Source organism: Lynx rufus, unplaced genomic scaffold (genome assembly GCF_022079265.1).
Source record: "Lynx rufus isolate CCGP_SWC_20201006 ecotype Redwood Valley unplaced genomic scaffold, mLynRuf1.p SCAF_7, whole genome shotgun sequence".
Taxonomy (NCBI): Eukaryota; Metazoa; Chordata; class Mammalia; order Carnivora; family Felidae; genus Lynx; species Lynx rufus.
The window spans coordinates 55946604-56234961 of record NW_025814889.1 but is presented as its reverse complement, the minus strand read 5'-3'; the positions used below and the strand labels follow the sequence as shown (position 1 = coordinate 56234961).

Genomic DNA, 288358 nt, shown 5'->3' with positions numbered 1-288358 from the left:
GAGGGCGTCTGGGTGGTTCAGTCAGTTAAGCTTCCAACTTTGGCTCAAGTCCTGATCTCACAGTTGGTGAGTTCAAACCCCACATCGGGCTCTGTGCTGACAGCTCAGAGCCTGGAGCCTGCTTCAGATTCTGTTTCTCCCTCTCTCTCTGCCCCTCCCCTGCTTGTGCTCTGTCTCTCTCTGTCTCCCAAAAATGAATAAACATTAAAAATTAAAAAAAAAAAACAGACACTCAGATCAATGGAACAGAACATAGAACCTAGAAATGGACCCACAAACATATGGCCAACTAATCTTTGACAAAGCAGGAAAGAATAGCCAATGGAATAAAGACAGTCTCTTCAGCAAACGGTGCTGGGAAAACTGGACAGCGACACGCAGAAGAATGAGCCTGGACCACTTTCTTACATCATTCACAAAAATAAACTCAAAATGGATGAAAGACCTCAATGTAAGACAGGAAGCCATCAAAATCCTCGAGGAGAAAGCAGGCAAAAACCTCTTTAACCTTGGCCACAGCAACTTCTTACTCAACACGTCTCTGGAGGCAAGGGAAATAAAAGCAAAAATGAACTATTGGGACCTCATGAAAATAAAAAGCTTCTGCACAGCGAAGGAAACAATCAGCAAAACTAAAAGGCAGCCAACAAAATGGGAGAAGATATTTGTAAATGACATATCAAATAAAGGGTTAGTATCCAAAACGTATAAAAAACTTATCAAACCCAATACCCAAAAAAACAAATAATCCAGTGAAGAAATGGGAAAAAGACATGAATAGACGCTTCTCCAAAGAAGACATTCAGATGGCCAACCGACACATGAAAAAATGCTCCACATCACTCATCATCAGCGAAATACAAATCAAAACCACAATGAGATACCACCTCACACCTGTCAGAATGGCTAACATTACCAACTCAGGCAACAATAGATGTTGGCAAGGATGTGGAGAAAGAGGATCTCTTTTGCACTGCTGGTGGGAATGAAAACTGGTGCAGCCACTCTGGAAAATGGTATGGAGGTTCCTCAAAAAATTAAAAACAGAACTACCTTACAACCTAGGAATTGCACTACTAGGTATTTATCCAAGGGATACAGGTGTGCTGTTTCAAAGGGGCACATGCACCCCAATGTTTATAGCAGCACTATTAACAATAGCCAAAGTATTGGGGTGCCTGGGTGGCTCAGTCGGTTAAGCATCCGACTTCAGCTCAGGTCATGATCTCGCAGTCCATGAGTTCGAGCCCCACATCAGGCTCTGTGCTGACAGCTAGGAGCCTGGAGCCTGCTTCAGATTCTATGTCTCCCTCTCTCTCTGCCCCTCCCCTGCTCACACTCTGTCTCTTTCTCTCTCTCAAAAATAAATAAACATTTAAAGAAATTAAAAAAAAAACACAACAAACAATAGCCAAAGTATGGGAAGACCCCAAATGGCCACCAATGGATGAATGGATAAAGAAGATGTGGTATATATATATATATAATATATTATATTAGTCAGAGAAAGACAAGTATCATATGACTTCACTCATATGAAGAATTTAAGATACAAAACAGATGAACATAAGAGAAGGGAAGCAAAAATAATATAAAAACAGGGATGGGGACAAAACATAAAGGACTCTTCAATATAGAGAACAAACAGAGGGTTACTGGATGGGTTGTGGAAGGGGGGATGGGCTAAATGGGTACGGGGCATTACGGAATCTACTCCTGAAATCATTGTTGCACCATATGCTACCTAAGTTGGATGTAAGTTAAACAATAAATTAGATATACATCTTTACTGAAAGTCATAATATTTTACTGAAAGGAATAAACTATAAATAAATGAGAGAGGTACCACTTTCATGGGTTATATAAACATGTGTATATATTGCAACCATGTTGACTATCACTAATATGTTCTATATATTCAATTTAGTTCCATTCACCATCCAATAAGGTTTTATGAGACATTAAAAGCTATTTTAAAAATCATACGTAGATTAGTGAACGGATAGTTATGTGACAGAACAATATAGTAAAATGTTCGTTGTAGCATCTAAGTAGTGGGTTCACCAATGTTAGCTTACTATACAATTCTTTCAACTTCTTTTCATTTTTGAAGCTTTTCATAATGAAATATTGAGGAGAAATCATATGGAAAGATCAAGGGCTAGAATAGATCAGACATTTGAAAAGGAAGAACCAGGTGCTTTACCATATAAGAAAAGTTTGAATAGAAGTGATAATAATTGGGAAGCCTGCATGTCTCAGTCGGTTAAGTGTCCTACTGTTGGTTTCTGCTCAGGTCATGATCTTATGATTTGTGGGTTCGATCCCTGCATCGAGTTCTGCACTGTCAGATCTGCTTCAGATCCTCTGTCTCCCTCTCTCTGCCCTTACATTCTCGTGCGTGCTCTCTCTCAAAAATAAATAAACATTAAAAAAAAGAAGTTAAAATAATTACAAAAGGGTGGCAGTTTGAGAATAGAAAAGTGCAAAATGGAATATAGTAGAATGCAGACATTTATGCCAGATCTGACATTATTGATCTTAGGGAAAGGATGGGCCATTCAATAAACGGTGCTAGGAAAATTGGCTATGCATATTAAAAATTATAAGAATATTAGGGACAAAACTTTAAAACTTATTTCAAAAAAGTAAATACATCTTCTAAATATCTTTGTAAACGGGAAAGTTTTTAATGACAAAAAAGCATAACCCATAAAGGAAAAGAGAAATGTAATGTATCATAAGATAAATTTTATTACATTAAAATTAAAAAGTACCTGGGGCGCCTGGGTGGCTCAGTCGAACATCCGACTTCGGCTCAGGTCATGATCTCACGGTTTGTGGGTTCAAGCCCCGCGTTGGGCTCTGTGCTGTCGGCTCGGAGCCTGGAGCCTGCTTCAATTCTGTGTCTCCCTCTCTCTCTGCCCCTTCCCCGCTCATGATCTGTCTCTCTCTGTCTCTCAAAAATGAATAAACGTTAAAAAAATTTTTTTAATAAAAAAGAAAAAGAAAGAAAGAAAGAAAGAAAGAAAGAAAGAAAGAAAGAAAGAAAGAAAATTAAAAAGTACTGTTCAACAAAACATGGCATTAAGGGAGTAAAATATTGAGGTACCTGGCTGGCTTAATTAGAAGAGTATGCAACTCTTGATTTCAGGGCCATGAGTTTGAGCCTGTGTGGGTGTAGAGATTACTTAAATAAATAAACTTTAAAAAAAGAGAGAATAAAAGATAATTCCACAATCTGAAAACAGTTACTTTTCAACTCCTATACCTCAGTAATATCCATATTCTATAAGGAAATTGTGTAAGTCTTTGAGGAAAACGACAAACAACCTTATGGAAAAAATGGACAAAAGACACAAACAGGCATCTCACAAGAAACAAAGTACAAATAGACCATAGGTATACTAAAACACGTTCAAACCATTAGTTATAGAGGGAATACAAATTAAAACCACAATGAAATGTTTTAATTGGGCAATATGTATGTGAATGTTTATTTTGTTAATGTTTTTAAACTGTACACATATATACAATTTGCTATATGATTTTATGATACCTGTCTCTTAAACAAATATATTAAACATATATGTCTTAAACAAAAATTTAAAGTGGAAAAGAATGTTGAAAGCCTAATACGGAAGTAAAAATCTAAAAATCTCATCAAGACGGAAAAAGATAAGCAAACTCCATTGGAAATCTTAAACATTTCAGTACCCTTCGACTTCAACAGAAATAAGGCAAAACAAAGGTGCCACTGGTTTATAATATACTTTAGTAACTTTCCTAAACATTCCATAAAATATAATCTAGAAGCTTAAAAACCACATAGGAATTGATGAAGTCTTATTTATTACTGTACTGTCATCAAAATTTATGAATTGTGGTTAAGTATATCTCTGTCCTAGGAAAGAGAGCAAAGGATGGAAACTATGAGCAAATATCTATTTTTTTCCTTCCTTTCCTTCTCCCTCTTTTTGTCCCTCCCTCCTTCCTTCTCTTACTTCCTTCTCCTTCTCTCCCTCCTTCCTTCCATCCTTTCTGTCTCCTTCTGTATTCGTTTTCCATTATTGCAGAACAAATTACAAAAAAACAAAACACAAAAAAAAATTAGCAGTTTAAAATAAAACAAAACAAATTAATTAGTTCAAGGTTTCTGTGGGTCAGGAGTTTGGTGGCAGATTAACTGTATGCTCAGGGTCTAACCAAGCTGAAAACAAGGTGTGGCCAGGGCTAGGATTCTCTTCCAAGCTCATTCAGATTGTTGGCCAAATTCAGTTCCTTGTGGTTGTAGGACTGAGGTCCCAGCATTCTTGCCAAGTATGGGTTGAGGGGTCACTGTCAGCTCGTAAAGGCTGCCCTCAGGTTCTAACTACATGGTGCTCCTTCAACAAGCAACTTACTTCTTCAAAGTCAGTGGGAGAATCTCTCTCATGCTTCAAATCTCTCTTGACTTCTTTTAAGGGTTTGCCTGATTATGTCAGGCCCTCCTAGGATAATCTCTGTTTTGATTAACAGAAATTCAGCTGACTAGAGACTTTAATTACAGCTGGAAACCACAAATTATTTAAGATCTCTGAAACAGAGTGACAGGTGGCAAGTGGGAGAAAGCTAAAGATATAGAGGCTAAGTCACACAGGACTTTGTAAGCCATATATGGAATGTGGCCGTTGTCCTAGCAACAGTTAGAAATCACTGAAGGAGTGAAGGTTTTTAAGAACAAAAATGTTAGAATGGAAGGGTCAGATCTGCATTTTAAAAGGATGGCTCTAGGGAGGAGTAAGAAGGAGAAAAAGGGCAATTGACTTGAGCAAGTATTTGTGGGATGAAGAGAGAACATGTGGCAAAAAATAAGTCTAGAAGCTATTCCAAAACACTATGGCGTGCTCTCAGAAATTCTTTAGTTTGAAAAAATTATGTAGCATTTATTCCATGCCCACGAACAAAGCATGTAACCAAAAAAAAAAAAAAAAAAGAAAAGAGAAGAAAAGAAAAGAAAAAAATTATGCCCCTTCTCCTCTAGCTTACTACAGATATGCACACATGACTTTTGATAAAATAGTTGAGAGAGAGAAAAAGGCAAAGTGCAAAAGAGAATAAAATTTAGGGACGAAGTTTAGCACATTCCAATTCACACCACGTCTTCATCTATTGTTGCCAGGTAGAGTAAAATTTCATTCTTAAATGTCCTTGAAGTCAAGGTATGCAGGAAACGTGGTCAGCTACAAATGTCATTGTATCCACAGGATAAACTGCTCAGGAGAAGAATAAACATGCCTGATGGCAAGCTTGAGCAAAACTTTTCCCAAGGATCCTCTGTTATTTTAAGTAATACACGAAGCATTGAAAGAGGTAAAAACGGAAGAGTGACCAGTGCACAGCTGGGTTTGCCAAAAAAGGTCTCCTGATGAAGGAAAGAGACTATGTCCCTACAGAGAGAAGAGGTAAATCCTACTAATAAATTTATATCCATAAGCAGCATTCGACTGCTTCTTATTCGATTTGTCAAAGTGCTTATTTTGTGATTGGAGCATCCCATGTGTATAATAAATTGCTAACTTCATCTCTGACTGATTTGTAAATCTTGGTCCTTTTCAGGGATTAACTACTTGCTAAATTCATTTATCAAAATTAAAACTAGGTTTTCAGTATGCTGCCCTCCAAATCCCAAGAAACTGTGAAAGATTAACCTTTTGCAGATCCTTCCAGACTGAACACCAGTGGGTGACATCAATGCAAGTGATTAATAGGCACTATCTAAGGTCTGGGGGAGATGCTGACAGACATTCCCCATGGTGACAGCATAAGTCATCTCATAATCAACCTAAGAAAACACACACTCCGATACTCTCCACACTAATGTAACATCTCCAATTCATATCAGAATATCCATAGGCATTCTATTTTGTACTAATACCAGAGGTTTTTAGAAGTATATCAGACCTCCTTGATGCTGTAAAACAATTCATTAGCTCACTTTTTTTAATTATTCTAGAAGAATCAGTAGCAGCAGCAGAATGAAACATCAAATCCAGAATGAATTAGTCATAGCTTCTCTGTGATGCCATTCTGAAAAAAGGACACTGGCTAACATTTTTGTATCCCACTGACCCTGAACCATTTGAGTTGTGTAGTCTATGTATTCATCGTAGAGAAGCACACTCCTCTTCTGGCTTCTTTCTCCCTTGTCTATTTACAGCCTGCGGTGCTATCTTGGGGCCTTAGAGGCATTTCATCCGAATATCCACATTCACACAAAATGTTCCAACACCTTCCCAGTACAATCCTTGACATTTTCTCTTCCCTCCCTGAGAGGCGCATGCTGTGAGCCTGCTTCTTCTTGCATGTGAAATGGCAGCTGGGCTCGTTAATGGTTCCCTCAGATCCTCTACCTCCTTTATTCCTCTAAACAAACTCTTTGCCTCAGTTCACAACAGGTCTGATGATATCCTAAATAAAGTGCCACCAATTCTTTGCTTCCCACTAAAAGGTACAGGTTAGACCCAGTTGGAGATATAAAACGGCATGTGCCCTATCAAAGTATTCCCAGATTTCCTTAATTACACGTCATGGAATTATTCCCTTTGAATCCTCCAAACCAGTTGTGAGTGATCTTTTTTTTTTCCCCTTGGGGGTACAGTATATTTTACAGTATAATCACTTGGGTGCAGATCATACAGGTTATGCTAACTCCATTCATTTTACAAGCATCTGTGAAAGCTAGCATTACTGAGCAAGTAAGGTTACCATGCACTGTGTGAAGTGATTTGTATGCATTATTTCCACCAAACTTTACAATTCTGTGAGATATATTCAATTACCAATATCCATTTAAACATGAGGGGACTGAGGCACTGGAAGTGTATGTAACTTGCCCAACGTCACATAGCTAGTGAGTGGCCAGACCAGTAGTCAGACCCTGGCCTGCCTGGTCCAGAGCTCTGGCCTTCTGATTCACCACCTGGGTGAAGCTCCACAGTAGGTCCTAGAATCACATGGATGGGTGAGACACACAGAAGCAGAAAACAATATTTCTGCCACACCTCCACCTGGGGTTTTAATTCCAAGGAAAACATGCTAGAAGCTATTACAGAACTAAGAACAGTGTGGTGGTCCAGCATGGAGGATGGAATAGATAACTCAACCTGAAAGACTGAAGAAAGCTTCCTGAGATGGATGAGATTCAAGCTGTAAACACGATGAACAATATTCAAGGCAGAGGAATAGGCAATGATCTAAAGTACAGTGTTAGAAGAGGGCACATACTAGCAAAGTCAAGAAGCTGGACATGACATCAGTAGAGTGGGCAGTGACAGGAGACTAAAAAGGTTAAGTTGGGCCTTAGTTGCCATGCTAAAAAGTTTGGATATTATTTTTCAGGTAGGGGAGCCCATTGTTTTTAAGGAAAAAAAAAGCATTATTAATGCTGACTTTTATTTTAAGGAATATTAGCCAAGAGGAAATACGGATAATGGAGGAGGCAGTGGAAAGACTAGAAACAAAGGCAGGATAACAGTAAAAAGGAGAATGTAGAGAAGGCCTGAGCCAGACCAGTGGCAGCACCAGTGGAAAGGCCAGAACAAGATACATTTAAAAATTTCTCCACATTATTTGCCATCATCTTTTACACCATGTATTTACTTAATGATTTGTGTATTTTCTGTCTCCTACTGAGTTGTAAATTCCATAAGAGCAGGGATTTTTGCTGATCCCTGTTGCCTAAGACACTTTACCACAGAACCTCCATGGGCATATTTAGAATAAATGAAGTAAATTTAAAAGACTTTAAGAATTGATTGGATTTAATAGATGAGAATGTTAGATGACTAAAATTTCAAGCTTAGAAAACTGAATGGATGGTGACAGAGATCAAGAATTCACAAGACAGAATAGTTCTGAAGCGGCTGCAGAATTCGAGATTGATAGATGTGCAGGCCATTTAAAGTTGGAGACTGGAGCACAAGAGAAAAATTGAAACTACTTTTAGAGAGTCTGGAGGCATCAGTATAGAATTAGAAATGGTGTTGAAGCTATGGAAATGGATAAAACCAGGCAGAGACTATGAGGGGTGGGAAGAGGGGAGTAGGGAAACCATGAGCAACCACAAAATTTAAGAGATAGGAGAAGCCAGCCAAAGAAACAAAGAAGCAACAGTGAAAAAAACAAGAGGAGAACTGGAAGAAGAGTTGTTCCTGGAAACACCAGAAGACAGAGTCCAGAAAAGCAGACACCAGCACTTTTGGGGATGATCAGTTGTGCCATTAGTTAAAAAAAGAACATGGAAGATGGGTCATTTGTTTTTGACTGTTAGAATCTCTAGAGAGAATAGTTTGTGGAACAGAGGTGAGAACTGAATGCAAATTGTTGACATTTATAGAAGAGGTAGGAGCAGGGATACCACTAGCTCACAGACCCCTTTGTGCACATTAGAGGAAAGCACCATTCCTTACACAGGACACATAGACTAGCAGGCAGAGCACCCCCTCCCATGTGCCCCACACCATCAATTGTTTTAGGATACTGAAACCAGAACGCAAGGACCAGTGGAAGAGTCAATCTAAGATGAAGGAAAAAAGATCACCCACCACAGGGTACAGGCAGGATGCAGAAAGAATATGCCTTAGAATTTAAGGAGCACAGTAAAGGTTTGATATAGGAAAATAAAATGTATTAGGGGCAAGAAAAATGACAATTTGGTCTGTATTGATACTCATGCCACAAATTGTGCAGTTGTGTAATTCTTTTCCATTAGTGTTCAGAAGTTCAGCAACAGAAACAAAGAAAACAAGTGGTTAGCTTCATCTTAAAATGTTTGAGAAAATTACAAAATGCTTCACTACTCATTTTAAAAATTGACATCAATCATAAAAATCTAGACTGTAGGAAACTACAGGAAAAAGAACTTAGTCCCCTCAACAAATAAACTGAAAGTTGAAAAAGAAAGCAAGGAACGTATATAGTAAAACACATATATATACATATATACACACATATGTGTATATATACATACATATATACATATATGCACATATGTGTACATACATATATACATATATACACATATGTGTGTATATACACATACACATATATGTGTATATATGTATATATATATGAAAAGATATATATATATATGAAAAGAAATCAACCAATTACAATGTATGTACTTTATTTGAATACTGATTCCAACAGACAAATTTTTAAATAATATTTAAAAATCTGCAGTGGGGGAGGCATTGGAAATTTGAACATTAATTGGATTTTGTAATATCAAGGAATTGTTAACATTTTTGAAGTAACAGTGCCAACAGTATTGGCATTGATGTTTTGTTTAAAGAGTCCCCATGTATGAAAGATATATACATATATGTTTACAGATGAACTCATTACCGAACTGGAGCTTGCTTCAAAATAATTTGCAAAGCAGTGAAGTGGGTAGAGATACAGGTAAAATAAGATTAGCCATGAGTTAACTTTGCATAAGGAAAATAGGTACTTAGGGATTCATTATACCATTCTGTGCCCTTCATACAGGTTTCCATTGTTCTACAATATCCTTTGTTTAATTTCATGACAAAGTTCTATTCAGTGAATAATGGAAAAATTGCATCACTGCTAATGATGGCCAGTTAAGGAGGATACAGATAAGGGAGGATATATAAAGCAGAAAGAGGCAGAAAAATTAAAAGGACTGAAACTCAGAGAAAAAAAGGCATAAATATAAACAGAAAAAGAGGAAGCAAGGAGAGTGAAGGACAGACTTGTGAAATGACATTACCACCTTGTGGTCTTTTAGGATATTGCCCCCAAATATGTACACCGTGATGTTTTTTCACACCTATAGGCATCTGTGGGGTTACTGTGCCTATAACTACACCAGGTGTAACTGAGTTAAAGGCCATCCCTAAGCTTTAGTCTGGAGGTTTCTTACTTGTGACTTAAACTTTCTTGACTCGCCTAATATTTTCTGATTGTACCTCCACTCATTGTCACAATGAGTGACATTTACTACATTTACTATATTTACTAAGCTTTATTGTCCAAAATGTCCCTTTTTATATATTCATGATTAGTTCCTAATTTGGTTTTTCAGGACTTTATGAACAAATCCTTGTTCACTTTATCCAAACTCCTAATGGTTTAATTTTAAAACAAAGGAAAAAAAAAAAAAGCTTTACTGAGTTACAACTAATATACAAAAAACTGGACATACTTAATGTATACCATTTGATGAGCTTGAAGATACACACACACATGTAAAACCATCACCACAATCAAGGTAATAAACATATTCATCGCCTCCATTTATGTCATCTTTTCATCATTTTGTCTCCAGCCTGACTAATCTTAATTTATAACTCTTCTTTGAGCTTTCTACTCACCTTTCTCTAATGTTTTCCAACTCCACAGAAGTTATTTTTCTTGCAGTATATGACAAAGCAGCATAATGTATTCATGTATATGGGGTGGCACCATAAGACAAAGGAAACCAAATGTGGAATCAAAGGGATTCTTTTTTCTTAATGTTTATTTATTTATTTTGAGAGAGTGTGTGTGTAAGCAGGGGAGGGGCAGAGAGAGACAGAAAGAGAGAGAATCCTAAGCAGGATCTGAGCGATTAACACAGAGCCTGAAGTGGGCTTGAATTCCTGAACCTCGAGATCATGACCCGAGCCAAAATCAAGAGTCGGACACTCAACCAACTGAGCCACGTCAGTGTCCCAAAACAAAGAGATTCTCAAGCTAAAATGGCCCCTCAACTCAACCAGATGACCCATGCCATAACACTCCACCTCTCTCACAAATAACAGCCCAAATAGCCCAAATGCTATATCACCTGTGTTACCTTCTAAACTCACCCTCTTCTTTGTCCACTTTCTTTCTGTGTGAGCACTTGCTCTCCTGAGTGCGTGGACTAATGCACTAGAGTCCTAGCTGGTCTCCCTGCTTCCAGTCGGCAGCCTCTTCAATTGACCTCCTCACTGCCTCCAGTTACTTCTCCAAAATGCAGGTCTAACCATGTGACTCTGTTTAATACCTTCCAGCACTCCTCAACACCCACAAGAAAAGAATCCTAAGTGTTGACAGCCAATGTTTTCATAACCCAGTTTGTGCTGCTGTCTACTCTTATTCTTTCTGCCCTTCCCCCAACTTATACACTCTGCTCCAGCCATACCAGGCTGCTTGCTGTTCCCAACAAGCTGCCCAGTGCTTCCCACTTCCTTGCCTTGGCACACATTGTTATCCCTTTCCAAAAATCCATTTTTGGTTTGTCTTAACTCTGATGCTGAGTGAACACTCAGACCTAATATTCATGGCAAGCCTCACTTCCCAACTGAATGTTTCCATAGCTCATTCACACTATTACTCTTAACTCATAGTATTGTAAGAATATGTATACTGGTCTCTCTAAATCCCTTCCTTTAGTCTCCTTAAACTCAAATGTAAGGCAACCTGAAAAGTGCTATGTAGTAGTCCTTCCTTACCCACACAGGACACGTTCCAAGATCCCAGTGGATGCCTAAAACTACAGATGGTAGTAAACCCTATATACACTATTTTTCCCCCATGCCTATATACCTGTGCTGAAGTTTAACTTATAAATTAGGTGCAGTAAGAAGTTAACAATAGCTAATAATAAAACAGCAATTATCACAATATACTGTAATAAAAGTTATGTGAATGTGGTCTCTGTCTCTCAAAATATCTTATCGGACTCACTCACCCGTCTTCTTGTGGTGATGTGAGACGATAAAATGCCTAGGTGACGAGATGAAGTGAATGACACAGGCATTATGACATAGCGTTAGGAACTATTGACTTTGTGCCAATTTGTCAGGAGGATCATCTGTTTCTGGAACGTGGTTGACCAGGGTAACTGACACATGGAAAGCAAAACTGCGGATAAGAGGGGATTACTATATTTACTTAAGTATTCCCAGAACTTAGCACAGTGCCCGGAAAGGCAGGGGTATGCAGTAAAGATTGGCTGCCTTCTACTACAGCTATCTGCTGGAATCTAATCTCCAAAATATAGGAGGATAAAAATAGAGTGAGTGAAATGATGGGGCGCCTGGGTGGCTCAGCATCCGACTTCAGGTCACAATCTCAGTCTGTGAGTTTGAGTCCTGTGTGGGGCTCTGTGCTGACAACTCAGAGCCTGCAGCCTGCTTTGGATTCTCTGTCTCCTTCTCTCTCTGCCCCTTCCTCGCTCGTGCTCTGTCTTTCTCTGTCTCTCAAAAACAAATAAATGTTAAAAAAAAGATTAAAAAATTAAAAAATAGAGCAGGTGACCAAGGCTTTAATGAAGAAAAGAAGATACCATTTGGGACTTACTGGATTGAGTTGTGTTTTTTTTTTTTTTTTTTTTAAATATGAACACTTTTTTTTATTTTTTTTTATTTTTTTTATTTTTTTTATTTTTTTTATATGAAATTTATTGACAAATTGGTTTCCATACAACACCCAGTGCTCATCCCAAAAGGTGCCCTCCTCAATACCCATCACCCACCCTCCCCTCCCTCCCACCCCCCATCAACCCTCAGTTTGTTCTCAGTTTTTTAACAGTCTCTTATGCTTTGGCTCTCTCCCACTCTAACCTCTTTTTTTTTTTTTCCTTCCCCTCCCCCATGGGTTCCTGTTAAGTTTCTCAGGATCCACATAAGAGTGAAACCATATGGTATCTGTCTTTCTCTGTATGGCTTATTTCACTTAGCATCACACTCTCCAGTTCCATCCACGTTGCTACAAAAGGCCATATTTCATTTTTTCTCATTGCCACATAGTATTCCATTGTGTATATATACCACAATTTCTTTATCCATTCATCAGTTGATGGACATTTAGGCTCTTTCCATAATTTGGCTATTGTTGAGAGTGCTGCTATGAACATTGGGGTACAAGTGCCCCTATGCATCAGTACTGCTGTATCCCTTGGATAAATTCCTAGTAGTGCTATTGCTGGGTCATAGGGTAGGTCTATTTTTAATTTTCTGAGGAACCTCCACACTGCTTTCCAGAGCGGCTGCACCAGTTTGCATTCCCACCAACAGTGCAGGAGGGTTCCCGTTTCTCCACATCCTCTCCAGCATCTATAGTCTCCTGATTTGAACACTTTTTTTTAAATGTTAATCTTCGAGAGAGAGACAGAGACAGACAGAGTGCGAGTGGGGGGGGGGGGGGGCGTGGCACAGAGAGAGAGGGAGACACAGAATCTGAAGCAGGCTCTAGCTCGAGGCTGTCAGCACAGAGCCCAATGCAGGGCTCAAACTCAAGGATCATGACCAGAGTGAAGTTGGACGTGAAACCAACTGAGCCACCCAAGGGCCCCGGACTGCATATTTTTTTAATTACAATTAGCCAGTGTTGCAAGCATTCTCAAACTCCAAATAGGAGTATTTGTTTAAGTCATCTGGAAGTAAATACAACAAAATATATCAAAAATATGTGCATCATTAGACCCAGAACTCTACTCATAGGGATTGAAATTGGCAGTGTACACAGATTTAGTATTAATATAGTTTTTTTTTTTAAATCAAGAAACCCAAAATGTCCAGAATGAGAGCTTAGCAAAGTAAATTGTGTTATAACCATAGAATGGAATTCTAGGCAGCCATTAAAAATGATATAGTATGAAACTGAAAATTATTCTCCTAAAAAGCAAAAAACAAACACTAGTTATAAAACAACTGTGGTCAATTGTGTGTGTGTGTGTGTGTGTTTCTATCACAGACTAATGCAATAGATTTATGTACATACATACACCTAATAACAAACACAAGATAACCATGCACAATGGAAGTTTTAAAAATATATATGCCAAAATGCAAATCAGTTTATAAATAATTTGTTGACTTCTCTAATTCTGATTTTTCTCCAGTGAACAGGTATTGTCTTTATAATGATAAGGGGAAAAAAAATTTAAGTGGTGAGTTTTTTCAAAAGACGAGGAAGAAGAAAGGAGTCTAAGTCCCCAAGGCCATCAAGAAAGAAGAATATAGAAAGCTGGCCTGAATTTAAAAGAGCATCTGAATCTTAATAACAGAAAGACCTATGGAATTTTACAGAAGGTTAAGCCAATTGGTCATATGTGCTGTAGTGTCAAATACTCAGATCAATATGTTCTTGAGGTCAGTGTCAGTGAATGGAAATGATCTGGAGAGGAGGGAGCTAGGAGGAAAAGGTGATATGTGTCAATATATTGGGTCAGACTATTCACATAACCCTTCTTTCCTTGGTTGCCCCAGCCCTACCCCCCTATCCCCCACTATGGCTTCCCCCTTACTATAGGGATTTGGAGAATACTAGAAACTTACCTTTATTCATGGAGAACAGGAAGGTTACCTGTGGAATTAGTGAAAGAATATCTAGGCCGTACACCTGTCCAGTATATCTGGATCTACTTCACTAGACTTGGGCTTCCCTCTCCTAACCAGAGGTTAGTGGACAGACTGATTATTTCCAAATGCTTGGAAACTTATTTAAGTTCAGGTTTCACCCAAAATTTTGCACTGGTTTATTTACAAAGAAAACCAATAAAGAAACTCTCTGCTCTCACTAGAATGGATATCATATATTCATTTTTAAAACCCTTTTGTTCAAAAAAATGAATAAACTAAAACCATAATAGATGAAAGAGGAAGTTGAAGGTTATAAGGTTATCATTTCAGGTGTTAACTTGACTAGGCCAAGGGATGCCCAGATAGCTGGTTAAACATTATTTCTGGGTGTGTCTGTGAGAGTGTTTCCAGAAGAGATTAGCATTTGAATTGGTAGACTGAGTAAAGCAAATGGCCCTCCCCAGTGTGGGTGGGCATCATTCAATCTGTTGAGGGCCTGAATAGAACAAAAAGGTAGAAAGGAAGAAATGCTCTCTATCTCACTGTTTGAGCTGGGCCATCCATCTTTTCCTGCCCTGGATGCTCTTGATTCCCTGGAGTTCAGATCCAGAGTGGAATCAACCCTATTGGTTCTTGGGCTCTGAGGCCTTTGAACTACACCACCAGCCCTCTTGGGTCTCCAGCTTGCAGATGGCAGATCATGGAACTTCTCAGCTCCCATAATCATGTGAGCCAATACATTATTTTATATTTGTTTCTTACTGGTTCTGTTTCTCCAGAGAACCCTAATAAAAAAGGTAAAGAAGTGGAGATAGCAAGAGTAAATTAATATTCCAAGAACTTTGGTTATGAAGTTAAATATAGAAGTCTGTAGGTAAAGGGAGGTATTTACTTATTGTTATTTTGTTTCTCTGTTTTAAGGTATGAAACTTCAGTATTTTCATGTCCTATGAGGAAAGCTATTAAAGGGGAAATATTGGACATAAAGGAGAGGACACAGAGGGAGGCACTGGTATTGAACAAGATAAAGGGCATTAAAGCATCTCTACTTCTAAAGCTGCAGAAAAGCAGATGATGAGGATACATAATACTTGTGGTTTTGAAGATGTGATGCAGTGGGACTTTTTGATTCTTTGTTAAACTGGAGGCAAGATCAACTGCTAGAGAGAGAGGGAGGTACAGGGGTGAAATAGTGGTTTTTAGGAGCATGATATATTTTTGGAAGAACCACCACAAATAATGCCTTCTTGGAAAAGACATGTCACAGGAGGTATTCTCTGGAAAGCAGACACAGAGACAGTTGGGAGTACAAAGGATCACTGGAAAGTAACACCTATAAAAGAGGACTTATGCCATTCCAGAAGCTTAGTGTTGTTCTCTTTTGTTGGTTGGATATTCAAAGGCAGCAGATACAACTTCGTAGGTAGGAATTCATGCCATTAAACCTACACATAGCCTCCATCACTGCTAATGTGGCCACTTCGTGTACCTATCATGCTAACTCCAGGGTGGCTACTAATAAAAACTGGCTAATGTCAATGGCCAAGCCATTTTGTCTACCTGGTTGGTTAGTGCCTCTTCGATGATGGATTGCTATCTGGGGCATGTTAACGTATGATAGAAAGATCTTAACATTTTTACCCACTCCCATATATCCATCTATATGTCTCTATCTCAGATCTTGTCACTGATTTCTCAGTCTTCTTTCCTTTCATCTCTGACCAGCTTGTCCCTGCTTACTAGCCCTTATATAGTGTAAACTTCCACACAAAGTGAATAGCCTATGATACCATACAGTACTCCCTCCACTGGGAATGTTTTCTTTTACCACTATTTTTCAAGAACACCCTGAGTGGAGTGGTAATTCAGCTGCTGTCCACATCCAGTTTACATCTACATACCAAGCCAACTTGTCTATAAACCAAGCTGAGGCTCTTTCTCCTTCCTTCAGCTGGTCATACAGGACCTCCCATATGACCATAGGTATAAGTTGGAGAAGGGACAATGTGCAAATATGATGACATAGGGAACAGGTTATCTGCTCAGTCTACTTAAATCTTTTGGTACTATTCATATTTTGTCCCAGACATTCTATTGTCATCAAAAACCAACCTCTGTCTTTCAGAGCCAAAATATAATGTGAAGACAGAGTTGGGGTTAAAGAGGGACAATAGTGTTATTGCTTTGCCAGGCAAAGGAGGCTGCAGCAGGCTACAGCATTCAAAAACTGAAAGCCTTATGTAAAGTCATCTACCTTGTCTAAGGGCCAAACTGGCAAATTAGATATGACAGGATCGACCATTTCTGCATCTTTTAGATCTTTAAGAGTGGGACTAATCTCCATCATATTCCTCAGGATGCAACAATATTTTTTATTATTTTATTGGCTTGGGTGAGGGCAGTGTCAAAGGCTTCCATATGGCCTTTCCCACTATGAAAGGCCACTGATATCCCACTGATATCACCTCATAGGCCAAGGATCCAATATGGAAGTTACTCCAACGTCCAAATATATAAACTCCAGTTTTTCAATGGTACTGGGAAAATGACCACCAAGAAGTTTTATGAACCTAATAGATCCAATACAGCCAGACTTTGATAAGGACTCCACTTAGAAACTGATCTCCACATGCCCCAACTCTAATGGGGGGATGGGGGGGAACCATCATGATACTTCTGTCTCCAGTTATTACTACTCTATGTTCAACAGACCTCAGATTTTCCAGGTAAGTCTTCTTTTCCCAGTGTACAGTCTCAATGGCTATAAGTCCCTTCAGATAAGGACTGGAGAATCATTACAATTTTATTTAACTATGGTGTTACAGTTACCATCCCCCTGAGAATCTAGCCAACTCCTTTGTAAATGGATTTCAGATGTGAAAATTGTTCCTGTCTTTTTTTTTTTTAATTTTTTTAAATCTTTATTTATTTCTGAGAGAGACAGAGCGTGAGCAGGGGAGGAACAGTGAGAGAAGGAGACACAGAATCCGAAGCAGGCTCCAGGCTCTGAGCTGTCAGCACAGAGCCCGACATGGGGCTCGAACCCACGAACTGCGAGATCATGACCTGAGCCGAAGTCAGACGCTTAACCGACTGAGCCACCCAGGAGCCCTGAAAATTGTTCCTGTCTAATGATTGGGCAGGAGACTTGTATTAGCAAAACTGCCCTCAGGCTTTTGCTCATCCAGTTTTGCTCTTATTTACATATGGTATGCTCATCTCTTTTGCCCCAGGGAATGCTATTTTCTATTAACCATCTCTACCAGAACCAATCCTTAGGTGCACAGGGCTCTGAGCAAATGTTTTATTGTGGGGTTCGGTCCATATTTTAATTAGATTTAAAGTGTAATACAAGGGGCACCTGGTGCTTCAGTTGGTTGAGCGTCCAACCCTTGATTTCGGATCAGGTCATGATCCCAGGGTGGTGGGATCGAGCCCCACACCAAGCTCTGCACTGAGCATGGAGCCTGCTTAAAACTCTCTCTGCCCTTCTGCCCCTCTGCCCCTCTCCTGCTTGCTCTCTCTCTAAAAAATAAAAATAAAAAAATAAAGTGTAATAGCAAACTTATAGGCCCATGTGAAGTATGGTGACTTATCAATGAAGTTCTAGAATAATAGAGAAGAGGTAATTTTACATATTGCTTTTCTGCCCAGTCAGTGCATATAAGGATTCTTTGTAGTGTCCAGAAACCATCTCTTTGTGTTTAGGTCTAGGAACCATCTCTTAATGTTCTTTATTCTCAAATGCACCATGACTGGCTAATTTCCGAACCTCTACTGTAAAAAAAAAAAAAAAAAAAAAAAAAAAGTAGCAACACTATTATTAATCACAATGTTATGGCTCTTCAGAATGTTTGCTTTGAAACAATAAAGATCTTTTTGCATCTGCCTGCAGTTCCTTTATACCATTTATTTAATGCTTGTTACATCATTACTTATGATCCTGCATCATCCTTTGTAGTTTCCATGAATATTGGCTTCCACTGATTATTCCTGTGCTTTATTGATGATAACTGCAAATGTGAGTCTTACCCAGAATGCAAGAAAATGTGAACAATAATGTGTTAAATTTACCATTTTGGGTTGTATAGCAAAAATATGGAATAATGTATCTTCCAACCACGTCTTCTCTTGAACTCTTTAGGCCGTATCACTGCATTCCAAGAATATAGTCCCTTTTTACTTGACATCACTGTCTTCCATATACTACCACCAGCAGGGAGAATAGATGAGGGATGCTTTAGTGGAGTAAGAACAAGGGTCTTATTTGCAGAAAGAATGTCTATCTTTCATCTGGCATGGCTCAACTGTGATCCACGTTAATCAGAGGCAAAAGACCCTTGGTATCACAGAGCCATAGTCTTGAAAACCCTCAAAAGAGTTAGCTGCGATCACCCCGGGAAAATTGCCTATGCTTAAGGAAAGAGTGGAGCGACCACTCTCAGTTCTAGTGGGAGGAGAGCTAGCAGAGTAAAGGATGTCTAAAGGCATACCAGTTGCCCTTGTGCAATAGAACAAAGCTAGTACCATGGTCAAAACATACATATTTGAGTCAATGCATGGGCCTACATACATGTGGTTTAGTCCCAAGAGTCAGCAGTAGACCATTGGTAAGCCAGAACCCTAAACTCATTCTGGTCCTACATGAGTCAGTCATTCCAAAACCAGCATGTCAGAACTATTTAGGTAGTGGTCTTAAATGATCTGTGATGTGCTAGAGGTGGCTGGTACTAGCTCATGAAAGCCAACTGTTAACATCTCTTCCAAACTCTGCATTCAGTGACATCATGTTAGTAGCTTGAAACTGGCCATCATGAGAGTTATCTACACCTTGGGAATCAGCAAACTCTTCAGGGCCTTTTTGTGAGAGAGCTGGTTGTTAAACATTTATCAGCACACAGCTGACACGATCCCATGAAAAAAATACCATGATGAGTAGTTGTGATCCACTCACCGGCTGGCCTCCTATAACTCAGGCCTGGCCACAGGGCTGCAGGACAGCCTCATAAGCATGAGTTCCTGAGCTCGTTGGGACATCTGGTTAACCCCAGATGAGGGAAGGGGGCCAAAAAGCTCTTAAATGGAAACATAAGAACTGGAGCCCAGGGGCACCTGGTCTAGTATTGCAGTATTCTGCCTGGATGACAGTCCCAGCCCCACCTGGGACTAGGCACCAGAGGAAGACTTAAGGTTCTCCAAAACACAGAGCCCATAGTAGGGGCTCTGCTTGCTCACACTTAATAATCTCTGTTAACTCTCAACTCATCAGGCTCCCTTGGCTGCTACCTCATGCTTGTTGTTTGCCTTGGTAATCATGACCACCTCGTTAACCATCACCGTCTGGCCTATACATTAAGGAGCACCATTATCCTTGCTATCACTGAGAAAAGTTCTGTGATAGCTTCTCCTACTATCAACCCTGGCTTCCAGAGAAAGGCCATTACTGATCTTTTTGGTGATGCTGGTAACCCTTTCAGCTGCCCATTACAGATGTCCTTTGTGAAGGGTGTATCCTCCAAACCTCCCTGTGAAACATAATCCTCCATTGAGTCTTGTGGCCTCATACATCCAGTTTCAGCATGTATACACTTTCCTGCCCCTTTAGTACCTTTTTCTAATGTCTATCCTGGCAATTCAGGCATTTCAATCTCACCCACTGCTTTTTGCCTACTTCTAGGAACCACCCTAGCAGCAAGTCTGCATCACCCTCTGGAGCTCTGACTCGGACGTTAAACTGTACACCCCAAGAGAATGCCCGCAAATCAGTCAACTCATTGTAAGCTACCAAAGAGACGAGCTCTATTACTTGACTTGTAATTCCTCTGTTAAGTGATCTAGCTTTTCATTATCCAACTGCAGGGTGTCGATGTAATTTACTAACAATAATCCAATTCTATTATCTTCAGATTTATCATTCTTCCTATTATTTCAAACTCCTGAATGATCACACTGGCCAATGCATTTCCATCTACCAGCACAGTACCCTATTTCATCATCAGTGAAAGTTTAATCAGGTAGTTTGCCACTTAGTGCCAGGGCCTGTCTGTGTACCACCTACTAGGATAGTGAGTGAACCAGCTCCAAACGCCTATCTTACTACTGCTTTCTTGGACCACTCATCACCAATTGCTACAGACTCGGTTTTCTTGGAAACAAATGCCAAGACAAGAGTTTGACATGTAAAAGACTAATTATTAGGGAATAGCACCTGTGAAAGAGGAAGAAGCAGGATTTGTCAGGGGAAAATTCCAGATGATGAGGCATGCCTGACAGTCTCTGCCAGATCAATGGGGAGCTCCAGGGCAAAGACTCCCCACTGGAAGAGTTCCACACTGGGAAGAAATCATTAGGTCTTTGTACCACTGGCTGGGGGCTGCCCTGAAAGGAATGTGATGTCAGTTTGAATGAGGCAGAGCCTGAAGGAGCTAACAGTTGGAGGCTATCAGCTAATCACACTCCATACAAAGTTTTTTCTTAGAGATCTGAGCACCACATTTCCAAATCTTCCATAAATATACAAATACTGATAAGTTCAAATACTTACCTTGTTAGGGTAAATATATATGAATGTGTTTATAAATTAAGGTTAACCATCTTAAGAATAAAAATAGAACGCATAGGGGCGCCTGGGTGGCTATTTGTGTTAAGTGTCCAGCTCCAGATTTCGGCTCAGGTTGTGACCTCACGGTTTGTGGGTTCAAGCCCTGTATCTGGCTATGTGCTGGCAGTGAGGAGCCTGTTTGGGATTCTCTTTCCTTCTCTCTACCCCTCCCCTCCTCTCTCTCTCTCTCTCTCTCTTTCAAAGTAAATAAATAAGCTTTTAAAAAAATAAAAAAAATAAATAGAATGTATCACCTTTAACCCAGTCATCGTAAATTTTATATATACAATAGAAAGTAGGGAGTAAAACAAAACAGAAAGTACAATAAAACATAATATGAGATACTGAGAACGAAGTTTTAATAATTGCACTAAAAGTAAATGTTTTAACTCACCAATTAAAAAAGACCCTCAGAATGAATTTGGTGATACACAAATTGTTGCTTTTAAGAGCCATTCAGAGCAAAAAGACACAGAAAGGTTGAACATAAATAAGGGAAAAAGGTGTACCAGGCAAATATGAACAAAATAAAGCTAGGTAATCTATAGTAGCAGGTTTAATATCTGACAAGAATATATATTCTTTTGAGATAGATGATAGAACGATATAGATGCAATAGAAATGTTATTCACTGATAAAAGGAACATTAGAACAGTCCAAAGAGCTACCTGGCACTTCTTGATCAGAATAAATATGTGCATACTCTACAACCCAGCAATGCTTCTCCTTGGATATAACCCCAGGAAATTGTTACTCGTGTCCACTAGTAGATACGTAATAAGGAAGTTCATTACTGTATTGCTGTTGTTGGCGGCAGAGTTGGAAGCAACCTGGGTGTCCATCACTGAGAGAAAGGATGAGCATAGTGTGTTGGAGGAGCACCATGAAGTATTATGCAGCTGATGGACACAGTACCTTAGAGATGCATATTCACACAGCTACACAAATTCATCTTTACAATGTAGTACGTGGTGAAAAAGTGAGAACAAGAATGAAATCAAGAACATCAGTTGTGTGAATTTAAAACTATACACATAAGTCAGAGTACATTCAAATAAAAAGGTATATAATAAAATGGTTATTTATGAGAAGTAGGGAAATAGGCATAGAGGACATACCTGAAAAAAAGGAATCAAAAAATTAAACAGCAAACTAACTAGAAGGGCTTTGTTAGGACCAATAGTGATAACACAGATTTAGCAGATGAGTACAATAAACTCAGCCCTCTTAAAGGTCCATGCTACATTAGAGATTTTGGAACTAACTGTAGAGGCATCAACTAGCAGAACTGCGTTACCCAGAGGAGTGGATGAGGCACATGGTTGGACACAGCCAAGCCTAAAAATTGGCTGGACATTGGTGGGAGAAAAACAGAGGTGGTCAATAGTTGAGGATGCTTGGCAGGAGGTTCTGAGGTGACATACCAGTATCTAGTCTAGGGTAACTGATAGACCAGAAGAAGGATGTTTGCACAGAAAAGGAAGAGGTCCAAGTTCTGGAAGTTTTAATGGGCTAAATGAAAAGGTAAGGTGAAAGGAAAGGAAAGGTAAGGTGAAAGGAAAGGAAAGGAAAGGAAAGGAAAGGAAAGGAAAGGAAAGGAAAGGAAAGGGAAGGAAAGGAAAGGAAAGGAAAGGAAAGGAAAGGAAAGGAAAGGAAAGGAAAGGAAAGGAAAGGAAAAAGAAAAAATGAAATCTGGATAAACAGGAAAATGTAGACAAAAATAGGTATAATAAAGGTTTTACATTTCTGCGGCACATTTCAGATGATGAATTAGGCACGGACTATATCCATGCAGTTAGGCTGTTCAGATGAAACGGAAATGAAGAATACAGAAGTTTGAAGACACCAAAGAACTTTCAGCTTGAGTTACTGGGAGGGATATTCACAGGTACAGTTAGGTTTTCTGTGGTGATGCCAGCAGTAAGAAAAAGAGAGGACTGTGACTCAGATACTGAAGCTCTTCATGAGTAAGGAGGTATAACCAGAAGAGTAAGAAAGAATAGTAAGGACAAGTTGAGTATGATCTAGCCATGTTTCATGAATTTCACATAGGGCTAGTATTTGTTGGGAGAGAAATAGCAGTGAGGGCCTAAGAAAATATCCTCCATGCTGAGCCCTGGACACAGGGTTAATGAAAGAATGCACAGCCTTTGCTTTGGGGACTGTGACTAAATGGTACCCTCAGGAGAAAGGCTATTCTCACTTAAGGCAAGAAACTACATACCCTGTAAAACAGCTAATATTTATATATTCTCATCCCTTAAACCCCACCTCCAACATACACATATACACACACACTCACTCACTCACCACACCCCTTCCCTTACGTACTTACAACAGAAAAGTTCTAAGACAAGCCATGTTCCTATGATCTGTATTAATTGGTTCAGGCTGACATAACAAAATATCGTAGATGTTGTGACTTAATCAGCAGACATTTACTTTCTGTCTATAGGCTGAAGTCCCTAATCAAGGTGCCATTTGATTTGGTTTCTAAGAACTCTCTTCCTGGATTGTAAAGGCTGTGTGCTCACGTGGCCTTTCCTCAGTGAGCGTGTACTTGGAGAGGGAGGGAGTAAGCTCTCTAGTCTCCTCTTATAAGGACACTAATCCTATTCCACCCTTATGAGTTAGTTCATTTACTCTTAATTACTTCCTTAGATAAACTCCATCTCTAAATATAGCCACACTGGGGGTTAGCAGACTACAGCACATGAATTTGAGGGCAACACAAACATTCAGTTCAGAATAATCCAAAAAGTAGGTGGAAATGGCCCCATTCAAAAAGAACCTACATAATATTTCATAGATCAAAGACTTGAAAAAAGTAAAGCTCAAAGACAGCTCTCCAAAGACAAGATGCCTTCCTGTGGTAGCCAGTGTTCTGATACAGTGGGATCATCAGCTCATGTACCTTCTGAAAGAACAGGGATTTTAAGCAGGGAATGCAACAAATGAAGAAAAATGATATGCCAAAGTGACAAAGTTATATGAAAGAGTCCCAATTTTTATGTGACATCTTTTCAAAGGTATTTTGGTTATTGTAATGAGAAAATGAAGCCCATAAAACCCATCATCCTTGTTGGGAGTTCCTGCCACCTGACCAGGGTCTTTCCATTACCCAACACTTAACTCTAGTTTCTGGATGTCCCCAAAGAGATACTCTGAGTTGACAAGGAAAAAGAAAAGCAGAAACTAAATTCCATTCAACTATTACAGTGTCTATTAGCAAACCCCCTTAGCTTTCATTTTTTTATTGCAAAAGATAATTTAAGCTGATGTTGTCAACCCAATATCAGCTAACATAAGAGGAAAGGAAAAAAAAACAAAAAACAAAAAACAACAACAACAACAACAACAACAAAAAACTGCTCCTCAAACTGAGGAAGGAAACTCACTAGCAATGGGAAATGTGGTCAAGTGGTTACATTTTCTTTCTTGTTTATTTTTCTTTTTAGAATATTTCAAAGCTGGAACTCAAAATCTTTTTTAGCAGGATTGCTTTGGGTTCTTGTTAGGGATGTCACTAAGACAGCCTTTTACAAGGCACCTACACAGCCTTCTGCTTCCATGTGAAAAAAAAAAAAAAAACTGCAAGAAGCACAATAAAATTTTAAATTCTTCCCAAGTGTTACAAAACTGGGAAAAAAGAGAACAGTTTGAGTTAGACTCTTAAAATGTGGTGAGAAGACTAAAATGGCAATCCTTTATCAACCAATTACTAATACATCTTTGTAAGAGATGAAATAAATTTTCAACTATTCAGATTCACAATATAAATAGTTGAGAAAACCAACTAGAGAAATTGCAGTACAAAGTAGGACATTTGGTTCATGATCTTGCATTGCAATTAATTAATTAAAATAATGCAGTAAAAAAAATTATGTCAAAAAGTAGCTTTACACAGATTCCTCTTTTGTGATATCCTGGCTAAGGAACAGAGGACATAATCCAATGCAGCTGCCAAATCTTTAGAAAAAAGTAAACTGTTGCTTCCATAATGAATTATTAATGATGGCCACTTTAAATAATAAAGTTCAAGTACAAGTTGGTGATGCTTACCTTGGGTTTTATTGACATTTACACAATATTATGACAATAACAATTACAGATTTTGACTGAAACTCATGTAAAGAAAAAAATCTTGCTTGTTTCAGTGTTATAGACATATATATTTTTTATTTGTTTTTGAGAGTGAGAGAGAGCCCAAGTAGGAGAGGAGCAGAGAGAGAGAGAATCCCAAGCAGGCTTTACACTGTCAATGCAGAGCCCAACAAGTATGGCTCAAGTAAATAAATTAAAACCAAATCACACAGAAGTACATGGTAAAAAAAATGGATCCAAGCACAAAAAGTAAGATATGTGGCATTAAATATATGGTGAAAGGGACACTTGTTTATGTCAACGGTTTATGACAGTCAAATAAGAAGGCAGTGTCAGCTTGTTCCATCTCAGCTGGGAATGTATATATCAGGCACTCAAATTTTTCACCACTCTGCATATGTGCATATCTGCAAACGACCACAAAAGAGCCCCAAGAAATGACTTGGGGCTACAAATAAATTTCATAAAATAAGCAAATATGTAAATATGGAATCCATGAATATTGAGGATAGACTGTGTGTGTGTCTGTATGTGTAACACCACACCCTGACAATAGAGAATATTCCTTCTTCCCAAGAATGCATGGAACATTCCCAAAAGTGGATCATATGTTAAGTCAAAACATCAATAATTTCCATAAAGTAGAAATATTACAAACACCTGGAATAAATCAAGAGATTAAGAACAAAACCAGATATTAAAAATGTCCTTCCACCTAGAAATGAAATAACTTTTTATTAAACTCTTGGGTGCAAAGGAACAAATTACAAAATTCCTGAAAAATAGTAACTAAAACACTGCAAGTTAGAATATACAGTATTCGGTTGAAGATAGTATATAGAGAAAATTTTAGAACATTTCACACCCATACCAATTTAAAGGATCAATTATATTCCCAACCAAAAAAACTAAGATAAAAAGTTCTCCATTGAGGGGTGCCCAGGTGGCTCAGTCAGTTTAGCATACAACTTTGGCTCAGGTCATGATCTCCTCGTTTGTCAGCTCGAGCCCCACGTTGGCCTCTCTACTGTCAGTGCAGAGCCAATTTGGATCCTCTGTCTCCATCTCTCTCTGCCCCTCCCTTGCATATGCTCTCTCTCTCTCAAGAATAATTTTTTTTTTTAAAGTTGTACACTGAATGATGGAGGAATGACTCCTACTGGACCAGGATTCCCAAGAATAACCATAAACTTGGGATATACTATATAAAACTACCTAAAAGTGCTAGCAAATAGCAACTTGTAGCAAAAAAAAAAAACAAAAAAAACAAAAAAAAACAAAAAACCAAAAACCAAAAAACCTAGAACAGAATTTACACTTAGAAAAAGGGAATGACACCAAAAAAATTTTTACTAACACTATGCCTGAGGACAAGCCATGAGTCAGAGGTTTGTGGTGTGGCTAAAACTGAGAAAACCTGCACTTTTACTTGAAGAATGAAAAGACAGAATTCAATGCAACCTCAGCAGCTGGAAAGTATGAAAAGGAATTCCAAGAAGAACCAGAGAGAAATGGCCTTAAAATCTGTGTATATCCACTATGCCCAAATGTCTGACAGACCTCTGATCTATGCATGTGTGGGGCGGGGGGGGGGGGGGGGGTGGATACTCCAAGCAGCCAAGCTAAAGCGAAAAGAATTGAAAATTTTAGCTGCCGCTTACCAAAGAGGTACCAGAGTTTGAGGTTTGAGTACAGCCAAGTTATACTGCCTACTAAAACAAACAAAATCAGTACTTTTCAGACGATCGTAACAGAATCAAGAGTCACTATAACATATCAATCATAATGTCTGGTATACAAATCAAAACTACTAGACATACAAAGAAAATATAAACCATACTCAAAAGAAACCTTATCAACAAATAATCAAATGGAGATTCCAGAACTGAAAATAATATCCAAAATGAAAAAAAAGTCACTGGAAATGAGATGGGGGAAAATGTCCATGAAATATGAAGACTGACCAGTACAAATATTCCAATCCAAAAAAAAAAAAAAAAAGAAAATAGATATTGGGGAAAAAATGAATAGAAAATCAGTGATGTGTCAAACAGTATCATACAGTCTTTGGAGACTCACAGCAAAAAGAGAATGAGGCAGAATATGTATGTAAAGAAATGGCAGAAACTTACCTCAAATTTGGTAAAAGATAAATTTACAGATTCAAAAAAGTCAAAACTGAAGCAGGATAATACAAAGGATGCACATTTATATACATCATAATCAAATTGCTGAAAACCAACTAAAATGAAAAACTCTTGAAACCAGAAAAAAAATAACACTACATACACACACACACAAAAAAATGGAGGTGAGAAGGCAGTGTTCTTAGGACATACAAGTATTGAGGGGTAAATGATATTTATGAGCACGAACTGCTCTCAAATAATTCACAAAAAAATAATATAAAAGAGAAAATGATAAAGAAAAGGAAGTGAAATATTGAGGGACTTTGAAAAAGATATATGGCAGTGCACTGAACTATTATTGTAACTTTTCCTAAGTCTTAAAGGATTTTAAAATAAAGTCATGGGGGAGGAGCCAAGATGGCAGAACAGCATGGAAGTTTTTTTGTGTCTTGCATCCATGAAATACAGCCAGATCAACACTAAAACATCCTGCACACCTGGAAAACTGATTTGAGGATTAACAACAATAGACACAACCTGAACCACAGAATTCAGCAGGTACACAGCGTGGAGTGGTGAACTCGGGGAGAGAGAAGCCACAGAGGGCAGAGAGCTGTATTTGCTTGCAGAGAGAGGATGGAGACAGGGCTGGGCGGGGAGTGGGGGGAGATACAGGAAAAGCCCCCCCCCCCCGCCCCCCACCAAAAGCAGCTGGAGAGAAAGTGAGCTAAAAAAGGAGAAAGGAGAAAGGAGAGGGTGTGAATTCCATTAAGACTCTATAAACAGGGAGTGCAGAGTCTGAAACTCTGCAGTTCAATACCTGGCGGTGCTCTGGTGAGAAGGGCGAATCCCCAGGTACAGAGTGAAGTCAGGGGTCCTCGGGCCACTCAGGGACAGGTGGTTCCCCTGCTAGAAGGACATCTGGTAGAGGCTATGTGGCCCCCTACAGGCAAAGGTGCCAGCAGACCCCGGATAACAACCACATTCGCTGGTGCTGGAACAAGATCATTAAGCGTGAAGCCTGGTGCCAGATGTGTTTGTGATTTCCCATAATCCCTGAAACGCTGCTGCTACGCGACCGCGGGAACATTTTCTGGGGTGGGCTGGCACCCAGCCGCAGTCTCTGGGCATCAGCAGCAGCTCGGTCAAGCAAATGTTCCTGGGTGCGGCCAGCACATTGCTCGGTGAGAGACCCTCCCCCAGAAGGTCTGAGCGGGTCAAAGCCACAGTCCCTCAGAAGTGAGGGGTTAGGAAACACAGCCGCATCTGAGTTAAAATTCCGAAGGGAGGTGCCGCCTGGCAACCTGACGGCTTGGTCACCAACAGTATACAAGCAGGCAATGGAAGGAGGCCAGAGACAAAGGCCGGGTGCGCGATTGCTGACCCAGGAGGAGAGAGTTCCGACACTACACACTAGAGCTCGGAGACGCCATCTTCACAGCCCCCGCGCATGTTGGTGAACACACCTACAAGCGCCACAACAATCCACCCTAGTAAGCTAGGGAGCGCCATCTAGTGGAGAACAGAGCCGTTACACTAAGCCCCGCCCAACTGGACAACCTTTGCTCTTCAGGAACACAAGTCTCTCCGCCTGCTTAGTTTATGGACTATAAATGCTTCATAGTTTGACTTCTAGGGAAAAACAATGTAATTTCAATCATATTTCAGTCTGTTCACTGGTCCATCTGTTCAATTTTCTTTTTTCTTTTTCATTTTTCTTGAGTACAGAAAGAGGAAAAATATTTTCAATTTTTATTAAAAATATTAATTTTTTCTACTATATTTTTTATTTGTAAATTTTTCAAATTTTATTTTACTTCCATCATTTCACTTTATTCTATTTCACTGTATCCATTTTTTCAAATTTTCAAACATCTTTCTTTTTTTTTCCTCTTTTTTCCTCTAATCTATCAAGCTCCTTTCAAAAACCAGACCAAAACACACCTAGGATCTAGCATCATTTATTTGATTCTTTTGTGTGTGTGTGCTGTTTTTAATTTTTTAATTTTAATTTTTTTCCCTTAATTCCTTTTCTTCCTTCAAAATGACAAAATGAAGGAATTCACCCCAAAAGAAAGAGCAGGAAGAAACAACAGCCAGGGACTGAATACAGATACAAGCAAGATGTCTAAACCAGAATTCAGAATCATGATAGTAAGAATACTAGCAGGGGTCGAAAATAGATTAGAATCCCTCTTTGCAGAGATAAAAGAAGTAAAAGCTAGTTAGGATGAAATAAAAAATGCTGTAACTGAGCTGCAATCATGAATGGATGCCACGGCACCAAGGATGGATGAGGCACAGAATAAAGACAAACTTACGAGAATGATGAAGCAGAAAAAGAAAGGGGGACAAAGGCAAAAGCACGATTTAGGAATTAGAGAAATCAGTGAGTGACTCATTAAAAAGCAACATCAGAATCACATGAGTCCCAGAAGATGAAAAGACAGAAAAAGGGGTAGAAGGGTTATGTGAGCAAATCATAGCAGAAAACTCTCCTAACCTGGGGAAAGACACAGATATCAAAATCCAGGAAGCACAGAGAACTCCATTAGTTTCAACAAAAACCAACCATCAAGGAAGCATATCATAGTCAAACTCACAAAATACTTAGGCAAGGAGAGAATCATGAAAGCAGCAAGGGAAAAAAAGTCCCTAACCTACAAGGGAAGACAGAACAGGTTTTGCAGCAGACCTATCCACAGAAACTTGGCAGGCCAGAAAGGAGTGGCAGGATATATTCAATGTGCTGAATCAGAAAAACATGCACCCAAGAATTCTTTATCCAGCAAGGCTGTCATTCAAAATAGAAGAAGAGATTAAAAATTTCCCTGACAAACAAAAATTAAAGGAGTTTGTGACCACTAAACCATCCCTGAAAGAAATTTTAAGGGGAAATCTCTGAGGGGAGAAAAAACGAAAAAAAAAAAAAAAAAAAAAAGACCAACAGCAATAGATTAGAAAGACCAGAGAATACTACCAGAAACTCCAACTCCACAAGAAACATAATGGCAATAAATATGTATTTTTCAGTACTCACCCTAAACGTCAATGGACTAACTGCTCCAATCAAAAGACATAGGGTAACAGAATGTATAAGAAAACAAGATTCATCTATATTCTGTTTACAAGAGACCCACTTTAGACCTAAAGACACCTTCAGATTGAAAGTAAGTGGATAGAGAACCACCTCTCATGCTAATGGTCAACAAAAGAAAGCTGGAGTAGCCATACTTACATCAGACAATCTACAGACATTAAAATACTAACGGTATAAAGAAGGGCATTATATCATAATTAAGGGGTCTATATCCAGAACATTTCATCCTAAAGCAGTGGAATACACATTCTTCAATGCACATGGAACATTTTCCAAAATAGATCACATACTGAGACACAAATCAGCCCTCAGCAAGTACAAAAAGATCGAGATCATACTGTGCATATTTTCAGACAATAATGTGAAATTTGAAATCAACTACAAGAAAAAATTTGGAAAGATAAGAAATACTTGGAGACTAAAGAACATCCTACTAAAGAATGAATGGACTAACCAAGAAGTTTAAGAGGAAATTAAAAAGTACCTGGAAGCCAATGAAAATGGTAACACCACAGCCCAAACCCTCTGGGATGCAGCAAAGGCAGGCATAAGAGGGAAGTATATAGCAATCCAGGCCTTCCTAAAGAAGGAAGAAAGGTCTCAGATACATAACCTAACTTTACACCTTCAAGAGCTGGAAAAAGAACAGCAAATAAAAACCAAAACCAGCAAAAGACAGGAAATAATAAAGATTAGAACAGAAATCAATGCTATCGAAACAAACAAAAAAGGTAGATCAATGAACCAGAAGCTGGTTCTTTAAAAGAATTAAGGAAATTGATAAACCCCTAGCCAGTTTTTATCAAAAAAATAAAATCAAGAATGAAACAGGAGAGATCACAACCATCACAGCAGAAATAAAAACAACACGAGAGTATTACCAACAATTATATGCCAATAAAATGGGCAGTCTGGAAGAAATGCACAACTTCCTAGAAACATATAAACTATCAAAACTGAAACAGGAAAAAAGAGAAAATTTGAACAGACCCATAACCAGTAAAGAAATTGAATTAGTAATCAAAAATCTCCCCAAAAAACAAGAGTCCAGGGCCAGATGGCTTTCCAGGGAAATTCTACCAAACATTTAAGGAAGAGTTAACACCCCTTCTCTTGAAGCTGTTCCAAAAAAACACAAATGGAAGGGAAACTTCCAAACTCTTTCTATGAAGTCAGCATTACCTTGATTCCAAAACCAGACAAAGACCCCACTAAAAAGGAGAACTGTAGACCAATTTCCCTGATGAACATGGGTGCAAAATTCCTCAACAAGATATTAGACAACCGGATCCAACAATACATTATTCACCACGATCAAGCAGGATTTATACCAGGGATACAGGGTTGGTTCAATATCTGCAAAATAATTGATGTGATTCATCACATCAATAAAAGAAAGGACAAGAACTACATGATCTTCCTAATAGACACAGAGAAAGCGTTTGACAAAATACAGCATCCTTTCTTGATAAAAACCCTCAAGAAAGTGAGGATAGAAGGATCATACCTCAAGATCATAAAAGCCATATATGAAAGACCGAACGCTAATATCATCCTTAATGGGGAAAAACTGAGAGCTTCCCCCCTGAGGTCAGGAACAAGACAGGGATGTCCACTCTCGCCACTGTTATTCAACACAGTATTGGAAATCTTAGCCTCTGCAATCAGACAACACAAAGACATAAGAGGCATTAAAATCAGCCAGGAGGTAAAATGTTCGTTCACTCTTTGCAGATGACATGATACTCTATATGGAAAACCCAAAAGATTCCACAAAAAAACTGCTGCTAGAACTGATCCATGAATTCAGCAAAGTTGCAGGATATAAAATCAATGCACAGAAATCGGTTGCATTCCTATACACCAATAATGAAGCAACAGAAAGAGAAATCAAGGAATCGATCCCATTTACAATTGCACCAAAACCCATAAAATACCTAGGAGAAACATAACCAGAGAGGTAAAAAATCTATACACTGAAAACTACAGAAAGCTGATGAAAGCCCTTGAAGAAGACACAAAAAAATTGAAAAACATTCCATGCTCCTGGATAGGAAGAACAAATATTGTTAAAATGTCGATACTACCCAAAGCAATCTACATATTCAATGCAATCCCTACCAAATAACACCAGCATTCTTCACAGAACTAGAACAAACAATCCTAAAATTTGTATGGAACCAGAAAATACTCCGAAAAGCCAAAGTAATCTTGAAAAAGAAAACCAAAGCAGGAAGCATCACAATCCCAGACTTTAAGCTCTGCTACAAAGCTATAGTCATCAAGACAGTATGGTACCGGCACAAAAACAGGCACTCAGATCAATGGAACAGAATAAAGAACCCAGAAATGGACCCACAAATGTATGGCCAACTAATCTTTGACAAAGCAGGAAAGAATATCCAATGGAAAAAAGACAGTCTCTTCAGCAAGTGGTGCTGGGAAAACTGGACAGAGACATGCAGAAGAATGAACCTGGACCACTTTCTTACACCATACAGAAAAATAAACTCAAAATGGATGAAAGCCCTCAATATAAGACAGGAAGCCATCAAAATCCTCAAGGAGAAAGCTGGCAAAAACCTCTTTAACCTTGGCCACAGCAACTTCTTACTCAACACATCTCTGGAGGCAAGGGAAATAAAAGCAAAAATGAACTACTGGGACCTCATCAAAATAAAAAGCTTCTGCACAGTGAAGGAAACAATCAGCAAAACTAAAGGCAACCGACGGAATGGGAGAAGGTACTTGCAAATGGAAAATCAGATTAAGTGTTAGTATCCAAAATCTATATAAAGAACTTATCAAACTCAACACCCAAAAAAACAAATAATCCAGTGAAGAAATGGCAGAAAACATGAATAGACACTCCTCCAAAGACATCCAGATGGCTAACAGACACATGAAAAAATGCTTAACATCATTCATCATCAGGGAAATAAAAATTAATACCACCTCACACCTGTCAGAATGGCTAACATTAACAACTCAGGCAACAACAGATATTGGCGAGGATGCAGAGAAAGAGGATCTCTTTTGCACTGCTGTTGGGAATGCAAACTGGTGCAGCCACTCTGTTAAACAGTATAGAGGTTCCTCAAAAAATTAAAAATGGTATTTATCCAAGGGATACAGGTATACTGTTTCGAAGGGACACATGCATCCCAGTTTATAGCAGCCCTACCTACAATAGCCAAAGTATGCTAAGAGCCCAAATGTCCATTGATGGATAAATGGATAAAGAAGATGTGGTGTGTGTGTGTGTGTGTGTATATATATATATATATATATATATATATATATATATATATGAAATGGAGTATAACTCAGCAATCAAAAAGAATGAAATCTTGCCTTTTGCAACTACGTGGATGGAACTAGAGGGCATTATGCTAAGTAAAATTAGTCAGAGAAAGACAAGTATCATATGACCTCACTCATATGAGGACCTAAAATAAAAAACAGATGAACATAAGGGAAGGGAAGCAAAAATATATAAACACAGGGAGGGGACAAAACATAAGAGACTTAAATATAGAGAACAAACAGAGGATTACTGGAGGGGTTGTGGGAGTGGGGGATGGGCTAAACAGGTAAGGGGCATTAAGGAATCTACTCCTGAAATCATTTTTGCACTATATGCTAATTTGGATGTAAATTTAAAAAAATAAATTTAAAGTCATAAGAACAGATGGATAAGGAAATACAGATGTGTTATTTTAGAAATATATACATATATGACATATATATATATATACAAGTATCCATATAAAATTTCCTGATTCTGTCAACTGAAAGAATATAGAAGCAGTAACACTCTCCAGTAACAATGAGCACACCTGGCACCCAGAGCTTAGTTTCTAAATCTCATTCTCTATTAAAAAAAAAAAAAAAAAAAAAAGTCAGGGCTCCTTGAGGGAATTACTGAATTGAGGGCTGGGGCAGGGAAAGTCCAAGCCTCACCTGGAAAGCCTTATGTTGCCAGAACAGAAGTGCTCAAGGAGTAATAGGAGCATACTGAAAGGATGTAGCAACCAACTTAACGGAGCTCTCAATCACCAAATGAACAAACTGAACAACAAAATGACTGTAATGGATTACAGCCTATAGAATTAAAGATCCTTCTGTTGAGATATAGTTAAATAAATAAGTAAACTTAAGGAAACTATAGCTCTCCCTTAGAGTAAAATTCCAATTTTAGAATTAAAATTGAAAGAGAGAAAGAAGGAAAGAGAAAGAGAAAATCAACATTAGGCAAACATCACAATAACTGCTGCAGGCGAAAACTGCTAATGGATGCTAAAATAGCACAAAAATCACAGTTTCAAAGTATTTCCTCCCACTAGATACTTAGTAATTGTAAGTAGAAAATGGGGAGAAACTTGGCAGCCACAACTTTAATGAAATGACCAAGGTTAAACTCACTAGTAATACATATATCAACATTTTATACCTCGTGTAATACAATGAAAAGGGCACATTAATTCTATGGTATTCCTAACAAAAATACCTATATTATCACAGTAAGGAAAAGGGAGAAACAAATATAAAATAGGAGAGGCAAGGGAAAACTGTGAAGGTAAATTAAAAATTGGAAGTGTCAGGGGCACCTGGATGGCTCAGTTGGTTAAGAGTCCGACTTCGGCTCAGGACATGATCTCGTGGTTTCTGAGTTTGAGCCCCACATTGGGCTCTGGGCTGAGAGTGAGGAGTCTGTTTGGGATTCTCTCTGCCCCTCCCCAACTTGCACTCTCTCTCTCTCTCAAAATAAATAAAACCTTTGACAAAAATTGGAAGTGTCAGTATGCACTCACAATTTCTAAAATATATATTTACGTGTGTGTGTGTGTGTGTGTGTGTTTCCTTGCTCTGCCAGCTAAAAAAGGCCAAGAATGTCATAACCTAGAATTAATGAGCATACCTAGTTCTCAGATTTAAGTTTCTAAGTACCATTCTCCCTAAAAAACAACAAAAATGGCTGATTCCAAGACTCTCAAAGGTTCCAAAATTAGTCTAGAACATCTTATTTTACTATAAAGGAAGTGCTCAAAAAAATGTTTTGGTACACCAAAATAAGCCAGAACTAATTGGGCTCCCCTAAGCAAAATCTCATTTTAACATCAATGTAAGAAAGTACAGTAACAGATTATAATCCACTAAGAAAAAAAAAAAAAAAAAAAACACCTAAGGGGGTGCCTGGGTGACTCAGTCGGTTCATGATCTCACAGTTGGTGAGTTCAAGACCCACACTGGGCTCTGTGCTGACAGCTCAGAATCTGGAGCCTTCTTTGGATTCTGTGTCTCCCTTTCTATTTGCCCCTCTCCTGTTCATGCTCTGTCTCTCTCAAAAAATGAATAAACGTTAAAAATTTTTTTTTAAAAAATAGCAACCTAAGAGTCTGTACTTAAAATACAGTCACATGAATGCTAGATGATACACACACACTTATACACACGGATGATTCCTTGCAATAAAATGCTGATACATGTGTACCACATAGCAAAACTGAAAATGACTATTTTGCAGTCATGATAATAAAGATTGGTTTAGACAATTATCAAGTGTTATGGAAATGAGATGTTTGACAAGCAAAATACTTACATAATCTTTTTAGTGTTTCTCTCCATAGATTACTTTATTTCCCCACAAGGGGAATAATAAATACTACACAGTGAAGATACAGAACATTCACAATCAACATCAACATCAACAATGAGTTCCTCAGATGATCAAAATCAACATCAACAATGAGTTGATGTGATACTTTAATAAGGATACATCACTTTTGTAGTATTTTGGCTGGTGATAACCTCATTCTAATCATTAGAAAAACCCAAAAGATAACCCATTAGATAAACCCAAATTGGAAAACATTTTAGAAGACACACACTGACACACAGCTATTTTTGCTATAGAGAACTGATCTTCATGATTATCTGATGGTAGAGATATCTTTGTATCTCCACTATCACATTACCTGATAATTAAAGCTTAATAAACAATGGTTGAATGGATGGATATTCACTGCCTCTACTGTAAGATGCTAAGTTCCAGACAGTTTATCTGTTTCCAGCCCTCATCAGAGTGAAGATACAAATCACAGTGGTTAGAATAATTAAATTTTAAACTAAGTAAATAGAATCTGTTCATTGAGTTACATAATATCCCACACTCTCATCTCAACCAAATTTCCAAAAGCAAACTTTTTTCAAAACTTTTTAGGGGCACCTGGGTGGCTCCAGGCTCAGTTAAGCATACATCTTCAGCTCAGGTCATGATCTTGCGGTCCATGGGTTCGGGCCCCAGGTCAGGCTCTGTACTGACAGCTCAGAGCCTAGAGCCTGCTTTGGATTCTGTGTCTCCCTCTCTCTGTGCCCCTCCCCTGCTCGTGTTCTGACTCTCTCAAAAATAAACAAACATTAAAAAAACATTAAAAAAAACTTTTTAACACTGGGGCGCCTAGGTGGCTCAGTCAGTTAAGCATCTGACTTCAGCTCAGGTCATGATCTGGTGGTTTGAGAGTTCGAGCCCTAGGTCAGTCTCTGTGGTGATAGCTCAGAGCATAGAGCCTGCTTCAGATCAGATTCTGTGTCTTCCTCTCTCTCTGCCCCTACCCAGCAGTCTCCCTCTCTGAAAAATAAACATTAAAAAAAATTTTTTTAAAGAACCTTTTTTTTTTTTTAATTTTTTTTTTCAACGTTTATTTATTTTTGGGACAGAGAGAGACAGAGCATGAACGGGGGAGGGGCAGAGAGAGAGGGAGACACAGAATCGGAAACAGGCTCCAGGCTCTGAGCCATCAGCCCAGAGCCTGACGCGGGGCTCGAACTCACAGACCTGGCTGAAGTCGGACGCTTAACCGACTGCGCCACCCAGGCGCCCCTTAAAGAACCTTTTTAATACTACAAACCAGAGAATTAGAAATTTAAAGAATCACTTCAAATATATAGTTATACAATAACTTTGAAAAGTCTTGTTTTCTAACTCCCCAAAAAAGAAAATCCACCAAAATAAGTTGAAAGAACAACAAGATTTATGGTACACTGCAGTTAGAACCCAACTTTATTGTTACAACCAATTTTTATTTACAGAATATAAATCTCTTCAAAAAGATACATTCCTTCATTTAATCAATGGTAAAAGGCCTTATTAAGCAGAAATAAAGCCTAAACATCACTTATATTCAAACAGAAATACAAACACCTCCATTAAAAGTTTATGAACATACAGCAAAAATGTATTTTTTACGTAAGCAGTTACATGAATGAGGCTGTTTTTTTATTGTCTTCACTGGCAACCCCATTTTTATCCACAGAATAAATTTTACGCTTAAATTAACAGTAGTAAAAATGTAAAAATTAAATTTTAAACATGAAAATATGCAACCAAAAACAGGAAGTATCTCCATTATCAAACAAATTGACAAGTTCTCAGACACTCAGATACTTTCTGAGGCATATCAAAACACCTACATCAAAATTTGCATTCATCTGAGAGGTATCAATACATTTTCAGTGCTGAGACTATTTGTAGCACTTACAGTATATACAAAGCAGCATTATACTACTATGGTTCACATTTGATAAACACAAATTTAAGGTTTATGCCACAATTGCCCAATTCAACATACAGCTAACGCAGTGACAATTACTCATTTTGTTTTTTCTTCTGAAACTCAATAAGGAAATTACCACTTAAGAACATGGAATAATGCCATGTCTTATTTCTTATGATAGCAGTATATTTTAAAATTCAAATACTTCATATCATGGAAACTTCACCCAGCTGTAAAAAGGTTCCTAAATACAGTACAGTTTAACTTTCCTCTTAGCAGATTCTACCAACTGAGTTACTTTAGTACACATAACTAACAGGAAACTTCTTCAGATTATTGGACAATAAGATCTCAGTGCGTCACTACCTAAAAAGTAGCAGCACACCACAACCATGGCAAGTAAATATTCTTGCCTCCTCCACTGTGTTTCTGGGGTTTTCTCCAGGTCATGAACGCTGGTTTACATGGAGATCAATGGGTCTCAACCTATCTCTGAACATTCCTTTATTAAGAGTTTTGAAATTTAATGAAAACAATTCAAATCAGCAGCGTTTTCTTACCCTTCACTAACTAGTTCAAATACAATATGTAATGTTTTCAATTTTTATAAACATCTTGTGTTTTGTTACAATAATTAATGGTATTTATACCATTAATGGGTAAGATGTAAACAAAAATATGCCTATATTTAGGGATTAGGAGTACTTTACAGAGCAATTTTTCATAACCAGAAAAGCTGAACGATTCATAATGAACAAAGATTTTATTTTAACCTGCTATCTGATATTATCTATAGCATAGTAAGTGCATTAAGTACAGGAGAAAAAAAAAAAAAAGCAGATCTTAGGACAGAAACCTAAGAAGTTGAATTTGGGATGACTGAAACACAAAAGGGAATTTTTCTATAAACACTGTCATTTTTATCCATTCAAATAATTGAATCTTCTGTCCATTTCAAATTATCCAAAAATGAAAGTTGTTAATGTAAAAATTGGAAATATCTAATTCATTATGTAAGATACCTTATTAATTTCGGTTTTCAAGTATTCAAGTAATGCAAACCCAAGCATTTTGTTTTACAAGAACACATTTACAGACTAAGCTTCAAAGATAGGGGAAAAATCATTTAAAATAACTGATATGCTTTTCTGTCCAAAGACCTCTAACCCAAGACATAACACTATAATCACACACGTGATATATATAACTGGGAAAAAAAGGTGGTTCAATAACTAATGTCTTTAAAAAAAAAAAAAAAAAGGAAAAGAAGAAGCAAAACAGATTACCTTAATATGTTAGTTTCCAATCAAAGGACATTCTAAAATCAAATGAACTAAGGAAGCAAAACCAGAGCATATCAATTCTGAAATAAGGAAAAGGCTGTTTTACCACATACTTATAATTCATTTCCTTTGTGCATATTACTCACATTTGCTTTTTGAGGAAATTAGTGCAAATTGCTCCCAATAACAGAACTCTCGTCCTAGCATAAAGCACTGGTAACTCTGTCTATATCAACTGAATGACTGATTAATATTAGAAGTTTAAGTCTGTATCACTTTGGAATGCATATAAAATGCTTATTAAAAGCAATTTGAAGCAGAATATCAAACTGATAGTATTTTCATATGTACTATGAAGGAATTTAAAAATGGTACAGAAAGCTTTGTGTAATATAAAAAAGAAAAACCTATATATTTAAAGTGGAACTTTTTAACTTTTCACTGAGAGTGCTTGGGGGAACTTTTTTCCTTTAACTTCCTTTATGAAGTTGAAGTAAATACTTTCAGTCCAGCAAAAATGAAAATAGCACTATGTCATTAAAAGATTACTCATTACTTAGGTCTTTTCTGTCTTTTACAATCCCGTAATGAACAACTTTATACTTATAGAAGCCAACTGAGATATGTTTAAGTTGAGCTAAGAGCTATTATTTATCAAGATCTCATACATACGGGATTTAGATTCACACAGATACATAAAATGTCAAGGTTTGTTTGGGGGTTTTTGGTAGAAAAAAGCTAACAACCTTGAAAACAGGAAAGGGTAATACTTCAGTCTGCAATCATCACATTATATTTTTAATTTGCTTTAGCTTAGAATCATGACTCAAAGAAAGGAGCGTGTATTAATTTACTGCTTATAGCAATCTAACCTCACAAAAACTAATGGCCAGCTAAAGAATGAAGAAAAGTCGTATTAGGCACTGAGAGGCTAAATAAATAAGTAATGACATTGACAAAACCTGATAAACCCTATTTCCAGTTCCTCTTGCTATCCCACTGTGCAGCCAGAACTTTTGGCTATTTTGAGTCTAAAACCAAAGAGCTGAATCATTTCCTTACCCCCCCTCCCCTAAAAAAAAAATAAAACTACAAAAGGGAAGAGAATGCAAAACAATACACAATCTCATATGCAAGATACAATTCACACTAATTTACAAATGTTTATTTACACTGTTTTATATACATTCCAGGCAGACCTAGTTGAGTTTTTGTGCTCATGTTGATCTCAAACGACCATGTGAACAGTATGATTTACTACCACATCTCTTTGATTTCTGGAAAATCAAGTGGTAGCATGGGGTCAGGAGGGAAAAAAAATCAAATATTACTGGTCAGGTAAGATCATACAAGTATGTAAGGAACAAAAGGAAAAAATGTGGAATTTTGCTTGTTAAAGCATCCAGGCCACTATGGTCTATTGACTAACAATGAGTACACATGAATGCCACTTCTCTAACAACCATTTTCATATTTACAAAATGAACTTACTACCAGCTGAGTTATTAGGTAAGGCATTCAAGTTCCTTAGCTTAACATAAAAAGGCAACAGACATCTCAGCAAGCCACAGGACAAATTTTAGAGGAAGTTTTTCCTTTAGGTTCCCTTAAATGGTCAATAAAAAGGGAAGCAATTTTGAACCCTATTATTAGGCTGCAGCATGATACCAAAAACCTGGGAAGGTTTTGGAGCATCACAAAGGAAGTGGGAGCATCACAACTCCCAAAAATTAGCCATAGAGTGGGGAAAATATCTTAAATATCTTATTTTGTTTCCAACTCCCACTGCATACTCCTAGGGCTAAAGTGAGAGCCTTTATTCCCCTTTACATTCACTTCTAATATGAATCTCTCAAAGAGTACCACAGCTAGCAGCTATGCACAGTCTACCAGAAAAGGCTCAGTGAATCCCTATTCAAAATAGTTTGAAGAATATGGAATAAAGTAGAAAACTGATCTTGTCTTCTCTCATACACACAGTTCTCACTTTAAGAAGTCAGAAAGCAAAAAATCAAGGGTATTACATATTATTCATTGTCCTAAGAAAATGTTCCAACCACAAATAAAAATTCCACCAAAAACAATTTTTCAAGTTCACTCTAACATTATGTAAAAAGCTACTGTTTAATTGGTTCCATTCATTTAGTCAATTAGGTAAAATTCTATTGATCCTTTACTAATACGGTTTAAAAAAACAGAAGTGAACATTTATAACACTGGGGAGGTAGAAAACAAATCTTAGTCTAACACTGTTACAGACACAAGCAGATTTTAAGATTCTATTTATGTAACTAGAATTTACCATTTAAAATGGCCTTAAGTGTTTCTACTTACTTTATTAGCTTTAAACATCTTGAGATAATCCAAGTATTTTAAAGCACTTATCTGAGAATATAAGTCATTTGGAATAATACATCAAACTCCCCAGAAGATTTCTTAGAGGATATATTTGTAGTTGCATATTCTGAATATGCAGATTCATTAAGCCAACTTTGTACATGGGCACTTATGTGACCAAAGTGCAAAGCTTGTCAGACTAATTTTCTAAGTTAACCATGACTGCTCATCCCCACACAGGGGCAGTCTTCAAAACTTGAAGCCTACTTATCGCAAAGATCTAACTTCCTTCCATATAATAATTACCACCCTCTCATTCCCAAACAAATTAAAAAAATACACAAACAAAATCAAGAGAAACTAAAACAAGATGCCCTCCTACCACAAGTATATCTGCTTAATTCACATTTGTTATATCAGATTCTAAGTGTAGTAGATCAAAGTCCTAAATGTTCCTTATTTCTTTCTCTTAACTGCTTCAATTTAGTTCTCGGAACCTGCATATATCATGTAATCATGTCATTCTAAAGACATGGAGCAACACTAAAACATGAAATGAAATTGTAAGGAATGAATATGCAAAGGTAAAAAAGAATATCTAAATGATATTTTCTTGTTCCCAAGTATGATAACCACTCTATCTTTGTTTCAAAAATTAGCATTTGTTCTACTAGCTAAACAGACAAAAAACACAGAATATTTCATTAAGTAAAACAAAATTTTTGGTAAAAAACAGTATGATACAACCAAGTTTTAAAAATAAACTAGCAACTTAAATGACCATATTTAGTATGTGAAAACATTACTTAATGCAGATTTTGGTAATACAAAATCATATCTATTCCAGGATTATATGGTTAATATTTATATTGCCAGACTATGTAAGGAAAGGAGAATTTAAAGATAGATTCCACCCCCCCCCAAAAACACTATCCAATATTCAATTCAAAAAGATGTACCACTAAGCATAGACAGTAAATGCAGTTTACCCTCATACACAGAAATTTTTCTATGAACACCCTAAGTTATCTATACCAGTATCTGGCATTTCAAGACTGAATGATTCATATTTCTTACAGTGTATCGAGATAAAAAAGTTACACTGAACACTTAGAATGTTTACTAAAATTAATATTAAAGTAAAACTTAAAAAAAAAGTTTCTCTGGAACATTTTCATTGCTTACACTCAACCAACAGATGAAAGCAGTCACAGAATTATGTTAAGTTTATAATAAATAATTCACATAAACAGAGATTAAATTATCAAAGAAAGGATTAAACTGACATCTTTATACCTTTTTGCAGATTTAACAAACTTCTAATCCACCACACACTGATAGCAGTAGGTGTACTTCTTGACATCATTCAGTCTATTTAAAAAATAGATTGGTTTAGAGGCATAATTTGTAAAGCAAGATAACCAAATTAAACAACAGAATTTTAACAAATATTGGCTTTTCAAAATTTCTTAAGAAAAGATTTCACAAGCATTGTTCAGCTACTTGAGCATAATCAAATCTCTTCTTTACTCAGGTACTTTTAATGCGGTAACTTCAGGCTTCATTTTAAAGTATTGGTTAAAACGAACAATTGCATACCTAGTGAGAAATGAATAACAACAATTAATCAAAGGTGAAAATCTTAATCCTTTCTTCATTTTCCATTCACCTTTCTAAGCTGATTTTTTTTTTAAGTTTTAAGATTTTCAAAGGACATATTTTTGGTTTACTGCACCACCTACTGGACACTTTTCTAATAGAGTATTTAACAGATTGGTATACCAGATTTCCTTGCAAACCATTAAATGTATGAAACCTTTAGAAGATTTGACTGAAAATAATAATAACTACAGTGTACCCCATGAGTTCTACACGTACACCAAAAAAAACAAACAAAAAAAGTAGAGACAAATGTAATACACAGAGTATAATTAAACTTACCCAAGGAAATCAAAGTCAATAGTGGAGTATTTGGCTTGAATCAAAGCCCACAATCCCCAAAAGAAATGAGAAGCCTAAAAAGGAGGAAAGAAAAATCAAGAATTATGGTAATACATTTCTTAATAAAACAACTGTCAAATAATTAATGTGCTTTTTCTTCAACTCCATGCTGAATACAATCTTGATGCTCTGTCTAAAAAACAGCAAATACTGAGCATACAGTTATCTGGATGACTACCTATGTCCACACCAAAAGACATTATAATATGTTTATAACCTCTTAAGAAAATAAAGCCCAATTCCTGTAACTGCTTTGTGGAGACAGAGTTCAGCATCAGTACTAATAGATGTTGGTTAATTATTTTTAATCATTAAAACTGCCAACAGGCTTTTCCTATAAAATACAGGATTATCAAAGGACTTTGGCTTTTTGACATAAAAATATAAACAAAAGGAAAAATCCAAATCTCAAAAATGAAAAATATATTTAAATATGAAAAATGTTCTAGACATGCCAAACATCTCAAAACAATTTTTATTGGCCCAACAATTTTCTATAACCAACCATGACATACTGTAACATGATTTTACCTACGCCAGACAAAAATGGGTCTTAAGACTTCAAGAGAAAAACAGATGACTGTACGAGCTATAAAATAACTGCTGTGTGTGTGCTTTACAATCTATTTCCAGTTAAACAAGAAAATATCTTAAGATTCGAATATTAGCTAATAAAACCTCACTTCCCAAGAAATAGTCTATTCTAACTAGAAATACAGCTAGAAAAAAAGTCTTGAAGGGTTTTATTTCAACTAAATTCCTTATAGTAACAACAAAAGGTATCTCAGAAAAAAAAATTCCTCGGGGCGCCTGGGTGGCGCAGTCGGTTAAGCGTCCGACTTCAGCCAGGTCACGATCTCGCAGTCCGTGAGTTCGAGCCCCGCGTCAGGCTCTGGGCTGATGGCTCAGAGCCTGGAGCCTGTTTCCGATTCTGTGTCTCCCTCTCTCTCTGCCCCTCCCCCGTTCATGCTCTGTCTCTCTCTGTCCCAAAAATAAATAAAAACGTTGGAAAAAAAAAAAAAATTAAAAAAAAAGAAAAAAAATTCCTCAACAGCTGTGATCTTGGTATTAAAATAATCAAACAAACCAATTGGGAAGGTAAAGCAACACAATGAATGAGGAAGGATTCTTAATTTGAATTGTGAATTGGGGGGTTTCAAGTCCAGGTTCTGTCACTAACTCTTTTTGCAACAACCTTCAGTAAGTCACAAATTTTTAGTGTCAGAATTATCACTTAAAAGATAAGAAACTATTAGCCATTCTGTATTCCACACAGGATTGTTTTAAAGATTAATGGAGGGGGCATCTAGTGTGTAGGTGGTTCAGTATGTTGAGTGTCCAATTCTTGATTTAGGCTCAGGTCATGGGATCCACACTGAGTGTGGAACCTGCTTAAGATTCACTCTGGAAGTTGCCTGCATGGCTCAGTTGGTTAAGTGTCTGACTTTGGCTCAGGTCATCATCTCATGGTTCAAGCCCTGCATTGGGCTCTCTGTTGTCAGCACAGAGCCCACTTCAGATCCTCTGTCTCCCTTTCTCTCTACCCCTCCCCTGCTTGTGCTCACACTCTTTATCTCTCAAAAATGAACATTTAATAAAAAAAGATTCTTTCCCTCTGCCCCTCTACCCCCTACTCGGGGGCCTTGAAGGAAGGAAGGGAATTATATATATTGTGGGAAATAATCTCACTGACCCAATCAAAGGAGGGACACGGAGACTCGGAGCACAGTGAAGCAAGACTTTAATCAACAGTCTTGCAAGAGCAGGTGTCTGACAGACAAGCACACTCGGAGCAGTCACAGCAGACAATTTATCTCCTAGTGTGCAAGTTCCTCCTCTGGATCCTCACTGGCTGGGTACTACAGTGATTATAGCCTTACCCCATCACCTATGCCCATCTAAGGCAAAAAGTAGTCTAATTGGAATAATGTACATTTCCTGAGGTGATGCACAGACTTTCAGTCCCTCTGTTGTTCTTTGGTTCATGCTCACTGCAAAACCTGTAAAAATAAGCCTGCGAAACGGAGAAGGGGAAGAATGGGGAAGTGAAGTGTCCAAGGGTTTGGCACTCATTATGGGGGGAGAGGGGTTTCATATATATGTCCAATAGGTTGTAAACCTACTATTAACTAGACAGCACAGCTTTTATTTGGTATTTCTGAAAAAGAATCATCTCCCTTACTTCATACACACACACACACGCACAGATATCTATGAAACTTTTAACCTCTAAAGATCTCTTTAAAGTATGTTGTTGTAATAATATCCATTTAAAAAATATTATCACACTTTGCTTTTAACTTCCTCAAAAAATCACTAGCAGGATATATAACTTCCCATCAAATACAGATATAGAAAAGAATAAATATTGTAGTAAAGAGTAAACAGCTAAAGTCACATGCACATGAAGTCTAACGGTTAAACAAAATTTAAGAAAAGCTGAGCTCTGGAGTCAAATTGCAAACATTATTACCTATATGACTTTGAGCAATTAACCTCTCTATACCTTTGTCTCCTCACCTGTAAAATGCAGGTGTGATATGATTTATGATGAGAAATAAATATTTGGTTTTTATCCACTGTCTCTGGCTCACAGTTCCCCAAATCCTTGGAATTTTCTAAGCATAACAGCAATGGGAACATCTTTTTGTTATAATATTTGGTCTTTCATTATAAGTTCCTGAAATAGCTCCAGAACAATAAACGTAAAAGGAGTATCTTGTTATTCAAAACAAGTCCCTTTCAACCACACCTGAGTTTTGGAAAGCACCTCTAAATGAGAATTGGTTGCCAGGGAAACCAATCAGATGATTAGAGGGGTGTGCATCTCACAACCTCCAGGGAGGGGAAAGGGGAGAGAGACGGGAGTTCAGTTTTCAATGCCCAATGTTTTAATCAATGTTGCCTATGTAATGAAGGCTCCATATAACCCAAAAGGAGAGGGTTCAGAGAGCTTCCAGGCCTGGTGAACCAGAATATATCCACACGCTGGAGGGTGGTATACACTATCCTCCTCGAGAACAGAAGTTCCTATGCTCAGGACCCTTCTAGACCTTGCCCTATGTGCCTCTTCATCTGACTGTTCTTCTGTATCCTTTATAACAAACTGGTAAACGTATGTAAATGCTTCTCTGAGTTCTAAGTGCCACTCTCGCAAATTAACCGCACCCAAAGTGGGAATTTTGGAAACCTCCGATTTATAGCCAGTGGGTAAGAATCACAGGTAACAAATGAGACTTACAACTGGCACCTGAAAGAGGGAACAGTGAAGTGTCGTGAGACTGAACCCTTAATCTATGGGATCTAACACCTATGGAATTGCAGGACACTGCTGAGAATTGGAGAACTACTTAGTGATGTAGAAAAAACACACATCGGAGCCGAGTATATATATCTGGTATATAACAAACATTCAATAAAATGCTAATTACTATAATTATATAAAATTAGAATGATAAAAATATAAAAACTTTCAAAAATGGTTTTCTGAGGTGCCTAGTTGGCTCAGTGGGTTAAGCATCTGACTTCAGCTCAGGTCATGAGCTCACAGTTTGTGGGTTAGAGCCCTACATCTGGCTCTGTGCTGACTGACAGCTCAGAGCATAGAGCCTGCTTCAGATTCTGTGTCTCCCTGCTCTCTGCCCCTCCCCAACTTGTGCTCTTGCGCGTGTGTGCACGCACACTCTCTATCAAAAATAAACATTAAAAAATAAAATAAAATATTATAAAATAAAATAAAAAATAAAATAAAAATAACAAAAATGGTCCTCTTTCTACCTGAGGAAGTCCCACATATTGAGAAATGAATTATGAGATGAGATGTGCTTCCTTCTTTTTAAAGTCTAAAACAGTGGTTGTCAACCCAGGGGAGGTGTCTGAGACTCAAAACTATTTCCTATATGGCACAAAAACAGACACTCAGATCAATATAGGAGAATAGAGAACCCAGAAATGAACCCACAGACATATGGCCAACTAATCTTTGGCAAAGCAAGAAACAATATCCAATGAAATACAGTCTCTTCAGCAAGTGGTGCTGGGAAAACTAGACAGAAACACGCAGAAGAATGAACCTGAACCACTTTCTTACACCATACACAAAAATAAACCCAAAATGGATGAAAGACCTAAATGTAAGACAGGAAGCCATCAAAATCCTCAAGGATAAAGCAGGCAAAAACCTCTTTGACCCTGGCTGCAGCAACTTCTTACTCAACACATCTCCAGAAGCAAGGGAAACAAAAGCAAGAATGAACTATTGGGACCTCAACAAAATGTAAAGCTTCTGCACAGCGAAGGAAACAACCAGCCAAACTAACAGGCAACCAACAGAATGGCAGAAGATATTTGCAAATGACATACCAGAAAAAGGGTTAGTATCCAAAATCTATGAAGAACTTATCAAACTCAACACCCAAAAAACAAATAATCCAGTGAAGAAATGGGCAAAAAACACGAATAGACACTTCTCCAAAGAAGACATCCAGATGGCCAACTGACACATGAAAAAATGCTCCACATCACTCATCATCAGGGAAATACATACCAAAACCACGATGAGATACCATCTTACACCTGTCAGAATGGCTAACATTAACAACTCAGGCAACAACAGATGTTGACAAGGATGCTGAGAAAGAGGATCTCTTCTGCATTGCTGGTAGCAATGCAAGCTGGTGCAGCCACTCTGGAAAACAGTGTGGAGGTTCCTCAAAAAATTAAAAATAGAACTACCCTAGGACCCAGCAATTGCACTACTAGGTATTTATCCAAGGGATACAGGTATGCTGTTTCGAAGGGGTACATGCACCCCAATGTTTGTAGCAGCACTATCAACAATAGCCAAAGTATGGAAAAAGCCTAAATGTCCATCATTGGATGAGTGGATAAAGAAATGGTGTGTATACATACATACACATATATATATATATATACTATATGTATATATGTATATATACATATGCTATATGTATATATACATACATATGTACATATGTACATGTGTATGTACATATACTATATGTATATATATACTATATGTATATACGTGTATATATACGTATACACACACACACACACAAACACATATGCATACACACACACACAAGGAGTATTACTCGGCAATCAAAAAGAATGAAATCTTGGGGCGCCTGGGTGGCTCAGTCGGTTAAGCAGCCGACTTCGGCTCAGGTCATGATCTCGCGGTCCATGAGTTCAAGCCCCGCGCCAGGCTCTGTGCTGACAGCTCAGAGCCTGGAGCCTGCTTCAGATTCTGTGTCTCCCTCTCTCTCTGACCCTCCCTCGTTCATGCTCTGTCTCTCCCTGTCTCAAAAATAAATAAAACGTTAAAAAAAAAAAAAAAAAAAAGACTGAAATCTTGCCATTTGCAACTATGTGGATGGAACTAGAGGGTATTATGCCAAGCAAAATTAGTCAGAAAAAGACAAATATCTTATGACTTCACTCATATGAGGCCTTTAAGACACAGATGAACAAAAGGGAAGGGAAACAAAAAAAATATAAAAACGGGGGGGAGGGGATAAAACATAAAATACTCTTAAATATGGAGGGTGCCTGGGTGGCTCAGTTGGTTGAGCGTCGAACTTCGGCTCAGGTCATGATCTCACAGTCTGTGGGTTCGAGCCCCACGTCGGGCTCTGTGCTGACAGCTCAGAGCCTGGAGCCTGCTTCCGATCCTGTGTCTCCCCCTCTCTCTGCCCCTCCCCCACTCTCACTTTGTCTCACTCTCTCAAAAATAAATAATGTAAAAAAAAATTTTTTTTTAAATATGGAGAACAAACAGAGGGTTACTGGAGGGGTTGTGGGAGGGGGGTTAGGCTAAATGGGTAAGGGGCATTAAATCACTGTTGCACTATAGGATATCTAATTTGGATGTAAATTAAAAAAAATAAAATGTAAAAAATTAAATAAAAATAAATACTAAAAAAATTAAAGCAAGCTCCAAACTCTGAGCTGTCAGAACAGAGCCCAACATGGGGCTTGAACTCACGAACCATGAGACCATGACCTGAGCCAAAGTCGGATGCTTAACTGACTAAGCCACCCAGGCACCCCAACGGTGTATTTTTCTTTAACTTTCTTACAGGAGTGTTGAATTTTTCAGTAAGGGAAAAAATTATTTGGTTTTGTTTCAGTGCTGTGTCTTCAAAGACTGATGATAGCAGTATTAAAGCCCTTACTCTCTTGCTATTAAAAAAAAAAAAAAAAGGATCAAGTATATTTTAACTTTGGTTCTATTTTTGTTTTAATAAAACATTGGATTTAAAAAATATATATTTCTTATAATACTATTAATATGCTACTTGCCTTCTTGAATATGTTAACATCTGCAATGATGGTTTAAAAGCAATGGTGGGTAAAGCTACTAGTACCTTACAATATGTCAAGGCAGTGTCACCAAACACACACACTCATATCACCACTACACACAGTAAAAGACTAGTCTTGTCTGTGTGAGGAATGTCCTTTACGAAGCCATTGAAATTATTAATTTTATTAAATCTCTACCCTTGAGTACACGTTCTAATATTCTGTGAGATGGTGTAGGAAAGTACACATAAAGCAGTCTGCTATACACCCAAAAGAGGAAGGTTGTTTCAAGGAAAAACATTTATGACTGAGTTGTGAGCTGAACTTGCACATTTTTAATGGAACATCATGTTTACTTGAAAGAACAACTGACATTCGAACCACTTATTAGACTTGGGCATTTGGCAGATATTTCTCAGATATAAAAAAGAGCACTTGTCATTTCAATGAAAATAATTGACAGTATTTGTTGCCAATGATAGTCTTCAAGTATTCAACCTAAAATTAGAACTTTGGAAAATTTGTATTTGATTCTGTGAGCCTACCAGCTTCTCAATACAGTATTTAAAACTTTTCTGATGACACTGATTGTGATATCAGCAAATGTGATATTTTTATATCATATAATGAGATGTATTAACATCTGTAAGATCTATACAACTCAATGAATCAATATTTCCCAAATAATACTGAATGGTGTTAAAATTACAAAATCATGCACTGCCAAAAGAGCTATTCAAAGTGCAAAGTAAATCAATGGATTATAATATAATAGAATACGAAAAATTAATTGATGTTTTCTGACTGCACATTGCAACTAACCTTTAAGAAATAACCACCTGTTGAGTTCTGGTGATGTATCAAAGAGAAAATCCACAATTATCTGAAAAGGCAATGTACTCATTTCTTCCAACACGTGTGTGACACAGAACTTTCTTTGTATACTTTAACCAAGCCAATATATTGCAACAGATGAAATGCAGAAGTAGATATAAGAATCTAACTTTTGGGGCGCGTGGGTGGCTCAGCTGGTTAAGCATCCGACTTCGGCTCAGGTCATGATCTCGTGGTTTGTGAGTTTGAGCCCCGCCATCGGCCCCGTGTCAGGCTCTGTGCTGACAGCTTGGAGCCTGGAGCCTGCTTCAGATTGTGTCTCCCTCTCTCTCTGCCCCACTCCTGCTCATGCTCTGTCTCTCTCTGTCTCAAAAATAAATAAAACATTAAAAAAAAATTAAAAAAAAAAAAGAATCTAACTTTTATTAAGCCAGACATTACAAGGATTTGCAAAAGTGTGAAATAATGCCATTCTTCTCACAAGTTTTTTTGTTTTGGAAAAATAGTTATTTTCCATTCAAAATGATGTTTATGTTAACAAGTTTATTATTTTTTACTTAATAAATATTTTGAATTTGTTTTAATTTTCAGTATGACAAATACTGATAATTAACTGAAATAAACAAAAGCTCATGGATGTCTTCAAAAAAATCTTGAGGGATGTCTGGGTGGCTCAGTTGGTTGAGTGTCCAACTCTTGATTTGGGTTCAGGTCATGATCTCAGGGTCATGAGATCAAGCCCCATGTCTGGCTGTGGGCTGAGCATGAAGCCTGCTTGGGATTCTCTTTCTCCCTCTCTCTCTCTGCCCCTCCCCTACTTGCACTCTCTCAAAATAAATAAACATTTAAAAAAAAATATTGGGGTGCCTGGGTGGCTCAGTCAGTTAAGTATCTGACTCTTGATTTCAGCTTAGGTCATGACCTCATTGTTTGTGAGTTCAATCCATGTATCAGGCTCTGTGCTTGACAGCACAGAGTCTGCTTGGGATTCTCTGTCTTCCCCCTCTCCCTGCCCCTCTGCCCCTACTCTGCTTGCATGCTCTTTAAAAAAAAAAAAATCGGGGGGCGGGGGGGGGGGGTCCTGGATGGCTCAAGTTGGTTAAGTGTCTGACTTCATGATTTCGTGGTTTGTGAGTTTAAGCCCTGCATCAGGCTCTGTGGTGACAGTTCGGAGCCTGGAGCCTGCTTTGGATTCTCAGTCTCCCTCTCTCCCTGCTCCTCCCCTGCTTGCACTCACGCACACATGCTCTCTCAAAAATGAAATAAAAAACATTAAAAAAAAAAAATCTTGGAAGTGTAAAAAGAAAATCCTGAGATGAAAAAGTTTGAGAACCACTAGTTTAAATCACCTAGCCATATTTAAAGTGATATAAAAATCATCTGTAATCTCTTATCAGGCCAGTTCTGTGAGTAGAAAAGACTGCAATCAGGAAATTCTACACCTAAAAATAACATCAAACCAGCTCTTCCCGCCATTTCAAGCAACGTTCATTCATATACTAGTATAAAATAACTAAACAGTTCTACATTAGAGATGCACTACACACAAACTTCACAAAAATCCCTCTTTTTGACAGGCAACACCTTTTATAGGATGAAAAATGAAAAATTTATATACATTAGACTCTTAAATGGATGAAACGGAAATGCAGGAAAACAGCCCATTCATCATTTCCCAAAAATATCAAAGAAAATACTTAAGTCCTAATAAAATAATGTAATATTCTATGTGATTTACTTATACTCTTATTATTTCTTTCAAATTTGGAAGTTCTAGATATGTAAGTCTATTAAAGGGCATTTTAACTTCTAGGCTATTGTTCTGTATAGAAGTTGTTTGTATGACCTGTCATGCATTTCTGACAGCCGCACAAACACAATCGGGGGGGGGGGGGGCTCAGTTGGCTTATTCTGCATCTGGCCTCAGGATCAGAACTGATGCTTCTGTTCCTGACAACAAGGAGGATTAACAAGCCTCACCTTCCTCCCTGAGCCAGACCAGGATGGATCTGGGAGGGATGAGGAATATGCAGAAGCCCAGGCTCCTAAGATTGTGAGATACGATAAGAGAAACAGAGAAAAACAGTATAGCTCGGGACTGCACTGAGGCAAACTTAATGACTAACCATAAGTCACACAAGGGTAATATATATTGCCCTGGCGGGAATAGCTTGTTTGAAGTCCCACCTGAGGGGAGGATGCTCTGCCCACAACCCTCTATCAGGACTCCAACTGGGCTATTCACCACGGGGCTTCCCTAGCAAGAAGGTTGGATGTTATAAGTACCTGACTTGGTGTACTAACCCTTCTTTGTTCTTCTCTATACTTCTCTCCTTCCTTGTGTTTACTATAATTGTTTAATTCCTTATATTCTCTTCCCCTTATAATTAATAAAGTCTCCCTCCACAAAGCCAGAAGTGCATCTAGTGTGAATTCATATTACTGAGAACAGGTACCCATCTCTGTGGCAAAGTACAATTCGAGGCTTTATAAGACAAACAAGTAACTAAAATGAATCTTCAAACTGGTTTCTGAAAAAACCTAAAAACTGGTTTCCTAAAACTAACATTTTCTTAGAAATAATCCAAAGTCTGCAAACAATGTGCCTAACAATTAAAAAACCCATATGTATACTCTATTTGATTTTATAATACAAATGCCTACTTTTGTTTACCATCTCAGTATTAATTACAATAAACAATCAGCAACATATGAAGTCTTTTAATATTTACAAGTCTACTCACGCCCTCAACAGTAAATATTTAACCAGCCATTCATTAAAAAACATCTATATCCTAATCTTACTCAAACCTCTTTTCTCCACTTATCAAATCAGCTTTATAATGTATGTATATGCTGTCTTCATGACAAGTGATCAAGGAAGGAAGGGTCTCAGGAGGAAACAGTATATAAGACACGTCTATAAGGAACAAAAAGAATTTGCCAGAGGATGCAGGGAAAAGGGCACTCTAGGGAGGAAGAAATAACTTATACAAAAGCATATAGGCTTCAAACATGGAATGTACAGAAAACAAGATGACTCTGCTAAAGCAGAAATGGAGGTGGGAAAGAAGACAGAATTTACAGACTGCTATCATTTGGATTCACCCTGTAGGTCACAGGGAACCATAAAAATGGAAGAGACATACTTATATTCATGAATTAGATCTAGTTATTAAAAAGATTAACTTTTTAAATGTACAGGATGAAATATAGACAGGAGAAACTTGGAGGCAAAGAGACCAGTAGAAGTTGACATAGGTGAGAAATTAACGGCTTAATCAAATGTCACATAATTAAGGAGATATGGCTGGAATTGAGAGAATTTTAGGAACTAAGAGTAACAGAACTTGGAAATAGAAAAAATTGATAATAAAGAAGAGGAACACATGACATAAAAGAAAATTACTTTTTTCCTGATTTCAGAATACAGCAACTACATGGATGATATTTAATTAAATCAAGACAGAACAAAGAATAAATAATGGAACAGAGGACAGGATGCATGAAATAAAATCCAAATTTGGACATACTGTGGTCAATTACTAATGGTATCCTGGATGGTGGCAAATACTGATCTTGAGATCAACAAAGGAAAAAAAAAATCAACTTGGGATCATTAATAGGAAGTACAATAAAGTCACAGGACTAGGGGCACCTGGGTGGCTCAATCGGTTAAAAGTCTGACTTCAGCTCAGGTCATGATCTCCCAGTCCATGAGTTCGAGCCCCAAGCTGGGCTCTGTGCTGACAGCTCAGAGCCTGGAGCCTGCTTCGGATTCTGTGTCTCCCTCTCTCTTTGCCCCTCCACTGGTTGTGCTCGGTCTCTCTCAAAAATAAACATTAAAAAAAAAAAAAGTAACGGGATTAAATCATCCAATGGAAGTATTTAAAGTGAAAGGAGCTGGGAGAACCCAAAATCAGGACAATAGGAAACACCAGTATTGTAAGAGGACTGGGAGAAGAGGAAGAAAAGGAGGAGCCAGAGAAAGAGACTGAGTAGGAAAATACAAAAGAGAACCAAGGAAGAATGGTTATCACAAAAATTAATGAAGAAAAAATTCTAAAAATCAATGGTAAATACTGTCAAATGATTTTGGCAGAACAAATAAGATAAACACTGAAAGTTCAAACTGTATTTAGTAATTATGTCATTATTGGTAACCCTGCCATGAATTATTTTTTATTTTTAGAATAGTGAGGGGAGAAGACAGATTGCAGTGGCCTGAGGAGTGCATGAAAGATAATAAAGAAAAAAGACAGAGGGTTTGCTTTTGTTTCCCCCTACCTTCCCAATTATTTATTCATTCCAACACTTGAGATTGCGACAGACGTTTACTTAATTACTGTGGGGTGAAATTAAGAGTTGGTAAAAGAATTATGTAAACTGGGCTAGCTTAAAAAAAAAAACTGCAAAAAAAAATCTTGAAAAAGAAAGGCATACAGGGACACCTGGGTGGCTCAATCAGTTAAGTGTCCGTCTCTTGATTTCAGATCAGGTCATGAACTAATGGTTCATGGGATCGAGCCCCCATATCAGGCTCTGCACTGACATCAGGGAGCCTGCTTGGGATTCTCTACCCCTTCCCCGCATGTGCATACATGCTAAGTAAATAAATATTAAAAAAGAAAATAATAAAATGATTCTTTAAAAAATGAAACGAAAGGCATATACATCAAATCTCAGGAGAATTAATAATCTCAAGTAAGAGGGGCTGTGAAGCCAAATGTGAGCATTCATCTAAATTCTGCTATATTCTTTCTATTCTAAAGATAGCAAGAGAGGTCCTGATGCAAGAAAGTAACCCACCTCTGGAGAGAGTTGTCAAAAACAGCACATAAAAGAGGACCGCAGCACGATTTAAATAAAAAGAGAAATTCAAACCAAAATTGGCTTCATACCTGGTTCTCAATGGTTTCTTAATGAGGAAAAATCGGAAATTGGTAACAGACTCTCAGAGAATAAACTGTAATGTATATGAAAACTAAAGATTGGGGCGCCTGGGTGGCGCAGTCGGTTAAGCGTCCGACTTCAGCCAGGTCACGATCTCGCGGTCCGTGAGTTCAAGCCCCGCGTCGGGCTCTGGGCTGATGGCTCGGAGCCTGGAGCCTGTTTCCGATTCTGTGTCTCCCTCTCTCTCTGCCCCTCCCCCGTTCATGCTCTGTCTCTCTCTGTCCCAAAAATAAATAAACGTTGAAAAAAAAAAAATTAAAAAAAAAAACAAAACTAAAGATTATGTAAATTAAGGACATGCTAAATAAGGAATACTATTAAAAAGGTATCGAAGTTTTATGTCTCATTAACCATCCTTCTGTTTTTTCTTGAAGTTTTTATTTTGAGAGAGAGCACATGCACATGAGCAGAGTAGGGGCAGAGAGAGAGAGGGAAAGAGAAAATCCCAACCTGTGCTAACAGCACAGAGCCCGATGTGTGGCTTAAACCGTGAGATCGATCATGACCTGAGGTGAAATCAAGAGTCAGACGCTTAACCAACTGAACCACACAGGTGTCCCTCATCAACCATCCTTTATTCTTTTTCTGTAAGACCTTCTACTGATCATGACATTTCATGAATGTTTGCTGTACATTTCATATATTTTTTCTTCTTATTCAGGTTAAATTGTGGTGCCTGGGTGGCTCAGTTCATTAAGTATCTGAAGTCGGCTCAGGTTATGATCTCACAGTTCTTGAGTTTGAGACATCGGGCTCCATACTGACTGTGCAAAGCCTGTCTGGGATTCTCTCCCCCCGCCCCCCTGCCTTTTCTCGTTTGTGCTCGCTCTCTCTCAAAATAAATAAATAAACTTAAAAAAATAAAATAAAATCAGGTTGTTTGTTTAATCAGGTTAAGTAAGTTTCCCTCCAATTCTAATTGCTATGAATTTTAAACAGGGATGCGTGTTAAATGTTATCTAAAAAGTATTTTGTACATATTATTTGCCCTTCCAAATTGTAAGTACTTTGAAGCAATGCACTGTTGTATTCTTCTTTTAATCCTCCAATCTACATGACCTAGAGTAGTAAGTACTAGGTATCTTATTAATGGGTATTATAAACAACTTGATAATCAAACCAGAAGTAGTTATTTTTCAATACCATGATATATATACAACCGCAGTATCCAAAGCTGTTAAATTTTTATCATCAGAAGTTTACAAAAGAACCCAAGTTAGCTAATAGTAAACAGTGTTTTTGTTTGACTAATCAATAAACTATGTGGACTTTCTGTGGAAATTAATGAACTCAATGCCTTAGGAATAATTTACGTAAATAGGTGCATGAAAAAATATAAATTATAGCGACAATAATATTCCTCATATTAATATAGACAGTGGCTAAACAGAACTATGTAGGTAAATTTTGAAGTTTATTAAGTAACGTCATGAGAAAGAAAACCCTACATTCTCTACTTTAAGATCATGCTTAAATAAAATAAATGGGAACAGCAGGCATCCTAGGACCAGCTGGAGAGCAGGCCATTAATTTAGCCAACAGTTCACTGAAAATAGATATCAGAACAGAAGATGAGTCAAGTTTCAGCACACCCTCTTATTTCAGATGTATTCTGAATGGCTCTGGGAAAATGCTGCTCTTAAAACAATGGAAAAAGTACACCCATGAGCCATCAACAGGGTTTATTTGTAAAGACAACATAGCAAATATTCCCCATGTGAATTGTACCAAATTGTATTAAAACTAAGAAGAAACAGCTAAAATAACTTCAACCTAGTATTCAATTTAATTGTGTAACACCTTAGCTGAAAGCTCATTCTAATTCATCACACCACTCTCAAAAGATAATTGAACTCTTTTTTAAAAAATAAATGCACTCAAGAGTACAGAAAAGTGGGTCTTAAAAATAATAATAAAGCATTAACACATCAAAGAAGCTGGAAATAACTGCTTATCAAAAGAAGACCAAGACAAAATACTAGGTAAGTTATGAAAACATAATTCTATTCCTTCCAATCTACTTTTATCATCTTAACAGTAAGATGTGATGATTAAATGTACTGTGGAGGGACACCTGGATGGCTCAGTCGGTTAAGCGTCCGACTTCAGCTCAAGTCATGATCTCACTGTTCATGAGTTCAAGCCCAGTGTCAGGCTCTGTGCTAACAGCTCAGAGCCTGGAGCCTGCTTTGGATTCTGTGTCCTCTCTCTCTTCCCCTTCCTCGTTCGTCTGTCTCTCAAAAATAAACAAACATTAAAAAAAAATTTAAATGTACTGTGGAAAGCCTCGTTTCCCATAAATCTTTCCTTGATTATATGTTTTTTGTAACATAAAGAGAATAGATAGAATATAAAAAACTGCTTCACAATTAATCCTAACTCTAGCTAGAATCCATTCATCATGTAATTACTGAGCACTTACCATGTGGGTAAGGCACTGTTATTTTAGAGGTTAAGAATAAAATAATGAATAAAACAAAATCTCTGTCCTCAAAAGCTCCTTAATATGGGAGTTGTAAAAAAAATCATGTTTTGTCCTAATTTTGAACAAAAATACACAAAAGATGATGAAAATTAAAAAGCTTTTTAGGGGCATGTGGGTGGTTCAGTCGGTTGAGCATCCCACTTCAGCTCAGGTCATCTGACGGTTCCGTCAGTTTGAGCCCCACATCGGGCTCACTGCTGTCAGTGCAGAGCCCACTTCAGATTCTCTGCTACCTCTCTGTCCCTCTTCCCCTGCTCCCTCTCTTTTGAAAATGAATAAACATTTTTTTTAAAAGCTGTTTAAATTATATTAAGAATCTTTCATTGTTTATATTTAAACTTACCAATGCAAACTGATTGACCTGAATGAAGAGTATTTCAACCTCCTTTTCAGTGACTTCAGTCCCAAAGCCTTTATACTCTTTGTAAGCTTCAAGGTAAGAACGCAGCCACTGGCCCTGTAGTTGTCTGTCTGGATAGAGACTATAGTCTACATCACTCACACCTGAAATGGAAAAAAGGAACACTAAAACTTTTAAAAACACGATATCTCGTATATACTTGAATAATTCCTAAAGTAATCCTAAAATAACTAGATGTTAATAGCATTTATTAAAATAAACCAAAAAATCTAACGTGCTGAAACTTGAATCCTAATGTATGACCTGTTTCATTATCATAATCAATTCTCATTGCTTCAATTTCTCCTCAAAGTGTGAAGCTTGAACCACCCGTATCAGAAGCCCCAAATCTTCATTCTAACAAGCACCTCAGGAGATTCTTAAGCACACTAATATTTAGAGCATTTCCTAGAACTCCAGCTCTAAAAACATTTTTTACCATTACTCACAGGGTAAGAAATACATTTTACATTGAAACTTTATACATTCTCCTGGTACTAAGTTCCACAAAACAATATTTACCCTAACTACTCCTTCCAACTCGGATACCTTCTATGTCTTTTCTTTTCCGCTGCTTGTTTTAAAATAATCACCCACCAAATCTGGTTTTAAGATGTGCTATTTGAAAAAGAGTAACCTAGGGGCACCTGGATGGCTCAGTCAGTTAAGCATCCAACTTCAGCTCAGGTTATGACCTCGTGGTTTGTGAGTTCAAACCCCACATCGAGCTCTGTGCTGATGGTTCAGAGCCTGGAGCCTGCTTCGGATTCTGTGTCTCCCTCTCAGCCCCTCCCCTGCTTGTGCTCTCTCTCAAAAATAAATAGACATTAAAAAAAAATTTTTTTAATAAAAAAGAAAAAAGAAAAATGAAAAATAGTAACCTAGAAAATAAAGTTTATACTATTTTGTCTACCCCTCAGTGTTCTTCATGAGTTGGTCCAAACTTCACTTCTCTGGTCTTGTAAGTCCTATATGCTCCTCCATGAGTTTTATATCCTACCAACATGTACACTCACCTTGAAGTTTTATTCCTCCTTCCTGCAGTGCTTTCCTTTCTCTTCTATCTGCACATCTCAAATTCTACCTAACTTGCAAACTTCAGCTCAATTTTTTCCTACACAAAATCATATTAGGATCACCAGACCTTCCTCTTTTATATCTACAGCAGTGATGACCCATTATACTAAGATGGATATGGTGATATCTCATTATATGCACAGCTGCTTTCCCTTTTAATATGTATAGCACATGTGTGGGGATATAGGATGTATATGAAAGGTCTGGTGTAGGGAGATAACTGAAAACACATAAATTAAAACCCTCTCCAACTTCTTCCCAGTTTGCTAAGTATATGTAAATATAAGAATGCATGAATGGTAACAAACAAATTCAGCAATGAAAAGTTCCTACTAGGTATAAATCATCCAAGAGAATTTTCTAATCTTTAGTTTTAGAGCATTTCATGTTTCTAAATATAGTCATAAAATGTATTTTTAAATTAATTCCTTTTAACATAAAAAAACCTAAAACTTTTATACTTGACAGTGATAAAAGATTAATTTTCAGGGGTAAAATGACAAGGCTTTCCATTATTCATAGCCAAAGACAAAATAAAAAACAAATTATTTAGCTTCTTAGTTGTCCAACATTCCAAAGCTCAAGTATAAAATGGAAACAACAAACGCTTTTAAAGGATTAGAAAAAAAAAAATGCAAATCTAAGTTCTCTGTATTTTACTGTGACCTTTGGTGAGTTACTTTCTCCATGTGTAAACTGGAATATAACCTAAGTTATATTGTTGTGGAGGGAAAAAATGAGATTTATGAAACACTCTGCATTATGTCAGGTCTTAATGTTAACCACAATGATTATTTATTATTTTCCTTAAAGTATTAGGAAAGAGTCATCTCCTCTTTCTTCTAGTAATAAAGAAAAAAGTCAGTAAAAGGTTAAAAAATGTTGTTCCTACTCCCAGGTGAATTTCCCTAAAGATAACAAACAAAAACAACTCTAAAAGTATCATTTCAGTTAAGCCTCTGACTCTTGATTTCAACTCAGGTCATGATCTCACAGTCTTGAGATCTAGCCCCACACACTGGGCTCCACACTGAGCATGGAGCCTGCTTGTGATTCTCTCTCCCCCTCTTTTCTCTCTGCCCCCTCAAAATAAATAAATAAACATTTAAAAAAAAAAAAACTTTAAGTATCACTTCAAAGTTATACATGTTGCTCCATTAGTTAAGCCCTGGATTTTACCTGCAAATTCATTGAAATGATTTCCGATATCATATGCCAGGTAGTTGTATCCAGAATATTCATAATCAATGAACTGTACATCACCTATGTGAGACACAAAAAAAAAGACATAAGAAATCATATACAAGATCAGAAAATCCCTATGCTATTTGTAATTAAATAGCTTCCAAAATTTTGTCTCATTGTATGTGCTTGGTTACATGCACTTGTGAGACAATACAGGGTAAGGCTGTGAATTTTATGGCAATGAGCTTTACAAAATTCAAATTACATATCGTCAACAGCTTGTGAACATTAATGTCCACTTTATTAAAGAAAAGTCAAAGTATAATTCTCCAAATTCAAACAAAAGCAAAATATGTCTTTCACCACAAGGGGGCATCAGATACTTAAAAACTCAAATTTAATTAAAAAATAAATACTATCTTTGGAAATTGTTAATAACCTGTGCAATTTTAACAAATCATGATACTCCAAAAGTGAACGGACAAGCCACTTTACATATACAAATCAAATATAAACTTTAATAGACTTGAATTCTGTGAACCCTGCAGTTCTGCTATAATATTTGGTCAATTTAACGATATTCCTAATTTAAGAAATTAGTTGCTATAAACTCATAGTTTCTAGGAATGCTACATAACTAAAATTTACAATAGAATACCTGAGCAGCATTAGGTTGGTTGTTTTATCTTTTAAAAAGAACAAAGGAATAGTTGCGTGTGAACTTTTTTTAATTTCAGAGATTTTTATATAAGTTAAATTCCTATTCTAAATTAATGCTAAATATATATGTGTATTTCATTACATTTCTCCCAAGATAAAAGGCAAAGTCTGCCTGTCCAGGGGAAATACTCCTGCTCAGGAACTTTCATTTTTGAGTACTAAGTATAATAGAGGGTTTGTCTCAAAGATACAGGTCTTTTTAAAAGAGAGACGAGAAAAAGTTTTTGAAAGACAGAAAGAGCTAAAGAAATTAAAAAAAAAAAAAATCAAAATGGGTCACTGTCGACACCAGGCATCACAAACTCAAAGGCTTAAGGAGCCATACAGTTAAAATGGATACACGCACAGAGATGGTTGTAAGAATAGTTTCTAAGAGGCTTATATTGAGAAAATGCATAGCATATGCCTTAGTTACACTGTCTTTTAAACATCAAACTGAAGTAACAAAACAAACTCCTGGTCCACACACTCTGGAATTTCCCAAATAAAAGAGCTTTGAATGATACTATCTTGATATGGATATGTATGTTTAATTTAGGGGTATATGTTGACCATATTCAAACTCAGAAAAAGAATTACATGACACAAAAATATCATGGCAAATGGCATATTTACATAAAAGCAAAAAAAAAATGTCTAATGTCGCAACATTTAATATATTAATCCTAAACTTGTATTAAGTACTAGTTAGGTCTAGAGTAAATTAAGTGAGCATCATCAGAATATCAAAGCCCAGTTAATTAAAATCTATATGCATACTGATGAAATAAATATAAGGTTCTAAAATGCTGGTGACTACAATGAATCACTGCTTTGAACCACCACAAGTATTATAATCTTGAATTCAAAAAACTATCCCACAGAAAGTCTTAAAGTTAATCAAATCACTTTACTAAATTGCAGAATGGGGAGGGAGAACATGTTTTAAAGTTTGTTCTGGGTAACACTGGTAATAAGAGGGTGAATTCCACCATCACAATAAAATACTCTGCAGCCATGAAAAAAAATTTTAATTTTCAAAAATTATTTGATGACCAGGAGAATTACATGAAATGCTACATGAAAAAAAGATACAAAATAGTAAACACAGTGATTCAAATTATTAAACTATGCCTAGAGATAGGGAAAGAACATAATGCACAGGAGAAAAAAAGATGAATGGAAATTAACCAAAACAGTATGTTTCAACTGGTTTCATTACAGGTGATAGACAAGTGACCTTTTTCCCTTGTATTTTAAATTCTTTACATTAAACATTACTTTTAGGAGGAAAAAAACCCGATAGTTTAAAAAGATTAAGATGAATTCTCTAAACAAAACTGTCAATAGATGAAGAGACTAAACCCAATGATTTTGGATATACCTATCCACCCAGCCTTTAAGAAATCAGGATTCAAGAAGATTCGACAAGTCGCACAACTGAGCCAACCAACCAGTTTTATACATATTTTTTTAATTGCAGCTGTTGATTGCTTTAACTCTTTAGACACAAATTCTTGTAGAGCTCATATTAACTCTTACATGCCAATAAAAATACACAGCCCAGTCCTGAAGCTTACTTTTGCCACATAAACAAAAGCTTCAATTTCAATTTTCAAAATTATATTTAGAATTTGGCAAATATAGTTAAAATGGCAGGTAAAAATCCCTGCTTACAAATACAATTTAAATAAGACATAGATCATTTTAACAAAAGTTAAAATCTGTTTCAGTATGAAAATTTTAGCAATGACTGTTTGTAGTAGCATTAATTCATTAAAACTAGCCTTTATTTTTAAATGCAATGTTGAGTTTATAAATAATGAAATTTAAAAAATAAGAAAATGAAGCTAACAAGATACAGATGAGGCTGTTACCAGGCTCCGTGCATGTGAACAAGTGATGCGATAAACCTCCAGTCAGTGCGTTTAAGAAGCACGGGGTGCGCCGCCACATGGCAGCAACAATGGCATACCTAATCTGTAGCAGATGAAGAAAATTTGGCAAACTCACATTTTACAACACACAAAGCTTAAAAGGAAAAAAAATTTTTTTAAAAATCTGCATTAACTATTCTTTTTTCAAACTATTGCAAACAAAGTGGAACTCAACCTTAAATTTAATATTCTGCAACAAAATAAAATTAAAGAGGCCTACTTCACTTATTTTGGGTGCCAGAAAAATCAAATTACTAGGAAATGCTTTCCTAACAACAGAAAATATACTGAACTTTTTTCTTATATAAATTTAATTTCTGATTTCTAAAATTACCAATTATTTAGAGAAACATCCACATCACTATTAATAATAGTTCACAGGGCATGACTATCTTGTTAATTCTTTAAGACACGAATTTGTAATTGGAGTTTCAAGGGTAGGGAAAAAAAATGAGACTACTCCCTCAAAGTTTTTATAAAATCTTATGTGTATGTTCATTTTCTGAAGGCAACCTCAATCTTCCAGATTCTAAAAGGGATCCCTGACCTCTAAAAAAATAAAGCAGCACTGCTTTAAGGCCTAAGACCATGTATCATTGATCTTTATATAATAAGGCACACTGCACATAATGGGTAAAACATAAGATTAATGAATAAAATTATAACCTGGATTTTCAAAAACTATGTTTCTTCTTATGACTTTATTTTTTGTATGGCTTGAGAGTAATAAAATCCATACATTACTGGGTTTAACTGTTCAAATCTCAGTATGGCTGAAAACAGCCAAATTTTAAAGTCCTTTGAAATCAAAAAATTTAGTTCATTAACTAAGGCTATATAATTCACATGCTACATTTGTTTGGATACCTTTATTTTGGGGAAAGGGATAAAAATAAAAAGCAAAATAACCAATATGAGAACCTGAAAATCTTTTCAACTCACTCTACTTGCTCTGCAGTGTTAGGTAAGGCAGAAAGAGAACAAAGAGAAAAATAACCATGATTTCCTACTGTTAGCAAAATGCTTCTTCTCTTTTACAGAAAAAGGGAATATTCTGCTCTGAGAAACTTTCCCTTCATCCCTCACTCTGGCGTCCAGTAGTACCTGTGTACACCTTCACCATGGCGCTCATCATTCTGAATGTAAATATCTGTTTCATGATCTGACTCCTCCACTACATGGCATATGGCTTCCTGGAAGGACAATAGGTCCCTTCATCTTTCATCACGCAATCCACAGAGCAATCTCTAGCACACAGTAAGTATTCAAATGCTTATAAACAAAGGTTTGGCAGAGAATGCTGGGACACAACGATTAACATACGTTTAAATGGGAGATGGGGGAGAAGCAATAAGCATGAAACACTAAGAACGAACGAAGCATGGCATTTCTGACATTCTTATCCAAGTATATGATTGAACATACAGTGGGAATGAATGTATGAGTAAAGAAAAACACACTTATCTAGTAATTATTTTAGGCAGCTCTTCCTAAATAGGCTTATTAACAGGCTTTTACAGTGCATTTAAGCTTTTTACTGATTTAAGGATATTTTATGCTAAATAGTAATCCAGAATACAAGTTAAAACAAGGTTAACACTATCTTTCATTAAAAACTCCACCCTGGAAAATACAGGTTACCAAATACAAAAATAAATTTGTATTTACTTAAATTTTAAAATAAAACCAACAACAACAAAACTCTATGTCATTAAAATACCAATGAAACAACCAAACCACAGTATCTTTCACAAATAATAATACACTGGGTAAGATTTAGAGTCAATCAAGTGACTGAGAATGGTGCCTCATCCATTTTCTCTTTACATTGTGTAAAACTCTAAAGAAAAACCTGGTTTACACCATAATTCCCAGGAAAAGATTCCTTTTTCTTCCATTCATTTGTATTTCTTTAAACAGCTGTAAATCAGCTTCCTGTATTTCACAGAGAAATAATCAATGACTGCCATCACTGAAATTTAAAGTTCTATATTAGATCTTTATATGAGCTTTTATGAAGAAATGGGGGAGAATAAATGAAACAGCCACCAATAAACAGAGCATCAGACATGAGAAAACATACTGAAAAGCTTTAGCAATTACTTCTAAAATAGCAGTTAAAGAGTTAGCTGAAATTAAAATATTAGAATTAAAGTTGGTTAGTCAATAAGCAATATTACAACTTGTTCTACTTCATATAAATTTTTTTTAATTAATGATTAATATAAAATACAACTGGTAAGTCTTAGTTCTGGAACAAGAACCACTGCTATTGGGTTTTCTTATCATGTAATAAATTTTATCATCATTAAGTATTCTTTCCTTACCTTTTTAAGATGTCATTTCACTGAAGGCAAGGAATGGGCCGCTGTTTACCAACCACCTAATTCCTGGCACTGCCTAACATTTCAAAAATCTTGATAGTTACCATCAACTTCAGAAAGGAAGCTCACTCTTCTCCCATGTTCCTGAGTCCTGTCAACTGACATGGTGAGAACAGGTAGAGGCAGTGTTTCTTCCTGTGATGCCTACTATCTCCTGTTAACATTCACAGGTACAAAAAGCCTATGAACTGCAGGGTGCTCATCATCCTGTGTGTGTATAAATATGTACTTATGTATACATACACACATACATATATACATTTTTAAACTTTACTCAAGTTACAGTTAAGACAAAATCTGTAAGCTGCACCTAAAGACAAAGTGAATTGTCATCTCACATCTATGAGCCATAATTACCCTATTTACAAGACACAACCACTAGCTTACAGTAACCCCTCTTTTTCAGAATCAAATACATTTTGTAAAATGCATCCTATAAACACAATAAAGGGGTTGGCAAACTACATATGCTCAGGCCAAATGCAACCCACTGTCTGGTTTTGTAAATAGTTTTACTGGAACACAGTCACACACATTTATTGATGTATTATCTATGGCTCTGTTAGAGCTACACTGCAAAGGAGACTATCTGGTACACAAAGCCTGAAATGTACTATCTACACCTTACAGAAAAAGTTTGCCAACCCCTATTATAACAGCAATAGCTGGGAGCTGCTAGGTACCTACTCCAATGCTATACACTTGTATGCATGATCTAAAACCTTTCCAGGAAACATATGAAGTAGATGTTAGAAATAAGTTAGGAATAAGGCAAATTAAATTTCTAGGCTATCAGAAGTATAACACTGCCTGGAAACCCATTTAACATGCAGATTCTTAAGCCCAACTACAGAAATTCTTGTTCAATTAGTCTTAGATGAGACTCAGAAACATCCATTTTTCCCAAGTACCCTGGGTGATTCTGGTGCAGATAGTCAAGTTCAAATATAAACAGTTCATAAAGAGACAAAATGGGGACACCTGGCTAGCTAAGTCAGTACAGCATGCAATTCTAGATCTCGGGATTGTAAATTAGAGCCCCATTTTGGACACAAAAATTACTTAACAATAAAATTTTAAAAGAGAGAGAGAGAGAGATAAAACAATGTGTCTAATACCACCTACTTCTGTATGTGACTGAGCAGGGGTGTGAACCTAAGTGTGCTTGGTTCCAACATCTATACCCTTTCCAACTTCTCTTAGTTGTAACTAAGCTTTAACACATCTACTTTTAAGAGTTACTTAGGGGCGCCTGGGTGGCTCATCGGGTTAAGTGTCCGACTCTTGATTTGCGCTGAGGTCATTATCTCACAGTTCATGAGTTCCAAGCCCTCATCGGGCTCTGTACTGACAGCGCAGAACTTGCTTGAGATTCTCTCTCTCTGCTCCTTCTTCCCTCTCTCTCTCAAAATAAATTAACTTAAAAAAATTACTTAGAAATGTTTAATCCAGTGACAATGTACAAAATCTAAAGTATTATGGTGAAAAAATACACGTGGAAACTTCAAGATGATCCAGTATCAATTCATGAAGTTTAATAACTAAAATCTGCACTTCTGAGAAATTAAAGGTCTGAAACATACTAGAGATACTAAGCTTGACGATGTCAAAGCCAGTCCCTTGGCTTTCATCTTATTATGTTTACATATTTATATCTCATAAGTGGGTACAAAACACTTAAGTCCTGAGCTCAAATCACATGAATGACTTAAAAAGTGGTAACAAATTAAACACACCTATGATAGGATATGCAGCTTAATCACTTATTCTATGTAGAAATTATTTTAATCTCAAAAGACTTCACACTTGGGCTTTTAGATACCATAACAAGGTAACTAGTTAAGATAAAGAACTTTTGCCGTCCCTATTTCTAATTTTAATTATCCTCCTTAAGACTGCGGCTGTAAAAATTAATGCTAGTTTAATTGTTTGCTAATTACATTTACTAAATGTATAGAATTTTACAATTTTTTAAGCACGAGGCATGGTAGGTATCTCCTCCTTATAACTAAAGGTAAATATGCCATACAGTTATATTACTTCAAAACCATTAGCTCCTAATTTGAAACAGATAACAATACAAAGAACAAACCTCATGCCACACTTTCATGACCTTTAGATTCTACTGAACAACATTCCAACCCTATTTGCTTAATACTATGTATCAACTAATCACATAGCAATTGACTTTTTTTTTAATGGATGCCATAAAGTCCAAACTTGCCTTCCTAACAGACACTGTTAAAACCACTGGTAAGGAAAAATAACAGAACATATCCATAACTAACACACAAAATATAACCACAAAGACAAGAAGAAACAAATGGTACACAATAGACTTTCTGAAGAGAGGAAAAATAGATCAAAATAATTACATTTGTTGAACTGTGAAATTCATTCTTTCTGTGTAGGGAAGAAAAATTAGGTAACTCTTGGTAAAATAAACAAATGACAACATAAGAGTCAAACTGAAGCATAAAGATTTTGTTTGAAAAATGAGAACTTTTCATATCACTGATCAATAGTTTAGATAGGCAACTGATTAAATAAAAAAGTAAAAATGCATTTTTTTAATGCCTAAGACAAAGTAATCTGATTTTTTTGGTCCCTTGTATTTTAGTTTCATAAACAAGATTGTTCTGTGAAATGAATATGCAAAAGAAACTTATAAAATAAAAATATGAAAAGTTAAAACTATATTCCAAAGGAAATAACAGATTCTCTTTGATTAACTTGCAGTTAAAAATAAAGCTGAGTGTCCACTTCAAAAGTAAGATGAAGTCCCTCACTTGAAATTCTATTATAAAATGTGTTATTTGGTCTTGCACTGAACTAAAAAGCTAACACATCGTTTAATGTAAAACTAGTACTCATGTCTCACAAATGGCATTGAGATTTGGTTACTAGTAATAATGCAGTATATACATGACAAATGACAATTATATGTAATAAATGGACAATATATAATGAAGGACACTGTCAAGTACTTCATGTTTTAGGGTATACCTTAAGTTTTTTTAAAAAATATTTCTACACCAAAACTTCAAGACATTCAAACTAAAGATGTTAGCTCACTGCATTTAAAAATAGAATCTCTAATCCAGATAAAAATATAAAATATAACAGATACTCAGACACGTTTTTGAAAATATGTGCTTCAGTCTACCATCCTTGACAGTGCTCTTTGGTTGACTTTCTTCAAGCTAAAGGCAGTTACAAATATTAATAACCTTTCCATTAGAACAGTCTCGACTTACAATCTAATAAGAATGGTCACAAATAGCAATTTAATAGAATTATGACCATTTAATCAGAATTCTTTGACTTTAGCATCTTCACAAAAACACTTTTGACTTAAAATAATCTTCCAACTATAATGACTACTCTCAAAACGGATTTCCTTTAAAATGCAAGGGTCAGAGTTTCAGACTTTCTGGATTAATACTAAACCTTCAGCCAAAATTATATTTTTTAATTTCAACTTATTACTAAAGGGAAATCTATGCTTTAGCAACCAAACCTCAAACCACTTTATCCAATAATATAATACGACCAAGAGTTTCTTAAATATGGAAACAGAGAATTTGAATACAACAAGATATAAACAATCACGGAAAAACATTTCACCAAAAAGTATCACTGTCTATACCTCAAAAATGTTAAAACTATTTACCAAAGCTTCATGATTATTAGTTGAGTAGGTACAAATTTCAGCAAGTACAAATAACATTTCCTCCATATGTAGCTCTCTCCTTATCATCAAAATATCTAACAAATCAGAATAAAGAGGTAATAGAGAACCTGGAGACAAATTTGTTTCTAATACTGCTGTCCTCCCCAACACTGAGAAAATTATGTATTTATTAAAAGCAGTGCAATGTCAGTTGCCTTTTCAGTAACTCCCATTACAAGCAGGTACATTTTCAAACCATAAATTACCAAATAGGTTTTACAGTTAAATTTATAAACAAAATCATTTTATCATTTTTCATTTAATTCTTAACAAGAACCACAAGCTTTCTAAGAAACGTATTTTATACAACTATATAAACAATATATTCCTAATTTAGCAGAGTTACCATGACTTTTTAACCTAAAAGAAAATAAAGACTTCATGAATGTTTTTAATCCTAACATCTGAATTAAATTTATTTACTGATACAAAGATCAAAGGACCATTAAGAACATCAAAGAAATCAACTTTACTTACTGCTAAAGTCAGATACCTACCTTGTTTCTCATTGTAGATTATATTCTTACACAATAGGTCATTATGGCAAAGCACAACAGGTGACCCCAGGTTGGAAAGAATCTCCTTCATCCAAGTCATTTCTTCCTGAAGAATCTGAGAGCTTGGGATATCACTTAAAAACCTTTAAGTTTAAAAACAAAAAAGAAATTACATCCTGTTTACATTAATGACTTTTTCAAGTTTAATTAAAGATTAAAATCTATTTTTAATAAATTCTTTCCATTCAATACCACAGATTCCTGAGTTAAAATAAGCCAATTATTGGGGCGCCTGGGTGGCGTAGTCGGTTAAGCGTCCGACTTCAGCCAGGTCACGATCTCGCGGTCCGTGAGTTCGAGCCCCGCGTCGGGCTCTGGGGTGATGGCTCAGAGCCTGGAGCCTGTTTCCGATTCTGTGTCTCCCTCTCTCTCTGCCCCTCCCCCGTTCATGCTCTGTCTCTCTCTGTCCCAAAAATAAATAAATGATGAAAAAAAAAATTAAAAAAAAAAATAAAATAAGCCAATTATTCTAAAAGTTGGAATAAAGGAAAATCTTTACAATGAACTTAATATGAATTAAAAAAAATTAATATGAATTAAAAAAACTTAATATGAATTAAAAAAAAACTTAATATGAATTAAGTAAAAAGGAAAGTAGAAAAGTAAAAAAAATCAATTACTATAAAATTGGGGGAGGAAAGGAATACATGACATATATACATATACTTAATAGCTAACATTTACTAAGCTCTAATTCTAAATGTTTTACATTTATCTCTAAGACACAAAGAGTTCAATAAAAAGAGGTTTAAGTACATTATTTAAAGTTATAAAGACAGTTTATTAAAGAACTAAAACATCTATTTCAAGTTTAGAAGGGTGAATGCTAACTTTACCTATCAAAGTCAACAGGCATGATCTACTATTGATAAACCAAGTAAATTATATGATAATCATCAGGTATTATCTGTGATAATCATATCATAGAATACTCCCATTATCTATTATAGAAATGGTCTGAGTAGTGAAACTTGGAAGTAGGGTAGCTAGGGTGGCAAGCAGGACTACAGATTATGGCTTTTGAATCCTACACTCACTCTTCTGTACCATTATGCTATATTTATATTCACTTGATAAAAATAAAACAAAACAAAAATAGAATGCTACCACTAACTCTTCCAGGGTACCATCTGGCTTACAAAATTGCTGTTAGTTTACACTTTCTCTTTCCTTAACACTTTAAGCCAAGTTTTCTTCATTCTTCCTTTACAGTCTCTCAAACTACTCTCTTACTTTTCCATTTTCTATCAATTAATTTAATTTTAATGAATCTATCTATTCAAGTGATTCCTGCATTTTCCCACTACTGCCATTCTTCTCTACACAGATTCCAAAAGTAATCCTTACATGCATGCTCTTTTGAAGACAGTGTAACTGTTCAAGAAACTATGTAAAATCTATAGTGTTGAATAGAAATAACTAAAACTCAAAGGATTGAACGTGATAATTACAATCATATACAAACAAAAGGGAACCAAAAAAATATGAAACATACTTCTCATACTTTGTTTTTAATGTTTTAGTTGTGTATTATCTATGTATACAATATCTATGTATTTTGCATATACTATCTCAATCCCCATAAAAACCTTAAAAGGTAAATATACTACTCTTGTTATTTCCATTTTACAGACAAGGAACAGGTAACAGTTCCAGGTAACAGAACTGCAACAATTCTGCCCAAAGTTACACAGCAGAACTGTTAAATGGCAGAATTAAGGCTTCACCCTAGGCAATCTGGACTCCAGAATCTTGTGCTCTTAATCCACACAATACTATGCTGCCTCCGAACTCTGCATTATCTTATAAAGTCAAGAAAATCTTACATTCACCATTGCCATCTACTTCGTTATTTTTAAGTGACATTCCCCCAAATTTTTTAATAAAATAGTTATTTCAAAAGAGGATTTTGTGGGGGTTTCTGCTGTCACTTCCTGAATATCTAGCATACTGGACACATTCACAGATGTTTGCCTAACCCAAGTAAAAGGGTATACTGTCCCTATCAAAGTCTGACAAGCTACCTGCAAATAAAAACACACACACTGAGTGAATCAAACTAATCTGTGAAATAATCCAACTCAACAGAACAATACTCATTTTTCTCTAATGAATTATAAAAAGTAAACAGAAAGAAGGAAAGCTCTATAGGTCCTGCCTGCCTCTACTGTCCTTAAAATGAAAAATTCCTGAATAGATATAAAGGGGAAAATAGAATTCCTAATTTTTATACTAGTATTAATCACACTGTATAAAAATGTGTTCATATAACTTAGATTCCAAATACTAATTTACAAGTGTTTTTATATAAAATATAATGAAGTGCCTTACTTTTTGAACCTAGGGAGTCAGTTTTACAAAAGCCAAGTAAGACTCCAGTAATTGAGGGGCACCTGGGTGGCCCAGTCAGTTAAGCGTCCAACTCTTGATATCAGCTCAGATAATGATCTCATAGTTGTGAGATCAAACCCCACATCAGGCTCTGCACTGAGGCATGGAGCCTGCTTGGGATTCTCTCTGCCTCTCCCTACCCCCCCCCCCCACCTCCTACCCCTCTCAAAAGACTCAAGTAATTGAATTTTCAACCTTATTACCTGGGGCTTAAATTCTCAGTAAACTAAGACAATGCAAACTTTTTCACACTCCAGTATTACTACACTGTAGTAGTAAATGTAAATTTCTCCGCCTATTTAAAACAGCTTTTAACAAAAAGAATTCTTTAAAAAAGGGCTCCATGGCCAACTCATTCTATGCAAAAAGTACCCCTTCAGAGCAATCATTACTCTATCCTTCTTCCAAATAAATGTTTCTATATTTGTTTCTTGACTGGTCATCTCTACCATCTACGTACTACCCACTTCCCAGGATTGTGTAGATTGTCTTTTTTGTTCTTGAGTTGGCTGGGCGAGAAAGGCAGTTACACTCCTGTAGTGCCATCTTGAGAGTCAGATGAAGCAATGTTAATTTAATCAAATACTAAGAGAGCAACCAAGCCAGATTTTATACACAGAAACCTTGTAAGCTACCTCTAAAACCCTATTATGTATAGCAAAACAAGGTAAAACAATTTCAAATGTAAAAGTAATTTTACCTTTTATTAAGGTCTTCATCTGCAAATCCTGTAGGAATGAGAGAGAAATATTTTCCCATCTTTAGCCATAGATTGGATTTGGGAATCCAGCCATTGTGTGCATGGATAGCATGGATTTTAGCAAGCTGACGTGCTATGAGTCTGTTTTAAGACAAAACAGCATAAAAAGAAAATGTTAAGTATCATAGGTTTTATGTCTACTCGTGGGTAAACTAAAATAACTAGTATGCATTTATTTTAGAACAGGATTTCATTTTTATCTTATGTAAGAGTCAAAATTAATTTGTCAAGGCAACTCTCAGAAGGAGAGGCAAACAAATGATTAAAGCATCAGTAGGAAAAAAACACCTACAATCAGTGAATAAATGTTATATCCAAAAGGGGTTGAGTGTCTAGAAGTAAGTGGTCTATTCTGATTCCATAAACAATGGTTAGGACCAGCAGAACAACAAAAAATTATAAATGATTTCAAGGCTCATATTAGACATTAATCAGCAATACATTTAAATTGCGCTGTTTAAATAAACTTTTAAAAAAAAAAGGTCTTTTGATGTCAGAATCAATCTTCTCAATTCAACAAAATAATTTGAAGCTATGTATACGTGTATCCATGCTATCTTTTTATCTGTAGAACCTAGAACAGCAAACGCTAATATAAGAATAAGCATGCAAAACAAGTTACCAAACAGCCTATAAAGACTAGCAGGTGGGAAAAATGACTTAATAGTAAGTAATGACTTAATAGTAAGAACTTAAATCTGGCTAATTTTGAAGATGCTCACAATCTAATGTAATGCTCTTCAAAGTACAAGTTTTAGGAGCTGTGACATAGCGCCATCTAGAATGTCTGATGCCCCACCTCAGATCTACTGAATCACAATCTCTGAGGGTGGGACCCTGCACTCTCATTTTAAACAAGATCTCCAGGTGATCGCAATACACTGTAAAGTTTGAGAAACACTGATATAATGCTCCAATTCCGCAGCCTGGCTCTATACTGAAATCAAACTTCAGAAACATACACACATACACATCTACATACATAAATAAATAAACGCCAAGGTATTACCCTTAAAAATTCTGATTTAACTGTAGTACAGCCAGGGCATCAAGATATTTAAGTTTCTCAGAGGACTCTGATATGCAAAAGTGTTTGAAAACTGCTGCATTAAAGCACACAATACTCTAGCACTGTAGTACTGTGATTAAATACACAGTTTTATTATATTTTTATAGTATGGTGAATATTCTTATGTACCTAGTTTCTAGTAATAAAAGAGTTCTGATTTTCTTTTGAAGAAATCTCCATTCCCTTCACTTTTAGTTCATGTGGTTCATATAGAGCTGACCTCAATCCTAACCCTGTATCACATCTGTAGCACTAATTTTAGGAGTTACAATATGACACAGAATTGCCCAGAGCATTCCATTCTTCCATATTTGTTCCATGATGATTGGTTCTGAGCATATTATTCAAACTAAGCCAAAGGGAATTTTCGTTGATGCTTCTGACTGGTTGAAACTATTAGAAAAAGAAGAACTCCCCTGCTCCCTGCCCTCCTCCCACCACTGCTAAACTGATTAGATAGGCCTGTATGTAATTGCTAATAATAATAATTGCCATCTTTTTTTTTAAGGTTTTATTTTTAAATAATCTCTATACCCAACGTGGAGCCCAACCATACAACCCAAAGATCAACAGTCACATGCTCCAATGACCAAGCCAGCCAGGTACCCCTATTACTGCCACTCTTAAGAAAACTTGTAAGACTATAAAGCTAACACAGAATAAAAGAGAAACGTGATACTGCTCTAATGACAATGTTAACAGTCCCTGGATCCACCCATGCTTGAACTCAGTATCCTCAGCTATATGCACCAATAAATCCCTCCTTCTTTAAGTCAGTTTGAATTTTCCAATTATCAAGAGTCCTAATATATTACCAAAATATTACACAAATTAGATTACCTAATACATTACACAAAATACGTGCGCCTTGGTTCATATCTCTCAAATAAGCAAACATTGCTTTACATAAATTAAGTATTGCTTGACTGACCTTCCCCCAGACCATATATATATATATGTATATATATATATATGTATTCATGTCTATATGAATATACACACACAAAAAATCTAGTTTTAGCCAATCACACACACACACACACACACACACACACACACACACACACACATACACATACATACATATAAAGGTAGGCCCAAATGCATATATGGTACTTTAAGCACCAAGAAACTTAATGAAAAAGTCAGATAACAAAACCAAAACAAAGAAAAGTTTTGTATATATACACATACACATACATACATATATACTTACACATGCACGTGTATATGTGACACATACATCTTAAGCCCATTAAGAACTGATTTTAAAACTTTAAAGAGGAAAGCCAGGACCAAAAGTCTTGAAGAAAGGTACAATCCATGTTACATAAACTCAAAGGGCAATCTATGTCAACCAAACCTTACGTTCTAGAAATGTTTACTGAACAAATGAGACCAGTGATTCAGGAGAAGGATCACATAGTAGAACATGTATTTAACACGGACAAATTTTATTTGCTGTGGTTTTTTAAAATAAGTGAATAGTAGTGTCATTTTTCATAGTTTTACCCCAAAGTCTGTACGAAACCCTGATTTACAAAATACAAAATGTAGTCTCAGAAGTTATCCAATTATCAATTATTCAGCTGAGAGTGACTGAAATGACAATTCTACAGTAAATACTTCAAAACTGAATAAAATGTTACCCAAGGGGCTCTTAGAATTTAAGGGAATTTGTTAAACATGAAGAGCTACTAGAAGAGAAAGCACCTACTAATTTTGAGTGCCTTCAAATTTTCTGACAGAAAGGTGGGTAACAGGCTGAGCCAGGATTTGGAAGATTGCATGATGCAAAAGCCAAACCTTTCTCACTATAGACACCCCCCCACCAGAACACTACATTGAATTAGTTGGATTTTCATTCTGACTCTGCCATTGTTACTTTCGGTCTGAACTTAAATAAGCAAATCATTTCATTTCTGAGTGTCAGATTCCTAATAAGAAAAACAAAATTATTGGGGGGAGAAAGAAAAAAAAAGGTAGAAGCAACCCAAATGTCCATCCATGGATGAGAGGATAAACAAAATGCAATACATACATAAAATGGAGTATTTGACTTAAAAAGGAAGGAAATTCTGACACATACTACAAGACAGGTGAACCTTGAAGACACCCTACTAAGTGCAATAAACCAATCAACAGACAAAAGTGTGATTCGACTTACATGAGGTATCTAAGGCAGTCAAATTCATACAGATAGAAAGTAGAATGATGGCTGCCAAGGCTGGGGGTAGGGGAGAATTGGAAAGTTGCTGTTTAATGCATATAAAATTTTAGTATTATAAGATGAAAATAACTGTGGAGGGTGGATGCAAAACAATGGGAATGTACTTAATACTACTTAACAGTATACTTTAAAAATAATAGAGGGCAAATGTTATATGCCTTTTTACTGGCCAGCACCTCCACCAAAAAAAATTTTTTTAATTAAATAAATTAAATGGTTATACAGTTCTTAACAAGACTTGATTAGAGCAACTCAGTTATTTTCTCTTAGTAAATTTTACATACAACAGAGAAAAAACTACAAAAAAATCTCTTCAATAATGTAATTCTGCACTACTTACTTAATAAACCATGATGTTTTGAGTTTTGTTTTTTTTTTTTTTTTTTTTTGAGAGAGCATATGTGCATACAGGCAGGGGAGGGGTAGAAAGAGAGAGGGAGAGAGAATCCCAAGCAGGCTCCACATTGTCAGCCTAGAGCACCAATGTGCCTGAATCCACAAACCTGAGACAAAATCAAGTCCGGTGCTTAACTGGGCCACCCAGGCACCCCTAAACCATGAATTTTTATTTGTATATATAACAAAGTAATCAAAAATTACCTCAAGATTTCTGATTTTCACTGTCATAGACTGGTCCTTCTTCTACCTGGTCTCAGTTAAGTAAGGCTTCCCTGCACTACTATCAAGGCAAATGCTACTTTAAAAAACCCCACACTCAGTAAAACAAAACATTTGAAAATTTCAAGGCTTCAGAGAACTTCTTAAATATTCAATAATACTAATTGCTCCCACTCTTGTAAGCTTTCAAAAAATTAAGAGTATTATAACAATAACAGGAATTTTTTTAATTGAAAAGTAATCTCTAATCTTACCACTCCAATAGAGCTTGTTTCATTTTTACATACTCCCTTTGGGTTTTCACATAAGCAAATTATTGTGTGATTGTAGCAAAGTTCATCTATTAAGTGAATTTTTTCCTCTTAGGCCTGCATCAGCCATTCTGCATTATTTTAGATAATATCCAAAATTATGATTTCAATAATAGTACATTTATTTGTGTTTATATGCCTTGGTTATACCTGACTATAAGAGTTGTCATGATAGAAACATACTATATAACTTTATTTTATGATTATATATTGCCCTACTGATTTCCAAGAGAACATTACCAATATCACGTATAACCCACAATGTACAATGTACCAGTTCCGCTATAATACATACAACATTGGAAGTGTTTTTTAGTTATGCCTTTTGATAAATGTGCAATAATTGATTTTAAACTGCATTTTTCCCATGATGTCTGTTGCTGGGTGGGTTTTTTTTACATTTTTTTCAAGTTTTTATTTTCAGAGAGAATGAGCAGGGGAGGGGCAGGGCGAGGGAGAGGGAGAGAATCCCAAGCAGGCTCCACGTTGTCAGTGCAGAGCCCAATGAGGGGCTTGAACTCATGAACCTTGACATGACCTGAGCCAAAATCAGGAGTTGGAGCTTAACCAACTATCACCCAGTCTCCCCCAAGTGGTTTTAAATTAAACTATAGCCAGGATTCCTAGCAAGAGGCAAGTAAAGTATTAGAGAAACACCTGATGAGAAAATTCCCAAACATCTGTGAATTTTAAAAAATTTTCTGAAGGTCTCTCCAATACTTGTTTGCTACAGAAAAGTTCAAATAAAACATGTCATGGTAAACTTCCATAAGCTGAATTACTAGTTAAGCATTAACTTGGTACAACTTGTCTTTATCATACCATTCTCTCACAGCCTCTTCCCTGCTCTGCCTTTTCCTGTAAGGTTCAGTTTAAATGAGATCTCAGTGAAACACTGCCGAATTTACCCAAGTATACACAGTAAATTATCTGTACTTTTTTTTGAAAACCTTTTCTGTTTTCTGTGTATACTATTTAGCTTACTTTTTTCCAAGATTATTGTCCGTCACACTGCAAATTACTAGGAGAAAAGGGATTGTCTGAATTCTTTTTCCTTCTCTAGACTAAACATAAATATGTATCAAATTTTTATATTCAAAGTAAATACTCTATTACAATCATAATATACACAAGTGGCAAGTAGCTATGCCTGAAGGAGCCAAAGCCAAGACAGCACCTTGGACTTTGATCTAAGGCTCAATCAGCACTTACTGAAGCTCTGATTAATCAATCAGTCCAGACTGTTAGCTGCATATCAAGCTTACCTAATAACCACAGCTCAAAATGTGACACCTAACCCGAAATTAGTAATAAGTCCTTATTTAATAAATCAAATCCTTTTACCATAAATATATGAAATTCATTTTCTAAAGGAGAAAAGCTAAATGCAAGCACATCAATCATCCCAAATTTACACCCCTAACCTCTTCTTGGGGCTCCAGAATTATCATTTATTCAATTGCTTACTCGATTTTTTTTAAAAAGTATTCCACTGTACATATTTGAAACCAGTAAAAACCATATTCCCTTTTAAAATCATTTATAATTCAGCTATGACCTTCTTTCAATTAGCTCTTCTTTTTATATTTTCTGTGTTTTACAGTAATTAACAAAACCTTCTGGGGGTACCTGGGTAGCTCAGTTGGTTAAGAGTCCAACTCTTGATTTCAACTCAGCTCATGATAAGATCAAGACCAATGCTGGGCTCTGCACTGACAGCACAGAGCTTACTTGGGATTCTTTCCCCACTGCCTTTCCCCTGCTTGCACTCACATGCTCCCTCTCAAAATAAATAAACATTTTAAAGGAGAAAGAAATAAAAAAAACCTGAACACTTATACATACCATAAGAGAATTACACTGTAACTTGAAATAAATTTAATAGGAAAAAAGGTAAATAGCTAGTGTTACTACTTATAGTGTCAACTAGCCATATCCTTACCTGTCATCTTCTTTGCTTTCTTTTTCAACCTCCATTCTTTTTTTCAAAAATATGAGTCAATTGGGGGTGCCTGGGTGGCTCAGGCTGAGTGTCCCACTCTCGATTTTGGCTCATGTCATGATCTCATGGTTGTGAAATCGAGCCCTGTGTCAGGCTCTGCGCTGAGCATGGAGCCTGCTTGGGATTCTCTCTTTCCATCTGCCCATCCCCTGCACACATGGGTGTGCACATGGGCTCTCTTCTCAATAAATAAATGAACATTTAAGAAAAAACTATAGGTCAATTCAATATATCATTCACTGCAAGCTAAGTGTCATAGAACTTAATTAAATATATTGTTGGGGCACCTGGGTGGCTCAGTTGGTTAAACATCTGACTTCAGCTCAGGTCATGATCTCACAGTTCGTGAGTTGAAGTCCCAGGTCAGGCTCTGTGATGACAGCTCAGAGCCTGGAGCCTGCTTTGGATTGTGTGTCTCCCACTCTGCACCTCCCCCACAAGTGCGCGCTCTCTCTCTCTCTCTCTCTCTCTTAAAAACAGACATTAAAAATATATATATATATAGAGAGAGAGAGAGAGAGCGCGCGCGCGCGCTCTTTGGTCTCTAACAGCATGGGTTCTTTTTTTAATGAAATGTATATATACCTGCATTAGTATCATACATATTCTAAGTAGATCTAACTGAAAGTACAGGAAAAGGCTTCTATATAGACTTTTTTTATTTTTTAGAGCAGTTTTAGGTTCACAGCAAATCTGAGAGGAAGGTTCAGACATTTCCCAAATGCCCCCTACACTGACAGAAACATCACCTCCTTCAGTATCAACATCCTCTACCAAAGTGGTACATTTGTTACAACTGAAGAACCCATACTGGCATATTGTTATCACCCAAAGTCCATAGTTTACATATGGGTACACACTTGGTGTTGTACTTTCTATGGCTTTGAGCAAATTTATGACAGGTATCCACCATTAAAATATCATGCAGACATTTTCACTGCCCTAAAAATTCTGTTTCACCTATTCATTCCTCCTTCCCTACTAACCCTTAGCAACCACTGATTTTTTTAGTGTCTCCATTGTTTGGTCTTTTTCAGAATGTCATGTAGTTGATTTAATGCAAACATTTTTATGACATGGTATCAAATACCAAAATGAGCCTTAACAAAAATTCAGTATTCTTGATCAAAAACTGTAATTTTCCATCTTTCTACTTAAGATTACATACAATTATGAAAAGCTTTCCCTTTAAAACAGAAATTCTATAATAAGCTTAACAGCAATGATTTAATTATAGAGAATAATCACAAATCAATAAATGGGGGAAGCTGCATTTATTTTCTTCTTGAATCGTTTTCACTTTACTTGTAATAGGTGGAGTAATAAAGGCCTTACTATTTTCCTTTACATGTTATGTTCTTTTCTCAGTGAGTAAGTAAAAAGATTAAGTTACTCATTATCTTCTGGGATGTACTTGTACTAGTCACATGACTAATTACTTAAAATCTTACTTTTCTCATCTATTAAAATGGATTTTAATATTATCTATTCCCTAGGATTATTGTGAGTTGACTTTATTAATACACTTAAGGTGTTTTGGGGTGCCTGGCAGGTTCAGTCAGTGGAGTGTGCAACTCCTGACCTTGGGGTCATGAGTTCAAGCCCCCCATCATGCATACAGTTTACTTAATTAAAAAATATATTTAAGAAAATGCATATACATAAGGTGTTCAGAACAGTGTCCAGTTCATATTAAGTGTTGTATCAATATTAGCCACCATCATCACTTTAATACATCATTTCTCCAATTAATAAAAATTATAACATACCTGTTACTCTATTACCCATTACTCTATCTTTTTTAAAAATATTAGTTAAAAATAAAATCTTCAGGGACGGCTGGATGGCTCAGTTGGTTAAGAATCCAACTCTTGGTTTCAGCTCATGTCATAATCTCACAATTCATGAGTTCGAGACCCACTTGGAGCTCTGCACTGAGAGTGCAGAACCTGTTTGGGATTCTCTCTCCAGCAATCTCTGCCCCTCCTCTGCTCATCCTCCCTCCCTCTCTCTCTCTCTCTCTTTCCCCTCCAAAATACATAAACTTTAAAAATATAAAGTAAAATAAAATCTTAACTTTTTAATGTAAAATGGTCTCTTCAAGAAAGCTAAAATAAAAACTAAAACAAGGGACTACTCATGAGTATTAAGTACCTAAAATAGCTTAGTTGAAAAAGATTCTGAAATCTCCCATGTTCATGAGGAAAGAGTTCCAAGACTGGTTAGTATTGTCTATCACAAACAAGTGGGGGGGGGGGGGGTAGCGGCAATGATTACTTGCTATGCTACATCTACATGCTGTTTGCATACACCTCACACCTTAAGGAACAATATATAATGTTATAATAGTACACAAGAGCAAAAAAAAAAAAGTCTATGAAATTTAAAATTCAGAAAATGTTTCTAAAAGCATAATAAAGTCAACTGATTAGTATTTAATACTTCAATTAATGTCTAAGTTCTTAAAAGCTCTCCATAAGTTAAAATGTGAAAGTCTTGAGGAAAAAAATTGTAATTATAAAAGCTAACATATTACATAGTGTTTAATACATGCCAGGCATTGTTCTAGACTTTTTACATACACTACAACTTTAATCCTTACAACAACCCCCTAGAAATAGGTACTATTATTATTCGCATTTTTTAGGTAGGAAAACTGAGGCACAAAATGTTTAAGTACTATGCCCAATTTCACATAGCTCATAAAGCTGAAGCAGTCTTATTCCACTGTATATTCATAGTGGCAGAGGTATAATGCCATATATAGAATTTCACATGGCTTTTGGGGCACCTGGGTGGCTCAGTCAGTAAGCATCCGACTTCAGCTCAGGACATAATCTCCCAGTTCATGGTTTCGAGCCCCGCATCAAGTTCTGTGTTGACAGCTTGGAGCCTGGACCTGCTTCAGATTCTGTGTCTCCCTCTCTCTCAAATATAAATATTAAAAAAAAAAAAAAAGAATTTCACATGACTTTTGATTCCGTAACTTTCCACGATCACTCAAAGAGGAAAAAAACTGTCCTGAGCATCTACTTTCCATCATGAGATTATAGAATAAAGAGAAGTGAGAAATCTTCTGAATATGTACTACTGACCAACAGATAGTACCCACTGCCAATAGTTCAACGAAAAGTTTAAATTCAGTGTGTTAAAGATAGTTTAGGAATATCAACATTAAGGCAGTTAAGACGGCAACACCAGGGGCGCCTGGGTGGCTCAATTGGTTAAGTGTCCAACTTTGGCTCAGGTCATAATCTCACAGTTCTTGAGTGTGACCCCAATGTCGGGCTCTGTGCATCTCAGAGACTGAAGCCTGCTTCAGATTCTGTCTCCCTCGCTCTCTGCCCCTCCCCCACTTGCACTCTGCCTGTCTGTCTCTCTCTCTCAGAAATAAATAAAAACATTAAAAAAAAAAAAAAAAGAATGCTACACCAGTGGGGTGCCTGGGTGGCTCAGTTGGTTCAGCATCCAATTTGGTTCACGTCATGATCTCACGGTTTGTGAGTCCATGGGTTCAAGCCCTGCATCGTGCTCACCACTGTCAGCACAGAGTCTGCTTCAGACCCTCTGTCCCCCTCTCTCTTTACCCCTTCCCTGCTCATGCTCTCTCTCTCTCTCTCAAAAATAAAAAAACATTAAAAAAAAAAAAAAGAAGACTGCTATACCAGTTAAAGTTGTATTAGCTTTAAGCAACTTTCTTCTTAAATCTCTTGGACAAGGACTCATTATTTTCCTCCTTGCTTTAGTTACTAGTAAGATGGCCCTTCTCTATGGAGAAGAGAACATTATGGAATATACTTTTTGTATCTGAATCTAACTCCAGCTTTTCCTTTGGCCTAATTTATGCATCTAATCACCTTTAATCCTGTTATATTGATATACTTCAGACACTGTGAACAAGCTTAAGGGTTTATAAATAAATTTCATACGCACGCACAAACCTAAACACAACAAAAAATGTAACACAAATGAAAAAAGACATTATCTATTAATTGGGATCCTTCAATAAATTCTAAACAGGGGAGCCTGGATGGCTTAGTCAGAGGAGTGTATGACTCTTGATTTCAAGGCTGTAGGTTGGAGCACCATGTTGAATGCAGAGATTACTTAAAACCTAAAAAAATACATACTAAACATTATACTCATGTAAGGGAGGAGACTCTATCTTGTTAATAACTGGGGTTTGAATAGATTTCTATACCAAAATATTTTTAAATATTATTTGAAACAGTTATAAAATACATAAATACTGGTCCATTCCATTTTCATCACTGTGTTAACATAGCAACTCTTAAAATATGACCCAGGATCCCTGGAACCTCAAAACCCTTTCAAGTTTATACAGTTAAAACTACTTTGATAAGGTATTATTTACCTTTTTCACTCTCTCGTGAGTATACAGTATAGTTTTCAAGAAGCTACATGAAGTGGTGTGATAATGTTATCACACTGATAGCTAACAATGTGCAAGTGAGATTCCTGAATTAAAAAAAAGTTGTTTTAATTTCTAACATGGTAAATATTGATAGATGTAACTCACAAAACCTCTTTGGGTCCTCAATAACCTTTAAGAGCTGTTAAGGGATCTTGAGACCAAAATGTCTGAGAATTTCTGGTTTAAACTATGAATGAATTTGCAGTTTTCAAATCAAGCTCATTTGCTAGTTTTTAAAAGAAAGAGAACTCTAAAAGACAGCAATTTTAGAAAAATGAACAAGCATATGCAAGACGTTATCGTTATAGAAAACATAATACAATGAATTAAAAAGTAATATAACGTTAACAGAATTAAAAGCATCTTAGTAAGCAAAATCTCTGAAAATATGACCAACTGAGTTACAAAAGTTAGTAATAAGAAATGTGTGATGCTTTAATCCATGCACTACTTTAAAAAATTAAGGGGAAGCCTTGACACTCAGTAGCAGGCTAATCCAAAACCACACGTTAGAGTCCTTTCTTTTGCAAAGAGTCAATAACGAGATGGCAGACAGAAAGGATTTTTTTTCTTCTTCATCAAAGACAAAGCAGAGTCCAAACTAAAGAAGTTTCTAAATTAACCAAATAATTGCTCAAAGAAAAGGCAAATAATTGCTCAAAGAATAATTGCTCAAAGAAATATTTAAAAAATATTTCCTGGGGCACCTGGGTGGCTCAGTTGGTTAAGCATCTGACTCTTGATTTCAGCTCAGGTCATGATCTCATGGTTCGTGGAATCGAGCCCCACACTGGGCTCCACGTTGAGCACAGACCCTGCTTGGGATTCTCTCTCTCCCTCTGTCTCTCTCTCTCTCTCTCTCTCAAAATAATAAACATTTAAAATATACATGTAATTCCTTAGTGCACTTAATACTCTTATTCATCAGAAAGAAAAATTTAGAGAAAGTAAATATACCTGAAAATGGCAGGGTTGCAGACATGCTTTGGATCCAATGCTTCTCCCTGTATAAATTCATAGCACAGTCCATTATTGAAGGTACAGTAGAGTTGTGGTGCACAGCCATGAGCCTGCAACACTCGGAAACTCTTCACTTCCTCATCTCGATCAACTAACAGCTCAGTCTTATTGCCATAAATTCGCACCAGGACTACATCCTCCATTGTATTACTCACGTAACAGCCAATAAGTTTATTTGTGATTCCATCTGTGAAAAGCTGCCAAAGGAAAAAAAAAAGAAGAAAAAAATGGGTGAAAAACCAATTATACACTTCATTAACAAATGAAATAGCAGATAACTTGAAAATAACTGAAACATCTACTTTTTAACATAAAAAAAAACTTTTAAATACAATTTTGCCAAACAGGTCTATAATTTTAATTCTAGATTTAAATAAAAAGGAATGCTACCGCTTAATATGTTGCCCTTAATTCCCATAACATTATGTCTTTTCTCTTGATCCAAAAGCATTAATTATTCAATCTCTAGTACTTCTATACAATGTTTTGATGCTATTGTATCTCAAAGTATACCTTGTACTGCAATCACTATAAATGTGTGTATACACACACAATCTCCTATGTCTAATAGTCTGGAAACTCTCTGAAAACAGAGACACTGCCCTCTTTCAGCATGGCATTTAACGTATAAAGGTCTTTAATAATTTTCACAAGTTTAGGGGGTGCCTGGATGGCTCAGTCGGTTAAGCATCCAACTCTTGGTTTCAGCTCAGGTCATAATCTCAGTCGTGAGATCAAACCTCATGTCCAGGCTCAGTACAGAGCCTACTTAAGATTTGCTCTCTCTCTGCCCCTCTCCCCTGCTCACTCGAGCTCTCTCCCTAAGATACAAAAATGTATAAATAATAATAACGTTCACAAGTTTAAATATACAAATATAAATCTACCATACGTTACGAATTATGGTAAATCTCCAACTTATAAAAAATGAATTTTAAATGCCAATTTTAAAAGGTTACTTAACACAACATGCATTAGAAGTTGTTGTAAGCATTTATTTAGGTTATAACTTTTTAAACTTAAATACTGTGGCTAAAAAGAGAAGTACAACCTTAATGAGAGGAAATGAGAGGTTAAGTAGAAACTTCCACAATATTTTCTAAAAGGGACTTTTGGGACTTTTCAAGAGCTTATGTCAAGTATGTCAAGTTCTTTTTTCTTTCTGAGCACAAATGGTACACTTAAAAGGCAAACAGATGATTAGCAGTGTTAGTTCAAATGTATTCAAAAACTGCAATTTTTATTTTCCTCTTATTTGATACTAAAACTAATTTTTCTATTTGCTCAAAGCTTTTGGAGGCTCTCAGGTGGAATAAAGGGACAAGAGATAAAATTCAAAGTGTAAGCAAGAGTTAAGGACATTTTTTTCCAAGAAAACTGTAAAAAAAAAAAAAATAACAGGAAAAAGAGCCAAAGGATAAGTTTTAAATGTACACATATTTAGTTAATGCCTGAGAAAAAAATGTAAACGTTTCTATTTCAATAAGATTATTGTAATGATAAATGACATCTGAAAAGGCTTACATCTTCAGGTGAAAATCTGGAACTGTTTACTAAAGTTAATATAATACACAGCTAACTAGGTTTGGGGGTTTTTTTGTTTTAGTTTTTTTTTATGTTTACTTATTTTTGAGAGAGAGAGCGAGCATGAGCAGGGTAGGGGCAGAGAAAAAAGGAGACACAGAATCCAAAGCAGGCTCCAGGCTATCAGCACAGAACCCAACTTGGGGCTTGAACTCACAGATCACAAGATCATGACCTGAGCTGAAGTTGGATGCTCAACTGACTGAACCACCCAGTCACCCCAACTAGTTTATATATATATTTTTTTATTATATACAAGACTTGACTATTATCCTTATTCACATAATGCAGGTAAATTACATGAGTTAAGTAAAGAGGCTTATTTTAAATACTTTTTCAGGTATGCAGAGACATACAAGTATTGCTTTCCACCTAGATTTCACAAAATTGTATGTAGAATTGACAAGAAGCATATGCACTTACACTAAATGCAAATCATTTTATTAAAATCTGTGTTGAAAAGCATACTGTCTACTACAAGGTCATATCAATTCATATACATTATTCTGTAACTTCAGATGTACGATAAAATATCTCAACTTACTGTAACAAAGACTGTGAAACTAACCCCAGCATCCTCTACTGTGCAATAACTACATACTTCCAACGAAATAATAAACCATAAATTCTTGTAAAAAAATAAATACATGAATAATATCACTTCACATCTATAAAAATATTGTATGTATAAATAAGGATAGAAATGTCTGCAAAGATATTCAAGAAAATATTAGGCAGACAGGTTAAATCTTGTTTTTTGTTTTGTTTCTCTAAACTTTTTCCTTTTGGTTTATGTATGTTTTCTCACTTTCATTTTCCTGCAATGAGCCTAGTTTACATTTGAAAAATTAAATTACTAACAGAAAAGAAGCCCAACAACTAGGAACTGACCTGGCACACACAGTAAAGCCTTGAGGTTCTATTGAACATAAATAATTTCACAGAACACCAACATCAGGTGAGGCCACTCTGACCACAATGGTTCAAGACAAAAACAAAGCCATTCTGTAATCATGTCTGAATGTAGACAAAATCATAAAATTTTTTCAAACCATAAAAATGACTAAATATCCCCCTATTTTGGCTAGTATGAATGACTGCTCTTCGTTTTCAGTCACAGCTTTGGCCCTACTTCATTCCTCCAGTCCTTTAGATAAGATTAATATATCCCCAGTCATAGACTTGCCCCCACTTCCTGACAACACCAAATCCAGAGGAAAGCCTAGCTTACTTGAATACTTTCCCAAATCAGCAAACCCAAATCCTATTAAGTCCTTTGTAACATCCACTTACTGAGATCCCTACTATTCCTACCTAGTGGTATAAGTTCTCTCTTAAACCCAACTTGTTTAGCTAAAAGTGTGTTCTTAATGGAGAACACTGGCTTTAAAGATGTATGGATAGGGGCACCTAGGTAGCTCAGTCCGTTAAGTGTCTGACTTCAGCTCAGGTCACGATCTCAAGGTTCGTGGGTTCCAACCCCACGTGGGGCTCTGTGCTGAATGCTTGGTCAGAGCCTGGAGCCTCCTTCAGATTCTGCATCTCCTTCTCTCTCTGCCCCTCCCCCCCCTCGTGCTGTCTCATTGTCTCTCAAAAATAAATAAAAAACATTTTTTTTAAATAAAGATGTATGGATAATGGTTTTTGCCCTTGGATGGTTCCCACCTCATATATAAACCTACAGGAAACTCAGAAGGTGCTGAACCTTCTGAAACATACAGTAAAATATACTAGGTATATACTAGATACATATACTAGATATATACTAGAAATGTAAATTTTCACCTCAATGGAAGAAGGACAAAACTAATACAAATCTCATGGAGCTCCTTTTCTCAGGAACTATATCTTGCACTGTTTGTCAAATATTTAGGATAGTACTAGCTCAGCGAAAAACATTCTGAACTGAATGATAACAAAAACATTTCAAAACTTGTGGATGCTTGCAGGGTCATGTAAATAAAAGTATTAAAAATTAAAAAGGCAGAAAAGTAATGATCTAAGCTTCCAGCTCAAGAAGCTAGATAAGTAATTCTTCAAATATATATATATTAGAAAGAGAATAAAAGGGCAAAATTATCAATAAAACACAAAAATTCAACCATCAAAAATTGTTATTTTTAAAGATAAGGTTGATCACTTCCAAGCAAAACTATCAAGGAAAAAAAAAAAGAAAACAAACTATCAATAAGATGTCAAAACATGCCAAGGACATTACAAGAATATTATAAAGACCACTCTCATAAACATAGTTGCAAAAATTCCAATCAAAATATTAGTAACTAGGGTCACTGGACTGGCTCAGTTGGTACAGTATACAACCCTTGATCTTGGGGGTCATGAGTCTGAGCCCCACATGGGGTGTAGAGATTACTTAAATAAATACTTTAAAAAACATATCAATAACTAATATTTAAAAAGGAGAACACGTCACAACCAAATGGGGCTTACTCTAAAAAGCAAAGGTTTTCAACATTAAAAATTTTTTTAAAAAATCAATGTAATTCAGCTCAACAGAAAAATGGAGGAAAATCATGCAATCATCATGAGAAGCAAAAAAAAAAGTATACCATAAAATAAACACATGTGCAACTAAGAATAAAATGAAACTTCCTAGGATGCTTGGATGGCTTAGTCCATAGAACATGCAACTTTTCATCTTAGGGTCATCAGTACAAGCCCCACATTAGGGGCAGAGTTAACTTTAAAAAAAGAAAGTTTGGGGTGCCTGAGTGGCTCAGTTGGTTGAACATCTGACTCTTGACTTTGGCTCAGGTCATGATTTCACAGTCTGTGGGTTCAAGCACCACATTAGGCTATGCACCATCAGTGCAGAGCCTGCTCAGGATTCTCTCCTTATCTCACTGCCCTTGCCCCACTCGTGCTCTCTCTCAAAAAGGTAAACATTTTTTTTTAAAGTTTAAAAACAAAAAGCAAAAATGTGGAGAAAAATTAAAGGACTAAATAAATGGGATATGCCTTGTTTATGGATTTTGAGACTCAATATTATTAATGATTTTACTTCTCAAAAATCTATAGAGTCCACAAAGTATCAAACTTTCATCCAGTTTCTTTTGTGAAAATTGAAAAGTTGAGTCTACAATTTATATGGCAATTTAAAAAGTCAAGAATAGTCAAGAAAATTTTAAAGAACAAAGTTAAAACCCTGTATCATGGACTACAGTAATTATATCAGCTTCCAACAACCATAGTAAAGCCTGAGAGTAATCAAGATAGTACAGTACCAGCGCAACAGATAAAACAGACCAAAGGGACAGAACAACATAACCTGGCCCACATACAATGCAACCTGATTTATGACAATGATGACACTATAACGGGGAAAAGATGGCCTTTTCAATAAACAATAATGAGTCAACTGATAGCCACATGGAAAAAAATTAATCATGATCCCTTCTACCTAACATCATACACAATTCTAGATCAAGATATAAAATATCAAAACAGTAAAGCTTGTACAAAACACAGAAGAATGAACATCTTCATGAGGTTGACACAGGAAGAGATCTCAAGACATAAAACAAGCAACCTATAAGGAAAAAAAATTCAAATACTGGTTTTAAGATTATCAAATACACTACTAAGAGTGAAAGCGCAAGCTACATTTTGGCAGACAATAATTGTAATATTTATTTATTTGAAAAGGACTCAACTCAGGGTGCCTAGGTGGCTCAGTCGGTTAAGCAGCCGACTTCGGCTCAGGTCATGATTTCACAGTCTGTGAGTTCGAGCCCCGCGTCAGGCTCTGTGCTGACAGCTCAGAGCCTGGAGCCTGCTTCAGATCCTGTGTCTCCCTCTCTCTCTGACCCTCCCTCGTTTATGCTCTGTCTCTCTCTGTCTCAAAAATAAATAAACGTTAAAAAAAAAAAAAAGGACTCAACTCTACAACATATAAACAACATCTTCACAAAGGAAAAACTGAAAAATCAGCAAAAGATTTGAACAAGTACCTCAAAATAGAAGACATCCAAATATCCAACACACACACAAAAAAGATGCCCTTAGCCACCAGCAGAATGCAAATTACACCCATAAGGTATCCCTAATGCCCACAAGAATGATAAAAATAAACACAAATAATACCAGCTGTTGGTAAAAATGAAACATACTGAAACTATCATATACTGCCATTATGGGTATAACTGGGCACAACCACTTTGGAAAACTGAAAATATGTAGTGAGGCTGAAAATACTTAAGCCAGATGACCTAGCAAGTCTAACTATTCACCTAACAGAAAGGGTCATTTATGTTCACCAAAAATATATATAATTATGTTTGTAACAGCATAATTTTTAATAGTCAAATACTGAAAACATCCCAAATGTCCATCAACAGTAGGAAATAAAGAAACAGAAGTGCATTCTCACAATGAAATAAGTTATTGTAAGAACTATATATACATGAATAAATCTCTCAAAATTTGAACAAAATCCAGCCCCAAAAACAAAAAAACAAAAATAGTCCACATGATTCCATTTAAAAAATTCATAAACAAAATTATGATGTAAGAAATCAGGATAGGAGTAATCTTTGGCTGGGGAGAGAGATGATGAATAGTGACTACAGGGGAACATAAGAAGATTCAGGGGTACTGTTTCCCCAAATCCGTTTCCTGACCTGGATACTTATTACACAGGTATGGTCATTTTGTAGGAACATTCATCAGGTTCTACACTCGATGAATTGTGTGCTTTTTATTATGTGTATCACTTCTCAACAATAAATAGACTTTTATTAAAAAGAGTTAACACAATATTCTGAGCGGGAGGAATGTATTTTCATGTTAATCTTCTCATTACCTTCAACGATTTTCCAATTTTACAAAGGTGTAAAAGCAATACACATTTGGAAGAAACCATACTTTGAATATGAATTTTGGGCTGGCGATATGCAGTTTGATCCTCTCATGATGATAGTTAACAGCAGCTGCAGCTCTCAGTCAACCACATGATCATGACAATAAACAACCAATGCACTTCCAACCATTCTGTACCCAAACAACCATTCTGTTTTTCACTTTCAGTACAGTATTCAATAAATTACATACAATATTCAATACTTTATTACAAAATAGTCTTTCTGTTGGATGATTTTACCCAACTGTAGGCAAATGTCAGTGTTCCGGGCACATTTAAGATAGGCTAAGCTAAGCTATGATGTGCAGTAGGTTACATGGGTTAAATGCATTTCCGATTTGGGGGATTTTTGACTTACAATGGGTTTATCAGGACATAACCACATCAGAAGTCAAAGGATACATATATATGAAATGAAATAAAATTTCTTAGTCTATTACATGCATTCTCAAAACAGGTATCACCAAAGAAGCAAGAAAAAGCTATTACAATGGTTTGTGGCTCACCAAAGCTCAATACTACCTGACAAAATCCTATTCTTTGGTATATAATTTCTGTTAGATAGAAATCAACAAAGCTTTTTAATTAATTTCATTTTAATTTGTTTCGAGAATAATTATTAAAAGGATTGAGAAACAATGGCCTACAACAAAGACATATTCAATAAATGTTTGTTTATGTATAGACTGATTGTAAAATACCTCAGAAATGCTCAGTTTGTAGAATGAGAAAATTATGGCCGAAATAAATTCCCTTACTTATCCAAAATCACACAATGGAAGAACAGGTTAAAAGCTGGTATTATGACTATTAATCTGTTCCAAAGATATCAAATTTGCTAGCATGATCCTAGACTCAGTGTAATATTGCTAAAGCATTTTGGGGGGAGAAAATAAAAGGCCTTAGAGGCTAAATCCTTGATGCCAGGTGTTTGCCAAATCACCCACAGTATCAAACAGCAGGCGTGCTGCCATCTGTTACAGGAGGTAAAAGTAAATGAAACCTAGCAGATAGATCCAACCTGAGAGGAGTTTCATCACTGAATCCACAATAAAATGCAAAATAATAAGAAACTGGCTAAAGGCACAATTCCCTGGCTATTGTTAGCATACTACCTAGAACAGAAAGCTAAAGACAGTTTTAGGGTGGGCTGTGATGTTAAATAGAGCCAGATTCCAACTGATCTAATCCAACATCAAACTGCTCACTTCAAAACCATCACAAAACAGAAAAATCATACTGAGCAGATTTACAGCTGTTTACCAAAATGATTCAGGTAACGAAGAGACAAAGTCAGGAAACTACTGACACCAGGGGAGATAGCGTAAAAGTTGTCTTATTTAGTGGGGTCAATATAGCTGGTTCCCTGAAGAACCTTTATTAACATGGCTCATAAGAATGGTTAAGTTAGGAGCAGTCTATGAAGACCATGCCATGTTTGAGCTAATGCAGGATCCATAGCTCAGTGACAGTCCTGAATGGCAGTGACTAACCCAAACAAGAGTGTCAGCCTGGTACAATGAATGAAAGTGGCTAGAAAGTTTGTTTATCCTGAGAAGGGCAAGTGTCCTGTCCCTCCTTTGCATGCAAAGTGGAATAATCCAGATGAAGGGCTGATATGCTATATATACAGACCATACTAGATTTGCTTTCCAGTGACCAAGATATTCAGTATGTCTCACCCCCAGGTCACTATGAATACTGTATGATAAAGATGGCTTCTTTTATGGGGCACCTGGGTACGTCAACTGGTTAAGCATCCAACTCTTTGTTTTGGCTCAGGTCATGATCTCATGGTTCATGGGTTCAAGCCCCGTGATGTGCTCGAGATGTTGGTGTGGAGCCTGCTTGGGATTCTCTCCCCTTCTCTCCCTGCCCCTCCCCTGTTTATTTATTATTAAAATAAGTAAATTTAATAAAAAAAAAAAGATGGCTCCTTCTATATGGGTCCCCCACGTAACTTTACTGTTACCAACGCAAGAAACCATTCAGGATGCTGTATCAGACTTGCTGTCTAAAGCTTCACTTTATGGGTCTTAGGAATAATACCAAGAAAATTAGAATGGTTCACTAGGAAGTGGAAAGATAAGACAGATGGCAAATCGATTTGCCCCAACACAATGGAAGTTGTGAGGCTTTTTTTTTTGTTGTTTTTTTGGGGTTTTTTTTTTGAAAGACAGAAAGAGTGAGAGCACAAGTGTGCAAGCAGGGAAGAAGCAGAGGGGAAAGGAGAGACAATCATAAGCAAGCTCCACACCTAGTGAGATCATGACCTGAGTCGAAATCAAGAGTTGAACACTTAACCAACTTAGCCACTCAGCTGCCCCAAGATTATGGCTTTATTGACACTTAAAAGCTACAGTGGTATTAATAAACTTGAAGGTCTTCTTTAGACCCTCAAATCATAATTCAATACTTCTTTCAATATTTGACACTGTCCTGCAACTACAAACCCTGAGATGGTAAAAATATTAAATTCTACATATCAACTATGAAACTCCTTTAGTCCTAATGATTTAATATGCCAAACAGGGAACCTGTTTTGACACGTATTTATGGTCTAGAATGACCAGTTAACTACTGAATTTAAATGAATAAACTCTCATGCCAATAAAATAGTAAAGGCAAGTTTCAATTATTAAGCTAATGGTTGCTAAACCAACTAAAAAGCCTAGAAAGGTGGAAATTAATACGTATCAGTTCATTGTTTTGTGGAAGAAACCCTTGGATTCCATCATCTTCCAAAATAATAAAATTAGAAGTAAAATAATAATACCATTTTCATGTATCCCACTGGCAAAAATTTTTAAATTCAGTATCAGGGATTGGACAAGGTATAAGGAAAATCGTGTTCTCCAACACTGTATTGAGAAGTATAAATTAATGCAACTTTTGTGACAATTTGGTAATACGAAAATGAGAAACAGCATGACAGTTTAATGAGTCAACTAGGATTGGCTGTAATACCCACTTATTCAAACACTAATCTAGATGCAGCTGTGAAGGTACGGTAGCTACACTTAACCTGTACAATCAGTTATGAGGGTGGGCTTCATCCAATCAGTTTAAGATATATAAAAATAAAACAAGTTTTAAGTTTTCCTGAAGAAATTCTACCTTAAGATGACAGCATCAACTCCTACCTAAGTTTCTAGCCTATTACCCTGCCCTATATTTCAGACTTACCAGCCTCTACAAGTACATGAGCCAATTCTTTGAAATAAAGCCCACATACTATACCCGTAACTGGCACACAGTTTTTAACTTTTTAATTCCACTAGTAAGAACTCATTCTATGGATATACTTAGAAAAGTTATCCAAAACATATGTATAGGAGCAGTTCATGCAAAACTACTTTAACGTGCAAAAAATAGAAATGATTCAATGTTGTTTAAAAAATATGAGGCAGGGGTGCCTGGCTGGCTCAGTGGATGGACCATGCAACTCTTGATCTCAGGGTCATGAGCTCAAGTCCCATGTTGGGTGTAGAGATTATTTTTAAAAAATTTAAAAAAAAAAAGGTTAAAAAATATGAGGTAGATTACATATACTGACACAGGAGGATGCCTAAGATATACTATTTTAAAATCCAAGATACAGAATAACTCTGTTGCATTACAAAAGGGATATAGTAATACTTACTAGTATTTATTAATATAGGTAATATGTGCCCGGATAAACCCATAATCTGATTTTTTAGAAGTTCAAAAAAACTGCTCACAAAATTACTGTGGGGAGAATGAATGGAAGTTGGAAGTTGAGGGAGTTACACTTTTTACTTTTCATTTTACATAGTCTTGTATATTTTTTAAATATTTTATTAAAAGCATATATTATTTGTATTTTTTTAAACAAAACCAACACGTTTAGACAGTATATGAACCTTTCTAATTTTCTAGTTTATACTCCTCACAATTTTTGTTGGTTTGTTTGGTTTTTATTGAGAGAGAGAGAAAGAGAGAGAGAGAGAGAGAGAGAGAGAGAGAGAGAGAGAGAAAGCACAGGGGAGGGGCAGAGAGAGAGGGAGAGAGAGAATCTGAGGCAGGTTCTGCACTGACAAGCAGCAATCCCGACTGGGGCTCGAACTCAGGAACCGTGAGATCATGACCTGAGCTGAAGTCAGTCACTTAACTGACTGAGCCACCCAGGCACAGCTCTTCAAAAATTTTTAAACTTCATTTTAATAATTCAGGAACATGATGTTCAACATGACCAAATATTATATTTATGGCTATCAAAAATTATAGTCAATATCATACAAACACGGGAAAGTGAAAGGCCGCATAAAAAAAAGGACTACATAATTACATACTTGGTATGATCCTAACTATGCAAAAGAAGGTAATGAAAAAACAACTGTTTTTTTTCATAAAATATGGATCAGAAATGGTTTTTCTCCCTATTCAAACTTTCAATACTGTGATGTATCTTTGTAGTAAAACTAAATTATTTCACATTCATGTCCCTTATAAAAGGAAATTCATACTCAGTATATTATTTTCTCATAGTACTGACTTGCAAAAAAAATTTTTTTTCAATATATGAAATTTATTGTCAAACTGGTTTCCATACAACACCCAGTGCTCATCCCAAAAGGTGCCCTCTTCAATACCCATCACCCACCCTCCCCTCCCTCCCACCCTCCATCAACCCTCAGTTTGTTCTCAGTTTTTAAGAGTCTCTTATGCTTTGGTTCTCTCCCACTCTAACCCCTTTTTTTTTTCCTTCCCCTCCCCCATGGGTTTCTGTTAAGTTTCTCAGGATCCACATAAGAATGAAAACATATGGTATCTGTCTTTCTCTGTATGGCTCATTTCACTTAGCATCACACTCTCCAGTTCCATCCATATTGCTACAAAGGGCCATGTTTCATTCTTTCTCATTGCCACGTAGTACTCCATTGTGTATATAAACCACAATTTCTTTATCCATTCATCAGTTGATGGACATTTAGGCTCTTTCCATAATTTGGCTATTGTTGAGAGTGCTGCTAGAAACATTGGGGTACAAGTGCCCCTATGCATCAGCACTCCTGTATCCCTTGGGTAAATTCCTAGCAGTGCTATTGCTGGGTCATAGGGTAGATCTATTTTTAATTTTTTGAGGAACCTCCACACTGTTTTCCAGAGTTGATTTGCAAAAAATTACTAAAGAAAAACAGAAAAGAAAAGAAAAGAAAAGAAGAGAAGAGAAGAGAAGAGAAGAGAAGAGAAGAGAAAAAAGAAAAGAAAAGAAAAGAAAAGAAAAGAAAAGAAAAGAAAAGAAAAGAAAAGAAAAGAAAAGAAAAGAAAAACGAAACGAAACTGCTATTGTGGAGCGCCTGGGTGGCTCAGGTGGTTAAGCATCTGACTTCAGCTTAGGTCATGATCTTGTGGTTTATGAGTTCAAGCCCTGCCTCTAGCGCTGTGCTGACAGCTCAGAGCCTGAGCCTGCTTCAGATTCTGTGTCTCCCTCTCTCTCTCTACCTGTCCTCCACTCATGCTCTGTCTCTCTCTCTCTCTCAAAAATAAATAAACATTAAAAAAAAAAAAAAAAAAACACCTGTTATTGTGACTACCACTAGAGGGAGGGAGAGATTAGGACCAGGAAGTAAAATGGAGATATTCTGCGTTGCTGATATTTTCTTTACCATGGTTTGGGTTACACAGTATTTGTTCTACAAAAAAATTTACGTTTCATAGATTTTTCTGTATGTTTATTATATCTCACGATTTTTAAAAGGATGATAAAAATTTATTTACAGCCCATCTATTATATCAAAGAGCAAAATAACTCCTCAGAAGACAAATTATTTCTCAAGTGAGATATCTAGCCTCTGATTCCTTAAGTATAGGTCTTCTATTACCTCCCTATCTTTGTCACCCCCCCCCCAAAAAAAATCCTTAAGCTTCTCTGTTCCCTCACCTGCAAACAAGCAATTAACTCCTTCGTATTTATTTTCCGAAATGCCCAATCTGCCCTTTATTTTCATCTCCAAGGCCACTGTCCTTATTTGAGTAGCAGCAACTCTTGTCTGAACTAACAGTCCTCCTAGGTTAAGTTTTTCTCCAACATTTTTTAATGTGATACTCAGACAAAAATATATTTATCATCTAATTCAGTACCATACTTTCATATGAAAAAAGCTTCACCTTATTATTTGCAAGACTCTCTGATCTATCCTATTGCATCCTATTTTAACTCATCTTTTTTTTTTTTTTTTTTAATTTATTTTTCCAACGTTTTTTTTATTTTTTTATTTTTGGGACAGAGAGAGACAGAGCATGAACGGGGAAGGGGCAGAGAGAGAGGGAGACACAGAATCGGAAACAGGCTCCAGGCTCTGAGCCATCAGCCCAGAGCCTGACGCGGGGCTCGAACTCACGGACCGCGAGATCGTGACCTGGCTGAAGTCGGACGCTTAACCGACTGCGCCACCCAGGCGCCCCTTAACTCATCTTTTTAAACTGTAGTAGTTTCAACCCACTCTGCTGACTTAGCATTCTATTCATGTGGGGTAACCACTAGTTTCAAAACCAATGTCCTAAGTGGATCACTTATTCCCCAATTCAAAACATCTCATTCAACTACAGTTGCCTTCAATATAGCCTGCTACTGCTTTTAAAAAATACATGCTATAACTCACCTCCTTAAAAACATTCAATGGCTTCCATTATGTCCTAGATAATAAAATATCACCTCCTTAATGAAGCACAAAACCTTCATATCTAACAACTCCCTTTCTCAAAAATCAGTCCTACTACTCTTGTTCACACTCCATTTGGCCCAAAAAATTCAGTCTAGCTTTGTTCTTTCCCCCTTATAGTCTAGCTTTGTGAAAGTAGTTTTTTTCATTGCCCAGAAATGCTTCCCCATTCCATCTGACCATATATTTCCTTCAAAGCTCAGTTCAGGTATCCCCTCCTCTAGGAAGTGTTCCCTTCTACATTTTCCCATGCCTACCTTTTGTTACAGTTAGTTGTACAAAAGGATGCTGCTTAAAGTTAATATCATGCTAGGGCTGGGGGGGGGGGGCTGAATCAGTTAAACGTCTGACCCTTGATTTCAGCTCCAGTCATGATCACACAATACATGAGTTCGAACCCCACATTGGGCTCTGTGCTGACAGTGTGGAGCCTGCTTGGGATTCTCTCTCCCCCTCCCCCGCTCTCTCTCACAATAAACAAACTTGAAAAATATTGAAAAAAAAAGGTTATAAAATAGCATCGTGCCTGTTACAAAAAATGTATGTCAGAATTACTGAATTTCAGGGGCACCTGGGTGGCTCAGTCGGTTAGGTGTCCGACTTCAGCTCAGGTCATGATCTCATGGTCCATGGGTTCATGCCCCGCATCAGGCTCTGTGCTGACCGCTCAGAGCCTGGATGCAGCCTGTTTCAGATTCTGTGTCTCCCTCTCTCTCTGACCCTCCCCCGTTCATGCTCTCTCTCTGTCTCAAAAATAAATAAAAACATTTTTTAAAAATTAAAAAAAAAAAGAATTACTGAATTTTAGGAGCTTACAATTCAGATGAATTATTCCACTTACAAATGGGGGAGGGTGCTGGGGGAGATGGGAGGGGAAAAGTTGGAAGCACGTAGTACTAAAATATACCATGCAGAACTTTATGCATTTCATTTCTTAGGATATTCTATTAGTAGTAAAGTAGTAAAAACTGGTGCTAGTAGTAAAATTACTATTAGTAATAAAGTAGTATTTTTTTTTTCTAGAAAATAAGACATAACAGTTTTACAATTTGTTTAATGGCAACTGGTAATCATCACATTGGCAATGGTTATCTTCAAAAGTTGTTACACTAGCTTTGCTGTCATTCTCAAGGATGATCAGATACCTAGAGTCACAGACATTTTCCACGGATGCATCATGTAAGTCAGAGTTGGTTTATCACCAGCATTGATAAAACCAGACCTAGGGAAAGAGCTAAGTCTGGGGACACATGCATGGTCTTAATATAGCGAATGTTTAGCCTGCCCTGATTATTACAAAATCGATAAAGTAGTATTAAGTGGTAAATTCTACTATTTTCTACCAGTCTGCTGCTTTCCAAGGTAGATAAAAATCCTGTTTCAGAGATTTAAAAACTTGCCAAAGGTTACAAATAGCTGGTATCAGGATTCAAAAACCATCCTCTTTCTACCACATTATGCTGAAGCCCCCCAAAACAGGTCAAGTTACTTGTTTAGTCCAAATCAGACAGCTGTTAATACCTGAAAATGAACTAGCGTATTAGGCTTCTGACTTTTTAGTCCCATCTTAATAAAAGACATGGGAGCCTATCAAACATTCATCTTTGGGAAGCCTAGCTGGCTCAAGGTCTCTTGCTCTCAGAGTCATGAGTTCAAGCCCCACGTTGGGTGGAGATTACTTTAAAAAAAACAAAAAAAATTAAGGGCTCCTGGGCGGCTCAGTCAGTTAGGCATCCAACTTTGGCTCAGGTCATAATCTCATGGGTCATGGGATGGAGCTCTGCGTCGGGCTCTGTACTGAAACCTCAGAGCCTGGAACCTGCTTCACATTCTGTGTCTCCCTCTCTCTGCCCCTCCCCCGTTCACACTCTGTATCTCTCTCAAAAATAAACATTAAAACAAAATTTTTTTTAAATTACACATCTTTCATAGGAGCCTATCAAACATCATACATCTCTCTTAGCCACAGTCAACAGAGTCTTAGGGCCTACCACCCATCAAATACTTTATTATAAAACACTGAAAACAGAAAGAGGAGGAACAGAAAATGGAAAATTGGACCCAACCATTTATATTAAAAGTTATGCTGAGGGGCATATGGGTGGCCCAGTTGGTTAAGCTTGGACTCTTGATTTTGGCTCAGGTCATGACCTCACCTTTGGTGGATTCAGGGGATCATGTTCTGCACTGACAGTGGGGAGCTCGCTTGGAATTCTCTCTCTCCCTCTTTCTCTGCCCCTCTCCCTCAACCCACATGCACATGCACTCTTTCTGTCAAAAAAGTTTGAAAAAAAATTTTTTTTAAGTTACGTCGAGGGGTGCCTGGGTGGCTCAGTCGGTTGAGCGTCCAACTTCGCCTCAGGTCCTGATCTCACGGTTTGTGAGTTCGAGCCTCATATCGGGATCTGTGCTGACAGCTCAGAGCCTGGAGCCTGCTTCGGATTCTGTGTCTCCTATCTCTGCCCCTCCCCCACTTGTGCTCTGACTCTCTCTGCCTCTCAAAAATAAGATAAATGTAAAAAAAAAAAATTTTATTAAAAAAAACTTATGCTGACAAAACTGTGAACCCTTATTATTTATCTACATGACTTAAAGTTCATATAAATATCATATCCTCCTGGCATACTTAATACATTACTTGAATCTACCTAAGACTTTTCAGAAACTTCTCAAAGTAAGGAAAAAACTCATCTTTCTAAAAACAGAAAAGAGGGCACCTGGGTGGCTTAGTTGGTGAGACGTCTGACTCTCGATTTTAGATCAGGTCATGATCTCAAGATTCATGGGTTTGAGCCATGGGTCGTCAGGCTCTGCATTGGCAGCACAGAGCCTGCTTGGGATTCTTTCTCTACCCCATCCTGGCTCACACTTGCTCTCAATACAAACTATCTCTCCTTCTCTCAAAATAAATGCATACAATAAAAAATAAAAAAAATAAAAAAATAAAAAGCCCAGGTGGCTCAGTCGGTTGAGCGTTGAACTCTTAATTTAGCTGAACTCTTAATTTCGGCTTGGGTCATGATCTCACACTTCCGTTCCAGCCTACTATGGGACTCTTGTGCTGATAGTGTAGAGCCTGCTTGGGATTCTCTCTCTGCCCCTCCCCTGCTTGCACATGCAAGCTCTTGGGGGTACGTTCTCAAAATAAATAAACTTAAAAAAAAATAAATAAATACCTGAAACTAATGTAACATTGTGTGTCAACTATACCTTAAAAAAAAGGGGTGGGGGAGAATTAAGTTAGAACAGTAAAGACACAGCTTATTAGAACTCTCTCTCTCTCTCTCTCTCTGTTTTGATTCTTCATTTAAAAAATTAAATAATATTGATATTAAAATAAGGCTTATAGATTTTTAATAGACTATTTTAGTAACCATTTCCAACATGGCTAGATAAAGAGAAGAAAGGGGATATGGAAACTGCTATGTAGCTACAAACCAAACACAGCACTGGTTTCCAAGACAGTCCATGTATGCTTAAAAAAAAGGGGGGATTTCAAAACTATGCATCCAATAACATGGAAAAACTTGTAGTACAAAAAGGAAAAAACTGTATGCTTTTTAAATGTTCTTCTGTAATCTTCACATATTAATATGAATGTTCATTCTAAAAACACTACATTATGACTTTATCTTCCCCATCTGACTAGGAATTTCAGTAAAATATTATGAAATAAAAAGCACTGACTGGTATTATTGTTTCAAATGTACTCTATCTACTCTAGGGCAGTACAGTACACTCCAAAAAGCTCACCACCCCTTTTATACTTTGTTCTTTCAATTTTGTATGAATAGGAAAACCAAAAACTTAATTTGTTAAAATCCCATCTAAAATGAGATACAGCATTCCATGTGTCTCTTAAGTTCTGAGCAAAGACTGGGCCCTATATCATTTTGACTGCATCAAAGTCTTTTTTGCTGGCTTCTGGATTTTCCAATATATTCTGAACAGTTCAGCTGACATGAGTAATCGTCAAGTAAAGTAAGTGTTAGTAGACTTAGCCTGTAAGGTATGTTTAAAGCATATTTTCATTACATAAAAATTTTAGAAAAAAATGGGCTACATACCAGTATTAATCTGTTGACCATATGATACATACTTCCCTTCTGAAATGTGAATGATTATCTTTATACTTCAAAGGAAATAAAAGCAAATCTCAAAAGAAATATTCCCATTGAGATTTACTAAAGAAATCCTAAAGCATCATAAAGAAGAGTTTAGAGGGGCATCTAGCTAGCTCAGTTGGTAGAGCATGACACTCTTGATCTCAGGGTTCTGAGTTCGCCCCACAATGGGTGTAGAAATTACTTTAAAATAAAATCTTAAAAAAATTTTTAAAAAAGTAAAGAAGAGTTTAGAATGACGGAATTTGGGAGTCAGATTTTCCCAGGTTCAGAAACCACCAATAAATAACCACCAAGTCAGACTTTCGAATCAAAAGAGTTGTTTGCTCATGGAATGATTATATTTCTAATAATCATCCTTACAGCAAAGTAAGTGGTAGTATTTACCTTTTTTTTTTTAAATTTTTTTAACATTTATTCAGTTTTGAGAGACAGAAACAGAGTATGAACAGGGGAGGAGAAGAGAGAGAGGGAGACACAGAATCTGAAGCAGGCTCCAGGCTACGAGCTGTCAGCACAGAGCCCGATGCGGGGCTCAAACTCACAAACCAAGAGATCATGACCTGAGCCGAAGTGGTTCACTTAACCGACTGAGCCACCCAGGCACCCCTGGTAGTATTTATCTTCACTGACAAGTATATTAGAAATTTGGATTATGAGTGCAAAGGTCTTAAAGTCAAAAGTTGCTATGTAGATAAAAGGCAAGAGTCAATCCCAAGTACTTTCCAATAACCAAAAAGTTCCCATTTTGTCCCTTTTTTACCTATACCCTGGCTTTATCTCACTAATTCCACCTAAAAAAAAAGAAAAAGAAAGTACCTAATAGTGTTGTTTGTAGGATTAAGTGATAAAATATACAGATCACCTAATTCACAATCTGGAACACTGGTACCACAGGATAGCTATTTTTACTGTTCTACAGACAAATACACCAACAGAAACACGAGTCTCAAGCTTAAAACTTTAAACTCTCTACTTAAAAAGTAGCATAGTTTGCCAGCACCAAAGTTTCCCAGGAAGCAGCACTGTCTTTAATTAGTATGCTTAGTTTATAATTGACTTTCAGAGTATAAATCATTTTAATAAATATAAAAATTTTCTGTAATAAACTACAAATAAGTTAATAAAATAAGGAGTTCTGAGTTTCAATTGGAAGGTTCAATTTTGGAAGTTTGAACTAATTTAACTTTTTTAATTAAAGGAAATATAGCATACTAATTTTTTTTAATTACACATGAAAATCATTTTGGAGTCACTACATCCTGTTTAGTTGGCTAACGCTCCCTTAAAATTTCAAAATTCCGAACAATTTTTTTCCTAAAACACATGAGTCCTTTTAATCTGCTCAAAACTCTTCTAGTCAACAAGAACTGAAACTAACACTCCTGAAAGCCCAAGTGTCAGGAACTGTTCCGGGGCCCTAGAGCACTGTTCATGTTTTATTCATCTTTGTATAGGTGACTACTTTAGCAAAGAATCTGAAATACTGTGAAGTCAATAACACTAATGAATAAATTAGTCAACAAAACAAACCAGATGATTTGGCTACCTCTTAAACAGATCTGAAACAAATTCCAAATACCTCAGCCTTCAAAATTATTGACTTTCATGCGTGTATGCAAGGAAAATGGAGGCTCGTTGTCACAGATCCCGAAACTCTAAAAGTTAAATTAATATTCAAAACGTCACGTATACTAAATCATACCTTATTAGAAATAAGTTATTAGAAAACGCCTAGATCTCTAAAGATTTTTCTCCCAATTTTTGTCTATCAATATGACACACTGATCGACCTAACATCAGACATTGCTAGTTTTACTAAGACGAATAAAAAAATTCAGAAACACCGATTCAAATAAAATATGTGTAGAGCTACCTAAGAACTCAATCGAGTAATGCCTGACCATGGTTATTACTTTGAAATCGAATACTCTCGCCATTCCGAAGGTTCGAGACGATAATGCAGGGTGAGACCTCCAGGGTAGTTATCCGCCAGGAGGGGTGGCAGGCAAAGTGGGGGGAGGGAGGGGAAGGGGGTGGGGGAAGGGGAAGGGGATGGGGGAGGGGGTACGGGCGGGAGGAAGGGGGTGGGGGGAGGGGTGGGAAGGGGAAGGAAAAGACCAGATGAATTAATTAAAGCATTATCCGAGTAAGGAGAGAAGGTAACTAGAGACGACTGAAGAGGACCCCCTCGCAAGAATGGAAAAGGTTCCTTTTGCAGTTAGAAAGGCCAGGGGAGTGGGAGGAGGGGCAACTATCAACAGGGATTTTCCCGGTGTGAATGGGTGCGTCACTTACGTAGCTGCTTCCAGAAAGAAAATCTGCCCTAAGGACAACCTCGCTAAGCAATTGTGAAGGAAGGGGGAGTGACCTTCCTAGGTTTGATGGAGGAAACACACAGGGTCACTTCCCAGAGGACTGAGGAAAAAGACGTTCCCGTTGGTTCTCTCGGGTCGACAGAGAACTAAAGGGATTGTGAGAACCCCCCGGGGCCGAGTCTGGGCTGTGAGAGACCCCGTACTGAGATGTGGGCGTTACCTGCAGGGTCACCTCTTCAGGGTCCCAATGCGGCCGCAGGTGTTGCAGGAGGCTGAGGGCCCCCTCCCGGCAACGCTGCTCCTCCTGATCCTGAACCGTGACGTCCAACTTGGGCACCTCCGGGGAGCCGGGCGGTACGTGGATGTAATTGGCCATGGCCCAGGCGACGGCAGAGACTACCACCACGACGACGGCGACGGCGACCACGAGAACGGCGGGCGCCGACAGGCTGGTGGATCCTTCCGTCCCGGGGCGCCCTCGCGGGAGGGCTAGGGGCGCTCAGACTGACGGGCGAGCGGTAGGAAAACGGCTGGACACGACACTCTCACCGACCCAGGTCTGAACAGCAGCTGAACTGAGCCGGAGATGTTCACGGGAAAAATTCCGCTTGTCTGCACTCCACCGCCGGCGGCCGCGAAGCATGCCGGGACTGGCCTGACGCTAGCGTCACGCGCAGGGCGGGGCCTCCGCCTGCGTCAGTTGGCTGAAGACGACTTTCTAGCCGCAAGCACAATGGGCGACTGCAGCTAGCTCGGTACCTAGGTCGTCTAAAGCTCGTCCCGCTTGCTTTTAATCTGAAAACGCAGGCTCCTCTTCCGGAATGAGCCTGAGCTCTGCGAAGACTCGAAAGGCTGTGAAGCTTTAGATCACATGATCGGGGGCGTTTGGGGTCTGAATTTGAGTTATGACTGAGTTTTTCTCGGAAGCGAGGAACGTGCCCTGAAGTAACCCCCAGTTCAGCCTTTGAATTTGGCCGGAATATGGGCATGGGAGATTAACTGGCTCGCCTTGATCTCGAAGCCGCTCTGTACTGGCGACCACACAGTTGGGTGGGCAAACAGTATACAGAAGCCATGGTATTTGGGACAAACTTATTTGTGTAAAGACGACAACACTTAAAGATTTATTTTTGATGCCAGATGTTTAACCATACTGAGAATTATTCAGAGCCAGGAAAAACAGGTTATAGTCTAGGATGAAGATGAAAGGGAAGGGAAGAAAAATGGTTTTGAGACTCAGCACTTACAGTGGCTCCACGCCTGTTTCAGGGTATTCCTGCATGGACCTTACAATAACTACCTTAAAACTTTTAGCTTCAAGTTTTATAGCAGCTATTTCCTCTGTTAAGATAATATTGGAAACTGGATAATCCACAATTTATTGAGACCTCCAAATCTTCATTATGATTGAGAAAAATGATCTGAGATATGATCTGTTAATCTATGTCTTCCCTGAAACATTTAGTACATGGTGAATATGTTTATTAGTGGTAAATCAGTAACTGGATTCAGCTTAACATTCAAATGTTTACCTCCTTAACATGAGTTTACAATGATTGTTCAGAACGAACCTATTTAGCTTTGTAAATCACAAAATAAATAGCTCACTGTCAATAAGGGTAAATTCATAAAAAGAAGAAAAAGAAAATAGCACTGGGTGTTATATAGAAGTGATGAATCACTGGGTTCTGCTCCTGAAACCAACACTATGCTATATGTTAACTAACTTGAATTTAATAAAAACAAGAGGGGCGCCTGGGTGGCTCAGTTGGTTAGGCATCTGACTCTTGATTTTGCCTCAACATGATCTCATGGTTTTATGAGTTGATGAGTTGGAGCCCTGCATCGGGTTCTGTGCTGGCTGCATGGAACCTGCTTGGGATTCTCTCTCCTTCCCTCTCTCTCTGCCCCTTCCTCACTCACGTCTCTGTCTCTCTCAAAAATAAAATTTTTAAAATTTAAAAAATAAAAAACTGAAAAAAGAAAATACAGTATTATAATACAGCAAGGGAGTTGAATCCACATTTTCCAGATTTTTTTTAAATCATGTACTACAATAAACAATAGATTATACGTTCCAAATTGGGGAGAAATAATATACTAATACTAAAACACATATGTATAAAAGATCAGTAAAACCTGAGCCAGATGCTCAGCCTTTGGAGGTGACTCCACTGGGCCAGCACTGGTGCGAAATAAACAGTTTTCTGATTCCCCTAGTGCTTGTTGCTTGTGTCTTCCTGGACGCCAAGTATTTGCTGTAACAATACTTTCACATTTTAGATAGTATCTCTTTTATTTTTGTATAATTTGTATTATTTTATACTGATATAGCATATATAGTATATATAATATATACTATATAGATGAAATTTTAAAATGTTTTAAACTATACTTTGAATTGTAAAATAATTTACTAGCAAATTATAAAAAAATCATTTTGAGGGGCACCTGGCTGGCTCAGTTGGTGGAGCATGCAACTCTTGATCTCAGGGTTGTGAGTTTGAAGGTTGTGAAGAAATGTAATTTCTTCACTACATTGAGTGTAGAAATTACTTAAAAATAAAATCCAAAGAAAAAAAATTATTTTGAGAACTGCACAAGTTTGTAATTTTTTTTTAATGTTTACTTATTTTTGAGAGAGAGAGAGAAAGAGACAACGTGAGCAGAGGAGGGACAAAGAGAAAGAGGGAGATACAGAATCTGAAGCAGGCTCCAGGCTCTGAGCTGTCAGCAGGGAGACGCATGCAGGGCTCAAACCCACAAGCCCTGAGATCATGACCTGAGCCAAAGTCCAACGCTTAACTGACTGAGCCACCCAGGGGCCCCATAAGTTTGTAATTTTAAAGAAGCATCCTTTCACAAGAAAAAAAAAATATTATGTACCTAAGAATAAAATTAACAAAAGATGTGCAAGTCCTTTATGGATGAAATTATATCAATGGAGAAATCTTTTCATAAAAAAGAAAAGATACTTATAAAGATCTTTGTTTTGACTGAACTAATCAATAACTATAATGCAATTATAATTAAAATCTCAACAGGGTTTTTCACAGAACTTGTTTAAATGATGTTAAAATGTATGCCAAACTTTGTCCAAGAAAAGCAGCTATAATTTTTTTGTGGGGAAGGGAGGGCTGCAGAATAAGTTGAGAGAACCCCTCCTAGTAGGATTTATTATATAACAGTTTAGGAATGGGCAAATAGACCAGTAGAACCTAATACTGATTCCAGAAGAAGACCTAAACATATATGATAACTTTGAATGTGACAAAGGTGGCTTTAAAAATTAGTGAAAAAAGGGGTGCCTGGGTGGCTCAGTCGATTGAGTGTCTGACTTCAGCTCAGGTCATGATCTCACAGCTTGTGAGTTCGAGCCCCACATCAGGCTCTGTGCTAATCACTCAAAGCCTGGATCCTGCTTCGGATTCTGTGTCTCTCTCTCTACCCCTCCCCTGCTCATGCTCTGTCTCTCTCTTCTCAAAAGTAAATAAAAACATTAATTTTTTTTTAATTAGTGAAAAAAGGATGGGCTAGTTAAATGGTACTGGAACAATTGCCATTCATATGGGGAAAATTTTTGATCTCTCCTCATTATGTATAAAAATTAATTCTGGGAGGGGCGCCTGGGTGGCGCAGTCGGTTAAGCGTCCGACTTCAGCCAGGTCACGATCTCGCGGTCCGTGAGTTCGAGCCCCGCGTCGGGCTCTGGGCTGATGGCTCGGAGCCTGGAGCCTGTTTCCGATTCTGTGTCTCCCTCTCTCTCTGCCCCTCCCCCGTTCATGCTCTGTCTCTCTCTGTCCCAAAAATAAATAAACGTTGAAAAAAAAAATTTAAAAAAAAAATTAATTCTGGGAGATTAAAAACCTTAATATTAAAACCAAAACCCTAAAAATATATAAGAAATGTCAGTTCTTATCAACTTGATCTATACAGTGCAGTTCCAATGCAAATCCCAACAAGTTATTTTTGTGGCTTTTGACAAACTGATTCTAAAGTTTATATGGAGAGGAAAAGGACTCAGAATAACCAATTAAATACTGAAGAGGAACAACAACAAAGACAGGCACTACCCAACTTCAACACTTAATAAAGCTACAGTGATCAAGACAGTGAAGTATTAGTAAAGAATTGACAAATCAATGGAACACAATAGATAGTGCAGAAATAGATTCACATGAATATAGTTAACTGTTGAAAAAGGAACATAAGGCAATTCAATGGAGAAAGGCTATTTTTTTTCAATAAATGGTGCTGGAACGATTGGACATCCACATATAAGAAAACAGGAATCTAGACACAGACTTTATATCTTTCACAAAATTAACTCAAAATGGGTTATTGACCTAAATGTAAAACAAAACTATGAAATTCTTAAGTGAAAACATAGGAGAAAATCTAGGTGACCTTGGGTTTGGCAATGACTTTTTAGATACAACACCAAAAGCACAATCCGTGAAAGAAAAATTGGTGAGTCAGACTTCAGTAAAATTAAAAACTTCTGCTCTGGGAAAAACACAGTTAAGAGAATGCAAAGCCAAACCACATGACTAGGAGAAAATATTTGCAAGACACACACATATCTGATAAAAGACTTGTATCCAAAATATACAAAAGAACTCTTAAAACAATAAAGGAAAAAAAAAATTTTAATGGGCAGAGGATCAGAATCTCACCAAGAACACATACAGATAGCAAATAATCACAAAAACATGTTCACACCATGTGTCATTAGGGAACTGAAACTTAAAACAACAATGATACCACTACACACCTATTAGAATGACTAAAATCCAAACTGTTGACTACACCAAACTTTGGTGAAGATGTTGGGAAACAGGAACTCTCATTCATCACTAGTGGGATACAAAATGGTATAGTAACTTTGGAAGACAGTCTAGCAGATTCTCATAAAGCTAAACATAGTCTTACCATGCTATCCAGAAATCATGCTCTTTGATTATCCAAATGAATTCAAAACTTACAGCCACACAAAAACCTGTACTCAAATGTTTATAGCACCTTTATTCATAACTGCCAAAACTTGGAAGCTACCAAGATATCCTTCAACAGTTTAGATTTAAAAAACAAAAACAACAACGAAAAAGTGTTACATCTACATAATGGAATTTTATACAGCAATAAAATGAAATGTGCTATCAATCCGTGAAAAAATGAAAAACAAATGAAAAAATCTTAAATGCATAGTATTAAGTGAAGGCAACCAATCTGAAAAGGCTATATACTGTATGATTTCAACTATATGACATTCTAGAAAAGGCAAAACAGTAGAGACAGTAAACAGAATAGTGGTTACCAGGTGTTTAGATAGAGGGAAGTAGGGATAAATAGATGGGGCACAGGAGATTTTTAAAGCAGTGAAACTATTCTGTATGATACTGTAATGCTAGATACATGACATTATGGGTTGTCAAACCCATAGAACTGTACAGCACAAAAAAATGAACATAAATGTAAACTATGGACTTTAATTATATTTATATCTTTAGTAATGAGCATCCTGCCTTACTATAGTAGTTATGCAAAAAATGTAAATGAATGAATAAAAAATGTATAAGAAAATGTGGGATCAGATCTCTACAATTATAAGTGAAGGAAGGATGTCCTAAGCAAGACTCGTACAGCACTCAAAATTTACAAGGACTTCAAATACCTCCATTTTGACCTCAAACATTCTCACTGATTAAGTTCTTCTTTCCAACTTGTCTCTTAACTTAGGCAAAAGACCATGGGGGCGGGGCGCCTGGGTGGCTCAGTCAGTTGAGCGACTGACTTCAGCTCAGGTCACGATCTCACAGTTTGTGAGTTCAGGCCCTGCATCAGGCTCTGTGCTGACCGCTCAGAGCCTGGAGCCTGCTTCAGATTCTGTGTCTCCCTCTCTCTCTGCTCCTCCCCCACTCATGCTGTGTCTCTCTCTGTCTCAGAAATAAAACATTAAAAAAAATGTAAAAAAAAAAAAAAAAAAAAAAAGACCATGGGGGCAAAGCATCCCCTGATGGGAACCAAAACTACCCCATCAAGCAATAAGGACTGCTCTGAGCCAGCAATACTTCACTCGTGACAATTGATGACCTGATCTTTATTGCCCACCTGCATGTACCCATGGGTCTTTGTCCCCCATTTGCCTTATATAAATCCGGAAGTAGTTTGGCACTTTGGAGACAATCTTTGAGACACTAGTCTTCAGTCTTCCTAGTGTTGGCCTCACTGAACTAAATTCCTTTCTTATTTCACCACCACTCATTTCTCTGCCTTTGGATTTTGTCAGGACAAGTGGCCAGATCTGGACTGGTCCCAAATTGGGACCCCTGGAGCCAGGTACTCTTGCACCCCTGTGCCCCTGCACTCTGTGCCCCAGCTACACAATGAAAGAAAAGGACTGATAAGTTTTTTTATAATATAACTGCATATGTATATGATCAAAAGGGAACTACTGTTCAGAATACCACTAATAAGAAATCCAAACTGCTCAGAAAAATAGGCAAAGAATATCAATTCTCAGAGATGAAATCTGAATAGCCATTAGGCTTATGAAAATAATCAAGGCAATGCAAATTAAAGCAACAATGAGATACCATTTTATATCCATTAAATTGAAAAACAATTGAATTCCTGTAACGCCAATTGGATATTATTGATGGGAAGGTAAATTTATTTGGAAAAAAAAAACTTTGCAGTGCAATATTACACTATTTAATAAAGCTGAAGATAAGTATTCATTACCACCCACAAATTTCAATTCCAGGTATACACAAAAATCCCCCACATATACATGAGAAAGTGTGCAAGAATATATACTGCAGTCTTGTTCATGATAGCTAAGTGTCAACAGCCTGTTGGCATTAGGAAAATGACTGGATGAAGATAGATGAGTAGATAGGTAGGTAAGTAGGTAGATAGATGATAGATAGATAGATAGATAGATAGATAGATGATAGATAGGAATATCCTAAAACAGAATAAGGATGACAGGTGGAAAATATGCATGTATTTATGCATATATTCAGGAGACAATAATGGCACTAGAAGTCAGAAATCAAGCTGTAGCAGTTGCTCTGGGAATCCAACAGCACCTCTGGTTAATTGAAAACAATTGGCTTCTCTGTCTTTTCTCTCTCCACCTGTTTTTATCTCTATTGTGTTCCTAATTATCTGTTTTTGCTTCCTTGTGATTTCTGCCTACTGGTTTCTCTCCATGTATGTCTCTATCATTCAGGTCTTACCCAAAAATTGCTCCTAGGGTGGCCTTTCCACTGCTTCCTACACAAGCTGTTTTATTTTTTTAAGTATCAGTTATTACCTATGTAAGTTACTTTAAAATCAACATATTTACTCTTAGAATCTATGTTTTGTACTACAGTGTTAACTCCAGGAGAGCAAAGCCATAGTCTATCTTGTCTATTGCCACACCGCCTGGAATAGTGCCTAGAACTTAAAAGGTACCCAATAAATAAATGCTTAAGCCCACCTAGTTAGCTCCTGATAGTCTGCCAGTCTCACATAAGAATAGCCTTCAGTCAAAGGTTGTATTTGCTCATCCCCCTAGAGTACTCTGATTATGTTGAGCTGCCCTACTGATTACTTCCTAGGCCACAGGCCAACCCATAAATTATCTCTGGCTTTGGAACAAAGTCTTAGCTGTAGGGTATCATTAAATCTGCTCAGCACTTTGCAACATGTCTAGAAGATAGAAGATAGTTATGAAGATATAACATCAATATAAAATGTCCATCGTATTTTAGTCCCTTTTCTGTATTTGGGACATTGGGTCACCAGTACCTGCCTCCTATCTTTGCTTCTTGAAACCCCACTCATCCTTCAGAGTTTAACTGTACAGCAATCATGTTCATGGAGCTGAAGGGGAGCAGAATTTACCATTTCAAAATATGTCACTTTGGCATGAGGATTATTTTGAGCTAAAGACGATCAAAACCCAGCAGATTCAGGAAAGCTCATTACCTCCCCCTCAATTGCCTAAATTTACATTGGAAAGGGGACCTGTACAAGAAAGAGAGCCATTCCAGAGGTACCTTTTTCCCTAAGAAACTTATCTGCATAGCAGGGTAAGCTTTGTTTTCCAAACATCCTCTGTGACTTCCAATGAAAGGTCTTCCTCCTTTTTGTATCCCCAAACCACTACCCATTTCCTTAGCTCAGGATGTTGCATAAGCCTCAATTACCTGGATGTTCCTTGAGTCTTCCAATCTTTATGGGGCTCCCTTATACACAATTTTGTTTGTTTTTCTCCTGTTAATCTGTTTTATATCAATTTAATTTAGACCAGCCAAAGAACCATAGAAGGGAAAAAAGGAAACATTTTCTATCTCTATAAAGCCTATTTGGATTTTCCCAGTCCAAATTTACTTCTCCCTTTTATACATCTGTTAGAACACCTAACAAATTCTGCCATATGCCACCCACATTGTAGATTTAAGTCATAAAGATTGTGCTACACATAAAAGACTAGTAAAACGTTTATAACTTGTTACATAATGAGCATTATATATGAGGAAATGAAAGGATCACTGAATGTAAATCCAGAGGCTTTGGTCATAAATTTTTTAATTACAGTGGAGTTAACTTTAGTTACCAGAGTAATATCGTAAAGAATTTACAGAAGAAAATATTATGTGTAACAAGGTTATGTGGTCATGTCTAATAGCTAGATTGACCACCAAATTGGAAACATGTTTAAAATAAATAACTCTGGGGCCGCCTGGGTGGCTCAGTCGGTTAAGCATCCGACTTCGGCTCAGCTCATGATCTTGCGGTTCGTGAGTTCAAGTCCCGCGTCGGGCTCTGTGCTGACAGCTCAGAGCCTGGAGCCTGTTTCCGATTCTGTGTCTCCCTCTCTCTCTCTGACCCTCCCCCGTTCATGCCCTGTCTCTGTCTCAAAAATAAATAAACGTTTAAATAAAATAAAATAAAATAAAATAAAATAAAATAAAATAAAATAAAATGAATAACTCTCGGGCTCCTGGGTGGCTCAGTTGATTAAGTGTCCAACTCTTGGTCTCAGTTCAGGTCATGATCTCACAGTTTGTGGGTTCAAGCCCGGCCTTAGGCTCTGCACTGACAGTGTGGAGCCTGCTTGGGATTTCTCTCTCCCTCTCTCTCTGTCCCTTCCCAACCTTCTCTCTCTCTCTGTCTCTGAAAAAATAAAAATAAAAATAAAATTTTTTTTTAAGTTTTTATTTATTTTTTGAGAGAGAGAGACAGAGCATGAGCAGGGAAGGGGCAGAGAGAGAGGGAGACGCAGAATCTGAAGCAAGCTCCAGGCTCTGAGCTGTCAGCACAGAGCCCGACACAGGGCTCGAACCCACAGACTGCAAGATCATGATCTGAGCCAAAGTCGGATGCTCAACCGACTGAGCCACCCAGGCGCCCCCATAAAAAATTTTTTGAATGCACTCTGGGAACGCCTGGCTAGTTCAGTCAGAAGAGCATGTGACTCTTGATCTCGGGGTCATGAGTTTGAGTCCTGAATTGGGTTGTAGAGATTACTTACATAAATAAATAAACAAACAAATAAATAAGCAAACTTATAATAATAAATAATAAAATAAATAAACAAATAAATAAACTTTAAAAAATGTAAAGGACATGAATATTCTGCTCTTCTGTTTCCCCACCAAAAGAAAAAAAGAAAAAGGAAGAGTCTCTAAATATTTAGATTTTAAGAGATGCTACATAAAAATGAGGCAGCACCTGTCATGCACTTCACAACTTTAAGATAGCCTAGGGGTCTGGCTGCCTGTAAAACTACCACAACAGCCACATTAAACATCTAAGAAAGGCTGTGCTACTTATATGCATGCTCAGTTATAAGAGCTAATTTTTAACTCTATAAAACATGTCTATTCATGCTGGTTCTAGCTTGCCTCTTTTTCATATTCCTAGAATCAGAGTATTACTCAGTTATTTCATACAACAGAGAACTCCTTGAGAACAAGAATTCTTTTCCTCTTTACATCTTCCTTGGTCTCAAGGCAGTGTCTTGCATAGTGTAAATTACAAATATGGATTGAATTGAACATAGAAATTTTAATTTAACCATCTGAAATATGTAAGGGGAAAAAGTTAATAAAAAATCCGGTACAGGGATGCCTGGGTGGTTCAGTCAGTGAAGTGTCTGGCTCTTGATTGTGGCTCAGGTGATGATCTTACAGTTCGTGAGTTTGAGCCCCTGACAGTGCGGAGCTTGCTTGGGATTCTCTTTCCCTCTCTCTCTGCCCCTGCCCCACTCACATTCTCTCTCTCTCTCTCTCTCTCTCTCTCTCTCTCTCTCTCAAAATAAATAAACTTTAAAGAAAAATTTGTATAGGAATGGGGCTTCTGGCTGGCTCAGTTGGTACAGCATGTGACTCTTGATCTTGGAGTTGTCATTTTGAGCCCCCCATATTGGGCAGAGAGATTACATTTAAATAGAGTTTTTTTTTAATGTTTATTTATTTTTGAAAGAGAGAGAGACAGAGTGGGTGTGGGGGAAGGGCAAAGAGAGAGAGAGGGAGACACAGAATCCAAAGCAGGCTTCAGGCTCTGAGCTGTCAGCACAGAGTGCAACGTGGGGCTTGAACTCATGAACCAGGAGATCATGACCTGAGCAGAAGTCCGACTCTTAACTGACCGAGCCACCCAGGCACCTGGGGAGAGAGATTACTTTAAAAAATAAAATAAAATAAAACATCGTTTAAAAAAGAATCATTAATGAAATGGGGATGCACCTTACCAAATGTTGAACCATTTCATAAAGCCATAAATTGTGAGGCTGACACAGGAATCAAAAGAGAAAGAAAGAGAGGGAGAAAGAAAACCAAGTATATATGGATAATTAGTATGCAATAAAGGTAATATTTAAAATCAGTGGAGAGAGCAGATAAATTTTAAAATAATACCGAAATCACATTTTTCATAGTATTTGATAAAGTGGGTTTAGCAGTCATTGTTATTTAAATGGAATTAACTAAATGTTCACAAGTGCTGATCATTTCATCTTAATTCTATGTACATCAGGAGCAAAAATATCACCTTATAGGTAAAAAAAAAAATTAGCCTACTTAAACCCTGTTTATTTTTTAAATCCATTCTTCCCAGGATTTAGATGATGATTGGCATTCAATAGACAACAATTTTTTGTTGGATAATAAAATGGGTGATAGGGTAAATGTGTTCTACATTATAGTTTAAAACAATTTTTTACAAGATGTGTGAGGCCATTCACTTTTTTTTTAAGTTTATTTATTTATTCTGAGAGAGAGAACACGCATATACACATGCCGGAATGCAGAGAGAGAGGGAGAGCAAAAGAGTCCTAAGCGGGCTCCTCATTGTCAGTACCAAGCCTGATGTGGGACTAGATCTCACGAACTATGAGATCATGATCTCAGCCAAAATCAAGAGTTAGATGCTTAACCAACTGAGCTACCCAGGCACCCAAAAACAAATTTTTCAGACTCCTAAGGTATACTGAATTGAATAATCACTCTATATTGTTTTAGTATCATTCCAACTTTACCAGACAAACCCAATTACTTTAACACCAATTCCTAAGTTAAACATTTAATATGTCAATTCTTTTTTTTTCTTTTTTTTTTTTTTTTTTTTTTTTTATTATTCATCTTTGAGAGACAAAGAGAGACAGAGTGCCAGCAGGGGAGGGGCAGAGAGAGAGGGAGACACAGAATCCGAAGGACTTTCCAGGCTCTGAGCTGTCAGCACAGAGCCCAATGCGGGGCTTAAACCCATGAACCATGAGATCATGACCTGAGCCAAAGTGGGACGCTTAACTGACTGAGCCACCCAGGCACCCCTCGATTCTTTTTTTTTTTAAGTTTATTTATTTCTTTTTGAGAGAGACAGAGAGAGTGCGGAGGGGAGGGGCAGAGAAAGGGAGACAGAAAATCGCTAGCAGGCACCACACAGTCAGCACAGAGCCCGGTGCGGGGTTTGAACCCACGAACCATGAGATCATGACCTGAGCTGAGATCAAGAATTGATGCTCAGCTGACTGAATCACCCAGACGCCCCTAATATCTCCCTTCTTATACCTATTCCATACCCCATAAAGAGTGTTTGAAGCAATATCTTGATAATGGTAGGCAAGGATTTCAGAGTAATTGTGTGTGCATCCAAACTACAAAAGACTAATATCTACTCCCTGTGTAACTACAACATATGAAAAACACACATCAAATAAGGGCCACTTACTCAGCTTCATATTTTACTGTATCTTGCTCCAAAGGGTGTAGTTTTGATTTCTAGCTCTTTAAGGCATATTACACAGAGATTAGAGAGGTGATAAATGATATTAAAAGGTTTTGAGTTTAGTAGTTAGACATCCTGCTATAGAATTTAAGCAATTTACTTAATCTTTTTGAACCTCAGTTTCCTCATCTGCAAAACAGTGATAATAACAGTGATGCCAAGATGATTTAAATAAATGATTGTCAAATCTTCAAAATAATGAGTGGCCCTTATAAGGACTCAAATCTCAAATATGTTTTGAGTTATTATTAAATGTTTATCTGAATTAAATGAAATGGTACATTATAACTAGTTACTATTTGGGGCTTCTGGGTGGCTCAGTAGGTTATTATCACTCTTGATTTTGGCTCAGTTCATGATCTCATGGTTTTGTGAGTTTGAGCCCCACATGGGCTCTGTGCTGACTATGCAGAACCTGCTTTACATTCTCTCTCTTTCTCTACCCCTCCCCTGATCACACTCTCTCTGTCTCTCTCAAAATAAATAAGTAAATAAATATACACTGAAATAAATAAAATAAAGTAAAATAAAAAGTAAATAAAATAAAAATAAAGTAAATAAATAAAAATAAATAAGCAAACTTAAAAATTTTTTTTTAGTTATTACTAAACGAGATGGTGCCATTATTATTAGATGGTAGAAGGTAAAAGACTTTCTTAACTTAATCCAGGGGAATTGCTCGAATGTTTTGACATTAGTTCAGTAAGTGGGTTTCAAACCCCCAAACTGACTTATGGCTTCAGGGTCGGCCTACCCCAAGGATGTTCCTCTATTCTTTCCTTGGGATAGATTTATCAGGACTTAAAGGAGAGTATTCTGGGTAAGGAGAAGATCAAGGACCTACTTTCTCCGGTCCTTTGCAATCCACTAGGTCTGCTCATGTTTCTCTCCTTTTCTTCTCATTGTATATTTTAAAGCTTCCCTGAGTAACATGACCTGGAAAGAGAGCACAATAGCGAGGAATGAGGAGTGACATAGTGATAATGTCTCAAGCCACCTAAACCCAGAGCAGATGCAGAGATTGGCCATTATTTTGGAGGATTTATGGATACGAAAATTCTGAAGATTGATGCTGAAGAATTAAATGAAATACCAGTTGTTTTAGTTTAGTTTTGTTTTTTAAATGAAGATAGGCGGAATGAGTCCTATTAATTGTCAACTGGCAAGATAAACCAGGATACCTAAGTAACCACTAGATAAGAGCTTATCAGGCAATCGAGTAATATAACAATCCAGAAGAGCTTAAAGTATAGTGAGACTAAATCCTGATGGTTAAAAAGGACAAAGCCTACTGTACTAATTAATTAACTTTTATGATGGTGTCAGACCATTAGTGATGAGGAAACACTGGATTTCATGTATTTGGACTTTGGTAAAATGTGATTCTTTCTTCCTGTCAACGTGTTAGGACCATATGGTCTAGAACCAAGTATTATACATTAGACAGAAATTGACTGAGTATCTTATCCAAATGGTTTACACTACCACTGCTGTTGAAATGTGCCAAATCGGGCTATTTAAGGATCAGTCCCCAAGGATTTTTAATCTATGACATGTATGACATATTTTACAAAAAACAGTAGTAGTTTCTACCCACTCCTACAACTTTGAGTCATTGCTCAAAAATAGTAATAGCCAAATCAAATTACGCTTCTTTTTTTTTTTAAGTTGACAGAGACAGAGAGAGAGAGAGAGAGAGAGAGAGAGAGAGCAAGTGAGCACAGGGGAGGGGTAGAAGGAGAAAGAAATAGAATTTTAAGCAGACTCCACACTGGGTGTGGAGCCCAACATGGGGCTTGATCCCACAACCCCGAGATCGTGACGTGAGCTGAAATCAAGAGTTGGACGCTTAACTGCCTGAGTCACCAGGCACCCCCTAAGTTACATCATCTTGGCCCAAAGCCGTATGTCTGAAAAAAATATATGAGAGGTGACCAATGCACAGATCTTCAGACAGAAAAAATTTAAAAGGTAGGTGGGGAAAAGGAGAAGAGACAGAACGGTAAACAAAAATCTGATTAATTTAAAGTGTCCTAGTTACCCACAAAAGAAATATAAAACTTATGTATTATATAGATACAAGTTGATTCTTTTAATGTTAATTGTATTTTGTCTTGGTCATAAAATAATAAACCTTAAGACAGGACACATGCCAAGTCATACAAAATCAAAATTATTAGCCTGTGGTTGAAAAAAAAGGTCCAAAATTAAGAAACAAAGAAACATTCTTCTAAATAAAAACTGAGTCAAAAGGAAATTTAAAATACATGAACAATATTTGGGAAATTATTGATATGAAAACAATATACACAAGGTGGACTGCAAACTTGTAGGTCAATTTATAACAATTTTATCATAAAAATAGGAAAAGTGGGGCGCCTGGGTGGTTCAGTTGGTTGAGCATCCAACTTCAGCTCAGGTCATGATCTCGCAGTCTGTGAGTTCCAGCCCCACGTTGGGCTCTGTGCTGACAGCTCAGAGCCTGGAGCCTGCTTCAGATTCTGTGTCTTCCTCTCTCTCCGCCCCTCCCCCACTCATGCTCGCTCTCTCTCTCTCTCTCTCTCTCTCTCTCTCTCGTCAAAAATAAATAAAAACCTTAAAAAAAATTTTAATAAAAATAGGAAAAGAGATAATAAGCACTGTTTATCATTTTATATATTTTTTAAAAACAATTTATTTCGAAAGAGAGAGAGAGAGAGAGAGAGAAGACTGAGGGAGGTGCAGAGAGAGAGGGAGAGAGAAAATCCCAAGCAGGCTTACACTCAGCACAGAGCCCCCCTGGAGGCTTAGCCTCAGTCTCACAACCACAAGATCAGGACCTGAGTGGATATCAAGAGTTGGATGCTCAACTGACAGCCACCCAGGCATTCCTCATTTTTAAAAACACCCTAAAGGGAGCACCTGGGTGGCCAGATGGTGAGCGTCCAACTTGAGCTCAGGTCATGATGTCATTGTTCTTGGATTTGAGCCCCGCACTGGACTCTGAGCTAACAGCTCAGAGCCTGCTCTAGATTCTCTGTCTCCCTCTCTTTGCCCCTTCATCACTTGTGCGTGTACTCTCTCTCTCTCTCTCTCAAAAACAAACATATAAAAATTAAATAAATAAAAATATAAAATGAATAAAAAATAAAAACACCCTAGGGAGGGGAAGGTGGGGGACACAATGAGGTCCATAAAATCAATCTCTATTTGAGATCAGCCAAGTCTACCTTAGTTATAATGGGATATAGAAATGTAAATGGGATTCTACACACCACCAATAACTAGTTTGGAAGAAAAAAAGTTTTTAAAGATTATATTGGCAACTGCAGCAAAAAGAATAAATTACCCAGAAATAAAGATGTGTAAGAATTCTTTTTCCTATAGTATATACTAATTTCTTAAAACTATAAAATATTAATATGTATGAAGAAAAATCCTCTATTTTTTCCTATTCAGCAATGACTATCAATAACATTAGCTTCAGATGATTTGGTTTAAATAATTTAATCAATATGTCAATTGGCCAAAACATATTTCCAGTAACTTTAATTTTCAAATATGATGCCCCACTGAGCAATTTCTCAATATTTATTTATATTATTTTTATTTATTGTTTAAATCATAAAGATTTGGGAAGCTGTATGTTAACTGCAATGAGATCCAGTCTATTCTGAATGATTGTTGTGACCTAAAGTCTTTTCAGATTATTGCACCAAAATGATTAAGGTTTAGGAAGCATTTAAATGGCTTTTTAAAATTCAAGGCAAAAAATGAAACCTAAATGTGAATCAAAAGCTTTGTATTGGGTAGCTAGTCGAAATTTTACAATGATTTTAAAATGTCTTTTAGAACTTCTGAAATGGAAACACAATTAAGACACCTTTTGTGAAGCAGATGAAATGAAATTGGGTGTCAAATGATATCACTGAATGTTAAATTCTGCCAAGTAACCAGTAAAGAGAATTTACATGGGAAATGTTCCTTTAAGTCTTATTTGAAATTATAAACCCTGAAGTAAAAATGATTCTGACCATTATGGGTTAGGTTATATCACTTGTTAATAACAGGTTCTTTACCAAAATTCTCAAGTCTCATAAGCTGTAAAAACCAAAAGTTCTTTTTGATATTTGCCATGGACTAATTGAGAGACAGATTCAGAATTGAAGCAAAATCAAATTACTTATAGTCATTTGTTCCACTTCGTATGAATTCATAAGTTTAAATCAGGTATATTCATTTATTTGCCTTAGGGAGGTTCCCAGACTCTGCTGAAAATATTGTATAAAATTTGCTATCTACTCTCATTTACCTTTCTAAATCTGAAAAATTATGAATTCTAAAACTCATCAAGCCTCATAGATTTCTGATAAGGGGTATTGGGCTTGTAATATGTAAGGTTTTTTTTTTTTTTATCAAGTATACTCTGACTCTAATGCTTTATTTTAATTTAATTCATCTTATAAGAAATGCACAGTGGTTATTTCCATTTTATAGATGGGGAAACTGACACACAGAAAGGTGAACAACTTGCAAAGCTAGTAAGGGGCAAAGCCTAGATTCAAAATATGGCTCCAGTTGGACAGCTGGACTAGCTCAGCTGACTTTTGAATCAGAGGTCAAGGCTTACTTAGCAGATAAGTAAAAAAAGCTAGTTTAATGACTATTCACACTCAGTTTTCTCATTGTAAAATGAGAATAATATTACTAACTAGCTCATCAGATTATTACTTTGATTAAATAAAACATGTAAATCACTTACGATAATGGCACATAGTACCTACTAAGTATGTTTGCTATTGTTAATAGTATTGATCAGTTTAAGTCAACCTGAACTATCAATCCCAGGGGGAGCCTTGAAATAGTTAGAAACAACTTAGATTTTGCATCAGTAAAAAGAAAATATTTGCTTAGGGATGGGCGCCTGGGTGTCTTAGTCAGTTAAGCCTCGGACTCTTGATTTTGGCTCAGGTCATGATCTAATGGTTTGTCAGGAGCACTGACAGTGTGGAGCCTGCCTGAAATTCTCTCTCTCTGCCCTTCTCCCACTGTGTGTGTGTGTGTGTGTGTGTGTGTGTGTGTGTGTGCACTTGTATGTGCTCTTTCTCTCAAAATAAAAAATAAACTTAAAAAAAAAAAAAAGAAAGAGGCACCTGGGTGGTTTGGCCAGTTGAACTTTTGACTTCAGCTCAGGTCATAATCTCACAGTTCATCAATCTGAGCCCCACATTGGGCTCTCTGCTGTCAGTGCAAAGCCCACTTCAGATCCTCTGCCCCCTCTCTTTCCACCCCTCTCTTGTTCATGCTCTCTTTGTCAAAAATAAATAAACATTAAAAAAAAAAAAGGAAAGAAAATATCTGCTTACACTATGTAGTCTAGGACTATGTGTATAACTTAAAAAAATAATATATTCAAAAGAAACCCATTTGTTCCTTGTGCTATGGTTTGTAAACACAGTGTCTGACACAGAGTAGATAATCCACAAACCTTTCTTGAATGAACAGTGCTATAAAGTTATAAAGAGGCAACCACATGCTTCAAATTATGAAATGTTGATTCTGAGTCCATACAAGACAGATATCATTGAAAGCCTTGGTTGATAATGGTAGATACTAAAATGTTAATGAGTTCATTGACTTCCTATAAACAAATAGTAGAGTCCACAGTATATATTTTATTAGAGTTGTGCTGAAGAACATCTTACCATACTTAGCTGGTGAGATGTCCAATAAAGAGAAAAAAGCACAGAGCTTTCCTTCCCATTCTAAGTCTCTCAGGCCACAAACTGGCTAACATCGGGAAAGGGAGACTCTCGGATGAGCAGAACCCAGACCTAGTGGGTCAAACTAGGCTGAAATTTATTTTATTTTATTTTAATGTTTATTTATTTTTGAGACAGAAAGAGAGAGTGTGAGCGAGGGAGGGGCAGAGAGAGAGGAGACACAGGATCCAAAGTAGGCTCCGTGTTGTCAGTGCAAAGTCCGATGTGGGGCTCAAACCCACGAACCGTGAGATGATGACCTGAGCTGAAGTCAGATGCTCAACCAACTGAGCCACCCAGGCGCCCCTAAGCTGAATTTTAAATAACCAAATATGACTGGGAAGCTTGGATTCTGACTGAGATGTCATTAAGAGATGAATTGGGACTTTGAGGAGTGTTGAAGTCATTTAAAAAAATAGAAGTTTTATATTTATGCTGTACTGAGAGGAGACTGCTTATTAAACTAGTTATGTATATTTTTCTGGCAAAAAAGACTTTGAAAAACCTTTAGAGCCCTTAAAGATTTTAGAAGCCCATAGGATACTTCAGAATAATTTATAATATATATGAATCACCTAACGTTAGCATTAGTAGCAAATAAATAGTATACCAAGGGTGTTACCTTATTTATTTTACTTATTTTTATCATGCTAGAATTAGCACTTGTGAATTGTGATTAATGAGTTATCATTAAAACATAAAATGAAAAGGCACAGGTGCTTGGCTGGCTCAGTTGGTAGAGCACATAACTCTTGATGTTGGGGTTATGAGTTTGAGCCCTACGTTGGGTGTAGAGATTACTTAAAAATAAAATCTTAAAGGGGCACATGGGTGGCTCAGTCAGTTAAGCATCTGACTTCAGCTCAGGTCATGATCTCATAGTTTGTGAGTTTGAGCCTTGCATTGGGCTCTGTGCTGACAGCTCAGAGCCTGGAGCCTGCTTCGGATTCTGTGTCTCCCTCTCTTTCTGCCCCTCCCCTGTTTGTGTTCTATGTCTCTTTCAAAAATAAATAAACATTTAAAAAAATTTTTAAAGTAAATAAAATCTTAAAAAAAATAAAAATGAAAAGGCAATCTATGGAATGGAACAAAATATTTGCAAACGATGTATCTGATAAAGGATTAACATCCAGAGAGCAGACTGGTCATTGCTTGGGTGGTGGGGGGATGAGAGAATAAGTGAAGGTAGTAAAAGAGAGCAAACTTCTCGTTGTAAGATGAACAAGTTCTGGGGATCTAACGTACAGCATGGTGACTATAGTTAACAAAACTGTATCGTATACTTGAAAATTGCTAAGAATAAATCTTAAAAGTTCTTATTACATACAAAAAAGTAACTATATGAAAAGATGCTCTGTTCACTACCTTATGTGTGTTAACTAACCTCATTTCACAATATATATGTATATCAAATCATCATATTTTACACCTTAAACTTACACAATATTATATGTCAATTATATCTCAGTAAAGCTAGAAAAAAAAAGAAAAGGAAACGTTTGGAACTAGATAGAGATAGTAATTGCATAACATTGTGAATGTACTAAATGCCACCGAACTGTTCAGGTTTTTTTTTTTTTAATGTTTATTTATTTTTGAGAGAGAGAGAGTGAGAGTGGGGAGGGGCAGAGAGTGAAGGAGACACAGAATCTGAAGCAGGCTCCAGGCTCTGAGCTGTCAGCACAGAGCCCAACGTGGGACTTGAACCCATGACCTGTGAGATCATGACCTGAGCCAAAGTCAGATGCTTAACAGACTGATCCACCCAGGTGCCTCTGTTCATTTTTTTAAATGTTTATTTATTTACACACACACACACACACACACACACACACACACACACACACACTGAGCAGGAGAGGGCAGAGAGAACGGAGAAAGAAAATCCCTAAGCAGGCTCCATGCTCAGGGAAGAGCCTGACACGAGACTCTAACTCATGAACCATGAGATGACCTGAGCCAAAATCAAGAGTCAGATGCTTAACTTACTGAGCTACCCAGGCACCCTTCAATTGTTCAGTTTTAAATGGTTAATTTTGCTATGTCAATTTAATTTTAATGAAAACAAAGTAAAAGACCAGTACAAATGTTGCCTTTAATAAAGTTGCAAATAATATACTTCCATATCATATTACTATACTTATCTGTTTATGGTTCTTTTCCCCTAACTAGGTATATGCTCTGTAAAGATAGGAGCTATATTTAAACATTTTTGTATCACCTACCCAGCACAATGCCTGCCACATAGTAGTCACTTAGAAAATGATTGAATTAATTAAAGAATTTAAAAAGTTACATGTATTTCTCATCATGAAAGTTGAAGTTAAGTTTTGGATGACTAGCACATTTTGGAAAAGTTATTGATGTTCCTGAGCATAAAGTGCTGAATGTGCCAGGTTATTTAGACCTTTTTCATAAGATTACAGGAGATTTACCTAACAGAGCTGATAATTGATTTTATTTTTCACCAAATTGCTGACACTAATATACCTGTTAAAATTATGAAAAACATCTAAATTGTGTTGGCTTTCTAAGGATCACTTTGTTTACTTCAGGCTCTGACAAATTTATTACTGTGAAGTCAATGAACGGTTCTAAGAGATCTTAATTTCCCAGTAAGGTGATAGTGAGCTAGATGGTGGAATATGACCTGAGGCTTGCAATTCTACACGATTGTTTAACTTCTTCAAGTAACTCATTAACTATTTGTACTACGAATATAAAGTGCATGACAATTTTAATATAACTAGACTAAGAAATGTTTTTGGAAATAGGAAATTCTTCATACTTTTATGCTCTTACAGGGCTCTACTTCTTGTGAGTTGTCTTTCATTCACTGAGACATTCCCCCGAAATTTTCCTTTGTGTTTAACTATTCCAACCTTAAATGTGCTGTGGCTAGGGTTGCAAAACTTTCATTTGAACTTTGTTTCGTGATTCATTTCTCATAAGAGTGGGACTTTCAACTTGGCACATACTCAAATATGTGCTTGGAAATATTCTTCAAAGAAATAAATAGTGATACAGTGATTAAAAAACATTGTTAAAAAGCAAATTTAATTTTGTTTAGATGAAAAAAATTTTTTAAGGTTTATTCATTTTTCAGAGACAGAGGGAGACAGAGCGTGAGTGGGGAAGGGGCAGAGACAGAGGGAGACACAGAATCTGAGGCAGGCTCCAGGCTCTGAGCTGTCAGCACGCAAGGCTTGAACTCACGGACTATGAGAGATCATGACCTGAGCTGAAGTCAGATGCTTAATCGATTGAGCCATCCAGGCACTCCAATTTAGATTTTTTAAAATCTTTGTTTGTATGTTTGTTTGTTTTTGTTTGTTTATGAGAAAGAGAGTGAGAGAACACCATTAGGGGAGGGGCAGAGGAGAGGGAGAGAGAGAATCCCTAGCAGTCTCCAAGCTGTCAGCTCAAAGCCCAACACAGGGCTCAATATCATGAATCATGAGATTGTGACCTGAGCCAAAATCAAGAGTGGGATGCTTAAGCGATTGAGCCACCCACCGAGGCACCCCTAGTTTAGATTCTTATATGCGATGGCATACCTTTAAGATTTTAAGTAAAATAACATTGGCATTGATATGGTTATTTTCTCAGCTTTATGAGTCTGGCTACATGTCTCCTCCTATCTGTTAACTTGGGTAAATTGTTTAATGTGAACATAAAATTTCCTCAAATACAGGTGAAATATTTTCAGATGTAGTATTAAGTAAAAATCCAGCTTAGCAACAATTTAGACATTTATGTCTGTCTTGTTCATCTTTTGTTTCCTGGCAAAAAAAGAACCTGAACTAATTACTTTACAATTTAAGAGTATTTGGGCTGCCTGGCTGGCCCAGTCATAAGAGTGGACAACTCTTGGTCTTGGAGTTGTGAGTTTAAGCCCCACACTGGGTGTAGAGATTACTTAAAAATAAAATGTTAAGGGGCACCTGGGTGGCTCAGTCCCTTAAGTGTCCAGACTTCAGCTCAGGTCATGAACTCACAGTCCGTGGGTTTAAGCCCCATTTTGGGCTCTGTGCTGACTGCTTGGAACCTCTAGCTTGCTTTGGATTTTGTGTCTCCCTCTATCTCTGTGCCCCCCCTCCCCTGGCTTGTATTCTCTCTCTCTCTCTCTCTCTCTCAAAAATAAACATTAAAAAATTTTTTAATAAATAAAACAAAATCTTAAAAAAAAACAATTTAAGAATATTTGAGCTGACCTGCAATTAAAGAATCCTCTTTGTTTTTGATATATAACTATGTTTACCAAACATGGATGAGTTTCTCAATGAAAGAAAGTAATATTTCTGCTGAACTGAGTTCAAATCAGACCCTTATGGAATTGCTATTAATTTGTAATGTCACAAAAATAAATGCAAAAGAATAGTACTCTTTTAATGAGGGTGTGGGTAAATATAACCAGAATATCTTGATCGATTGTACACGTGCCTTCCGGGAACTTATACAACTAACGTTTTTTGAACACTTCTTTATGTCAGCCAGTGTTCTACACACTGTATGAGTATCACTAATCTTCATAAACACTTTGAGAGAACACCATGATGAGGTATGTAGCTCTCTTCAAGGAGAGATAAACTTTTTATTAAAACTTAACAGTATAAGGCAATTGAAATCTATTAAGAGATAATTCCCATTATTTTCTGTTGTGGTTTTTGTAAAGGCTGCTTTTAGGCAACAGGCTTGAGTAATGGAAACTTGAGTAAGGCAAAAGGGCCTATGGCACCCACCCCACCGAACTGAATACAAATAAACACAATAAGCGACTAACCAATAGGCTATTTACATTAAGTCAGTAATCCCCATATTCTCTCACTCCACCCTCTAACTTTGGCCCCCCAACACCACCTCATAGCGATAGTGTCTCCTCTGCTGTCCTGCCTGCAGCTCCCCTGTGATGTGTTCAATAAACTTCTATCTCCTTTGGTCTAACTTGGGTGAATCCTTTCCCCGCCAGTGCCTCAGGCCCCCATCCAAAGAGAGCGCCTGGCAGTTGTACAAATGATGTGTAATTCACATTACACATCACAGTTGAATACCGCACCTGATATTCTGCTGTCAGTTCTAGAAGAGAATGAAGAGTATGTTCGGAGGAGGTTGAACAGGTTAGTGAAGATTTAGATCTTTTCGTGCTGCTTCAAGGCACAAACAAGATAAACTAAATAGGAAATGGAAAGAGAGTGTGTGAATGAATGAGGTCCCTTTGCATTGCTAAAAGCACTCAAGGTGAACATTACCAGGGTAGAGAGTTTGTTTTTGTTCTTTTAAAATATATTTCAGTAGTGCCTTGGTGACTCAATAGTTAAGTATTCTACTCCTGATTTCGACTCAGGTCATGATCTCATGATTCTCACGGTTTGAGCCCGGCGTTGAACTCTGCACTGACAGCACAGAGTCTTCTTGGGGTTCTCTCTCTCCCTTTCTCTCTGCTCTCCCCCGCTCCTTCTCACACCCTCTCTCTCTCAAATAAATAAACTTAAAAAAAAACTTAAAAAAATAAAAATAAAATATATTTCAAAAAATATATAAAACAGCTTTACCAAAAAATTAGGGGAAACTAGGGAAAGAAAGGGAGGAATGGAAGAAGGGAGGGAGGAGAACAGAAGGGGGGAAAGAAGGAGAGAGAGAATAGAAAAAAACATATGGGATAATCTATCAAAATTACTTTAAGAGGGGGCGCCTGGGTGGCTCAGTCTGTTAAGCAACTGACTTCACCTCAGGCCATGATCTCGTGGTTCACGGGTTCGAGCCCCACATCAGGCTCTGTGCTGACAGCTCAGAGTCTGGAGCCTGCTTCGGTTTCTGTGTCTCCTTCTCTCTCTGTTCCTCCCCTCCACATTCTGTCTCTCTCTCTGTCTCTCAAAAATAAATGAACATTAAAAAAAATTAAAAAAAAATTACTTTAAGAAGAAAATGCAAAGTAATCTAAGATGTAGCCTCCAGGACACAGGGGTGCAATATAACTCCTGGATCCAGTAGTCCTAGACAGACCAGGTTCAGCCACTTGCTGCCCACAGAACCCAAAGGTACAGAGAGAAGTGGTGGTGAAATAAGAAAGGAATTTATTTCAGTAAGGCCAACAAGATGGTGGACTAATGTCCAAAGTGCTGAAAATACTTCCAGGTTTATATTTTTAAAATGTGGGACACAGGTCGGTGGGTATATCCCGGGAGGCAGTAAAGGTCAGGTCATCATTTTCATGGGTAGCGTCTTGCTGGCCCAGGGCAGTCCTCAAGGGGATACTTGCCCACAGGGTCTTTTGCCTGACTTAAGAGATAAGCTGAAAAGAAGAACTTAATCAGTTAGAAAGTTTGAGGTCAAAATGGAAGGAGGTAGTCTTCTTTCAAAGATGATAGTCATTATTATTTTTATTATTTATTTATTTATTTATTTATTTATTTATTTATTTATTTTGAGTAGGCTCTGCACTGGACATGGGGCTAGAACTTACAACCCTGGGATCAAGACCTGAACTGAGATCAATAATCGGATGCTTAACCAACTTAGCCACCCAGATGCCCTGATAGCTATTATTTTCTAATGAGAATAGGAAAATTTGTCCAATCTTATGATTTGGCAAGCATAATAAAAGTCATAGAAACAATCACATGAAAAAAGACACTAACAAATAAAACACCCAGGGACCACCATCTTCCAGCAATTCACCAAAATGACTAACACAAAAGGAAAGAAAAAGAGCACCGGCTACCTTCTTTAGGCCTTTTAGAAAACCCGGAGTGCTTCCTTTGGCCACATATATGAGAATCTGCAAGAAAGATAATATTGTAGACATCAAGGGAATGGGCACTGTTCAAAAAGGAATGCCCCACAAATGTTATGGTGGCAAAACTGGAAGAACCTACAGTGTTAGCCAGCATGCTGTTGGCTGGCACTGTTGTAAACACACAAGTTAAGGGCAAGATTCTTGCCAATAGAATTAATGTATGTATTAAGTGTGTTAAGCACACAAAGAGCAGAGATAGCTTCCTGAAGGGAATGATCAGAAAAAGAAGGAAAATGAAGAGAAAGATACTTGGGTTCAACTGAAGCACCAGCCTGCTCTACGCAGAGAAACACACTTCATGAGAGCCGATTGAAAGGAGTCTAAGCTGCCAGAACCCATTCCCTATGAATTCATGGCATAAGTGTAGAAAAAATAAAAGACCTCAAGACTATAAAAAAAAAAAAAAGGGAGGAAGGAAGGAAGAAAGTAAGCATGCAGTGTTGATGAAGGTATATATGACTGTTCTTAAAAAACATCTAGTGGGAGTGTGTATAAGTTGATACATTTAAACAAAAAAAACCAATTTGACAGTATAAAACATTTATAATTTTCATTCTGTAATTCTATTTCTGTGCATCTATGCTAGTGAAATATCTTAAACAGGAAAGAAGCCATGAGTACAAATATATTCATCACAGTGGTTTTTAAGTAGTAGAAAAATGGAAATAATATGAACACAGTTATAGAAGAATGGTATATTAACTCGAACATATGCACTTGGTAGAAACTTATACTTTCATCAAAAAGGAATTTTCAAATACGATGTACCAGCATAGAAATATATTTGTCGATGAATGGAGACATTCTCAAAGAAGTATAGTTCAAATAGCCAAAATATTAAAAAATTGTTTAATGTTTATTTATATTTGAGAGAGAGAGTGCGTGAGCAGGGGACAGGCTGAGAGAGACAGAGACAGAACCTGAAGCAGGATCCAGGCTCTGAGCTGTCAGCACAGAGCCTGATGTGGAGCTTAAACCCATGATCTATGAGATCATGACCTGAGCCGAAGTCGGAGACCTAACCAACTGAACCACTCAGGTGCCCCAACAGCCAAAATATTTTTGAGGGGATTCTAAGAATTAACTTGTCTCTCATCTAAAATTGTTAATAAACTTCGATTCACATACTCACCAACACTGCCCACATCTCTTTTTCTCTTCTTTCAATTTTCCGTAAACCCACATTATTCTGGAGCCCCTTACTGACAGACCACAATCAATATTCTCTTTCCCTTTTCTCAACTGCTTTCCCTTTTTCCATCCCCAATTTGTCACTTGTTTTTTAAATGACTCTAAGTCAATTTGCTTTTTTTTTCCTCACCCCTTTCTAATCTCGAATTTTGCATCTCACAAGTCCTTCATTTCAGTCTGGCAGAGTGATCTTTCTGGAGGAAAAACATGGGAAGCTGGAATGGTAAAAAAAAAAAAAAAAAAGCAGGGGCGCCTGGGTGGCCAGATTGGTTGAGTGTCTGACCCTTGATTTTGGCTCAGGTCATGATCTCACGGTTCATGGGATCCTGCCCCACATCAGGCTCTGAGGGGACAGCACACAGCCTGCTTGGGCTTCTCTCTCTCTCCCTTTCTCTCTGCCTTTCCCCCCAACCCAAGTAAATAAGCTTAATTTAAAAAAAAAAAAAAAAAAAAAAAAAAGCAGTCACCATTTTCACTCCAAGTTTTGGCAGAGGGAAGTTCATTCCTACATTAAGAATTTTTTTTCTCCTGTTCAATTATGAACAGGCTAACAGAATTTTAAATACCAAATATTGCAACTTGGTATTCAATTATTATTACCAAACCAGGTTTTTATTTCCATGCATCAACTTACCCATACTCCCACTGGAAATTCATCATCTATATCTTCATCAATATTGGGTATTTTATTTCTTCACATCTTTTTTTCGTGTGAAACTAAGAACAATTATTCTAAGATACTGATACAAACTTATAATAATAGTAACATAAATGGAAGTGTTAAAATAAAAAGGACTTCAAAGATGTCCCAGAGAGAAGGGCCAGGATTTTGCTGTAAAAATAAAAACTTCTATTTGAACTGTGTCCTAGGATCCTGCCAATCACTTGATGGATTACATAAGTATGATTCACATATATCCTAGTTACACTGAGAGGCCAGAGTACCCAGTGGCCAGTTGTTAATAGGGAATAGGTCAAGAGGAAGGAAAACAGAAGTAGGGCTTAAAAGTACTTAAAACTGCTTCCTTGTTTTTGTTTTTTTTTTTAATTTCCATTTCTAAGTATAATGATATTACTAGAGCCCTGCTGCTCGCTTTGATTAAATGAGAAAAGATTAATTACTGCACTTTGTACCTCACTAGATACTTCCTGTAATATCCTGTTTTCTGTTAACTACTTGATAATTCAATTAAAAATCAGAAGAATTATAAGTAGGTGAGATGAAGTCTCATGAGGTCTTGGATTTACCTCAAAATACTTTAGCAACAAAAAGAAAGAAAAAGAGGGTAGATGAAACCAGTGTGGCAAAATAATTATCAGTTTTACATTTGGGTGCTTCATGTATTAATTAGGGTTCAGTGTATCAGTCTCTTCACTTTTGTGAGTATTAGGAATTTTTCATAATAAGATTAAAATCAATAGTTACATTGAAGGCAATCAAGCAGGCTCTTAGCTTTATTTATTTTTTTTTTAAGTTTACTTATTTAGGGGCACCTGGGTGGCTCAGTCGATTGAGCCTCCGACTTCAGCTTGGGTCATGATCTCACAGCTCGTGAGTTTGCGCCCCGCATCGGGCTCTGTGCTGACGGCTGGGAGTCTGGAGCCTGCTTCGGATCCTGTATCTCCCTCTCTCTCTGCCCCTAACCTGCTCACAGTCTGTCTCTGTCTCTCTCAAAAATAAATAAACATTAAAAAAAAAAGTTTACTTATTTATTTTGAGAGAGAGAGCAAGTGAGAGCAAGTGGGGTAGGGGCAGAGAGAGAAGGAGAGAGAGAATCCCAACCAGGCTCCTTGTTGTTAGTGCAGGGCCCAAAGTGGGGCTCGATTTCACAAATTGTGAGATCATGACCTGAACTGAAATCAAGATGCTTAACCAACTGAGCCACCCAGGCTCCCCAAGCTCTTTGCTTTAAAGAATAAAGTTTCATAACAGGAACCCATGGGGGAGGGGAAGAAAAAAAAAGAGGTTAGAGTGGGAGAGAGCCAAAGCATAAGAGACTCTTAAAAACTGAGAACAAACTGAGGGTTGATGGGGGGTGGGAGGGAGGGGAGGGTGGGTGATGGGTATTGAGGAGGGCACTGATATGCCCCAATTCGAGAGATCCCCGAAAACAAACCACCAGAGTCCAGAGTCAAAGCCAAGCGGCAAGGGTCGTTTATTACAGGTTCGAACCCGGACCTCCTCGCACTCGTTGCCGGTGACGCTAAGAGGCCCCGAGCAAGGTTTTTACAGCACTTTTATAGACAGGCACAAACAGGTTATGGGGAAGTTAGGGATTTTTCGAGGTTACAGAGCTGTTATTGGTTGACATTTAAATTTGAACACTCAGCAGAACTTGATTGGTTCCCGCCTTTAGGTCAAACCACAACCAGGCACGCCCTGGCTGGTTCCAGGAACAGCGGAGAAGTGGGGGGGGGGGGGGGGGGAGTCTTTTCCTTGCGGTTGTGGGTACACCTGATAATTTTTCTTTAGTCTCTCAGCACCTGTTGGGATGAGCACTGGGTGTTGTATGTAAAACAATTTGACAATAAATTTCATATATTAAAAAAAATAAAGAATAAAGTTTCATATTTTGCCAATGAAGAGGTTTTTGGTTGCATCTTGATTTATCCAGAATAGTATTAAAAATTTCTGATACCTGAAAACTTTCTAAGTAATCAAAGACAAAAAAAAAAACAAAAAACAAAAAACAAAAAAACAAAACCCATATGCAATGACAATGATAAATACCAGATTCAAGACATTCTGACATTCGATATACTTAACAGTAACACCGATTGGTACTTGTCACAACTACAAAGTCCAAATACTCCTTGATACCCAGATACTAGCTCTTTCCCACCTCCCACCCCACTCCTCCTCTTCTTGCTTGCATGCTTTAGTCTCGGATTTACCCTTAAACACCCTGTTCCTTTACTTTATTGCTCTCATTGATCTACTTGGATGGAAAATAAGCTACATAATATCCAAGAGAAAAAGACTCTTGGATCAAAAAAGAATTTTAAAAGACTAGGACAAATAATAAGAGTGGTGCTAACTAAAGAGAGAAGACAAAGGAACTAAAATGTTTTGAGACCTCTTCTATGGACCAAGGAGATATTACGGATATTTTACATATAGCAGAGTGAGAGACGTTTTGATATTGTTTGCAAGAAAAGTCACTAGAATTCTGTTTTTTTTTTTAAATTTTTTTTTTCAACGTTTATTTATTTTTGGGACAGAGAGAGACAGAGCATGAACGGGGGAGGGGCAGAGAGAGAGGGAGACACAGAATCGGAAACAGGCTCCAGGCTCTGAGCCATCAGCCCAGAGCCTGACGCGGGGCTCGAACTCACGGACCGCGAGATCGTGACCTGGCTGAAGTCGGACGCTTAACCGACTGCGCCACCCAGGCGCCCCTGTTTTTTTTTTAACATTTATTTATTTTTGAGACACAGTGAGACAGAGCACGAGTGGGGGAGGGGCAGAGAGGGGGGGGGCACAGAATCCGCAGCAGGCTCAAGACGGCAAGCGGTCAGCACAGAGCCAGATGTGGGGCTAGAACCCAGGAACCGTGAGATCATGACCTGAGCCAAAGTCGGACACTTAACCGACTGAGCCATGCTGGCGCACCTCTTTTTTTTTTTAATGTTTATTTATATTTGAGTGAGTGACAGTGTGTGAGTGGGGGACAGGCAGAGAGTGATGGAGGGGGAATCTGAAGCAGGCTTGTTATGTCCAGTTTTTCATGCCAAAATGGTATTCTTTGATACTGTCCTCTTTCCTAAACTCCCTGCATCAAAGTTATCTTACAAAGTCATGTTGAGTTGGGGCGCCTGGGTGGTGCAGTCGGTTAAGCGTCCGACTTCAGCCAGGTCACGATCTCGCGGTCCGGGAGTTCGAGCCCCGCGTCGGGCTCTGGGCTGATGGCTCAGAGCCTGGAGCCTGTTTCCGATTCTGGGTCTCCCTCTCTCTCTGCCCCTCCCCCGTTCATGCTCTGTCTCTCTCTGTCCCAAAAATAAAAATAAACGTTGAAAAAAAATTAAAAAAAAAAAACACAAAGTCATGTTGAGTTTTATTTTTGAATATATTTCTCTTTTTTAAAATTTTTAATTTATTTTTAATATATTTTTTAATGTTTTCTTTATTTTTGAGAGACACAGAGAGCGAGAGCAGGGGAGAGCCAGAAGGAGAGGGAGACACAGAATCTGAAGCAAGCTCCAGACTCTGGGCTGTCAGCACAGAGCCCTAGGCAGGGCTCAAACCCAAGAACCTCAAGATCATGACCCGAGCCCAAGTTGGACACTTAACAGACTGAGCCATGCAGGCACCACATTGAATGGTCCTATTCTTTATACAAATGTCAGGCAGGCAGAAATCTTTAAAGAGCAGAGCAAATATCTTTCATTGCTCCATCAGGTCTGTCACTCACTGTGACTCCTGAAATGTAAAGCTGGTTACCCACAGGGTGGAAGTAGATGAATTTGTATAAGGCACTCGGGGACTTCTGTGAGAGAATACATCCTAAATATCCTCTCTGAGGATATCCTACATCCTCCTCTCTGAGATGCAGAATTAGAGAATGGTTCTGGAATGGAGAAGGCGGGCTTCATTCATTCAAGGGCCAGTGGTAGGGATAGGCAGCACGTCTCCTAAAGTAAAATTAATGTAGAGGGGAGCCTGGGTGGTTCAGTCAGTTGAGCATCAACTTAGGCTCAGGTCATGATCTCCCAGTTCATGAGTTCGGGCCCCACATCTGGCTCACTGCTGTCAGTGCAGAGCTCACTTCAGATCCTCTGCCCAACCCCCTCTGCCCCTCCCCGACTTGTGTGCATGCATGTGTGCTCTCTCTCCCTCTCTCTCTCTCTCTCTCTCAAAAATACATAACATTAAAAAAATTAATGTAGAGAAAGAAGTTGATCTGGACTGGTAGCTCTAACTCATGACACATAAATAATACAGAAGTAAGTAGAGTAAGGGGCACTTGGCATCCAACCCACATTGCATGCAGAGCTTACTTAAAAAGTCTTGGGGTGCCTGGGTGGTTCAGTCCATTAAGCGGCTGACTCTTGATTTTGACTCGGGTCGTTATCTCATAGTTTATGAGTTTGAGCCCCACGTCCAGCTCCATGCTGACTAAGCCTGCCTGGGATCCCCTTGCTCTCTGCCCCTCTACCCTCCCCTTCTCAAAAATAAATAAGTAAAAATTTTTTAAAAACTTAAAAAAAAAGACGTAGAGTAAGAAACATATTTATACTGTTTTCACATAAAGAATTAATTGATCATTAACATCCTCAAGCAAGACAAAACTTTTACCTCACTTTGGATTTTCCCATCCTTCATCTTCTACTGCATTGAAATTATCTGGCAATTCGGTTCTAAATTATTTTTTTACACCATATCTCTACTTAACTGGGAAAATTACCTATGTATAAAATAAAATAAAATAAAATAAAATAAAATAAAATAAAATAAAATAAAATAAAATAAAATAAAATAAAATAAAATAAAATAAAATAAAATAAAATAAAATAGTGTTGCTTATATTTTAAAAATAAAGGAAAATAATTTGAAATATATTGTAGTGGACAAAGCAAGAGGTATTCAAATCTCATACACTCTGCTCTATGGCCCCCGACTTCCTCTTCCTAAACCCTGACTTGGTTCCCACCTTGCTCCCTTCTCTGAACAGTTCTCACCCTTTATTTCCCACCCAGGGCCTCATTTTCCCCTTGAAATCTCACCAAGCATCTCACTTCACAGAGATGTTTTTCTGCCTCTGAATTCCTATTATATTTACCATTCGTTGTCATACTCTATTGTTACATTTTAAGTGAATAAACTAAAATGGAACTTATTTGAGAGCAGTGACTGTTCTAGATCTCTCTGTACTCTTCAAGGGACTTAATGTGGTATTTTATTTTTTAATTTTTTTAATGTGGTATTTTAGATCTCGGCTGAACATTAGACTAAAACTCTAATTTGGTCAGAACACACGAGTTCCTCCCCTATCTCTCCTTGGTTCTTTTTAGCTTAGTAACCGTCATGGACAACTGAATGTGAATCTTAGGGCTTTTATTGGTCTACCTAGCAACCAGGAATGTTCCCAAGGATACAAACTCTAAAGACATATGCTTTTGATATGGTAATGAATGAAACTAAGGAGGTAGTCCTAAAACAGTACATTTCCATATAAACTGAAATCATATGTCAATATTAGAACTACTGTATAATTAACTGTGGCTTTATGGTCTCAGTAGGAGCTATTATTGCCCTCTTTATAATCAAATATTTTATTTTAGTCGCATCAAGCAAACATCTCTAACTTTTTAAAAATGAAATAATGAGAACTTACTAGAGGAGTACCAAGAAGAACATTACAACCAATCATGTTCACATAATCCAGATTTAGCAAATTCAGTCATATTTCCTAAGGAATAAAACATTATAGAGATGAAATCCTCTTGCCTTGTTTGCCTTTATCTTTCCCCAGAAGAACAGCTATCCCGAAATTGATATGTATATGTATATATGTATATTCTTCCTATCCACGTTTTTATATATTTTACCATACTTGTATGTATCCATTAATACTGTATAATATTATTTTGCACACTTACAAATATTACACAAATGTTATACATAGTATTCTGCACACTGCTTTTCCATTAAAAATTATCTGAGATTTAAACATGCATATATATGCAATGGATTCAATCCAATTGCTGCAAAGGAATCCATACAGTGAATAATATACAGTTTGCTTATCTACTCTCTTATTGAAAAGCATTTAGATTATTTCTAGTTTTGGGGAGGGCACCTGGTGGCTGGCTCAGTCCATAGAGCTTAGGACTTTTGATCACAGGGTGATGAGTTTGAGGCTCACGGTGGGCATAGAGCTTACTTTAAAAAAAAAAAAAGATTACTTGCATTTTTTTAAAAATTAAACTAAAAGGGCAGCAGTGAAGACCTTTGTACATGACTTGACATGTGGGAGAATCCTTTTAGTGTAAATATTTGAACATGAAATAATGTTAATATGATAAATTGTTTCAGATTTTCTGATGTTAAATAGACCATGCTTATAGTCATGGAATAAACCTTATCTGGTCATGATTTTTTTCAAGTTTTATTTATGACTTTGGGTCTACATTCATAAGTGAGATTTGTCTATGATGTTATTTTCTTATAGTGTTCCTTACTTTTGTTACCAAGGTTATAGAGCCTTCTAAAATACTTTGAATACTTTGAATACTTTGAATACTCTTGCTATTTCTAAAACAGCTTGATTACAACAGAATTTTTCTCACATTCAAAAAACACGGAAGGGGTGCCTGAGGGACTCAGTCGGTTAAGCAGCCAGCTTCAGCTCAGGTCATGATCTCAGGGTTCATGGGTTCAAGCCCTGTATCAGGCTGTCTGCTGTCAGCACAGAGCCCACTTCAGATCCTGGGTTCCAGTCTCTCTCTGCCCCCCTACCCCCAGCTCACACTCTGTCTCTGAAAAATAAATAAACATTAAAAAATAAAATAAAATAAAATAAAATAAAATAAAACAAAACATAAAAAATAAAAAACTGAGGTATTCTTTGTTGATATTTTAGATTTTTCAAATGCTTTTACTTTTTAAAAATTATTTTTAATATTTATTTATTTTTGAGAAAGAGAGAGAGCACAAGCAGGGGAGGGGCTGAGAAAGGGGCACAGAGGTTCAAAGTGGGCTCTGTGCTGACAGCACAGATCCTGATGTGAGGCTAAAATTCACGAACTGGGAGATCATGACCTGAGCCAAAGTTGAACATTCAACTGACTGAGCCACCCAGGCAACCCCATTTTATTTATTTTTTATTTATTTTATTTATTTTGAGAGAGAGAGAAAAAAAGAGAGAGGGAGAGAGAGAATCCTAAGCAGGCTCCTCACTGTCAGCACAGAGCCCAAAGCAGGGCTTGAACGTAGGACCCATAAGATGAAACTTCCACAAAACCCTGCAAATGATGAGGTTAGGGAACTCCCAAGTTGGTGAATACATCCACATGTTACGAGGGTGGTACACCCAGCTCCACAGGCTCGTGGGTTCAGTACTCTTCTGGACCTCACCCTTGTACTTCTTCATCAGGCTATTCATTTGTATCTCTTATAATAAACTGTAATAGCAAGTAAAGCATTTTCTTGGGTTCTGCAAGTTGTTCTAGCAAATTGTTGAACCTGAGTCGGGTGGGCTTGAGGGAACCCCAGTATTTGTAGCCAAGTTAGACAGAAGTGTGGCTAACCTGGGACCTGATACTTGTGACTGGCATCTGAAGTGAGATCCCCCCTTAGGGGCACCTGGGCGTCTCAGTCGGTTAAGCGTTTGACTTCAGCTCAGGTCATGATCTCACGGCTTGTGAGTTCAAGTCCTGCATTGGGCTTTGCGCTGACACCTCAGAGCCTGGAGCCCATTTCGAATTCTGGGTCTCCCTCTCTCTCTGCCCCAACTCCGCTCATGCTCTGTCTCTCCTTCAAAAATAAATACTTAAAAAAAAAGAAGAAGAAGAAGAAGAAGTGTGATCACTCCTGTGAGACTGATCACTTAAATCTGTGGAGTTTGACATTAGGACTGGGTAATTAGTGTCTACCTTGAATTGAATTGTAATACACTTAGTTGATGCAGAGTTGGAGAAATTGTATTGGGAAAGATACCATGTATTGGTGTCAGGAGGAAAAAAATCTCTTGCCATCACTGTGGATTTGCATTCTATTTTAGTTACAATCAGTGGTATCCTGGAGCCAAATTATACTGGTTCAGAAGAGTCGTTTATTAACCTCCATGAAATTTGTGGGCTGGTTGTTAACTACAATAATACACACACACACTCCACAAATGGGTAGCATGTTTTATGTGCTATTTTGACCTTGCTTTTTAAATTAATGATATATCTTGAATATTATTCTAATATCAGTAGAATATTTTTGTTACAGGGGTACTGCATTTTTTTTTTCTTTTAAGATGATCTAGTTTTGCTTTCACTATGATGGGCCTTGGTGTAGATTATTTTATTTTTATTTTACAGTATTTTATTTTGAACTTTGGTATATATCCTGATTTTCAAGATTCATGACTTTTTTCATTTCTAGGCTATCCTGCTTATTATCTCTTCAAACACTAGTCCCAGTATACCATCTTTCTGAAACTCCTCCAATTCCTTATTATGCCATTTAACCGCATAAACATCAAAATTTCAGGTGTATTATTTTATATTTTCTAGCCACATCTATGCCCTGTGTATTTAGGGCAAACTTTTATTTAAAAGACACCCCAACATACAATGACTTAAAATGTTGTTATTTAGTGTGCTCTTAGGTAACAATCCAGAGGTGACTGAACCGAGTTTCCTGCAGGTTCTGGGGTAAATAGTCATTAAACGAATCTTATACTTTCCATCCTGTGTCTCCACCATTGCCTGGGGCAAGAGTTCTTTTTTTTTTTGTTTTGTTTTTTGACTGAAAAATAATTGTATACAATATTGTATTAGTTTCAGGTTAGGGCAATAGTTCTTAACCATTTTTGTGCTATAAACTCCTCTGGCACTCTATTCAAGTATATAGACCAACTCTCAAAATGATACATAAAATAAAATACATTTTTTTAATGCATAAAATGAAATACATTTAGATATAAAGGAAAGAAATTCGAGTGCCTGGGTGGCTCAGGCGGTTAAGCATCCGACTCTTGGTTTTGGATCAGGTCATGATCTCAGGGTTCATGGGCTGGAGCCCCTCTGCGCTGATAGTGCAGAGCCTGCGTGGTATTTATTCTCTCTCTCTCTCTCTCTCTCTCTCTCTCTCTCTCTCTCTCCCTCTGTCTGCCCCCTCCCACTCGTGCTGTCTCTGTGTCTCTCAAACTAAATTTTTTTTAAAAAGTTTAAAAAGAAGTTAAAAAAAATAAAGGAAACAAGGGCGCCTGGGTGGCTCAATCGTTTAAGCGTCTAACTTTGGCTCAGGTCATGATCTCACGGTTTGTTAGTTGGAGCCCCACATCAGGCTCTCTGCTGTCCACGTAGAGCCTGCTTCAGGTCCTCTGTCTGCCTCTCTCTCTGCCCCTCCCCGACTTGCACACTCACTCTCTCAAAAATAAATAAATAAAAACATGTAAAAAAATAAAGGGAACAAATTATACCAGATTACATTTATCAAAATAGTTTTCTAAATAGTGATATAATAATAAATATACTTAATTCATTAAGCATCATAATCTAACAGTGGATCTAATAACCACCATAACCTTGAAGTACGGTTGAGCGTAAATGATATTTAGAGAGATCTGAAACAATTGTAATGTGATATGAAAATATTTTTGGGGTGGAAAATTCATAGGTATTGCTAATACCACAGTGTGGTTTGCTGTTTACATTCATAATTAAAGAAAATATTAATTTCAGCTAGAAGCTAGTGAAGACAAGGATATAATATTTTCCCATTCAAGTTCATGAACCTGAGATTAAGAACCCCTGCACTTAGGTGTCTCTTTGGCTTGAAGCTGAGTCCTAGGCAGTGTTCTCACTTACAAAAAGGGGAAGAACTTGAAAAAATGCACACTCCACGTTTTAAAGTTCTGTTCTGAATGTGGCATATAATACTTCTGCTCAATAGGACATAATCAATGGTGGTATGTAGCTACAACATAAGCTGGGAAGCAGTCTTTAACTGGCAGCCACATTTCCAAATATAACTGTATTACATAATAAATTAGCAACTGGCAATCTCCTTCATGCTCTTATAAGAAAAAATAATTTCTACAATTTTTTTTAACGTTTATTTTTTGAGAGACAGAGCATGAGTGGGGGAGGGGCAGAGAGAGAGGGAGACAGAATCTGATGTAGGCTTGAGCTGTCAGCACAGAGCCCCATGAGCTGCTGGAACTCACCAACTATGAGATCATGACCGGAGCGGAAGTCAGATGCTCGACTGACTGAACCACCCAAGCACTGCAATTTTTACAAGTTTTAACTTATGAACAGATATATCAGACAGTGGGTTTCCATGAGCATTTCCTAATGTATAAACTTGATAAGTATTTTCAGCATTTTTATATGTTTTAGTTAGATGAAATATATTTTTAAATTGCAAACAGGGAATACAAAAAACAAAAACAAAAACAAATAAATTGCAAACAAGGAATTAGCTCACCACAAAGTTGTGAATTAGGTAAAATTTATTTCTGTCTTTACAACATTCTCATTTCTTTTTCTTTTTAATTTAACTTTTTCTTTTTTTTTTAATTTTTTTTTAACGTTTATTTATTTTTGAGACAGAGAGAGACAGAGCATGAACGGGGGAGGGTCAGAGAGAGGGAGACACAGAATCTGAAACAGGCTTCAGGCTCTGAGCTGTCAGCACAGAGCCTGACGCGGGGCTCGAACTCACGGACCACAAGATCATGACCCGAGCCGAAGTCTGCCGCTTAACCGACTGAGCCACCCAGGTGCCCCTTAACTTTTTCTTTTAAGAGAGAGAGCATGCATGTGTGGGGGGGAGGGGCAGAGGAAGAGGGAGAGAGAGAACCTTAAGCAGGCTACATGCCCAGTGCAGAGCCCCACACAGGGCTCAATCTCACAACTGTGAGATCATGACCTGAGCCAAAATCAAGAGTTGGACGCTTAACTGACTGAGCCACCCAGATACCCCTACGACAGTCTCATTTCTATCCATTTTTAAAACATCCTCTCCTTTTCTCTCCCATTTGATGAACCTGCATCTTTCAGCCTTTATTTCCATTTTTATTTTGAAAATTTTCAAACATACAGGAAAGGTGAAAAAATAATACAATACCTATACACCCTCCACGTAGATTAAAAAATGTTTAATTGTTAACATTTGCTTAATCTCTCTTTATTTTATTTACATATATGTTTGTCACAAGCACATTATGAGTGCACAGACATGAGTTGTGTCTTTCCACAGTGTTAGCTTTATTCAATCACAAAACAAGGCTAACATAATTGTAAAGCAGGTCCAAGATTCCAAACTCAATGCCATTTTGTTACACATTTAACTTGGTTTCATACATATCACACAAAGTAAAGCACACTACAAACAAGATACAGCAAGAGGTGAGAAGTTGAGAAACCCAACTCAAAGTCCATCTATGAATGCATAGTAGAGATGAGGCCTCAGTCTGGTCTGGTTAGCTCTCCGTGCATACTGCTAATTATATGCTAGCAGTGGAGGATCTCTGTTATGCTCAGAGACCAGTCAGCCAGAGCTTTGGCACAAGTCGCCTTTTCAGTGTGGTCAGATGGGAAAGGGTTAGTGTCTGGAGAGTCTGACAGTTTGCTGCAAAAGTCACCCCTTTTTGAAGGAGTTTAATCAGCCTTGGGCCTTTCGAGGCCTCTTCAGGTTCTGCTGGTTGTCAGTTCTGGGCATCATCAGTCTGTGCCGGTTTCAGCATTATCTGGTCTTAGCTGCAACGCTCTTGGTTGCCTGACATGAGTCACTGCTTGATGTAAGTGACTCCATCTTGCCCTCTACAATATTTTTAAACAATTTGAATGTAAGTTACAGATATCATGAAACTTCACCCGTATATACTTCAGCATGTATCTCCGAAGAAATAAGGACATTCCACAGTATAACTACATTATCACTCTTAAGAAAATTAACAATAATTCTGTAATATCTAATATCCTTTCCATATTTAAATTTTCCTTATCATTGAAAAAACATTTTCATAGGTGTGCCAGGCTGGCTCAGTTTTGATACAGCATGTGACTCTTGATCTCAGGGTCATGGGTTCAAGCCCCACATTGGGTGTGGAGCCTACTTAAAATAAAAAAAAATAATAATGATAATAAAAAGTTTTGTATAGCTAGTTTTTCTGTAATATGCATCTCTTAGTTTGGTGACAGACCTTTTCAACTTTGAACAAACCTCCTTTGCATCTAAGTAATGTCTGTGTTTATCTAGACTTTTTATTTCTACTTGTGGATTTAAAGGTTTTTATATCTAATTAATACAAAGACAGGAAGGGAGAAGACTTGGGTTTTTTCCATTTTATTAAGTGGATCTTTTGCTCGAACCTAATATTAAATTAAACCTAATACTATTGCTGAACAGATATAGGTCTTAGCGACTTTAAATACAAAGGGGTGGATTACAAGGTATTCTGGGACTATGTATGCCCATTTTAGGCCACATTTGACATCTTGGCTTTCTGTTCAATTTTTCAAGATATTCAAGATTCTACCAATATTTATTGAGTAGTCAATATGTGCTGGGGACATATAATTAAGATGGACATGGTGTCTGCCCTCAAGGGAGAGAGATCAGTTAATTAATATTTTCAATTGGAAATATTGGAAGTGTACTATACAACAGTCTCAGAACTGGTATTCTCTTTAATCCCAGCCCACAATCCTTTCATATTCCCTACCCCTGAGATGTCCACATGTCAGAGATCTGAGTGTCATTATTAAATGCCATCTCCCCCTTCCGGTGCTTTATCCTGGTGCTCCAGTTCTCCAATCCTGCAGCATTGGTGTTATGTATTCACCTCAAACCACTGATATACAACTTTCTAGGCACAAAGGTTCTGGAGTCTCAAACTCTTTGGTCCCAAAACTCATGGATTATGACCAGGGGAAAAGAGAGTAACTGCTCAAATGTTTTAATCAGCTATTTCTGCAATAATGCTTCAGAATACACCACTCCAAACTCAGTGGTTTAAAACTACAAGCATTCAAAAATAAATAAATAGGGATGACTGGCTGGCTCAGTTGCAAGAGTATGCAACTCTGATGTTGGGGTTGTGAGTTTGAGCACCATGTTAGGTGTAGAGATTACCTTTAAGAAAGAAAGAAAGAAAGAAAGAAAGAAAGAAAGAAAGAAAGAAAGAAAGAAAGAAATTTACAACTACAAGCATTCATTTTTCTCTTAAGGATCTGTAGGTTGCTTGCTCCTTTACTATTCTAGGCAAGATTCTTATTTCTAGACTCTGGGTTCCAAGTTCTATGTTGCAGGTTAGGGTTCAGGTGTGCTCCACGTTTCTACAGCAGCCACTCAGGTCAAATCACCACAGCACAAGGAAACAAGATAAACTTTGCAGGCACATGAAAAGCCTGTGCTCACGTAATTTCCTATTACATCATATTCTGTTGGTTTAAAGCAAGTCACATGGCCAAGCCCCAAGTCAGTAGCACAGGAAAATAGAGTCTAAGCCAAGTTAGAAGGGAAATGAAGTGAATTTTTTTGTGGAGCATTAAGGTATTACATCAAGATTCCTAGGAGAAAAGGCACGGAAAAGGATAGAAAGAAGAGATTCCCAAGGGTAGGACAAAGAACAGCTAAACTCTGGCCATGATTGAAGATGGGATAGTACCCCCAAAAGATCAACTATCAGGAAGTAATATGGAGGACCCATTGCAGTGGGTGTGATGAATAGTGATGAAATGCTACAAGATATCACACACAAAAAAAATCACAAACATTGTTACTGCTGAGAAAGATGAAGAATCAACAAAAGAGGAAAATAATAAAATTTTATTTTTTATTGTATATGATAAATTACAGCTATTTGTGTGGGCTGCTTTCCTTTTATGATTCCCAATCTCTAGGCACAGTAACTACCACAAATATCATTAAATATGTCAAATTGTGTTATTTTAGTTATAGAAGAAGGTTTTATATACTGAGCGTTTATAGATTTTTGTCATGCAATTTGATTTTTTGCTCATAACTAGAGGGATCTATGATCTAAACTAGAGTGGAAGCTAGGAGAATAGAAATAAAAGAACATATTTAATAGCTATTTTGCAGAAACGATTAACAAAATAATTGGATAAATAATTGGATTCAATTTAAGAGATGGATAAATCCAAGATATTTTTGTATGCAAGCCTAATGTGACTTCTTGAACAGTACAATCAACAAAAGCCAAAGAGCTGTGGGGGGTCTGAGAAATAATTTATGATATTGTGATTTAAAATAAAAAGTACATATCTGGTCTTTGTCACATTCCTGGCACAGAGCTCCTGAAACTCTTGTAAATTCCTAAGAGACTCTTTTGTTCTAATGGGGCAACTCTAGGTGGACTCCTGGATGGCCCTAGAGGTAGGCTGATAACCAGAAAGACCAAGCTATGATTAGAAGTTTGGAATTTGTAGCCCCACACCCCATACCTCAGCAGAGAGAGGCTGGAAATGGAGTTAATAAATGATCGTTAGTACATGAGGAAGCCTCCAGAAAATCCCTATAGTATGGGGTTCAGAGTGCTTCCAGGGTCGGTGTTCACATACACATACCCCAGTTCCCCAGAGGCAGAAGCTCCTGTGTTCAGGATGCTTCCATACCTTGCACTATAATATCTCTTCATCTGGCTTTTCATCTGTATCTTTCATCACACCACTTAATAAACTGGTAAACATGTTTCCCTGGGTTTTGTGAGCTACTTTATCAAATTAATTGAACCTGAGATGAGAAAGGGGGTCATGGGAACCTCAGATTTATTGCTGGTCAGAAGCACAGGTGACAACCTGCACTTGTGATTGATATCTGAACTGGGTGGGAGTAGTTTTGTGGGACAAAGCCCTTATACTGTGGGATCGGATGCTAACTGCAGGTGGATAGGGTCAGAATTGAACTGAGTTGAGTTAAACTGTAGGACACCCAGCTGGTGTCAGAGATTTGCTTGGTATGGAGAAAAAACTCCCACATAATTGAAATTGAGTGCAGTATCTTAAACTCCACAGATGACTGTCAACAATTCTTCTTACAACACACGCTGCTCCTCTCATCCATATTGCCTTGTGACTTGTTTTGACCAATGGACTATAGCAAAAGTTATATTGTGCAGTTATGCTGTACAGTTATGGACCTTTCCTTCAAGGGGTCATCTTGAACGTTTCAGCTTCATCTGAGCTCCCAGCTGAATGTAGCCATAAGAGTAATCCTAGTCAACAAATACCATGTTAACAGATTTGCTATTCAGTTGAGCCTAGCCAACTCAAAGAATCATGAGAAATTATAAATAATTGTGTTAAGCCATTAAGTTTGGGGATAGTTTGGGAGCCAGTAATAGAGAACTCATAGAGAAATTGGTACTGAGTATGGAATTCAGTTACAACAAAAAGCATAAGATATGCAGCGTTAGCTTTTGGACTGGGTGGTGGACAGAGAATGGACAGATACAAGGAGACTATTGGGGGAGGCCGGAAAAGCAGCCTTTATCTCATCAATAAAGATAAGAGAAATAGCAAAAATAAAATTTATTGGAGATTGGAAGGGGAACCATGTATGTATGGGTGTAGTAGCAGAACAATTAGCAAGTCTGCTAACTGTAGTAGCTTGGAAGAGAAAAAGTATTCAGTAAACCTATAGATCTGTTTATGCAGATTTCCAGACAGAACATTAAAATTGTCAATCGGTCTCTTTTAGCAAAAACATATGATAAAGTATAAAAGAGAAAGGTGAGGGTAAAAAGGGATTGTTCAATTTTCAAGTGGAATTTAGAGGACATATACAGTCTATGACAGTCTTCCCAGCAGGCAAAAATGTCTCAAGGCAAGAGATATTCTCAGGGCAAAGTTAAAATTCAGAGCTCTGCCAGTAAAATGCAGTCATGATCAAGTCAATGGTGCAGCTGTAAGAACTTCTGTTAAGATTTCAGAGTGACTTAAGGAAGTGTTATACAAACCCATAGAGTTCCATGGGAAGGTTTCTAAGAATCCTAAGGACATCGTCCCACGGTAGCCTAATGTGCCCCAAGAAGAGAGATGGCTGTCTTGGAAACAACTATCAATATGGCTTTTGAAGCACAGAGTGAACCTCAGAATGATTTATATAAAACTTCCAAAGTCATTAAAAGAACTGCCCCAGCAAAAGCATCATCTTCTTGTACCAAGGAACAAAGACAGTTCACTTTGAAAGAAGCCTCTAGACCCTAAACTTCTAATGGAAAAAAGCAGGCTGTGAGAATTACTTATGTAAACAAAAAAATGATAACTTAGGCAGAGCAAAGATCCCAAAGAGTCCAAAACCAAGAATCAATAGAACAGTGAATTCAGAAAATTCCCGGAGAACGGAACTAGGACCCATGTCTGGAGTTTGGAGCATGGCCACGTATGCTGGCCAGGTTTCAGAAATGGACCATGACTACTATGTGGTCTTATGTTTCCTGCTTTCAGGACATGAGTTTCTCTTGCAGTTGCTCTATCCTTTTCTCACCCATGTCAGGATGGGCAGTGGGGAGACAGGTGTTTTTAACTTGCAGATCTCCAGATCAAGGTTAACTGAACCTGAGCAGTCTCATCCTCATCTGGATTTAGTACAGATGACAAGATCTTGGATTTTGGGCTAGCAAAGTAACGGGATGAAATCTGGGGGGAGTGGGGTAGATTAATGTATTTTGCATATGAGTGGAAGATAAATTCTAGATGATAGACTGTGGGAAGACAGCTAAAGACAGCTGCCAACAATCCCTCCTAACTTTGCATGTGCATGTCACTCCACCAATCAAAAGTAGAATCCAATTCTCCTCCCTGCTCCCTCCCTGAACTTGAACTAGATTGTGGCTTGTTTTGATTTACAGAATGTGTTAGAAGGGACATTCTAGAACACCCAAACACAAACCTTCAGAAGCTTCTGCTTTGAAGGGATCCAGCTACCACGTAAATAAGCTTGGACTAGACTACTGAGTAGTAAGAGACCAGGGGCTTCAAGTGAGAAATTCTGGCTTCCACACTCCATGCCAAGACCCCAGATGTATGAGGACGGCAGTCTGGAATATTTTAGCCTGGCTTAGCTCCCAGATACACCAACGACTTCACCTGACACTATATGAACAGAGAACCCATTGCCACTGAGCCCTCCAAAAAACTGCGGAATCATGAACAAATAAATGACTGTTTTTAAAAAACACTAATTATTGGAGTGGTTTATTATGCAACAATAATTAATGAAAACAGGATACAGGAGAACATTTTGGGGATGGTGGAACACATTTAGGGAAACAATGATTTATAATTGCAGCTTCAAACATGCCGAATTTGAGATCAGGGTGGGCTATAAAAATAAATATTCTGCTGCCAAATTTCTAACACCTTTAAGAAGAGTAAAACAAGATTATTCATTTATACAATAACTTAAACACTAATTTATACAACAATTATTCACTGATAATCTATTATGTGCCGGGCTGTATGCAGGGGTTGAATGACAATGTGTTTCAAGACGACTTAAATTATCTTAGCCTGTCAGTAATTTTCAGAATATTTCTGTAAATACTGGTAGCATCTACCAATTTAAGGTAGGCAGGGCTATTTTTCTACTTTCCCCTCTCCTCCCTTCCTAACAGACTTGATATCAATGATATCTTACAGTAAAAGTAAGTCGTAGACCAAATTGTGACAAATGTATAACATATAGGAATTGTCTTTCCTTGACAAGAATGCAGAATTCTATTAAGAAATACATATTAAGATGATGAAGCAAACCAAAATCATAGTATTAATATTTTTATGGTATGTTTGGGAATAAGCTGTTTGTCTTTGGTATATTTGAATGTTTTATATTTTAATGTTTTAAGGAGTTTGAAATATTTAATATTTTACAGATTGTCTTCATGACTCTATTTTTTATTTAAGAGAGAGAGAGCATGAGTTGGGGAGAGAGGTGGGGGGGGAGGGGGGGAGAGAAAGAGAGAGAGAGAGAGAGAGAGAGAGAGAGAGAGAGAGAGAGAGAGAATCTCAAGCAGGCTCCCATGACCCTGAGATCATGACCTGAGCCAAAATCAAGAGTCGGCTGCTCACCCAACTGAGCCCAAGGCACCCCTCAGCAAATGAGGTAGATTCCAAGATCTCTAGGAAGGGCTGGATGTAGGTTTTTGTGGGGCCTGAAGTTTACACATCTCCTTTTGCTGACCCTTCATTTTTATTTCCCAAATAAATCTTATTCCTTAACCATGACAGATGACCACTGTGGAATTCACTTTTACCCTCTTTAAGTTCTACTATTTATGTGCTGAGTCAGTGCTATTACTCTACATCTGTTTCACACGCAGCTATAGAGAAAATTAATTTGAAACTTTATCCTGGTCAAATACAATGGAAGTGTAAGAAATAGCCCTGCAGTCACAATTGGGTATAAATGGAATATAAGAAGCTTAGAAAGATACCTAAAATAATTAAGTTAGAAATTGTCATTCCTATCAGCAAATTATGAAAGATCTGAAAAATATCTTTGGAATAAAAGTGGCTATTGCTGCAAATTATGTTTTTGCACTGTATAATCCCATTTCATTTATGTGATTAACTTGCCTTTTTTAATTTTGAATCTTTATTTTTATTTTTATCTTATTTATTTTTGCTGTTGAAACACACGGTCCTATCTCAATATTTCTTTTCTTTTCTTTTTTTTTTTTAATTTAAATTCTAGGTAGTTAACATACAATGTAGTATTGGTTTCAGGAGTAGATTTTAGTGATTCATCACTTACATATAGCACCCAGTGCTCATTCCCAAAAGCACCCTCCTTAATGCCCATTGTAGCAGGATTCTCACACAGAGTCACACAAAAAACCTAGGCTTTTCTTTCCAGGAAGCCACTTTATTCATGCCAGCACTGCTCAGTTGGGTTCGTACCCAAAGAATTGAGCCCCAAATGCCATGTGGCATAGTTTTTTATATATTTTCTACTACTTTGTCTCCCATACATGGTAACACACAAACATGTAGTCTGATTAAGTGGTCTCATGTTACAAGGTCTTGAGGGATGTTGTCACATAAGCGTATAGTCAGGTTGTCTTTGGGTTGTTGTTGTTTTTTTTTTTTTCTTTAGGGAGGGGTCCCTACCACACCGTCACCCACTTAACCCATTCCCCCAACAACTTGCCTTTATTTTTAATGCAAGGTTTTCAAGAGTAAACCTATCTTGAGCTGGAAAAAAAATCAAAGTATATGGACTTCAGTTTCTACAAATGCCCCAGAGTGATAAGTAGTTTTAGAAAGAAGGCTAAAGAGAGGTTTCTAGTCCTGGCTCTGCCTTTTACCTGCCATGTTACTTCGCTCTCACTCATCTGTAAAATGGAGATAGTACAGCTTACTGTGCCAACCAGACCAAGTCATGTTGTAATTTAGCTGAACCAAGTGGATGTGAAAGATCTCTATAATTCAGAGGTGAAGTATTATTGTATTTATCACATAGACACTGTTCCCTAATACCTAACACACTCACAGCACCCCTTACACCAGGAATATGCTGTTCTATCTGTTTTGCCTATTCATTTAAAATTTTTTTTAATGTTTATTTATTTTTGACAGAGAGACAGGCAGACAGAGCATGAGTGGGGGAGGGGCAGAGAGAGGGGGAGATACAGAATCTGAAGCAGGCTCTAAGCTCTGAGCTCCGAGCTGTTAGCACAGAGCCCCACGCGGGGCTCGAACTCATGAACCACAAGATCATGACCTGAGCCAAAGTCGGATGCTCAACCTACTGAGCCACCCAGGCACCCCTTGTTTTGCCTATTCAAATTGCACTTCCCCTTAAGCCCATGTTCAAGAGCTATCACCTCCTAGATCTTTCACTGAACATTCTATCTGAAGTCTTTTTATGTATATATAGAGAGACATATATATGTCTATATCTATTGTTTATTTCCTTGGATCAATTGTATCTCTTTTTAAATATAACACAAAGTCACGTATTGAAGGAAGGAAGCATACAGCATTTAACTTTATGCATTAATTGGATGTCTACCTATCCTTTGCTAGGCAATGTGAGGACTCTGAGACACTCTTCCTGTTTCAAAAGTATCATAATGTAGTAGAAATATGACATTTTGTTTATTAACTATTCACTGTTACTACTATTAAATACTATAAAATCATTAGCATCTGGATGGTATCTGAAGCCCAAAGAGTAAAGGGACTTGATCTGACAAGACTGAAGAGAAAAGAGACTGTAGAGAAAAGAAGGCCCAGGACAAAGCCTTAGAAAATCAGTATGTAAGAGATCAGGGGAGGATGCAGAGAATCCAGGGAAGGCTGTGAACATAAAAGTTTTCTAGAAAGAAAGAAAGAAAGAAAGAAAGAAAGAAAGAAAGAAAGAAAGAAAGAAAGAAAGAGTCTGTTTTTTAAAAGTGAACATGAAAAAAAAAGTTCAACATCATAAGTCATCAGGGAAATGTAAATTAAAACCAAAATAAGATACTACTGCCCATCCATTGCAGTAGTTAAAATGAAAAAAACAAAAAAACAAAAAAACAAAAAAACTGACAACGTCATGTGTTGGAGAGAATATGAAGGAACTTGATTCAAAGATTTCTGGAGTGACCCTTTTGGAAAACAGTTCAGCATTTAAAAAAAAATGAAATTAAAAATACCCTTATAGCACAAACCAACAATTCCACTCTTTGGTATTTATCCAAGGAAATGAAAACATACACCTACATAAGGACTTGATCCTGAATATTTATAGCAAGTTTATTTTTAATTGTTCTAAGCTGGATCCAGCCCAAATGTCCATCAAAGGGTGAATGGATAAACAAATATGTTTTCTTTTTTAAAAAAATGTGTATTGTTTTTAATTTAAATCCAAGTTAATTAACATAGTATGTAATAATGACTTCAGGAATAGAATTTAGTGATTCATCACTTCCATATAATACCCAGTGCTCATCCCAACAAGTGCCCTCCTTAATGCCCCTCACCCATTTAGCCCATCCTCCCCACCCAAAACCCCTCCAGCAACCCTCAGTTTGTTCTCTGTATTTAAGAATCTCTTATCATTCGTCTTCCTCTCTGTACACTATTGTTGCTTACCACCCCTTGTGTTCATCTGTTTTGGATCTTAAATTCCACATACTAATGGAATCATATGATATTTTTCTTTCTCTGACTGACTTGTTTCACTTAGCATAATACCTTCTCATTCCATCCGTGTTGTTGCAAATGGCAAGATTTCATTCTTTCTGATTGCTGAGTAATATTCCATTGTGTATATACATACTACATCTTCTTTATCCATTCATCAGTCAGTGGACATTTGGGCTCCTTCCATACTTCGGCTATTGTTGATAGTGCTGCTATAAATATTGGGGTGCATGTGCTCCTTCAAATAAGCATTTTTGTCCTTTGGGTAAATACCTGGTAGTGCAATTGCTGGGTCATAGGGTAGATCTATTTTTAATTTTTTTAGGAAACTCCATACTGTTTTCCAGAGTGGCTGCACCAGTTTGCATGCTCACCAGAAATGTAAAAGGGTTCCTCTTTCTCCACATCCTTGCCAACATCTGTTGCTGCATGAATGTTCAAGTTTGCTATTCTGACAGGTGTGAGGTGGTATCTCATTGTGGTTTTGACTTGTATTTCCCTGATGATGAGTGATGCTGAACATTTTTTCATGTGTCTGTTACCTATCTGGATGTCTTCTTCGGAAAAGTGTCTATTCATGTCTTTTGCCCATTTCTTCCCTAGATTATTTGGTTTTGGGTGTTGAGCTTGATAAATTCTTTATAGATTTTGTATACTAACCCTTTATTTGATATGTCGTTTGCAAATATCCTCTCCCGTTCCATCGGTTGCCTTGTAGTTTTGCTGATTGTTTCCTTTGCTGTGCAGAAGCTTTTTATTTTTATGAGGTCCCAATAGTTCATTTTTGCTTTTGTTTCCCTTGTCTCTGGAGATATGTCAAGTAAGAAGTTGCTGTAGGAGAGGTCAAATAGGTTGTTGCCTGTTTTCTCCTCTAGGATTTTGATAGCTTCCTGTCTTACCTTTAGGTCTTTCATCCATTTTGAGTTTATTTTTGTGTATGGTGTAAGAAGGTGGTCCAGGTTTGTTCTGCATGTCGCTGTCCAGTTTTCCCAACACCATTTACTGAAAAGACTGTCTTTTTTTCCATTGGATATTCTTTCCTGTTTTGTCAAAGATTAGTTGGCCATAGCTTTGTGGGTCTATTTCTGGGTTCTCTATTCTTTTCATTGATCTGAATGTCTGTTTTTGTGCCAGTACCATACTGTCTTGAAGATTACAGCTTTGTAATACAGCTTGAAGTCCAGAATGGTGATGCCTCCGGCTTCAGTTTTCTTTTTCAGGATTGCTTTGGCTATTCAGAGTGTTTTTTGGTTCCATACACATTTTAGGATTGATTGTTCTAGCTCTGTTAAGAATGCTAGTGTCATTTTGATAGGGATTGCACAAATATGTTTCCTTTTGTTGCTAAGTCGTATTTCATCATATGGATGTACCATTAAATGTACCATAATTATTTTCTATTTACTAGCTGATAGACACTGAGTTGTTTCCAATTTGGGGTGATTAAAATAAAGCTATAAATATTCATATAGAAGTCTGTGTATGGCCACAAGTTTTCATTTCATTTGGGTAAACATCTAGGAGTGAGATTGTTAAATTATATGTTAAAGGTATATTTCACTTTATAAGAAACTGCCAAATAATCTAAAATGGCTGTACAGGGGCACCTGGCTGGCTCAGTCGGTAGAGCATATAACTCTTGATCTTGGGGTTGTGAGCTCGAGTCCCACATTGAGAACAGAAATTACTTAAAAATAAATAAACTTTATTTAGTTATTTATTAAAAATTTTTTAAAATTTTTATTTACTTTTGAGAGAGAGCCCCACATTGACAGAGAGAGAAAAAGAGAGAGAGAGAGAGACAGAGAGACAGAGCATGACTGGGGGAGGGGCTTGGATCATTGTTTTTACCATGATGTTGTGACTCATCAGCATTTGTAGTTGCATAATCTTCGAAAAATTAGGTTTCAATGTTGAAATTTGTAAATGAAATTTACAATAGTCTTCACAATGTCATATGCTCAGATGTTACACCTTAGACAGAATGACCTTCCAAAAGCTTAACTTTGATTCCATGAATTAGATGAAAAAAAAAAAAACATTATTGAGATGAATGAATTTTCTGTTTGAAGCATCTGATAACACTGGCATAAAAACAAGCATCATTTGGGGCATCTGGGTGACTCAGTCGGTTAAGTGTCCAATTCTTGGTTTCGCTCAGGTCATGATCTCACAGTTCATGAGTTCAAGCCCCACATCAGGCTTCATGCTGTCACTGTGGACCCTGCTTGGGATTCTCTCTCTCTCTCTCTCTCTCTCTCTCTCTCTCTCTCTGGCTCTCCCCTGATTGTACTCTCTCTCTCCCAAATAAATATATAAAAACTTTTTTTACGAAACAGGCATCATTTAACTGTTTGTAAAGTTCTTGTTCTGCTATTTGATACAGCACATTAATAACTATTGTTCCACTTTTCATAAGTGCACAGAAAAGGATCCAATAAAAAATAAGTGAAATTAATTGAAACAGTCATTTGATCTAATGCATCACATAGTGATAAGTAAATGGGCTTTCTACATTTGCTCATGTTAAATTTTTGTCTGTCAGCATAGGCTTTAAAAAAAAAGTACTTACTTTTGAAGTAGATGCCAATGCTTCTTAAACTGATTAGTGTCTTCTGGATTTTCGATAGTCATTACTATCACTATGGCCCCCATGGTGAATGTAAATAGTGGCAAACACATTATGTAAGTTACACTTCCATCATCAATGGTAATATAGTACTTAATTTTTCATTAAATATGCATGTTACAGGTTGAATTATGTTGTATTCCTCTCCAAAATTCATATATATTGAAGTCTTAGCCTCCAGTACCTCAGAATGTATTCTTATTTGGATTAGAGTTTTGCAGATTTAATTAGCTAAGATGAGAGGCACCTGGGTGAGTCAGTCAATCGAGTATCTGACTCTATGTTTTGGCTCAGGTCATGTTCTCACAGTTAAGACTGAGCCCCAGTGGAACTCTGCACTGAGTGTGGAGCCTGCTTGGAATTCTCTCTCACTCTCCCTCTGTCTTTCTCTCTCTCTCAAAATAAATAGATAAAATTAAAAAAAATTAGTTAAGATGAGGTCATACTGAAGTGGGGTGGACCCCTAATCTAATACGACTAGTGTCCTTATAAAAAGGGTAAATCTGGACACAGGCATGCACACAAGGAGAATATCGTGTGAAGATAAGGAAAGAGACTGGGGTGATGTTTCTAAATGCCAAAGATTGCTAGCAATCAGAAAGCTAGGGAGGGGACGGGCATAGATTCTCCCTCACAGCCCTCAGAAAAATCTCACCGTCCCAATACTTCGATTTCAGACTTCTAGCCTCCAGAACTGTGAGACAAAAAATTCCTGTTGTTCAAGTGACCCAGTTTGTGATACTTTGTTATACGGCAGCCCTAGAAAACTAATAGCTGAATCCATGCGCTAGAGGTAACCATATAATGCAAAACTCTCTTAATTTACTATCACATAAAAGAAAATGCTAATTTAAAAAGGAATAAAACTGTGATACTTGAAGCTTATATACACATTATTTTTTTTTTGTAAGTTTTACTTATTTAAGTAATCTCTACACCCAATGTGGGGCTCGAACCATGACCCCGAGATCAAGAATTGCATGTTCTTCCCACTGAGATAGCCTGGCACAACTTGTATATGCATTATTAAAACTCAATAGTATTGGTAACAAGGTCTTTTTTTTTTAGAGCTCTTATTTTAGAAAGAGAGAGTGCACAAGCGGGGGAGAGGGGCAGAAGGAGAAAGAGAGAATCTTAAGTAGGCTCCATGCTCAGTGTGGTGCTCGATGTGGGGCTTGATCCCACAACTCTGGGATTGTAACCTGAGCCCAAATCAAGAGTTGGATGCTCAACCAACTGAGCCACCCAGGCTCGCTAGTGAGTGAAGTCTTCTTATAGTCTAGCCCCGGTCAGGCTACCAGATGACTGCAAACACATGAATAACCCCAAGCAAGAGCTACAAAAGAATCTCCCACTTAAGCCCAGCCCAGATTTGTGTGATACATGGAATTATAAGCAAATAAATGGATATTGTTTTGAGCCACTACATTTGGGGGCTGATTTTTATGCAGCAATGCATAACTAAAGCATCATTGTAAAGATTTGGGCTTTTACTCTGAATGAAATGGTTCTATGAACTGAATTGTTTCTCTTCCCTGCCCACCCCTCATTCATATTTTGAAGACCTCACACCTCATGTGACTGTATTGAAGACAGAGACTTTATACAGATAAGTGAGGTTAAACGAGTTCACAAGGATAGGGCTCTGATCCAATAGGATTAACGTCCTTATAAGAAAAGACACCAGAGGGGTGCCTGGCTGGCTCAGTCATTGGAGCATGTGACTCTTGATCTAAGGGTTGTGAGTTTGAGTCTCATATTGGAGATGGAAATTACTTAAAAATGAAATCTTTAAAAAAAGAAAAGAAAAAAAAAAGGCACGAGAGAACTTCTTCACATTTTCTCTGACAGGTGAAGATACAGTGAGAAGACAGTCTTCACAGAAGAGACCTTTCACCAGAACCCCACCCAGGTTGGAACCCTGATCTTGGACTATAAGAACTGCAAGAAAACAAAGTTCTACTGGTTAAACCACCCAGTTTATGGCATTTTGCTATGGTGGCCCAGGATGACTAATACAGATAGGAAGATGGTAGTTTTAGTTGTTTTTGTTTTTGTTTTTAATTTTTTTATGTCTATTTATTTTTGAGAGACAGAGACAGAATGAGAGACAGAGCATGAGTGGGGAAGGGGCAGAGAGAGAGAGGGAAACACAGAATCTGAAGCAGGCTCCAGGCTCTGAGCTGCAAGCACAGAGCCTGAGGCGGGGCAGGAACTCAGGAACTGCGAGATCATGACCTAGGCTGAAGTTGGATGCTTAACCAACTGAGCCACCCAGGCACCCCAGAACATGGTAATTTTTGAGCCAAGGAGCAACATGATCTGACCTTTCAAAAAAAATTATTCTGGCTGCTACATTGAAAAAAACAAACAGAAAACCCATAGGTAGCCAAAGGAAGAAACAAGAAAGGTGGCAGAAAAGGGGCTCAGTTGGTTAAATGTCTAACTTCGGCTCAGGTCATGATCTTGCAGTTTGTGAGTTTGAGCCTCTCGTTGGGCTCTGTGCTGACAGCTCAGAGCCTGGAGCCTGCTTCAGATTCTGTGTGTCTCTCTCTGTTCCTCCCTTGCTCACACTCTGTCTTGCTGTCTCCCTCTGAAAAATAAAGAATTTTAAAAAATAAAAAAATAAAAAGGAAATGTGGTGGAATGATCTAGATAAGATATAATAGTAGCTTGGACCACTTGGGTAGTAGCTATGCCGATGATGAGAAATGATAAGAATCTGATTTCTGAATCTACAAAGTTGCTGACAAACGTGAGGTACAAAAGAAAGAGAGAGTCAAGGACAACTCGAAGATTTCTTGCCTGAGCAAGCAGACGGATGAGATCATTTAATGAGATGGGGAAGAATGCAAATAGCAATTTGGGGAGGACTTACTAGTAAGATCAGAATTCTGTTTGAGAATATTAGATTTGCTTAACTGACTAAGCCACCCAGGGACCCTAAGAATATTAGATTTGAAGTACCTATTATGATTCTGCACCCAATATTGATGTGTGGACTCTTTCCAAACAATTCTCTACACCAGCTGGGTACCTATGATTTAACTCATTTCTGACACTATCTACCTGATAATTGTGTCAGATACCACAGGACTCAGTCCTACAAGACTGCCCTTCCCCTACTTGAGATGGCAATGCCAGTCCACGCTGTCACTTGTGTTTCTAACCAAATGACTATAGGTTGGAGACTCCAACAGCCCCACTCCTTGGGTCTGTTAACGTGCTGGAGTGACTCACATGACTTAGAGAACCATCTACTTACTAGATCACCAGCTTATTATGAAAGGATATATAGCTCAGGAGCAGCCAGATGGAAGAGATGCATAGGACAAGGTATATGGGAGAGGACATGGAGTTTCTGTGTCCTCTCCAGGAGTGTCCTCGAATATCCACGAGTTCACAAACCTGGGGTCTCTCTGACCCTGACCTTCTGGGTTTTTATGAAGGCTTCAATTCTGTAGGCACGATTGATTAAATCACTGGCTATCAATTCAACTTCTAGCCTCTCTTCCTCAGAGGTCAGGAGGGTGGGACTGAAAATTCCAACCATCCAATCACCAGGTGGGTTCCCCTTACATGAAGCCCCCATTCTTAGGTGTTTTCAAAAGTACGCTCATTAACATAAACGTAGGTGTGGTTGTGAAATGTTTGTTTTGAATATTAAGACACACTTATTACTCTTACTACTCAGGAAATTCCAATGGTTTTGACAGCTCTATGCCAGAAATGAGATGAAGACCCAATATATATTTCTTATAAATCAAAATATCACACCTATGTACATCCAGTCTATAGGAGAAATATTCAGTCAAGAGACATAAATTTAGGAGTTGTAAGAATATATAATTTAGAGCCATGAGATGAAGAATCTTCTAGGAACTGACAGTAAACTGAAAATGGGAGATACAAAGATTAAGTCCTGTGATACTTGAGTGTTCAGAGCAACTACTCTTAAATTATGGTTTGTGGCTCCATGGGGTTCTTTGAGATCTTTTCATGGAGGCCTGGAGGTCAGAACTGTTGAGAGGCCTGAGAAAATTGAAACTTAAAAGCTTAAGTTATGGGAAACTGACACCTAACCAAGCTTAACCGGCTTGTTCCACTTCTGTACAATTGCTTGGCGCGCCCATGTATTCCTGATCAATCATTATTGCCTGGCACATCCGTATATTCTTGATCAACCATTGTTACTTGGCACATCCGTGTACTCCTGATCAATCATTGTTGCTTGGCACATCCGTGTATTCCTGATCAATCATTGTGGTACCCGTACCCCCGGTTGTGGTCTGACCTAAAGGCAGGAACCAATCGAATACTGTTAAGTGTCCAACTTTAAACACCAACCAATCGCAGCTCTGTAACTGTGGGAAATTCCTGATTTCCCCATGACTTGTTTGTACCTGTCTATAAAAGGGGTGTAAAAACCTCTCTCAGGGCTTCTTGGCGTCACCGGCAACGGGGGCGCAGAGGTCCAGGTTCGAACCTGCAATAAATGACCCTTGCTGCTTAGCTTTGACTCTGGACTCCGGTGGTTCGTTTTTGGGGGTCTCTTAGACTCTGGGCGTTTCACTGTTTTTGTAGTAGTACACAAACATTATTTGTCTTTCTTTTTTTATATACTATATTAACAATTGCATTGAAAATACAAAAACAATGGTGGGTGAACCTGCAGCCACTTTAGCACAAATCAAGACACTGTCATCAAACTCTATTAGAAAACATTGTACTTTTCATCTTTGTTCTTGTATTTAAAATAAAGGTGCAGTTTCATTGAAACATGTTCTTGAGGACAGGGTAAACATTATTCACTGGTTCTCAATGCTTCGTTACATATTTATTTAACATTCTGTCCGTCAACATGGAAAGTCCTTTTAAAGAACTTTCAGTACAAGCCAAAGAACTGTGCTTGTCTTAAGAAAAGACACTTGTGCCATTGTTTGAATTGCAAGTCAAACTAACTGATATTTTTCATGGAACACAATTTTTACTTGAAAAAAAAATGACTAACAGAGGCGCCTGGCTGGCTGAGTCAGTACAGTATGTGATTCTTGATCTCAGGGTCATGAGTTCAAGCCCCAGATTGGGTGTAGAGATTACTTTAAAAAATAAAATCTTCTAAAAAAAAAACCTGACTAACAGAAAAGATTATGGTTTTATATAGACTTGGATTTTTAGCAGACATTTTCTTGAAAATGAACCAAGTGACCTTGCCACTTCAAGGAAAATAAACGGATGGCATTTGTTGCCAGTGATAAAATTTAAGCATTCGAGCAAAACTTAGACTTTTGGAAGACATATATCTACCAAGCTTGATAGGTTCCCAATACTTGTTTGATGAGGCGGATTGTAATAATAACAAATATGATTTTTTGATATCATATAATGAGATGTGTAAACATTTGGAAGATCTGCATAATTAAGGGAAACAATATTTTCTCTTTTTTTTTTTAAGATTTTATTTTTTTAAGTACTCTCAATACCCACCATGGTTCTTGAACTCATGACCCTGAGATCAAGAGTCACATGCTCTTTTTTTTTTTTTAATGTTTATTTATTTTTGAGCATTAGAGAAAGAGTGCGAGCAGGGGAGGGGCAGAGAGAGAGGGAGACACAGAATCCAAAGCAGCCTCCAGGCTCTGAGCTGTCAGCACAGAGCCGACTTGGGGCTCCAAGTCACAAACTGCAAGATCATGACCTGAGCCAAAGTCAGAGGCTTAACTGGTTGAGCCATCCAGGCGCCCCAGGAGTCACATGCTCTTCTGACTGAGCCAGCCAGGCACTCTAGGGAAATATTATTTTCCAAATGACCAATTTATAACATTAGCAAATCATGCATCTAAAAGAGCCATTCCAAGTGCAAGATAGATGAATAGATTTTAATGTAAGTTTAAAAAGTTCATTGGTAAGATTTCAGATTACACTTTACAACTAATCTTCAAGAAACCACTTCTTGGAATTGAGATGTGGGATCAAAGGAAAATGTCCAAAATTATCTGAAAAGGCTATTAAAATATTCCTTCCTTTTCCAAACACATATCTGGTGAGGTCAGATTTTCTTCATATGCTTCAATGAAAATACCCTATTACATTAGGTTGAATGAAAAGCAGAAATGAGGATCCAGCTGTTCTCTATTTCACCAGACCGGGAGTGGACAATTTTTTTTTTCTATAAAAGTCCTGATACCTAATATTTTAGGATTTGCAGGCCACACAATCTCTGCCACAAATGTGCAACTCTTCCACTGTAGTGAGAAAGCTTTCATAAACAATACAGAAGTAAACGAATAAAGGGGAGTCTGGGTGGCTTAAGCGTCCAACGTCTGCTCAGGTCATGATCTCACAGTTCATGAATTTGAGCCCTGCATTGGGCTCTGTGCTGACAGCTCAGAGACTGGAGCCTGCTTTAGATTCTGTGTCTCCTTCTCTCTCTCTCTCTCTCTCTCTCTGCCCCTCTCCCGTTCATGCTGTCTCTCTCAAAAATAAAATAAACATTAAAAAAAAAAAAAGAAGTGAGTATGTATGGCTGTGTTCTAGTAATAGGCAGTGGGCTGAATTTGGCCAATAGGCTGTACTTTGTGCATCCTTAGGCCTCTGAACTGGACATTAAAGAGATTTTTAAAAATGCAAAAACAATGTCAGTCTTCTCACTAATTTGTTTTGGAAAATACAGTTTTCTTTCTCATAAAAATGGTATTTCTATTAACATGTAATTGGTGTATAATTATTATTTTCAAATGAATCAATAGATAATTCTTTTTTTTCAATATATGAAGTTTATTGTCAAATTGGTTTCCATACAACACCCAGTGCTCATCCCAAAAGGTGCCCTCCTCAATACCCATCACCCACCCTCCCCACCCTCCCATCCCCCATCAACCCTCAGTTTGTTCTCAGTTTTTAAGAGTCTCTTATGCTTTGGCATAGATAATTCTTGTAAAAGTCTCAATTTTAATTTCCAGAAGAGTAAATATTGATAGATACAGGCCACATAACAAAAGCTCTTTGAGGTTCTCAATAATTTTTAAGGTAGTGTAAAGGTGGTCCTGGGACTAAAAAGTTTGAGAACTACTGGTTTAAAAGTTGGGGGCATGAGAAGGAACCAGCAAATGAGACAAGGGGACCAGCTCATGAGAAAGTAGGAAAATTAGAAATGTGACCCCCCGGAAGCCAAGTCAAGAAATTCTTTCAGGGAAGAGGGTGTGAGGTTAGCTATGTCCATTGATAATTATCTTGTCAAATGTTAATGATGAGAAACCAATAGACAGGGAAATGTTAAGCTTCAAGGGAGAGGAGAACTAATCATTTGCCATAGGACACTGGAAAAGAGGAAGGTGACAGTATCCAGAGCACTGGTTGAAGATTTTGCTGTAAATGAGTGGAAAGGGGGTGCCTGGGTGGCTCAGTCGGTTAAGCGTCTGACTCTTGATTTTTGTTCCAGTCATGGTCTCTAGTTCGTGGGTTCGGGCCTCATGTTGGGTTCTGCGCTGATGGTGTGGAGCCTGGTTGGGATCCTCTCTCTCTGCCCCTCTCCCTTGCTTGTTCTCTCTCTCTCTCAAAATAAATAAATTTAATAAGTAAATAAATAAATAGTTCTACTTCTACTGAAACACGAGGTAGTAAATAAAGGATGAGGACAACTGCAGCCAAATTTGTAGGTGCAGAAGCAGGAAACTGAGGGAGTACCAATCTGATGGCTTCTATTTTCACTTAAAAGTAGGAGGTGAGGCATCTGTTGGGATGAGGGGGTGAAATGTTTGGAGGCTTAGAGGAGTGAAAAAATGAAAGGCTGAAGAAAAGAGAGCTGACTAGGGAAATTAGAAGGAAATCTACGTAATGTTGATTTTCCAGGTGGGGTTTAGGATCATGAATATATTGTCCAATGCACCAATCTGTATAATGGTTGTTGGCTCTTCTCTAGCAAATATTTAATAGTTCAGGTGTTAGTACATGTTAGTACACAGATAACAGAGACAACAGACCTGCTGGACAGAGACAGTACATATTTTAGGATTTGTGGGCCATATGGTCTCTATCATAACTATTCAACTCAGCCTTTGTAGTGTGAAATCAGCCACAGACAATATGTAAATGAATGAGCCTGACTGTATTCCAATAAAACTTTATTTATGGACACTAAAATTTGAATTTAATGCAATTTCTTGTGTGTCATAAAATATTCTTACTTTGAATTTTTTAACTAGTTAAAAATGTAAAAATAATTATCAGCTTGTGAGTCACACAAAAACAAGCAGCAGGTAGATTTGGTCTGCAGTGCCCATAGTTTGTGAACCTCTGCTCTAGACCATAGCAGATTAGAAAGAGTTGCACCCTCAGGGAAGGACTACCCCAAGACCTTGAATAGAGCTTGGGTTGGTTTCTATTTGTTCCTTTTGTAGGGTGCTCTTGTGTAATATACAATATGGATCTCTTTATGTGATGGTCCTTGCAGTTAGTCTGTTGGGTGATATAACAAAAGGAAACAAAATATGGACATTGAGGATACTGGTACAAAATGCACCACTGCAGTATAAACTGGATAGAAATAGAAATGAAGGTGGAAAGGAGCTGATAGACACCTAATCTGGGGGGTCAAGGACAGTTAAGTCTTTTTTTTTTAATTTTTTTTTAACATTTTATTTATTTTTGAGACAGGGAGAGACAGAGCATGAACAGGGGAGGGTCAGAGAGAGGGAGACACAGAATCCGAAACAGGCTCCAGGCTCTGAACTGTCAGCACAGAGCCTGACGTGGGGCTCGAACTCACGGACCGTGAGATCATGACCTGAGCAGAAGTCGGCCGCTTAACCGACTGAGCCACCCAGGCACCCCAAGGACAGTTAAGTCTTAATGAGCTCAAGGAACCGATTGATAACAGAAGTGACTAAGGGAAGAATCGGAAGGAAGATCAAAGTCCTGGAGTGGTATGTTGGCATGTAAGATTTTAAGAATGAAAGAGCTCCATGTTGATAACAGGGTATGGACAGCTCACCCAGGGGTCAAAGTCTTTGATGAGAAAGAGGAAATTGACCAAGTTATCAATAAGTGATAGTATCAACAAAGGTTAGAGGTTGAGGTCATGAATCATAAAGGAACAGTGAGAGTGAAAATGCAATGACCTGAAAATGGTTCGGGGACAAAGGGAAGATCCATCAATTGCTCTATCACATGGCTGACACTCCCTGGTTATCTCCCTTTCAAAAAGTAGCTTCTAACTTGTTACTCCTATACCCCAAAGAATTAGGTCCTTCAAGAACCTTTTCTTTCTTGCCATAGAACTGATCTGGCAGGAAGACAATCATGAAGAACCTTAGAGGCTAACACATGAAGGAGCAGAAAACTTTTGCTTCATTATATTCACATTTTCCAATTGCCTACTGAAATCTCCAGTTAAATGTATTAGAGTCTTCTTAAGCTCACTATGTCCAAAATAGAACTTAATTTCCTCCTGGACACACTCTACCATATCCCCCATCTAAACGTTTTGCTTCCCCTTGAGTACACTCTCATACAAGGACCAACACTTCCTGCCACAATTCCCTTCATAGCTATCCTTAATCCATCCGTCTTTACAGCCACTGTTATTCCTTGGCTTCAGGCTTTCATCATCTCTCACTTGGATTATTATAACATCCTTTCAATAATCTCCCTAATAACCCTAGGTTTATTTACAATTTTCATAAGCTATTTCATGTTGTTTTGCATTAATTTTGACTTTTATTTAAAAAAAATTTTTTTTAACGTTTATTTATTTTTGAGACAGAGAGAGACAGAGCATGAACGAGGGAGGGTCAGAGAGAAAGGGAGACACAGAATCTGAAACAGGCTCCAGGCTCTGAGCCATGAGCACAGAGCCTGACACGGGGCTTGAACTCACGAACCGCGAGATCATGACCTGAGCCGAAGTCGGACACTTAACGGACTGAGCCACCCAGGCACCCCAATTTTGACTTTTAAAAAATATTGCTTTGGGGCACCTGGCTGGTTCAGTCAGTAAAGCATGCAACTCTTGATCTTGGGGTCATGAGTGTGAGCCCCACTTTGGATGTACATTTTACTTAAAAAAATAAAATCTTAAAAAATATATTGCAATAAAATATCATTTATCTTGTGTACTGAGTCTTTTAGTGCCTTCTTAAATTGTTCCTACAAAGCAAGTGCTTCATTCATTTCACCCTTGTCCCAGCCTTACTAACTACTTCTGTCTTGTCTCTTGCAATCTGCTTTCCATTCAGCAGACAGTCAACTAAAATACATATGTAGTCATGCCACATTTCTGTTTAAAATTCTTCAATGGATCCCTCTCAGTTTAATTCAACAAGACTTAATGGTCTCTGCTTACTATTTTAGCCTCTTTTGTAGATTTCTTCCTCCTTTATTTATCATTACCATGACTACCATTATGCATGAGCACAGAATGAACACATTGTTTTTAGAACTTTACATATATTATCTCATCTTATATGATAAGGTGGGGTAACTACTATTACTCTATTTATATATCATTTCATAGGCAAAGACACTTAACTATGAGTTTCTATAATTCCCTTCATCTAGGTCTCTTTTAGGCTTTTCCACATGTTTCCACTGCCTGGAAGACTCTTCGGTTTTCTTCTCTGGTTACTTCCTGTGGTAGGCTGAATAATGCCCCATTCTGCCACAAGGACATCCATATATGCCAAGGAATATATGTGGTCAACAGAAGTAGGAAAGGTCAAGGAACAGATTCTTCCCCAGAGCATCCAGAAAGAATACAATCCTGTGACTCCTTGACTTTGGACTTCTAATGTCCAGAACTGCAAGAAAGTAAATTTGTGCTGTTTTTTTTTTTTTAAATTGATATATAATTGACATACAACATGTTAGTTTCAGGTGTACAACATAATTATTTGATATTTGTATGTCTTGTAAAATGATCACCATAAGTTTTTTTTTAATGTTTATTTATTTTGAGAGAGAGAGAGAAAGTGGGGAAAGGCAGAGAGAGAGAGAGAGAGAGAGAGAGAGAGAGAATCCCAAGCAGGCTCCATGCTGTCAGCACAGAACCCCACGCTAGGCTTGATCTCACAAATCTCGAAATCATGACCTGAGTCAAAATCAAGAGTCGGAAGTCTTAACCGACAGAGCCACCCAGGGCCCCACAACAAGTTTAATTAACATCCATCACCATACATTGTTACGTTTCTTTTTTCTTGTGATGAGAACTCTCTTAACTTTCAAATATACAATACGGTATTTTTTTTTTTTTAGTTTTTTTTTTTTTTAACATCTTTATTTTATTTTCAGAGAGAGACAGAGTGCGAGTAGGGGGAGGTGCAGAGAGAGAGAGACACAGAATCTGAAGCAGGCTCCAGGCTCTGAGCTGTCAGCACAGAGCTTGACGTGGGGCTCAAACTCACAACAGACCATGAGATCATGACCTGAACCGAAGTAAGACACTCAACAGACTGAGCCACCCAGGCTTCCCTACAACATGGTATTATTAAGTATAGTCACCATGCTGTACAAATGTGTGTTGTCTTAAGCCACTAAGTTCATGGCAATTTGTTACCACATCGATAGGAAACACTTCCTCAGGGAAGCCTTTTTTTTGATCTCCCCAAACTGGATTAGCCACTCCTCCTCAATGTTTGCTCAATTCCCTGTCCTTACCTTTCCCACAGCACTTGCCTTGCTGCATTGCATTTCCCTGTTTGAAGCCCATCTCTACTGCAAAGCTGTGTGTTGCTCCAACAGGGATCACATTATTCCTCTTCTTCCCCAGAGCCTAACTTAAAGATACTGCTGAGCTGCAGCTCAGTAGGTATTTGTTGGATGAATGAACCCTCAAAAAGGGTTAAGATTATGTATTTATAATAAATCACGTGGAGTGACTAGTATGTTTTAAATGCAACTGAATTGGTCTTCCGAGCAAGAACAATAAAAAAAAATCAATGCACAGAGCGGACTTTTTCCTAAGTGCCCCATGAACATCAAAGTAAAGTGGTTACCTTGACAACAAGGAGAAATCTGCTTTCCTTAGAGAAATGAAGTAGCAAAGCAAGAGAGAGTGAAATAATTAAGAAATTTTGAGGTTTAACAGGGACGTCTAAGTTTTTTACATAATGAGACATATGCTTCGACATGACATGTGTGCCAGCTACCATAAGTTTTTGTTCATGACAATAGTGAATTAAATGCGACTGTACTGGGCTTGCTACTATTGGATATGATTCCAACATGAGTCAGGGCCACATGACATTTTATTTATTATTTTCCTTCTGTTGTAAATCTTTGGTGTGCTCTAGTTTCACAATGTAATTTTATTTTATTTCTTTATTTTTTAAATTTTAATTTAATTTTTTTTAATTTTTATTTTTTTAATGTTTATTTTTAAGAGAGAGAGAGAGAGAGACAGAGTGCAAGCAGAAGATGGGCACAGAGAGAGGGAGACACAGAATCTAAAGCAGGCTCCAGGCTCTGAGCTGTCAGCACAGAGCCTGATGTGAGGCTCGAACTCACAAGCTGTGAGATCATGACCTGAGCCGAAGTCGGACACTCAACCACCTGAGCCACCCAAGTGCCCCAAATTTTTAATTTTATTTTAAGTAGGCTCTAGACCCAATGTGGGGCTTGAACTCACAACCTTGAGATTAAGAGTCACATGCTCTACTGACTGAGCCAGCCAGGCACCCCGCACAATGTAATTTTAATATGCTGATTATGAAAAACAGAGGTATCTCAGAATTGTGGGGGGTCCTTACAGAGTCACCTGAGTTTCTCTCTCATCTTCTACCGCCCCAACTGTTCAGAAGTCTGGTATTGCAAGGCTGAAGTGAAAGAGTTAGCTGGACAAGTTTTTGTCTGGAGACTCTAAGGAAAAATTAACTTCCAAGTTCTCCGGTGCAGTTGGCAGAATTCAGTTCCTTGTAGTTGTAGGAGTAAAGTCCCATTTACTTGCTGGCTGTCACTTAGGACCTGCTCTAAGCAACTAAAGGCTGCTGTTAGGTCTTTTCCCATGGCCACCATTGTTACTTCACAATATGGTATGTTTGCTTTCTTCCAGGCCAGCCAGACTTTGCCTTCTGCAACCAGCCAGAGAAAACTCCCTACTTTTAAAGAGTTCATGTATTTGGGTCAGGCCTACCTAGGTAATCTCCACATCTCAAGGTCACCTCTGCCACATAAGAACATAATCACAAGAGGAAAAGTCATCATATACACAGTCCTACGAATAGCATACACAATATACGGGTGAAAAATTTGGTGCCATTTTAGAATTCTGCCCGCCCCAGCACTACACATCAAAGTTGATCAGAATGGGAGTGTATTTTGAAAACAAATAAATAAACAAAAACACCTAAGATTTTTCTCAGTACTTTTCCTTACATTCCCACAGAGAACCACTCCTTTAATGGCACTGAATTTGAACAACTCACAATTACATAATTAATTTCATTCAGTGTGATTAATATAACTAATCCAATTCTTCCTGCATGACTCTTAACTTCAATTGGTTACACAATTAGCTTGCACAGGCTACCCTGCTGGCCAATGAATTCACATGAGCTAGCTAATCCATAAGACAACAAAACATTCTTTTGGAGAGCTAACAATATCAGCTGGTGGTTATGTTATTATGCTAGAGTTTTACAGGGTGCTACTATTAGGGGAAACTAGGTAAATGGTACATGAGACTCTTCTTTTACTTCTTATAACTGTATGTGAATCTACAAGTTTCATCTCAAACTGAAATTTCAAAGTAAAACAATCCGGTTTTTAGTGTGGTGTCAAATTATAGATGCCACATATCAGACTATCTGGTTTTGCTCTTTCCAGAATAAAAAAGTATGACCAGAGATAGGACTGGAAGGTTGAAAAGTAGGAAGTTGGGTTTGGAATTCCCTAAGTGAGGAATCTGATAAGAGCTCAATGAATGATGAGCAAAAAGCTCCAGACAGGCTTTTCCCCAGCTGAAGTAGCAATTTCTAGATTTTACCAAGTGGGTAAATCAGCTATTCATATTTTGGAGTTTGTGCATTGTTTAGAAGATTAGAAATCCAAAGCTTTTGCTAAGTTTTTGTTCTATTATTCAGAGAAGCAGATATTTTAAGCAACAACACTGTGTTGTGACCACTTAACAGAGGAAGAAATTTAAAAAAGAAGCCTCAAGGAGCGAGTTACCTATTTTCTTCTAGACACCATTTCTGTGATTCCAGTCACCATCACCATGTGACAAGGAAGGCCCATCAGTATTTTCCTCTGTGTGGATAGGTTGTACCCTGGCAAGGTAGGAAGAGAGCTGAAATGAGCCTTTGATTCAGTCAATTATGATTTCGACGACAAAAAGTATTTTAAAATAACTATTAAACTTAAATTTTAGATTGTTACATAATGAAACATCACATAAAAGTACTATATTCTGTGATCAACTTTGTTCTCTAATTTATTTGTTCTATTTGACCCCAAGCAAAAATTTTCCAGGCAACTTTCCAATGCTGTCTACCAGCTATTTTTTCCTTACATCTTAGTTATTAAAACTTCATGGTTTGCTACTCTAAGTCTGTAATAATTGAGGAAGTGGACTAAGGTGTCCTCATTCTGCTAATCCCTGCTTGTTTTTCACAAAATTACTAATCTTCAGGGAACATCTCAAACCATTATTTTTATTTCTGAGTCAGAAAACCAAAAAGTGGAGAAAGTTGTGGATGACAAGTGCTCTTGGAACATTAGACAATCTTTTATCTGGAAAGAGATGGATTTGATACATTGTCATTAAAAGTTCAGGGTGCCCCAAAGGTAGGATTATTTGATTCTCAATATACAACTTTTAAAAACTAAGACAAGGTTGACAGAAAAAAGTATAAAGGGTATTTTTGTCTTTGTAGCTTACTCTGTGTCACGAGAATATTTGTATTTACGCAACACATCAGTTAAAGGATGCCCACCTTTCGTGGCCCTAAATATAAAAAACATTTTAGTTTGATGTCATTTGAGCCATCAAGGTCACTTTACATGGAAAGAAGTGACTAGTTCATGACGATGGGTCTTGACCATGGGTGTACTTTTCAAACTTTGGAAACAATAAAGGCAATACATTTCAGCAGAAGATAGCTTTTGCCCAATTGGAATGCTTCTTGAGTCTACCATGTTAGAGTCAATCTATCCTGCCATAGGATGGCAGGCAATGCAGAAGAGCCTGAGACCAGACAGCCAGTGCCGAACTGACAGATTTATAAGAGCACATTCCAGTGTAACCATCCTATATGCAGTCACATGAGTGGGCCCAGCAAAACCTATAGAAGTAACATAGACAGCCTGGGTCAGAGGACCCAGTGAGGGTCCTGCAGGACCAGCCAAGAATAGAAATCAAAGTTGAGCCAGGAGCAAGTGAAAGCAGAGTTTACTGAATAGCTTAAGTGTTTGAGTATAGCAGACAAGTTTATGGGAGATTTGGAAAGGAAGGGAGAGTGAGTCTCTTCGTTGTGTGATGTTAGGGGTTTGTATCGGAAAGAGGTCCAGGTTATGTGTTCCTTCAGGAATTCACAGTAGGGTCTGATCAAAGCGAATGACAGGTGAACAATCGGTGTTATTTCATAAATTATTGCAGGTAGGGGATATTGATATCAGCATCGGTGGATGTTTGTTCAAAGCTAATGTCCTGGGGGGGTGCCTGGGTAGCTCAGTCGGTTAAGCATCCGACTTCAGCTCAGGTCACGATCTCGCGGTCTGTGAGTACGAGCCCCGCGTCAGCCTTTGGGCTGAGGGCTCAGAGCCTGGAGCCTGCTTCCGATTCTGTGTCTCCCTCTCTCTCTCTGCCCCTCCCCCGTTCATGTTCTGTCTCTCTCTGTCTCAAAAATAAATAAACGTTAAAAAAAAACAAAACAAAACCCCACAAAGCTAATGTCCTGGAACACATTTGGAATCCGGTTCTTCTTAGATGTTATCAGGTGTTTGGGGGCCTAAGATGAAATTCGGAGAATCATTAACTTTCTTGCTTCCCCCTCAGAGTGGGAACATAGCTTCTTTGGTTGATTCAGATGCAAGGTGAAATATAGAACATGAAGAAATGAGGCCCAGCAGAAAACCAGCAAAGATGGAGCCTTTCTAAACATGAAGTTGTGGGGCACTTGGGTGGCTTAGTGGGTCTAGCATCTGACGCTTGATTTCAGCTAAGGCCAGGGGGGTCAAGGGATCTCTCCCTCTACCCTTTTCCCCCACTCACGTGCTCTCTCTCTCTCTCTAACATAAAAAAAAAAAAAAAAAAAGTGAAAAAATAAATAAAAATGAAGACATTTTAGTTTCCTTCTCAGAACCATCCAATCAACTCACAAAACTGTGAGCATAATGAATCTTGTCATATCACCAAGTTTTGGGGTGGTCAAAGCAGATTAAAATGGTTCAGAAAGACTTCACAGAACCCGACATGGACAAAACTAAACTTATTTTTCTTGACTTCCAGACTTCACTTTTTCTAGTAATGATGCCACCATGCCATCATTTATTTCTTTTACTCTGTTTTGAAACAGAGGTATGTTTTTTTTTTCATTTCTGTCTTTCTTTCCCTGATATATAGTGTCTAATTCTCATCAATTCTTCCTTAAGAATTTCCTTCTCACCTCTTTTCTATTATATTTAGCAGACAAGTATATGGGAGATTTGGAGAGGAAATATGTTTATTTCCAAATATGTTTATTTATTTATTTTGAGAGAAAGAGAGAGAGTGTGTGTGCATGTGAGTGGGGCAGGGGCAGAGAGAGAGGCAGAAAGAATCCTAAGCAGGCTCCACACTGTCAGCCCAGAGCCCGACACAGGGTCTCCACCTCTCAAACCATGAGATCATGACCTGAGCCAAAACCAAGAGCTGGGTGCTCAACTGACTGAACCACCCAGGCGTCCCTCATGCCAATTTAATGACTGAAGTACAGCACTGATTTTTTTTTTTTAAGTTTATTTATTTTGAGAGAGAGAGAGAGAAAGAAAGAGCACAAGTGGGGGAGGGTCAGAGAGAAGTAAAGACAGAATCTCAAGCAGGCTCTGCAACCTCAGTGCAGAGGCCATGCGGGGCTTGGACTCACAAACTGCAAGAGCATGACCTGAATCAGACGCTTAACTGACTGTGCCACCCAGGTGCTCCCAGCAGGGATTTTTTTTTTGCTTTCAGTCTTCAGCAGTTCAATTTATGAGGTCCTGAATCCTCATGTAATTTATTGTAGCAAAATATTGTTCCAATTAGGCTTCTTTCCACCAGAAAAAAATCCTTAAATGGCTTCTTTTGACTACACAAGAATGTTCTTTATCTTCAGCCTTATCTATTGAATCACCTCCTTCCCAATTCTGATTGCTACATATATTTCCAGGTATATCCTATCTTTCTCCCAAGTTATCATCTTTCTCCAAAAAATCCCAACTCCAGACAAACTAGCCTGATCATACTTTCTAGACTATGCCATAAGCATTCTTTAACATTTTTGCTGTTGATTTTTTTCTCAAATGACTTTCCACTTATCTAGAAATGTCCCATTCAAATTTTACCTTCTATATGAGGCTTCTTCTCTAATTATTCCCGAATTATTTTTTCGAACTCCTTTAATAATTTATTGTCCAAACCATTCAGTTAATACCCACTATGGTCATTTATTACAGTTACATTTATTTTGTATGAATGTTTTATCTACACACCTGAATTGCAGCCTTCTGGAGATCAAGGTCTACATTTTATGCCTTATATAAAGTGTTATTAGCAATGTAATGCCCCCAATTTCGAATCCGAGAGACCACCAAGGAGCCGATACCGATGCAAATGCACGAGGGTTTATTTACAAACTCGAGCTTGGGCCCAAGTATACCCCACTCAGCGGAGCAGGGACTTGGACCCCTAGGTTAAGAGGCGTAGCAGTTTTATAGGGGCCAGTGGCCAATGAGATTGTAACACACAAAGTTGCATAGTCGTGTCAGTCCACACGCAGGTGGCCAATTGAATTACAATTTACCCTATAGTAACTGTTTGAACTAGCCTATCACTCTGGTCAGAATTGGCGCTCAAGTTTGGCGGGCAAAAGGTGGGGTTTACATTCTTTGGCGGTTAGGGGTTCCGCATTCCTATTTGAGCCGGTTTCCAGTAAGGGTGTGCTCAGCGGCTTGACTAGGGTGGGGGAGTGTCTTAGGTCACGTGGGGTTATACATAAGATGGTGGGTGTAGCATAAAATGGAGTTAGTCTTGCTCTGCTTGTCCAGGGTTAGGGGATTTTTGTTAAATTCCTTGGGTCCCACAGTAAATATTGATATTGAAAGAGGCAGTGAGATTTGAGTAGGTAGGGAGAGAAGGTGCATTCTAGAGGAAAAGCAGTAACAAGTGAGAATATGTATGGTTTATTCCGGAAATGGGAAAAATATCAAATAAAGGGTCAATTCAATTACTTAACAACAACAACAACAACAACAACAACAACAACAGCACTCAGCTATCCATTCTTCATCTCGCTTGCTTTTCTCCAAGGCACAGTGATGTTCATTTATGCCTCAGGGCTTTTACACTGCTGTGGAAAATATGATCACAGAAATAGAATTTTAAAAATACTTTGTTGTTTGCAAAAACTGTGTTACAGGAAAAAGAAAAGAAAAGAAAAAAACTGTGTTACAGGATGGAAAGAGGGGGAATGTTTACTGACCAGAGGCAAATTATCACCATTCGCCAGTTCCAGGGTCAATTTTACACCTAAATTCTCCTCCCCATCCCCCAGTTGCCTAGTGGTTAGCAGGAGAGGAAATGCCTCAAAACATCCAGCAGGGTGGGGGAAGGGAGAGCCCTGTAGTCAAAAGTTCCTAAGAGCTCTTTGAAAGGGGTGCTGTTTGCATATATTTAAAAGGGCCACACAGCTGGTCAACTAAAACACTGAGGAACTACCATTTACCTGAGATCTTAAATTTCTCCAACAACTGACAGGTAGTGCTTTCTTCATTCAACAAGTTCATTTATCCAACAAATATTCTCTGAATGTCCACTATAAGAGGCATTGTTCTGGGGGAATACATGCTTTATAACAAACAATAAACAAAAATTATATACAGAAGAGTTGAAAACAATTTTTACCATTTGTATAATATAAAAAATATATAATTTTATTGTGTGCTCTGAACAACAGCTTCAATTACATAAACCAAAAAGAAAAAAAAAACCTGGCAAACCTATAATGAAAATAAATCAGTCTATAAACATAATAGTTTATCATGGAGAAGCTAATTTCTTTATTGTCCCTTTTCTTCCTACATCTTGGTATTGCTCTTCTCTTCCTATTTTCAGGACATCATTGTCCAGAGAGTTATTGTCAAGTCATTCAATTTAAAACTGTCTCCCTATCATTTTTTTCTATCATCCTTTACAGTCTATGTACTTGCCCAAAGTTATAGTATTCATTTACTTGTTTATCAGTTTTTCCTCTACTAAAATGTGTTCTATGAGGGCAGGGATATCACCTTTCTAATTCATCATGATATCTGGTTCCCTGAACAGTTCCTGCCACAGAAAAATGTTGCTGAATAAATGAATAACTAAACAATAATTAACAATTGTTGGATACTTCTGTGTACTAGAAATGTTGAATGCATTATTTTAGTTCTCCCTAGAATCCTTTATTTTACAGGAACAGTGAGTAAATCTCACAGTTAGTAAATGACAGAGTCAAGATTTGAATCAGGGATGTTATCTCCTCATGAGTCCTTGGCATTCCATTGGACTTGGGAATCCACCAGAGCCTCTTCTTACATTTGTATATACATATATGCATTTGTGTATACATTTTTTAAATACCTTCTTTTTTTTTAATGTATACTTATTTATTTTGAGAGAGACTGGGAGAGTTTGAGCTAGGAGAGGCAGAGAGAGAGAACAGAATCCCAAGCAGGCTCCATACTCAGAGCTGCCTGATGCAGGGCTCTATCCCACGACCATGGGATCATGACCTGAGCCAAAATCAAGAGTTGGTTGCTTAACCAACTGAGCCATCCAGGTATCCCATGTCTTACGCATATATATTTCAAGTAGGCTCTATGCCCCAACATGGGGCTTGAACTCATGATCCTGAGATAGAGAGTTGCGGGCTCTGTTGAATGACCCAGCACGGTACCCCAGGGGTATGTAATTGTGTTATTTCAATTAAAATATACTGAAATGCTTATTGGGCATAATGTGTCAGAGATGCAATGGTGAGGCTGAAATGGAAGGTACCTGACTTCATGGAGCTTATATATTATGGCAGAAGACATTAGCTACTTGTATAATTAATTATCTAGTTACCATTATTTTAGTATCAGAAAGGATAACTTAAGGTACATAACAGGAGAAGCTGACCTAGTCTGGGGATTCGGGAAAAGTTTATATGAGGAAGCAACATTTGGGTTTCTACTCATCTTTCAGATTTCAACCCAAATGTCATGAGTATTCCAGATAGTAAAGTGAGTAAAATGCCCGATGGTAGAAGAACTTTTAAAATAAAGCTTTTATTATTATATGGATCTCTGAAATATAAAGAGTTAAAATTTCTATAAGACTGTTATTATGCCTGAGAAATGTATATTTATAAATATTTATTTATATATTTATTAAACAATAAATATTTATTTATTAAAATTTAGTAAAAATTAAAGCACTAAAATTTAAAATTTAGTCAAAATTTAGTCAAAATTAAAGCATCTAATGAAAATTGAAATGTTTCCAATTGTTTCCAAAATGTTCCTGCAGTTGATTTATTTACATAAGGATCTACCCAGGAGTCATAGACAACACTTGGTTGAATTATGTCTTAAATTCTTTAAAATATATAACTTTCACCACCTTTTTTTGCCTTGCAATATATTTGTATAAGAAACTTGGTCTTTTGTTCTATAGAATTGCCCATGTTTTGGATTTTCTGGGTTGCCTCCCCATGGTGTTGTTTAACATGTTTGTCTGTATTTTCTGTAAAACTGGTAATTAGAGACTTGATCAGATTCAGGCTCAATTTTTTTCTTTCTTTCTTTCTTTTTTGGCAGGACTACTTCATTGGTGCTGGGTATGTCTTACTGCATCAAAGCAGAAGACATATAAGCCTGGGGTACGTGGGTGACTCAGTTGGTTAAGCGTCTGACTTAGGCTCAGGTCATGATCTCATGGTTTGTGGCTTCGAGCCCACATCAGACTCTCTGATGTGACCATGGAGCTGGCTTCGGAGCCTCTGTCCCTTTCTCTCTGCCCCTTCCCTACTCACGCTCTCTCTCAAAAAGAAATAAACATTTAAAAAAATAAATAGAAATAAAAATAATATACGTAAGTACAATTTCTTTGTATTATTATTCCTCCCCTTTCTTAGATAAAAGACACTTGTTTTTTTCCCCTCTTCTTTTTAACATTTGTTTAACATTTATTTATTTTTGAGACAGAGAGAGAGAGAGCATGAACAGGGGAGGGGCAGAGAGAGAGGGAGACACAGAATCTGAAACAGGCTCCAGGCTCTGAGCTGTCAGCCCAGAGCCTGATGCGGGGCTCGAACTCAGGGACCGCGAGATCGTGACCTGGCTGAAGTCGGACGCTTAACCGACTGAGCCACCCAGGCGCCCCTCCCCTCTTCTTTTTAAAGCTTAGCTGGTATATTCTGATGATTACTCTATAATAGTATATAGATATTATTTTTATTTTACAGTTGTATATTATTTAAGTATGCAAAATAACATAGTTTATTCAACCAGTCTTTTTATGATGGGCATATGTGTTGTTCTTTGTCTTTTGCCATTTCAAAGAATGCTGCCATTAATAGCCTGTACACTCAACTTTTTGAGCTTTGTTAGTGTTTCTCTGGGATAGAGTCCCCCCCCCCTTTTTTTTTTTAAGTTTATTTATTTATTTTGAGAGAGAGAGTGAAAGTAAGTGGGGGAGGGAGGGACAAAGACAGAGGGAGAGAGAAAATCCCAAGCAGGCTCTGCCCCGTTAGCCCAGAGCCTGACACGAGGCTCAGTCTCATGTACTGCCAGATCAGGACCTGGGCCAAAATCAAGAGTTGGATGCTTAACCAACTGAGTTACCCAGGTGCCCCTGGAGTAGATTCCTAAAAGTAGCATTATTGGGTTAAACACAAATCCATACATAACTGTGCTGAATTTTGCCAAATTCTCTTCCATATAGGTTATGTAATTTTGCATTCCCACTAGCAGTATATGATAGAATCTATTTCCCCACAGCCTTTCTAACAGAGTATATTGTCAAACTTTTGGATTATGCCCTTTCTGGTATGCAAGAAATAACAACTCCTTATGTTATAAATTTGCATCCTTATTATGAGAATTCTTTAATATGTTGTAGGGCCCTTTAACTATCTATAAACCATCTGTTTATATTTCTCCTCCATTTTCCAAAAGGATTTTAGCTTTTTTAGAAGCTCTTTATGTATCAGGGATATTCATTCTTTGTGATAGAAATTCCAACCATTATGATGTGAGGAATACATTCAATTTTTCTTTTTTCCACACAGCATCAATAATTAAGAATTGGAACATGGTGGGGTTTTTTGCAGTTGAAAAGAGATCAATGCAGACAGCATAGGTCAGTGGAAGAGTCATGAAAAATAAAGTCATGTAAGATTACATGATCTTACAGACTCTTACAGTCTAGATTTTAAATTTTGGTTTTTATCTGAATAGCAGTAAATAGGCATGAAGAGTAATATGAACCAGGGGATGTTTAAACAAACCTCCCTCAGCTGGGGGAAGTGATGGTTCAGTTTCTTTATCCAAATAGGAGGCACTATAGAGATTATCTACTTGGTGGCCAAGACACAAGGGGAGTAACAGTGGGTAAGGTCCCAGGGTATGTAGCTGAGTTTAAACTTGGAATATTATTCAAGTCCCAACATCTTAATTGATTTATTTTTTTAAGTTTTGACACCTTTAGTATTAAAAGATATATAACTTATCTTGTTCCAATAGGGTTTCTGCCAAGTATTGTTAAAATTTCAACTTCATCTGAACTGCAGTTGCTGTCTGCATGTATAGCACCTGTAACATGTAAAACTACTCCCTCCTGTGGGAAGCAACACAACCTATAGCAGGTTTAAAAATTTCTTATGTAGCTATCTGGAACAGACCGAGTAGGTATCATATGACAGTAGGCTGTGCAGGGCACAAGCCATAAACTCAGCTTACTTTTGTTCTTTCCATCAATTGCAGTAATTAGCAACCATTCCACTTGTCAGCACTCTTCTATCGAATAATGCTTCTCCACACTGGGAGCTGAATCTTGCTGAATGACAAATTCAGTAAATATGTATCTCTAGCTTTGCTTTCCAGTGTACATTGTATAGATTACTGGGCTCCTCCCCTAAGAATAGGAAAAGATTTGAAGTTAACCTCAAGGGGTTAGGGAATTATATATCAATGTGATTAATTTAATTAATGTAAGTGTTAGTGTCTCTGTGAAGATAATGGCTTATAGGATCATAAAAACTCTGTTAGTGCCATCTAATTGGGAAAGGAAAAATGGTATGTATAGGAGGAAGTATAGTGTTAACTTTTAAGGGTCAGACATATAACTTGGGTCCTGGGAAGTGAGGTGAATTGGGACCTACTTCAGTTTGTAGATACTGAAATGAAACAATATTTGAACAATTCATTTGAAATGGAATAATTCGGTGCTAGGTGATAGATTAACACCAGGGGAAGAAGGTATAATCTGACTTTAAAAAACCCAACAAGACAAAAATAAAAACCCACTTCGATGTCTCTCTCTTGAATTTCAGAACATTTTTACTTTTTACATTTTATTTTATTTATTTTTTAAAATGTTTATTATTTATTTTGGGAGTGGCCTAGAGCAAGTGAATGAGGGAGGGACAGAGAAAGGAGAGGGAACGAGAATACCAAGTAGGCTCTGCGCTGTCAGCACAGAGCCGGATGCTCACAATCTCATGAATCATGAGATCGTGACCCGAGCCGAGATCAAGAAATGGACGCTCAACCGACTGAGCCATGCAGGTGCCCCGGAACATTTTAATTTTTTTAAAATCTTTTATTTTTTAAGTATTTATTTATTTTGAGAGAGAGAGAGAAAGACAGCACACATGCGGGAGGGGCAGAGAGAGAGGAAGAGACCAAATCCCAAGCAGGCTCTGGCACTGTCAATCCACAGCCTGATGTGGGGCTCGATTCCATGAACCGTGAGATCATGACCTGAGCCAAAATCAAGAGTCTGATGCTCAACCAACTGAGCAACCCAGGCACCCCTGAACATTTTTACTTTCTTATAAAGAAAAGGGTCTGACAAGAATAAGGGAGTATCCCCTGATCTTTGGCAAGAAATTCCTCTAAAACAGAGTAATGCAAAGATTATGATTTTAAAAGATCACTTGGGCTACTTTATGGTGAATGCATTAGATGAAAGCAAGAGTAGCAGTGGGGATTCCAGTCTTCCAGGTGAGAAATAATGGTGGAAAGTAGATGGATTTGAGAAATTAATTGGGCATCAAGGGTAAAGAAGAGGAAGAGTCAAAGATTATTATCAATTGTGGCTAGAGTTTTCCACAAAGGCCTTAAGTAGACGTAAGCGGAAAACTTTAGGCTTTGCAGTACAGGCACAAGTAGGAGGGCTTGTCCTGATGCTGGCACAATAAGTAAGTCAAGGCCTATAACCTTTTCATTACACCAGGTTGACATGGCCCACCAAATGCACCGATACTGATACAAAGCAACGTGTTCCCACTTCAGTAATCTTCCAATCTAGAGAAACTTTAACTTATTGTGGCCACTGTGGCCACCATACATGAAACACTCCTTTATGAGCTACAAGGGAACCAATGGGAAGATGAGTCTACCTAACAATTTAACTCAATTTTACCCTTTACTCAGCTGATTTGCTGCTTGAGAAGTAAAAGTACCTGAGAGTTCAAGTTGTCATTTGTACCCACCCTCAAACTTTCAGCTTGAGCACTTGACTAGGTAGCTGGTGTTTTGCAATCTGAGATGGGTAACACAGTAGAGGAGGACCAGGATTTTTGTTTTGTTGTTGTTATTGTAATTGCTGTTGTTACAGTTGTAGGAGAGGTAAAGAAAATAAGTTTGGTTTTGGATATGGATTTTAAGGTCACTTGGATACTCCCCATGGAAACAGGAACTAGGCAATTGAATATATGGGTCCAGATACTCGAAGAAAGTTGTGAGCTAAAGATAAAAGTGTTAGAATCCTCAGCTCAATAGAAAGAAATCAAAATTATGGGCATGAATGAGACCACCTAGGGAGAGACTATAGTTAGAAGAGGGACAAGAACTGAAACCCTAAAGAAAACTCGTATTTGTTAAGGACAGCGAGGAAGCTGAGAAGGCAGAAATAAACGTTTATAAATATATATATGGCAGAACAGATGAGAGAAGCATGGTGTCTGAATATGAAGAGGAAGACCATTTCAAGGAGAACATGATTAACAGTGTCAAATGCTACTGAGTCCTGTAAAATGAAAACTGTCCACTGGATTTTACAGCCAAAAGTTATTGATGGCCTTGGTGAAAGTTGTTTTGGTAGAGTGGTGGTAGCTAAAGTCAGAAATTGTTTTAAGAGTGTCTGTGAAGTGAGGAGAAGGCACCAAATATAGATAACCCTTGAGAAATTTAACCTTGAGAGGATGGAGAAGGATTAAAAGGAACATTTTAGGAAGCCAGAAAAGAGAGCAAAGCAATAAATGTATACGTTATGAACATTTAATTCCACAAGTATTTACTTCTGTAAGCATTTATGGATCACATGAAAGGCACAGGGAGGGAACTGAGAATTGAGAGATGTACAGGAAACAGCCCTTCTCCTCTAGGTACTCAAAAGTTTAATAGGGGAGAGACACAGAAAAACAATTATGTATATAGACAGTGTAATAATAGATATGTTGGATTTAGTAGCAGCATAGCAGTGGAAGTGGGAGTGTAGGTTTATCAAGAAGGAGATAAGGGAAGACGTTAGAAGTAACACTTCTAACCCAGAAGTAACCCAGGGGTGCCTGGGTGGCTCAGTCAGTTAAGCATCTCTGTCTTGATTTTGGCTCAGGTCATGATCTCGTGGTTCCTGAGATGGAGCCCCTCAGTTTGGCTCTGCACTGATGGCATGAAGCCTGCTTGGGATTCTCTCTCTCCCTCTCTCTCTGTCCCTACCCTGGTTCTGGTTTCACCACCTCTCTTTCTCAAAATAAATAAACTTAAAAAAAGAAGTAATACTTAAATCGAGTTACGAGTTCTTAAGTGTTTGCAAGGATGACTATGAGCAAGACATTCTAGACAGAGCAGAATGCATAGTTTATAGGAAACTCCATAAGCCTCTATTTTTTTAAATTTTATTAAGTGTTTCTTTGAGAGAGAGCACGAGTGTGGGAGGGGCAGAGAGAGGGAGATAAGAGAATCCCAAGCAATTTGTATCTTGCCTGAGCAGAGCCAGACTTGGGGCTCAGTTTCATGAACCTTGAGATCATGATCTGAGCCGAAATCAAGGGTCAGTTGCTTAACCAATTGAGCCACCCAGGTGCCCCCGAAATTACACACAGCCTTTAAAGAGGGGTTCTTGGAATCAAACTACCTGGATATAAATCCTGCCTCCAACATTACCAGCTCTATGACTTTGGGTCACCAAGTAAGCATTGCAAAGCTTCAAATTCATTACCTATGAAATGAAGGCTGATAATTCCTATTGCATAGGATTTTAGGGAGCTTTAAAAGCTCCCTAGCACTGAATTCAGTAGCAGGTACATAGCAAATACTCAATACATATTAACTTTATTTATTGTAGGATCTGAGATGCAAAAAGAGCGGTAAAGTATGAAGCTACAAAAGTTAATCAGGAACCAGATCATGATAGATTTGTCAGGAAAAGTCCACACTGTGCCCAGCATGAATTAAAACAAACCAGTACAATTATTAGAAAACAAACTGAAGTCAGGCTTAATTCTACTAAAAAAAAGTCTTCAGGAAGCAGCTTAATTATAATCTCCTGTTAATGAAGCCTGAGGCAACAGGTATGAACAAGTACCTTACAGGATACTAATTAGGAAGCTGAGATTGTTAACCTCTAATTGTGTAATTTGCAAATATATTTTTACATTACAACATCTTGTAATACAAAACATTATTTTCCATTAAGATTGTTGCAAAACTTCAGTTTTCTAATTTTTTTCTTTTTAGGTTTTAGTTTTTTTTTTAATGAATTGGTAGCGTGGTAATACTTTGATTTCAGTAAAAAATCTATTTCAAATCTACCACCAAAACAAAACATACCGAAATGAACTGGTCACACAGTGTCTGTCGCTCACCATGAGAGTTTGGTAAGGGCATTTTAAGAGTAGTTAGATTGCACAGAAAGCTGCAGTAGGATCTAAGGAAATCTACCTGGGAGCTGTGGCTTTCTAGCCTTTAGTCATAGTTTGAATGGATAGTTTTCTGTACTCCAAAAAGTCAGTGATTAATATTTGAAATTTTTATTCTGAGGAAGCCTTTTTCTTTTCCCTTTGGAAGTTCAACTTCTCACTTAATGTGAACAACATTCCCTCTATAGAAGGATTTGCTGCCTTAGAAAATTTTTTTAATGTTTGTTTATTTTTGACAGAGAGAGAGAGACAAAGCATGAGAGGGGAAGGGGCAGAAAGAGAGAGGGAAACATAGAATCCAAAGCAGGCTCCAGGCTTTGAGCTGTCAGCACATAGTCCTACAAGGGGCTTGAACTCCCAAACCGAGAGATGGTGACCTGAAGTCTGTTAACCTACTGAGCCACCCAGGCGCCCCTTTAAGATTTTATTTTTAAGTAATCTCCACATTCAATGTGGGGCTCCAACTCACACCTGGAGATCAATAGTCACACGCTGCACCCTCAGGGCCAGCCTGGCACCCGGACCTGTTCAGTGTTTTCAAAGTTAAAGTTACATTGGCTTAAACAAAAACAAACAAACAAAAAATCTTCATTTGGGAATTTTCCATTCCTGATGAATCCAGGGGTAAAATCTTTCTACTGGAATTGTTAATGGTGATTTTGGTATTTGATATGGCATGTACCGTTAATGCTGTTTTTGATATTTGGTATGGAGTGATTTGGGTTACATCCTGTGCAGTGTGCCTTAATTTCCCTAATTTTTTTCTGATGGTCTGAGCCTATAGATTATGCCTCTTTTTTGCATGTTTATGTATATATGTAATTGGGTTGATTGTTCAAGATGTTTAATTAATCTCATCTAGTTGGTTTCTCGCAGTTGACTAAAAATTTCACAGGGTAGGAGGTCCTGAACTCCTGCCAATAAAGTAGGTCTTATCTTTGGGCTTGTCTGCGCTTGTTAAGCACACTGACCTGATCTAAGAATGCAGGGCAGACTTCTTCAAGCAGTGGCTTTGGATTTCAAAGTTTTGTTTTTTTCCCCCAAGACCTAACCAGTAACATCTACAACCCAGTACACGTGTATATGACTGAATAAAAAAATGTTGCTAAAGAAGACTTATTTGACTACCCGAGATATCCCTGAAATTTCTTACTCTCCTTCGTATAAAACAAAAACTACACGCCGTCCAGGTAGAAACCAGCTAACCAGACTTTATGAACCACTAACGGGTAAAGGCCGATGGCAATCGCTCCTCTAGCACTCTCCGCCGCTACCCCTTCCGTTATACCCTTCGAGAATAAGTCGTTGCAGCTGGGAAGGCGGCGACCAGTAAAGTCACGGAGCCGAACCAGCGCTTCGTCCCTGAAGGACGCGGCCAGGTCGCCTTCAGGGAAGCAGCCTCGGCTCGGTGGATGATGCAGGGCTCGACCTATTTCCCTGCCCTCTGGCTTCCTCGAAGTCCGTCCCGCCCCCTCCATCTGCTCTCCGTGAATTTAAATTCTCCCCTACAAAGTGCGCCGAGCGCCGAATGATCGATGTTTCCTCCACGCCCCGAAAGCCGCCATTTTGGGGGGAGGAAAATACAAGTAGGGGTGGCAGAGGCTCCACGGGATGCTGACTGGCTTTTGCTTCTCTTACCAGCACTGTGGGACTGGGGTAGAAGAATCCACCGGGACCACTCCTCCGGCTGCCTCTCCGGAATGAGGCTTCAGCGCCCGCGCGGGACAGCCCCCTTACTCATCCGAGAGTGAGTGGCAACCATCGGCGCGGCGCGCCATAGCGCGCCCTCCACTGTCAGTTAGCCCGCGCGCTCCCGGCAGCGCGCGCCGCTTCCCGCGCGCTCCCGCCCCTCCCCCGCCGGGCTTGGAGCTCGGCGCAGACTCGCTTGTTTGTTTCTGCAGGAGCCCAAGGAGAGGCCGAAGCCGAGAAAGATGCCTGGGAAGCTGAAGGTGAAAATCGTGGCCGGGCGCCATTTGCCAGTGATGGACCGAGCTAGTGACCTGACTGATGCCTTCGTGGAGGTTGGTGCAAGGTCCTGCCCCTCAAAGCACAGGGAGTGCCAAGCCCTGTGAAGGATCCTACCCACCTCACCCCCAGCTCTTCAGCCCATTCTCATTTCGACTGTCGTCCTTTGTGCGGTGCTTCTCCAGCCGTCCCTTGAGGGCTGACTGACGAGATTGCAGCCCATGTGATGGGTGCAGCGCTCACAGGCGTCTGTGGCGCGCCGCGCGGGGAGGCAGTTACTGCTCTGCATGCTGGGGTGACCCTGATGTCAGGACTTATAACAGGCCACCTGCCAGTCAGGAAGCGATCCCGAGGCGTGGCCGCTCAGCCACCGAAAACACACACACGTACATTCTTCTGTTTAGGAAGGTGGCTTCTGACGCCGAAGTGATGGAGATCACGTTAAGAATGTAGATACAGTCCGTTATGGGCACTTGGAGACCTACAAGGCGTGGCGATCCACCCCTTAGCATAACATTCTCTGAATCATCAGTGTTAAGTTAAAACACAGCTGGAAAGCTTTCTGCTCTTGTATAGACTGGTAGGTGTGATGAGCTGTTTTAGGGTAATTTAGTGCCTTGAGGTAGGAAGCCAATTAAGTGCCATGGATTTAAATTGCAAAATTGCTTTTTAAGTCAGATGATTAGTTTAAAGCTCATGCAAATTAGCACAGGCCTAGGGCCCGGAAGGTAATAACCCAAAGTCTGAAAGAAGCCAAGTAAAAATTGTAGTGAAAGTTGACATGATGAGCCAGAGCATTAGAATAATAATTATTTGGGCTATTAATGCTTAGAGTTGATAGCTACAGGATAATATACAACCTGATTTCATATCAATATAAAATATTCTTTTCTTTAAAAAAAATTTTTTTTAATGTTTACTTTTTTATTTTTGAGAGAGAGAGAGCGCGAGCGTGAATGGGGGAGGGGCAGAGAGAGAGGGAGACACAATCTGAAGCAGGCTCCAGGCTCCAAGCTGTCAGCACAGAGCCCCACCCAAGGCTCATACCAACCAGCGTGGGATCATGACCTAAGCCAAAGTCGATGCTTAACCCGACTGAGAGCCACCCAGGCACCCCTCAGTATAAAATATTCTTGATGTTCCCTAAAGGTTTTCTGACTTAATAATTGCAGTTTTTCCTCCCAAACATTGCTATAGTTATTCTTAATCCCAACTTCATTTTCATTTGAGAAAACATGTTGTGTGTGTTCTTGGGTCAGCTGTTAGGTAATGGAGATTCACAGATTACCAAAGCATTGTCTTTGCTTTTAGGTAGCTCAGAGACTGACCCATATAGTTGAGGTTAATAACTAATAGCTAACATTTGTTGAGTCTCATTATTGCCAGGTTTTTGTTAAGCACTTTTTAATTCTTATTACAACAGTCCTGCTATTATATTATTATCCCATATTACAGTTAAGGTAACGCCTAGGAACAGTAAATAATTTGCCTAAGATTTCTTAACCATGTAAATAGCCTTGTGGTCTGTTCTCTTAACCACTGTGCTAACATTGCCTCTCTGGACAAGGTGATGAGTGTTGTCGAATATGGAAACTTCATTTTGTCTCTGAAGGTTTAGGAAGTCTTACTAAGAAAATGACATTTGAGCTGAACCTTGAAGGATACTCAGGATGTTACCAGACAGAAGGAACGTCAAAGGCACAGGATGGGATACATGGTATGTTCAGGGAACTATCTTAGTTTAGGATGTGTCTGGGGAGTAAAAGGGAATATGTGAGTAGTGGAGGTTGTGGGGGATGAGCCTGGAAAGGTAGGTTGGTGCCAAATCTTGTTTTCTGTACTGAATAATTTTTCTTTATAAGCAGGGGTAGGCAAAGAGAACTTTTTTTTAAATGTTTATTTATTTTTGAGAGAGAGAGAGAGAGAGACAGAGTGTGAGTAGGGGAGAGGCGGAGAAAGAGGGAGACACAGAATCCGAAGCAGGCTCCAGGCTCTGAGCTGTCGGCACAGAGCCCGATGCGGGGCTCGAACTCATGAACTGTGAGATCGTGACCTGAGCTGAAGTTGGTGGCTTAACTGACTGAGCCACCAGGCACCCCGCAAAGAGAACTTTTTAAGCAGAAATGAAATAAGGTGATGTTTGTATTAGGTTGTTTATAGGATGACTTGTATGATAATGTTATTGATGAACTAGACAGGTGAGAGTTGAGGCAGGGAGATCAGTTAAGAAGGTGGTAAAATTATCCAGGCAGTACGTGCATGTTGAGAATGGCTATGGGAACCAACTAGAGGAGAAAGACTTAAGGGACATTTCCTAGGTAAAATAATGCCTTGGGAATCAATGGTTTTGCTGGTAAGGGAGGGGTTGGATTTAAGGGTGACTTATTAATTCCTTCTTCCAGCAAATACTTATTAAGTGCTATTTGCCAGGTCCAGTGCTAGTCACTGGTGTAGCTGATGCGTACGTAATAGTGAACAAAATAGACTTCGTTCCTGCTTTTATGGAGTTTATATTTTGGTGGAAGAGACAGACATTAAAAAGCAAAGAAATGATTAAATATGTAACTGTGATGAGTGATATGAAAGCAATAGAGAGTAACAGGGAACATCTGTTTTAGATTGGGTAATTGGGGGAGACCTCTGAGGAAGTGTCCATCAGAAGACCTGCTGGATGAGAAGGAGCCAGCTGCTTAGGGAGTGTATTAGGAAGTGAAGGGAGATGTGTATGACTGGCATATAGTGAGTAAAGGAGAAAATGGTGTAAGATAAAGTTGTAGAGTTAGTCAGGGAGCCAATCGTTCAGGATCTTAGAGGCCGTGATTGGGAGTATGGATTTTATTCCAAATTCTGTAGTAAGCAGTTGTTGAGATGAGTACTCTTTTTTGCTACCTGGAGTATGAACTGAAAAGAGAAAGAACTGAAAAGAGAAAGCTATTCGGAAGCAAATAGCTAATTACGAGATTCTATAATAGTTCAAAAAAGAGAAGATGGGGGCCAAAATGTTGGTTTGGTAATAGAGAGAAGTGGATGGATTCCAGATACACCGTGAAGAGGGATTCTAGAGGATTTATTGGTCGACTGGAGTAGGGGACCAGGGAAAGGGAAACTAAAAGATGACTCTTAGTTTTCTGGAATTTTGGGGTAATTTTCTGAGACTCCATGGGATTGATAGAGATTGATTGAGTAGATGAAGAGTCAGTTTCCGTCGAGGTGTGTTAAGTTTGAGATGTCTTTAAGAACTTTAATTGGAGTTGTCAGTGAGGAAGTTAGATTTGTGAGTGTGGTGTTTAGAAGAGAGGTGTGAGTTAGAAATGAGCTCATACAGGCCAGTGCTTTTCAATTCCGTGAGACCCAGTACCCACTTTATATAGCAGGTGTTTTGAAATCCACTCTTTACTACGCTGGCATGATATTTATAGCTGATGTAAACAATCCTTACAATTAAAAATCAATATATTGCTCTAAGTATAGTATGATAAGAGACTTTTTAAAATTTGTATTTCAATATGGAAGTACTTCTTCATGAACATAGTAGAAGATGCAAAGTAATCAGATTGAGAACATGAATGTTTATTAAGCCTTTGTATATACCCATCACTGTACTGAGTATAATACAGTGTGCTGGGGATAATAGCAGTGGATTAGACAAAAATTTCTTTAATCATGGAACTCACATTTTAGTGAGAGGCGGGAATTCATAAAGAAGATCATTAAAGAAAAGATAAACTCTGTTAAATAGAGAGAATATGGAGAAAATAAAGCAAGGATACAAGAGAGGGAGTGCCTCACTTTGTATAAAAATCATATGAATCTGACTCCGTAGAGAGTGAGACAGCTGTGCAGTTTTGACATCTCAGATGGCCTTCATTGCTATCTGATTTTTCAAAGTAGTCAACTCATGGGAAAAAGCAGAATTTTCTCTTAATTTACACGTTGGTTCTATTTCTTGACAATTATGTATATGAAAACTCCATTACAGTACTTTTATCTGTAGAATGAGATGGGTTTTTAATCCTTTGTGACTGTCTGGTAGGACATTTGAAAATCATGAGACAAGTCTTCATTGTAGGGGACTATTTCTTACATTGCAGGACACCTACCTTCTCTGGTCCTTCCTCCTAAATATTACTATTGTTCTCCACAAAAACACCCATAGAAATTTCTAAAATTCCCTTAGGAGTTGGTTCTGTCCCTTTTTTTAAACCTCTGAATGAGGGGAGAGAGAAGAATGGATCCTTGAAAAAACTTGATATTAAATGTCTATTAGAGGAGGGGGACCAGGGGAAGAAAACGGAAATTATCAGCCAGTTGGGGGAGAGAAAAATCAGGAAAGTAATGTCTGAAAAGGCAAGAGGGGAAGTTTCTGGAAAGAGGAAGCCCTCAACCATTTAAATGGCACTGAGGGGGTCAAGTAAAGAGGACAGAGAAATCACTGTATTGGACAATATGGAGGTTGTTACTGATGCCAACAAGAGGAATGTGAAGGAAGCCCATATTGTAATGAGTTAAAGAGGGCTAACAAGGGGTACAAGGGAGGTGAGGAAGAGGTGTGGCAAGAATGGACAATTATTTAAAGAAATACAGCTGTGAAGAGAGGAGAAATGGTGTGTTATTTGGGGAGTATGTGGCTTTCAGTACTTAAGTTAGAAGATATTAGAACATATTTGTGTGGTAACAGGAAAAATCCAGCAGAAAGGGAAAGATTAACGCAGGAAAAAGGGGATAATGAAGGGTTACTGTATAATAAAGGGATAAATTGTGTGATGTAGACTGTAAGTGCTGTATAAGCTCATAAGAGAGGGAGATAATGGTGCCTGAGCTGGTCATGAGAAGTCTTTGTGCTGGACTTGAAGGATGGTCAAATTTCTATAGGCAGAGAGGAAAAAAGGACATTTTTCAGATGAATAGGATAAACTTGGTAAAAGCAAAAGGAGAGGGATAGAGCATATGTAATTGAAGGGAGGATTCTTGTGGGGAATAAAATTTGCTAGGTAGGGAGATGCAGATTATTGAATGGTCTGAAAACTACGGGGTGGAAGTTTGTACAGTAGAAGCTCTGTTAACAAATTTGCATTAATTCACTCATCACAGTCCCCAGTGTTCTGCATTCCTTCCATAATCCTATTCTTTTTTCTTTTTTTATTTTAGGGACAGAGCATAAGCAGGGGAAAGGCACAGAGGGAGGGAGAGAGAAAGGGAGGGAGAAAATCCTGAGATCCTAAGCAGGCTCCATGCTCAGGCTCCGCCTGAGGGGGCTCAATCTCAGGACCCTGGGATTATGACCTGAGGCTGAAATCAAGATTCAGATGCTTAACCAACTGAGCCACCCAGGTGCCCCATCCATAAGCATATTTTTGAATACCCACATTGCTAGATTATTCTCCAATGTGCCTGTGTGTGTACTTCTCCCATCAGTTGGCTAATAATACTTTACCAAAAGGCAGTTTTGTTTTTTTCCCCAAACCTGTTTTATGCCAACTCTATTTGTTATTGTAATGTATTTAAACCTTATGTAAATTGGTGAAATAAGTGTGAAAATGAAGTTGATAATGTTATGTAAAGACATATGGATACAGTCACTAAACATTACTCTTGAATTAGATGAAGAAAAGATTGTAAAAAATCTAGGATTCTGTGTTCATATATTTTTACAAGCAATTTTAAGTTCTACCATCATAAAAAAAACCTAAACTGGAAATCACAGATGGTACATTATGGGTGTGGCTTATGCAAAAAAGATGATGCAGAACTCTTAACAGTGGACCCTTACTCAAATAAGAGGCCTTAGCCTTACATTCAAAGATAGAGGAATGAATATTTATTTGTATGTTTTATCTTAAAATGTTTACAGTTTGTATCATTTTTAATGATTCCTTGATTTAACCGTATTATTTGATTAACTGATCAAATACAGGTCTGGATTGCATTGGTTGAGGGAATTTCTACTACATATGATGTGAGAAATTTAGGAAGCCAGTGAAGACCAAGTAGTATTTAAAGATGTTTATTCTTGCAGGAATTTCCAGGATAAATGAGGTAGAAGTTCTGTATAAAAGAAGTATTAATGGAAGTTTATGCTGGTATTAATGTGCATGTTACAAACTGTTCAGCAAGGTATATTGTCATTTTGTGTTTACCCAGGAGCCTGTGAGTGAACAGAGAGAGGAAAAGAAATTAATGTTTAATGACATACCAGACATTTTGCTAGGTCTCTACATGCATTTTTTTTCATGTACTACAACAACCCCCCTTTCAGAAGAGGAAACAGCCTTAAATAACAGGTTAAATAACTTTCTCAAGGTAATTTAGCTAATGAGTGGGGAAAGAGAATGCTTTTACTTTACTAGGGAATCTCATTAAAATCCCTGAGGTTCTTTAATAAAGTTGTAAGGCATTCATTTAATTGCTGGGTAATAAAATCTCCTTCGAATTAAATAAGACCAAATGAACTATGATTCTTTAGTAGAAGGGGAATCATCACAATTTGGCAAAAATACACACTTTAGCCTTTTCCTTTTTCTAAAATGTTTGTTTAATGCAGTTTGGAGCTATCAGATCTTTACTGTATCTAGAATGGGCAGTTGACCAAAAAAAACAATGAAAGGCACAATATAACAGTACAGTATAGTGGGACAAACCTGAAGGGGGCTCTGAATTCATAACGTAAAGAATGATATGGTAGTTTTGGCAGTTGAATCCAAACCGTTAAGTACATTTGGCTTTTGAAAGGTTTTGAATAGTTTTATAATCCTAACCACATTTTACTTCAAATTAAGCAGTTACTAGGTAATTTAAGCAATAAGTATTTCCTTGATATTTTGAATATTAAAATGTAATGAAATTTGTAACTGAACAGTAATTTCTGTTCCTCTCAGGGTTCCCCATCCCCATTAAGTTTCATTCTTTACTGTTTGTGATTTAAAATAAGTTATTGAAGTAATACATGAATAGCTCCCATTACAAAAGATTGAAATAATTCAGAAGTAAAACTTGAACACCCCTTCCTTTGTACTTACTATGCTGTAAGCTGTACTGTATTTCCTACCATGTCAGTCCTCTCTTCAGAGATGATTGCTGTCAATTCTTTGGCATGTGTTTGTTTACTCCCCCTCCTTCCTTTCAAAAAAAAAAGTTTTATCATATTTTAAAAAACGACTGTAATAATGCTTTATATATTTTATAACTTGTTGTTTTTCAGTTTTTGTGTCATTGACGTTTCCACATGACAGTGCATAAAATCAATTCCATTCTTTAATGGGGATACATGTGATTTACTCAATTTTCCTATTGAATGACTAGATTTTTTAGTTTTTTTTTTTTTTTTTTAGGAAGGAGACTCATGTGAAAATGTTTCTTTAGGATAAATTCCTGGAAGTGGATCCAGAATTTTATAATTTTAATCAAAATAAATATGATTTGAATATATTTGAAAATATAATATGATTTGAATTTTTATGTTTTTGAATTTTAAAATAATACATTTTACAAATAGGAAGTGTATGTGCATGGTTCAGAATCAGAAGGTACAAAATGAGTCAACCTCTCATACTGTGTTTCTTTTAACCAACCTGTTCTGTTTTTTCTAGGGTCCGTTGTTACCATTTGTTGTACATTCTCAAATAACCTGTGCAGTATGTAGGCATATATTACATGACTTATAACATTTTGGCATTTTTTTTCCCCCAAAGAATGCTATACATGCTGTTCCATTGAAGAAAGATCTATTTTGGTGATTGTTCTGTACCAGTGCAGAGAACTGCTTCATTCTTCTGATTAGCATTTGGACTGTGTGTCTTTACCATACTTCATTTAACCAGTTCCAAAGTGGTGGATATCTAGGTTATTTCCAGTCTTAGGCTACCATGATGCTGCCTGTATATGTCATTGTGCACTTCTATATAAAGTTAAAGGGTATAGGCATTTAACATTTTGATACATTGTCAAACTACAGTCCTTAGAGATTGTTTTAATTTCTATTCCCACCAACAAAGTATTAGAACACCTCATCAACACTGTTTTCAAATTTTTTGCCAATGTGATAAGTAAAAATGTTGGTTTAGTTTGCATTTCTTAAATTTTTTTTTAATGTTTTATTTATTTTTAAGACAGAGAGAGACAGAGCATGAGTGGGGATGGGACAGAGAGAGAGGGAGACACAGAATCTGAAGCAGGCTCCAGGCTCTGAGCTGTCAGCACAGAGCCCGATGCGGGGCTCGAATTCATGAACTGTGAGGTCATGACCTGAGCCAAAGTTAGACTCTTAACCGACTGAGCCACCTGGGCGCCCCTAGTTTGCATTTCTTACAGTATGAATGTGGTTGATCATCTTTTGATGTATGGTTGACCCTTGAACCGGGTGGGGCCTCTTAGGGGCAGTTGACATCCCTCTCCCAACCCAGCACAGTTGAAAATCCACATGTAACTTTTGACTCCCCCCAAAATGAACTACAGATGGCCTGCTGTTGACTGGAAGGCTTACTGATAACATAAAGTTGGTTCACAGATTTTGTATGTGAAATGTATTATACACAATATTCTTACACTAAGATAAGCTAGAGAAAAGAAAGTGTTACTGAGAAAATCATTGGGGCACTTGGATGGATCAGTGGGTTAAGCAGTGGACTTGTGTCGGCTCTTGATTTTGGCTGAAGAAATCTCACAAACCGTGAGACCAAGCCTCACGTCAGGTTCCTAGCCGACAGTGTAGAGCCTGCTTGGGGATTCTCTCTCTCCCTCTCTGCCCCTCTCCCATGTGTGTGCTCTCTTTCCCTCTCTTTCTGTCTCTCAGAATAAATTAAAAAATCATAAGGCAGAGAAAATATATTTATAGTACTGTTCTGTGTTATAGATACTGTAAGTTTACACTGTATGTTTACAAGGTGAATCATCTATAACTACATCAATATTGTCTTAAATGATACAAAACACAGTAGATGTTCCACATATTACTAACACTAGACATCAAAAATGGAAAGATACTGTGAAAAAGAAATTCTTCTTCATTTAGAAGTATAATGATTTATACATTGGTAACAAAGAAGCAGCAGTATGATTGCTTTATGGTAGCCTAGTGTGATTGATAGGATTGCTTCACAGGAGCCTTGCTAACAAATGAATTCCATTATATAACAAATGAATTGTTATAAAAATGAATTGTTATAAAAAAATTTTTATTGAAAAATTTTTATGATACACAGTATTGCAGTTTTAGAAATGTAATAATGCTGTATTAGAAATGTAGCTAAAAAAAAAAAAACCCGTGATGATAGGCTGATACACAGTTTTTCCAATAATGAGAGAGGCACAGTGTGGTATATAATTCTTTGAAAGCAAAGTTATAAAACAGTAAGAAAAATAATGTGATTAATTTTGTATTAACTATTGCTCACCTATATCTATATAAGTATAGGCTAACTGCTTCTATCCAAGTCTAGTACACAGTGACTACTTAGGCATCTGATGATGGCACAGAAATGCCTTATACGGTTCTTACTGTATAGTTATTAGATTTTCACATGAAGACACTCACACAACAGATACGCTTATTAATTGTACAGCATGATTATTAAGTGGGAGTGGATTGTCAGGTCTTCATCCTCATTGCTTTCATGTTGAATATGTAGAGGAAGAGGAGGGGATGGTCTTGCTCTCAGGTGGCAGAAATGGAACAGGTGGAAGAGCTGGAAGGGGAGACAGGAAAGGGAGGCACATGGTAATTTGCAGTTTCTAACATTTTTGCTTTTTCATTTTTCGAAAAGTATTTCCGTACAGTACCACTGTTTGTGTTAGTTTCAGTGCTAGTATCCTAGAAAGGTCTATGTTGTAAGAGAAGTCAATAGCAGTCTTGAATAATCAGATCCCTTCTGCCAGGTTGTTTAATACCAATTTATTTTCTGGCACTGCTTCTTTTACATCTTTTTTCTCATCTGGCACTGGTTTGGAAGCCATCATTTCCATCACGTTGTCTTCTGTTAATTCTTCTGGTGTGGTGTTCATTAGCTTTTAAATTTCTCTAAGATCCATACCTTGAAACTCTTCACCCTTCACCCTTTTTGCTATATCCACAATCTTTTGATTATTACTTTAAAAAATTTTTAATGTTTATTTTTGACAGAGCGCGCATGCGCTAGAGCATGAGTGGGGGAGGAGCAGAGAGAGAGGGAGACACAGAATCTGAAGCAGGCTCCAGGCTCTGAGCTGTCAGCACAGAGCCCGACACTGGGCTCGAACTCACAGACTGCTTGATCATGACCTGAGCCAAACCAAACACTCAACTGACTGAGCCACCCAGGCGCCCCACTATATCCACAGTCTTTTCCATGATTCCCCCTTTTTAAAAAAAGTCGTTTTTTTCAAGTAGTCTCCATGCCCATTGTGGGGCTTGAACTCAAAACCTTAAGATCAAGAGTCACATGTTCTACCGACTAAGCTAGCCAGGCTCCCCTCCATGATTCCCTTGATTGGCTCTGTTGTAAGTCCTGTGAAGTCATGTACAACATCTGGACACATTTTTTTACAGCAGGAGTTTATTGTTTCAGGCTTGATGGCTTTCATGGCTCTTTCTATAATAATGATGGCATTTCAGTGGTATAATCCTTCCGGACTTTTCATGATGTTCTTGTGGAATTCTCTTCCATAGTGTTGACGATCCTTTCCAAAGAACACCATGTGTAATGAGCTTTAAAGGTCCTTATGACCCCCCTGATCTAGAGGCTGATTATAGAAATGTTGTATTTGGGGGCAAGTAAATCACTTTGATGCCCTTGGTGTTGAACTCATGGGGTTCTGGGTGACCAGAGACATTGTCCAATATCAAAAGAACTTTAAAAGACAGTCCCTTAGTAGCAAGGTATTTCCTGACTTCAGGCATCAATGGAATCAATCCAGAAAAAGGATTCTTGTTGTCCAGACCTTGTTGTATAACCAAAAGACTGGCAGCTCGTGTCTGTCTTTTCCTTTCAAGGCTTGGGGATTAGCAGCTTTATAGATAAGGGCAGTCCTGATCATAAACTTGACTGCATTTGCACAAAAGAGTAGAGTTAGCCTATCCCTTCCTGGCTCAAACCCCAGAGCTTACTTCTCTTCCTTACTAATAAATACCCTTTTTGGGATTTTTTCCCCCCACGAGAATAAGGCGCTTGTGTCTGCATCAAAACCTGTTCAGGCAGGTTTCTTTTCAGTGCTTTTTTCAGTGGCATCTGGGAACTTGTCTGCTGTGTTTTGGTCGGTGGCAGCTATTTCTCCTGTTATCTTGACGTGTTGTAAGCCAGTCCTCTTTCTAAAATCATGATACTATCCTTTGCTGGCATTAAATTATCCTGCTTTAGATCTTTCATCTTCCTTTTGCTTTAGGTTGTCATATAATGACTTCACTTTTTTCTTGAATCATATTAGAGTGTAGTGTATCCTACACCCATGTAAAAGCTGCATTTTCAATATGAAATAAAAAGGTATTTTTCAAAAAGTGCAAGGTTTTTGCACCTGTTGGCATAGCTGCAGCGGTGTCTTCACGAATTTTCTCTATTTACAGTGGTCCTTATGCTGGATTCGTTTATCTTGAAGCAGCAGGCAACTGTAGCTGTAAAACTCGATCTGTAGTACATATCAAGCAATTCAGCTTTTTCTTGTTAATGTCATGACTTTTCTTTGATTCCTGGAAGCACTTCAGGCAACCTAGTGGCACTTTGTATGGGTCCCATGATGTTATTCAAGGATTACAGTATTACACTAAACACAATGAAAAATACTCAAGAACTGCAAGAGGTTACTTTGTGCTGCAATATGCAATTTACTGGAGAGACGAACTGCTCACATGGAGATAGGTAGCATGGTACAGTGTTTTAAGTGGATGCTCAAAACACTTGGGCTCATGGCAGTGGCAATAGGAAGTGATATGAAATTATTCTAGTACCACAGTATGTGCTACAATTCATTTTATGCAGTTATGATTTAACACTGCATCTTTACATTTCTCTCAACTGCAAATGGCATTGTGTATGCTCTTATGTCTTTTTTTTTTTGCATGTTTTGATCAGTTTTAACTTTTTATAGTTAGTGTGTATTTTATGGTAGTGAGTGATAAAATAGACTAGTATTTACATATATCTTATGCATTCCTGACATAACTGTTTCTTAGTTTATTTGCTATTTCTAGGGGGTTTTTTGCTATTCGTTTTGTTTATGAGTTTTTTCAATTTGTCACAAATCTCCAAAAAGTTCTCAAGTATATTTACTGAAAAAATCTGCCTATAAAGTGGATGTGTGCTGTTCAAACCCATGTTGTTCAAGGGTTAACTGTACTTTAAAAACATCTATATTAAATAGATAAATAAAAACCATCTGTATTTCTGTTTCTTTGAATTGTCTGTTCATGTCCTTTGCCCATTTTTTTGTTGGGTTGTTGATCTTTTTCATACTGCTTTATAAGAGCTCATTAAAAATTGAGGAAAGTAGCTGTTTCGTACATATTTAGCAAATACTTTGTCTCAGTGTTTTGTTTATCTTTGACTTTCTTTATGTAAAAAAGATTTTGTTTTTAAGTAATCTCTACACCCAATGAGGGGTTGAACTCACAGCCCTGCGATCAAGAGTTGCTCGCTCCCCATCGCTTCTTGGCCTTTTGGTTAAGATCAAAAGTATAGTAAGAGTCACATGCTCCACTGACTGACCCAGCCAGGCACCCCTATTTTTGACTTTCTTATATTTTTTTAAAAAATTTTTTCTAATGTTTATTTATTTTAGAGAGAGAGACACACACACAGAGTGCAAGTGGGGGAGGGGCAGAGAGAGAGAGGGAGATACAGAAACTGAAGCCGGCTCCAGGCTCTGAGCTGTCAGCACAGAGCCCAATGCGGATCTTGAACTCAGGAGCCTTGAGGTCATGACCCAAGCTGAAGTTGGATGCTTAACTGACTGAGCTACCCAGGCGCCCCTTTTATATACTTTGCCATGCAAAAAGTTCTTATTTTTACTGAATTTCTGAAACCTTTTCTACCCTCTAACTATGCTGCCTAAGTACATATTTAGTACTTGGTATTGTGCCTAATAATTCAAATTAAATGATAAAACACCTAGAAAAAAAATATACAGAAGATAATTTTTTTTTTTTTTGGCTTTTAGAAAATTTCCTGAACTGATAGAACAACAAAATCAAATATTATAAAACCAATGGAGATTTCTTGCAAAAAAGAAAGGAGGTTTCATAGATTATTTGCTTGAACTAGCATTTACTAAGAATCTACAGTATGCAAAACTATGTCCTGGGTATTGTCTTAAAGGGGATAAGCTTTAGTGAACTTAGAGGTTAGGAAAGATAATGGTAAAAACTAATAGAATTAGAGCAGAGATCAAATTTAGGAAAGGCAAGACCATCTAGGAAATAGTAGTTCCCTAGCTGTTTTGCTTTTAAGCTTCTGGACGACTTCTCAGGTTCAGTCAGATTTCATAATCTCCATTCTTTGTCTGAAGCAAGCCCCAGGGATTTAGTTTGCTTTTTGCATTCTTCATTCCTTTCTTATTTTGGATCTTTGTGATTTAAAGTTTATTTATTTTGAGAGAGAGAGAGCATGCTCGAGTGTGGGAAGGGCAGATAGAGAAGGGGAGAGAGAATCCCAAGTGGGCTTTATGATGCAGGGCTCAATCTCATCATGAACTGTGAGATCATGACCTGAGCTGAAATCGAGTCAGACGTTTAACTGACTGAGCCGCCGAGGTGCCCCTTGGATCTTTGTGATGTAGTGTATGCCAAGACTGGCTGTGAAATAAGATAGTCTCCCTATCCAATCCCTTACATTGTTCCTGAAGATAAAACTTCAGGATCAATGCTGTGTGCATACTTATAAGGGCTTAAAAAAATAACAAAACGGGGACATTGGAAAATACAAGGCATATACATATATATGTTTTAAGTTTGTTTATTTTGAGAGAGGGTGTGTGTGAGTGAGCAGGGGAGGAGCAGAGAGAGGAGAAAGAGAATCCCAAGCAGGCTCTGCACTTTAAACATGGAGGCTGATGCAGGGCTCGAACCCACAAATTGTGAAATCATGAGCTGAGCTGAAATCAAGAGTTGGATGCTCAACTGACTGAGCCACCCAGACCCTCACAAGGCTATTTCTAAGTTCTCACAATAATGTGCTATAGTTCTGGATTCTCATGCTGAGATGGTGAGAGGATGGTCAGTTGGCTTTTTTACCTTCTGATTTTATTCTTGCTGGTCCTCTGCCATTAAGACTCCTCTTTTGTCTGAACTTTTATTCCCGAAGGCTATATTGACTCCTTCCTTCATATTGACAAAATGGTCTGGTTTTCATTTCTGTGTAGAGCTAGTCGAAGAGTGAGTAATTTCTTATTTCAGGTATAGCCTATGAACTTACTGGACCTATCTGTGCTTTCTTCTCTTTCATTTCAGGGGATAGTTGCCTTTTTTCCTCCTTCATGGTTCATCCCCCCCCCCCCCCCCATTGCTTGCCTGATGTTAAAATTTACTTTTATTCACATTTTTTGATATTTATATCTGATCATTTATTTGTTTTTAGGTAAAATTTGGTAATACCACCTTTAAAACAGATGTGTATCTCAAGTCCCTCAACCCTCAGTGGAACTCAGAATGGTTTAAATTTGAGGTAAGTTTTAATTATTTTATTTTTATTTTTTTTTAAGTTTATTTATTTTGAGAGAGAGTGCGCTTATGTGTGTGTGGAGAAGTGGCAGAGATGGGGGAAGGAGAAAGAGAAGCCCAAGTGGGCTTTGCTGACAGTGCAGAGCCCAATGTGGGGCTTGATTCCACTAACTGGGAAATCGTGACCTGAGCTGAAATACAGTCTGACGCTTAACTGACTGAAGCTCCTTGAGGTAAGTTTTTAAATGTCACCATTTTTGAGTATATTTTTTTGGAGGTGAGAGGTGACCCTTTTCCCTTAGGAATGTAGGAGTACTTTTTATTTCAGGTATAGTAGTTTTCCTAAACCATAAATTTTTTTTTTTTTGCTAAGAATATTGCGTTTTTAAAAAATAATGTTAAGAAAATATAGTGTATGAATATAAAAACATTTAAAAAATAGAATCCCTCAGAAGTATTGTATTATTGTTACTGTAATTTTAACAGTTACCAAAAATCACTTAAGAACAGTATACAGGGGCACCTGGGTGGCTCAGTCGGCTGAGCGTCCGGCCTTGGCTCAGGTCATGATCTCACGGTTTGTGAGTTCAAGCCCCGCGTCAGGCTCTGTGCTGACAGCATAGAGCCTGGAGCCTGCTTCTGATTCTGTGTCTCCCTCTCTCTCTCTGCTCCTATCCCGCTCATGCTCTGTCTCTCTCTCTCTCAAAAATAAATAAACATTGGGGCGCCTGGGTGGCGCAGTCGGTTAAGCGTCCGACTTCAGCCAGGTCACGATCTCGCGGTCCGTGAGTTCGAGCCCCGCGTCGGGCTCTGGGCTGATGGCTCAGAGCCTGGAGCCTGTTTCCGATTCTGTGTCTCCCTCTCTCTCTGCCCCTCCCCCGTTCATGCTCTGTCTCTCTCTGTCCCAAAGATAAATAAACGTTGAAAAAAAAAAAAATTAAAAAAAAAAAATAAATAAATAAACATTAAAAAATTAAAAAAAAAAATGAACATTAAAAAAAATTAAAAAAAAGAACAGTAGACAGATTAAATTTTTTAAAAGTTGTAATAAAAAGTATATATAAAAAATGTTGCCATTTTAACCATTATTAAGTATCATTTAATAGCATTAATTACCTTCACAGTGTTGTCTAAACATCACTATTATAAAACTTTTCATCACTGCAAAGAGAAATTACTCATTCAGGGGCACCTGGGTGGCTCAGTCAGTTAAGCATCTGACTTGGCCTTAGGTCATGATCTCACGGATTGGCTCTGTGCTGACAGCTCAGAGCCTGGAGCCAGCTTCCGATTCTGTGTCTCCCTCTCTCCCTGTTCCTCCCTGGCTCATCTGTCTCTCTCTGTCTCAAAAATAAATAAACGTTAAAAATTAAAAAAATTCATTCAGCAATAACCCCCATTCCCTCTTCTCCTAGACTCTGATAACATCTAACCTACTTTCTGTCTCTTTGAATTTGCCTATATTAGATATAAGTGGAATCATACAATATTTGTCTGTGTCTGGCTTTCACTTAGCATAATGTTTTCAAGGTCTATCCATGTTGTGTCATGTATTAGAATTTCTTTATGTTTTATGGCTGAATAATATTCCTCTGTGCATGTGTATGTCACTGTTTATCCATTTATCTGTTGATGGATACTCAGATTGTTTTCATTTTTTGGCTACTGTGGATAATACTGCAATAAACATTAGTGTACAAGTGTCTGTTTGAGTCCCTGTTGTCAGTTCTTCTGGTTATATGCCCAGAAGTGGAATTGGTGGGTCATATGATAAATTATATATTTAGCTTTTTGAGGAATTGCCAGACTTTTCCCTAGTGGCTGCACCATTTTACATTCCCAACAGCATGAATGAGAGTTCCAGGTTTTCCACAACTTTGTCAAGCTTTGTTATTTTTTTTTTTTAATTTAAAAGACCAACTATTTATTTATTTATTTATTTATTTATTTATTTATTTAAATGTTTATGTATTTTGAAAGACAGAGAGAGTATGAGCAGGAGAAGGGCAGAGAGAGAGGGAGAGAGAGAATCCCAAGCAGGTTCTGTGCTGTTAGCACAGAGCTTGATGCAGGCTCAATCCCGTGAATTGTGAGATCATGACCTGAGCTGAAATTAAGAATTGGATACTTAATTGACTTAAAAGGTGCCCCTGTTTTTTTCTGTTATTATTTTTTTCTTAACATTTATTTATTTTTGAGAGACAGAGATAGAGCACAAGTCGGGGAGGGGCAGCGAGAGGGACACATAGAATCCGAAGCAGGCTCCAGGCTCCCAGCTGTCAGCACAGAGCCTGATGCAGGGCTCGAACTCACAAACTGTGAGATCATGACCTGAGCTGAAGTCGGAGGCTTAACTGACTGAGCCACCCAGGCGCCCCCCCCCGCCCTTTTTTTTTAATCATAGCCATCCTAGTAGGTGTGAAGTGACATTTGCAGTGTAATTTTCATATCCATTTTCCTCATGAATGAAGTGACATGATTTCTTAGGATTAAGGACCATTTGAGTTTCTTGTACTTGGAACTACCACCTCATGTTTTAACTCCCCAGAGAAGATATTTAGAGATGACATTAAGGAGGTAGACTTCACAGGAGTTGGTGAATAGCTTAATATGAAAAATGTAGATGTGATGTTGTAGGTCATTGGTTTTGACTTGCATTTTGAAAAGACTAGTAATGGTGAGTCTCTCTTCATGTGTTTATTGGCTATTTGTGTGTCTTCTCTGGAAAACTGTTCAAGTTCCTTGCTCAACTAAAAAAAAATTTGTGGGGGGGCGCCTGAGTGGCTCAGTTGGCTAAAGCATCCAACTTTGGCGCAGGTCATGATCTTTCCATTCATGAATTTGAGCCCCGTAATGGGCTCTGTGCTGACAGCTCAGGGCCTGGAGCCTGCTTCAGATTCTGAGTCTCCCTCTCTCTCTGCCCCTGCCCTATTTACACTCTCTCTCAAAAATAAATAAATATTAAAAAAATTTTTAAGCCCCCTGATGCGAGGCTTGAACTCACAAACTATGAGATCATGACTTGAACAAAAGTTGGATGCTTAACCCACTGGGCCACGAAGGTGCCCTACTCCTTTACTCATTTTTAAGTTGGATGGTTTATCTTTTTGTCGTTAGCTTGCAAAAGTTCTTTTTACTTTTATTTTTTTAATTAAAAAAAAATTTTTTTTAATGTTTATTTATTTCTGAGACAGAGACAGAGCTTGAGTGGGGGAGGGGTAGAGAGAAAGGGAGACACAGAATCTGAAGCAGGCTCAAGGCTGTGAGCTGTCAGGACAGAGCCCAACGCGGGGCTTGAACCCACAAACTGTGAGATCATGACCTGAGCTGAAGTTGGTCGCTCAACCAACTGCGCCACCCAGGCGCCCCGTAAAAGTTTTTTATATTCTGAATATTAAACTCTTATCAGATCTATGATTTGCAATTATTTTCCTGCATTCAGTAGGTTGTCTTTTCATTTTTTTTGGTAGTTTCCTTTGATGCACAAATGTTTTTAATTTTGCAGTACAATTTATCTTTTTCTTTTGTTGCTCACACTTTCGGTCTCAAATCAGAGTCTGTTGCCAAATTTGGGGTTATGAAGATTTACTGCCATGTGTTTTCCTAAGATTTTATTATTTTACCTATTATAATAATCTGTTATTATTTATCTGTTTTATCTGTTATTTTACCTGTTATTTTTTTTATCTGTTATCTGTTATTTTATCTGTTAGGTCATTGATTCATTTTGAGTTAAATTTTATAATAGTGTGAAGTGAGAGTTCAACTTCATTCTTTTGCATGTGGAAATCTGGTTGTTTCAGTACCATTTGTAGAAGAGACTGTTCTTTTCCCATAGAATGGTTTTGGTACCTTTGTCAAAAGTCAGTTGGACACAGGCATATGAGTTAATTTCTGGACTCTCAGTTCTGTTCCATTGTTTTATATATCCTTGTGCTATTACCATACTTTTATGATTACTGTATCTTTGTAGTGAATTTTCAAATCAGAACGTGTGAATCCAACTTTGTTCTTTTGTACTGATTTTTTTGTCATGGAACATTTTGATTGCCTTTCTGTTTTCTTTCATATATATACGTATATACATGTACATGTATATATACATATACATATATATACACATGTATATATACATATACATATATATACACATTTTTTCCCCTTGCTGTTTTAAAATTGACATTATGTATTTTGAAAATGCATCAGTTTGCACATGCATAAAATCTTTTTTGTCATTTTAAACTAAGTATTAAGGTAAAAATGTGGAATATAAGAATCAGAGAAAGTAGTTAGACAAACTTGATTACATGATTTCAGATGGAATTAGAATAACAGTGTTTTTCATCATCCTAGCAAAATATTCAAATGCTCATATAGCTTCATTTTGATGGCTTTTTCTTTTTTTCTTTCTTCCATAACCTTAGAAATGGTTAAAAAAAAAATAGTCTTGTTGGGGCACCTGGGTTCCTCAGGTTGTTGAACATCCAACTCTTGACTTTGGCTCAGGTCATGATTTTGTGGTTGGTGGGATCAGGCCCCATGTGGGGCTCAGTGCTGATGATGTGAAGTCTTCTTGGGATTCTCTTTCTCCCTCTCTTTCTGCCCCTTTTTTGTTTGTGTGCTCACTCTTTCTCTTTCTCTCAAAAATAAATAAACTTAAAAAAAATATTTTTGGTGAATTACATTTTTTATTGGAATGGTAGGAAGAGGTGGGCATTATGTATTAGTAATTTTCATGATATGGGGCATTAATACATAAGAATATTTCATTTTATTGATGATGCAGTACTAGTAATTTTTAAAGCTGCAAAATACTCAAGTAGCTGAGATAACTTTGAAAAATAATATATTTGTATTTTTATGAAATAAGGGATTTTTATAATATTAATGAGATTTAGTAACTGAAGTTACTAGCCATTTCCCTTAAAATTTACCAAGTTTACTATTTTGGCTAGTACTTCTAGTAATAGTGTATATTGTGTGAAAAATGTTCCTTCATAATTTTTTTTTTTTAAGTTTGTTTACTTCTGAGAGAGAGAGAGAGAGCAGGGGAGGGGCAGAGAGAGAGGGAGAGAGAGATTCCCAAGCAGGCTCTGCACTCTCAGCACGGAGCCTGACGTGGGGCTCAAAATCACAAACTGCAAGATCATGACCTGAGTTGAAACCAAGAGTCGGAAGCTTAACCCACTAAGCCACCCAGATGCCCCAAAAATGTCCTTTTTAAAAAATGTTTATTTATTTGTGTGTGTGAGAGAGACAGAGAGAGCTAGCCTGAGTTGGGGGAGGGACAGAGAGAGAGGGGAGAGAAAATTTCAAGCAGACTGTACTGCCAATGCAGAGCTCAGCTTGGGCTCAAACTCACGAACTATGAGATCATGACCTGAGCTGAAGCTAAGAGACGCCTCACTGACTCAGCCACCCAGGTGCTCCTGAAAAATGTTCTTAAACTTTGTGTTTATAGTTAACGTTTGTTATATGCTTTTTAAACCTTTTTTGTCAGTTGTAATTGGCCTTAGTTTATATGTTCTGAACTCTTAAATAAATATCATGAACAAATGGATGTTTAGTTTTCTTTCATGTAAAAGAAATACTACGCCAGGCAGCGTAATGGTATTTGGAAGCTCCATGCAATCATTTGGAACCCAGGACCCTTTTGTCTTTCTTTTCCATCATTCACAGCCTGTGGCTTCCATATTCATGGTCACGTTAGCCTCCAGTTTAGCAGCTGGAGTTCCAGTGATCACATCAGTATTCTAGGCTGGAAGAAAGAGCTGGAGTAAAATGGAATACAGGAGAGGTGGTGATCAGTGGAGTGGGAGGAATATTTCAAGGCAAATTCAAAATGTTATGCAATATCATCCATAAATTTTTAATTATGTCTGACTTATAGGGAAGGACCCTCTTTTTTTTTTTTTTTTTTTTTCCCAACGTTTATTTATTTTTGGGACAGAGAGAGAGACAGAGCATGAACGGGGGAGGGCCAGAGAGAGAGGGAGACACAGAATGGGAAACAGGCTCCAGGCTCTGAGCCATCAGCCCAGAGCCCGACGCGGGGCTCGAACTCACGGACCGCGAGATCGTGACCTGGCTGAAGTCGGACGCTTAACCGACTGCGCCACCCAGGCGCCCCAAGGACCCTCTTTTTTGAAAGTGAATCATCCACATTATTACATTAGTGATAGCAACAATAATTCCTTCTTATACTTTAATACTTAAAATAATCTTCAGAAGTTGGATTGTTAGCCTAAAATCAACAAGAAATTGAATGGGGGTGGGGAAAGGCATGATATTTCATAATTAAGTTAAAAAACTAACCAAAGTGTACGACTGCAGAGCTATCACTTGACCAAAGCATATGTAAGGAAGATACAGGGATTTTAGTTAACCACAGACTCGTGTTTTTTTTTTTGTTTTTTTTTGGCTCACAAACTCTGTCTTAACAGTATGGTGTGTCTGCTGTAATGACAAACATCCATAGGCTGCATTTAAAAAGTATAATATTCTAATTATAGGAAATAATAATCTTTTTATATTTTGTCCTTGTCTTACTAATACCTATAATATTGTGTTCAATCTAACCACTACCTTTGATGAGGAGAACTGGAAGTTAGAGGATGGAATGGTATGCAGAGGAGGGCAGCCAAAATAGTGAACATGTCTTCCATAAGGGAGAAATCTTTTTTTGCCTCATTCTTTGCCTTAGTCAGTTTGGGCTGCTGGTAACAGAATACCATAGACTGGCTGGCTTAAACAATAGCATTTTATTTCTCACATTTCTGGATCCTGGGAAGTCTGAGATCAGGGACCATCATGGTTTTGTTCTAGTGAGGTCCCTCTTTCTGCTTTGTAGACCGTTGTCTTCTTGCTATGTCCTCACATGGCTGGGAGAGATCATCTCTCCCTGTCTTTACTTATAAGGATACTAATCCCATTCATGAGGTCTTTGCCCTTATGACCTAATTACCTCCCCATCTCCAAATAACATCATGTTGGGGATTAGGGCTTCAACATATGGATTTTCAGGGGATAGAAACATTTAGTCCATTGCATTTTCCATTGTAGTCCCTCTTTATAGCTAGTGCTTGCTTGGCATGTGGTAAATAATTGATAATAAGTAAAAGGAGAGAGAATAAACATTTCATTTACTTAACTCATGAACTTAAATTGTTTTTTCTTACAAATAATATTCAAAATATTATGCAATATCATTCATAAATTTAATAATTCATAAATTCATAAATTCATAAATTTAATTTTTAGAGAAGGACCCTCTTTTTTGAAAGCTAATCATCCAGTTACATTATTACATCAGTGCTACCAACAATAATTCCTTCTTAATTTTTTTTAAGCAATCTTCACACCCAGCATGGGACTCAAACTCAACCCTGAGATCGAGAGTTGCATGCTCCCCAGACTGAGCCAGCCAGGCGCCCCAGTTTTGCCTACAGTTTTACTCTGCGAAATTGTCTTTAGAATTTATGGTATCATTGTTCTCATTATCATCCTTGCTCTCCTGTAGGTAATCTATGGAAGCTGTTTTGACATTCCTTAAGCATTTTTGCTTGATGTTATAAGCAGAGTAGTGAAACACTGAATAACTATGTAGAAAAGGAAATTAAAACCTTTTGGGTGTTAATCATCTTATGTTTGTGCCTGGAGGCAAATTGTACTTTTTTTTCTTTAGAAATTTGGCATCTTTTATAGGAGAAGGGGTTACAACTTTTGTGCAGATTAATCCCTTTACCTTTGTGCTTAGAGATCAATGTGTACTTTTTTTTTCAGAAATAAGTAATCTTTTACATTTGTCATATGTATATATTTATGGTAATGAAGATTTTTAAATTAAAAGGTTTAATTTTAAGGTATACTTTTAGGTGGACGATGAAGATTTACAAGATGAACCTCTACAGATCACAGTTCTTGACCATGACACATACAGTGCAAATGATGCCATTGGTAAAGTGTACATTGATATTGACCCTTTACTCTACAGTGAAGCTGCAACAGTCATCTCAGGGTGGTTTCCAATTTATGATACCATACATGGTAAGGAGTATATTTTAAGAAAATAAATCATAGTTTTTAAAATTTATCCTTAAACACTTTTGTGCTACATGTGGTGGTTTTAAAATATCTTTAAAAGATGTTTTCTTTTTAATAGTCATAAAGTATTATTGGTAGAATTGTTATTTTTCTGAACATAATTTGAAGTAATTCCTTCTAAATATATGCAGTATAGTAAGTTAATGCATTATTTAAAAATCATCTAACATTGGTACTGTGTTTCTGAAATATTTTCAAGTGGATAATGTTGATATTTTTCTGCTTAAAAATTCTTCAAGTTTTTTGTTGCCTAAAGCAGGGTTCTCAAAGTGTGGTCTGGGGACACCTAGGGGTCCCTGCACAGGTTCTATGAGGGAGATGAGAAGTTTTAATATGATACTTACATGTCATTTGCCATTTTTATTCTCACTTTCTTACAAGTGTACAGTGGAGTTTTCTAGAGGTTTTATGATGTATGGTGTTACCACACATTGAATGCAGAGCAGAAATGAGAATCTAACTGTATTCTATTAAGCTAGACATTATAGAAAATTACAAAAATGTAACAGTGCTATTTTATTAATTTTTTTTGGTTTTCAAAATAGTTATTTTTATAAAAATGTTTATAGTAATATTTTTAAAAATTCTCAGCTTTAATTTTAATTTTCATTCTAAATTTTAATTTTAATTATAACATTGTAAATGTTGATACATGACCCATGTAAACAAAATCTCTTTGAGGCCTTCGATAATTTCTAAGATTGTAAAAGTGGTCCTGTCATTAAAACGTTTGAGAACTGCCAGCCTGCAAATATACCGTTCTTTTAGAATGACAGATGGACCCGTAAAGAGCTGGCAGATGTTTCTGTCTACAGTCTAGCATCTTTCTGCCTGTTTTACATTTTTGACCTGGCAATTCCATTGATAGTAGTTTCTTATAAGAAAATTAAGATGTTTGCTGAGATTTATGTAAGAGTATGTTTATTGTGATACTTAGATCCTATTATTATTTATTAATGTTTACAATGGTAAAATGTATTGGAAAAGAGGATTTACTTAAATAAATTAGAGCATATATAGACCATGAATTATACAGCCAGAACGAACTGCGTGTTTTAAGAATACAATGGCATAAGGAAATAAAAGGATTTGTGAAATTGTAAAATTTTATAGAATTCAGATTATAAAACATTATTATAGGATGATTCCATATTTGTTTAAAAACAAAAGAATTGCATATATGTGATATCATTGGATAAATTGGCAGAATACATAATAAAATGTTTATTCTTGGATAGTTTTATTTCTGGACTGTAATCCTATTTTTCTTCTTTTCCTCTTTTGCTTTTTTCTATGTAAATGTATTATCTTTGTAGTTAGGAAATGAAATCCAATCCCATAGTAAATTACCAATAAAACAATTGGTATTAATTGGAATTAATCTGGTTATTAATTGGTATTAACAATTGGAATTAATCTGGGCTTGCATTAAAGGCATGGCAGTATGAGTGAATGAATTTTCTAAATATTTTATATTAAATACTGTTTATAATTGGTTTAGTATGTTTATGGACCCTTTGTTAGGAACATAATCTCTTATTATTTCAGTGGGTAAATGAGCAAGTCACTCTTAGAAGGCCTTCCTCAATAAGTATGAATTTGACATGAAGTCAGGACAGTCCAGTAAAAATATTTAGTGAATGTTAAGAGATAGAGACTGGGTCATTTTTATTTATTAGGTCATGTTGAAAACCCCTATTTTTGGAATTTCTTAGCTCATTTTAACTTACTACATTCATTGAAAAGAATTAAACTTCTTTTGTGTTAAATCAGATTCTTCCATTAGTTGTTAAGACCACTTACTCTGGGATCATAAAGATCTGACTTCTAATCCTGGCTGTACTACTTAACTAGTTATTGACACTATGCAAATTATTTAACTTTTATTAAACTTTAATGTCTTCCTCTGTAACATGAAGATGACAGTACTACGGAAATTGCCTTACTGGGTTGGTGTGAGCACTTTGAGATACTACTTATAAAGCATTTAGAATGTTATCCATGCTCACTTGTTACCGTCATCATCATCATCATCATCATCATCGCTGTCATCACTTTAAATGGGGCTCCTTTCCAGTTACACTTGATTCAAATAAGTAGAGACTTGTAATAGAAATGAAAATTCTATTCATTCTTTAGTGTATACATGTTCTTCAGAAAATGTAATAAATTACTTACAATGAACATAATTAGGAAACAAAGCATTGCTATTATGATTGATATGTTATTTTTTAAATTTTTTTTAAGTTTATTTATTTATTTTGAAAGAGAGAGAGAGAACAAGTGGGGACAGACAGAGAGAGAAGGAGACAGAGGATCTGAAGTAGGCTCTGTACTGACAGTAGAGAGCCCAATGTGGGACTCAAACACAGGAACTAGGAGATTGTGAACTGAGCTGAAGTCGGACACCTAACTGACTAAGCCACCCAGGCACCCTGATTAATACATTATCTTTAAATCATCAGTTGGCATTCATTTGCTGGATTATTTAATTGTGCTTTATTTTGTTAACGTAGAAACTTGATTTCCTTTTGAAATTCTAGGTATCCGTGGGGAAATCAATGTAGTTGTAAAAGTAGACCTCTTCAATGATTTAAATCGATTTAGGCAGTCATCATGTGGAGTCAAATTCTTTTGCAGTAAGTAAACACATTTTATTTCTCATTTAACAGGAAACTTAATTTTTAAATATAGGAAATCAAATATTTCATAAAGCTAATGGAAAACCTATAATACTTTGGTTTTAATGCCAAAGAGAAAATTATTAATCTCTTAGAAACAATTATTGTAGCTCTGGGGACTATTTATCTGATTTTAAAGTAAATGCAATCTTTTTTTTTTTTTTGAGTTCATAGAAATTTTTGTTAGAATAGTCCAGTGGGGCATGAGGTATGCTTGGTTATCATGCCTACGAGGTCAGAGGAGTTTGTGAGGCAGCAGGAAGGAGATCACTCTTCCTGACCCTACTCTGGCTTGTACTCCAGCCTCTACTCCAGACTCTGGAAGGAATCACATTAAACATTGCTGGTAACAGTTGCTTAATGCCAGTAGAAAGAGTGACTGGTGAAGATTTTGGATTCTTTCCAGAATTTTAAATAACAATCCATATATTACTGAAACAACTTAATCTTGTTTACTTAAATCTTATGTTAATAAATATTGGGTCCAAAGGTGGAGAATTGATTGCTAAAGCACCACATAATAATACAACTCTGAAATATCTAAGAATGACTAGAAACAAGTTTGAAAATACAGGTAGAATGTTTTTTTTCAGGAATGCTACAAATTAATTCATCCTTAGAGAAGTGATATCCTAGTGACTGTGGTCTGGAAATGCAAAATGTGCTAGCATTTGCTACAGTCCTACCTGAAAACCAAACAACTAAGGGAATAAGCCTACACCTGCCTATACTGTATGGTGAACAGGAAGAGTCCACAGTTCATCTAGGCCACCTATTGAAAGAAAATCACTGCCTTGCTGAACTGCTTATGTGTAAGCATGATATTATAAAACAGGTGATTCTGTATCTGAATAGTAGCATATGCTACCTTGATGTCAGCTGATTGTCAGTAGTCAGCAGCAACATAAGGGGAGATGGACTTGTACTTTCACAATCAATGAAAAAAAATCCCACACTCTCATATCTACATTTGGGGAAACAAATTTGATGAAGCTACATGTGTGACATAATTAGATTTATGCGGAATGGGCTAAAATTAGATAATAGAGATATGGAGCCATTTGTGGTGGGTGGACATGTGTATTTTGAAGACTCCAGTGGCCTTGCCAAGCATTATTATTGGACACAAACTTATGGAGAAGCTTGCAGCCACTCATCTAATGCAAATTTTACTCTTGTCCAGTAGGGCAACCTCTGAAAAACAAGCTCTGAAATAATTTTCACATATCTTCATTATTTTCACAGAGATGAATATTTTACTGCTTATTAAATTTTTCTTTTATGAATTAGAACAAGTTGCTCTTGTCAAATGTGAAAAAGATATGACTGACTATAATGAACTATATATAACTGTCAAAAGAAAAAGAAAAATCCATTGTTATTTTACTGTAGTATAAGACACTGTAAGATAGGAGCAAAGCACTCTAGCCAAACCTTGTGGTGCTATCCAAAATTCAATAGGCATCTACAGTTACAGTCCCTCAAGTGCCACGTAGTATGGGCTGGCATTGGCAGATGTGGGCAGTCACAACCAGCCTCGATTCATAGGATTGAAAACTCCTAAGTAGTTGAGTTAGCTTTAAGGCATGGATGATATCCATTTTAAGAGACTAGTTCGGTGTAGATGTTCTCAGGTTTTCCCCCCGCCCCCCCCCCTTTTTGTTGTTGTTGTTTTTGTTTGTTGGTTTTAGGTTCTCCCCTTTTTGAATCTGACTAGATCTTATTTTAAATCTAATGACATTTGAAATTCTATATATTAAATGAGTTTGTTATGTAGTATAGACTGCCGAACCAGTTGGCCACATGGCCATGGATTATTGGAAACTGCAGGGCTTTATGACTCCTCAGATTGTCAGAAAGGTAATAGTTTGATTTTTGAGGCTGCAATATGTGTTGTACAGAACTTTTTCAAAGTACTTTGAATAAAGTGTTTTGTATTCATTATCCACTTTCTGCCTATTTTTTTAATGATTAACCAGATGACTTTAATTTTGGTTTTTTAAACTTTGTATTGAATGCTGTTTAAGGTTGTCTATAGCTGTTTTCTAAATTATAAAAATACGATTTGTTTCTACTGTGTTTGCTGTAAGAAAGATGGGAGGTCTCATTAAAGAAAATGATTATTTCTAAGAATAATATGGAACTTAGAAGACTGATTGGAAGTATAACTATTATAATTACATTGAAATTAGCACAGTAAAAGGCATTCTTGTATTATATATTCAAAAGGTAAGAACTTAGTTGTAAATTTTTTTAAATTGAATTTAATCTTGTGATAAATAGAAGCATAACAGGTAATTTCTTTTAACAGCAACATCTATTCCAAAGTGCTATAGAGCTGTAATAATTCATGGGTTTGTAGAAGAGCTTGTAGTCAATGAAGACCCAGAATATCAATGGATTGATCGAATTCGTACACCAAGGGCATCAAATGAGGCCAGACAGAGACTCATTTCTTTAATGTCAGGTATTTAAAAAAACAAAAACAAAAACAAACTTTCTTACTGATTTACTTAACACTGTTACAATTTTTACTTCCTTTTGACATGCTACCTGAAAGTTAACAGTGAGGGCTATGAATTATGAATGACTGATTCCCTACCCTTGGCCCCATCTTCCTGAACATACCTGCATTGCCATTTTATAAGAGGAAGTCTGAACCAGAAGTTGTATTTCCTACTTAACTAGGTAGACAAAGGAATTTGTGCTCATAAAGTGGCCTGGTAGAAAGAACCCTGAGCAAGGAAGTAGGGAACTGGGTTCTAGTTTTCCTTCCTCTAGTATTTCTTTGTAGTCAGAGTTTAGGTAATCTGTCTAGAGTTTTTTGTTGCCTTTTCATAGTCCTTCTCTGACAACTTGGTGTAGCTCCCTGTATTTTTCCCTGACACTCTTACCCCATTATGTTTCTTTATTTTTCTTTGAAGAACTTGTTTACCATTTAAAATTTGTATGTATATGTAAATTTACATGTATATAAATTTACATATATATCCGACAATAAGTATAAATATTATGTTTAATAAATATAAATATTTTATACTTACACATAATAAATTTGTTTTAAATATAAATTATAAACACCTTTATATTACATTAATATTACATATTAATATATCAAACAATATTTATGAATCAGTATAAATATATTTATACCTAATATATAATGTTATAGTTACTATATTAAATAATATATCTTTTTTGTTCACCTCTGTGTTTCTAGCACTTAGAAGAAAGGAAGAATGCCAGGCACATAGTACACAACCAAAAATTATTTGGTAAATGAATGCATGAATGAGTGAATCTTAACTTGCCGCATCTGTAAAGTGCAACTAGTAATATCTTACCTCCCTGAAATGTAGGAGGCTGGAGCAGATAATCTTTTAGGTTCTTTTCAAGTTCTAAAAATCTGTGATTTTTTTCCAAGTCTTTTTTTATTGCTACCATATCCAGTCTTGTATCATGTAATGTCAGGATCTGAAGCAGAATGAGTTTTCTTCCTTTTTTTATAGGTGAACTGCAGAGGAAGATTGGCTTGAAAGTACTTGAAATGAGAGGAAATGCAGTTGTTGGGTACTTACAATGTTTTGATCTGGAAGGCGAATCTGGGTTAGTGGTACGCGCCATAGGAACAGCATGTACACTGGATAAACTAAGTAGCCCGGCAGCATTCCTTCCTGCATGTAATTCCCCATCCAAAGAAATGAAGGAGTAAGTATGAATCAATGAATTGTTCTTATGGAGCTTTTTATCTTTTACCTATATGCTTTCATTTGATTTGAAATATTCTAGTAGACTTGTTTAACATACATTTTTCCCTGTGGTGATTGTTTTTTCCTTTGGTGATTTTTATTAAAGGTGACATGAAAATCTGAAGGTTAAAAGTATTTAGGTGTTCCTGATATTTTATTTATACTGTCTTAATATGAAATTCAAGTTAAATAATGTAAAACTAAACTGAGTATTTCAGATCTTTAGACACCGTATATTTAAAGCTTAAAATGGGTATTTATGGAATTTTTACTTACTCTCTGGGAAATGCTTAAAACCCAGTACTATACTTGATAATCTTACTATGCTTATTAGCAACATAGTATAGAAAGAAGAAGTATAGCAGGAAAGGTTGACCTGTATAGGGGTCTCAGATGTAAATGTCTACAGAGACCAGATAGTTTATATATATATAAATAATTGAGTGTAATTAAATAGGGAGTACAGAGGACTGTGTAAAGCCCATGGTGACACTTTTTTTCTGTAAAAGGCTGGATAGGAAATATTTCATGCACTAGCCATACAGTTTCTGTCTTTGTTTATCAGGAAAAAAAAGGAGTTTGTTGATTTGATCTAAAGGAATTTAGACTCATACATTTTTAAAAAACTAAGCGTGATTCAACAAAATACTTTGGTTGGCTGGATTTGGCTTATGTGTTGTCATTTGTGTCTAAGGCAGAAGATTTTCAATATGGTGGTGATCTACAAGGAATTTTTATTTTTTATTCATTATTTTTTAAGTTTTTTAAAAATGTTTTTTAAATTTATTTTTGAGAGAGAAAGAGACAGCGTGCAAGCAGAGGAGGGGCAGGGAGAGAGGGAGGCACAGAATCTGAACCAGGCTCCAGGCTCTGAGCTGTCAGCACAGAGCCCCACATGGGGCCCAAACCCAGGAACTGTGAGATCATGACCTGAGCCAAAGGCGGACGCTCAACTGACTGAGCCACCCTGATTCAACTTGTTTTTTAAGCAATATTTTTAAAAATGAGATTTTCCTTTTAGGCTTATTCTTTTTGTTTAATGATTTCCCTTCTGGTAGCCTTCAGTTATTTAGATTAAATTTTAGTCACAAGAGGGAGCATAGTATTCTATCTATTGCCTAATTTTTTTGGGAAATCCCTTGACAAGTGAAATAATTGTTTAAAGAAAGCCACTTATATTTTTAATGTTTATTTTTGACAGAGAAAGAGACAGAGCAAGCGAGTGAGCAGGGGATAGGCAGAGAGAGTGGGAGATACAGAATCTGAAGCAAGGTCCAGGCTCCATGCTGTCAGCACAGAGCCTGATGTGGGGCTCAGACTCACGAACCGTGAGATCATGACCTGAGCCGAAGTCGGATGTTTAACCTACTGAGCCACCCAGGCGCCCCTGTGAAATAATTGTTTTAAATAAACTGAAGAGTGAATTTGCTTTATATTCCATTTAAGATATGTCTTAGAAAGATATGAACTGCCTGCTACCACAGGTAAAGTCAAATTGCAGGTGTAACTTTTTGAGGGATTCAGGTTTTATTTTCATTTTCCACACCAAATTAAAGACCTGGGACCCTCCTTCTCTTGCCACCCTCCAGCTTTATCTAAGTTGCCTGAAGGGGCCTGGCTTTGTAGCTGTGATGTCTGAAGTTTTCCTCTTTCCACTAAATTACTTAGTGGAAAGAATGCTGTATTATCTGTTGGTGTCTTAGGATGATATATTGATAGTAATGGAGTACTTTTTGCCTACATTCAGGAATAGTTCCATTAATGTAAGTCTTCTGGGATTGTGTAAGTGTTCTTATTTTCTAATTTTGTTGTAGCCATCTGCCTTAAATTGTCAAATATTCACACCATGAAGAATTTAAGTTGCTTCATTAAGATTTTCTGAAAGGCATCTTACTACCACAGTCATGCTGTTTAAAAAAAAACAAAACTAACTACTACTCAGGCTTCTTTATTTTAGCCGCCTTCTTTGTATTTTTGATAATGAATCAATTTGGGTGCTAGTTTAAATTGTTTTATGATTCAACTGATTGTAATAATTATAGATGTTTAATTATAACTGATTCTAGATAAGAATTTGATAAAAGGTAGTTTGGATTATATTCCTGTCTGAATGGATTTATTATTAGAAATGTCACTGAGGTATTGCAAGATAATCTTTCATACAAGGAGACTGATAAGAATTAGAACTCCAAGAATACAGATGGTATTTGGGATTTTAATTAGATGTCATACATTGAAACTTTTACAATGTTCATTTTATTTTATTCATTTTATTTTACCTTTATTAATGGTGTGTTCTACTTCATTGGTTTATTTTTTTCCTTTCAGATGGTTAGTGTAATGCATAATGTAAATCTCTTTGATATGTCCTTGCTGAAGTATTTTGATGATAGAAAGTGCATTTAAATACAATTTACTGCTTCTCTACTTACAAAAAAAAGTACTTTCTAAGAGATATTAATTGTAATTTCTCCTCTGTACATCCCTGATTCTTAGAATTTTTAACTTCATTAGTCACTTCAACAGAGAAAGAAAAAGCAAATAAAACCTCACTCAGTTGTTTGTATACACATAGGTCACCAATGAGATGTTTGATTTTTATCAGTTGTATTAAACACATTTTTAATTTAACCTAGTAACAAAAACAGAAACATTGTTCTATTGTAAAATCAGTGATGTTTTCAGAAAGTAGTCCGTAGACTATGTGAAAGACCTATTGTTGCCCATTAATGATAGCTCATGTTTGAACCTTGACAGACTGTGATTGTTGGGAATTTTCACTGGCCAGTAAAAAAGAAAAGGCCAGGAAGAGTTGAGCTCTTGATCTGCTTTTAATTTGAATTCTAAAAAATGAGGATATATTTTTAGAGTATATTCACATTTGATTCTTTTTCCCTCATGCATGAGTAAAGGCAATACGTAGTGAAATAATTGCTAATATGAAGTATAGGATTCTTAGTTTAATATGCCATTCCTACCATTCAACGTAACTGTGCCCTTTTAGCAAAATTTCCTCATGAAAATGTAAATATTATATGTGAATATGTATCTGTGTATGTGAGCTAAATATATCTATACATACATATAGATATGATCTTGCAGGATGTCAGTTGATATCTTACAAAATTTCAATTCAGAATGTAGTTTAATAAATTATGTTTAAATTTAAATAATATATTGTTTGACAGCTAGATAAAAATTATCTATACTGTTTTATTAATGTGTTTTGAAAAGCAGTGTTCCCTTGCTTTGTTTTTTTTCCCAGTGTAACCTGTTTTTTAAGCAATATACTTGGTGTGCTAAAATACTGGAATGTTTACATTTGCTTATATCCATTTCATTCATTTTTCTTTGTGCTGTCATTTCTCATATTCTTAAGTACCACTATTACAGAAACAGTTCTGTTAAATTTTCTTTATGGAAAAATATAATTAATTACATCCATTCAATTTCAGAAGTAACATAAGAACTTTATATTTGACTTTTCACTTTTATGGGTGTTTTGTCCCTAAAATACTGTGTAGTAAGTAAGCTTTATGGTGATGAAAACATTTTAAACATCTTAAAATACAAATCTTAGTCTTTTTCTTATTTAATGCCACTATTTCTGCTTGCTATTTTTCTTATTCACAGTCCTAATTATTATTATTAATCTGATCATTTAAAACTATAACTGTATCCTGTCAAGTTAGTATTTAGCTATTCTTTTTAAATTTTGACTTGTTTTTTGCATGTTGGAGATTAAAAATTCCTCTCCCCTAACTGAAGCTCCTTTGAAATTATTTTAACATAACTTTGCTATCTGTTGTATGTATTGTTTTCTTTTCTTCCGCTTTGACTACAAATTCCCTCAGGTCTCCGCTGGTTCATCCTCCAAGCCATGGATGCCGCTCGACTCACAACAGCCCAATTCACACTGCTACTGGCTCACGACTTACTCAGAACTTCTCTGTGTCTGTTCCCACTCTCATCTATACTGGTACGAGACTGCTCAGACTCCAGAGCTGGGGAAGGCAGGCCACAGGCAGTATGGCTGCCAAGGGCAGGCAGGCAGGCAGGTAGGCAGGTAGCTTAGGTTAGGCAGGTACCATCAGTCTTTTCCTTCTCCTCCTTTTCTCACTTGAAGTCCAGCTGCAGTGAAGAAATCCAGTATTTAGCCACCGCAGAGGTTCTAACTACTTGGAAGTGAAAGTGTTCTTCTAGCGTCCAAAGTCTCTTCCATAGATCCTCTAAGAACCCTATTGTATGTATGTATCCTGTAAGTTTTTAGGGCAGTCCTCTAGGATTTGCCATTATTTCTGCATTTGGTTAGAAATAAAATTGATTACTGGATTCTATATGAAATAGCTGGCAAGGCTTCTGATTTGCTTATTTTATTATGTATAAAACCTGTTACATAGTAGGGTCTGTTTTATTCTGTGGAAGAGAGCTTTGGAAAACAGGTAAGCAACTATTCTGTGTAAAATATAATGGTTCTGTGTAGCTGTATTCATTTTTCTCTCTGTTGTGTTTTTAGCTGTGGCACTCTTGATGCTATAGGATAAGGAAACATTTTTCTTTTGAAGATATCAGTGTGTGCAAATATAAAAACAATTGTGAATATTTGCACATACCATTTGCAGCATCATTTTTTCTTTTGTAACTTAAAAAAAGCATTGTTTATTTGAAAGTATTTTCAGTCATGTATTTATTCTTTTTGTTTATTTCTCCTTTTAATATTTTTTACCCCTTTAGTCTGTCATCTCATGCTTCTTTGCTTTTTTACTTGGCTTATTAACTGTTCCAGTGCAGATGATTATTTCTCTGGAGAATGATGAATGGTTAAATAGCAATTGGTTGTCTTTGACCTCATACCCAGCTCCACACTTAAGAAATGACTGCTGGCCCTGCCCAATACTTTCCTGGTGTTTGGATCATGCTGCCTTCCGTCACGTCCTTTGGCACATGATTGCTTAATATTTCTCCACCTTCTTCTGGCAGGATTCCCTTCAATGAAGATCCCAATCCCAATACTCACTCATCAGGACCCTCAACCCCTCTGAAAAACCAAACTTATTCCTTTTCACCTTCCAAGTCCTACAGTCGACAGTCCTCTTCTTCTGACACAGATTTGAGTTTGACACCCAAAACTGGTAAGGCGCTTCCACCCACCTTTTTCTTTTTCTTTTATTTTTTTCAAATTTGTTTCTGTTCTTTATTAGCTTTCCATCAAGGCTTTCCTCCTGTTTTTGGCATTTAAGTTAAAGGACAATGTGAATACTGATCATTTTCAGTTACCACCATTAAAATATGAAAATTTCATATAGTTCAGAAATTAGCTTGTTCAAAGATCTGCATTTATTGATTTAATCATAGTGTAGATACGAAGTTCAGAATTTATTTTTGCATGTAGACGTTTTTCATTTCATGCTCATATTGTGAGGAATAACATTCTAAAGCTTTTGCGTAGAAAGTAACACTAGTAGCTTGCAATCCAGTTCCTCATGCAGTAGAAGCATTTTTGAATTCATTTTTCTGTTTTTCTGAACTTAATTCTAAGATTTTATTATGAAAACATTTTTGGAACAATTGAAATGGTTATATTGGAGTACATATATCTATTAACTTCTTGTTATTTAAAATGTTTGGTTTTGCTACTCTTACTCTCTAGGTTAGAAAATAGCATTTTTGCTTTACTTACTCTTACATATTTCTCAATGTATGAAGTTTATAATTTTTCCCCCTACTATTTGTATTTTGATAAATAATTTCTGTGAGTTTTTATGAATGTTTTCTGATAAAAGATTGTTTAAAAAGTCAAATTATTACATTACTTCTTAGAGTTACTCAAATCTTTAAAACAGTATTAAGAAAAGTAAAATACAAAAATTAAAAGGTTAGTAGTTAGCAATTTTTGTAAATACTATCTTTGTCTTACAGTTTTCTCTCCAGATTGATGAAGACATTTTGTATAGTTCTTGTGTTGTTTTTATCAGTGTTAATAACCTTTTGTGTGTTAGGCAAGAGATTTATGAAATGATCCCAGATTTTATGAAAACAGTGAAAAGCAATCCAATTCCAAAACCAATGCTACTTATAAAGAAAGGGCATTAAAAAGAAAGCCTGTAGATTTAGTATCTACTTTTATAAATGTAGTCACAAAATGTGAGGAAGATAAATATGAATACCTAATTATTTGAAAAGAATAGCTTTATTTTTATATATGTACGTAATATGAATAACATCTAAAAATCATGAGATACTTTATAGTAATTGATGCTGTGGATTGTGGCATTTTAACCATATTTATGCCGTAAAAACTGAACCATTCAAACTTCAGTGAAAATTTTTTATTTTTAAATAAAGGATGAGATTCAGGCCTTCAAATTCATGCCTATCAAAACAAGGAGATTTAGATAGTATTTGAAGAATAAGTTTTCCTAAAAACGTTTTTCAGGCTTTGACTGCTGGCTATTTGCGTATTCCTTGTTACTTTTTCAGTATTCTTGTTTTCATTTTTCTTTGCCATACCACAAATGATTTTTTTTTAATGTTTATTTTTGAGAGAGAGCACTAGTGGGGGAGGGGCAGAGAGAGAAGGGACAGAGGATCTGAAACAAGCAGGCTCTCTGCTGCCGCCAACAGCAGCCAGCCGGATGTGGGCCTCAAACTCAGGAACCATGAGATCAAGACTTGAGTTTGAGTCGGACTCTCAACTGGCTGAGCCACCCAGGTGCCCCCCACAGATAAATTTTTGAAAATATTTTCTTGGTCTTTCTGTTTCCTTTTCTTTAATTCACCAAAAAGTCCAAGTACGAAAAGATTATGAAGTAAGAAATTAACTGAATCAGATTCTCTTAGCTTTCTCTTAGGCAATTGTATTATCAATGAAAACTTTATTGCATTTTATTTTCTAGCTCCAAAGCTTTAGTTTTTAAAGATTTATGTATAATAGTTATTATTCTCATATATGTCTATATTCATCAGCTGCCTCTAAATAAATTATTTTGTTTTGCTACTATCATATGCTATTCACTATTTTTAGTAGCATACTTATAGAACATTAGCAATTTTTAGTCTTTTGGCTTTATCATGAGTCCCTAAATATCTTTGAATATTCCTGAGGGCCATTCCAGAGGAGATCTGAAATGGCAAAATTATGATTGTTTTAAAACTTCTAAAACTATAATTGAGCATGTATTTCATGTTTCTCTGCCTTCAAATTTACCTGTATACAAAATCAGTCTCTTGAGAAATAGTGGAGATAAGGTGACTAGGATTGATTTATGTAAACTGGGGAGCCAGAAATAGAATAAGTTAATAAAGCTTTAGACTGAGAAAGTTGTTTTTCTATTTGTAGTTAAAGCTATCATCTATTTTTCATGTAGGTATCATTTAAAAAAATTCATATTGATTTATTTCTATAGTTTCTAATTTTTGACATTTTACCAGGTTTTATTTTCATATTTTTTCCCAAGTACTCAACCAGTAGGAATGGAATTTTAGAATACTAGTGTTAAGATATTGATTTGGCAGCTGACTCAAGCTAATTTTTTACTTAAAAAAAAAAAAAATCAGGCTTTTAACCATTTGTAGTTTTTGTAATCTAGAGAGTATTTGCACCTTAGGTATGAAAGTCTTTGTAAATGCAGTGTTATGATCAGACTTTAGCATTTGAAATTTAGAGGAAAAAGAAAAGTAGTAACATATGTCTCAAATCTGGATAGAAAGAAGCTAATGTCTATATTTTTTTAATTAATGATGGCAACTGTTTAATGTGGTCATTTGCTTTTTTTATGGGTATTCAATTAAAATACTCATAAGTGATATATTTTAGTAACATTTGAAGAACTGAACTTTGCCATTTTAAATGATGTTTGTATTTGAGGCAACAAGTTTCTGGCTTTAAAAATTTATGAAGTGCACATTTTAACTTTATGCCTTCTTAAGCAAAAAAAAAAAGGGCAGGTAATTTAAGTGTTTTTGAGAAATCATCTCAAAGTGATTAGAATGGCATAAAATTCTAATTTAAATCCTGATTTAAAAAATTTTAATGAATGTGGAGTTTGTAAAAGTTTTGCTAAGTTTTAGACTATGCCTTTTATTTATATTATGTTGGGTAGATGGTCTTGCTAATGACTTCCTATGCTTAGTGTAATTTATGTAAGCATTTTAAAATTCATTTTTACTGTTATGTTTTGCTTCATCATTGCTTTCCTTATCCTGCATTTTCTGATCATCTTCTGAATCTGCATCTTTTCTCTGCTACTTTCCTCTACAGCACCTTACCCACAGGGGCCTAGGATTTACCTGTGTCCCAGCTCCCCCTCTCTCTCTTGTGGTTCCCTTCATCTTAAAAAGTCCTGTCTCCTCCTCTCGGAGTCTAGCCTTCCCCCTCATCACTCTAGCCTTGTCAGCCCAGTTCTGAGGAAAAGTGTTTCTTTCAGTGAAGAGCTGTTCCTGGCTGCTTCTGGTAGGATCACATTATGTCAGCTTTTTAATCCCTTTATTTTAAATCACCTTTAAAATGATTAATTATTTCATATTGTAAAGAAGTATTGGGTGTTTTATACAGGGCATACTTCTTATTTTTCTTATTGGTGGACAGAGTTAAATGATTAGAATGATCGTGAGGATGTGATTGAGGATTACTTGATGGATAATTATGAATATTCTGCTGAAATTATTTTATATACTAAAAAATTATATGTCTGAGGACATAGATCTGTATATTTCCAATGATTATTAGGTTCTCATTACTAGAGTTTCTGTTTTAGATGCTTTACTTTCTTTCCCTTCACACCAACTCCATTCACTTTGGACCTGCACCATCATGTTGCTAAGCCATATGGTTACATTAGTAAATTATTGTTTGAATCAGTTTAAGTCTCATTTTGGTGGTATTCTTTCATTATCCATTTTTTTTCTGTCCATTGCATTAATTTTCAAATTATTCTGCTGTATTTTCTTATGTTTTGTTTATCTCTACAAGATTACATTTTATTTTATGGCTTTCAGTATGCTTCATATAAAGATCTTAGTTTCATTTCTATGTTTAGTATTGTATAGTCTCTAAAAATCATGTTTGGGTTACTAAAACAAAAATACGTTTCTTTTTTATTTTTAAAGAACAGAATGGGACTATACACATGCTAACATTTGTTTCCTTATCCAAGAACAGCTAAAAATGTAAAGGTAAATTAGTTCCTTTTTGAAGTCATTGCAGTAAATCTGACTGTATGTATCTTCAGTTTTGAAAAGGTGGGATTGAACTGTTAATTCCAGTCTGTAGAGTGTTAGTTTCTCACCTATCCCCTGCTTTCTATAATTCTTTGACCATAATTGGTCTATTGGTATTATCAAAAGAATAGAATTAAAGTAGGGAAAGAAATGAAAAATTAAGTCTTTAAAAAAATACATCTAAGAGCTTGGGAAATATTCTTTCATCCATAACTATGTACATTTGTGATGTGTCTATTATATGTCTGTGATTTTTACTTTTTAAAAATACTTTTATGTTGGTTTTTACAAATGATTATTAAAAATTATGAATGTTAATAGTGTTTTGTCATGAACGATATATTTAGGAATGGGAAGTTATCAGAAAATAGATACAACTATATTTCAAAATTGCCTAAAACTCATGCTCTTTAGAGAATTTTGGAATATTTTAAGTGAGCACAATTAGTGCTTATCCTCTCTGTATTTACTTTTAAACATTCTTTTAGTATTCTTAAATTGTTAGCATAGCGAGGGACGGTTGATCCTTGAACAACACACCCCTGGACAAGCTGACATAAACTTATAACTTCTGATTCCCCAAAGTGTAACTATTAATAGCTTATTTTTGACTGGAAGCCTTATTGATAACATAAATAATCGATTAACACGTATTTTGTACATATGTATTATATACTGTATTGTTGCAGTGAAATAGGCTAGAGGAAAGAGAATGTCATTAAGAAAATCATAAGGAAGAGGAAGTACACTTACAGTACTCTACTGTATTTACTGGAAAAAAATCCACGTGTAAGTGAACCCGTGCAGTTCAAATCCATGTTGTTCAAGGCTCACTGTAATTGGTAGTATCTTGGTTATTTTATATTAGAAGACTCAACTTTTCAAAGTTGACTATTATACAAAAATTCATCACATTACCATAATTAAAAAAATAAGGTTTAGAACAAATTGAGTCTAGAACCAATGGTGATCAGTATGGCTTTGACATCTTGCTTCTAAAGAAAACTTTGTGAATAAAATCGAGTAAAATACGTGCTATATGAAGTACTTTAAAGTTTGGATCATTTTAATAGATTTCGACTCATGATATTTATGAAGATGAATGCAGTTGAAACTTTGTTTCTATAGCTGTTTTTTGGTTGTTATTTATGTACCGATGTTCTGTAGGAATGGGAAGTGGTAGTGCTGGAAAAGAAGGGGGGCCGTTTAAAGCTCTTTTAAGACAACAGACTCAGTCAGCACTGGAACAAAGGGTAAGAGTTGCTCAACATTCTTTATTCTTAAACTGTTAATGTGTTTTTTAGTATGCTTCCATGCATTTTTAACTTATTTCCATAAGCTAGTTTTGATCATGTACCTATAATGTAATTTTGCAGTCCATAATTTATTTAAGGTATCAAAGTAATTTGTTTATGAATAATTACTTTTAATTTGGAATAGTTCTGTAACTTTTTTGTTTTGTCCTCCAGTCTTTTATTAGAAATAGTCTATTTGGAAATATCCATTGAATGATGAAGTCATTTCTAATTTTGCATTAAAATTATAGTATATAAAAGGAAATAGAGTTTTCTCAGAAAAAATATTTTAGTTGTATTATATTAAAATAATTCTTTAATATATTAATATGTTTATATGCTAAAATTATTCTTATGGCTGGCCAATCTCTTAGGGGTAAAAAATGCACAGATTCGTATTTCTACAGATTAACATAAACATTGTGGTTATTTGGTATGTGAATATATCTCTTTAATTATTATAAGTTTAATGTTTAGTTAACAATGTTAAATGGGAAAATGAATAGTTAAAATTTTTGGATGATTTTTCTCTTTTTATTTTTTGTTTTTTGTATAAACTTCATTGCTAAGGGAGGATCGCCTCATAGGTTCTGTAGAAGGCGGGTATGTTTCTGAACATGTGTGAGAGCCTGTTTCTTGTATTGGTAGCTTTTCTAGTTTTAATCTTGATCATTTAAGTTTTATTTAAGCTTTAACAAATGTTGCCAGCTTTTTTTTCTTTCTGTAATGCAGTTTTTAAAAATTTATCAGCACTATGAGGCTCATTTTTTTTCTCTTTAATGCAGTGCATGATTACTTATATGTTATGTCAGTTATTTTAAGGCATAGTTCATAGCTTTCATTGTGTCTGATTTGGAAGTTATAAGCGTTTATAGAATTTTCTTTTACATGTTCCATTTTATACTAGCATTACAAAAAAAAAGATAAAACATAGTAAATACCTACAAAAGAATGCATTCTATAAAACACAGGTATTTCTTCTCTAGAGTTTAGCTTTTGAGAATAGTTTTTTTCAGATCCTATTATTACAAACAATATAACAACTTCTTTTTTAGACTTTTTTTAGACTTTCTTTCCTGTGCTGGAAGTACCTGTATGCACTGTTTGCCCTTTAGACAAGGCTAGGGAAGAGGAGAGCTGAGCTAAGCAGAAGGATGAGACTTTAGCTGCACACAGTTGTTTGCTTTGTACCTATCAGGCAGCAATTCCCTTTGAGCTACTTTCACACCTTGCAGGCCTACCAGCTACTCTCCTGCAAAAGCCCACTTAACCATTCAAACCATTTGTTAAAACCAAATATAGAAAAAGACTAGAAACACGGAGAAGAGGGTCAGAGTGAAGGTGTGCGTGTTCACTTCTCATTTTTTAGGCTAGAATGCTCTTCCTCCTCCCCCACTCCCAGTATTACACTCTCTACAAAGTTCCTTACACAAGGAGCATTTCCTGTAATTATCGTTCTAGAATTCACAAGAACAGAAAAATTTGGGTTGCCTTGATGTTTGATGTGAGATTTTGCCTGTATGTTGTGCCTGTGACTTCATTATCTATATTAGGAACTTTTGAAAACACCTAGCTTTAAAAGAAAAGAAAATACTAATCAGTTAAAACTATTTTAGATTTAGTTTGGATAAAATTTATGTTTTCAAATATGGTTTTAAACATTCTTAAAGTTTTGGACACATTACTACATGAGGCATACATTATTAGATACTCTTCATGGAATTAACGGTAAAGATGTGGGAAAACTCTAGTTTTCATTTACAACTTTGTAAAACCTGAGTTGGCAATATATTTGTGTTACCTAACCCTGCAGTAGTCACTTGAGTTTAGGAAACTACCTCTCTATCCTGGGTATATAAAAAATAGAACAAGCATTATGATCTTTAGCTTTCCTAAAAAGCTGTGGCTACCACTAGTATGTATGTCTTTGTTTTGGGAAAGATTTGTACAGAAGTATGAAGAATTCTCCCCATATGAGTTCAGATATGCCTTAACTCTGCCAACTTGAATACTAGATCAAATTGCACATATGATATACCATTTTTTATGTTCATTTTTAAAATATTCTTTTCTACCCTTTGCCACCCTTAATAAATTGTATGGCTTTTTTTTTTTTCTTGAGAAACTTTGTCCAGCATCTTTTATTTAATGAGTTATTCAAGTAGCAGTTATCAAAAATAAAAATGTTATCTTTTTTCTTTCACAAAATCAGTAAAAAATAACTTGACAAGATCTTGGTGATAGGTGTCAGATTACTAGGAGATAAGATACAGAGATAAAAGTTTTATTTAAATTTAGGTTCCACCTATGAACTATTTGATGTAAAGCAAATAGATTTATTTTTCAGTATGACTCTTCTTTCACCTCTAGGAAAAATGAAGTTACTTTTCAGATGCTGAGATGTATATTTTTCTTCAGTAAAGAAACCTAGTTGACTTGGTTTAACGTAGTATTTCCAAATATAGTTTACAATAGAATATTCCACTTAAAATACCTGCTAGTGAGGAACATACTTTGGGAAACATTGATATAAAGCAAACTCTTTTGATAAATTATGATCTTTGCAAAAGTTGAGTAAAATTATGCAATAAATCATAGTAGGAACCTGGCATGGGGTTTTATATCTAGAAAGTTGACCAAGGTATCTCAGGATAATAAAAAATATATTTGATAAAAAATAAATGATTTAAGTATATTTTAAGAAAAATCCTATTTAAATGTTAAAAAATTATTCCTATTGTGTTTCCAGATTTTCCAACTAGCCTGTCTTTGGACACATAGTATTAAATAGATTTATACTGTATGCACTTGGCTTATGTCAAAATATCAACATATGAATTCTTACCTAGGTAGCACAAGGGAAGGCACTTTAAATATTAGGACTCTTCAGAGAAAATGTCTTCTGTGGTCTCTGAGCCTGATGTAGGGCTCAAACTCACCAACCGTGAGATCATTACCTGAGCCGAAGTCAGATGCTTAACTGTTAAGTCAGGCACTTCCAGGCGCCCCAGAAGCTGTTCTTTTCAATGCAACAAAACCTATAAATTCATCAGGTGTTATGATAGACTAGAGATTAAAACCAGCTCCTTGCCTCACTGTTTTAATAAAAAATGACAAGAAGCCATATGATAAGATTTGTTGCTCATGTAGAGTCTAGGCCCTCTTAACTCTTACTTTAGGGTGTGGGAAAGATTATAAAGCATAATTTTAAGATACTTTGCAGAGGGCTGGCACTTTGTAAGTATGCCATAGTAGTCACTGGTGATGGGGGTGGAGATGATAGGTATTTAACAGTCCTCTGTAGGTTGATCTGTAGTTCTTATGAGAGAGTTATCTAAAAATGTCATTTTGGTTCCATAACAATGCCATTTTTTTTACGCCAGGGTAAATATTGGGTGTTAGAGTAGGTGTGCTGATTGGATCAACTGGGGACGTGTAGGACAGAGTTTAAATTGGCAGAGTGGGTGTCCATGTCTTTGGGCAGCCGTTCCCCTACTTTTTCTGCTATGACCACCAGCTCTAGTATGGTGCTTTCCCTCTTATCCCTTTATCTGTCTTCTGGAATTTGGGAGAAGAGTCAGAATCTCAAGTAGAAAAATCATTTAGGTTCATTTTTATACTTCTCTAAATTCTTTTTTGTTTTTTTGAAGTTATTTTTAAAAAATTATTTTTATTTTTATTTTTATTTTGAGAGAGAGGGCATGAGCAAGGGAGAGGCAGAAAGAGAGGGGAAGAGAGAGAATCCCAAGCAGGCTGTACCCAATATGGGGCTTGAACTCACGAACTGTGAGATCATGACCTGAGCCAAAATCAAGAGTCGGATGCTTACCCGACTCAGCCTCAGGGACCCCTTACCTAAATTCTTATATGCACATGTTTTCTAATATGTCAATTTACCTAACTTATTTCTTAGTTTTAGAAGGAAGTACAGCTTTTCATGTAGCTTATAAAAATTTTATTTCCAGTGTCTCTTGTCCAGAATATTCAAAATGTTTAAGTATAAAGATTAAATGCAGAGTGTTTTTTTTATAGTTTGACCTCAGTATTTTGAGAAAATTTAAAAACTGTGTACTTAAAGTTGAAAAACAAAAATCCTAGAGGCCTAAATACTTAAAATACTTAAATTTCTCATAGCATAAGTTTACTTATATGTTTCCCATTTAAAACTTACATTTAAAAAGTTCAATTGGAAGTAAGGAGGTATTTTGACTAAACATTTTATAGTAATGTAATTGAAGTTCTCCTATCTTTTCATGGTTTTCCTTTTGCCTATCAGGTGGGCCAAACCTATCCATTTCCATAGATTGATTTTTAATTTTTTTTAATGTAGCCTAGGATTTTCTTACCCTTGTTAATTTAAAGATTCCTTACAAATTCTGTCTGAATTTATTTCTAAATTCATGTGTGTCTATAGATATAGACACATATGTATATATGTATTTTATACTATATCTTAATGGGTTACTGAAGTGTGCAGGACTGTTTGCCTTTGTGCTAAATGACTCCAAGTTGCTGTGCTTTGTGAATTATGCTTTGGTGAGTTTGTATTCTCCATGCTTTAAGCACTCAGTCGGTACTTGCTGCTTTTAATGTGCTTGCTTCTAGTAGTATTCTGTATCTCTTTATCTCCCAGCTTTCATTTGCTGCATTTAATCTGCTGTTGTCCAGAAAAAAAGATACTGATAGATTTTAAAATACGTTCCTATAATTGTATATTTATAATAACTGTATGTCATAGTATGGATATGATCTATAGGGATCTCTTATGAATCAAATACATAACCTTTAGTACTTGGAACTATAACAGTTCTTTTTTGACTGTTGAGAGTTCTGGTTGGCTTATTTTCCAGTTCTAAGTTATGTTCTGAATAGCTGAGGCTACTGGTAAGTGATTTCTGTTTAAGTGATCTATGTTAATCTTGTAGCCATTTGAGTTGGATACTAATTTTCGTTTTCTTGCATCCAGTTTGTGTAATATGAGATGCCTCCATATTTGGAGAGCCACTGGAGCTCCCCTTTCTTCCTGGTGCTATTTCAATGAATTTCCTTTCTCTACCATTTCTCTCTTGCCTCTGTATTGATGAGATTGAAAGATATCCCTGAGAGAGAAGGGGAGAATAAAACTTGGAAGAACTTGTGGAATTTTATTGCCTCCCTTGCTGTCATCTGCATACTTCTCCCTTTTCCTTAATATCCATTTGTGTACTTAAGTTTTCTCCTGCTGCTCGTAGTTGATAGAGTAAATAATCTCACACAGTGATTCTCTGCCCACTTCAACTTGGTATTTGTCCTTCACTTTTCTGTGAATCTCTTAACCCACACTGCACATTCTCTCACTCCTCCTTCAGTCCCACATTCTTGTAGATCTCTTGCACCAGTCCTTCAGAGTCTTTACCAGTAGCCTGGAATTGAGTGTGTGTATGTGAGGAGGTGTCTGCCCCACTGCAAAGCAGACCCGAAGTAGAAGGGCAGGGGAATCCCCTCATCTCACTGTGATTTTGCATCAGTGTAAGAGATTGAGAGAAAGGAAGAGTGTGTTCACATATCTCAAACTGGGACTCTGAGAACCTTTTTTTTTTTTTTTTCTTCATTGAGAATTGATAAGAAGAGTGTTTGGATTCTGTGTAACATGATATATATGGGAAAATGGATTAGGAACTCCAAACATCCAAGGAAACTTTTAATTACAAAGCATGAGTGAGATATAACTGGTAGCCTTTTGTTAACGGATAGAATTCATATCTCACAATATGAATATAATCTAAAGGGGTCAGGCTTTTTAACAAGCACATTTTTTGTACTTTGCACATGGTCAGTTATATTTTTCCCCCATTCTTTCTACTAGGAATTTCCATTTTTTACCTTGACGGCATTCCCTCCTGGATTTCTCGTGCATGTTGGGGGTGTTGTTAGTGCACGTTCTGTGAAGCTTTTGGACCGCATCCACAATCCTGGTATGTTCTTTAAGAGTTTGTTTTCAGTGTTTCATTTGCTTTAACTGTGGTTATTAAAATTGATTTTTATAGTTTTAAAGAATCAAATCTATCTGAAAAGAGAAATGAAAATGAAAGTATAAACTGGCACATGTTGCTTTAAGTATTTCTAGTAATCTTAATTAAAAATAATCAAATAAGTAGAAGTATATTTTAGTTGCTTTTTTATATAAAACAAATTTTGATTCATTTTTGGCCTAGTTAACACTTTGAGGGAATCCTTAAATTAACTTCTGAGTCTGCTATTTGACCCAGACAGATAATAAATTTTTACAGTTTGACCATTGCAGCCCTTATCTTAAGATGTTAATTGTTTTCATTAGCAGTAACTCTTTGTGGATTATTTTAGTAATTTCCTTATTCCTAAAAGCAAGTGTTCTTTTGAAATTTAATTGTAAACATTGTGTATTGTCTAAGAATTAAAAAAAAAAAGTGCTGTCTGCTTTCTCGTAGAGAAAAGACCTCTTTTCTGTAGCTATTTGTTCTATATAAGCAAACAGGTAAGAAGAGTAGGCCACTTCTTTTAAAACATGGGGCCATGATTGTAAAAGAAAGGCCTCAAACCAGTCTCAGTTTCAGGCCCTTGGATTAGGAATGCTTTGGTGGTTTTTCTGAATATAAAATAAGCATGAAAAGTGTGGTAGAAATTTTCTGTTTGGAGCGTTTTCTTGCATCTCTCATTGACTGGATTCCCAGTAACTCATTCAAGCCACTTATTATTTTGATGATATACCTTAGACCTAAGTTATGTTAGTATTCTTATTTGGCACATATGCATACATGCTTTTGAAAATTTTGAATTGTCACTTCCAATAACCTCTTCCTGAGGCTTGTACTGACAGCTACAAAAGGAATAAAATGCTTTGAAACTATTTTATGTAAAACATTGCTGATAGTGATTTTGAGGATACAGAGCATTACCATCCTTTTAAATTAAAAAAGAAAAAGTTAATGCAGTTTTTTTTTTAATTAAAAAAAAAGTAAAAGTGGTTTGATGTCATTTGAGTTAATAGTTATAGAGAAACAGAATGGAATTTTTTCCAGACCCTGAATGAGATTTTAGGAGAGCAATAGTAGCTAGGATTATTTAACTCTGAAGCTGAACAAATACATACTTTAAGCATTAGTCTTCTCTGGTTTATTATTTTTTTCCGATGTTCCTTATTTTTTCTGGCCAGTTTGAGGTCTTTTCTTAACGTAGTATTGTATATTCTGCAGTAATTAAAGGCATTCTATATATGAATGATGCCAGTTTAATGTATTGAGACATTGAAGACACTGCAAGTTCCGTATCTTTGTGTTTGGGAACTTGAATTATTTGGAAAGTGCAAGGAAATACTGAGTTAATATACCTGACATTAACTGTGTGACCCAAGGCTTGTTACCTGTGTTTCTATGCACCATTGACTCAAATATTTTGATAGCTGGCACCCACTCATAAGCTCCAAACATGGTTTCAGGAGTATATTTAACTGTTGGTGGTATCTTCTGTTTACTGAAAACATTTTTATGTTATTGTTGCTTCCATGTACTCTGAGTAAGCTATAGAGTCTGGGAGAACAAACAAAGGTTATTTAAATAAGTTAAGTAAAGAGCTATATTTAAAATCACATTGCTTTTTACAACAAACTCTTTTTTACGGTTTATCATACTTGCCAGTTTATTCTAGTGGTGTGAGAAATGTAAGAATCCAGGCCCAGGGAAGAAAACAGTATTCCTTATTACAGAATACAATTTGTGTATTGTAATTATCAGCTTACGCATTCTCTTCCTTTCCTTCCCTTTCAGAAATTTTTTCAATTCACATGAAAATTCAAAAATTTTCAGTTACTAATATGCTGTTTCCCAAAAGGTTATGGGCATAGATATATAAATGCTCTTTCATGATATATAAGCTATATTTTAATTTTGTTTTATTTTCAGTTAAATACAAATCAGCTATATATTCTAATGGTTTCAATATTACATTGTTTTGATATAAATATCACATTTTTGGGGTTGTTTTATGTAGGTATTATGCATTAAAAAAGGACATTTTCTTAAGAACTTTTTTTTAATGTTCTTAATGTTTCATAAATAATTATTTATGAAAAGGATTTAATTTGTTGAAAAACGCTGAATGTTGAAACAAAAAGAACTCTAGATTAGCATCTACCATGATGATGATGTATTAATTTTATGACACTGAGTTACTCTGCTGAGAGAAACTTACAATGGATTGAAATGCATGTGCTAATGTTAAAAGTGCTGTATTTGCACTCTCAAATCAATCTTGCAGTTATTTTTTGACTAGTGAATACGGGAAATTTTCATTTTACACTGAGTGTAGAAGGAAAAAAATCTTATTTTAAAACCACTACCACCTGCTAACTATGGATTATTATTTTGGAGTTCTTTTAGAATTTTCTCCTTTGTTAAATATTAAGCAAACATGGTATATACAACAAGGAAAAGAATCGGGTGGTTTTAAAAATCAAGGTCATTATCTCAGACAATTAGACTTTAGTTAATGTTAGATTATGATAGCATGCTCCTTCTTCTCTTTCTATTTCTACTTCTTATTAACTCTGCTGTCTGTGTCTTTCCAGTTCCTGTCGAGTGGTATTGTCAATTGTGTTCTTGTTTGTAGTGTTTTTTTTTTGTTTTGTTTTTTTCCTACTATTCTGCACCTAAAACTGATCTACTAATTTGCTGTTTTGAACTCAGCCTTTGTCGGAATTATGGGTAACACAAGATCTTACAAACTGCTAGACTGGAATAGTTTCAATTCAGGTATTTTGATGGTCATTCAGTACTACATATGCTGACAAAAATTATGGCAGCTCAGTGAAGTTTTTAGAAATGTTCTAGATTAAATAGATTTAATATCAATTCAGTTATACAGACACATTCTGCAGTACATATGTTATAACTCTTACAGTTCCCATGGAAATGCAAATATAAAAATGTGTTAACTAAAATGAATTAACCAAAACCATAGAAATACCATAAATTATAAATGGCTTATTTTAGGTAATTAGCTTTCAGAATGCTAAATTTAAGTTATATTTATTACATTTTGGATAGTTTCTTCATATAAGGTAAATGAGATAGACATTAGCTTTATGATTAAAGAAATATTAATTGTTAAATATTAGTATTAAATGGCTAGACTTGATAAACTTAAAGTATGTTTAAACTTTATTTAGGTTTGAATATATTTAGTATTCCATAAATACTATGAAAGTACAACTATTACCATTTTTTTTATAATTCTAGAAGTGTTTCAAAATTTGGCAAGTAAGAGATTTTGGGGGGATGAACAGCTTTCATGAGCTCCCTTCCTTCCCCTTCCATGTGAGAATATAATTTTCTTTTTAAGTAATTTTACTTGTGGATATAGTTTGTAGCTTTTAGAGAAACTAAGATAACCTTACAGCTGATGATGTGGTTTAGAGTCAAAGCCAATTTTTCTTTTTGATAAAAGCATATTCTCTTAATATAAATATCTAAATTTTTATGTTACTTGTGGAATTAAATAATGGAACCATTTTGATTCAGTATCAGAAGCTGGTATTTTGCCTAAAGAATTTTACCAGTTCTTTGTGTCAGAAAGTATATCTATTTACAGAGAAACAAAGACACTAAGAGGCTCACCTTTTAGATAATATCCCATAATCTTTTCAATATTGTAAACTTTTTTGTTCTTAGGAGCCCAGGATGTAAGTTCTGATGTAAGTAACACATGTTCGACTCTGAAGTAACTCATGTTAATCATGCAGATTTACCTAAGTTCAGTCTAGTAAACAATCTGATAAGGTCCAATCTTTGCGGATTATCAATTGGTAAGTCGTCAGGGAAATTACCTCTATTTCCTGTCCAAGTTTTTGCCAGTATATTATCACACTGATTAAAATTAAAATAATAATTTTGAATGGAATATGTTATACTTGGTTTTTACTGGGAAAAATACCCTGCTGGATTCATTTAATAAACATAATATATTTTTAAAAATTAAGCAGATTAGTGAATAGGAAGAGAAAAAGCCTAATTATGTAGGGAAAGGACATTGGGAACAGAGTGATCATTAATAATTTAAGGAGCTTAAAATTTGTCAGGGCAAACATGTTTAGAGTGAGATGTGTGTTAGATGATAGAACAGTCTTGGAAAGTAGAAAAGCAGTTAAATCTTATAGGTCTAATACTTTGTTGCCTGTAAGCAGAATTACAGAATTTGGCAAGGAGAAACACGGTTGAGGAAAGAGTATATCTTGCCATCATTTAAAATAAAGTCAGGTAGTAAGTGTATGAAAAAAAGATGGATATGAATTACAGAAATATTAAAAGAACATAAGGGACACCTGGCTCAGTCAGTAGAGCATGTGACTCTTGATCTTGGGGTTGTGAGTTTGAGCCCCTGTTTGGTGCAGAGATTATTTTAAAATCTTAAAGAAAAAAAAAAGATAAAAGATGACACTTTCAGTTTAATGTTCTCATAGTTCTGTGCTTTTGACTAAGATATTAGAATCTTTATGGTAGTGGAACATACTCAGAAGTCAGAGTGATTTTCATATTAGTTTAGGAAAAATAATATAATTCTGAACAAAAATATGATAAATGTATTCAAATCATTTATGTATTCTTCTCTGTAATTAGTGAATATTTAGCCATTATCCTATATTACTGTAGAAAATCAATAATTGGCCACATCAGTAAAAAAAAATAATTGTTGATATAATTTTTATTAATGTGAGAAATTATTCATCAATATTGTATTTCCTGGATTCTCTGACAACCATTTATTATGTAAGGTATCATCAATTAATGATAGCTTCCCAAGAGGAAAGAGAAGGAAATACTACCATGTTAAATATATTAACTATTAGACATTCTTATTTCAGAAACATTAAAATGTGGAAAGATATAGGAAAACATTTTTAATCACACAATAGTATCTCATGAAATATGATATGCAAGCATTTATTAGAGTTTATTTTGTGCCAGTTTGCTAGATGACAGGTGTGCAAAGATGCCAGTAACCCTGTTTTCATAAAAAGGTCATATTCTGGGAGATTAGAAAAACATGTTAATGGTTTACTGTGTGGTGTGGTGTGGTGTGGGTGTGTGGTATGGTGTGGTGTGGTGTGATACAAGGTACAGAACTAAAGAGGACAGCATAAATTAACTATGTGGCAGGGAAGCTTGGAGATATAATTCTTGAGCTCAGTTTGAAGGATGTATAAGAGATTAACATTTATACTTCAGACAGTGTATTTGGAGGTATGTTGTTACATCCTTTTAATGTAGTTCTGAAACTTTAGCACTGTGTTACAAAACAATATCCTAGCCATTACTTGTTTGATATTTACATAGTTACCTCATACTGTTGTTTGACATTGAATACAGAATGTCTTGGTTAGTTCAGCTTTTTTGCGTGTGTCCTTTTTTCTACTGCTTTGCTGTCCTAGGTTGTGTTAACTACGGTGATAGAAAATATTTTTATGGAGCAGGAAGAAGGAAAAAAAAACTTCAATTATCTGAGAATTTATTTTAAAATTACAGTATTACTTTTTCTTATCTTCCTTCTTATGTTTCTGGCTTGGTAACAGACTTTGAGAAAGACAAGATGAATCTTGCTGCTAGGAAGGAGGAGACACCATGTGCAAATCTTGTATTGTGACGTGGCAGGAACAGGGCCGGCATAGGAATAAGACAGGGTATCCAATGGTTACATTTGTATTAGATCATTGATTATAGCATGGAGAATGGATTTAAAGGCAGCAGGACTAGGGATAGGGAGGCTAGTTAGTTGACTGTAGTATTTCTGGCCAGATGGATTTGGTGGTGATAGGAGAGCTAAAGTTTATAGAGCACTTACTGTGTGCCCGGCACTCTTCTAAGTGCTTTATGGTAGTAGGTCATTCAGTTCTCAAAACACAGCTCTGAGGTAGACATTTTTCCTATTTTGTGGATGAGCAAAATGAAACAATAATTTTCCTAAAGTAAAATAGGTAGTTGTTGGGCTACAGCATGAACCTAACTACTCTGGCTTCAGGGCTTACACTCTTAACCATAAATTTGTAAATATTTTAAATGTAAAATCAGCAGGACTTGGTCATTAGTAAAATGTGGCAAGTGAAATTGTCTCTTGGCAACTTTGAGCTGAGAGAAAGAGAGATTAGGATTATCCTACACAGCTACAAGTCTAAAGCCCCAGCGAGCGTTTGCGTCCTATCTTTTGGAAACCCAAGTCTGTTTGAAAGTTGAGTTATAAAAAATATTTTCAGAGTAGATTTTAAAAGTCTTAGCTCATTGTCTCTCAATGCCTATGATCTCTTTTTTCTCTCTTCTGAGTTTACCACTGAAAGTATTTCTGGATAGCGTACGGATATAATTTTTAATTAGCAATAGCCTCAGTGTAGTTGATGAAAATTTGTTATTCTTTTTTTATATAGGATGCATGTGAGCTTAGATATTTTATCGGGAAGCAACAAGAGGAAATATAAAATAGATATATAATGTGGTTTGAAAAGTACTAGTTTGAAAGAGCTTCCAAACTTAGACAATATTTTTAAGAGTGAATGTTTCAAGTACTGAGTTAGTAAAAACAGTTTGTTTAAAACTAGATAACTTTTGTTTTTGAGAATATTTTAAAAGTTTTATTATTTAAAAAAATTTTTTAAGTTTATTTATTTATTTTGAGAGAGAGACAGAGTGAGCAGGGGAGGGACAGAGAGAGAAGGAGAGAGAATCCAAAGCAGGCTCCGCGCTGGCAGTGTGGAGCCCTATGACGGACTCAAACTCATGAACCGTGAGATCATGACCTGAGCCGAAATCAAGAGTCCGATGCTCAATCGACTGAGCCACATGGGCACCACTATTTTATTATTTTAGATTGTAGATTTTTGAACGTATTATACTTAAGATTTTCTCAATCTTATAATGAATGAACTTTTGCTAGTGCTAAGGAAAGCTTTAGATTAGTGGTCTGAATTTAGAAAATGTTACTCTTTTTTTGTTACTCATCTGAATTGTAATTGTTTAGAATATTTACTTTACTTCGGGGGCGATAATAATCAAAACCAAGAAAAAGAAGTGTAATTATTACTTTTAACATATTTTATATGCTTTAAACATATTCAAAATGTGAGTCAACCAATGTGTAGGGAAATATTTATAGAATATATCAATCTGATAATCTAATTTTTTTTTCAGTTGTAAGTAAAAATCTTTTATTCATGGATGTTCGTGGTGTGCCTACCATGTCTTGAACATGATGTTGGATATTGGGAACACGATTGTTCAGCCAGGCAGACACCATGTTTGCACAGCCAATCTAGGCTATTTCTTGCACTGTTTTGCTGTGCGTGCATGCGTGTGTGTGTGTGTGTGTGTGTGTGTGTGTGTGTGTATGTGTGTGTAGAGGAGGAGGAGGAGGAGGAGTTAAATGGAGATAGGCTTTCTTGGAACTTGAATTCTACTGATGATCTCAGTAGTTATTTTTTACTCCATCTGAGAGGTACTCACAAGCAGATGTGCAAAACTAAGCCTAAAGTAGTTAAGCCGACTTTGGTTTTAAGTATTTTAATGAGGGTTTTAGGAAGTAGATATATAGAGTTCAAGAAGGCTTTGTAAATATAGCATGTATATTGTGTGAACTTCTTTTTATATGTAATGCAACATGTAAATGTAATACAAATTTTTCTGTCTACATATAATGTAACTGGATACCAATTACTCTCCATTCTTTATTATCTGTAAGAAAAAGTCAGACATGTAATTTCCTTAATTTTGAAATTTTACTCTTTATATGTCTAATATAACTGGATGTTAATTACAATATTATAATATAGTATGTACATGTTATGTGTAATCTTCTCTCCATGTATAAAGAGGGAAATCTCACAGATAAGGAGTAGTTATGTGTCTGACTTATTTTATGAATAGTGAAGACTCCAGTTTGATCTAACACGGATTATATCCCAGCTACCATCCTAAGATCCCAAATTACTGCAGCTTGATGTCTGCTCTGAATTTGCACATCACTTACTGTATGATGGGACTGTTCTTCCTAGGTTGGTACTGAATCCCCACCTAGTTTGAGGTGGTATACACACTTGAACCTGAACTCTCTAATTTCTTTTTCATTAGGGAAATTTATGTTCTTCAATGAGTTGTTTTGTGTTGGAATATTACTTTAAGGTGTTTAAGAATGTGGCTTTTTAATGCTTCCATTAACAAGATAGATTATTGTTGTATTAAAAATGTTTATTTGAGCCCACCTAACACTTTATCTCCTCTCGTTTATTTAAAAATTAGATTGAATAATTGTCCATTTTCTTTTCTCTCAATCAGGTTAAAAGATTCTCAAGGGCAGAATTATTCTCTTCCAGAGCTATGTAAAAATAGAATTAAATTGAACACTTTAGGTAGTCAGTTTTTCTTAGTTGCAAGTGTGTGATTGCCTAAAATCTCAAAGGGACTAAGTTTTATAAAGGCATATTATATTAAGTTGTTCACTTCTTTACTTTCTGAGATATAAGCTATTATTATCATTTTACGAATCTTTACCAGTTTTACCTGTACTTCAGAAATAAGACAAAATGTTAAAAAGATGGCAAGATATCAAGCTATGTCCATGCTCTAGAAAAGTAACAGTAAAGAAAAATTAATTGTGATGTCAACCCAAATGTGCAGACAGTACCTCTAAAAGAAGCATCAGTGAGGTATTGATCTAGAGCACAGTGCATGCCTATAAATAAAAGGATATATTAAAAGATTTGTGATATTATCTATGAAGAGTTTTGACCCATAGAATACAAATACAACATCGTATGAAATATAATTTATATAGTACATAAATTTTAATATCCTCTAAAGTGAGATCTTTTTATAATTATAAATAGTTCTATAGATTATTTGGAGGAGCATGGTATTTAAAGTGAAGATTTTTTTTCTTGACATCTCTGAAATGTTTTTTAATTGTGACCTTCACATCTCAGCTGTATATGCTTCAAATGACTAAATTGTATCTAGTTTCACGAGTGGTATGTAGAGTTGCCATAAATTTTTAAGCCAGACTCTTTATTTTGCCTTTTATATGAGTATGATAGATCCTCAGTTTTGACTTTTGGAGAGTGAATAACACAATTCAAATTCAACCAATGTATTTCCTATAAGAATGCAGTTAGCAGTTACTTAAGCTTGAAAAAATCCCATTATGGGATTAAATAGTATATTTCTGAATTTACAGATATAATAAGTAAGGCTGAGTCATAATTACTAAGTGAATATTCTTTGGCTCATCTCTGATATAAATATAATGTAGGCTTTGAAGATAAATTTAATTTTTTCAATATTAAATAAATTGATTCTTAATTTTAATTAAATAACCCCTAAATTTAATAGCCAAAAAATTCATCCTTTGGCTTCTTGCTTACGGTTGTAGATAATTATTGTTGATTCAGTTCCTAGTTTGTGATTAAGTGCTCCCTACTGTATGCTTGCCTTGCTTCCACCTAGACTCTAGGGCCATTACTTTCTGTAACCATTTCAGTGAGCTGCCATAGTTTTCAGTCTGTACTGTCACCTGATCCAAGCATGCGCCAAAATATCCACTGTTTCTGGCTCCTGTCTGCTGAATCTGCTTTGCAAAACCCTTTGTTCTCTGAGCTTTTGCTTAAGCCAAAAACAAAATTTAACAAATTCTTTGGAGTGTGGACATATGCCATTTGCTTCCTTAGCTCCCATGTTGTGTAACTCTTTAGCTTCTATTAAACTTGTAAATACTTTATTAAATACACCAATGGCATCCCCATGTGCAGTTGTGTGGCTCATGTGTCAGAATAAAGGCTGCTTGTGACCTCGTCAGAGGAACATGAATGCTCCACTTGCGCTGCAGTCAGCCCTTTGTTGTGTTGATTTTTTTTTAAATCAGCCACTTATTCTTTCATAGCGTTTGGTTTAATTATCTGATTATTTTATGTGTTACACCAAGGTAAGTTTGATGTAAATGAACTTTGTAATCTATGTGGTTACATGTATTTCATAGTGATTATTATTACACACTTTTCCATTTAGACATGCTGGCCATTTCTAAATAAATATATCCTGAACTGAAAATAAGTAGTTTCCTCCTTTTTTTTTTTTTTTTTTTACTAATTTAAAAAACAGTGTTATGGATTACTTTCTATAAAATTCATTTTAAAACAGAAAAGCTACCATGTATTACTTGTGGCACAGATGTAGGCAAATCTAATGTGAGAAAAATCTGTTTTTATAAAAACATAGTATACAATTATTTGCCTTTAAACTTCCAGAAAGATATAAAAAGTAAATAGCGGGTTCTACTAGGGTTTTTAAAGAAAAATTAATTTTTATTTTACAATGTTTTTCAGGGAAAATAGCTATTTTCTAAACTGAGTTAATATTTGTTATTTTTTGTGATACCTGTTTTCAAAGAATCATAAATAATTTGATAGTCTGAGCAACTACATGAACAGGAGTTTGTCTTACGATAAAAATGCCCTTATTAGGAAACGATGTTAAATAGATGCCCAAATTGGCCTGGAAACATGTATGTCTTAAAAAAAAAAAAAGGATTTGCAAATGTATTTGTGCTGTTAATGTCTACATTACAGGGGGAATATGAAGAAATTCTTTAAGATAATAGTGTATGTGCAAAATAGGGCCACCTAATTGTCTTACACATTTCTTAATTCACAATATTGATTGCTAACACCATATTGTTGTAGTCTTTTCTATTTCTCTCCTTTATTTTATCTCATACTTGGATCTTTTTCCTCAGTTTCCTGGAGTCTGCATTTCTTTCTTCTTTCTTTCTTTCTTTCTTTCTTTCTTTCTTTCTTTCTTTCTTTCTTTCTTTTTCTCTTTCTTTCTTTCTTTCTTTCTCTCTCTCTTTTCTTTCTTTTTTCTTTCTTTTTTTTTTTCCTGAAGGAAAGTTTTAGGGTAGCTCTGTCTTGGATCCAAAACTTTAATACAAGAACTGGCTGGCATCATTTGTAGTTATGACATTATCTCATTTCTCCCTTTTGTTGATCTCCTCCCTGTGGAGGAAACAAAATTACATCATAGAAATGTCTGCTATAACAAGCCTTTTAACCTTTCTTTACTTTGCTGTCTTCAGTATTTTACTAGTGAGTATAATTCTACTTATTCTACTTATTTAAAAAAAACATATTTTGAAAACTGGATATATACTGAAATTCAAAAAAGGAAGTTTTTGGATTGGTTGATTTTCAGTTTTAATAAGTGCCTTTTATGTGGAAAATTTACAAAGAGAGTTTAGCATTCTATTTAGAGTTAAAGTGTTTTCTATACCAAATTGTTCCCAAATGGAATTGGCCACACAAAGAAACAAATTAGGATATGCCCATTATAGACTGTTTCTGTTTTTAACATCTTTGCACATAAAATGTTACTATTATTTGCAGCTGCTGTTCACCAGTAGTTTGCAGCTAAATGCAAGTGATTAGGAAGAATGTGTGCCAGATGCTCCATTTATAATGCTCCATTACAAACAATATCGGATTCCTCTGTGTTAAAAACAAAACAAAACAAAACAAATGCAATGCTGTGATTCTAAGGCATTTTCTTACTTACAGAACCATACATGTAGTTACAGTGTACTGCCTGAAATTTGTCCTTATTTACATTAACCCAATTACTTGTATTAAATTCAACATATTTGCTCTCTTTATTTTAAATTGGCTGGTCCCTTCATTTCTTGTTACTTTGCTTTAGGACCCCCAAGGATGGCTACAGATGGCTTTCTCTTTTTTAACATTGACAAATCTTTGCCTTGGAAAGAACCTAGAATATAGTGGGTTATAAAAAATAGGTACCAGGAAATGAAATCAGAATTTAAATTAAATGTATGGATATGACTCACAATGTTCACTGAGCGAGGTGAGTGAGACATAGAATATCCTCAGTTTAGGATTAGAGTCTGGAAACTCTGGGTCTACATTTGAAGTTGTATCTAATAAAATATATTCCTATAGATGTCCCCTAAAGTAATAAAGCAAATAGAACTAGTTGGTTTATTTTCTAGCAATCAAGTTTAAAAATGTTAAATTTTGTGAGAAGTAGCATTAAATTAAAATGTTAATAAGCATTTTGAGAAATAATATTTTAAACATGTGAAGTTAGTTTTAAAATCTGTTATAGACTAGTGTGTCTTTGCCTTCCAGAATATGTTTATTTTAAACATTTCTTTCTCATATAAACAATGTGCTATTGAGTAGTGAACTGATATAAAATTTATCTTTCAGATGAACCAGAAACTCGAGATGCGTGGTGGGCAGAAATCAGACAAGAAATAAAATCACATGCTAAAGCATTAGGCTGTCATGCTGTAGTGGGCTACAGTGAATCAACTAGCATCTGGTAAATGATAATAACTTGATTTTCTAGATGCTGTAATTTACGGATTGTCATCTAAAAGGTTAAAAGCTTTATGCAAATATAGAGAAAAGAAGAATTATGGAGTGATCCAGGAGCATGGACTTGGGAGTACATCAGACTGAGGTCCATATGCCATTTTTGCCACTTAATTGCTGTGAAACTTTGAGAAAATAACTATTCCTCTGAGCCTCAGTTTATACATTGAAATGGAAATTATAACCATCTATCAATTAAGGTTACTGATGAATTAAATGAGAATTGATACTGGCACATAGCAAGTCTTAATTCTAGGCCTACTTTACTCCAGTTTGTGACCCCACTAACTCTTTCTTCTGGGATATTTGGAAACCTTGATCTAATGTGTCTTTAAGGTTTGTCTGTAAACTCTTTTTACCTAACTGCAACTTAATTTTCTTCTGCCAACACATCATCCTTCCTAACTCTGCCGAGTTAGGAAGAGACTTCAATACTCCTAGTTCTCCATTTCTTTTTCTCCTACCTTTCATTTGAACAATCTCTCTTACTTTAAAGTCCATGCCATTCCACAGTCCAGACTTTCCTACCTCCAAAACATTCTTCTGCCTTTCTTAATTCTCTGCTGTCTCCTCCAGTTGAACATGATTACCTCCCTTCTAATAGCCTGACTTGGTACCTTCTTATTCTCATGTCCTCCTCTATCCCTCAGCTTTCAACTGTATTTTAGGCTTCATTATTGTTCAAAATGGTTCCCCTTTTAAAATTTGAAACTATAAAATTTCACTCTTGGATCACAACTTAATATTTTTCACTTATCTCATTTGCACATTTATACCTGGTTTGTTTTGGCTTTTATCTTAACCAAGATTTTCCCCAGTTTCTTAGTTGGGCTCTGATTTGACTTGCTGACTGCCATCAATGAACCCTACTTTCAACCCCTTGAAAAGTTTATAATAAATATCATCTAGAAACTGTTTGACCTTTTGCTGCCCACCTTCTATTCTTTTTTTTTCTTTCTCTTAATGTTTATTTGTTTATTTTTCAAGAGAGAGAGGAGAGGGAGGGGCAGAGAGAAAAGGAGAGACATTCCTAAGCAGGCTCCACACTGTCAGTGCAGAGCCCCATGTGGGGCTCGATCTCACCAACCACAAGATCTTGACCTGAGCCAAAACCGAGTCAAACACTTAACCAACTGAGCCATCCAGGCACCTCCACCTCCTATTCTTGGTTAATCCTTACTGTCAACTATTACATGGGTAATTCTCTTGTGCTTGTGGTGGTCATTATTTTTACAGAAAAATGATTAGACTCTGGTATATGTGGAGAGCCATGCTGTTTCATCTTCTGAGGGCCCTTTCTTTTCCTCTGTGGATCATGTGTGGTATTCTTGCACCTTTCTGTCTCCATTGTAGCTGTTCTACACTTGTTAAAGTAATAACTTTGTTATGCTTATCCTGCCTTACTCCCCGGTAGATAATCTTAGCTCATTCATAGATTTAGTGTCATATGCTTCCAGGTCATAGGGTTATGGTTTTAAAAGACATAGTTTTTGTTATTGGTTTCACATTTTACTGGAGAATTATGACAAGTAGAACACATTTTATGGCAGAGATATCCCAGGGTGCTGTGGGGCCCAGAGGGTTGGAGTTTAGAAGTAAGATTGGAAGAAAGGGTTAATGAAGTAACTGAAGCTTAAACTAAATCTCAGGGGATGAGTATGAATTATATAAATGCAGAAAGGAGGCATGAAGGGAGTGTTTAAGGCTAGTAGAGTAGTATGCAGAGAAGGCCAGAGGTGTACATTCAGTGCGGCAGGAAATAGGTCACAGGTAGATGCGGGAGTGTACAGAAATGAGTCAAATTGATTTACGTAGAAGTTTGAATTCACCTGATACAAGCTTCTTTTTTCCCTCCAGACCTCAAAAAATCTTGTGTTTAAATCCCATTTTTACTAATTTTTTTGGTTCTGATCCATCCTATTACTGGATAAACTCTTTGAAATGTACTTCTGCTCTTAGAGCTCCTTAATTCAGCACATCAGGGGCTCCACCTTCTTCCTTGACATTCTCAGTGCCCACTTAAACATTTTGAGCCTGGTCTCTCTCTACTCAGTTACAGATCAAGTGACCATTTCTTTCATGTCCTTTCAGACTTCTGGTCCACTTATACTGTTTCCAACATTTTGTCCCTAGGCTGCAACTTTTCTCTTTTGCTTTGTATGATCTCATTCAATAATTTTGTGGATTATTTAAAATTAGTTGATATGTAATAAAGAATTCCAAATAATTCTTTTGAAAGTGAGGTTTTTATCATACATATAATGATGTAGTTTAAGCTCCATTTAGTATATTTTGGGTATTATTTGTTTCAGATACCTTTTGATTATTAACTTTAAGCTATAGGGATATTGATAATTACATAGTTACACTTTTAAAATGATTTTAATGAAGTTTAGTATGCATTTAAAGAGTATTTTAATACAGTTTAATGGTTTATTGCTGAATTCCGCAAAATAATTTGTTACTACTTTGAGATATTCAGTCTTTATCAGGTTTACCATATTTTAAAGGAATTTATTGTCATTAATATTGTGCTTTATCTTTTACAATTTTTTAAGTATAAAGAATTCTTACCCTTTTCATTTTATTTATTTACTTTATTAAAAAAATTTTTTTTAATGGTTATTTATTTTTGAGAGAGAGAGAGAGAGAGCACAAGCAGCGGAGAGACAGAGAGAGAGGGAGACGCAGAATGCGAAGCAGGCTCCAGGCTCTGAGTTGTCAGCACAGAGCCCGATATGGGGCTTGAACTCACAAATGGTGAGATCATGACCTGAGCTGAAGTCGGATGCTTAACTGACTGAGCCACCCAGGCACCCCACCTTCTTCATTTTAATAACATTATTTTTATTTTTTATCCTAGGATAGGAGATAATCTTATGATATCATTAATATTTGTGGAGTCTAACTTAAATTTAAATTGTCACCCTGTAATCACTTTGATATTTAACATTTTTCAAAGTTAGATTGCCTGAAGATGTTAACTGTTTTATGTTTTTTTCTTTTATAGTGAAGAGGTCTGTATTTTATCTGCATCCGGCACGGCAGCTGTACTGAACCCTAGATTTCTGCAGGATGGCACCGTGGAGGGCTGTTTGGAACAGAGGTTGTCATGGCAGCCTGGCTTATTTTCTATGATGGCAAAGAAGGGAGAGGTTAACTTTTGTAACTTTAGAGCTGGGATAGTTCTTCTGTATGAGAGTGGCTTAATATAGAAATGAGGACCAGGCACTTCACTGCTTTTTGTGTAACCTATAGCAACAGAGAAGTATTGAGTTCTGCACTATATGACACACATTGTTATAATTTTTCTAGTATCTTGGTAAGTTACATGTATAACTATCAGTGAAGGAATTTCAAGTGTATATTTTTTGTTATAGTATAGAAGTAATTTCCTTTGATTTTTCTCTTCCTTTCCTTTCCCCCTTGTCTACCTCTGAAACAGAAAAAGGTCATGGAACAATTTGCATAAAGAAAATTCATAATTTACAGAACAATTGAAACACTGTATCGTAACAAAATTATATATAAAAGCTTCCTAAAAAGTGAAATATAACTTTAATGTGTATGAAAGAGAAAGTAAAAGTGAAATTATTAGGTAAAATAGATTACTTTTTAGTTTATTTGGTTATTAATCTCTTAATCTGTTAGCTTCCATAAATGTCAAAAATACTTTCCATAAACAGATGAAATTATCAAATATATATATACAGAAAACTATTAGTTTGTTACCAGAGTACCTGAATAATATAAACTTTAATTACCCCTTACTTCACTGTATGCATATTTGCTTCCCTCCCCCTCCCCCGCCTCCCCCCAGTATTTGTATATTAAGGAAGACAGCAAAAAAAATCTATATGTGATCAAATTTAGTATAAATTTGCAAGTCTCTGTATAACAAAGTTATTCTAGCTCACGTAGGCACATAGAAGACCTTAGTCGGTTTCTTCTTTAGTTTGTATTAAAAAGGTATTTTGACTGTAATATATTACAGAGCATTAAAAGTCAGCATAAATAGGAAAAAGAAGGTGGAACATTTTAAAGTATATTAAAAGTCAGAGTGTTCTATTTTGAGTTGTTCCAGTGCTGCAATATTGTTCTCTCACATCAGTGGATTTCATTATTGAGTAGGTAGAAGCCTGATTTAAAAATGGCCTTTCCCATGCAGCTTGATTATTTTGGTATTGTGGCTTGGATGGATACAGTGAATTCTCTTATATGCCAATCTAGTGGAACAGATACCATCCCTATCTATAAAAGAGGAAAATGTCTTTTTTCTTGCTATAAAATTATTTATGTTTACTAGAGAAAATTTGGAAAGTATGGGAGAGTAGAAGGAAGAAAACATTCCCTATAAACTCAGTATTGAGATAATCCCTTCTGTATATTTCATATTTTAAATGCTTCCATGAATTTAAATAGTTCTGTTTTTATGCCTATGATATTGCACCATTTATGTTTGAATTTCTGTGAGGTGTTTAGTTAAAAATTACCCCAGTGTTCAATCTTTTGTGCCCCTTTGTGACACATGGGCTTTGGTTCAAACCAACCAACATTAAAATCTGAGGTCTTCTGCCTTGTATTTTGTGTGACCGAACAAGTCACTTAGTATCTCAGGTTGGTTTCAGGCCAAGAAGAACTAGTTTTTGTTGCTCTTTGCTTTTTATTATATTGTGTGTGTGTGTGGGGGGGGGTGGGTGTTTATCTAGGTTTTCCTGCTTAGTCTTCAAAAAAAAAAAAGAAGCCTTTCTGGGTAGATACTGTCATTCTGGTTATATAGAGGAGGCTCTGAGAAATTGAATAACTTGTATAAGATCACACAGCTCTACTTAGCATCTGATTTCCCTGTTGCTTATACCAGAATGCCGTCCCAACAAAAGAATAATTAATGTATGGGAGTAATTTGATTTAGAAGGTTATTTTGGAAATTCAGTGCAGTAATGTATACAAGGAATCTGCAGGAAGCCTGACTCCTAGTAGATACAGTATAAGTTTCCTTTCTCTTTTTTAATGTGTCCGCTTGCCAAGTTTCAGCTTCTAACAGGTCACTTTAGATTGGAATGAATTGAGAACCCATATCTTTCCACAGCTCTAGAGGTGTGGCTGTGTGAATGTCTGGAGTTCTCCATGGAGCTTTCTTCTTCCATTTCTGTTTCCCTAATTTCCTCAGATTTGATGAGTGAAAAAAATACCATTCTGAAGTGAATTCATAAGCATTACTACAGCAAACATTTTACTGATTGAGAAGGTTGTGTGTTTACTTGTGGTTTATGTTGTTTGTGAAACACGGGTGTTTCAGTTTCTCAGAAATATTTAATTCTGACAAATTCTTAAGTCATTGGAAATTAGAAATGTTAGATTATGCCTATTTTTGACTTTTTAAATTAAAAAAATTTTAATGTTTATTTTATTTTTGAGAGACCGAGACGAGTGGGGGAGAGGCAGAGAGAGAGGGAGACACTGAATCTGAGGGAGGCTCCAGGCTCTGAGCTGTTCACACAGAGCCTGACGAGGGGCTCAAACCCACGATTATATTTGTGATTATATTTGGTGATTATATTTGTGTTATATTTGTCAGACAGTAGGAAAATGTCACCCTTATTATCTATTTGTTTTTATGAACTGGCTTTGGAATAATAGTGGTTTTTGTCAGGTGGGACATTCTCAAACGTATGAATTGATGCAATTCAATGGCTATTTGTATAAGTCTTTTCTCTCATACAAAAGTGTATGGTTTTGATTTCATGGTCATTTTTAATTCTTAATAGTCATAGTGGGACTGTCATAACTCTCATAGTGGTAGAAGTTATATAGTTTATACATTAGTACTATATGTATAACATATGCTTTTGAAAAAATGCATAGAATTTTTAAGAATGCTTCATTTTTTATCTTGATGTATTCATATAGGCTAGAAGAAAATTTGCCTGTAGGTTGTGGATTTTGCCACATACCATATGACGAACTGAATATGCCATTTCCAGCTCATCTCACATACTGCTATAACTGCAGGAAACAGAAAGTTCCTGATGTTCTCTTTACAACTATTGACCTCCCAACAGATGCAACAGTTATTGGAAAAGGTTGTCTTATTCAAGCAAGGTATATTTGTGTAAACAATATTTGGGGTCCCTGAGAAAGTATGAGGTATAGTGTCAAATAGATCTATTTCACATGTCTGCTGTACTGTTTCCTACCTGGCAGGCTGGGCAGTACTATCTGGACCTTGTATTTAGTCACATGGAATATTGGGAGGAAGAGTACCCATTTTATAAAACTCAAATAAGTTTAAATGCAAAAGCAATTTTAAACATTTCAATTCTATACAAATATCTGTTATTATGAAGATTATTAATTAACTTGTTTCAGGCTAGGAACGTGACTCTGCTTTAAGGACATTGAATATGTAATACATTTTAGAAATTTATCTTTTTTCTTTTAAAGAACAATGCTATGTATGGTTTCTTTTACTACTTAATTTAGCTCTTAACAGTTCCTTTTAAAATGTACTGGAGTAGGAAATGCTAAATTGTGGTTGGCATATAGGAAGCAGTGATAACTGTCTAGGTCACTGACAACTGCCAGGCTACCAAATCCATTGAAATGCTTTTCTCTCTTCCTCTTACTTGACATCTCAACAATAGTAGTAGTCACACAGTTGATCATCTTCTTCTTGATACTCCTTTGACTTCATAGTGCCCCGCCCCCCACCCCTGCTTTTTCCTACCTTATGTATAATCCTCAGTGTCCTTGTTGATTCTTCCTCCTTTTCTTAATCCTTGAAGGGCCACGGGTCTGGACTCTCTCTTCTCAAAGCTCTCTTCCAGGTTGAATTCATCAGCTCCTGCAGATGTGCTTTCTATATGTCTGTGACTCCCAGATTTATAACTCTAGTCCAGAACTTTCTTCTGGGCCTCAGACCCATATACTTTCACACCCTATTTTGATGTCTTTTAGGCAACTCATACTTGTTCCATATTGAACTGCTGGCTTTCTCCACTTCTTTCATGTTAGCCTTCTTTATTTTAATGAATGATACCTTGCTCTGTCCACTTTTTATGCCAAATATGGTATTCTTTGACACTGTCCTCTTTCCTAACCTCCCTGCATCAAAGCTATTCTACAGAGTCATGTTGAATTTTATTTTTGAATGTATGTATATTTTTTGTTTATTTTTAAAATTTTTTAACGTTTTATTTATTTTTGAGAGACACAGAGAGACAGAGCATGAGTGGGGGAGGGGCAGAGAGAGAGGGAAACACAGAATCTGAAGCAGGCTCCAGGCTCTGAGCTGTAAGCATGGAGCCTGACATGGGACTCGAACCCATGAACCGTGACATCAAGACCTGAGCCGAAGTCGGTCGCTGAACCTTGTTGTGAGAGATCAAGACCTGAGCCGAAGTCGGTCGCTCAACTGACTGAGCCACCCTGGCGCCCCTTTAGTTTTTATTTTTAAGTTTATTTATTTATCTGGAGTGAGAGAGGGAGAGAGAGAGAATCCCAAGCAGGCTCTGCACTGTCAGCACAGAGCCTGACGTGGGGCTCAGTCTCACGTAAGGCAAGACCATGACCTGAGCCAAAATCAAGAGCCAGAGACTTAACTGACTGAGCCACCCAGGCATGCCTGTATTTCTAATACGTTTACTTTTGCTTTTTTTGCTCAATTTCCTCTTACATCTTAGACCTTCCATTTGGGATTGTTTTTCTTTTGCTTGAGGTATAGACTTTAGACCATGTGAACTAGTTTTGCTTGTCTGAAAATATTTACTTATCTTTAAAAGATATTTTGGGCTGCCATTTATTTTCTTGCAACACATTGAAGATGCCCTTCCATTGCCTTCCAGATTTTCATTACTACTATTGAGAAATAACCTATTAGATTAACTTTTATTCCTTTGAAGGTAGCTGCCCTTCAACCCCAGGCTATGTGTGAGCTATTCTATGTATTTTTGGTTTTTTGCAATTTCCCTATGAAATGTTAAGTATGGAATTTTTTATTCTAATTGCTATATATTGGGCTTCTTGAATCTGTAGATTCTTTCATGTGTTTTAGAAAATTTTTAGATATTGTCCCATGTTTCATCTCTCTTCTTGATACTATAATTAAAAATGTTAGACTTTCTCACTGCTTCTTTTATGTATGTTACTTACTTTCTTAAATTTTCTATTTTTGTTTATGCCATATCTTGAATACTTTCTTATCTTCCAGTTCTTTGATTCTCTCTTCAACTGTCTCTAATATTGTAGTAAGTCCAATAATTGGGGCTTTAAATATTTGATATCTATTTTTATTTCTAGAAGTTTTATTTTGTTCTTTTTCAAATTTATTATGTTACAGCCTATGACTGATTCTTTAACTGATAATTTTAATATCTGAAATATTTTTGTATTCTCTTATTTCTGTTCTTTATTATTTATTGTGTTTCATTTCCTTAGACTATGATAGGCTCACTGGAAGTTGCAAAAATGGTACAAATAATACCATTTGTATTGGTGACAGATTCCCTCATTGGTGACATCTTATACAGCCATAGTAGAGTATCAGTAGGAAATTAACATCGGTATAATACTGCTAACTATACTACAGACCTTACTCAGTTTTTATACTTTTTTAAATTTGCATTCATTTATGTATTTGTGTGTACATGTATAGTTCTGTGCAACTTTATCCCACAAACAGATTTGTGTAACCACCACCATAGTGAAGACACAAACTGTGTTGCATCATCACAAAAGAACTTCTTCATGCCATTTCCCTATGTTTATACACCCCACTACCCCTTGCCCTGGTCCTGTGATGCTTTTAAGAAGATTTTTTTTTCAAAGTTTATTTATTCTGAGAGAGAGTGAGAGAGAGCACAAGAATGTGAGGGGCAGAGAGAGAGGGAGAGAGAATCCCAAGCAGGCCCCGCACTGTCAGTGTGGAGCCCAACATGGGGCTGGAACCCATGAACCATGAGATCATGACCTGAGCCCAAACTAAGAGTCAGATGCTTAACTGACTGAACTACCCAGGCACCCCAGCTTTTAAGACAATTTGTAAAAATATATAATTTATCCAGCTTTTTGTGTTTGTTTTAGGTAGGAAGGAATAGTGCCCATCAGCAGTTTTCAGAATGTGGTCCCCAGACCAACCAATAGCATCATGATGCTTGAGAGACCTTATAGAAATGCAGATTCTCAGCCTCACTCCAGACCTATTGAATCAGAAACTCTGGGCATGGGGACTAGTAATTGTTTTTTAATGAGCTCTCAAGATGAAGTTTGATAACTACTGGTGTAAATAGCCTGGTTTGCCAGTTTGGGGATCTTTTCCTTCATCTTTACTGCTACCTTTTTAGTCTCAGCTCTCATTGTCACCTAAATTGCTTTTTGTCTGCTATCCCCTCATCAATTCTGTTATCCTTATTCCATTTTCTGTGTAGCAATGTAAATGATATCCTAAAACATAAATTGGATCATGTTACTACTTAAAACCTACCTGGAGTTTGTCATTGCTGGTAGAATAAAATCAAACTCCTTACCATGACCCACAAGTCCCTAACATGATCATGCCCCTGCTTGCCTGCACCTTCATCCATATGATTCTCACCCTTGCTCATTTCACTTCAGTGTAGTAGTCTCTTTTTGGCTCTTCTGATATGCCAGCTCCATTCCATATTTGCCTTTTTCCAACGCTCTTGGTTCCATTTTGTCTTTAAGATCCCAGCTCAGGGGCGCCTGGGTGGCGCAGTCGGTTAAGCGTCCGACTTCAGCCAGGTCACGATCTCGCGGTCCGTGAGTTTGAGCCCCGCGTCAGGCTCTGGGCTGATGGCTCGGAGCCTGGAGCCTGTTTCCGATTCTGTGTCTCCCTCTCTCTCTGCCCCTCCCCCGTTCATGCTCTGTCTCTCTCTGTCCCAAAAATAAATAAAAACGTTGAAAAAAAAAAAAATTTAAGATCCCAGCTCAGGTATCATCTCTCTTGTGAGGCCTTCTCTCTAGTTATTGCCACTCGCTTCACCTACTCCATTTTCTTCAGAAACCTGATTTTTTGTTTTAAGTTTATTTATTTTTCAGAGATAGAGAGTGCATGTTAGCGGGTGAGGGGCAGAGATAGAATCCCAAGCAGGCTCTGTGCTATCAGCACAGAACCCTATGCAGGACTTGATCCCATGCCCTTTAGATCATGATCTGAGCTGAAATCAAGAGGGATGCTTAATGGACCGAGCTACCCAGGAGCTACCCCAGACACTGATTCTTTTAAAAAAAAATTTTTTTTTAACGTTTATTTATTTTTGAGACAGAGAGAGACAGAGCATGAACGGGGAGGGTCAGAGAGAGAGGGAGACACAGAATCTGAAACAGGCTCCAGGCTCTGAGCAGTCAGCACAGAGCCCGACGCGGGGCTCAAACTCACGGACCGTGAGATCGTGACCTGAGCTGAAGTCGGACGCTCAACCGACTGAGCCACCCAGGTGCCCCAGACATCTGATTCTTAAACATAATCCTAGGTTATCTTGTTTCTTTATTTCCACCCCCCTCCCCTGGAGTATAACCATGAGAAAAGGGACTCTTTTGTTTGTTGATGAGTACTCACCACTTAGAATAGTGCCTGGCACATTGTAGATACTCAGGTAAGTTTTGTGTTCTTTTTTTTTTTTTAATTTATTTATTTTGAGAGCGAGAGCACGAGTGAGGGAAGAGCAGAGAAAAAATCCCAGGCAGATTCTGCACTGTCAGTGAAGAGCACAACATGGGGCACAATCCCACGAACCATGAGATATGACCTGAGCTGAAATCAAGTCAGATGCTTAACTAACTGAGCCACCTAGGCCCCAAATTTTGTGTTCTTTTAATGAGTAAATTAACTTCTTTCCTTTGCTATCCATTCATTGTATGATCATATGGAGTTATAAAACCTAAGATTTTAAATTATATTCTCTAGTGATTTTGATCAATACTTTTTCCATTTCCAGAGATTTTGAGATTTTTCTTTATCTTTTATTAAAATAGGACTTTTAGCAAAAGCATACACATTGAAAAAAGTGGCAGAAAAGATTATTGATATAACTTAATAAACCCCATTTGACACAAGTCAATGTTTTATTAAGCACACTTATAGAAAGTTTTAAAAATTGGACATTTTTTAAGATGATACCAAGAATACTCTCCAGTGACTAAATTATTTTCCTTAACAGGTTATGTCGTTTAAAAAAGAAAGCACAGGCAGAAGCAAATGCCACAGCTATCAGTAATCTGTTGCCATTTATGGAATATGAAGTACATACTCAGCTAATGAATAAACTAAAACTGAAAGGAATGAATGCTTTATTTGGACTGAGAATTCAGATCACAGTGGGTGAAAATATGTTGATGGGCTTAGCGGTAAGTTTAGAAGTTTTGATTTTGTTTCATAATTTCTATAGTTGTAGTAGAATCTGTTTTGTGCAATTCTAAGTCTTTTAAAAAGACTTATCTAGAGAAATGGGCAATAAGACCTTTAAGGGTTGGGGACATTATAAGAAGTGAAAAATCTTGTGATAAGGTTTAAAATATATTATTTTTACCTTTATTTATGAATTATTATTTAAAATTAAATTAATAAAATTATGAGGTAAAATTTATTTATTATTGTATTTTTCTATTCTGACCATAATGTCAATAGTCAAGTTTCTAAAAATTATCATGTGTGGCTTGTTTAGTTAAGTTGGTTGTCACTGTTCTGGACTTTATTATTTTTTGTGCAAAATATGTTATTTTTTTATGCTAAATATTAGCATTGCTAACAGGGTTTCTTCTCTGCACTGTTAACATTTGGGACTGGAAGACTCTTGGTTGTAGGGGGCTGTCTTGTTCATTTTAGGGTGCTCAGCAGCCTTTCTGGCCTCTACTCACTAGTTGCTAATAGCTTCCCTTCAGTGTCACAACCAGAAATGTTTCCAGACATTACCAGATGTCCTTTAGGGGACAAAATCACTTCTGAGGGGGAGGACCACAATCTTTAGTTGTATGGAGAAAATAAAGCAATACATATGAAACACTGCTTACTGCTTGCTTACTGCTGGACAGAGAATAAAGTTTCATACCGAATGTGCACCTGCGGTCAGCAGTAGAATATGCAATAAAGAATGTGTTTCTTAAGTGCTAATAAATTGTGAGGTGGTGGAAAGCTCTTTATCTCAGCTTTCTGTTCACCTAGGCTTCTTACAAAGTGTGTTCTGACTAGAAAGTTGTCTGTGGGGAAAGTATGAGTTGTCTTTATAAGTAGTCTGAGACCCAGAGAACTGGATGCCTGCAAAATATATATTGATCAGATAGAAACTGATTAACAGTATTTATAGAAGTCCTGTTATACTTTAGACACTTTGCTAGCTAGAATGTTTGTGATACTGGCACTTTTCAAATTGGAATTCTCTGCCATCTTTCTGACATGCATAAACATTTTAAGAAATTTATAGAACTTGTGTTTTTTCTCAGTATGCACTTGCAGATAAAATGCTAACTTATTTCCTGTTCATACATTTACAAATATGTAAATTTTTGTATGTAGGGGATAATTGTGCAATGATGATAAACTAATCAGGTAATCATGATTTTTGACAAGAGAAATTTATAATGATTAATGAAAGTAATCTGATTTATATTAAAATATTTGAGATCTAGATCAACTTGGGAAAAAAGTGTTCATTATAATTCATTTGTCTAAAAACTCACATGCTTAGCAATTACAAATGTATAATTTGGCCTGAACACAATACTAGTTATTGGTGGGTATCTGTGGGAATTAAGCTTGATTTAGATTCAAAGATTTAAAAACACTGTGCCAACCGTATCAAACACTTCTGATAGTTGTGCCCCAGGAAACTAGCTTGTGGTGCTGGTGTAATTTTTCAGCGCTTGCCTGAAATCTTTCTTTCTTGCCAATCTTTTCCTTCTTGACCACTGGTGACACTCATTATAACTGTTTGAGATTTTGATCTTTGTGTTGTGGTTTAGCCTGTGCATTTAAATCTCAAGGTCCCAAGAGTAGCTTCCTTGATAGTTGATCTCTGATGGACTCTCTGATGATGTCTGATGCTGATGCCTGCTGGGTTTCTGGCACTGTGGTACCCGAGAAGGAATGCAATATTATCTTTATAAGAGGAGAAAACGGATGCTATGATAGATTGAGACTTGTCCAAAGTGATATGGTTGCATGTACTGGAACCGGATTTCAAATGCAGGCCTGTCTTATTCCAGAGTCTGTTCTCAACCACTCTGAACTGTTGTCTCATTCGCGAGCACAGTTAAGAATGTGCTAGAGATAGTGTGCTAGGGCTTCCTGTGGCAGGATGAACATCAGAGACTGGGTCATAGACATAGTCATGGACACTAATGAGCAAAATAGGAGAGAGAGCTTCTGAGGATCAGTCTCATCTACTGCACAGACATCATCATAGAGTATCATACCGTTTTTAGGATGGACTTTCACAAAATTGGCAATTGATTAAAAAGAATAATGCACACAGTTTAAAATGCACAAATATCCAGACTTAAGAGAAATGTCTTCTCTTGTCTGCATTCCACTCCTTCGGTGTTAACAATTTGACGTTTATACTTACATATTTTTGCTTTGCTTATATAAGCATATTTAACTGTAAATGCACATAGGTGTGTATGTGTGTGTGTGTGTGTATGTGTACATATCACGTTTTGTATTTCCCCTAGTAGTTTTCTAGTACTGATGGCATGTAGTATTGTTACAGGGTCAGGAATTAATAGTCATTCAATTAAATATTTAAAAGAAATCTGTATTAAGTAAAATTTTCTTTCTTGGTAATTATGGAGGTAGGGTGGTATCATGAAAAGTTCTTGGGGTTTAGAGTGAGAAATATATTCACATCTCTTCTCCAAATTTATTGATAGTGTGATCTTGAGTATGTTTCCTATCCTTTCTGAAGTTCAGTTTCTTCACTTGCTTTACAAAAGTTTCCCTTTTATTTTTGCCACTTTAAAGGTAAATTATTTACTCACTTATGAAAAAAATTTATTTTTAACAATTTTTAATCTTTTTTTCTAAACTGGTTTTTCAATGCAACTTATTTTTTACAATCATAAAGTAAAAATTTTAAAGTGCAGTGAAAAGTAAATCCTTCTTTCACTGCTGTCCCCACCTACCCAGGTTTCACACCAAAAGCAACCAATTCCTGTTGCCAGTTATGTTTCTGTGCTCTTTCAACATGTCCAAATGCATGCATTGATGCTAATGATCTTTTTGCCAGTAAGGCAAAGGCAACTTTCCTAATTTAAGGACTGTTATTCTTTAGACATTTTTTCTTATTATTTCTCCATTATTTTTATAAGTCGGCCACAGGTGTGTATTTAGCTGCTTTACCAACGCCCGGTGGTATTCAGATTGCTGGGAAGACTCCTAATGATGGCTCCTACGAACAGCACATATCTCATATGCAAAAGAAGATAAATGACACAATTGCTAAGAATAAAGAATTATATGAAATTAATCCTCCGGTAAGTAAAATAAATTTACATTGTGAATAAGTTCTTGTTTAGGAGTTAATATATTTTTTGAGTTGTCTTATTTTGGACATATTTTTTTTTTTTTCACTGTTGAATTTCGCTCTCCTCAATACTCATTCTTTTCACCTCCTTTTGCATTCATGCTCAAATGTCTCCTTTTAGGGAGATGACTCTGACTGCCTGATTTGAAAATTATACTCTCCCATCAATTTTTGATACTCCCTAACCCCCTTCTGTGTTTTACTGTTTTTTATTTCTTTTATCTCTGAGTGTGTATGTATAAACACAAAGAAGTAGGTTTTTGATTCTATTAATTGCTTGTTACTCCTAGTAAAATGAGGCCCCCTCGGGGCTGTATTCCTGAGGCCCAGACAGTTCCTCCTAGTAGCCTCTTGATAAATATTGCTGAACAGTTAAATAAATGGTTTAAATATTCATTTTTAGTGAAAAGAAAGATTGCTTATCTATGATAAAAATGTGAAAGATACACCATTTTTCACTTTTTGCTTCTTTTTGAGAATTTTCCTACCAGTCACTTCTGTAATCAGTCTTTTATACCAGGTTTGCAGTAGGTTTCACAGGGCCTCCTTCTCTGAGGATGCCTTACAGCCAGGGTCTGAATTGAAAGAAAGAAGTGTTTGAGTTAGAATGAATCTGTTTGTCTTTACGAGTCTCTGATAATGAAATACTTCTGCAAAAGGAAAGTATTTAGATAACAACATTATTATTGTGGTTTTTATTATTTGATTTTATACACACTATCAAATTTTGGTTGGTTGTCTGGGGCAGCGATCTGTATTCTAGCTTCCGACTTACAGCTTTCTAGCAAAGTTGTTAAGCTGGGAAGAATTTTAAAGGTATGACCTACAACTAGCTACACTGCTAAGTGTGGTAGACACTGGTCGCATGTCGCTGTTGAGCACTTAGTGTGTGTAGTCTGAATTGAGATGTGCTGTGAGTATAAAATACACATTGGATTTTGAAGACTTACTATGAAAAAGAATGTAAATTATCTCATGAGTGTTTTGTATATTGGTAGTATGTTGAAAATGTAATCTTTTGGATATAGTGAACTAAGTACAATGTTTTATTAAAATTTATTTTATTTCCTTTTTATTACCTGTGACTTGCTTTATATTTCTGTTGAGCAGTGCTAATGTAGAGCTTCTTTAAATTCACTGAGAAAATTCGTGTGTTAGTGTATTAATACTTACATAGCCTCTATAAAAGCTTTCTGCACAACACTTTACTGCTTGTTTGCAGTACATTATTTTTTTTTGATAATTATGCTTTGATATTTGAACATTTTCTAAGAGTGTTTATGCCTATTGGGGAGAATGATTTGCAGAGCTTTATGTTAGGGCTCCGTGATATAAGCTGAATTCTTTTGCTTAACGGTATTTATCAACTAAGTACTTCCATGCTGACCTCTCACAGAAAGAATTGACCCCTCCTCCTTTATATTCTTCTTGTACTTGTATGTGCTTCTGTCATAGGGCCTATTACATATTATTGCACTTACTTTTTACATGTCTTTCTTTAATAATGTGAGCCTTTTAAAGTCAGAGACATATTTAGAAAATGTGAATTAACTCACTTCATCTATTCAATAAATATTTATTGAACTTCTGTTTTAGAAGTACATTTTAGAGGGAATAAATCTGTTATGATTCTTAAAATTTCAGCTTATACAGATTTCATGTGTTGAAAAGGACCATATTTCACAAAAGACTACTTAATGGATTTTCTAATATGTCTCTCCTATTTCAGATAGTGAATGAATACCTTACAGTCTTGCAGCATAACCTCTCGGAATTCGACGAAGTCAGTGTAGTAGGCCACTACTCACTTATATTACAATTTTGTCTTTTCAGTTTCTAAGACAATGTATGCCCACACTGAAAATGTGAATCAGTGTGTTTCTTCTCTTATGAAGGTAGCTCCTGCTGCAGTGAATACGCTTTTTTTTCCCTCAATATTGAAAAATCTTTCTATTGCAGGGGTGTAGTACCACTTAAAATGGAGAAAATTCAGTCAACTAAAGGTGTCAAAATACCATAGGTACCCGTGGTGGAACCTCATTACAAATTTAAGATACATTAAATACCAGATAGTTGCTTTTATTAGGTCCAGGACATAGTGAGCAGAGGCATAACCAAATTTTAAACTACTAAAAACATTACAAAGAGAAGAACATTGTACTCAGAGCAAAAGAACTGATCTAGATAGGTTCATCGCTTAAACTAGTTTTCAAACCTGGGCAAACTGCTTTACCTCTGAACTGCAACTCTTTCTCATTGTGTGGTCATTATAATAGGAACCCTGTCAAATTTATACAGGGCAAGTTAATTTGGGGTACAAATAAGAGATATGAATGTGAAATTACTCTATAGGTAGCTATTATGAAAGTGTGGTGGTAGTCTTATGTAAGGTGTGTGCTAACAATGAGCATTTAAAGCTGTAATTTTGAAAAAAAATTTTCTTATATTCCTTGTTTTTTAAAAAACATAGCTCTGTTATGCCAGCAATAGGCTAAGCCTTTTCTATTTGTGCTCACATATTCACACTCTCTTGATAGTCCTTATAGCCAACAGATATTTAGAACCTCTGGTTACCTCTGATCTTTGGCTATACAGTAGGTGAGAGCTTGCAAACCCATATAGGATTGCACCATACACTGACCTCAAAAAAGATTGTTGTAGCTACCAGTTTGTTTAGCTTAACAAGTTGTACAGCAAATCCCTGCATAATATTATGTATTATGTCTGCACACACATACACACATTTATCATATTCCTCATTTTATTATGTGACACTTTGAAAAATTACCACTGGATAAGAAAAGATATAAAAGGTTAGAATTCATCTGGAGAACTACATTTTTAATGATTTCTGGACTGTTCAGTCTTTTAAATATTGGGTAGAAAATACCACATGAACTGGATGGGCTGCCGATTCCCTACTCGTTGTGGTGTCCTCTCTATACACTAGATGTCAGTGTTGCCCTGCTATGTCCATGACAGTCGTGTATGGTTATGGATTAGTGTATCAAGGCTACTAGTGATAAAAGGAAATATCCATGTACTCTCTAAAAGGTTAATTAGTCATAAAAGTTATAATTAAATATAGAGTGTGAATATATTTTACAGATTTTTTTCTCCACAGATATTTATCTATTAATATAAAAATTTTAAACCAAACTGAAGTGTACAAATACCAAATCATTATGCTGTATACCTGAAGTCAATATAATGTTATATTTCTATTATACTTAAGTAAAAAGAAAGAAGTAAAAGACTACAATTTACAAAATAACCCCAGAGATGAAAAAGACAGTCTTATGTGATATAAAGCAATTATATTTCTTTCAGGAGATATCCGAAGAGATTATAGGGTCACCCATCCCGGAACCTAGACAGCGCTCAAGACTTTTAAGATCTCAGTCAGAAAGCTCTGATGAAGTTACAGAATTGGACCTTTCACATGGGAAAAAAGATGCTTTTGTTTTGGAGGTATTACTGCATTAAATTAATTAAGGTTTTTGGAAGATGAGGTGTACATTTTTTACAATCGGATCCTAAATTGATGTGATTTTGTATTATTACAACTGCTATAAATCCATTTAAAAATGTTATTACAGAAATGACCATTGACTTGAAAATATCAGAACTTGGTAATGTATTTTTTGTTCAACACCAGATACAATAATGCAGGTGATTCTGGAAAAATTAATGGATGGGTTAAAATAAAATGATGCTAAAATTTAAAATAGTAATGATAGATATCGGAGCTATTTTTGTAAACTTGAATGAATTTAAATAAGAAATTAAAATGCTGTTCTTTCACTTACTATAATTATTATCTACTTGCTTCATGTGTTATAACATGTTATTATAATTGTATCCTTTTTACATGTAATATGATAAGTACTGTGAATTCTGAGTGTAGTGTTTTCTTACTGAATTCAGAAGGTATAATTGAACTTTGGTTATGAAAATACACTCAGAACTTTCCTGGAGGATAAATGTGACACAGAAGATATATGGGGCTTCCTCCCTCGCAAATCTGTTCTCTCTGCCCTCCTCTGTAAATGGTTAGCTTTGAAGGATGGTCTTCCTTTGATATTGAAGGAAAGGAAAATAAATGAGGATACACAGAAATGTTCTAGAAAGGTGCCAGTTGAGAGAAAAAATCAGATGCCTTTATTTTAGTAAAGCAGGAAGCTGATGGTAGATTGTGTTGGGATGAGTTTGGAAGTTTGAAGAATCTAGAACAATGCCCATGAATGTGATCAGGATGTCAGCCATGGAAGATGCACAAGCCTGAACTAAGGCGAGGGTGTTAATTTGTAGAAAACTCAAACTGTATGGATGTGTGCCTGTTTCTCATATTTTTCTACAGTCTGAGAATGAAAAAAAAAATGGAGGTTGGTGAAAGAATATGTCAGGCTAAGGAGGTAAAAGGTTCCAGGGTACTGTTTGGAGTAGTGTCGCTCCAGGTGTGCTGTGACTACCTATAGCATCAGCACCATCTGGGATCTTAGAAGAAATGCAAGTTCTGGGAGCCCACTTCAGACCTGGTAAATGAAAATTTCAAGGTAGGGCCCAAGAATCTTATTCTTCAGGTGATTCTTAGCATTACCTGAAGTTTGATCTGGAGCATTTATTGATCTTTCTGGTCTTGGATCCTGGCTAAGTAGAGAACAAAAGTGCTTTAGATCTGTGCAGAACTGAGAACAAGGTGCAGATTCATGAAGTAAGAGAAGGAACAGACAGGACACTGTAGTTGGATCTGGGGTGGAATGTTTTGGGGAATAGCGAGTTGAAGTATGGCCATGACAGTGGGTCTCTAAAGTAAAGTTTAGGGACGCCTGGGTGGCGCAGTCGGTTAAGCATCTGACTTCAGCCAGGTCACGATCTCGCGGTCCGTGAGTTCGAGCCCCGCGTCAGGCTCTGGGCTGATGGCTCAGAGCCTGGAGCCTGTTTCCGATTCTGTGTCTCCCTCTCTCTCTGCCCCTCCCCCGTTCATGCTCTGTCTCTCTCTGTCCCAAAAAAATAAATAAACGTTGAAAAAAAAATTTTAAAGTAAAGTTTAAAAATGGTTCTTGAGGGGCGCCTGGGTGGCGCAGTCGGTTAAGCGTCCGACTTCAGCCAGGTCACGATCTCGCGGTCCGTGAGTTCGAGCCCCGCGTCGGGCTCTGGGCTGATGGCTCAGAGCCTGGAGCCTGTTTCCGATTCTGTGTCTCCCTCTCTCTCTGCCCCTCCCCCGTTCATGCTCTGTCTCTCTCTGTCCCAAAAATAAATAAACATTGAAAAAAAAAATTAAAAATAAATAAATAAATAAATAAAAATGGTTCTTGAAGTTTCAAGGATAATGTGAGGGGACAATTGAAGTGTGTGAGAGTCAGACCCCCAACGTGCAGATGAATGTCAGTCTTGGTTTAGCTGGATATTTTCACTATTAATTATTCACAATGAAATATTGTGATATAAGAGAAATGGGGTTTGGAGTTATTTTTTTAGATGTGCCTTTAAATTTATCCCTATGTAAGTCAATGTTATTTATTTATTTATTTATTAAATTTTATCCCTATATAATTCAGTTTTATTTTTTTTATCCCTATATAGTTCAATTTTAAAGCAGTTTTGTATTTAAGGCGAAAGACCCTGTTTTTTTGAAATTGTTCTTTATTAGCTAATAAAAATAGAAATAATAATTGCTTATGTATCTTTCTAAGCTTTTTGAAACATGCCTCATAAAGGCTTAATAGAAGGCTGTCTTTTTCTTAATTGAATATACTTTATAATGTGAAATATTTTTTTTAGAAGTATTTATAATAATTACTGTGGAGAAATTTACAGATATCAGAACTTTCTTTTTCAAGTTTTGTATTTTAACTTAGGAAAAAATAGCTCCACTTTTCCTTGATTCTTATATTTTCTATTTAGTAAGTAATAAAAACAATGATTTTTTTTTCTTTTTTTAAAGTTTGAAATTACTATGTATTTATACTTACATAATAGTTCTAATCTTTATTTTCAGATTGATGACACAGATGCTATGGAAGATGTACATTCTCTGCTTACTGATGTTCCTCCCCCTTCAGGTGAGTGGAAGAAACTTTACTTTTGAGGTGAGACTAGTTTTACATATCAGTATTTTAGTTCATAATTATTACAGTAGTAACGTTATTTTAAAGGTTTTATCAGTGTCACATCCTATCATGTGCTTTGCTTCTCCAAGGCTAAAAACATACTTTAAAAATATTTATGTTAGAACTTAGGTGAACTAAGGGGGCACCTGGCTAGCTCAGTCAGTAGAGCATGTGACTCTTTTTTTTATTAAAAAAATTGTTTTTTTCATTTTGGAGAAAGAGAGCAAGAGTGGGAGAGAGACAGAGAGAGAGAGAGAGAGAGAGAGAGAGAGAGAAGGAGAGGGAGAAATTCCTAAGGAGGTTACATGCTCAGTGTGGAGCCCCAGAGCTTGACGTGAGGCTCGATCTCATGACTCTCAGATCGTGACCTGATCCGAAATCAAGAATCTGACACTCAGCCGACTGAGCCACCCAGGCACGTGGAGCATGTGACTCTTGATACTGGTTTTAAGTTCGAGCCCCCTACTGGGTGTAGAAATTACTTAAAAATAAAATCTTAAAAAGAAAGAACCACAAAAATTTAGGTGAACTGATTTTTAATCCTTTTATGGTCATACATTAAAAAAAAAAAGAAACCAAACTGATAATTTATTGAGATGGTCTAAAGTCTACTGAAGGTATAGTATTTTAGAAAAAAGAATAAATGGATCTTATAGTTAGAATTCCATGTGATAATTGAAAAATGTTACTCTTTAACATAAAAATAGATGAAGCATTATCATATAGTTTAACTATGATTTATTTCAACAGGCTTTTATAGTTGTAATACAGAAATTATGCCTGGTATAAACAATTGGACATCAGAAATACAGGTAAACCTTTCCCTTTCACAATTTTAAACAAATACAATGTATGTGATTTTAGCAAGTTCCTTCTTAATATATGCTTTTTCTTTGACCTCCTTATTGCAATTAAAATGTTAGCCTTTCTTTTTTTTTTTTTTTTGGATTAGCCCTTTTCATACTACATTATTTATTATTCATTATTTGGCAGTTTTATCAACTGTTACACTATTTAGTTAAAAATATTAAATGACATGCTATTATATCTCCCCATATTTAGATGTTCACATCAGTAAGAGTAATCCGATTAAGCAGCCTTAACCTGACTAATCAAGCCCTTAATAAGAACTTTAATGATCTCTGTGAAAATTTGCTCAAGGTATGAATCTTTTGACTAACTATATTTTAGTTAAAACTCCTAAGAATTATTAAATTAAAAAAGGAAAGTGTATGTGTTGTCTGGAATATTTTACACAGTTGTGGGCCAAATTATTTTCATTTACATACTAGTTTAATCTTAACTCTGTCATCTGGTAAAATGCTAAAGTTGTCCTCTCCATCTTAATATGCCACACTGTTGATGACATATATTTTAAGTTGTTTCATAGTTTTAAGCTTCATATGAATCTATTGTATATACATAAATTTTAAAAAAGCCTTTTTTCCTATATTACTTTTTATGACTTATTGGTTATTATGATTAAATCTTATTGTCTGCTTAAATATTTAAAATAATATTCTTAATGTAAGAATACACAAAACAAGTGGACCAGCTTTGTTTTACTCTTTTAAATGTCCCTTTTGCCATAATGCAGTGTGTGGTGAAAAATCAGTTTTTAAAAATGTTTTAATCAAAAGAAATGATATTACTAATATTTCCTATTGTGTAGAGCCTGTATTTTAAACTACGGTCTATGATCCCCTGCTGCCTTTGCCATGTAAATTTTACAGTATCTCTGCCTGAAGATGAATTAATACAGGTAATTAAGATTCAAATTATTATTATTTTTTTTTAATGTTTAATTATTTAGTTTAAGAAAGAGAGTACAAGCAGGGGAGGGGCAGAGAGAAGGAGACAGAGAGAATCCCAAGCAGGCTCTGTGCAGTCAGCACAGAGTCTGATGCAGGGCTCGAACTCAAAACCATGAGATTGTGACCTGAGCTGAAACCAAGAGTCGGACGCTTAAGTGGCTAAACCACCCATGCACCCCAAGTTTCAATTATTATTGAAGAAGAATTCTAGCTTTTATCTGATCTGTTTTAATATTATAAACCTGCCATAAGTGAATAAGTATAAAGGATTTTGCTTTATAATATTTTTAAACATATTAGAATGAATCAGTCCATGTATGTTTTATTTTTCTGAACTCTAGTAATCCAAAGGTAGAATCATATGGCTAGCATAGAATGTGTACTTATGTGGGATTTCTCCTGTCCCCATATTTTAGAGAAGGTACTTGAGCTCTTGCAGGAATATCTAGGTTTAGGTACACATGTCAGACTCAGTTGTAGTCTGAATATCTGAATAGTTATTGGCAATTCTGGTTGAGAGTCTTAACCAGGAAAAGCAAATTAGCCAGTTAGTATAAATTGTTCCATGCTACTGAAGAAGGTTTGTGAGAAACTTATTGTGGCAATGATTAGTTTGCTAATCATGTTGTTTCTGTAATTCTAGGTTACAGTCACAGCAGTTGCAATAACTTTTGACAAAAATCAGGCTTTACAGACCACAAAAACACATGTTGAAAAGTCATTGCAAAGAGGTAAACCTGTGATGGATGGGAGCATAGTTCATGTTTGTCTACATTATAGTTCAGTGAAAAAGGTAGATTAAATAAATGACTTTTTTCTTGAAGAAGAGATATGTCACTTTTTCTATCTTTATAACGTGGTGGATAAGAAGAATGTGATGACTTGGTATTTTTCACACATGAATAGGTGGTTCACTGGTATTTATTTCCATAAAGAATGCTGCTGTTTTTTAGGCTTAGGTTATAGTATATTAATTCTGCAGAAATTTTGTGATTTCTGTCCTGGAGTCTTTGGGGAGGTCCTCAAGGCATCTGAGAACCTACTGATGTAGTAAACATCATGTATTCTTCTCAACAAAGGTTCCCTGGTATCCAGCAGATTCTCAGAGTTGTCCTTTATCCAGTAAAATTTAGGAAGTACCATCCTTAATATATTCCAAAGAAACTCATTATTAAAAACTGCTATGTGTTCTGAAAAAAAAGGACAGGGAAATAGTATGCTTTCTAAACTTTAAGGACTTACCTGGCCAAATGAAATATACATGGTTAGTCTAAAATTTTTAAAGGTGATTACATTCTACATGCAAAGCATGAATTAATGTCAAACAGATGTATTAAACGATTGCGTTCAGATATTTATCAAAGAAGATAGAAAATAACTGTTTTAAGTATCATAGAACTAGTATGGTACAAAAAGTAGAATAATAATTGTGGAGCTATTATTTGTTATTGAGTTCTTACTATTATATGCTAAGAGATTTATACTTAGGAGTTTTTTAAATCTCACAACAGTCCTAGCAGGGAAGACAGCATCTCTCAACAGTATGCAGGTGAAGGGTTTCTGTGGTAGAAACCAAAAAGAAAATAACGAGAATAAATTGGATTGGGGGGAAATATATATTATCCCGGATTCTTAATTAAAAAAAATTAATACTAGATCATTACTAAATAACTAGTGTTTTTCTTGCCTCTCAAGCCTCTACAGATAATGAAGAACTTCTGCAGTTTCCACTGGAGCTCTGTTCAGATTCGCTTCCTTCTCATCCTTTTCCACCAGCTAAAGGTTGGTTAAATGAGGGAAATGCGAACACAAATCCTAGTTTCTCGTTCCTTTTACTTCTTCATTGTAGGCAGTCTTACTTACTCTTGAGATGAAGATTTATTCTTCATTCCCTCATGGTCTGTTTCTTCATGTTTGTACAGGGGAGAGAGTAATATTCCTCATATTTTAATTTCTCAAGTAATCTCATCATAAATTATTAAGGTAATTTTTCATGTGATACTCCATTCTTATACTTCAAATGTATTAAAGTTTTATCTTCAGAAATCTGTATTTCCCTAAGTAACTACTCACACATGATATATTGATACTATCTGGTAAGGTTTTTTTCCAGCAACGATTGAATCTTTTCAAAAATGTTTACATTTTATGGATAATAAAATACTTATTTTCTTCAGAAGGTGTGTGGAGAGGTTTAGGTGGGGGTAGTATAAGTAAAAAAGGGATGAGCTGTCTTTTGAGTGTCTTGGTTATTATTGAGGAATGTTGTTATGTGCTTAAAAGATACTGCCATATTTTCAAATGCAAAATGATACTTTCTTAATAGCAATACATCTACATAGATCTGTACAATCTTTGGAGAAAAATGGGAGGTAGTATTTTCTATTTCTCTTCTGATTTCAGGGCAATTTTTATTATAAGAATTTTCAGAATCACTATACCTTATTTTATAGCATTACATATACAATAAGTGTAGTTTCTGTTTTTTCATAAGTTTTTATTCTGAGAAGTGATGCATTTGTTATTTCAAACAAAATTGGCTTTTCTAATTTTTACATTTTATAATGCAAGATAAATTTTTAAATGATTTGTACTTATCAGTTATTTCATCTGATACCAATTAGTTATAATACAGAATAGTATTATATTCACATTGCATATAGAGTCTTTACTAAATCACTAGGCCTGCTTATCTATGTAGATAAATAGATCTTGTCTCATATTTTGAAGATGAAAAGATAAGCTCCTTTCAGATTCTGAACTTTCTAACATGGTAACTGTGGTCCTCTTTCTTGTTTAAGTTAAAATTCTACTTTAGAACTCCATAGAGAATTTTAGCATAGTTCAACTCCTTGAAAGAAGAGAGGAAAAATCAAATTCAAAGATAATCTGAGTTCAGATTTATCAATTAAATATAGCTTCCAGAACAAAAAGAACTGTGAAGAATCTTCCTTGTACTGACTAGATACAATTTTTTTTTAAAACACCTATTTGTACAGGAAACTTGTATTTAGCCACAGGGTTAGTTCAAATCACTTTTAGTTGTCATTTTGTTTATCCTTACCCTGCAATGGGTGGGGTGGGGTGTGGAGGGGGGACCAAAACCAAAAATGTAATCACAACAAAAAGATTTGATCAATTGGCAATCTATAGGAATATATACTTGTGGATATGGGGTTCCTTTAGCTCAATTTTACCTTGTTAGTAGTTACTGATTTCTGAAGAAAATTGGATTTAAATTCTTTAAATTTTTCGTATCTATATTGATAACTTGCAGTTTCTGCAGTAGCTTTCAAAGTGTTTTCAAAGGTAATTGAAACTAGTGCTTGTTGGCGTCATGAGTCTATTTTGTAGAAATGATACTTTGTAGAATGAGGAAAGAAGAATTTGAGTAGAATAAGTCATATCTGAACAGTACTTAAAACATTGCAGTTCATTTCAGGGAGTGTGGAGAGGGGTCCTAAAGTGGAGTAATAAAGTAGCAGACCTGGGTTCTCTTCTCAGTTCTGCGACTGATCAAGTGTGAGAACTTGGGCCAGTTAACCTCTAATAAGCCAACTAAGCCTCAGTTCCTCATCTGCAAGATGTGAAAGGATTAATATTCTCTCTAGCCTTTAACTCTCATTCCTTGGGTTTCTATAGCAAATGGTTCTTCAATAATTAACATGTTCCTGTTATTAAAAACATACATCAAAAGCTAATTAATCAAAATCAGAGGCTAATGTTTAATTAAGTTAAATTAAAAATTTCCGAATTAAGTTGAATTAAAAATTTCCGAATAGCTTCAAATCTATTAAATCAATAATTTTTAAATTCAACTTCTCCAAACCATGGAGTTTCTTCACAGGTGCTTCATGGCCTTCTAGGAGGCAGGGTGGGCAGGGAGTGAGGGGAGGGGAGGTCTCTGGACCCGCTACCTCTGAACTAGAGCAGCTTCGATTCAGTAATGCTTTTACTTACCGATTTTCTGTATCTGATTTTGTTGTAAGAAAGAGTTTCAAAACGTTTGAAAACCACCGAATCAGATCATGCTGCCATCATCATCATCTTCATAATGTTTAGTAGCATCACATCTAACACTAACATATATGAAACTTTTATACTAAGAACTTAACTGCAAAAACTATGTGCAAAAACTATGTGTTTTTCCTTGAATATTACATTTTAGAATCATCAGTAACTACTAAAAAGTTTAGTAGTGCCTTTTTGTGAATACTTTTGTAAGTGTCGTTTCTGTTGCATGCATATTTATTGTCTTTGCTTCCTCAAGTCTTTTCAGGAGGACATCGGTTATACTAAATATACTTGAAGAAGTTATCACAAAGTATTTTGGAAGATTTGAGGATAGGATGGGTTTTGAAAAGGTCTGAAGAGTGGAATAATAGAGTGTAATACATGAATGTAGTAATTGAGCATTGTAACATGAAGGGAAGTTTTAAATAGAGAATAGAAATATCTGGCAAAAGTTAAGCTTAACATTTTGGAAGAACAGGCAAGAGAGAGAAAGGTAAAGAGTTCTAGGAATAAATAAATAAATAAATAAATAAATAAATAAATAAAGAGTGCTAGGAAAAGCCCAAAAACTTCTTGACTTTCTTATATGCAACCACAAGAGGCTTAAAAGTCGACTACTAATATTGATAAATAAGTAAATATATAGTTTTATGGTTTTTATACTTTTGTTAAGGTCAGTTAGCTAAGCTGATGGAGCTTTTTCCCTTTTTTAAATTCTGAAAACTTTATTAAGCTTCATTTTATTTTAAGTTTAATATTAAGTTTTACTTAATTTAATTTTTCAAGAGCTATGCACAGCATATTTATATATACTTCCATCTTTTAACTTGTAGATAAACCTTTCCTTTTTCTGTTACTGAAAAATGAGTGAATAGTATATGAAGAAAATATGCTTCAATTATGTGTATCCTAATCTAATTCACCGTGTAGAGTAAGCCTGGGCCTGAATTGTCCATCCATGTTCATTTTTGTCCTTTCATATTTTGTTATATTTGGTTTTATTTCTCAGGATAACAAAATAGTTTGATGTAGGTCTCAAATTTATGGCCGGTTTGATTACCTTGCTAGGTGTCTTGATTTTCTGATTTGAAATTTTAAAAGGTGCTGAGCCTGAGTAATTTATTCCAGGAAATTATCATGTGGAGGTCATCAAAATTCTTTGATGAATATTATGAGGTACATAGATGATGTGCCATCAACGTAAATTACTTATATTCACATGAGGCTGTATTATGAGAAAAAGAATGGCAAATTTTTTATACCACTCTCATAATGTTTTTTCTTCATCATTAGTATCTATACTTTAGTTTTCTAAATATTTACTTTTACACTATGAAATGGCTTTAAGAGACCATTATATATATGTATATATATACACACACATATATATACATATATATAAACATATATATGTGTATATATGTATATATGTATATAAATTAGTCTATATATTTATATATAAATGAATTTATATATAAAAGGATAGAACAAATACAGTAACAATGGGGAATCTGAGTGAAAGTAATCTGGGTAAAAATAAAAAAAATCAGTAGGATTTTTCTTACAGACTGTAGAAAATCTCAAAAATGTTATGCATATACTTTTTATAAAAGGTTAGCAAATTATTTTTGATATATGTCTAAAGCCCTAAATCTCAATATATTAGGTACCATACTGTGGTTCTTAAGATCTCAGACAAATGTATGTGAATCATATGCCACTATAAATATATTTCAAATACTTTATAGGTTTATAATAAGATAATAGTTTTCATTAAAATTATGAGAGTTTAAGGCTTTTAAAAGGTTAGGTAAATTTAGTTTTTTATGTACTGTCAGATGAAGCTGTATAGAAGAAAAGTCTTTTGTACCTAACTTGATCCTGCTTTCATTTTGCTTTGTGCTGGGAGGATAGCCTCATGTTCAGTGGCATAAGCTGTAGGCTGGCAGGAGAGTACTCTTTGCATTAAGCAGCTGCTGATTAATGTGACGAGCAGAGGTCAAATTCTGGATTTCGGTATAAAAAAAAAACAAGTTGGTTTATATCCTCAATACATTGTACTCCATAATTAGATATTCACATTTGAAGTTTTTTAATGTTTATTTTTATTGAGGCTATAAGGGTTATTCTTTGTTAAGACAAATTTGATTTTAGAAGATAGTTTAATTTTTTAAATTAAATGACTTGCCTCACATTACTTTAAACTAGCCATTTGAAATATAACCCTATAAAAACTACAAAGTTAGCTTTTATTTTATCTTGCCAACTAATGGTTCTAAATTCTTACAACTATTACATAGTTCTTTACACTAACTAAAAATATCTTTATGTATTAACAATTCATTGCATGTCTGTTTTTTCTTTCTTTTTAAAATCTATTTTGTCACTACAACCAAATGGTAGCAACAGTACCAAACACTGAAGTTCTCCATGTTGTTGATGGCCCCAACCATCAGTGGGAGGTCCTGAAAGGAGAGAGATGCTGAGGGGAAGGAGATTGAGAGGAAAAGAGAAACTGCAGAGTGGAAAATATATGAGAAACTCATCCCAGATATGGGAAAGAAGGAAGGAAAGAGAATTGATGGAGAAGTAGGGATAAGGAATCTTTGCTTCTTCAAGGCAGCTTGAGTTCAATGAAATCCAGAGTTTGCGGAAGAGGGAGTAAACAGCAAAGAAAATGGAACTGGGTTACTGGGTTATTTAGAAGAGAAGATATAAAGGGTGGGGCAGAGGGGAGAAGTGAATGCCTGGAAACAGGCAGGAAAACAGAAAATGGGCATTAAAGAAGACAGGTTGTTTAGGCTGTTGCCCTCCTTTAATTGTACAAAGTGGAAGCTTTAATGATCCAAATAGAGAAGCTAATTGTCTTTGTCATCTAATGTACATATTGTGATAGTAGTCGAGTTTTTTCCATAGTGGACTCTCCAAATTGAAGCTATTTATATTTTTCTCTGTGCTTTAAATATCTTTTAGCTATAATATGGCAATTTCATTATCAATCCACCAGTATTTGAATATCATTATGGACAAGGTTTCTACTGAATGTTTATACACATAATTTGTCTTATTTAACTCGGTCATTAAGCCAGATTTTATAGTTATAGGATATAGCTAATCAGTATATTATAGAGTGACAGAAATGCTGAAAGAGACATAAAGTGAAATTTTGATCATAATAACTTAAAACTAAGAATGTTTAAATAGCTAAATAAAGCAGACATTTTTAAAGACTTCAGATTGCATATGAATTTTTTTAAGTGGGCTCCATGCCCATCATGGGGCTTGAATTTACAAACCCTGAGATTAAGACTTTCTTGCTCTACTGACTGAGCCAGCCAGGCATTCCAGATTGCATATTTTTTAATCTGCCAGAGAATCTTCGTAAGTTTCAGGGCCTTTTTTTTTAGTTTTGGTAATTTCCTTAAGATGACCAGATAAGATTATCTCAAGTATTTTTTAATTATTCAAAGCAAAGATGATTTGTAGATTCTAATGTGAATAAGTTGTCAGAAGAGTTATTGATCATTGTAGAGCTTTATCATCGCCAGCTGATACCTTTGTCCTTGGTTATGACAAGTTATTTAGGAGGATGGAAGAAGTCTCAAACTTCAGAAGCATTGGAGCATGTATAATTGAGGGAGAAAGAGTCCTTGCCACATTATTTTCTGTTGTCATCAATATGCTCATTTTCACTCAACTGCTTTTAACCTAGGTTAGTCTCCCGCCCCACACTGATAAGGGCTTGTTAAATACAATTGTAGTGTACTAGGAGAATAATAAAACTTTATTTTCTATTTGTCTTGCTGACTTTCTAGGATTGTTCAATGGGGGGGGGTGGATAACAGGGTTATCACTTACTGGTGACTTTTAAATGAAGCAAAAGAATCATTTTTTTGTATCCAGTGGGAAAGGAAATCGTAAGAGAAGTGGGCTACTGTGTGGCTTCATTGAGACTTTCTGCAGCTAGAATGGGGATAACCTAACATAAGAAGTGTTTGTCTCAAACTCTTTCACATGTGGAGCAGAGACTTTCACATGTAGACAAATATACAAATGGCTGGCAATGGGCATTAGCTACTCAACAAATCTCAAAAGATTTTAATAAGATTTCTACTCCTGAATGTGAAATATGTTCTCTCTCTTTTTTTTTTTTAAGTATTGGCTTAGAGATTGCATATGTGTTTATTTCTTTTTCACCAGAATTGCTAGTTTGCCAGTGAGCCAGATAACTGATATCTGTAGTACCTTCTCTTTTGAAAAGCCTATTACCTTGAAAGCCAAACTGTAATTAGAGGAGCAGAGTGACTGAGAATCTGAGGTCCTTAGATAACTGAGGTGTGCAAACGTCTGAGGTGCTGATCACCTGTTCCCTGGACCACCTCATCTTGGGCCTTTTTTCTGTGAGAAAAATTAAGATCTTGGCAAGCATGTTGGGTGAACCTGCTGTCCTGAACTGAGATCAAAAATCATCTCCCTTAACCTTTCCCTTAAGAATATCTGCAATTTAAAAACTTTTTTTTTCTTAAATTTTAATTCAATACATACATATATGAAGGCAGGGAATAGACATTTTCCCTTGCTCTTCCCCCCCCCCCCACCCTTTGTAAAAATTTTTTGGGAAAAGTAATAAATGTACACGGTGAAACATTCAAATCTTATGAAAAAATCAAATAGTCCAAAATCTAGCTCCCCCTTCTCCATTCATTTACCTTTTCACGAGGCAACTACTCTTAATCAGATTTATTGTCTGTCTTTGCAAAGATATACTATTTATCCTTTAAAAAAACAAATATTTTACAGATCAATGTGTACCTTTGGTTCTTTTTTTTTAAATTGATATTTAGAGCTGGTAACAGATACTTTCTACATGCTCTTTTGGTGGACATTTGTTATTAAATTACATGTAGTTGCTACTCACTGGGGAGTTTCCTATTATCCAGATAATACTGAGTTATAGAAGATAATTTCATGTTAATAATTTTCACATTTTTTTAAAGCTTTGACCCCTGTTCCCTCATTTTAAAAGCTTTCACAGAATTCCTAAGGCCAAGTATATTTTCTGTAAGTCTCTGCCCCACAAGTCTGTACTACGTAGGACATAGGAGAGCCCTGGGAGCCACCTGGGATATGGAGGCTTAGGATGGGCATTTGCTGTCCCACCTTCTGCACCGTGTCTGTTTCAGTGCTGAACTAGCTGTCCCTGGAGATGTGATAGGACTCTGAGTGTCTGTTCTGTTGTAGTCTCCTTCCTGTGGGTTCCATCTCCTCCTGGACTTCCAAAGCTCCTCAGGATCCTGAATCAGGGAGGACTCTTCCTGTCTAGATCTACGGTCTTGAGGGCATGATGGTCAGGGGCACACCCACAGCATGGTACCTCACCGTCATTTTGTTGACCCTACTTAGCCCATTTATTCAACAGCTCTGTATTGTAAGAGGAGTGTCAGCCACTCTACACTTTGCAGTATTAACTGGTGGTCACTTGCCTTATAAAAATGGGGAGAGGGAGTATGCATACTTCCATGCACCCAATTAGCAAGAACCTGTCCAAACCTTATTTGGTATAAGGTTTAACTTCGTTAATTTAAGAATATTACCAAAAGAGTAATACATTAAGCAGAGATAAAAATATGTATTTACTTAATTTATAATTAAAAAAAAAACTGGATGACTCAAATTATTCTCAGAAGTTTTTGTAGTGCTGTTTAAATTTGTATAATACTTAAATAGCTATAAGAAAAATATGAAATATTAGGGAAAATTCTGGATGCTCCTTTTGTGAGGTTCCTGGAAAGGGAGTGATTCTAGTTTGGGACCCTAGTCATGTCTGTGGAGAGTACTTTTTGGTTCCACAACGTCTTAATGCCACCAGAGGGAACTGTTGACAGTGAAGTCCTTGAATGAAGGGGATTGTGGTAGTGAGGGGGAAGGTTATGGTTAGTAAGCAGCTTGTGTTTATCTGTGAGACACAGGTCATTGCCTTGTCTGTAATTTGTAATCTTATTGACCCTTCCCACTCCCCAAACATTTTCCCTTCCGAGTTTCATTTCAGGTTTTCTTTAATTTCTCTGCTCAGTTTTCTCATCCTGCTTTCATCCTACTAACATTTGTTACTATGTTTATATTTTCTCATGTCTATAATGTTTCTGAAACTCTTCTTGTGTTACAGTAACAGTCTTCCTTGACATGCTATTTATTAACTGAGCTAGTTTTCATATATCAGTAGAAACTGCACTTAAACCCTGAATTCTTCTATTTGGTTTGCTTTTATAATGAAGCCATAAAGATTTCCTCCTATTCATCTGGCTTATAGATGGTATTGACAAACAGCAAAGAAGAGATACTGGCTTGTACTTAGCATCCAAGCTAATGTTGTTCATATTGTCTTATTAGAACACCTGGAGAGTGCAAGTTCTAACTCAGGTATACCAGCTGCACAGAGAGGTGAGTTTGTCTAATTAAGCAAATAGTCACCAAAGGTGTGAAATTCTAGTGTGGTGGTGCATAAACAGACAGACATTGGAGAAATGCACTGGACAGTGGAATAAACACCAAAATGTGGCATTATTGTAGTTAGAATGTGTCATTAAAAATATTAATTAACCTAATACTTAAGTTTTTAGCATCTTAATAGTTTCCCTGTTTCTCAAAATAAAATTTTAGCTCTTTGACATTCTTTTTAGCTTAGTAGTAGTAAAAGCTATTTTATTTAAAAAGGAGAACTTGTTAGACTCGCATCTGCCTCCCCACTCAATGTTGTCAGAAGCTTGTTTCCAAAATCAGACGTGAAAACAGAATATTGACCACAATAATCCTTTGGCCTTTCTGTTACTTATGGTAGAAAGAATGTGTTCTAATAAAAGATAAGTCAACCAGTGATTTTTTTTTTTTCATGTGTTCTTCAGCATTTGATTTTCATTATTTTTGTTTTAGGGTAAAAATAAGGAATTAAAGTCCTAAAATATAGACAGTTAAAACCTTGTAAAGAAAAAGAATGGGAAATAACATTAGTCAAAGCGGTATATGGTCCTTGCAGTGATATTTTGGTTAAGACCTTGCTTCCATTGCCCCTAAGAGACCACCACACAACTATGACATCACCAAAAATGCTCAGCCAGCTAATTAAGAACTTGGTTTTGGACAAATCAGTGTCTAAAGCTTGACTCTTTACTATCTCTCATATCTGACTTGAAAAGGACCATTCTTTTTCTAAGTTACAGTTAAAGTACATCATCGGAAGGAGTGTTATGACGAGTAAGAGACGTCATCCATATTTTTTCTTTGTTTTTTCTTTTGTTTTCTGTCTGTGTTTTCAGCAACGTCAGTTGATTACAGTTCCTTTGCAGACAGATGCAGCAGCTGGATAGAGCTCATTAAACTGAAAGCTCAGACCATAAGGCGCGGATCAATTAAGACAAGTAGGCGGATGTTTCTACCACATTATGATCTGAGAAGCATATCCCTGATTTCCCAGTGGTGAAGGCTAGACCTTTCTACCCTGTAATAACATTGCCGATCAATCATGTATTGGAGTGTGAAAGCTGCAGACTCTAATGGTCACTTAGCAAAAGTTATTGAAGGGCCTTTAGATTTGTTCATTTTAACTGTAGAATTATGTTTTAAAAATTTTACTTTTTGTGAAGGTATTCTTAGAAGTGTATAGATATTATATCCTCCTAATGGAAGGAAATTATGAGCTCTCTTATAGAAGAGATACTCTTTGAGGACCCTAGCTACTATGTAGTATATGGCATCTGTTAGTTTCCTAAGAGTGATAAAGAGGGCCAAAAGAATGAGGTATTTCTGGATAGAAAGTAGTAAACTCTTATCTCACTGCTAGAATCAGGATCGTTACTTACGTGTTCTTTATACTCCATGTGTTTTGATAGACTTTGAGGTAAACATATTTGAGTGAAAGAATTTATAGTACATTAAGAGAGAACGAATGATGTTTTAGAGGAAAGATCACAGGATATGGAACCAGACAGATCTGGTTTGGGATCCTAGAAGTGTCATTTTAATAACTGTGTGACCTTGGGCAAGTTATGTAATTTCTCTGAGCCTCAGTTTGCTCATGTGTAAAATGGGGATAATATCTATGTTGCTGGGTTGTAAGGATTAGATAATACATATGCATGTGTGGCTTATAGTAGTTACTTGATAAGTGCTAGCTATTATTATTTGTTATTTTATAAACAGTTAACTTTTAGATAGCCAAGGTCATTTGTTTTTAAAATTATGAGTTTGATCAAAAAGGTTTGGAGAAGAAACCCATTACAACTTGTTAACATAAGGTTTATCTACAAGTTGACAGTGATGAAGTTGTCTGAAACAGATGGAAAAACTGCACTGGGAAATATAACAACTTTCACACTCTCTTTGTAATAATTTGTTCCTACAGCAGATAATTTTTAATGCTCTTCTGCTTTTTCTTTTTCTTCACTTTATAACGATCATTGTGTGTTGTCCTAGCTATACCGCATCAGCATTTTCTTTTGCAGGAATGCCATTTTTCTTCCAAAAGAATTCCATTTCAGCATTTCCTCTCACGTTTTTCTTTCTCTCTTTAATTGCATGCAGTGCATGATAATTTCTTTACTCTCATGACATGGCTTACCCTCACAGACAGCTGAATGTTGTCACCACTTTTTTGGAAACCTTAGGGAATAATTGAGTTACCAACATCTGATCTTGAGGTTTTCTTTTCTTTCTCCAAATTTAGCTGTCACCGTTGAAAAAGCAAGTCCGATGGGTGAAGGAAATTTCCGGAACCGTTCTGCTCCACCTTGTGCAAATTCTACAGTTGGAGTTGTTAAGATGACACCTCTTTCTTTCATTCCTGGAGCAAAAATAACCAAATATCTTGGGATAATTAACATGTTTTTTATCCGGGAAACCACTTCTCTTCGTGAGGTAGGTAATTTTATAACATTGTTTTTGTACATTTTCTGATTGAAGACATTAGTATCAAAACCAAATGAATTTCAGGTTGTTATTTTTTGCTAAAGTACAGACACATGCACACACACACACGTACCTTTTCTTTTCTTTTTTCTTTTCTTTTTTTCAGTAATTTGTCTGGATTGATTCTAGATTAGACTTACCAAATTTCATATAGCACCGAGTATTAGCACAAGAATTGTGTTGGGTTTAATTTCATTTATTATTAGAGATTCCAGATCCTTATCATAAGTAAAACAAGTAAATTGATCCATGTTGGATTAGAGATTTAAAATCGCCTGAAAGAACAGTTTAGTTTTTTCAAGTAGTTATTTGCCTGCTATTATTTAAATAGCAGTTTTCATGGTTTTACATTTAGAAACTGTAGGGGACTATATTATAGATAGATGTCTGTGGATAGTTTATGTCTGTTTTTTTTCTCCCCCTGAAAAAGAATGTGGCTGCTCATTTTATTGCCCCCTCCAGAAGTATATGAGGATGCCATTTATTCAAATTCTTACCCCACAGTGGGTAACAGTAATTATAATGTTTTGATGTGGTCACATTTAAGAATCAGTCTATTATATCTTTCATTACATAGGAATTTAAACTCAAGGAAAAGTTGTATTTACATTGTGTCTTACTAGAGCAAAGTAATATTGTGAATAGGGACAATTTTAAATTATTGAGGTATGAAACTTAATAAACTCTTCAGCACTTTGTTTTTTTTAAAGTCTATGCATTATAAAGATGCCTTAACTATGCTTTTTTTCCCATTGTGTCATCATCAGTGTTTCTGTACTTCCTTAGAAATAATAACCCTTATACTATTTTTTTTTTTAATTTGAGACAGAGAGAGAGAGAGAGAGAGAGAGAGAGAGAGAGCCTGAGCCAGTGAGAGGGGCATAAAGAGAGGGAGAAAGAGAATCTTAAGCAGGCTCAATGAACTCTCAGCACAGAGCCCAGTGCTCTGCTCAATCCCATGACCCTGGTATCATGATCTAAGCTGGACCCTCAATTGACTGAGCCACCCAGGCACCCTGCCCTCATGCTGTTTTTTTTTTTTTTTTTTTTTTTTTTTTAAATGGGAGGCTGCTATTTAAAAACAAAAATTTTTTTTTAACGTTTATTTATTTTTGAGAGACAGAAAGAGAGCAGGGGAGGGGCAGAGAGAGAGGGACACACAGAATCCTAAGCAGGTTCCAGGCTCCGAGCTGTCAGCACAGAGCCTGATGCGGGACTCGAACCCACAGACTGTGAGATCATTACCTGAGCCGAAGTCGGATGCTTAACTGACTGAGCCACTCAGGCGCCCCTATCATGATGTTTTTAGTATCATACTCACCATTCTGCACCTGGCACAGTCTCTGGCAGAGAATAGACATGGATATTTTTCTGTAAATGAGGGCATGACTTCTGACAGATTAATTAGGTAGATGTTTTCTTTATGATAAATTAGGAAATCATATTCCATTGTGTTGAGATAGAAAAGATGCTATCTTAATATATTCTCAAAAACCTTTTAATATAGAATTAAAATAGGTGACGCTTTTAGGTCCATTTAAATTTGACAAAGAAAGTTGGGTGTGAGAAGCTGGTATGGATGGGTAAATTAACTTTCCAGTTGTTTTTAATAGCACGTACTTATTGCACTATGTTAATCCATAAAATTTTGTTTCCTAAGTGCTTTCTCTATTGCTTGAAAGCCACGCCCCAAAATGTTGCCTCACAGTGGATTTCTCTTCAACAGAGATTTGTAATATTAACTGTATGGCATAATATCCCAAATTTATTTGTTACTTGATAAGTTATTTGCTTACAATTATATAATCTTTTAAGAATTACCCTCTGTAGTCTCTGTTACTCTGCCATCAGAATTTCTAGATTTAAAAGGCAGGAAGGAAACAGATATAAGTGAAAGAAAAAATGTCCTGAGCTATGATGAATTGGAAGTAGGCTGAAATGCCTCAGTTTCTCAGTTACAAAGAGAGCTGCCTTTACAAAACTACTGCTTTTTAGAAAGGTGTGATCTGGTCAAATGTTTTTTCTAACAGTGCATTAAATTTTTGCCATTCACTTCCAGTTTAAAGTTTGAAATTTCTTCCTAGACTGTAAATAACCTCCAGTAGAATTCATATAAAGCTGAGGTTGAACAGCATTTTAAGCTCTCAGCTAGACTTTGGTTTCTGTTTTGTTTTCGAACACTCAAAACATTCTCCAAACTACTGGATTTCATTCCCTGACAAATATGTATGGAAAACTCAGTATGTGCACATACTGAGTTGTGAGCAGAACAGATGCATATAGTTGTGAGCAGAACAGATGACAGTTTCTGACCTGGTGGAATTTACAGTCTGGTAGAACTGGAGCATTGTGGACATTAAACAAATAATCATGTAACTTATGTATAATTACTAGTGATGTTAAGTAATATAAAGAAATACAACAAAGGCTGTCAGAGGAAATAACAGGGAAACTTAATTTAGATCTGATAGTCAGGGAAGGTTTCTCTGAGAGAGTTACATATAAACAGGGACCTGAGGAATTAAGAGTTATTCTGGTGGAAAACTGGGGAGGAGCCTTCAGGAACAGCATGTACAATGACCCCGAGGAAGGAAAAGTGCTTGACACCTATGAAAAACTGATAAAAAGGCAAGTGTGCCTAGGGGATACGGATAGCAGAGAAGTTTTATTATGTATATTTGCCATCAATTTGTGTGAATGATAGGAACGATTTGATGGAGATGTTGAAGATGGAGAAACAATTTGAATTCTTGCTCTGCCATTTTTTTTTATTAGCTATGTGGTCATAGCTAGTCAGGGCCACAGCTTTGGTTTCATCATCTGTAACGTAAGGGTACTAATCTCCATCACAGACATGTGTGCAGTAAAGGTTTGTTCATTCATGCAACAGATCCCTGTTATGAGGAAAATTAAAATGATCATCTATTATATTAAGATCATTTAAGATGTTTTAATATATATTATTTGGCATGTTATATACATTCATGTCCACGTATATAGTTTGATTTTTTGCATATTATTATTTAGGAAGGAGGAGTCAGTGGTTTTCTCCATGCTTTCATTGCTGAAGTGTTTGCAATGGTGAGAGCTCATGTCGCTGCATTAGGAGGCAATGCTGTTGTCTCCTACATAATGAAGCAGTGTGTCTTCATGGAGAACCCAAATAAAAACCAGGTGAGATGTAGCTGGAAACATCCAGTGAGGGAACCTGAGGATTTCCCCTGTGGCTTTCCCATCCTCCCATTCATCTCCCAACCAAAGGGAATTGCTCTTCAGAGCTTTTGGATTCTAGATGTTTAAAACATGTTTAATAACTATATTAGTAACCATGGTCATACATAAATCACATACTGTTTTCACATCCCAGATCTTCTTAAATATCTCTGGAAGTTTTGCTCCTAAGTTACTGTGAAAGCCACCTCTAGTTTGGACTATGAACTGTCCAGTTCTAACTGCCATACTAGTGAAGAGTACATCCCGATGGGGCCACACTCTTTATTTCTGTAATAACATCAGAGTTTGTTTGTTTATTTGTTTTTAAAGTAGGCTCTATTGACCCTAGATCGAGTCACATGCTCTACCCACTGAGCTAGCCAGGCGCTCCTTTGATGTATCTCTAATAAATAATTCTGTTAGTGGGAGCAAAAGACCATTACTTAGGATCAGTTTTATAATAAATTTATCAGTATTGTTCCTTTAAAAAACTTACTAATGTTTTTTTGTTTTGTTTTGGTTTTTTTTTCAGTTTTCTTGTGAGTTGCCTTCTTTTCATTTGCTCATTTCTCTATTGGGTTGTCTGTCTTTTCTCTAGTGACTTCAAAGCCTGTGCTTTTTAGCTATGCAACACTGCCCCTAATATAACAGAAAATTGTAAGCATATTATTGAGTTGGTGATTAAACATGTCCTGTTGTTTGTCTAGGCACAGTGTCTTATAAATGTAAGTGGTGATGCAGTGGTTTTTGTTCGTGAATCCGAGTTAGAAGTGGTATCAACCCAGCAGCCTACCGCCAACTGCCAGCCATCATGTACTGGAGGAGAAGTTACCACCTGAAGTAAATTAGAAAGAGTTCAACTAAATGAAATTCATCTGTCTCCATTGTTTTGTCTTTAATTATCTTACTGGACTTTTAAAAGTGAACTTAATTTCAGATCATTAAGAGAGAATTGGTACATTTTGAGTAGATTTGATTTGTCTCTAATCTCTTGGAGGCATGAGAATTTTTAAACCATGGTGTTTTGTTTGCCAAGCCACGCCCCATGAAATCTTGACCCTTCACTAAGTTCAGATAGATTTCTCAGAGAACTGTAGCAGAGATGGAAGCTGTCTGTAATTTATGTTGACTTTAATAAAATCATACTTTGAAACACAAAATGGTGAGATTATCAAGAAATTATAATAACTACCCTGGTGTAATTGAGAGAAACTAAGCAAGAAATTCATAAATTGTTAATGAATAAATAATATGATTTGAGGAATGTGTGGGAAAATGGAGAAAAGTTTTGAGAAATCTATGTGTGTTTCTTAATGTGTTTTATTTTGATAACTGAGTTTGGAATTTGGTAACAACTGAAGGGGAAGAGTGCTTCAGCCATCTTTTAAAAAGTTAAAATTACTGTAACTTGGATCCATATTGTGTCCTAACTGCTGTAAAAGAAAATGTAATTTATTAGAACGAGTGTCCTTCCATTGAAGGTTTTAATAATGTTTGTAAGGAGGGAGGAAGAAATTAACTACATAACTTTACAACTGGCCAAATTTTGTTAGTGTTTTTGTTAGTGTTTAATTTGTCTTGAAGAGGCTTGGCTTCAACTGGGAAGAAAAAGGTCAGTGAGTTTTGTTGAAATAGTTAAAATATAATTGACCTAGTAGGAGTATAAAATTATTTTTAATAGAATCATACTGCACTCCTACCAAATAAACAGAATTATATCTTAGGCATTTTTGATGGTAAGTTAGATTGTATTTGGCATAGAATTTGGAGATGTAACTTGAATGTAAATATGCTGCAGAGTGTTGAATGTATACGTAGAAACACCTTTTCTGTCAATGCCAAATACCTAGTGCAAATGAACCTTAAAAAGTACATTCCTCCTTTGCACAATAAAATTTCTGTATAAAACTCATGATTTCGCTCTTTCAGGATAACAAACTACCCTAAAAATTAGGAATCAATTCCTTGTTATCACAGGTGTCAATATTTTTCTGTATTTTGTTTATAATTTTATTTTTTAAATAAAAAGTTTATAAACTGGAATATCCCCTATGTCTCTGCTTGCCTCCCTTGTGCAGTACTGCCAGTAGTCTGAAACCCCTTCCCACCCGATGGTCTCCATTCCTCCCTTCAGTCAGCAAACATCTGTTGTGCATCTGCTGGGACTGTGGCATATTCATGGTCTTTGGTTGGTAGGTATTCACATTCAGCATCTGTTTGTTGAATGCTTGTTAGATCCCAGAGCACAGTTTTAGGCAGTCACCAAAGCACACCTAAGTTCTTATGATCATGGAGCTTATCTTCCATGGCTACACAAGTGAATAATCTGTAAACTGTGCTATATGGTACTATAGCAATTGCTAAGGTTTACTAAATGCTTTCTATGTGCCAGGCAGCGTCACAAATAGATTTTTGTATTAACCCTCGTAATATTTACAGAAACCCTATGAGGTAGACGTAGATACTGTAGTGAAGCCCCATTTTGTGATTGAGGAAGCCGAGTAGAGAGTTTGATTTGCCCAAAGACACAATAAATAGTAGAGCCAAGATTCAAGCACAGGCAATCTGGCTCTGAAACTTACACTATTAAGTGAGAAAAATGTGTGTAGCTTGAGATGGAGGCAGCTTCCCAAAGGAAATGATATTTAAACTCAGTCTGGAAAAATGTGCAGTTCACTGGAATTGACTATTTGTTCATAGTTTTATCCATCCATCCATTCATCCAACAGCTGTTATGTGATTGCTTAATATGTTTTAGAGTCCTTTCTAGGCAGAGGAATAATAATATCACTAATTGAGTATCTATTTTGTGCCATGTCCTATGCATAGAGATACATTATTACTAATTCTTAAAATAAAACTGACTATGTGGCATTATCTCCATTATAAACATAAAACTGACTGGGTGGCATTATCAGGCCTGGCTGATTTCTAGAAAACCTGGAGTTTCCTTAACTACTCAGGCTTAACCCTCTGTCTGCTCACATGGGCCATTTGCTCCTGTGCTCCACCTCTGAAACATAATCAGTCCATGCTGTCTCCTTCCAGAAAAACTAATGTTACACTGTACCTCAAGAGTTGCTGCTCTTTTCTTTGTGTGGATTCCCTCAAAAATGGTCATTTTGAACAGATGTGCTGGGACTTACTACAGTGTTTACAGCATGCCTCGTATGTATCCCTTTCATTCTTAAGTGCTGCTCCAGAGGTAAACTACACAACTTAACCAATTTGCTACATGCAGTGAGCACTTCCTCCACCTCCTGCTCTTCCATAATCCATTACCATCTGGCTTCCATCCCCTGATCTGTCCTTTGTATGCCAATGATACAAGCATTGGATTGCAGTATTGGATTGCTGACAAGCTTTTTCACACATACACATACACTTTTTCATTAGTGTATAAATGGGATCATAAACACAATTTTTTTTATTTTTGTTAAAAAAAATTGTTTAATGTTTATTTATTTTTGAGAGAGAGAGCGTGAGCAGGGAAGGGGCAGAGAGAGAGGGAGACATAGAATCTGAAGCAGTCCCCAGGCCCTAAGCTGTCAGCATAGACCCCAATGCTGGGCTCAAACTCACCAACTGTGAGATCATGACCTGAACCGAAGTCGGACACTCAACTGAATAAGCCACCCAGGCGCCCCCATAAACACAATTTTTAAATAGAGTGTCTTTACTTTCTACCTTTTTGCCTGGCTTTCTCCCACTTTCCCATCACATTTCTGTTAATCTGCTGATAAGTTATAATTTACATTCATTAAAATCTAAATGTACAGTTTAAGGGGCTATGACAAATGGGTTCAGTTGTGTAACCAAGGTAAAGGACATACCTGTCACACAAAAGAACATTTTCCCCACACTCACGCACACACAAACATTTCCATCACCCCAGGAGGTTTCCCTACTGTTCTTTTGCAGTCAGTCCACTACCCCTTCTGTGTAAATGAGATCTTATGCTTGATGGCTTTTATTTTGTGCAATGATTTCTAGGTGCATCTATATATGGACAACATTTTTGGCTCTCATGAATAAAACGATTTTTTATTTGTTGGCACTGTTCTATGAAAATTGAGTTTCTGTTCTTTAGAGTTTGCTTTTTCTTGTTGATAATCTGCCACATATGTGACAAAATTTCCCCTTATTTTGTTGTGCATCAACACAGTTCAGGGTACCTTTTGTCATATCCAAACATTTAATTTTTTTTAAAATTTTTTTTTTCAACGTTTATTTATTTTTGGGACAGAGAGACAGAGCATGAACGGGGGAGGGGCAGAGAGAGAGGGAGACACAGAATCGGAAACAGGCTCCAGGCTCCGAGCCATCAGCCCATAGCCTGACGCGGGGCTCGAACTCACGGACCGCGAGATCGTGACCTGGCTGAAGTCGGACGCTTAACCGACTGCGCCACCCAGGCGCCCCTCCAAACATTTAATTTTATTGTGGACAATATGACTCTTTTCTTTCTTAGATTCCCTTAGTTACGATGATCTCGCCTTGAGTTCTTGGCTATCTTGAAGGTTCATCAAACGTGTCCTGAATTGCTCTCATCTTGTGGCTCCCCATCAAACTTGATACCCTTCATTATTTCTTCCTAGATAAATGTCATCACACTTAGTCAGTCTTAGCTTGAGTCAGAGACCTGAGGGAGATCCAAAGCCAATGCCTGTTCCACTACACAACCCAATTTCATGAAACAGGATGCGTAAAAGTGTGGAAGCATGAAAATGTATGTTGTGTGAAAGTAAGACATTTATTTACAAGCAGTTTTGCAGCCCCCCCTCCCCTCCCCCAGGGGAAGGTCTTTCACAGAGTACTTTGAGAATCTGACCTAAACTTTGGAACTTTTCCCCAGAAAAATAAGCATACACATGAAATTTTGCATACTGCTTCAGGAGATTTATTGAAATACTGAAACCCAACTGACCCCGACTTAAACCTAATATAGAATGAATGGAGGGGAATGAGGAGCCAGGCTGAAGTAAAAGTTAGGAATAGTTACATAAATGCTATCCTAAAAACCTAGCCTTTTCCCCGGAGGAAAGTCAAGACATTTTTAAGATTAGATTTTTAAATATTAAAAAACCCAGGAGTGTCTGGCTGGTTCAGTTGGTGGAACATGTGAGTCTTGACCTCGGGGTTGTGGGTTCGGGTCCCTTGTGTGTGGTTACTTGAAAATAAAAAATCCTTGAAAAAAAAAAACCACGATATATCTATGGTAGGCAGAATAATCTCACTCCCTCCAAGATATCCACAGCCTAATTTTCAGAACCTGTGAATATATTACCTTACAGAACAAAAGGGACTTTGCAAATGTGATCAAAGTTAAAGACCTTGAGATAGGGAAATTACCTAGGTTTATCTGAAGGGGTCCTAGGATCTAATCACATGAATCCTCAAAAGTGGAAGATGGTAGAAGAGTAGGTTAGAGAGAGTCTATGAGAGGTGGACTCAACATGCCATTGCTCACTTTGAAGAAGGAAGGGAGCTACAAGCCGAGAAATGTGGGTGGTTTCTAGACTCCAGGAATGGCCCTCAGCTGACAGCAAGTACATAGGGTTCTCTGTTCTATAACCACAAGGAACTGAATTTTGCCAAAAACTGAAATGGGTAAGGAAATGGATTCTCCCTTAGAGCCTCCAGAAAGGAACAAAGCTTGATTTTAGCCTTGTGAGACCCATATCAGATTTCTGACCTATGGAAATGTAACATAATAAACTTATTTAAGCACTAAGTTGGCAATAGTTGTGGAAGCGATAGAAGACTAACACGAATTCTTCTAAATTTAAACTATGGGTATATATAAAGCATAAAGTTACAATATAGTGCTATTTATGGTAATATGAAATGCTTCACAAACTCAGGATATAAGTACAGTCATATCTCTTTTTTGTAATTAATTATTTTGAATACCCACGCAACTAATTAGGATAAATTCAGGATCTCCCACCTTTGAGGTCGTCTCCACTTCTAGAATTGTCCAAGAACTCTAGGGGCTCAGCGCAGTCCCCAGAACTTTAAGTTCAGCTTCCTCACCAACGCTGGTAGAGTACAGGAACCACTTCGTTACACTGTTGCATTTGCTTCTCACTGCCGCATGATGTCGCTGTTGGAATGGGTTCCCCAGAGTAGTAGAAGATGCTGGTCTCCTGCAGTGATGACGCCTAAGTGGCCAAGACAACAGCAAAGGTTTGCATGATTCCTTAGCAGGTAGTTCTATTTCCTCCACGCCTATTCCATCTAAGGAAACCTGCCAAGTTTCACTTTCTAGTGCTCAACCCAACTGTCAATGGAGTTGTGAAGAGTTTCGTGTGAACTCTTTGTTTTTTTAATTTTTAAAAAAATTTTTTTAATTTAGTTTTGAGAGAGGGAGAGAGACAGAGCATGGGCAGAGGAGGGACAGAGAGAGACACAGAATCTGAAGCAGGCTCCAGGCTCTGAGCTGTCAGCACAGAGCCTGACGTGGGGCTCCAACTCAGGAACCGGGAGATCATGACCTGAGCTAAAGTCAGCTGCTTAACCGACTGAGCCACCCAGGCATGCCATGAGGTTTGTTTGTTTGTTTGTTTTTTAAATAAGATATGTATTTTGCAGACATTTTATTTCAGTCTGTGTCTTATTTTGCATTCTTCAAACATCGTCTTTTGGGGAAAAAATTTTTAACTTTGATGAAGTCTTCTTCATTTTTTTTATTTTGTGGTTTGTACTTTCTGTGTTCTCAGATCTTCCAATTAACAATCCTACTTCTAGGAAATTACAAACATTTTCATCTCTCTTAGATACCAAATGGAATGTCTCCCTGATGATTTGCTGTGTGTATCTTCAGTGTAGGGCTGGTAGAACTTGGAGAGCTGCTGCTTCCCATGGTTGTTGAAGATGAGGATCGCCTTGATCATGGCTGAGCCAGGCCGACTGGGTCGGCACTGGGGGCCAGAGCAGGGGCTGTGCTTTCTTGTGTTCTAAGAAATTTTGCCTAACCCCAAATTGCAAAGCTTTCCTAGAAATTTCAGGTTTTGGCTTTACCTTTAGGTACATGATCATTTCAAGTTACATTTTTGTATGTGGTATGAGTATGGGTCAAGGCTTTTATTTTCTTTTTTTTCCTTTTTTGCATATGGATATCCAATTGCTTGAGCACGATTTGTTGAAAAGACTAACTTCTCTACATTTGATTGACTTGGCATCTTTGTTGAAAATTGATTAATTGGTTGACCACATATAGACGTACAGGTCTATTTCTGGACTGTCCTGTGTTCTATATATCTATCCTTTTTCTAATATTAAACTATCTTGATTCTTCTAATTTCATAGTAGGTCTGGAAATCAAGGAATGTGAGTCTTAAAACTTTGTTCACATTCTTAAATCATTTTTTAAAATGTTTGTTTATTTTGAGAGA

General features: G+C 36.6%; 2 protein-coding genes, 1 long non-coding RNA gene, 1 other non-coding gene and 1 pseudogene across 8 annotated transcripts; 2 read left to right on the top strand and 3 right to left on the bottom strand.

The window, feature by feature from the left end:
* Positions 1-37282: 37282 nt before the first annotated feature.
* ETNK1 (ethanolamine kinase 1) lies at positions 37283-105074 on the bottom strand. The gene is made up of 8 exons (XM_047065434.1): positions 104669-105074; positions 84795-85054; positions 73113-73253; positions 69962-70104; positions 60706-60789; positions 58393-58553; positions 43388-43461; positions 37283-43045 (listed from the first exon to the last, which is right to left on the bottom strand). The coding sequence occupies exons 1-8, from the start codon at positions 104822-104824 to the stop codon at positions 42973-42975; spliced, it is 1092 nt and encodes a 363-aa protein (XP_046921390.1). The 5' UTR covers positions 104825-105074; the 3' UTR covers positions 37283-42972.
* Positions 99200-99331, bottom strand: LOC124502794 (small nucleolar RNA SNORA72). The gene has a single exon (XR_006960044.1). It is a non-coding gene; the product is annotated as a small nucleolar RNA SNORA72 (small nucleolar RNA).
* Positions 105075-142267: 37193 nt separating the features above from the next.
* On the bottom strand, positions 142268-183974 carry LOC124501315 (uncharacterized). The gene is made up of 3 exons (XR_006959734.1): positions 183886-183974; positions 169073-169170; positions 142268-142944 (listed from the first exon to the last, which is right to left on the bottom strand). It is a non-coding gene; the product is annotated as an uncharacterized LOC124501315 (long non-coding RNA).
* Positions 183829-283004, top strand: C2CD5 (C2 calcium dependent domain containing 5). Of its 5 annotated transcripts, XM_047065366.1 has the most exons (28): positions 183829-183994; positions 184149-184268; positions 198747-198833; positions 206704-206875; positions 209476-209571; positions 211925-212080; positions 213123-213321; positions 218343-218494; positions 221623-221814; positions 223749-223834; positions 229722-229830; positions 242142-242256; positions 245320-245415; positions 248220-248411; positions 253487-253673; positions 256632-256796; positions 260177-260317; positions 262848-262911; positions 263710-263771; positions 264022-264120; positions 264632-264721; positions 265417-265504; positions 266469-266555; positions 275178-275228; positions 276101-276202; positions 277507-277697; positions 280776-280922; positions 281669-283004. In XM_047065366.1, exons 2-28 carry the CDS (start codon positions 184179-184181, stop codon positions 281798-281800), a joined length of 3348 nt encoding a protein of 1115 aa, XP_046921322.1. In that variant the 5' UTR covers positions 183829-183994; positions 184149-184178; the 3' UTR covers positions 281801-283004. The 5 variants fall into 5 exon arrangements, with proteins under 5 accessions (XP_046921322.1, XP_046921319.1, XP_046921320.1 ...); XM_047065363.1 differs by lacking the exon at positions 221623-221814; XM_047065364.1 differs by lacking the exons at positions 221623-221814; positions 276101-276202.
* LOC124501175 (leucine-rich repeat-containing protein 34-like) lies at positions 209824-210710 on the top strand (annotated as a pseudogene).
* Positions 283005-288358: the final 5354 nt, after the last annotated feature.

Coding starts and splice junctions, on each gene's coding strand:
- ETNK1 (XM_047065434.1), bottom strand. CDS start 104,824: ATGGCCAATTACATCCACGTACCGCCCGGCTCCCCGGAGGTGCCCAAG. Junction 70,105..73,112: donor GATGAAGACCTTAATAAAAG/GTAAAATTACTT, acceptor TTAAACTTAAAG/GTTTTTAAGTGATATCCCAA. Junction 43,462..58,392: donor AGGTCAATCAGTTTGCATTG/GTAAGTTTAAAT, acceptor CCTCCTTTTTAG/GCTTCTCATTTCTTTTGGGG.
- C2CD5 (XM_047065366.1), top strand. CDS start 184,179: ATGCCTGGGAAGCTGAAGGTGAAAATCGTGGCCGGGCGCCATTTGCCA. Junction 264,121..264,631: donor TCTGTGAAAATTTGCTCAAG/GTATGAATCTTT, acceptor CCTATTGTGTAG/AGCCTGTATTTTAAACTACG. Junction 280,923..281,668: donor AGAACCCAAATAAAAACCAG/GTGAGATGTAGC, acceptor TTGTTTGTCTAG/GCACAGTGTCTTATAAATGT.